Source organism: Tinamus guttatus, unplaced genomic scaffold (assembly GCF_059628265.1).
Source record: "Tinamus guttatus ecotype Peru unplaced genomic scaffold, ASM5962826v1 Tinamus_guttatus_pri_ptg000215l, whole genome shotgun sequence".
NCBI lineage: Eukaryota > Metazoa > Chordata > Aves > Tinamiformes > Tinamidae > Tinamus > Tinamus guttatus.
This window is the reverse complement of record NW_028288749.1, coordinates 620-288977: the sequence shown is the minus strand read 5'-3', so window position 1 is coordinate 288977 and position 288358 is coordinate 620. Positions and strand designations below refer to the sequence as shown.

The 288358-nt window shown below is 40.8% G+C and overlaps 4 protein-coding genes and 1 non-coding gene across 7 annotated transcripts; 2 read left to right on the top strand and 3 right to left on the bottom strand.

The window, feature by feature from the left end:
• The first annotated feature begins 49020 nt into the window (after positions 1-49020).
• PDC (phosducin) lies at positions 49021-51702 on the top strand. Its single transcript, XM_010215170.2, has 3 exons — positions 49021-49087; positions 50228-50388; positions 51175-51702. Exons 1-3 carry the CDS (start codon positions 49027-49029, stop codon positions 51700-51702), a joined length of 750 nt encoding a protein of 249 aa, XP_010213472.1. The 5' UTR covers positions 49021-49026.
• Positions 51703-57200: 5498 nt separating this feature from the next.
• On the bottom strand, positions 57201-71379 carry ODR4 (odr-4 GPCR localization factor homolog). The gene is made up of 13 exons (XM_010215169.2): positions 71236-71379; positions 70654-70785; positions 70251-70346; positions 69058-69164; positions 68107-68143; positions 67850-67990; positions 67238-67333; positions 66844-66909; positions 65538-65666; positions 64841-64931; positions 63232-63417; positions 58615-58707; positions 57201-57428 (listed from the first exon to the last, which is right to left on the bottom strand). Exons 1-13 carry the CDS (start codon positions 71332-71334, stop codon positions 57361-57363), a joined length of 1341 nt encoding a protein of 446 aa, XP_010213471.2. The 5' UTR covers positions 71335-71379; the 3' UTR covers positions 57201-57360.
• Positions 71380-72488: 1109 nt separating this feature from the next.
• On the top strand, positions 72489-106389 carry TPR (translocated promoter region, nuclear basket protein). Of its 3 annotated transcripts, none has more exons than XM_010215168.2 (51): positions 72489-72657; positions 73448-73552; positions 74018-74091; positions 74899-74995; positions 75352-75455; positions 76144-76308; positions 77098-77190; positions 77316-77396; positions 78395-78482; positions 78937-79077; positions 79908-79999; positions 80712-80909; positions 81517-81624; positions 82146-82372; positions 83074-83237; positions 83641-83780; positions 83867-84015; positions 84339-84501; positions 84944-85078; positions 85582-85722; positions 85884-86052; positions 87036-87202; positions 87870-88022; positions 88632-88748; positions 89782-89985; positions 90070-90254; positions 90668-90815; positions 91217-91354; positions 91989-92120; positions 92379-92509; positions 92819-93029; positions 93380-93526; positions 93834-94032; positions 94341-94546; positions 95294-95355; positions 96278-96486; positions 96804-97076; positions 97434-97582; positions 98448-98531; positions 98681-98881; positions 99555-99686; positions 100206-100296; positions 100785-100969; positions 101443-101511; positions 102024-102115; positions 102707-102813; positions 103617-103712; positions 103893-104049; positions 104308-104426; positions 104961-105059; positions 106020-106389. In XM_010215168.2, the coding sequence occupies exons 1-51, from the start codon at positions 72507-72509 to the stop codon at positions 106073-106075; spliced, it is 7104 nt and encodes a 2367-aa protein (XP_010213470.2). In that variant the 5' UTR covers positions 72489-72506; the 3' UTR covers positions 106076-106389. The 3 variants fall into 3 exon arrangements, with proteins under 3 accessions (XP_010213470.2, XP_010213469.2, XP_088380961.1); XM_010215167.2 differs by having other exon boundaries at positions 102021-102115; XM_088524835.1 differs by having other exon boundaries at positions 102006-102115.
• Positions 106166-107902, bottom strand: LOC104568284 (uncharacterized). The gene is made up of 3 exons (XR_015913380.1): positions 107664-107902; positions 107328-107453; positions 106166-106377 (listed from the first exon to the last, which is right to left on the bottom strand). It is a non-coding gene; the product is annotated as an uncharacterized LOC104568284 (transcript).
• A 26530-nt stretch (positions 107903-134432) lies between these two features.
• On the bottom strand, positions 134433-281508 carry HMCN1 (hemicentin 1). Its single transcript, XM_088524884.1, has 107 exons — positions 281256-281508; positions 250956-251026; positions 247741-247899; positions 247001-247123; positions 242390-242561; positions 242114-242220; positions 240279-240399; positions 239521-239784; positions 239105-239249; positions 236109-236230; positions 233429-233704; positions 226882-227023; positions 226339-226466; positions 225487-225600; positions 224631-224789; positions 224203-224397; positions 223819-223917; positions 222570-222697; positions 220715-220859; positions 219409-219521; positions 218070-218229; positions 217101-217275; positions 214943-215070; positions 213158-213430; positions 212850-212945; positions 212282-212476; positions 211436-211566; positions 210937-211084; positions 210383-210509; positions 209219-209373; positions 206505-206783; positions 205642-205923; positions 205371-205479; positions 204625-204794; positions 204216-204370; positions 203271-203394; positions 201802-201903; positions 200346-200522; positions 197505-197656; positions 196399-196522; positions 194183-194358; positions 193787-193883; positions 192044-192166; positions 190637-190798; positions 190000-190281; positions 188811-188978; positions 186545-186658; positions 183532-183618; positions 182915-183106; positions 182547-182720; positions 181273-181386; positions 179796-179941; positions 178956-179106; positions 178182-178382; positions 177479-177592; positions 177022-177209; positions 176120-176216; positions 174011-174172; positions 173215-173328; positions 172875-173077; positions 172558-172639; positions 172297-172428; positions 171925-172074; positions 171635-171794; positions 170769-170893; positions 170024-170207; positions 169752-169849; positions 169080-169358; positions 168394-168587; positions 167512-167593; positions 166623-166759; positions 163927-164068; positions 162911-163055; positions 162270-162397; positions 161591-161747; positions 161299-161420; positions 160936-161100; positions 160607-160714; positions 159924-160061; positions 159602-159736; positions 159054-159323; positions 158431-158621; positions 157825-158038; positions 157227-157361; positions 156872-157062; positions 156356-156437; positions 155200-155469; positions 154518-154688; positions 154157-154327; positions 152969-153139; positions 152221-152391; positions 151560-151730; positions 151231-151401; positions 150844-150993; positions 150483-150620; positions 150042-150163; positions 148769-149006; positions 147905-147967; positions 147075-147194; positions 146653-146787; positions 141450-141563; positions 141122-141247; positions 140227-140355; positions 137530-137880; positions 136550-136669; positions 135878-136004; positions 134433-134799 (listed from the first exon to the last, which is right to left on the bottom strand). Exons 1-107 carry the CDS (start codon positions 281506-281508, stop codon positions 134433-134435), a joined length of 16905 nt encoding a protein of 5634 aa, XP_088381010.1.
• Between the last annotated feature and the right edge of the window lie 6850 nt (positions 281509-288358).

The following is a 288358-nucleotide window of genomic DNA, read 5'->3' as shown; positions in this document are numbered from 1 at the left end:
TTTCATCATCACTGAGTAATCCATAAAAAACACACACAAAACAAACCAAAAACAACTAATGTTGTATCACATGTTAATTCCATTCATGCCACATTTACCTCTGAGTGGTAGTTTTCCTGGAGACTTGCATCAGTCACCAAATTCCCCTTTTCTATACCAGCTTACCCACTTAACTCCATTTCTGAGAACACCAACCACCTTAATGACTCTAACTCATCTTCGGGAGGCATTTAACTTGTTTGATTCTGCAAGTAGTACACATGGGGTGGGGGGAAAAAAGTGAACACTAAGAGCCATCAGCTGGACTACCACTGAGTCACTAGCACTTTCCTCTGGTTAAAAAGTGGCTAGAAAAGTGGGTCATCTTTAAGAGTAAGCCTAGTTTTCACAATGTTTTCACCCAGACTCCTGACCCAGTCTATCATACTGGGTCAGGGGGCACAACACCCTCCTTACTACCTCAAAGGAAGGAAAAAAAAAAAAAGAAAAAACACTCTGGGTTCAATAAACTATATGATTTCTACCCTCCTATCCCTCAAGGTGGGGGGTAGGGGCAGCACCCTTAAAAAGGGGGTGAACCCAACTATTTCACAGAAATGGTTATTTCAGTGAACGAAACAAAACCAGCACAGGGAGCCTCGAAGCTCGAGGTTCCATGACCCGTGGACACCTTATCCTCTTCAAAAATGGAAGAGGAATAAATGGACTTTGGAGGTGAAGTTCTATATTTTCTTGTCTGTATTTGACTGACAAATGCCCTTTTTTTTTTAAAAAAAAAAAAAAAAAAAAAAAAAAAAAAAAAAAAGGTTTTTTAGGCCTAAGTTTTCCATGAACAAAAAACTCAAGCTTTGACCTGATCTCATGAGGACTTAAATATAGAAGGAGGCTTCGAAGTAGGTCTTCCAATCTAAGCAGTTGCTCCTTCCTTCTCCAGCATGTCGTTCTGAGGGTTCAGGCAACTTGACTTCCTTACTTTTAATCAATTACATTTAGACTCATTTTATAAATGCCAAGAAAATGCTAGAGCTTTATTCACCAAATATAAGGCCTCATGTGAAAGAATTGCCTGATACAAGTCCAAAGTGAGGAAAAGCAATGGGCCATTTCTTCCTTTCCATTCCTTCAGGTGTTTCTGATAAATTACATGACTACAAGGAATTAAATTGTTAACAAAGAATGTTGTTATGCAGCGGCTTCCTGAGCTTTGATAAGGAGAATGTTTTCCCATTAAGCATTATTCCCAGTAGCAGGGATGTACAATGAAATGACACATTTTGTGCTTTATGCATAAGCTGGATTCCCCAATGCCTCCTAGGGAAATAAAATAGACATAATATAAATGGTTGAACAAATAATTAAAAAAAATAGTACTAGAAAAACTTTTTGTTTTTCTGGAACCATTTTGATGGAAATGAGCTAAGGTAAACTTCACTAGAGTTAACATTGACAGAGAAGAAGGAACAATAAGAGGAAGGTGCTGCACTGCTGATGTATATAGATACTCACATTTTCCCAGATTTGTTATTCATGCTTACTTAGAGCACAGCCTTGTAGTAACCCAAACATATTCCTATCAATGCTTCCATCTGTTACTTTGCAAAGTAACTTTCTTTTCTCCTTCCCCTTCATCTTTCCATGTCCTCCAAGGGGCATTCCTCCCTTGATTCCATTTATCTGCTCTTTTGGCTGCCAGAAAAAAATAACATTCCTGCATAAGGTTTTGAATTCAGTGTTTCTACTGAACAGTGAATGCTGCCAGTTTAAGAGGATTTTTCTCCTATACCATTTTCCATCACCTGGGCTAAAAGTAACACAGTGACCAAGAGATCCACAGCTGACAGCCAAGCAGAGAACCCCAGATGTATTACCTCCCTGGTTTATAAGCAAACAAACAGACATCACCTACTGTAGGTTAAAGCTCGTCAGACCCACTTTGCTTCTCCAGGAGACTAATTTTATGGTAGTCATAAGCACAGAGTAACAACACATATGTGATGCCTGCCCGGAGCCACCTCATGCCCTCTCACTGGGTGTGGGAGCTCTTGCACTATGAAAATGAGCAATGAATTAAGGAACCCCAAAGTTTCCTCCAGAGCACGTGCTTGGGTGTACGACAAAGTGTTTTTCCATAGTGCCCTCTGCATCATGAGGATCAAACACATATGGACGTACAGCCTAAAGCCACATGCCATACCAGAGCGTCCCAGGAGCCTCTTGCAGCTTGAGTAAGAGTTCAAACCAGGTTAGCAGTAGCCAGAGAACAAGGGAAAAGGGACAAAGGGATGACCAGCTTCTCTTACATAAACACACCTTAAAGAAACAGTTTCTACCCATTAGTTAGCATTACAGAGCTGAGCATCTTCTGAAGCATCCAGGTATTTGCATTCTCTCCTGCCAGCCCCTGAAGTAAACTGCACCTTTTGTTCCTGCAGAGATGCTTTTATAAGGCATAATCACCACAAAAGATAGTTTTTCTTCTTCCTGTCTAAACCCTGCACATTTATTAACTTAATGTGACCTGACTTCCACCATAAGTTCTGTATCAAAGCCAGTCTGCTTGAAAACATGGCTAACAAAACAGGCTCCCAAACACAAGAATAACCACCAGGCACAGTAAAAGTACAACCCCTGCTCACTTGGTCACTGTAATAATACTGTGTAAGACCTGCAGTTGATTATGATCCACCAACTGGCAGTAACTCCACACTACATCCTCTTACAGGATTAACCAAGAAGGCTTGTAGTGAAGAAATGCACACCCTTCCTCTCAGGGAGCCAAAGAACTACTATGTTTTTATTTAAGTATTTCAAAGAGACGCTGTAGAAGCTGAATAACAAAAGCGAAAGGGCATGTGGAAGGCATGGCTTCCACTGGACTGCAACCAAAATCACAGTGAAGTAATGTCACACAGTGCAGGGGCTGCTAATAAATATACTTCTGATAAGCAGAAAGCGCAATGCAGACAAAATACAAACATTTCTTAATGAAAGCCAAGAAAAAAATCCTATTGCAAATTAAATGTATTACTTTTTGTTCTAGTGCTTGGGGCCAGGAAGAAACATCTCCTCCCCTTAATCCCCGCACGAATCCTTGGCAGATGAGGCATTTCCTTCTTGTGCCTAGACTCCAGAAGAGACGAGAAGCAGAAGAAACTCCTAGACTCTTCATAAAACAAGTGAACACTAACTCTGCAGAACAACCTCTAAGAAATATAAATTGAAAGCAGGACTGTTGTTACAGGATTCAGGATCCTGCATCTCCACTGAAAGAGGTCACTTATGCAAGATGAGGGTTTTCCAGAGTTTTTCCAGATCATTCTTGGCAACATCTTCTGCAAATCCTCCGAGCCACATCATCTTACGATCACTCAGCCAAAATAGTTCAAGCACCCCAAAACATTGCGAAGGACCCTACCTGTTAAGCAGCATCCCTCAGAGCAAGAGGAGACAGTCAAGAAGCCACAGTAGCCAAGAGCTCCAGAAAACCTGGTACGAGCAGCTCCAGCATGAAGCTGGCCAGTACCATCAGAGCAAAGATCTTGCACCTATAAAACAGGACTTCCTAACCCCCCTTCCATATGTAGTGTTGTCCAAAAGAGAACATTCCTTTGGGATGGGGCTTAAATAGAGCCCGGCCACTGGGCTGGGTGTAGGGATGCCCCAGGTGAAGTTGATCAGGGCAAGGGAGGCCAATTAGTGCACTCAGGGCCCTGACAAATGTTAGCTGTGAGCGTATTTATTAGCTGTTACAGAGGGTGCTACTGGGATTTTCATCCCTTGCAGTGTTTGGTGTTATTAACTTCAATATTCTAGCTGTGTTAGTTATTACAGTACACTATAAAATCTTACTTTTCCTCAAGGTGTTTGTAGCACCCACAAACACAGTTTTAATTTTATCTTGCCTTTGCATTAACAAGTGTCAACAATTAAGTCAGAAAATAATAGTGACAGATCAATAACTTTGCTTAAGTTGAAATTAAGCTTTCAGGAAACACATGGTTCCCATATAAAGTATTTTTTAAAAAGCGCAACAGGAAGAAAAAACCTTATACTAGGCTTTCTTGCGTTATAATTTCATTATGCTTTGTTCTCAGAGGCAATTTTACTGTCTGACAGGTTGTCAAAGTCTGAGCTATTCTGAATTCACCCTGTATTTCTAATGGGCTCATAAAAACTTCAAGCTATCAGATTTATATGCTATAAAAATTAAGCTGCCTTCAAAGCGCTCTAATAGTGTGTTTTATTCTTTATTCCTTAACCACTAGTGTCCCAAGCCGGCACCATCCGTGCAGACCAGTTTGCTTGAAGCGATGCTTAAAAACCTCACGCCGCTAAGCAGAGAGCTGCAGCTTGACCAAGAGCTGAGGTAAATCACGTGCAAGGCTGAGGAGGTTTGAGCGTCCACGCTGGCACGTGCTCGGCCCCGAGCGCAGCAGCCACGCAAAGCGGTTGGCGCTGAGGCTGCTGAGGATGCCGGTTGGAGGTTTCCTTTGAAGGGATATATGGTTTGGCCCAAACATCTCTGTTCGGCACGAAAGGACACTAGGGATCCAGGCCCTCTGCCCCAAATATTTATGGGACAAAAGTAACACTGGTGAAATCCTTGAGGCTGATGGTTTTTCTGAGTTGCTGAACTGTGGCTTAATGAAAGCCATAGTTCCCTCTAGCGTGAAGCCCACACCAGCTATAAGTACATAAATTTTACGAACTGCCGCTCCATGGTCACACAGACTTTTGGTGGCCTCCAGCAGGGGAATACTGAGCATAAATGTCAAAGTAACATTGTGTTTCCCATGGCCTTTCTAGGCTCCATCACTTCCAAGGATGGAGATATCACAGCCTCCCCAGGAGCCTGTCCCAGGGCTGATCTATTTTGTCTATGAAAACCATTTTTCCTAGTCCTTTTTCTGGAATTTTCCTGTCATAATCTTTGCCCACTGCCTTTTGTCTTTAAATGGGACACCTCCAAGGAGGGTGTTGAGCTTTCCTTCTAAGGCTACAGGCTACATCAGCAGCCCTCTGCTGAGGGTATTCTGAGGGGGAATACCAAGGATGGCAGTCGTTTCTGAAATGCTTTCTGTGCTCTGCTTGCTGAGCACAGCGAGTATTTGGAATAAAATGAATGGGACCAGAAGAATGTGCTTAACTAAACTAGAAAAGACTTCAAGATCTATGATGATGCCAAGACAATGAAGGAGTAACTTCCCAAACCTTTGATGTGTGTCATGGGCATTTTCCTATTCTTCTACCCCATCTCGCAGTGTGGCCGCTCCAGTGACGCTCCCCCCTGTGGCACTTGTCCTTTCTCTGTCACACACACAACCACACAACGGGCAGCACCTTGTCCACCTCACGGCAGCCACCCCGGGCCTCCCTTGGGCCCCGCACACCAAGAGCACACATACAAAGAGGATGCACTGCAGTTAGAGAACCAGGTCTTGAAAATCTACATTTGTAAAGGAGGGGAATTCAGCCCAATTAGCTATATACATATTTATAGATATAGTGAACTCTGGTAAGGAGAGTGCTTGGGTGGCGTCAGACATAGTCCGACTGTTGCGTGCGAACCCCAGTCCTCCTGCTCTTTATTTCCCCAGTTACTCCGTTGCACATCCCCTGGTGCTGTAAGGCATGCTCAAAGCCTGCTTTAAAAGAAGAAATGAAGTGAAAAAATGTAACCATTCTTAACAAAATAAGGGTGGCTGCATCCTACACCTGGTACAAGCAGCGTGTCCACTAATACTTGGCACAGCTATAAGTGCTCCCTTGGCTACCTGCCGACGTGCACAGGGGCCCTTAACTGCACCAGAGTTCCTTCATCAGAGGCCATTTTCAGTTTTAAATGCTGATGAGCCTTTGGGGACAGTGTTTTAAGATGCTTATGAAATCTTCTGCTTTTATTACTGAACACCACAGATCTCTGTTGTCTGCTGAGTAAGGAACACTACCTAGGCACCCTGAATCCCTCTAAGCAGCTTACAGTGCAATATGCTGGGAATAATCTACAGCTCTCGCCTTTGAACACCAAATAACAGCCTAATGAGTATACTTTTTTTCCAGAATTGTATATGTGAGGTAGACTCTGAATCATTTGTTTCATCCCGCATGCATAAAGGTAGCCTCACACCGGCCAAACAGTGCCACGCTTGTGGAAGGGGTTTCCGGGAAAGCTGTGATTCACTGGAAGTCTGGACACGCGTCTGGAAGTGCTGCAAGGGGCAAGGTTTTAAACTTGAATGAAAAAAGCCCAAATGGGCCCCAAATGACTCTTGTGGACACTCTCGTATCAAATATGCTGTCCCCCATCTGCTCAGCCTATAAGCTGGAGCAGTGCTGGAGCTGAATACACTGAACAGTTACGTCCAAGTTCTTTCCAGAAACTGTTGCAAAAAAAAAAAAATGGCAAGAGTACAAAAAAAAATCAAATCTCCCTCATTCTTTTGAGCACATAAAGCAAAGAAATAAATGTTTCGCCTGTCCTTTCATTGTGTTAGCAGGTATTTTTCCCTCTATTTTTCAAAGCCACATGCAATGGAGCCCTCGAAACTCAGAGGTTCTTTTTTAGCTTGATTAAATAGTGAGGTAAACAAAATAATGATTAAAGCCGCAAGGCAGGGATGGGCAGAATACTCATCTTTAAATTCCTGAAGATTTTTTCTTTTGTGAACACTTGATGTATTTCAAAACAGATTAAAACTACGCCTTCATTAAGGGAAAGCAGTGAGGCAAGCTGGAATATCAAACGGTTCTTCAGCAATTAATTATTCTTATTCTTTACTTCAGCATGTGGCTCATCTCAATGCAAAGCAAACACTATGAAGACCCTGCAAACCGGTCTGCAAAATGAAGAGCAGACTGCAGACATCTGGGTAACTTGTTGCATGCCCAAGTCCTGGGGGCCAAGACACAGGAAAAAGATCTTTTGAAGGCAGCATGATTCAACATTTGGACTAGGAAGACTTCAGAAAGGAACGGGAAAACATTACCTACAACTAAATATAGATATAAATTAGTGGATGGCAGTCATAAATCTAACATAACACTGCATGCTGAAAGGCATGCAAAGTAAAGCAAGCTCAGAGACAGGCTGCAGAACCCGAATAGCCCCGAGTGAAATAGCTGCTAGATTAGAAGTAAAACTGGCTAAAGAAGGGGGATTTTGTTTCATGAGAATCATAGGAGGGTTTGACACTCTTCCTGAATGTGCCTGCACGTGCGTACGTGCACGTAGGGCCGGTGTGCGCAGAGCTGCTCACCCGGGGAGGAAAAGCACCTTCAGGACTAGACTCCGGGTCACCTCCCAGCTGAGACGCTCCAGGGCGCTCCTGGCAGGTTCCTGTCCTGCTTGGAGAGGGGATCCGAACACCAGGCTCCTACCTTCCATGTGCCACGGGAACCCAATGCACCCCCTAGTTGCTGACAGCTGCTTACTGTCAAAAAGCAACTTAGCTCCAAACTGGCTTTAACCACTGTTTTAAAAACAATTCAGTAGCTCAATAATTTAAAAAACTTATTAAAAAAAACATTTTACTCAGCTGAAAATGAAGTCTTTCATACTCTAAGATTGTTAGCTTGGAGTGGGGAATTACTTCCAAATTAAGAATGTTATGTTTATGTTTTGAGATTTTTCAAATAAACTACCTCCTCTTCGTTTTTTTTCTATTTCTATATGAACTAGCCTTGCGAAGAACAGAATCGCCTGAATGATTTAGTGCCATAAAACTATGATTCTCCAGAAGAAGACACAGGTTTCTCCTCACTCTACAAGTGTATGTCCCAGACACTGTTAAGGCCAGGAAAGCAATGAAGATGCATCCTCTGCAAGCCAGGACCTTGGTTTACTTTCGGGAAACATATTGGCTTCTCCCTACCACGCAGGTTTCTTTTGAAGGAAAGCTTTTCCAGGCTGCTCCGGGAGAAGTCTGCTGTACGATCCCAGAAATCCCCGACGCAGCCAGACCCTGCGGGGAGCCGCAGTGCCGCACGCAGCCGGACGCACACCTGCCCGGCAGGGAATCCACGTTGTCGCAGGCCCCTCCAGGCATAACCACAGATTTTATCCTGTTTTTGAGAAGCTTCCTGAAGGGGCTATAAAAAGATGCATTTATGGGAACTGAGTATTATTGAAAAAAAATCCCCAAATGCTTTCATGTAAGAGGGATGTGCGGCCTGGTTGCTGCACTCCACAAGCAGCTGCTTACCAACATTTAAAAAGAAAGTACTCAGGAAAAATCCTTTCGATTAATGTTTGCTTCAGCTCTGTCGCCAAGTTCAATTTCTCCAGCTTCATGCTTTAGCTCCTAGGCAGACACAAGAGCAGTAGTTATGCCAATAATGTACGAGAACAACTCTGCCTTGGCTCCAGCATCTCACCAGCTTGACAGAGTTTCTCGCTCCCCCATGAGTTTTGGAAAGAGTTTTGAAAAAAAATATTTTTTTTCACAAATAAGGCCAAGTACTGCCTAAAACAGGAAGAAGAAAATCCCCCAGAACTGCTTTCCTGGCCTTAATACTGCCCTGCAGAGTGATGCTGAAAAAAAGAATTTCTTCTATATTCCTCAGCTTGTAGGTGAATTTGTAAAATGAATTGCAGTAGTAAGTGCAATTGTAAAATGAAGTAGCACTGAACTTCCTTGCAAGCAGGACCACTGTGCAGAAGCTGAGTGGCAACAGCTGTTGCACTGCTTTTCTGAAGCAGTAAATTCCCGTAGGCCATTACAGAGTTACATCACTGAACAGAAGTTAGGAGAGATGAAAATCCTCAAATTAGTGGTCCAAACAACACTACACTTTTTGATACTATTTATCGTTTTTTTTTTTTTATTTCAGACAGATTAAATGAAGTAGAACCCAACACACACTCTAATATCAGAACTGTTTTTGAAGGTAATCGCTCTTTTATTTCCTCCACATTCTCCATCTGAAATCCAGCTGATCAATTACTGTTTTATTTGGCTTTGTTAATCTCTTTTCCCAGAGGGAAGAAGCAGGATATTGCTTTGATTAAATCCATTCCACTTGATATTAGACCTCCGGCCAGCAATTAGTTATACTTTCAGCCTTCCAGCTAGTTATTATAACTGAAACGTTTTTAAACTTAATTCTGTATTGCAAACATAACTCTATCTGATTTTACCTTACCTGTCGGCTAATGTTAGATCATTATGAAAACAGAGGTTTGCACTAAGTCACATTCTTATCTGAGCAGTAGTGAGGGGTATTGTGCTGATGGTAGGGGCTACTCCTTCTGCTCTGCCAGGAGCAGCATTGATGGCTTCTTTCTCATTTCTGCATGTTTGCTAACACGCACTACCCATCACTCTTCATTCACTGGTCTGCAATTCCACACTGTGTCTAAATTTCTCATACATGTTATGTTGGATACTTGGGCTTTTTTCTGTTTGTTTTCCTTAGAACTGCTTTTCCTCAGCACTTGAGGTCTCATTCCCTTACTGACCATCTGCAGTGCAGTGATTCATAACCCCGGGGCTCCCGCTAACATCCTGTGCCTGCACGTTCAATTCCTCTGCTCTCCTCCTACGCCTGTTCTCCATGCTGAGCTTTAGGCCCAGGATTGGAGATGGTTCATTCTGTACAGAACTACTACTTGTTTTTACTCTGTCTTGGTTAAGAACTACGTGTAATGCTACACAATGCTATAAAAACTAAGCAAAAGCTGAAACTGATCTGAGAGGAGTTACCTGGTCATCCGAAAATTGCCGAGCAGGAGAAGCTCCAAGCTGCAGGCACAGGAAGGCAGGTCTGGATGAGCCTCTCAAGTCTATCTCTGTTTTGAGCTTAGCACAAAGCCCGTGGCCTGTTAAAGCAAAGGCAACACCATACTCATCAGGCTACCAGAGCTAATAGGAACAGAATACCCTCACAGACTTACTACCCAATAATATATTTAAAGACAAACAAACAAAAAGTTTAACAAAAAATCTAGATAATTGTCTCTATTATTTTGCTCATTTTGTTACGCACTTGGAGATGCATGCACATGAAATGCTGGTGCTATCTTGTGCGTATTAAATTTACTCTTTTTTTTTTTTTCTCTTGAATTAACGCTGTAGCTTTAACTTTTTATTTTTTATTGCAATCCTGCCTTCTTTATTTCCATGGTTAATACTTACAGGAAGGGGGCCTTTGGGAATCATCACAATCCCGGTGAATTTGCTCATTGAAATTGCTGACAAGTTACATTCACCTCATAGGGAGCTGATGACCCTTTAGACAGAGTACTGGCACTGAGCAGCAGAATTCCATCCAAATACACTTAGCTGTAAAGCATACTATATAAAAATGAAAACGTATGACCAAGTAGCCAGTAAATGCCTGGTTAAAGAGTAAGTGGTATGACTCTTGAAAGAAGTCCACTGTTTAAATAATTCAAACCACTACGTTAACTTTCTGTACGGCCTACACCTCATTCATGCAAGGACATTCAGTATAAGGATGAAGTCATTTGTCAGTAATTGCATATAACCGCAGACTGCTAAAGCATCCAAAAGTCATCCTGCCTATTCACACGGATATACAAATACACATACAACATCACAAATTTATCCACACACAGGTATAGGGATCTTTACATCAATTCTAGTGTTTGGTCTGGACAGACAGCTGATTCCTTCTGTCATGCATTCGGTGACCTAGGGAGAGTGAAATGTAGAGCCTGGACTAGCTACCATTGCAGTGAGGCTGTCACTGTCACCCTAGTTAGATTATTCCTCTTGTTCCTGAGCTTTCTTCCTTTCCTATCCTAAAGGGTGAGAGAGGGGAACAGATACATGTGGTAATCATACCCAAATCCAGTGCTCAGGTTGGTCAGGCATGACTTACTCTTAGTCAGTCCATGCTCACTGTTTCTTGGTCACCTTGTTCTTCCCAGAAACATGTTCCAGCAAAACTCGCTCCGTGGTTTTCCAGGAACTGAAGTGAGGAAGATTGGGTTGTGGGGACCATCCTTTGGACCTGTTTTGAAGATGGGTAAAATATTTGCTTTCCTCATCATCATTGACCTCCTCCTGTCTCTACAACCTTTCAAAGGATGCAAACCTTGCAAGGACATGAGACAGCACCTTCAGATTCAGTCCATCAGGTCTTGTCAACTTCTGTGGCCTAAGGGCATTCAAGTAACCTCTGACTCAATATGCATCCATTGCTGCTACCTCTTCTCCTCCCTGAACCCTTCCACTAAGCACCATATCCTGCAACACCTTGGTGGTGAAGAGTAAAGACAAGGTGGTACTGAATACCCCTGCCTTATCCCTGTCCTCTGACACTAAATCTCCTGCCCCAGCAATGGGCCCACGTTCTCCTTGTTCAGCCTTTCCCTGTCCGTGTAGCTGTAAAAGCTCTTTGTGTTGCCCTTTGCACCACTTGCAAGTCTCAACTCCAGCTGAGGCTTGGCCTTCCTAACACTTTTCCTACATGCCTGGGCAATGTCTCTGCATTCCTTCTTTGTGGCCTGTCCCTGCTTCCAGCTCCCACATGTTGCCTCTTTGTGTAGGAGCCCCATTGTGTGTTGCCACTTGAGCCAGGCCTGTTCCATACGTCTACTTATCTTCCTGAGTTTTGGGACAGACAGTGCTTGTACTTGGAAGGAGCTGCTCTTAAAGCACTGCCAGCTCTCCTGACCTCCCTCATCCTTCACAGGAGCCTCCTGTAGGATTCCAAATACCAGTTACCCAAACAGCCCAAATTTTCCTTGCCTGAAGACGAGGCTCTACTGCTTTCCTTTCCTTGCCCCCTCTGGATTGACTGTTCCCTAGGCACTACAGCCAAGGCTGGCGCTATTTATCACAGCCCAGCTAGCAAACAGCAGCTCCAGTGGTGTGTCACCCCATGGCCCATCCACAACCACCTGGAACATAAAGTTAGCCCTGACACCCTCCAGAGGTCTCCTTGACCGCTTGTGTCCTGCCATGTTGGCCTTCCAGCAGGTCACAGAGGTTCAAGTCCCCCATGAGAACTGAGGCCTGGTCCAGACACTTGCTCAAGTTGTTTCAGGAAGTCTTTACCCCCACGTCCTCGCCCTGATCAGGTGTCATGTGGTGTGACACGCTCCCACCGCAGTGCCACCCTCCCTGCCCTCTGCTCTGCCCCGACCGTGAGCGCTCCCAGCCGTGCTCCGTACATCACGTATGCTCTTTCACACGTGTCCTCTCAGGGCTCGCACACGAGGGTGGCTCCCCAGGTGGAGCAGTCAGGCTGCTTCCGAGTTCCCATCTGATTTTACCTGCAATAAATAAAGCTCCTTCAAATATAGAATTCCCACTAAAATAGAAAAACAGCACTGAAATAATTTTTCGTCATAATGCAGACTAACAAAACAACAAAAAACTGCAAATACAGATCTACGCTATTCCTTTCTTTCATGTTTTAATATATCAGATTTTAACTTAATATTGTATATAGAAAAGTAGCATATGATATATTGGATCAAACTCTTAAAATACAAATATTTGAAATACAACAAAAATATGTGAAATAGAAAAGATGCCCCAAAGTGTACTACTGACTGCTTTTATTTTTAAAAATAAAAGCAGCCAGTAGGTGGGGAAAAAAAAAAAGACAGAAAGACTGTTTCAGATAAGGCACATGATCAAAAATAACATTTTTGTCACTAGTGCCACAGACATGTCGTGGAGAAAATAAAATATACAAATGTGAAGACTCTAACTGAATGTTTTCAAAGTTTTAAATTAAAACTCTCCACATTATTTTTCTCTTTCCTTTGCAAATATGTTTCCCAGAGAAAATATATTCCCCTTCATGACACCTGCAATTCTGTAAGAGGAAAAAAAAAGGAAAAAAAAGAATCAAAATAGCTTTTAACAAATTGCTTATGGCCACGATGAGTTCTTTTCTTTCAAGCAGACGTTTCTAGCAGCTGCTAATGTTTCTGTCTTGGCAGGTGCACAGTCAGCAGCAGAGACCACGTCTGCCCTGCGCCCGGGGCTTGCTCTACGCACCCAGCACGGCAGCGGCTGCCGCCCGTCGGCCTCCTCCTGCTCAGCTCTCCCCAGCGCCTCGTGTCTGCTGCGGGAGCGCGGGCCGGGGCGGGAAGGGGGGTACTCGGGCAAGCACAAGGCCCCCGACCACCCTCATCTCCAGCTGTCTCATTTCTTCCCAAACATTCGCCTCCCCTGCGAGGCCTCTCCCGCTGCTGACCACAGCCCTGCTTTTGATAGAACTCCACTAGAAAGCCTGGAATAGGGCAGCATCAGAGGCTATAATTAAACTTGAGAAAGTCATTACAGCATTTTCCAAGCATGCCTGACAAGAACGCCACTCTGGGTCTTGAGATTTCAAATACAGGTTAAAGTTTTCACAAGGCTGAAATTTTCCAAAGCGGACTCGTTACGGAATGAGATTGCACAGCGCCAAACTTTGTTTATTCGGGAAGTGCTTGGAGAGTCCTGCTGATGTAGACAGCGCTTCATCAAATCCAGACCGCCCAGTGCAACTCCTCTCCCGCGTGCAGCCCTTCCAGGCACGGCCTCTATAATTACATGCTCTGACTATGAAGGCAGGGAGAGCAACAGTGTGGGATTTTTATTTTCTTGTGTTTCCTTTTTCTTTTCAAATGGAGAGTGTGAGTCTGCCTGAGAATAAGGGGCATGGGTTGGAGAACACAGAGCAGGGCGGGCTGGCAAAGCCAGTTTAGCTAAGGACAAACCTCAAAACAGGCTCTAGAGATGCGCAGGGCTGCTCATATTTGTAATTATATTTCTCATATTTACTTTTACATTCTTCATCGCTTTTCTTTTTTTTTTTTTTTTTTTTTTTGTCTCAGACAGCATTCTGGTAGAATGGCAGAAGGTCAGGTAGATTTAACTCTTTGTATGCTCAGCATAAGGAAAATGATAACATCTTGGGATATGGGGTTTGGCATTTCTGATGCTTGCCAGAAATACTATCTTGGAAAAAAACCAACCAACCAAAAAAAAAAAAACAGCTATCATAACATACCACTCAAAAATGGCTCTTTTCTGGACAGGAATGCAGAAGCAGCAAAACAGATTCGTGATAACCAGTACATAAATCTCACTTACTTCACTTTCTTACAGATCTTAAGGCAATTTTATTCATTGCCATGTAGATCATTGCCTTGTTTAGTTTCTTGCGTTTCTCCGAGCTTACACCTTTCTTTCTGAACTAATAATCAACCAGGAACTCTTACAGGAAATCAGCATTTCCCACTTGGCACTGGACAAATATCATCACACCCGAGTCTTTCTCATGTCTCGCCCCTTCACAACTCCAACAAGACGTCTGCAAAAATTTGAATAATTAAACAAAAGCAAGGCCAAACAAACACCAGAAAAAATATCTTGTTTTCAGGTCACGTTTTAGGTGAAGTCTACAGTTAAATGCGCAAGCTAACATTCCTCTTTATTGTGTTGCCCTGTTGAAATATGGAAACCTATAATATAAAATCATTTGTAAAGGAGATGGAATCACTTGTAAAGGAGGTCATTTTTTTTTTACTAACATGAATCACATGGAGAAAAGAAAGGGCATCTAGAAGACATGCAAGAAGAAAAATAAGGCCATATCGGTAGATATTTTTAAGATTGAAACAGTCTGTGATACAAGCCTGATAAGCTGGTGGCCTCAGAGAGGAATCAGACAATTCCGTGCAGTTCAGTGCAAAAACTCGTAGTTTTACCTGGAAATATTGTGCTGATCTACATCATACAGCCTGCAACAACTTTCACACAAGCTGCATATACAACCCATCATTACCTTACCCTTTGCATGCTTTTCACTGTATCCTTGGGGCCAGGCAGCTTCTTTTAGAGAAGAGGCCCCATGTATGGTGGGCAAACCCGCTGGTCACGCACCCACTTCTCCACGTGGGGCACTGCAAGGGGCTGACACGAAGGCAACCGGATTTCCCTTGAAACACAGACTCAGGAGTCCAGTGGGATGATTGTGAAAATGTTTTGTCATCTCCAACTTTGCCCAGAGCTGGGAATAGCCTGCATTGCAGAATTCAAAGGGGGTGATGAAAATATCACCAGTAACATTTAATCACGGAGACTGTGTTTTCCGAACAGCCTATTGCCCCTAGCAATTGTGGCTCAGACTGAATAACTTTTATGACTGTTTATCTCATCCCACCCAGCTTGTCTGCAGGACACGGGCATCCTAGAAGACCAAGGCAAGGGTGCAGACCAGCAGCTACAATGCATTAGGACCCTGACCAAAAGAGGGACTTGAAAAGGATGATAATGAATTAAGATGTATTTATTTTTTAATCTGGATGATCATCCACACTCTGCCAAGCTGCACAAGCTCACTAGACGGGACAGTGCCTGTTTACCACCAGAGATCACTTCACAGGGACTTCAGGATCTCAAAAGGCAGTTTCCTAGAAATCAGAACATGGACCTTTTTTTACAGCGGTATCAGATATGCCACACAGAGAAACCATCTGGACAATGTTTTAGAGAAAGAAGTGTCTCACTGTGGAAGTCTCTGAAGTAGAAGGCTCAGGTTAGAGGCTGTGTGCAGCCCCAGATCAGAAGAGTTCCTACGATCTTCAGGAAGGAGGTGTATTTTTCTGCAGACACTTATAGCTCTGGCTGTGCAGCTTCATCTGTCCCCTCTTATCCCTTCTCTTTCATGTTTCAACAACAATTCTCTTCTACTCACCCTCATTCTTTCCCTCACAAGGTGAACTCTAAAGAAACACTGAAGAAAAAAGCTCTGTGTTGCAGGCTAAAGCTCACTTCTCCTTACAGCATCGTGTTCATGTTCCCAAATAAACAGGAAGCCATACATGAATATTATCTATACATTGGAGACACCGTAAGTCATGGGCGTTTCTCTCATTTTCCTCCTTGCTGAAAAAAAAAAAAAAAAAGACTCTTGGCCTCTTATCCACATTTTCTCCCTATTTCTTTATGCAGTATGCTGCTCTATACGCTGGAGGGAGAGGCGAGCTCCTTGGCTTCTCTGCTTCTGAGCATCTTAAAACAGAGTATTTTTGTTCCTGATATGAATGAGAATGTGCTAAATCACATGTAATTGAATCTTAAAGCTGCAGAAACTGGTATCCAATTCCTAGGAAAACAAATGATCTTAAAATCTTTCTACATTTTTACAAAAAAAAAAAAAAAGAAAAGAAAAGCCACTCCTGAATCACAGTCGAGTCAAGGCAAAAAACAATATCTTACATAAAGCATGAAAGTCCAGGGGGAAAACTAGCATGACTAGAAAGTAAACTTCCTTGTTATGCAACTCATCTTGCCTAACTTTTTAGTTTTTCTTTTTAAAGAAAACTCTAAGAATTAAGGCTAAAGTGACAGATTCCGAATGATCTTATTTCCTGTTGGTCATTTGCCCTCCCCAGCTCCCTAAGGGCTATGCGCAGCCGATGACTTGCACAGGGGCTAGGGCTTGCAAGGCAGCGAGGGGCTCGCTCGCAGCAGCTCCAGCACATGCTCTTGACTCCAACACGCACTGCAACATCACGGGGCACTTAAATGCGTCACCGCTTGAAAACCTTTTCTTTTTCCTCCCCAGAAAGTTTAGGAGGGGCGACGTTTTCTCTGTGTGATATATAGATTTTGTATGCATAACTCCAAAAATAGAAGGCCAGATTTTTTAGGCCACATTGCAGAGCTGTTTAAAGATCAGGAGCAGTGAGTTCTTCCTCTCACTATGAGACCTGTGGCAAGCAGGGAGTTGGGGTCTCACCCAAGGCTAACGATGAAGAGACTGGACGCATTTTACCTGTTTCAGATGCAGCTTCATGCTTAGCCTCTAATTTTGGAAAGGAAAAACACAGCCTGACACACCACCCTTGAAAAGTAGCCCACCCATCTATTATACCCAAGCTAGCATTTATAGTTTCCCTCAAAAAAAGGTCATAGAGTGCTTTGCAATACATAGCATGCACGGGACAGTGTTAGCCTCAGTATCCAGATGGAAAGAAGAGGCACTAAGAAAGGACCCCCCCCCCGTTGCAGGCAGGGAACAAAACGCTCTGCTTATTTACCCCATGGCAAAAGAACAGACTTCTGTAACTGAACTTGACTTGACTTTGCTAGAAAGTCTTTTCTATATACATTTGCACCAGAAGTTGCATCTTGCCAGTGAGTAAGAAAGCCAAGTCTCACAGGCCATAGTTCCCTTGAGATCGCTACAATTTTTTTGTGTCCTTTTACTGCATGGAAGTGGCTACTCAGACAAACCGCAGGCTTGGAACCTCTAGCAAACATATTTTTGCCAAAAGTGCTAAGTGTCTACTTCTCTGTGTAGGGACATGAGGATAAAGTCATAATTATTAAAAGTGGATAAAGTCTAAAAATGTAGCAAATACAGAATAAGCATGAATTCTGCAGAGAAAAAAAAAAAGTAGACATGGATTCCCCTAGGCTGGCTGGTTCAGAAAATACTTCTCTATTAAAAGCTTCAGTGCAACACACTAAAAAGCATGAAAGTGAACATGTATTTCCCCGTCTGTTTCATTGCACCGAAAGCAAAGAAAAACTAGTCTTAGATTAGATTTTGGAAGTGATCAAGTGCAATGCATTTGAAGAATAAGCATTTCCTCATATAGGAGGAAAGACCCTCAACTATCATTTTTTGATTAGGCATCAAAGCCACAACATGAAAAGCTTGGGTTGTTTTCCAAGTGCTTCTTTCCTTTAACGAGGAGAGGGCAGAAAGAGAGCATTTACTTTGGTGTCCTAACTTGCAAAAGGCAGCTGACTAGATGTGGAATAAATTCTTATTAGTTTACCCTTAAGTGTGCAGTTTGTGTCAATGGAAGATTAAATAGAAATTAAATAGATATTCACCAAGATGAAATATGCTAGAAAAGCAAACCTTTACTCTCTGCTAAGAGGCCAGCTGACTTACCAGGCTTGTTTAGACAGTGATACTGGGAAAAAACAGCCTGGGGGAGGCCTGTTTGTTTGTGGGCTTTTTTTTTTTTTTTTTTTTTTCCCCCCTCTTCAATGATCTAAGTCCATAGGCATTTTCACAGATTTTCCCAACAACAAGAACTGGGCTCCCAAGCATCCAGAAGAAAAACATGGATGACAGTTTAATTCAGAGATGCTAGGAGTAACAGCCCTTTGAACACATGCTCTTTTACACAAACTTTTCTGCTTGGATGAATCAGTGACTTGCACCCTGTTTTTCCACAACTTCCTCTCTGGATCTTACCCCAGCAGCAGATACTCACAGCTGCAGGGACAGCCAGCTCCCAGAGACGTCCGACTGTGCAATTTTAACTGTTCATCGCGATACAGCCCCACTCTGGTTTCTCTTCTGTGTTTAGAAGCTTCTTTCCTCATCCTGAAAAGCAAATTTGCATCACTTTTACACTCTCTACGTCAATGTAACGACCTCAAACCAAGGAAGACGTCAGGAAGAGTGAAGGGGTGCTAAGGCCCGCTACCTCCTCACTGACACACAGATTCCAGATTTTACTGGCCAACTCATTCCCACATTGAACTGCCAGTGTCAGCTGAAGGGCCCCATAAAGTTTGTTATCTAGTAGTGAAAAGAATCTATTGCACCTATTCTCTTCCAAATAATCATGGCTCTAATTTTATATCTTTAAACACCTTGCTACTACAATTTGCTGTTATGTTTGCATTTCCAAGCCACCAAGGAGCAATTCTCCTTGCTTTCCTCATGTCCCTAAGGAGTCCAAGCTGTGTGCAGCTTTGGTGCAGAATCTGAAAGTGGAGAAGATGGACGCCCTTGCTACCGCACACAGCTTGTCCCTAAGCCAGACTCTGCCATATGCCACATGCGCCCCACAACTAGCAAACTATGCAGTTAGTTTTTCTCTGTCCAACCCTTCCTTAGCAGACAGAACCACTCGAGCAATGAAAATGACCCAAAAGCTGTGGGGTTCCCATCAGCTACAAGGGATGGCAGGTGCAGGAAGGGCAGCAGGCGGGAGCCGCGCTGAGCGCCAGCAGCCACCCAAGGCCCGAGCGCGAACATGGACCTTCTGCCTGGCCCTTCGCATCGTGCAGGGGTGAAGCATGTTCCTTGGAAATACTTACAAGGAGCTAAATGGACTATTGTTTTAACTTCAAGCTTGGTTTATTGGGTTGCTGCTTTTGGGTTTTGCCCCCACAGATGAAGCAAACTTTTAATTCTCTTCTAGGAAGCCAGCAGGCTCATGGGTTTCAGGAGAACTAGAGGGTCACAGGCACTGACACAGGCAAATGCAAAGGCTGGTTTAATAGAACTTACATCACTGAAAGGTATTTACAGATGAAAGATACACTTTTTATTTATTAGGGCAGGGAAAGGATCCACAGTCTGGCTTGTCGTCCAGTTGCACCTCAGCTGTGAAAGCCAGTATCCAGGGATGACACTGAGCACATGACATACATCCCTGTTACATGGGATCTCACCTTCTAATAATAAAATAGTGCATCGCAAATCCATAGTCTGTAGATTATCTACTTAAAAGAAAAAAGGAAAGGCATGTCTGCAAACAGACAAGAATACTAAATACCACAAATGAGATCCAGGCTTCAAATAATATTTGTCAGCTTTTACTACAACCTCCATTTCCATGTGGGAAGGAAGGCTTCTGGAAGTCACGCTCCACATGTGGTTTATGCAGCCTTTGATTTGCAGCCAAAACCAGCAAAAATGTGTTTTATCAATTCAGGCGACCCTCTGCAGTGACCTGAATCTCACAGGCCAGAAAAGTGCCAGCAGAGGCTAACGACTCTTTTTACCATGATAATTACAGGCTCAATTTGGGCAGGAAAAAGAGGAGAACATCATAGCCCATCTTACAACTCCCCACCTGCAGCTATTTGTTTCACTATTTATGAGAAGGTTGCTATTAAAAATAGGGATTGACTTCACTCATTAAAAAGTGCTGTTTTGCATTTTTAAAACATACGTTCATTCCAATGAACTTACAGGGGAAGATGCTGAAAAAAAACTTATCCCTTGCAAAACGTCCTGCCCGAGATTTAATCTTCCTCTATTCCAACTGCTTGTGTTTCAAGAGAAAAATCCTCAAAGTTGTTATAATTGATATTTGTTCAAACCACATGTTAATTAAAAATGAAGGCATACTTCTATCAGTATCGTTTTTGGAATGCAACGCCTGTCTCCTGAAACAAACTGAAAGCAACTAAAAATAGCAACCAAAACACCGCTATGCCTTTGGAGCAAGCATCACCTCTGCAGTATAGGCAGCTTCAGGTTCTGCTTCAGCGTGCAACATTGCCCTGTTCTAAATCCTTTCTCTTTACTGGCAAGAGGCCAATAGAAAACAGATGTGACGAAAATCATTGGAATTCATGTAATTAAGCCATAAATTAATAAAGTAATTTTAGAAGTTCAGTTAGCTGAACAAGAGCTGCCACCATTGCTGCTTTATCAGTGTATCTTCTATCAGCATTTGGCTTACCCAACCGCTTCCCAAATCACAAGCCACATGGGAATTGCTTCATTAGGGGAGAGCTAAGCTGCCCACACAAATATTTTGTCTTAGAAGATTTTTTTCATAGATCTGTATAGTTTTTTTTTTTTTTTTTTGCCTAACCTGCTTCTTTAATGTGAGGCAGTTACGCTTCTTCCGTCTGTTATCTTTTATTTTATCTCTAAAAGAAAAATCACAGCCTTTTCCCCAGAAAGATCATTTTTCTTATTACAACGTTTCCAACTTGACAATATGCAAAATTTACAAAACAATCTGCTTCCAGATGCAATTACTAGTAATAAAAGGATAACAAAACTTGAACTCCGCACAAAAGTCATAAAACAATTTTTCACTTTGGATAAAAACTTGAGTTAAGATGGAGCTAAGGCTGTTGTTTATAAAACAATAATTTCACCTGAAAGACCAGAAAAAATTACCCCAAAACTAAGTACAATAAAGATCAAGTTTAAAGCCATTTTGAATACAGAATACACCTATAGGAAGAGGCAGCAACAGAACATAGGCATGCAGAAATTACAATTAAGACAATGTTTTAGGCACAAAAGCCTCAATCTGAAGCCCTACAGGCACACAGTGAGTAGCCTTCTACATTTTCCGCTCCGAATGTATCCCTACAACACAGGCCTGAGGTTGTTTGGTAGAGAATCTTCATTTTTTATGAGGCAGAGACCTGAGAAGATGACTTTTCTGCACATTTTCTGCAAGAGAATTTTGCCCATCAAAATAGATCACAAAAAAAAATTGATTTGGAAAAATTGTGCATAAGAAAGCCTCAGCATTTTATAAGTGCTTTAGATGAGGTGAAGGATTGCTATAAATTCAACAGGAAGTTTTGATGAGTCACTTTTCATTGAGACCATGGCTTTTCATTTTCCCATTACATCACCTTTCAGCCAAAAGTAGTATCCTAGCATCAGGAACAACTTTGAATTCATATGAATTCCATAAAGGACTTGCTTTTGAATTAGTTTCAATCAAGAAATGATGTGCTTAGCTCTAAGTACATGAAAGTTTTGTGAAGCTCTGAAAGGGGAAATGCTGCTCCTAACAGGTTTACTTGCAGAAAAGTAATTTCCTCTAAAAGAGCAAATGCTGATCCTACCCGGCTATCTCCCTTGCAGAAAAGCAGGTTCTCATCCTTGCTTTCTGAGCAAAACATCCTGAGCTACACAACTCAGTAAGCACCACGTATGCACAGTGCTGTAACACCTAGAGAGGATTAATTCATCTAAAGCAAGGTCAGAGTAAGTCCATCCACATACTTGAGTAATCACAGAAAGGGGAGAAAAAAGAGGAGCAAAAAAAGAAAAAACCCTATGATGCTCATTACTGCTGGCTGATGAGCACAAATTTCATGTACACGGCCCAGTGGGATCCCCAGCATGAGACACTTTGTAGACAGTCCAGTTTAAAGAAAATATTTCAATTTACGGCTGTTAAAACAAAACATAGACTTCTTATGTCATCTGGCAGAGCAATAAAGTGAAGAATCTCAGCAGTTTCAGGAGACTGGGCTCATATTGAATCATATCCATAGTCATTCAGATAAAAGGACACATTCTAATAGGATTATCCGTAAAGGAAACTCCATTCTTAATCTCTTCTATTAAAGACACTACGCACCTCAATCTGACTAGGAAGTTGCTAATAACTATCTGGCACTCATCTAAATGCCATTAAAAATCCACCAGTCAGTTTGAATAAAGAGGACAAGAAACACACGAGAAGCCAACTGGATAATTTTACTTGCTATGAGCTAAACAGATTACTCTTATAAAAGTATCAAAACCTACATAAAACACATCCTACTATTAAAAATCTTAAAAATCACAAATAGAATAGCAGGTCAGTCAAAATTTGTTCCCAGCTCTCTACATTGTGCAACTGGTGCTCCGTGACAAGCTCTGACAAAACCACAGATCATAACTAATGAAAAGATGATAAAAAGCTCTGAGAATAAAATTCTCTTGATTTCTCTAGACTTCTTTCCAGATCAACTTTTGCATGTCTGCAGATAGTGTGTTAATGATCCCCAAGTTTACAGGCTCTAGTTCCTTATTTCCCCACCTCCTAGCCAAACAATCCTATGCAAAAGGAAATGTTTTCTGCATGTTGTTTTCCCAAATGTGCAGTAAATTTCTATATCAAACAAGGATGCTTAAGCATCATTAGCAGCTTCTTCTGTGCCATGAAACCTTTATTATATATGACCACAAGGAAGAAAATTTGTCATGGCAATGGCTGATGAAGAAACACACAGTAGCAATATTCATTGCAAATTAGCTGACCAGGGAACTCAGAGAACTAAGCACACCTGAGTTAAAAGGTTTCTGTGCAGGTCAGTACCTGGAGGTCTCAAAAGCTTTGCAGGAACCTGCCAGGGAGTGATGGGTCACCCAGGAGACTGATTTTTGACAGCTATTCTCTAACATTTAAAAAAAACATTTTGTGAATGATAAGTATCTGCAGTAAAACAGTATATAAAATATTATGGGAAGGGGTTTATAAGCAAAGTAGCACATATATACTTTGCAGCCATTACTCTCTGAAAAAATCTAACTGAACTTATTTGGTCTCTTACTAAAAGGAATTGGAATACCTCTGGCAGAGGGATTAGAGCATAAATCCTTCCATATTGCCCAAAGCAGTAACTATTGAATTCATTACCCCACTTTATTCCCTTTCTTTCTCACATTTCTTCTCCTTCCAGTGCTTCCAATTGGAGTTTCATGTTCAAAGGCTGCAATTATGTAATGATTCAGTCGGAGTATGAGGGAAAACAAAAAAGAGAGCAGGGTTTGGCAGGGCATATTCAATCTTCAAACAAAGATTAAAAATGCAAAGGATTGTTCCAAATGTAACATGCAGGCGATTTGTGTAAATTCCTACAAACTAAGCCTTCTGGTCATTGTTTCTCAGTTTCTGTGAAAGGGGCTGCTAGTTGGAATGGAAATTCTCCATTTTACGGGTGTTGTTCAAGGTTGCTGAACAGACAGTGAGAAAACTCACTCACTGTTGCTTACCCAGTGACATTAGGATTTCAAGAAAAGAGAAATCCCCAAGGCAAAATGTAAAATTGGCTGAAATTTAGACTAAGAATGAATGTTAAGATCAGTACAGCAAGTCATGAATCCATCCCCGTGAGGAGCTTGGTGAAGATGCAAACGTCACGAAACGCAACCTGATCTGCAGACGGAAACTATTAAGAGAAGTAGATTCCTCGTAGTCCTATTTGCATAAACGGGAAACCTGCTGGCGGGCGTTTCTGAAAGCCCCGCCAGGAGTTATGAGATTTGAGACATGCGTGGGGAAGCGGAACGTGAGTAAAGGCAGTTTTCCTGTGCAAGCAGGACCCTCCTGAGGAGGAGAGCAGCTCATGTGCTTCCAAGCACGGAGCGCTCGACTCGGACGCGCTGCACAGCCGGTGCGCGCGGCTCGGGTGAAGCTCCAGGGACCAGGAGGAGCTGGAAAGTTGATCACAGAATCACTACGGTTGGAATCTTGCCAGTTGGGGTTGTGATTATTGATAGATCTTGCCCAACTTGAATGCACACAAGGTCTGAATGGAACAAAAATAAACTTACATTCAGTTCAAACAAACTTATAGCTCACCTAGCTATGCTTAAAATTAATCTTGAAGTAGGGCTAGGAGTCTGATAGCCTCTTTATTAGCTAGTACAGTCTACATTTAATAGTCCTTTGCAAAAGGCAGGAGGGATTAAGACACAAAAATAAAAAGCAACTAGGAAGCATCAGAGGCTGCTCCATAACAGGCCTTCTGGACTGACAAAACAACTATCAAGGCAATTAATCTGAATGTGAAAATCATGAATTAAGATCATGGCAACAAATATTTTATGTCAGAAAAAAAAAAGGCTTTCCTGGAAAACTCCTGCCTTTTCAGTTACTCTTCTGCTTTGCTATATTATTTAGGCAAGTTTCTTATAATCACATGCACTAAATAATTTACAAAACAAAATAAGCAACAGTTAGAGATTAACAAAAACTACTGCTGAAGCAGGAACAACTCATACCTAGCACACAAGGACACAAAGTGGACCAAGTGGTCTGTACATAAACATCACTGATCCTATTAATCTATTTCATTAACTATTACCACAATAAAGTCCATGTACTTGCCCTGTCCTCTTCCATCTCTGGATCTATCTTTACTCTGAAGTCAGTGAGGTCAAAGATACACTCTTCAATATCTGTAAATAATCAACACCCAGCTTGCTCATACGAGACACCCTTTTGAAAACCTTAGCAGATGCTTTATGCATCACCCTACTAATTCCAAAAACTCAAATAAATTCTCTTTTCACAGAGACAAGTCATCTTTGTGCTTGGTCCACCATCATTGTTTCCAGTCAAAACACTTGGGAAGGGAAGTTACAGCAGCCAAGATAAGCAAGCATTGGGCTTTGGGTGTATTATTGTGACACCTTGGATTCTGCCGTGGAAATTTGTCTTCCTTGAATGAATCAGAAACCTGAAAAATAACAAAAAAGACTAAAAAACACAATAGGCTGTGATTCATGGCTTTCACCGGTACGTGCCTATGTGCATCTACACCATACTAAAGAGTACATTATGAAAAAGAGCAAGAAAGATAAGAAGCTCCTTCGCCAAATAAATGCTTCAACACCATGACAACGGGTCCAGTAAGGAAACTTGGATAAGACGATCACAATGCAAGAAAGAAAAGCTAAAAAAGTCACCTTCTGGCTACAGGGATCCTTTCCTACATGTGAAGCAAAGTCATGTTTTACAGCTTAGGATCAGCATCTACTTGCGCAAGAGAGGCCAATTGTCTTGTACAGACAAAGGAAAACGGTCCTAGAAAACAGTTTTGGGGTGACAGGTTTGAACTTGAACTTCTGAGTTATTTCATTTAAAAAGTCTTAAAAATAACTCAGACCTATCAGCATAAGTGAGATTATTAAAAAAGTAGATTCCCTTATGAACCAAATTTGCTTACTTTAAAACACCTAAACTAATATGAAAAGGTTATCCAGAGAGATCAGTATGATACTGAGTTGAGCCCAAATAGTTTATGTATGTTTTTTATTTTGATAAAAATCATTAAAAATCATCTTACTCAATAAGTGTTTTTCTCCCCAGCTTCGGTTGCCTCATTGAACTAAGTATTTTATCTTTCCACATCTAGAGGAAAAAACCTAAATAGTTCACATAGCACATAAATGAGAGCAACTAATGCAACAAACAGATTGGATCAGGCCTGTTCCTGTACAAAAAACTTATTCTTTCAGTTTCAAAGGTTCAAAATAGCCTAATAGAAGGGGAAGAGCGTACTAACCCTTATTTAAAAAAAAAAAAAAAAAAAAAAAAGTTAACATATTCCTGATGTTTCTTGGGGAAACAGTCTGACATTTAGGACTAGATTAACAGCCAAGATGGCTGCATTTAATTTCCTGAAGATATTCAGTTTTAGCACACTGAATGTAAAGATACTAAAGAGTTAAATACTTCAAGGCTGAAAACACAAGAGATGTTTTGTACCATAAAATTTCTTTTATTTCAGAGTCCCAAGAGGAGAAGCTCAAGCAGACAGTGCTCTTTCTCCTTGCGCTGGATTCCTCCACTGCTGGCAACTCTCCACCAGCCAGCAAGGAGAAAGCTTCTTTACGGAGTCGCATCCTGGTCTTGCACTGATAATGGTCGGTGCTGCTCAGCACTTGCACACAAGCATTACGGGACTGCTGCTAGTTCTCCTATCCGGAAAGGCAGCGCCTCAGACAGACCAAGCAACAGCAGAGCCGGAGCAGGCCCAGGGGCTGCCTGGTTACTAAGGGAGGCAGGATGATCACGGCGGGCTCCCTCGTGCCCGTGAGCGGCGCCGCGTGACGTTGGGCTGCGCGCGGAGGCCGGGCCCCTGGGGTTGTTTCCCCCTTGTGCCTAGCAACTATCTCTTGTGATAGCGCCCTGGACTCCTCCACAGGAAGGAGCTTTCAATACACAGACCCGCTGTGATGTGGCTGGAGAAACTGCTGTCCCCTGGCCAGCCTGGGATTCCAGTCCTTATTCCTCAAATATTTATGTTGGACCAACCTGCAGATACGCAGAATGTTTACAGTGAAAGTCTTCAAACCAGAGAAGTGAGGCAGATCTCCTTCCTACATCTTGTTTTCTTGATAGAAGTCAAAATACAGTGCTGGAAGGAGACGACACTTCAGCCACTGCAACAGGGTAATGAGTTTTTCCGCTACTAGACAGGGGTTTATCTATTAATTTGGAAAAGATCCTCAAACAAGAGCAAGGAGGTTACAGAAAAACACTAAAAATTAGGGAATGCCTCCTTTAAACAAGCCCCTGCTTAGACTGCCTTGTTTTATGAGCCTACACAAGCAACAAACACTAGAGATTGGAAAAAAATATGTGGAAAACCCGATGGCTCTGATCCCTGACCACAGCTGTGGGACGTACACATGCACTTGAAGCACAGAAGCAGCGTTGTCATCCCTGTTGTCCCCAAGGCCCAGGCCAGATGGGCCTTGTCACCCTCCCGCATAATTCACAGCGCCCTGCTAGAACTTAAGCCCACCACGAACAGCCCTAGGGACTGCGGGACATGACTACAACCAGCAGGAGCTCTCTGGCAGCAGCACTTTCTGCACCTCTCGCCAAGGTGCAAAGTACAGGTGAGGATGATGGCATCTTTTTAAATCTTTTCACCTATTTGCTTGTAGAAAGGCAAAGCTTTACCACATTTGGAAAGAGCAAAATGCATTAATTTTACCTCAGACTCTCCTGCTTTGTGACACTTGCATCATCCACCCATATTTCTGCATTAGCTCTCACCTGTTACTTAGAAACACCATTACATTTAAGTTCTGCAGAAGTTAGGTAACACTCAGCACCCATCTAGCACACACATCTCATGCCTCAGTAAGGCCTTAGTAGACATTTATTTTGCAGGGAAAGTCTTATTGCTTTAGTTACAGGCTTCAGAGTTGTGACTTCAGATAGCACACGGCAGCTACAGAGATTGTACGTAGAAAACTTGAAAGGCAACTCCTCTACAAACCTGTATCTAGATAGGAAAGAGGTCTAGTTTTCCCTTGACAAGCTAGGGCCAGGTGAAAGGATCCCAAACTGGATAACATCACTGTACTTAGGGATTCAGCTCAGAGCTAAATCAGTTACTTTATCATGTTTGCCCTATCATGTCTATGTGTGTTTTAAGCTGTTTGCACAAAAATAGTCCAGCTGGAAGTCCAACCTAAACTGACCACATAAAAGCCAGAAAAATATGAACAAAAAGACCTCTTGGGATTTATACTCTGGATTTCCCTTTCAGTTTTAAAGGCTTATACGTTCTCTCAATATTACTAAAGGACCTCATCAGTGAGTCAGGCAACTGTGGTAAGTACATATGACAATTAGCACGTTTTAGACTCTTTCTAGTTGATTCCTACTAGATAATAATATTTGTTTATAAGGAGAGGAACTGCCAACAAAACACTCAGAGGAATTATCCAAAGAGTCATTATGGTAAAATAGTAATGACCACAACAGCATTTCCTACCATTTCAGTCCCTTGTAAGGCAGTTGATCTGGAGAAAATAACCACCAAGACTGATTCTAAGGCACACTTCTGGAAGCTCCTCTGGAAGCTGCTGTAGGCAGGCTCCATCAGAAATCATACCTCTTTATAAAGATTTATAAACTTTCTTGATATGCATGATCTTAGATGTTTTTAAAACTAGGTAGCCAAGGCAGTATTTAGAAATTTACTTCAAACCACTTGCCTTGAATTCTGACTGCGAGTCACCTACATTAGATATCTTTGATATATGCTGCAGCTGAAAACAGGCTTCTGTAATGACACAGGGGAGGATTTGGGGGCAAAGGAACATGAAATTCCTTAGGGAAGGGCACTCAGCGAGATAGTCACAAATATCAGTTTTCAGAGAAGCTAACTGCTACAAGCTTCCTACATTGCCAGTACAAAGACACTATTTTTGGTATTGTTGATGCATAAAAGCTTGGAACACGAGAAGACATAATTTGGGTTTAGCTGATTTAGCTCCATTATTAGGATAGAAAAGACCCAAAATAAACTTAGAAGCTTATAGGAAAAAAAAAAAAAAAAGAGAGAGAGAGCCTTCAGCACAAATACAGTAACATCATACACTAATCAAGAGCCAACACAAGTTGGATTTAAGTATTAAGTTAAAATAACAAAGTAAAAGCCTGAAGACACAAAGATACCTCTTCTGCTTAAAATTTGGAAGCTGCCGGAGGACTCTGCTTTAACACCTTGCCAGGCAGTGATTGCTGTACTAAAGCAACTCTTTCCTGAGTTAAATGAGGTAATAACAGTTCCCGAAGGGATCAGAAAAGGCTGGAGACTATTTATAGCCCTTGTGTACCTAAGTTTATGTATCCATCATAGCAGTGACTCAATTAGTCCATTGCTTTAGCTGTACCTGAGCAAAGTGCTGACACTGCTTGGCCCGATCAAAATCCCCGTGTTATCTCTTCATCACTGCAGTACTTTGTACCAGGCACCAAACGTTCTGAACTCCCAGAAAAGTTAATTATGAGCATCTTCCCTCCTGTTTTTAGATTAAAAACAATGAATTTGCACAAGATAACATCCAGCATTTCTGAGTGCCGTGCCAAATGCAGGCAGATAGTAAGATCATGCCAAGAGAGCTGCCTTGGTAGTCAAGCCAAATCCTCAAAGACAGCTAGAGACACCTGGATGCCACAGAGCAAAGCCTGTGAGCCCAGGTGTCTCCTCCAGCTCCCTTCTGCCATTAGACCAGACCTTAGGGGATGGGGAAAGCTCCTGTGGGTGGCAGAAGAATGGGAATTTGGACACCCATGTGCCACAGGAAGGGAGAAAGCAGAATATAAATGAAGGAAAAATGCCCAAAGCTTAAATTTACACCACAAAACCACCTCACCTGTCCTCTGACCTTACAAGGCCAAGTTGACACATCACCTCACTCCAGAGTCTTTCGTGTCTTGAGCCACAGCTACTTTTAACCCCAATTCAACTATAGCAGAGATGACAACCAGGAATATAAAGAATATTTTCTTCTGCAAGGAGAGGAAACACTACCTAAAAACAAAAACTTAGTGGTGCAAGTAAAGGGTTATCATTAACACTGATGTTACCCAGACAACCAATTACTATGATGATAATAAGCAGTTTCATGCAGCCCTCAGCCCCTGAGACCGTGTCATTGAGCTCGAGAAGGCTGCAGAGGCCCATGATACCGTATCACAGCACTGTCCCTCTCGCAGTGTAAAGCTGCAAGACTTGACATTCAACATAGCATAAAACAAGGAGGTGAAAGGTAATGCAAGAATGAACAGGGTTTCCAATTCCTATCTTACCACATGGCTTAGATTCAAAAGCATAGTCATGGAAGTCCTCTCCTATCCCTCAATCTCATGTAGGAGAAAAGGAGATAATTGAATGGGTTTATTCGGACATTCTTGCCCAGTGAGTGCTGGGGAAGATGCTTGGTTGCAATGTTTTGTGCATCATTTTCTCGTTCTTTTCACAGAAAAACACTGTACCAGAATAAGATTTGTTTATTCAAATGCATGCAAAAAGATGAAATTTGAATCTCAAAAATGCAAAGCAGACTGGTGAGAGGACCTGAAAACGCAATAACTTGCAAATTTTTTATCAAGGTGCAGGCATGAATAAGACAATTTCAGATAATCCACCAAACCAAGTAAATAGACACGAGAAAAATCGTTAAGTAATTTTCTATTGTACTTTTTCAGTTTCTCCAGGGAAACAAAAATAACTCAGTCTATATTTAAACCCATGTGGAAATACAAATATACACAGGTAACATGAGAACATGTAACATTCAAGCTGAGCCTGAGAACCTTTAGTAAAAAGCTAAGACAAAAAATCTAACTCAGAAGATCAGCTCCCAAGATTATTATCCTGGACTTCGGATCAGGAAAACTGCAATTTTACTTATCCACTACATCTATTTATGTGTAAGCTGAGATGCAATTAATGTGGAGCTCCAGCTGTGCCATTTTTAACTGTCATTTTCCAGCGCTTACAACACCATACTGCAGAGCTTGCAGTTCCACGAGGTGGACAGCGCTGCAAACCGCTCAGAAACATCCAAGCTGGACACGGGCACCACACGGGCTGAGGAGGAGCGGCCGAGCGGGATTCAGAGCTTCCATGACGCAGGGCCTGCACCCGACCTTCCTGCAGCCTTTGCTGATTAACTACCTGTGTGCACTGCCAGCTTATTTTCCCACTTTGCTCCAAATTCATCAGGCCCACTTGGCTCTGAATCACTTCATGACGTACAGTGCTATCTCAGGAGCTATAAATAACTGCCCACCTCCTTTGTATGTCTGTCCTGGTCTTTTTTTTGCCTTTTCCCCTCATTTTATAATAATTTACTCTATCTGTTGTCACCATATCCCGTGCACAGAAAAGCTCCCACTCAATTCCTGCTCCAGTTCAAGCCCTCTGAAATTCCCAGGGTATTTTCCCTGAAGCTTTGCCAAAGAGCTGCCCTCCACAACCTACAAAACACAAGATTATCACTGGCAATGAGGAACTGAAGCTTTGCTACTGCTTGTGACATCCAGCTTCAGATAAACCCTGCAAGAATAACCAGCTGGGAAGAAGCTGCACAGGATCAGCAAGTTCTGCACTTCCCTCACCACCACAGATGGCTTGGTTGGATTTTCCTTGAAACTGGCAAATGCAACATAAGTCCAGGAAATCTGTTTGGGAGATCTCCTGGAGGAGGAAATCCAGCAGGGGAAATACCTTACAGACTACATATAGGCAATATAGCACTATGAGATACATCATGACACCCCCATAGACATCAGCCAAACCAAGGATGCTGAGAAACAGCCGCTTCACTTGCAACTGCCTGGAAGCAGGAACAAGAATATCCTGTACTCAGACATCCACGCACTCACTGCATGCAAGTAATTGTCACCTTAACAAGTGTCTCCAAGGTAAATCAACAGCTACACGAGATGACGTGCCATCCCTGGACTGGGCTTGGCAAGGTCCTACAGGAAAACAGCTCTGTTGTTTCGGAATCTTCACCACTGACCAATGCACAGCATTCTTACTCTTTGGGAAGGGAAGCAAGTAGCCTGTGCTCACCTGCAAAAGGAATTTGAACCAAGTGATTTATAGGCAGGTTTACTCAACCCTCATCCAAAAATGACCCTTTTCTTTTGTCCATAACGTATTAAACTTGCTCACAACCAATTTCAGTAACGCATTCTTTGCATTTGCCATAAAGTCAATGCACAGACTCTCCCAAGATGGTACCGTCACACTGAGAAAAGACACCATGAGAGCTAAATACCATGTTCTGGAAAACTTAGCAAACCATGCGGGAAAGGTAAGACTCTTGATTACCATGCTACTTCACAGGCAACATGGTCATTAAGGAAAATGGTAGAAATAGGATTTGCTCCTACCTGACGTCAGCAGAAACTCTCTAAAGGAGGAGGGCATCGCTGCTGTGCCTTGGAGGGGGCTGCTCCCTGCTGGCCACAGCGACAAGGCCGAGAGGCTCTGGGACAGGCGCTCGATGCGAGCGGAGCCACCCGGCACTGCCAGGAGCCCTCGCCTGCCCCGGCTGCCTTCACTGATGCTACAGGATCCAAACACTTCTTAAAGACAGGGGAGAACAACAGATGCCATCAGCACTCAGCTGAACGCTCCCAGGAATACATTTCCAAGAGCACCACTTACACCACCTTTTCTGACATTTAATGACTACTTGTCCGAAGTGCACAATGAATGGAACAGCTTGACCAAATTAAGTGAATCACCTGTGTTGAAAAAGTCACTGTTCAAAGGAGGATTTGGCCAATTTAAAAGGACAAACAAAACCAGTAATATCAGTTTTTCTATCAGAAAGTCTGAAACACCATAACTCAGACTACTTTGCAGCTAGTGACAACACAAAATTCTTTCCACCCATCACACCTGATTAAGCTGTCTCTGCAAAGCTAATGCTACTGAGCAGAACGTTTGTTTCTAGCTATGATATTCCAAATTTGTATCCAATCACCAAACTGATATTTCTTCTTAGAAACCATTTAGACAGCTCAACTGTCTAACATTTCAGAAAATATAAAGGAATACTTCTTAACAAAATGTGCTTACATAATACAAGCCATGGTTCACATGAAAGCATTTGAAAAGTCATTTCTTACAAAATGTAATTTGCTTTTTTTTTTGAAGGTTTTTATTCTTTCTTAGCCAATCCAAGGACTCTGTAGACTTTATTTCTCAAAATAGTTTCCATAAACACAGGCAAGCATTCATGTAATTTCTTACACAGTCTGCATATTCATATAGCTACAAATATTACTACAATTAGCAAATAATATTCAGAGGTCTTTAGATTCCTAGGTCTAAAAAATGCTTCACAGTAGGAAAAAAAGATGGCTTTGCTCTACAAGCATATATTGAAAACACACCCTTGTAACTAAGAGAAAATGACTACATAAAATGTACTTACTATCATAACTATGAGTTAGGTTCTTATCTTTACAACTTTGAAAGAGATAAGTAGAACTTTATTAACCCAGGGAAACTGGAGGAAACGAATGTGAAAGCCAGCAGCACATTATGTGGCAGTTCTTCAGTCCTATGACTTCCTCCTTTTCAAAGGCAAACACTGACCTCTATGGTCAATGCATGTACCAGCACAAGATGACTACCAAAGAAAAGCAAAAAGTTTCTAAAAATTAAGAAGAAAATGAAATAAAAGAGGATGAGCATCCTGTCTCTGCATTCAGTGACAAATTTTAGAAGCAATTATGGCCCATTTCAAAGTGGGTCTCCTGTTTTGCCCAGTGCCTGGGAAAACCTAGTTTTGTCTGTAAACAGACCTAAGTTAACCAAAAACACTGCCAGTCCACAGGGAGTGATCCCCAAGAACAAGCAGCCTGTTCACACAGGCTGCAGCCTCGTGTGTGCCAGGCGCCTTTGCGGACCCAGCACCAGCACGGGCAGCTTCGTGGGCATGGGCAAGAGGCTGCCCCAAGTAAGCGAACACCAGCGTCTTTGGATCTCTAAGAAAGTGACAAGAACTTGAGCAAACTGGAGTTTTCCTAATTGTTTTAGTATCAAACCCCCACACCAAGCTTTAAACTACTTTTTGCAATGTACGACTATTTAAGTTAATCATGAACAACTATAATTTGGTAAATATTATTGCAAGGAAGAATTAATGATATTTCTTGATAGTTTTATATCTAATCATTTGAAACCTTTATAAATGGGTTTGTTTCAGAAATCATGGCACACGCCTTATGTACTGCTAGCAACAAAAAGATAAATTTACACTGAAGACATTAAAGGTATGTTTTGGCCTAAAAAATAAAGGTGAACCTTGAAAATAAGCAGAAAACTTACAACACGTTAAAATTCAAGCAAATTTACCATTTGAAAAAGTATTTCCAGGATATGAAAAGCCATGAAACCAAGGAATAAGAAAAGGGAAGAAGAGTGAGGACAACACAAGCCTACTGCTTCAAGTATTCTTTACTACATACACTTGGAAGTGTAAAGATTCACACATACACTAACTTACTCTAGCTGCACCTTGGGAAAAAACAGTGCAACTGTTAGACCATTATAATCCAAAATAATTTAAAGAGCACATACAACCAACGAAGATGTCACAATCATTGATATAAATGTGGGAGAGGCCCCCCGGATTCATCCCTGCCTGAATGGGAGTGTAGTGAGCACTGCGGATGTAGAGCCTGTGCTGGGACGTGGTCCCTGCTCTCGCACAACTACATTTACAGCCCTGTGGTTGTGGAGAAGGACAGGAGGAGGTGGAAGCAGCCCGGTGTGGGAAGCACAGGGAAGGAGCACGAGGACGAGCAGCAGCACTCGGGTCACTGCTCTGCTGGGAGTCCGTAGCCTGGGACCAGAGCAGGCTCGGGGGGAGCCTCACCCAGCAGCCACTAGTTGCCTTTTGGCCACATCAGTTCACCCGCTGCCTCAAGGGACCGGCACGGGAAGAACTTCACAGGGCTGTAAGGCAGATTTCAGGGCATGGCCACGCATTCTTACGCTGCACTTAGCCTGTCTGTGGATGTCGGGCACCCGCAGCACACCTTGGCTGCAGTACCAAGGTGCCATCTGGATCTCCTCTTTAGGCCGAGTTGTTTTTCTCCCTTCTCAATTATATCCATGCACTAAATCCTTTAAGTCTCTATCTAGTCTGCAACTTCATTGGCTCCAGCTAATGAGCCAAATTTTCTAATGCCCTTAAGACAATCCTATTATCTGCCCAGAGTTATTTCTACAAGGGTCATCATTACAGAGAGACGTAAATCTGAGAGCAGATCTGTCTATGCCCAGTTGCAGCCCAGCTCCTCTCCTGGACCCCAAGGACACTTACCAGCACTTGAGCGTTGCCTAATTGGAGCTGAGCAACTGAGCCTCTCAGGTACGGTGATTTATACATTGATAGTCTTTAGAGGGGTGTTTTAGCAAGGGAATTAAATATGGTATTTCAAAGTTGCCATAGCTGCATACTAGGCATTCTGATTGACAAAGTTCATCAGTATCATCTCTCAGGAGGACTGTGGCATCAGACTGAAAACGTAACTACTAATATAAAAACTAGCACCAGATTTACAGTAATTTTTAGCAGGGCATTTTGAAAATGAAAAGCCAAAGCAGCTGTCATTATTCATGCTTTGAGTCAACACTGGCTTTACAATAGCACAGGATAGTACAGGATAGTAAAGGGATGCTTTATCTCAAGTAAATTCAGAAAACAGGAAATATATTAAGTCCCACCCTTGATCTGTTGACTTCAACCAGACTTCTTCTGTTCATAATTGTTGGAATTGACATCTGTGCCTCCCTAGTTTAAAACAGCTTTTACATCCCTTGCATCCAAACCTATTCACTTCACTTGTTTTCTACAGGTCAGATGTGTAGGAAACAATTATGTTGTAAACTCATGCAGTTGGAAGGGATAAAGAAACCTCAAGGCAAAATTAGCCTTTTTGGATTCTTGCTTCCATTCTGCTTATGTGCTTACAGAAACAAAATGATCTTTGCAATTGACAGCTTTAAAAGCTTGGTGAAAGTACATGAAAGTGTTGTGGTAGGAAGGAGCAGTCGGGACAAATGGCTAGACTTACACGTAACTACCTCATCCCATCTCAGAACAGGATTTTAAGCTGATCTGTTATAAATGTGAATGCCTAATCCTAGCAATTCTAATTACAGCCTGCTAAAATAACAGGGAAATGCATTAGGTTATGAACCATAATCATCAAAATAACACATTTTAAAAGCAGAGCATATAGCTAAAGATGATTCCTATATTCTAGTGCTATAGGGTGGATTTTGGCGATAAAGAGAATAAAGCACTAGCACTCTGCAGCCACTGCAGAGTTTCCTGCCTTAATGCTGTAAAGCAGCAAGTAATTTACTTATTCCTAATTTAGAAAGTAGCTGCAAAAACCTTAACATACTTCATATCTTTGAAACACTTGTGATTCCACACATTCACTGGGCATCTCAGCTGCAGATTTGCTTCTTGGGTGAACTGCATTGAAGGACACACCTCCCTCCACCCCCAAAAAAGCCAAAGGCAGCACTAATTCACCCAAAGGGCCTAACTGATATACTTAATAGATTCACCTCAGTGGTAAAATAGCTTCCAATAAATACTGCACCAGACGCTAAAGCAGATTAAATGGATTAGTCAGCTTAGTTGTTCAGGTAACTGCAGTTATAGGCGACTAATTCTCACTAGATGCAGATGCTGGGCAATTACAGAACAGTTTTCAAGGTGGAATACTTCACACCATCCTTACATTTCTACCCTTTTTGACTTATTCATTCAACTACCCTTTCAAATAGCCCAACTGCATTAAGCCATAAGCCACAAGCCACCTCTGACTAGAAGGCCATCTAAAGTCAGTACAGCAGCCTGGTTCGAAACTGGAGTGCAAGAGGAGGAACAAAAAACATCAGGTTGCCTCCGTGACACATTCTGTTTAACAGGAAAAAAATGACCCTGGGCACTCGGCTGCAGAGACCAGTAACAGGCCTTTCATAGCTACCCATGTTAAACTACAAAATACGCTTCATTTTAAGGCTTATGGGAAGTCATATCTGGAGACTGAGCTATAGCTTCAATTTTATCTTCCTTGTAAGGTCACAAAAGCTTAATCCGAGTCCGAATACAGTGAATCAACTGATTATAATGTAATGTATGCTATATATCAGCACTGCATTACATCACAGTGGGCACATGCCAAAGTTTTTATCTTTGCACATTAGAATTCAGCACCTACCAGGTTCGTGTGAAAACTGTACAGCAATTTTTGCATACATACATAGCTATCCATATTTTGCTGTCTATTGGAAAAAGGCCAAGAATTATGAGTAGAAAAATAAAAATGAATTAGAGAAACAGGATCTACCTGATACCACATATTAGTATAGGCAGTAGTCAGTCAATCAGTGGAGTAATGTTTCCTGGGTGTAAAAAAAAAAAACACAAGCAATCTAACACAAGAAAATCCTTCTAAATAATCCCAAAGTTAATGACTTTGTAAACTCTTTTTAAAAAAAAGTTGAAAGGAAACATTTCTTTTTCATGGGCATTTTCACTGCAAATAGACATGCAAGAGGGAGGCAACAATAGAAGCACCATATGCCTCAAGAATAACTCCATGGCGTTGCCTGCCATAACAAGAAAGTACATTTGATGACTCCAGAATATTTACACTGAAACAGATAATAGTAGAGAAAGGAAAACCAAGAAATCACATTAAAGAAATATCATGTAAACTTAACATTTGTCAAAAGAAGGGATAGCAGCATTGTGAGGATGGCAATTCCTAACCTAGTTTTGAATGAGGCAACTGCCTCATGCAGCACCTGGTTCCTAGCACACACCCAGTGCAGTGGAAATTCCACATGCTCCCAAAGCTCTTCCAGAAAATTCTCTAAACACCAATTGGTACCTAAGCCATGTTTCCAAACAGGCCCTGTAAACTGTAACCAACAGCAAGGATTTTAGAATAAACCACCACACAGTCTGGCAGAGCACATGAAAATTCACTTGTTTTTTGCCAGACTCAAAATTGTTGGCTAACAGGGCTTGAACAAAGCCAGATGAAAGTGTGTTACCAAAATAGCTCTTAAGAAATAGTATTTCACTGAAATTTCTGTTCTCCGGTTGTTATGGAGTCAATGAGAATTTCCACAAAAGCAAGGCCCTTGTTTTGAAAACATTAAAGTAATAAATTCAAATGTAATCTTGAAACCAAATTTGTTTATATTCACATATTCTTGCCACTGCAGCAATATGACAGTAATTTACAATATGACATCCTACTTAAAATATTCTTAATTGATTCCTTTTATGCAATATTTTGCATGGAATTAACTATTTCATCTTAATCTGAACACATCTGAGAAGCTCCTTGATATTCTGACGCAAAGTACTGGACGAAATTTATGCCGAGTCCTATCCTTCATAACTGACAAAAGCCGATTAAGATATCTTTGCCTCAACTACCATCTAAAGGTAACTACAGATTCCCGTTCCTCCTTATAGCAGGCACGCTTCAAACAGTGACGATACCCCTTTTCTCCAGGATTTCTTTGGAAGGTCTTTGAAATTTTTTAAATAAAGCTGATAGACGGTTTGGAAAGAAAGGAGATTAGGCCTTGTATCCTTGCATGCCACCTCTGGAACGGGCAGTGACGAAACGCCTTCAAATGACTGTTTTTAAGGACAAGAATGGCAATATCGGCAATCGTGAGGTGTAGTAGCCTTGTCTTTGGATTGCTAACAACAAGCAAAACCCTTCTCAGGTAGACTGCCCTTTCGTGAGAAAAACCTGACAAGGTAACATTTGACCATTGCTAACCAGTTTTGTCTATGTAGGATGCCATTTAGTTTTTATTATATATTGCATTTTGCTTCCAGACATATCCATTGAAAATGAAACCTAGCTAAGGATAAGCTTGCTATGATTTAAGCCAAATAAGATGAAAGGAACCAGAAGGATCTGACTACATAAAACAAGGAAACAGCCCTTTGGCATTCACACTCTAAACAGTCCCTTAGACCTTGGGAATTTCCTTAAGGTCCATGCTACTACCATGGCACGGTCTGCTTTTCTGCATGTCATCTTCCCCAATACATTCAAAATTGTTACTGTTATCCATGTCTGGGTACTCCAGAAAATAGCTATTTAAAATAAACTATGATCATTTTGGAGTCTACATAATTGGGTGATAATTGTTTCAACTGTATCAATGTCTTCTGTTCTATAAAACAGTATTTAAATGATATGGAACAAGAAAAGCTTACTAGCCTACAGACCAACCTGCTGTTTAGAAACAGTTACATAATTACATGAGTTATTTTATTTTCTCCTGAAAGTCAGTTAAAACACATCTGCAAGTGAGGTTCTTACAGACTGATTCACGTGTCTAACATCATTAACAGCCCCCACAAAACAGATAATTTATCATGCAAAAGCAAATAATTGATGTGACTGTAATCTGAATTAGCATGTATTTTCTTATTTATGATATAAGTTTCTGTATCTGCATCTCATTACCCCAAAGGGACAGGGTTCTAGGATACTTCCACATCTTTTTTTTTTCCCCTCAGCACCAGGGAAGCCTCAAATAGAGCCTTTTGAAAACATGAAGCCACAACAAAAAGCTTTTCTGATGCTTTTGCTGTCTATATCCTAGAAAATCTGTTTTCATTCTTTCTACCACTCACAGAGGAGCAGCTGTTCTATCAGCCTCCTCTGTGGCTCCAATTCAATCCAGAGCTGCAGAGTCAGGTTCCTGCAGTGGCTCAGGTTTAGCTGAGGGTTACGCTCAAATCCAGAGGGAGAAGAAAAACCGTCTCTGTAACACACTGCCTATCTCCTGGTCTCCCTTTGGGTACAACAGCAGAGAAGGGGAGCAGCTCTGGAATTAATTGTAGCTACGATTAATTAGATGTGTGTTCAGGCACTTGCCTTTTATTCGCTGCCTAAGACACCAGACACGTGGGCTGTTGGCGGTGCCTTCAGCTCACCCCTGTGCTGAGGGACTGGAGAACCAGAGCAGCTCAGATGTCTGCACAGCCCACGGCTGCTGCATGTGACACCTATTCCTTTGGTGTGGGCTAAGAGCATTGCTGTTCACATGAGGCTGGCCACAGTGACGCTGCACTCGGTTCTGCTCCAGCACCTGTCCCTCCTGCTCCCATTCCATGCACACCTTGTGCCAATGTGGCACACCATGAGGGCATGCACTAAGGCAGGGACATCTGCAGTAACATCTTTTCATTCCTGCCTTTGCTTCCACTCCCTCAAGCCAATAAACTTCCTGCTATTTCACACTCTCAGTGACAACAAACCCTTTTCTGCTGATGTTTTTGCATTCAAATGAATGTTGGAAGCCTTCAGAAAAGCATCGCTGTTAGATCCTTTCAACGGGCCTAGCTCCCTCAGACATAATAGTAACTCCAACATAACCCCAAGTTACTCTCCATTAAATGCTCTGGAATCAGTTCCATGACAGATCAGGGCAGTTCCTGTGAAGGAGTCCTAGAAACAGTTACCTCTACACAGGAAGTCTACCCTAGAATTTACACTCTTGTTTTAAGGAAATAAGAGCAAGTCAAAGGAAAAGCATTTACTATACCGTAAATCCGAGCTATGGTTTTGGAGCAAGATGTTTCAAGGCATTGCTTTTTTCTCCAAAATGTGACAGTTACACGTTCTGATAAACTTCAGTAAACATGCTAGTTGCTATCTAACTACAACCCTATTTTTTTTTTTTTAATTTTGCTCTGGAAAGGAAGAACAGACATTAGCCTCAAATTCTAGTAGTTTTATAAGCCACAGATAAAGCTGTTTACAGTTTAGCTGTTTAAATTTTAGCATCTATGCTTTAGCATCTATGCATTACAGGATCCAAGGATCCAGTGGCATAGGAGTTTGATCCAACAGGGTAAACTCGGAAGCGATGGCTTCCTAGAACAGAGGAAATTTAGGTCTTCGGGGTTCTACTTGTCCACTTGTTATTATCTACGTGGGCTTCCACCTTCTGATTAATAAAGATACCATGAGAAATATTGCATTTTTTCCATGCAATTGTAGTTGTGACAGATGTCAGCATCCCTTAGTAGAGGTGTTATTGCTGGTGTTATAAATGAGGAGGCCAGGCAACACTGCAGAACACACTGCAAAGCAGCAGCTGGCTGGAAGGGGGCTTGCACATGCATCATTTAACCAACTCCTTCCTAAACTGTTTTTGTATGTCAGCAAATGGACAAGCAAACAAAAAATACTGTTGCAGCATGTTCAGTTGGTGACAGCTTTACTTTTTCTTTTTGAGATATGCTGACCATAATCAAGATTGTCTATTGTGTGGCCTTTGACAAATACAAGACAGACCATTTCTACATGTAAAACTTAAATAAAATCAACATGAAAATTCTCAAACTAGCAAGTTGCACATTTGGTTCTGTAGTTGGGAAAATTCTGCTTTCAGTACCTCCAGAAATCTATTGTATTAGTGGGAGCATGAAGAGGAAGGCTTGTGCAATTTCCATTCTTATTTCTGCAAGAATAATGGACTGCTGGGAGGGAACGTCCCCCATAGAGCCATTGTACCTTTAGGTAGTGGCTCTCTTCATATTGACTGAATGATGGAAAGCTATTAATACAGAATGAATAGTTGCTTGATAATCTAACAGCGAAGAAGGTAAAAGAGGCACATGAGGCTATCCTGAACACCTGCATCCATAGGCTCAGAAGAGCTCACAAGAGAGACATCAAAAAAAGCAATTCGGCCTCCTTTCCTGTACAACCAGCTGGAGGGATATCCCTGCACACTGAGCAGGAAGAGCTTAGGAAAACCAGCTTACCAGTGATGGTGCCTTAAGCAAGGCCTTGGACCTTCTGTGGGAGCAGCTAACTGCTTGGCTCTGGGAGCCTGAAGGAGACAGTCCAAGGGCACGTGCTGGAGGGCACAAGCAGACATTCTTGAACAAATGGCTCAAAGATACCTCTTCCTTCAGCATCCCTCTCCTTTCCACAGGATGGTTTCGGCTAGTCTGCTCTGACTTGCATTTATATAGAATCATCACCACAAGACACATAAATTAATAAAACTGTCAAAGAGATGAGAAATATTTCCTATCAAATACTCTCACCCCTCGTCAGAGGTTGCACTCTGTTTTTCTCTTTCCCAGGGGTGTGTAACTGAACTAAGCAATTCCAGCTGCAGAGAAAGGTACTAGTCAGTCCCAACTGCAGGGAAGTATCACACATGTTAGAGGATCCATGTTATTGGTCAGGAAAAAAGGCCAGAGGTGAGTAATGTGCACATTTGGCAGTTCTATAAAATTGCCTAATTGTCAATTTTGAGAGAGAAAACAATGAGGTAAATTAGGTAAATTCTGCTTTTATACTGAGCCCAAAGGTTAGATCAAACCTACCTCTTACAGATGGTAAGAAACAGAGAAAAAAAAAAAAAGCAAGAATGCTTATAAATTTATTTTTCCAGCCACAAATGCCTATTTCAATTGAGATTGAGGTAGAAAGAAAAAAAAAAAGAAAACAATGAGAGAACATTAGAAACTATTTTTTCTCAATGAAATCTGTCCTTTCAAAGTCCCTATAAAATACTTCTCACTCTTGATCTTTAATCAACCTCACAAACTATTTAAGTTTCTTCTGTTCTTTCATAAAATACTGGCCATGAACCTCTCTAACGGCCCAGCTCTGGTGACTGTTAAGAGTTGCAGCTCAGACAGGTGAATCTGGACAAATTACAGGGATTAGTCGCAGTGCCAAACATCCCTGGAGATTGAAAGAAAAAAAAAAAAAAACAACATGTGTCTGCACTGGGCTTCTGCATTCAGCACACTCAGCACACATTTGTTGCCTACAGCAGCAGGTGACTCAGATCCAAACTCTAGCAGGCATGCAGAAGTGGAGAGTTTGGAAATTAAATATATATTTAAACCTCAGCTGAAAACTCTGCCTCAACTTTCAGAATAGCATGGTGAGGATGCTCAATCCATCTGACAAATCAGGTCAGACACCAAGGCTAAGCATGGATTGAGATTCTTGTCTTCAAATACCTACATCTGAAAGTGGTAGCTGCTGCTTCTGCTTCAAAAATACATTTTCTTACTATCTATTCCCTTCTTCTATCCTCTTTGCCATGCTTCAAGTTTTCTAAACATAAATAAGGAAAAAGACTTTCCCTGACAAGATCTCTCCCCACATCTTCCCTCCCATCCCAAAAAAACACATGCAACACCATAGTAAAAATATGTACAGGATTCAAAAATTCAATCCCCAAGTTTCAAAAGGCATCTTTGCTTAATACACAGTCACCCTTTTGAAGCAGAAATTCTGATTAACTGGGTCTTGACTTTCAGAAAAATATACTACTTAACAGAAGTCTTCATTTTTAAATATCCATTCTACTGTTGCATCCAAAGCACAGTAGTGCCGTGGCAGAAGCAAGGTTGTTTGATACAAAAGAAGTCAAGCTAGCTTCACCTTTCAGAATGAAAGTCAGCAATGAAATACTGAAATAGAGTTTGCACTCATACAGGTGAATAATGAAATAAATGTGCAGCCCATAGAACATGAATAAGTACATGCACAGTTTTGAAGGCCTCCTCCAACAACCAAGAAAAAAAATTATGGGAGGGATAATTTTTCTTATCATTTGATTTTTTTTAAACATAAGAGAACACCCTGAAAGCAGGGTGGCCATGTAAGGAAGCCCTTAATAGGCAAAGCCTGAAGGATAAATGAAACATTGAATTGCATCTATATAAAGCGCTTCTATTTCACAAATAAACAGCGTAACTCTCCTAAAGCAGATAGACCAGATAATCCAATAACCCTCTCATCAGTCAGCATGATCTGCAGTGAAGCTGACGGCTTTCTACGTCAAGCCATCCCGCTTTGGGTTTTCTTCCTGTCACATGTGATTTCTCTAAGCTAACAAAGTCCTCCCTTGCAGTACATTGCCGTGTTTGCAAACTGTGTGGAGCTTTGTGATGCACCAACACAAGGGATCAAGTTGGGCAAATGAGTTGCTGACAGGAGGCTCTTAATTCTCTCTTTAGCCACCTTAATCTAAGTGCCCTGGTGGGCACCGCGGCGCAGGGAGCTGCAGGTCCTCGGCGCTCCTCACTAACAGGTGCCTGGTTACAGGGCCCAGCATTAATCATGCAGATCTCCCAAGGTGCTTAAGGCTTTCGGGTCCCTGCGCAACACTCTCGTAGGCGGTCTGAAATTTTGACCTCAGAGCTCGACACCGGTGCCGCTCATATCGTGATGTTAACACCACGTGCAAGTCTAACTGCAAATAGGTAAGGATGAATATGGTCTCCTTTTGAGGATGGATACTGACTCTATCATGATTTTAAACATTGAAGACTGACCAAAAATCTCTGATGGTCTCACATTTTTTCCCTGAGTCTTAGGCAAACACACACCTTTTGACTCACAGCGAGGACTACAGAACAAAACCAGAAGAGTCTCTAGCAAAACTGTTAGTGCCTTACAGCAGCTATGAAACATCACACCCAGGACTGAAGTACATGCATCTTAATGGAGAAAACTATGCAAATACATGGCCAGCTTCATGCATGGAGTCTGCATCCAGGGCTGCACATCACCCTGTACAGCTTATCCCAAGTGCCCTGAATTTCCTGGAAAGATCTGCATGATACGGATGAGCTTTGCATGAAAGAGCTCAGAAATGTGCTGCTCTTGCTAACGCACAGGGGCCCATACAGAGCAGTCTCCCCATTCTGCTATACTGCAGGTTTTCTGCTTCTTATAGGTGGGTGAATGACACCATGCGAAGTCCTAAAGTCCTAAACCAGGATCTTGTCCTAAGGGCCATCTGGGAGCAAGGCTTGAGAAGAGCTCATTTCCTAAAATAGGAATTGAGCATTTCATTCCCAGATCAGACAGGCTCTAATGGGAAATGAGACCTTTGGATCCAACAATTCCACGTATTTTCCCTGCTTTATCTGCTGCCCCACTATTCGGCCATGGACAAAACCCAGAGGAAATGAAAACACAAAAACTTGGATTAAAATGTACATTGCTGTTAAAGCAAAAATTAGAGAGCAATACTGTTAGTGTTCTTACTGTATCATTCCACAAGTATTTTTGAAAAACATGCATTAATAACACATTATGTTTTGGTATTGTATGCACACTATGGCTATGTTAAGATACTACTCCAAAAATATTTTTTACCCACTTTCCCCAGATCCCAGCAACCTGAACATTTAAATCCATAATTACTACCTCTCTCAGCTTGCTTGATGCAGACATTTCTGAAATGCTAAGTATCCCATACAGGGGCCCTTATTATCTGACAAAGAGCACAAGTCTCATGGGTCAGAAATTCTACCTGTCCTGGTGGGAAGTCAGGACAAACCAGCAGAGAAGTCACACTCAGATTAGTGCCCAGAGACTGAAGAGGGCTGTTAAAATTCAGCCAAGAGCCAACTGGAAAGGCAGCCTGCACAGAACTGCTCAGCTCCCAGCCCACGCGCAGTTGAAAACATCACGTGCAATCACATCTCGGGGACAGGGAGCACCAGGAGATGCCGCTTCCTTGTCATTTTTCCATTTGCACAAGTAGCTCGAGCCCCATACCCTATAGCTCTCGGGCAGTTCCACACTGATCCCTGAGGATTAGCAGCACATTGCTGGTTTACAGCCTTACATAAACCCAAGCACCAAACAACATTTTCAGTGGGATTTGCACATGTGGAGAACAGCAAAATTGTAGCTAGAGTTTATGTTTCCATAAATGTTTCTCATGTTTACTTATTGGACTGCTAGGAACAATTTTTTACCTTAGAAGTAAATCAATTTGCTTTATTCTTTACAAACACATCTTTTCTTTTATACTTTGGTTAATTCTTTGTTTCCCTCCCGTAATTGTAAAGATAAGACTTTTTTTGTATTTACAACAGTGATATAAGAGCAGCAAAGCAGAATAAACCATCATTAGAAGCACAAAGGTACAGCGCTTCCTTCCTGAGCTACCTCCAAAATTAATTATGCAATGAGGAAAGAGTAAAACCCTTTGCAATTATTGTACAAAGGCCAAAGGCACAAAATATTTGTAAGTAGTAAGGAATCTCTCATGCAGGATAAAAAGCAAGTATTAGCAAAATTGGTCTATGTGGCCTAATCAGAAGAAGGGTGAGCAGTGATCATATGAACAACTATTTTCAAATACAAGATATTCAAAACTCATTAAATAGTATCTTCAAGCACATACTTAAGCCTGGGGGGAAGGGGTATTGATTTGTAACACATACATATATATAGTATCCTATATATGACATCACCACATGCATTACAAATCAAGGTCTAAATAGTTTCCTCCCTCTTACTAGATTTCAAATAAAGGTGCAAGGAACAACTTTCAGTTAGCAAAAACAGTGACTAAAGTTAATGATCTCTCCTAATTGAGGAAATGCCATTCAGAAACATTTTTTTCCTGGCACATCTGCCATTACAAAGTCAGAGAAAAAAATAAATTACATCAGTAGCAACAAAGTTGGTGCCCTAAAAGTTTCATATTCCTTACTTCCTCCCACAAAACTACCTTGCATGTGTATTTGCCGACTTCTGCTCAAAAGAGAGCAGAGATCCCTGTTAGCACTGGAAAGCCTGGAGAATTAGAGTGCTGTGAAGCAAGAGAAGCTGTTTCACCTTGCACAGGGACACAAAGAGTGGCAAGAGAAGGGACCGGCCTCCCTAAGCAACACGCTGCTCAGCTGAGCCTCAGGTGGCAGGTACACGTGCGCCAACTCCTGCCACCTCCAGCCTCAGCAGCACAGCAAGTCCCTGGCTTGACGCAGGTTTAAGGGGGTTCCACTAACACAGGACTCTAAGGAAGGCTTTTCCGAAAGGCAGCACAGCACCTATTATATAATAATATCCTTGCAAACCTGCAGCTACCAGTGCAAGCAGCAATGCCCTCCCTTCAGCAAGCAGCCATCTCGCACAGGAAATGGTTTTAGTTGTGCTGCTTCTTGGATACACTGAATTTCAACACACCTGCAAAACAGGGGTACTGGTAAATTTAGATCCGAAGCATCTCATGCTGGGAACAACTCATCCCAGTTTATATGACTTGATTTAGTGCCTCGGTGTTATGTGCACTTTAAAAAGCTGCAAGCTAATGGTTGGGCACACATGCACAGGGAGGCACTTCTACCACATGCTCCATAGCAGGTAGCACACACATCTCCCCAGGTATTAGGAAGCTGGTACGTGCAAAGCTTGCAGCCCTGTGATGGCCTGGATGTGCTCACAGCACAGCCAACACATCTGCTTGCGCCCTTTCCACCGTGCTTTCCTCCAAGGCAGAGGATGTGCTGCAGCAGAGCGGCTCCCGCTGCGCCCCGGCTGCCCACAGCTCCCCTTGCAGGGACACGTTCCAGCCCTTGCTCTCAGGTGCCTAACCAGGAAACACCTGGCTTGGCCAGCAGGCCTCTCGCCATGCCAAGCTTGGAGCTGTAAATATTTACCCCTCCAGCCAAGGGGAAGCAGGCAGAGCCGCGTGCCTGCAGCGGGCGCAGCGCCTGAGTCAGCAGCAGGGCCCGGTTCCATCGGCAGCTCCCCGTGGAGCGCGCCGGGCTCTGCCATTTGCGGGGGGTTACCACGACTCAATCCATCTGCCGAGATGCATTAGACACAACAGAGCAGTGACGTGTTGTAAGGAGAGCTTTCATTTGTCATGCAATCACCTCACCTGAACGTTACACCTAAAATGCAGTCCATGGGCTCTGGCTCTGAACCACCTAATTATTCCTTTTCACGTCCTGTTTCATTTTGCTTTTCAGGGCTAAATGCTAGGGAAGAGCAAAGCATACATGCAAAGAATTTAATTTCTCCTCTCACAGAACAAAAAAAAAATATCAGCATCAGCAGGCATAGAATATTTTGCAGATATTAAGTCATGATAACAACTTACTAGGCTTTAACCCAGCAGATGCACACAGTCCCCCACTAACGCAGCAAAGATTTTCAGGCTTGCACATGTGAGGTGGAATTAGCTTAATCAGTTTCAAAACTGACTGAATAAATGCAGCTTTACAGACAGAACTATTACTAAAGTATATTTTTCATGATCTGCTTTTCTTCCAAACTAAATTCAGAGAACTTCCAGGAAGCTTTGATTCTGACTCCGCATACATGGTTCTGCAAAGTAACATTTACTAAATAGCATCTCAAACACAGAAAATCAGGTGATTTGCACCTTGCTCAGCTCTTATTGCACCTTGCCCCTTGATCCTGACATGTCAGTGGTCAAGGAGGTGAACAGGCCATTTCTGCTTGTACCTACACACCACAAAGGCGATGTCACTCAAGCCTAACTCATCATTAGCTGTTCAATCTGGCACTCATTACATAACATCTTAGTATCAGCTCCAAGACAGGACTTTCTACCAAGTCTACTTTAACTGCTCAACTGTTAAAACTAAAGAGGAGCCTTTGCTCCACTAAAACTCCCATGGAAAGGGGCACTTAAGTACATTGGAGTCACAGATGTTGACTAAAAAAACAACTAAGGTTGAACACAAGCAAACATTCACAGACACACTGCAGCACAGCTCTGAGACATCTACATATCCACCTCTATCAGCAGTACAGCAAAAATGAATTGGAAGAACTAGTACTATATTCCCCTCTCCCAGTCTATCTTTCTGAAACAGAGAGCTGATCTGTTCATGAAAGCACCAGAACCACCCAAAATATTTGCAGGGATTTCCTGAAAAGGGCAGAGCACAGGCTAGAGCAGCAGAGCTGGAGAGACAAGTGCTCTGGTCTCTCAACGGCTGCTGCTTCGTCACGCTCTGGCACTGCCCAGCTCCACTTATCTGCTAGGTTCTTTACACCACCGAGGAACTTGTCCTCTTCCCTGAGAGCAGGGCAGTGCTCTGCTCTCCCTGCTTCGCTCCTCAAAAGCTCTGTGAGGAAAGACAGGAAGAGAGGTGTATCCCACTGCTGCATCCCAGGGCTCTGCAATTGCAGCCTGACTCCTGGAGCTGCAACAGGAGAAACATGATTTATATCCCGAATGATTTTTTTGTATTTTGTAACTTGGGCTAGTACACGCAGCCAGGAAATTCAGAGGTTCCTCATCTGGCTGGTACAAATATTTGGCTTCATCCTCTGTACAAGAAATGAAGAGTCCAGGCAATCCTTAAAAATAAACATGCTTAGAGCTTGGAAAATCCATCAGGTCCTGATTCAGAGGAGGCAGGGGAGAAAGTGAAAATACACACAGGGAAGCACACACTTCCCTGGGAAGAAGTTTTTGCTTTTTATGAGGTGATGACAAGCTCTGCAGTTATAACTGAGATTTTTCCCTGTATCTGTACTTACCAGCTGTTGGCAGTGCCCAGCGCACTGTACGGAGCTGTAAGCTTATGCCTTTTCATCCTGCTCTTTTCCCTTTTCAACTTGCAGGGTCTCCCCCTCCAGTTGCCAAAATGGAAGAAAATAGAAACTCCAGTTTGGAAGAGGATTTTGAAGGACAGGCTACACACACAGGCAAGGAAACATTTTTTTAACTCCCTAAATATAAGCTAAACTGTCTCCACTCACTGTGGATTTCAAGTACATTCCCTAGGACGCCTTGCATAGAGAAGTGTGCATATATATGTTCTCAAATGGCCACGAGTCCCCCTGTACTCTGACTGCTCCTTTTCCTTGTCCTCTTAGTACAGCCCCACAAATAAGGGTCCTTGGGGTTCCTCCCAGACCAACACCGCTATCCTCAGCTGAGACATTTTTCTAGGCATCCAGCCACAGGGCACTACATCCACTCTTCAGCTTCTGAGTGTTCTGGCAATGCAGCTACTGTGCACTTAACCATTATTACCACGCCGAGAATTCCACACTAATTCCCCTCTCAGGCTCTTGTTTGCCAAAGTTGAGTACCAACATTTCCACCCACAGGTGTGGTGTAGCTACCTCACCTGCAACCACCACCACAAACAGTGGAAATTTAATGCCAAACAGGCTCTTAGCAACTGCTAGTGCTACCCCTCTCATGACCCACAGAAGTTCTTACCTATCCTTTTCTGAATTCTCCATAAAATTAAGCTTCACCTCTGCAAACAGGGTTTTCCATGTTTTTGCTTTATCACAGGCAGAGATTGACTGGCATTTTGAACTGTAAAAAAACTAATCAATCAACTTGGAGGAACAAGATCTATATTATAAACCAAAACATCAGTAATCACTGTCTAAAAGATTAGTCCTTTAGTGGAACAGTTAAGGGTTACAAACAGAAAAATAGATCTTGAACACCCTTTAATACTTAGTTCTGCAACAAAACACACCCTGTATTTAGAGATGCTATCTATAGGGAACTGCATATATATTGTAAGAAACAGTGATTGTGGCCATCAAGCCAGTTTAACAAGCTCCCATGTCCTCATCCTCATTGACTATTTGTGCAGTTCAGATTTATATTGGAGTATATGAATCCGACTACTAAAATAACTGAGGTTCAAAAAAGCCTTTCAAAAATAAAAAGAATAAAAGAGCTTAAGTAACACATTGGTTCCAAAGCTCCATCTTCCAGCACTCCTGGAGGGTGCCCTGAAAGGGTCGAACAAGTGACAGGCAGAAACTTCTTGAGACAGCTTGTTGATGCACTGGTTTCTCATCCAACTCATCTCTTAGGGCCCAAAGGTGTGATCAATGACTGGAGAAAGTTTAAATTGGAAAGTGAAGATGGAGACTCCTTATCCTTGAGCAAGAAAGAAATTCTTAGACAAATGTCTTCACCACACAAATCCTTCAGTAAAGATGATAAAGATACCAGAGAGAGATTCTGCCGCAAGGTAAGAGAACAGAATAAATAGGGGTTTATATGAAATACAGTAGCTTCTCAATTTGCCAGACTATTCCTCTGCAATTTAGCAGGCTCCCGTAATAGGGATAGAATAAATCAGCCCTATTAGATGGATATCTTAAATATAAAGCAATCCCTTGGGCACAGATTATATTACTTGCGCCAAGTAGCATGCAACTACAAAGCACTGTCATTGAGGAACAGAATACTGAAAGACCAAAGAACTGCTTACCACAATAGCAATACCTGACCTAAAATGCACAGCCAACAGGCTCTATCCAGACCTTTCCCAGGCAGAATCCAACTCCTCTAAAATAAGCAGTATATTTTATAAAAAAATGCATTGCACAATGAGCGTTTGGTCTTCTCCCATCCAATACTCTCACTTCAGTTAAGATAATAAAAACAAACACACACTTTATGGGCTTAAAAATTAGCTAGTCAGAACACAGCTCTACTACGGCAATGGCCAGGACTGTAAAAACAGGGAGGAAGGAATTAAAACTTAACCTCATGACAGTTATTGGAAAAGCTGCCACTACTTCTAGAGGATCCTGATTTTTTTTGCCAAATATAGCATCAATTTGACATCCAGGTGCTGAGAAAGACAGCATCTTCACCCTTGTCTCTTGAAGAAACCTTAAGAAAGATTATGGGAAGTTACTCTTCTAGCTAAATGCTGTACACATGGTTTGCTAGGCACTGTAGAGAGTAAGTTGGTGTCAACAGATGACCACTTATACATATACTAAAATAACACACCTAATACCCACAGATGAGCATGCAGGAGTATGAATTAATCCAGGATGAGAAAGAAGATGAAAGCTGCCTACAGAAATATCGCAAGCGCTGCATGCAGGACATGCACCAGAGGCTGAGCTTTGGGCCAAAATACGGCTACTTGTGCGAGCTGCAGAACGGAGAACAGTTCCTGGAGGCCGTTGAGAAAGAACACAAAAGCACCACGGTCATCGTGCACATCTACGAAGACGGCATCAAGGGCTGCGAGGCGCTCAACAGCAGCCTGACGTGCCTGGCTGCCGAGTTCTCCACGGTGAAGTTCTGCAAGATCAAGGCCTCGAGCACAGGGGCTGGGGACCGCTTCTCCAGCGAGGTGCTCCCCACGCTGCTCGTCTACAAGGGCGGGGAGCTGCTCAGCAACTTCATCAGCGTTTCTGAACAGTTCGGTGAGGAGTTTTTTGCTGTGGATGTGGAGTCTTTCCTAAATGAGTATGGGCTGCTACCAGAAAGGGAGCTTCCAGCCCTGGAAAATGGCAACATGGATGAGCAAGATGTTGAATAAGTAGAAACCCACAGTCATCCCTGTCTCCCATTTCTATGTGCTGTAATCAACCTCAGTAAAACGCATCTCGTTTAGAGAAGGCTGTCTTTGCTTATATAACTTATTTGTAAGATATATATATATATATATTTCTTAACTGTTAGTACATGAATTTTAGTTAGGACACATGCAAAAGCAAGTCCTGTACATACTTATTTCTATGCAAAACACAAGTAGTGGGGAGAACAGGGGACAACAACGTTTTTCCTAAGGAACTAGTACTAAAACTAAAGATTGATGCCCCACAAGCACAGAAACTGTGTCCACTAAGCACAGAAACTTGACCTCAGTAGCAACAGAAGGAATCCATCCTCTGCATACACACACAAAAACAACCTCCCTATTACAGAACTCTTCCATACTATAAGATCATGAGAAGACTCTTAACTGTAAATTTGTTCCTATTGAAGTCAGTAGAAAAAATGATTCCAGCAGTACTAAGAACAAAAAAAATAGTCTGAGATCTTCGCATTATTATATCCTATACACTAGGTATTTAGGACATTGTTTCTGCATTTTAATTTCAATAAAATGAAAATATGAACTTAGCTCACTGCTTTTGCAAGTTATTCATCAAAACAGCTAACAGACTAATTCTCAGCTAATTTTGGCTTATCGCTGCTCCATGTTTTTGAACTGTAATATTTGAAATATTTGCAAGATACTGAAAAAAAAGTATATTGTGCTTATGTAATAACTATGAATAAAGTTTAAAACCCTCGAAAAAAGCTTCTATCAGAAGTGTGAAATGCATTGGTAATATATAGCCTTAAAGACATCTTATACATACAACCTTAAAAACATAAGAACTTATTAGACATTTACTCAACTCAAGGTTTTACCTTTAGCAAAGAGGATACTTTTTTTAAGCTGTATTTTTCAACAGTATTTGAGGCAGACACACAGTGCATTCATAACAGACATTGCATTTCCCCACCTATAAAGAACACAAACTCTGAGAATGAGAATATTCAACAACTTGAAAGTCCATTGTGATCCACAAGTAATAACCCAAAGATTTCATCTGCGCACTGGCAAAGCTGGAAGCTACATTTTACTCGAGACAGAAGTATCAATCTCAGCCACACAAGCTTTTGCTGATAACATCTGAGATTCCGAAACCATAAAGACTTTTTTTCTGTACCCAGGTAATTCACTTCTCAGTTTCTATGAGCAATTCGTCAGCATCATTTTACTCACTTCAATGACAGGTTTCACGTTTGCTTCAGACCAGAATCCAACCACGCCAACGCCACCACGTGAAACTCTCGCCACAGATCAGTGGGAATTCTGAGCTGAGCCCCCAGCCCTACAGAACTCCTGCTGCAGTAGTGTAACTCTCACCACTGAGCTTTCATGGGCGCAGAAAAAGCAGGTCCTTTACTACTTTTAAACACTTTTTCCCCCAGTTTTAAATCCAATGCAAAATACATTGTTGGTAACTGAACGTAAACCTGCAGAAGACTCCTATAAGACACATGAACTATTCTTTCAATCAAAACTATGAAAACACAAATGGATATTTTTGCATTTTTTTTAGCAAGGCATAAACTCTATTGTTGACTTTTAATGAAGGTCAAAACACTACTGAACTACTGAATTTCTACTTTTAGTATGGGTCAATATTTTCTGCAGACTAGAAGTCTTACATCATGTAAACTAAGCAGTAAAAATAGAGTGACCCACTTTACAGTACGAAAAAGATTACTCATTCATGATTTTATTCCACAGAGTATTCTAGCAGCGTCATCCTGAAGTGCTAGAATTTATGTAACAGACTTATGAAAAACTGCAGAATACAAGATTCAATTTTCTGTAGTGGAACTGAGTTGGCAGCCTTCTCAGAGCAATTCTTTCTCCCCTTGGTACAGGCACGATGCCTACCCAACAGCTGAAAGTAGCCTCTATTCCTCTTAACATTTTCATTTCTAACAGTAGATTGACTTTCTGGCCAGCTACCATCTGAAAAATAATATACCTTTCTTTATGAAGACATCATAGTTATAAAATAGGGGAAAAATGAAGAAATTCCTAGCCACAAAAAATAACTAGCTGCTTGAACAGCAAGACAAGCATTTGACTTCCAAAAGTAGAGGGTGTTTTTTCATGAGGAGTTAGTCCTCCGCCTGTCTGAAAGTCTCCTCATAACTGGCAGGAATTAACACTCCTTAAAGCTCTCCTCCTGTTTGGAACTAGGTTCAGAAGTTAGTAGCAGTAGCCTGATCATGCACGTCTCATTTCTTCAAGAAATGAGGCTGAAAGACAACAAAAAAGCCAAACAGTAACCAACACAAAACTGCAGTCATAGCTAGGGACAGGAAACGGACGGTCCATTTGGAGATGGATTAAGCACATTTAAACAGGATTTCCTTTCAATTGCTTAAAAAAATGCAACACCAAGCTTCAACAGAAGTTCATGAATAACAGAAGTCGCAAACCAATCTCTGATTGCAGCAGCCATCTATACTTCTGCAGGAAAAGATACAGCAACCAAAGCAAAAAGCTTAACCCTAACATAGATTTAACCCTAACATTGTACTGCTATTAAGGACAGTAATTTAATAAGGAACAAAAGCTTGAATGGGCACATAGTACCAGCCTTCCTGCTATTCTCCACTACAGCACTTCTGCTTGACAAGGAAGGCCCGAGTGTCTTCAGATGTACAGATGCACACAGAAGTGAGAGGACTACCTTGTTGGGGTTGCTGCTGAAGCCCTACAAGAGGGCCAACAGTGAGTGCTCCCCCTCGGATACAAAGAAGGAGCCTTCGCATGCATGAGTGCAGAGTACTTTTCCAAACTACCTTACAGTCGGAGGTGACTTACTCCACTCCTGGCTCACAAGTACATTCCCCCAATGGATTTAAACTGGGAAAGCAAGATTCTAGACCTCGACAAAGCAAACAGCCTATGCCTGAAAGAAACCAGCACAGAAAACACAAGATTTTTGAATATTCCAAAACTCGAACCTTAGAACTTAGCATTTAAAGATGGATTTTCTAGACATTAAACTCCCAACAGCTCCTCTAGAGCCACATATTAAAATAAAAATCTATTTGTACCTCTTTTCCTTAAAGAATTCATTTTCTTAGATTATTAATGGCCATGAATAGGAGCCAAGATGACAGTGGGAATCCCCTTGTCGTCTTCTTGATTCACTAGATCCTCATGGCAGGATGGCTGTAAGGCTCAGTATGAACACGGAAACCAATTTTTGTTCATTTGCTTTGGACTGAGTTAGTGTTGTTTGACACAAATTAAATGGGTAAAGAAAAAATCCTTCATGCAAACTCCCATCTCATCTGAGACTTTGACTTCTCCTAGCCTTCAGATGAAGAATTTCTTTCGCAGATTCTTAATACTTAGTTATAAGGAAAAGGATTCATTTGACAGGATTGCATGTAGCATAAAGAAAAACAGATGAGCTATTACCTGTAAGTTGTCAACATTCTATATAAACACATACAGAATATACATCTTTACTACATGTAATAACATCTCTAAGCAAGCCCTAATTTTACACCACAGCTGGCAATCAAACCAAAGGAGTAGGGACAGTATTTCAGGACAAAGCAGGCTCTTGAAACAAATACAGTTTCTCTATAAGGCATAACAGTTATTGCCACAAGTGACCATTGCACCTCCCTCTCTGGGGCTGTATTTTGAATAACATGCAACTAACTAGAGCATGTGTACCTCCCAAAACATACATTAGCAAGCATGCACAGATGCAGAACATTTTGAAATTGTTTCTTTTCACAGAGAAATTTGGCTGTTTGAGATTGAAGTAGAGAACTGAAAACAGCATTCCAGATGCAGTCACTTTCTTTGGTTTCTTTCATGATGCTGCAAACAAGAGCTTCAGGCAAGTGAGGATGACTTGTAGGCAAAGAGACTAGCAAGAGCTTGAGCAAGAATAAGTCATAGCTGCAGTTTAAGGAGTTTCCTGTTGCTGAGAATATGAAGATCACATTTTTTCCTAAGCTTATACACAGAACAGTGTAAATACTAAATAAGCAATGAAACACTTGCACTTAGTCAACCAAACACCAAATGGATGCAAAATAAAAACATGCTTCCTCAATAGAGGAAAACTTGTATCAAAACAAGGCCAATAACCAGGTTCTCTTGAGAATAGCTTAGCAAAAAGGCAAATAGATGCACACATTCAAAAGAATAAGGCGGAGGACTGAAGTTTTATTTCTTCCAATTACTTCCCACCACCCCCACCATTCCTCACATCTAATGGAGACTCCAGTGGAATAAGGTTTAAACCAAGTGGACTTTGAAGTGTATTAGGAAATCCATCTTATTTCCTGCACTCAACTTCCCCAAGCCAACTGCTTTGCATAATACCCTTTTGCCTATTGATTCTATCCATTTGCATGGAAAACATGCATCTGGAAAATGCAGCAGCTGAAGGACTTACCTGAGAACAGCATCTCCATTGTAGTCTTCATTTTCCTGAGAAGCTCTGCTTGAGCAGTAGCAAGTACAAACAATCAACACTGTGCCAAAATACTCACAGTACCAAAAGCAGGGTTGACAAAGCCGGTGGGGGAAAAAAAAAAAAAAATACACAGACAACAGCACTATTTAAAAGACATCTTTCCGAGTTGTCTTTTATTAGAAGCATTCCAGTACATAATTGATTATGTTGTAGAACCTAAGGGTTGGTATTTTAAGTGCTCCAGTGCCTTTACAACAACAACAAAAAAATCTTAGAATCTGGAACTATAATCTAACAGAGATCCAAACAGCTCATTTCATTCATGAAATCTTTGTTAACTTATCAGAACACTTCCCTCTCTCCTCTCTTCACTGCAAGGAAACAATGTTACCTCCTATCCCCTGGCTACTTTGTTTATATTCTAAATATTCTGATTAAGAGTTTTGAAGACTTGCAGGAATGCTAAATAATTTATTAATACTGCTTGAATACTTAATATCCTAAGAGAAAGATGATTGAATCAGGAGATGGATAAAGAAGTTCTTATCAGAAGTTAGTCTGAGGAAAGTTACACATCACTGATTTCTGGGTTCTTCAGGTCTTAAACTAAGGTTTTTACAGTTTGAATTAGCCTAAGAAAATTGAAATTGCTAGAAATTTGTATGCTTATTATGCCAATTAAACAATATTAGCTTAAGCAACTTGAGATCCATTTTTCCCCAATTAACTTCAATGAGAAGAGATTTCTGATAGCTAAAATAAGAATTTAGGAAGGAAATCCCTGAAGCAATAACTGTCACACTAGGTAACTGTACTACTACTAGTTTTAGCAATACCATAAAAAACTGTAGTAGAATATTACATTATTGTAGCGTGTGGGAAGAAAATAAAAGTTCTATCTTGATTTGAGGGATTTTACTAGACTATGATACCATTTTACCACCATTTGCACAAATGAGAAGAATTGGTTTCTAATAAACTTGATTCACCTACCACAACTGCATACTGGAACAAGGTAACTGGATGTATCATTATAATTTATATTGCACACCTAACTGGTGATATTTAGGCACCAATTCTTAGTTACTAGGACATTAAACCCAGATGTTTCCACCTTGTATAAGCGTGATTACTGGTCAATATTTCCATGAGGCTCCATTTGCTTGAGTTTAGTCACTGAAGTAGTTAAAAGAGAAGATTGATGCAAAGACTGCAACTGCAGCTGCTATTACCACACCTAGAAATGACAAAGGAAATGCATTCAGTGAGTGGCAAGGGCAGCACAGTCATCCGTGGCTAGGGTGTGGAGGGCAGGGTCAATGAAATGCAGCAATAGGAGCAATAAGAGCCAGGCCCAGAAAAGCTGTGCACCACTGCTAAGCCTAAACCTAAAGCTATGATGCAGGATAATTGCGTTATACAAGGCCCACAGGAACCTTCCAATGGGAGCATGATTCCTCCAACATCCAGGTGACTGCATTCTTCAGGAACAACTCGGCAGTGTTGTGGCCCACAAAGCAACAGCACTGATTCCACACTAGTGCTTCATTCCAGAAGGCAAGACTAGCAGAAATAACTAATCAGCTTCAAACAAAAACAAGATGGATAGGTTTTTGGGTTGTACTACACCTACTTCTTAGGCCTCTGAATTAATCTTCATAGCTTAACACCTATTTTTCTATTAATAAGCATGTTACTGATGATGCTGAGCATAAGATTTTTGGGAAAAAGAAATAGATTGACAATTCAAGGAAAAATTCTGATATATCCAGACCAGACTCATACTTAATATTACTGCTCTTTTGTAATCACTGTGTTCTGCTTTTAAGAATAATCGGAAGACAAACGGTTACTGTTTTGTTCAATACACTAAAAAGAGTACATCCTTGATAGTGTACCTGAACAAAAAAAAGACAGCTGAGGCTCAGAGAACTGTGCCAAATGCAGAAAAGGGCATGAGAACCTGTACCAGTCAGCATTAAGAAGCTGTATTTGAGAGGAAAGTTTTGCCACTGCTCTTCCCTAAGTTACTGAGGCCAATACTCAAGCCCATATTCATGTAAGCATTAGAAGAAGCTAATGACTCCCTAACCTGTTTAAAGATGCCTGTTTGTCAGAGCTATTCAATTATGCTCCCTTTCCATGTGCAGGGCAACAGAGCTGGTGGTTCCTCAAAGGCAAGTAAGCTATATAAACCGACTGGATTGGTCAAAACTGCAGACTGTGGTTCTTATTTTCCAACAAACACCCTGTCCATGTAACTCAAGCAGGGGCACATTCTAGAAAAAGCTATTGCATAAAGTCACCAGCAGCAAAGCCTACGATTTTTCATTAACCCCATAAAAAGGCCGTGGGAATGAACGGTACTGAAAACCGCTCTGTAATTCCTGGATTGCCATAGCAGAATCAGGAAGGTAACATACCCATATTTTGCTGAAGTTTCAACAGCAGTGTTGCTTTTGTCAGTTGTTTCTGTTGTGTGTCATCCGTGTTGTCAGTAACTGGACAAATATCAACTGCATGGAGATCAAGTGAACAAATAAACACTGGGTGAAAAGCTAACATTTGCATTTTACAGTTGAAGTCATGCAAAAGAACACAAAACTCTCATGAACTTTATAAAGCATATATATCGCAGAAAGACGTATCACAGTAGCAATGGCACAGCAGCAACATCATGATACAAAGTTATTCCACATAACTAGAGAGAAAAAAAAAAAAAAAAAAACACACACACACACATTCAGCAAGAAAGGAGTGCCACTTTCAAACTCATTTCTCCACAGCCTGACCCTAGTTACATGGGGAATGCCCTTCATGTAACCTAGGCAGACTCGGACACTTCAGAAAGGGAATCAAAATTAACCACTAAGTAACTCCCAAGACTGAAGTTTTATTTCCAAAGTGAAGTCTACCCAGGGTGCAAGCTACACAGAAATATCACTGCCACTAAAGGAGCAAGTCCAGCCCCATCTCCCTGCCTTCAGAGTCACAAGCACTTTAAGATCCCATATAAATACACTTTCAAGACAGGAATAGAGGCTTTTGAAATGACTACTAAATTCTTAGAACACTCCACCAGGATGTAAGGAAGCTTCACCATTCCTAGGCTGATGGGACTGAAACCTGTATCTGTTGCCTTTCTGAAGATTTCTCTAATCACTTGGCTATATCTAGGTTGTTGAAGGGGGCAGGAGAGAGAGAGAAAAGGGGATTATTCTTAAATCCTCCAGCTGAACTTGTTCCCATTTGCTCCTCACAGAGCAAGCATGCTTTGGATTATGTAGTTTAGTGGCGAGGCCACTTGCTGGTGGAGGGCCAAAGGTCTTAGATTTCCATTTCTGTTCCTAGAGCAGCCCGTTACAGCTTCACCTCTCAGAAGTTCTGTTTACTGCTAAGTCATTTCGATGGCAGCTCTATTCACTTCTGGAGAAGTGAAATTAAGTGGGTTACTGCACAAAAGGATGCATTTACTTGGAAAGAACCGAATGGACATGCCAAGGCACGCAAAACTAACTGCCAGACTCTTCCAGTTCAGAAGATGAAGACAACACCCACAGCAGTACCATATCTAAAGATGTAAAAGTCTCGGGAAAATCAATTTGATAAAAATGCAGGGCTGTCAACCACCTAGAGATTACAAGTTACATAGCTGAGTAATATAAGGCACATCCCTCATGACTCATATGAAAATGATTCACACAAGGACTTTCTCTATCATACTATGAGCCATTGGGAGAGTATATAATCTAGATCTGTGATCAGAGAGGTGGTGTCTGTCATCTTACATGAGTCATGTATATGGCAGGCTTTAAAAATCCCAAAGTCAAAAAAACTCAAATGTCCAAATTGAAATTTTGGGAGAGCGAGATTCATATTCTAAGAACAGAGCTTTAAGATCTTCCAGAAGATTGCATGCATAGGTGAAAAAAATGAGGACATAAAAATTGAATGTGAGGGTTGTTCTTGTTTCTCTCAAGAGAAATACTCTCATACTTCCAAGGCTTACATGTTCACAAGAAACCTGTTTTATTAGGGTGTTTTTTTTTTTTTTTTTTTTTTTTTGTCAAAAAGAATCACACCCCCTTACCTGGCTAAAGGATGAAATATGCAACTGGAAAACAGTACACAAACAACCAGAGTTCCTAGCTAGTTTTCAACGCCCTAAAATAGAATCTTTCTTTTAGAAAAGCTGCCCACATTTCTTCTGTCAATTCTGGAGACCAGACCAAGCCAGTTTCTTTCTACTTTAGTTCTGAGGTGGAAGTAGGGCAGTTTGTCATGGCCTTATACAGTTTTGTCGCTTTAAAGCAAGAGTTGTACTTCTCATGAGACAAAATGCAAAGCTACGTGCCAAGGCAGCAATGTTAATTTGTTTTCAGAAAGCAAAACCTTTCCCTCCTCCAAACCAACTGAAAGATAGATACTGACAAATTAGGTTACAGAAGACCTATATTTAGCACAACTTCAGAATAAATAATCACACAAGTTTTTAAAACCAGACACTGTCTACTATGAATTATATCAATCCTTACTGCTTCATTAATTCTTAAATTTGCTAAGATGGGCAAGAGATTACCATTACTGAAATCTGATTTATGCTTATCTACTCAGTGTATTTCAGGCCCGCCCCCATCCAAGGGGAAACAGAGATTTAGCAAATCCAATCATAAATGCAGAGCTTTCAATTGCCTGAACTAAAGCACTAAATACCTTGAAACTCCACTCTTAGTTATTTATATCTTCTAATCATAACATGTCAGTTATTACTTTCTATTTTCCCATGTATGCTTTTAAAGCATGACCCAACAGTGACCTCACTGGAGAGCTGAAAGAGGAATTATGAGAGTAAGAAGATAGCAGCAGCATATCCTAACCAAAACTCAAAAAGAACACTTGCTTTCATGTGTTTTGACTAGAAGGTGCTTTTTTTTTTAAAAAAAAAAAAAAAAAAAAAAAAGCGCCTTTGCTCCATTTTTTGCATCATTTTTTTTCAAGTACTTGAAGAGCATCATGAAAATGACACTATTGGAAAAAGATTACTCAATTTTTTTGAATTTTAAACAGTTTTTTTTTATAAGCAAGAATGTCATAATCTATAGTATTTTCCACACTTATTTCAAGGATGGACACCCAAATTCTGTTTAAATCAATATTGAATAGTAAATATTATTAAAGATACCCCGAAGGTTTGAGAAACAGATGATACTCATTAGAATGATGCCTTTACATGAAAGGCCAAAGTACCATTAAGCCATACAATCATGATTCTAGCAATGCTCAGATATTTATATATCAATAAGTCCAAAATACTAAATTAAACATTTCTTTAGAGTGCAGAACACACTCTACACAGTTTAAGAGCCTAACTTCTAGAACGACCTCTCAGCATTAAAGAAGAGGCACTTCAAGTCACAAGTTAGTAATTCCATAAGAAAAATTACCAGAAGCAAATAGCACTAAGCAGATAGCATGTTAGTAGCATCATTGTTAGAATCCACTCCACGGAGAAACTTCTTGGTGCAAAGCCAGGCACTTTTTTGCCCCTGCCTGAAATCCTCTTAGTATATTTTTACCTCTCCTCTTTTAGGCATTTACTTTATATAAAAAGCTTAAAATAACCTCTCCATACCTAGTTTCATAGGCAGTAAGTTACAAGAATGGCGAGTTGTGAGCTACCTGGAGCTCATTCTACACATGCTAGTGGCATCAAATCTTTTGATGAGTTACTGTTAGCCTGTATCATGCTCTCCTCCTACCCAAGGTTATTCATATTTACATAAGCTACAAAGCTGTTAACTCCATCACTTCTCACTAGGCATAGCTTCAGTGCTACAATATTAATTTACTTCCCTAAGTGATACTAATTCCTTAAAGCATAGTAATACTCAGCCTTAAGAATATTAAAGTTATCCTTAAATTACAAAACATAAATTCTCATGTCTAAGCAGCAAGATTATGGCTAGGTCTGAAACTGAACAACTCAAGAATCTTTCCAAATAAACAAGAGGGTTAAGTAAAACATTATTAATCATTCTACCTTACACAGCAAGTCCACGGCAAGAACTTCCATCCTTCCCTCCTCAAATTCCAACATCAAGAAGAGTTTATTGTTCTCATCTGAGAAAATGGGTTTTTTTGCACTCACGATATAAAACTGTAGCCTTAAAATCATAACCACATTGATTGGTAAAAAAAAAAAAAAAAAAAAAAAGAAAACCTCAACTGCAGAAGACCAGAGGAAGTATTACAAAAAGCATTTCGGCTACAGATAGACCTCAAAAGCATTGAGGTCAAACTTGTATAAAAAACATAAGCCCAGATCATTCAAAAAAGGAATAACTTGTTTATAAAAAATACTTTCCATTTTCCATGAACACCACACTTCAGTTTTGTGCACTGTGTCTGACATACAGATTCAAACATTAAAATCACTCAAAACAAGGAAAGGTACCTGGGCTTGGGCCAGGGGCATGGGCAGGGGGGAAGAAGAGTCAGCTTTTACCTGACTTCCCAGAAAAGACATTTATTTCTTACTAAAATTTTAAAAATATATTTCCTAGAATATCAGTAGATTTGACTGAAACATTCAACTTACTGCGACAACTTAAAATATTAGAACAACTACTCAACTGCTGAGTTGGCAAACTTGAATTACTGAAAGTAACTGGTATATAAAGCTTTATAGGCTTATTACAATCATCTATAATTCACAAAAGTACACAAACTTTGTTCAACTATATATTTACCATGTCCTACAGCTCATGAGCTGCAAACATGGTTGCATAGACAATGCAATCAATGAATGAGCAAAATATTTGAGTGACTTCTGGCACAACCAACCACAGGAACTGGTTGTTCCACAATTTTTCACAAACACATTTAAAGTGTAGTTTGATTAGCATAATCGAGTTCCAAGATATGAAATACTAAATTTAAACATGACATTCCCTATCTGGATAAAGTTAAGGTATGCCTTTGGTCAACATTTGCATAATTTGTGATGCAGTTGAATCTGGCTCTCAAGACACTGTATTTACCTGTGCTAGCTTCCTCTGCTATATGGATATCTTCAGCTTGCACAGCTTGATCCAACATCTCAACAAAACGTTCCTGAATTTCTCCAGCGGCCTCGTCACGAAACTTATAATCACTGAGCATCACACTGGATCCAGGAACAGGGACAAATAGTCTCTGAGGTAAAACACGATATTCCCTCTCAAAATCTAGAAGTGGGGAAAAAAAATACAATCTAAATAGAGTCTTTGCTAATTACAATAGCTAATTACAATTCCTCATTAACCTCTGCCATCAGACAGTTACTCCAAAATAATTCCTCAAGGTTTTCCATGTAATTAATAAACATAGCTTGTTTACGTTACCATTTCATGAAAGTTTTGGCTGCCATTATTCTGATTTATGCTTTTACATTACCTTCTCCAGAAACAGACAAGAGACCTCCAAAACAGACCATGAAATGCTAAATACATCTTTTATCATGTTTAGAATGACTGGCAAAAACTGCAGATAAGGGTGCACACCAAGACCCATTATTTCAGCACCAGGGAGGACTGCAGTCAGTGGGCTGTTTTATGCCACACTTAGGACTATGGACTATGAGTGCCACCTAAAGAGGAAAATAAAAACTGCAGGCAATTGAAAATACCAAGATCACAACAGGATTGAGTTTGGACCAAGTCAGCTAAAAGCAGTATTTAGAAGGCTTTTGTATTACACTGTGTATTAACATCATTAAAAAATGGTTATCCTAAAGCAAATTATGATCCTGCAGACAATTTGTTCCCTATACTATCACCCAGCTTCCATTTCTATTTTTTCTTTTCTATTTTTACCAAAAGCACCACAAAAGATCCACCTTTCCAAAAGCTTTCCTTACACAAGGTATACAAATTGACTTTTCATCTAACTAGTTATACACGTACCTCCAACTTTCCCTTAAGTTTAATATGATCAAGATAAGAAGTTTTATTTTCATGAAATCAATTGGCATTGCATCCTAGCCTTCACATGGTGTTCTTAAAACCAAGCTAATGCAATCCAGCAATTCATGATGCTGAAAATGAATGATCCATTTAAATGACAACACACACGTAAAACAATGTGATTAGATTAAGAAAAAAACAGAGACAACAGATTAAATATTTGTACAGCTAGTTAGAAAAACAGATTTTGAATATTTGTTCATGCCAGTCATATATACAATGTTATATTTAATATAACAGAGATGAATTATTAGGCTTTGGAGTTTGTCAGATCACATTCACCATACAGCTGACAATTCAAAGCCCCTGTTCAACTGATTCTTATAGTCTTTCTAAGTTCTAGCACTCCCTTAATTGATTTTTTTTTTTTTGTAAATATAAGTCACAGGTAGAAATTCAGCAACAAGATTTTAATTACAGGAAAGCCAGTCACTGAGAAATAAGCTAAAAGTATACTTTGTGGTCAGAATTTTGAACAAAGAGTTTGCATGAAAACTATGATACCAAGGAACATATCTAAACCTGACTAGACTTGGCACGAACCAAAAATGTTCGGTATGCTGGATTTCAGCATGCTAGCAAAATTTCCTGAAAGAACCAAAATGTACTGCATATATGATAACTTGCTTTCTCTTCAAGTTCCTACTTTTTTTGTCAAGTCCTTCATTTATAATGAGATCTTCAAACAGTATTTCACAACGATCACTTAGTGTGTTTATTATGTCTCTTTTCAAAGCCTGGAAAGACAAAGCAAGAATATAAGCAAAGTAAAAACCATCCAAAGTCCTTTTGATTATTAAAAGAACAAAAGTAATCCTTAATAGGCTAAACCCATTTTCAAAAGATATTCAGAAGAAAAAAAGGACTTAAAGACAAAAGCTAGCCTCAAAAAGATTAATGAATAACAAAAAAAAACAGAGGAAATGTTTACTATTGTTAGAGTAGCAACATCTGGACATTATAATACGAAAATTTGCAAGGCACTGACTCAGTAAGGTACAAAATCACTTAAATAAAACTGCCTCATGTACAAAAACATGGTTTGCAGGATTTTCTTAATTTTAGGATGATTTATAACGCCCTCATAACTTTGAATATTGATACAACCATCAACAGACATTAACCTTAGTGGTAGAAAGCAGTATCTGCTAGAACTGTGAAAAGGAACAGAAGATACGACACAGAAGTGAATACTAAAACATTCCATATGTTCAAGGCAGAAATTATTTTGATCCCTGTTTATATCATGTCATTCTGACAAAAAAAAAAAAAAAAAAAAAACTAGCGTGACAAATTTGTTTTCAGAAATGTCTCCAAGTCTCTAGTGAGAACTTGTTCTCTACCTGAACAGCCTCTTTAACTTTTGGCTTGCTGTTATGGATGTAGGCTCTGCATTTCACAGCACCTTTGAGATTTATGGAACCACTGCAGACCTGGACTGTAGCTGTTGATCTATGGCTCGAAACCTGGGACTGAAAGACAGGCATGTTTCAGTTTATCTTGTTACGTAGGTGCTCACAGCACAGCTAACAAACATCAAAATGCACAGTAAATGTTAAGGTGTTTACATGTAATCTCATATACATACACCCAGTATTACTGTCTGGTATCTTTTAAAGTCTTTGAAGTTCATATGCTTAGTGTATAATGCATAAGCTCAGAATGTCTTGAAAGTCATACAGTCACTAATAAATCTAAATCTGGTCATACAAAGCACTAGTTACCCAAATGAATAGTGCACTACATGTAGTATTCTACGAAACCTCAAAATGCAGTGAATTTTTTTTGCAGCAAAGAAGACAAAAGATACCCCAACCTCACTAGGATTCTAATATGAGAAGGATATATTCAATGATTAACAAGAAAACACCACGCCTATTTTTAAGGCTAAAGACAACTATTGCTTTATATCATTTTAAAACAGAAGGAAAGCAGGGACAAGTTCTGCATGAAACACACCAACTACTTAGCATAAAAAGCTTTCCTTTCATGTGAGGCTATTAACTATTGCAAGAGTATAACAGAAACAATGACCTGCTCTTCAAGGTTTAAAGGCTTTTTAGGTATTTCTGAAAGATACAAGTTATTCAATAAAAATGTGGAGACTCCAGGATCTAACAAACTAGGATGACCCATGTTGTATAGAAAGCCTAGATACATTTTGAATTTGGGACCTAGGCTGCAGCACCTAATTCAGGGACTGACTCTCCATAACCTCCCTTGCTATTAAAGATGCAACTCCTGATACAGACCTGAAAGCTCTGAATTATGATTCAGCCTACAGAATCTGTATGTTAGTCCAAAATCAGTGATTGATCTTCTAATGAAAGTATCCAGGTAGGTATCCATACCCAGTCATGACACATCAAGGCACAGGCTTCATGAACTTCATCATGATTGACTGAAACCAACATACCCATGTAGGTTCAGTGCCCTGCCATCAAATTTAGTAGTTAAATCTACCCTAACACAAAAACATGCAGATAGGAAAGACATGGAACCATCCAGTCAGTTTCACAGTCAATATCCAGGGAGAAAAATCTTAGAAGAAAGTAAATTTGATTTCTAGACAGTACTTTAAATATTCTCTTATTTTCTTATTCTAAACAGGTAACAGAGGTTACAAGTTAAAAACAACAAAATACTTACCAGTTGTGTAAGAACTTTGACATCAGAGAAGTGAGTGCTGGACTGAGTACTTCCTCTTAACTTTTTCTAAGAGAAAATAAATGTGACATATGAAAGATGAAAACCTGTCCAAATCCAACATGTCAAGGTATTTTACAGTCACTCTCCCTATGGTTTAAAATGTGTCCTAAGTTCTAGTTTTTAAGGGAGAAAAATGACAATTGGAAAGCACCCATGAGAATAAGGAGTAACACTAAAAATAGAGATTAATGCAGCAGTCAAACAAGGCTTAATCCTGATTTGTGCTCTTCAGCGAAGCATACTTCATAGAGCCAATTAGATCAACAAATATTGTACAAAAGACCTTCAGTGCCTCTTATCAGGCTAGAGATTCTGAACTGCCCATATTACTCACCAGACCTTCCACGAGTTCTGTATCATTATCTTTGACTTGTCCATTGATCAGAAATACACTGTCCTCTATCTGTTTTGACCATCGATTTAAGCCATTCTTAAAAAAATCATGAAAAAAGAAAAAAAATAATTTCATTGGAGAGGATAAACAATAATAGACTAAAAACTATAGAAATATGTTCTAATAATTACTCCAACATACTTTAAAAGTCTCTGAAAAAAAACTTATGGGACAATAATTGACAGATGGGATTCGTGAAGCTAATCTGTATTAAAAGTTTCCTATAACCCTGCTGTAACTTGACATGAGTTTCTCCAAAGTGAAGCAGTTTCACAACTGCAGCTGGGATCACCATGACAAAGATTAATTCTTCGAAGCACAGGAAACCCCCAGCATTGAGCACAAGAGAAAAGCTCTCCATTTTTAAATACAGACCACGTTTCACTGACTTCAAACACTTATAAGAGGAACAACAGCTGTCAAACACTGTCAGTTAGTCCTACTCTGGTACTCGTATTTTATACTCAAATTAGCTTTTGTTTAAATTTCAACAAGAAAAAAAAAGCACAGAGAATAAGCATAAGAGTAATACTGTTGCAGCTAGTTGGTTACCTTGGTATTCTTCTCCAAGTCGTTGTTAGGTGAAGTAGCAAGAAGTGGAATGTGAATATTAACGTTCACTGTGCAATCCAAAGCCAGCCAGCAAGCAGACACAGCACTCTGGTATTTCCAATCTGCTGGTTTAGCTGAACTCTAAAAGCAGGAATAAGCAATAAAGTGTTCCAATATAACACACTTTCACAGAAGTCTTCTTGAATCATTCCTTGCAATGCATTAAAAGCTGCACAAGACAAGCAGCACGAGCTCACCTTTGGATCCTGTACATCATAAGTTCGGCAAACTATTCTTTGGTACTTAAAGAAAAAGATTTGATGAAAAGTAAAAAAACAAATAAGATTTTTTTTGTAATTATCTTTTCCCTTATATTAACTATTTTTGAGCTAATTTAAGCTCTGAAGAAAGCTCTCACTTCTCATTAAGTGTAAAAAAGTGGAAAAATATTTGGCTGTAAACTCCAAATAACGCAGTGATGATGTCTCATCTTCTACACACATATTAGGATCAATAGCTACGCACAGCAAGAAGCACCACTGCACTCATGTGTCATGTCCTGGTTTCTCTCACCCTTCTAAAAATCTCATTTTTTCTCCCTGTATTATCCCATTCTCAACAGAGGCCAGATTTTTCTTTCACATGAGCACACATCTCGCATGTTGGTGACTTCCCCAATTCCATGGCTATCACTGGTAGCTGCAAGGTCAAGAAATTATCCAATATTTTAGATGTTTTCCTTATTTTTAGGCACATCAAAGTAACCAGATAAAACATAGTGAAAAGCTAATACACTCAATCCTAACAGTAAAAACATACGGTAATTGTGGAGGAATAAGGCTGATGGTCTATTTTTACCTAAACAAAAATCTCCCTGATTCCAATTTATTAATTTATGCCTATCTGAACTCAAACAACTTCCTCCTCCCTACTTCGTCCACCACCCCTAAACTTCAGTTTGTATTCAAATTCTAGCAGAAAGGAAGAAAGGAAGAGCAGCTAAATCTGTCTATTGGTTATGAACAACTGCTTATACACATTTTCATCCGGCATCTTCTACATCCAGCAACTACTGCCAAATGTGGCACAGCCATTCATTTTCATCCATAGAAAACTCATTTCTAACACAGCCTTCTCTTCGAAAAGAACTACAGAAACTAGATGGGGGTAGCAGCCCAAAACAACCCAGTTTCTTGAAAAAAGGATACTTCTTTGTAGTAGAACAAACTTGAAGAGCTGCTCTGTCTGAGACCTCATCTTCACCAGGTTTCCAGAGTCGCCTTTTCATCATAGACTTTTCCACTGAGAAGATGAGCTAAAGATGAAAAAAATATTATGGAATTTTCTATACAAGAAATGTGTTATAATTCTTCCTTGCACTGAAGTTCTAAAGCTGAATGATGAACTAGTAATACAGCTTATACCTTAAAAAGCCAGTTAAAGGAACTCTTAACATCTATTCAAAGGCAACCACTCCAAAGCAAAGTTGCCTGTGCAACATGAATTCATTTTCCTTGTAAACTGAAGCAAAAAAAATAATATTCACCTTGTACATTTCAAGTGTGTTTTTTTTTACTTTGTGAAATTTTAGTCTTATGCTTAAAACTTGTGGCTCAGCAAAGACAGATGTGAAAAGAGTTCAGAAAAAACAGGAAAAAAATTACATTGTGCAACTACTCATAACATGGACACTGTTCATCGGTTGTTGTCGGCTGCTGGCTTCTACAATCAGAATTGAGACTTGATTATACTGCACTAGAAACATATCAAAGTGCTGAAATTGAATCCTGGGCCTAAGGCTTTACAGAGTTTGCATGTTAAAATTACTATGCTTAACTCATAAAATAAAGTGAACCTCTGCATACATAACAGAAACCAAAAAAAGCTACCATGTGGTAGATTCCACAGTATCAAAAATGTATTTTAATCCTATCAGTGGAACGCTCAAAATATTTTTTAAATGTAAGCGTTTAAGATGAGTAATATTCTAGAGTACAGTCAAGAAAACAAAAATAAAGATCTCTTATTATCCTAAAACCACTGGTCTAAACAATTCAGTCAATCAAAAAACAATCATGCTTCAGCTACCATCAACAATTCTACCTCAAGGCTTAGTACAACCAGCACTAAAGGCATATCCTTAAGGCATATCCTCAAGGAAATACTACTGCAGAAGCAAACACCACAGAACCAGAAAGTTTGCTAATCCAGGCTGCAGTACAGTGCCAAAAGATACCAATTACTGAAGTTTCAACATGCACCAGTATTATAGAAATCATGCCAGAACATTTCTGTTGTTTTAATCCTAAAGCCAAAGCAATATATAAAAACAAGATGACAACAATGATAGAAAATCACGCAGTGAAACAAAAAAATCATTGACTCCAGGAAGCACGTTTACCTTGCGCAAAGCACTTTGACTGTCTTTTGCCAGTTCTGGAGTTGCAATAATAAACACACCGAGAACTAACAAGCCTCCAGGAAGCATTCGAGAAACCTTGACAAGAGAAATGCACATGCATTAGTAGGAATCACAGAATTCACTTTATCAATTGATACTCCATGACTTTCCAATAAAAGAATTATGCGTTTAGAACAAATGAAATAGGTACAAGTGTTTTCCACTGGCACCTTCCTCTGAAATAGTAGAGCAGAATATTTCATAACTTTTATCACTTAAGCACTCCGTTTTATCATAAACTCATACAACAATAAATATCAATACTTTGGTTTAATGAAGGCATCATCGCTGTATCTCTTAATTTTTTTCTTCCCACCCCCTTTCTTAGCTCATACTGCAATACCTGGCTGGCATGTGCAGTTACCCACTCTTCATCAATGGATGCCAGCTTTGACGGATTTATGTTGCTTTCATCTTGCTCTTCCTTTGGAGGTGTTCGAACAGCCCGAATTACATAGTCTCTTTGAGAGGAACACTGTAGAAGACAGCAATATAAACAAAGATAATAGAAGGTTAATATCAAGTTTGGGAATACTACAAAAAATAGAGAGTAACTGTAAGTGTCTGTTTTACAGAACAAATAGTTAAACTCTATAATACAATATAATGATAATCTCTTATTTCTTTTCCCTTAAAAAGCAAAAATGTCTCCCTTTCGTTGCCTTAAAGCACTGTTAAAAGGAAAATTGAATCTTTGAAACTTTCATTTCAACTTCTTGTATCATGTACTTTTAAAAGAAAGGGCTTTAAAAGGTTTTCTAATAATGAAGTTCTACTTTGCTGAAGCCCTCTCCAGTCAAAGCACTCTTCTCCTGCTTTATACAAGCTCAGTGTGATGCTAGTAGACTTGAAACTAAATGATAAAAGCCAGTGGAGCTGTCTCTTACTAGGAGAAGGAACAGAATTCTTCGTAACACAAACTCACCTGTCCTATTAGCAGGCCTGTGACATAAGGCTTTAGTTTTGCACTGAGGTCTGAGAGATATTGCCCAACAGCCTCCTCAACAATGTAAGTTCTACCCATTACTGCAGGCTTAAAGACTGTAGCTTTAACCTATAAAGCAAAATAAATAAATCAATAAATAAAGTTAAAGAATGTACATATGCTACCTTGACTATCCAAAAAAGGAAAGTCTTAGGGAAAGCGCCTAAGCACGTTTGTAATCGTTATGAAACATTTAATTAGTTAAGTAGATTAAAAACCTCCAAGATTTTTATAAAATGAAAATACAGTTACTCTACAGTACAGGAAAAAAGTCATTTTAGCTATATTTGAGAAAAAAAAATTTAAAAAAAGACGGAACAGCTGTCAAGTCAAACAAGCCAAGGCTAAGAAAAACATGCTTTCAATGAAGAATTGTTGGCTACATCACCTTTCACCAGCAGCCAGTCAGTAAACCGTTCATTTCTGCACAGGGCTTCCTCCCCAACAGCCTCGCTCTACTCTCCGCTCTTGCCCCTTCACCGACAGGGCACAGGCTGCGCGCCGCGGGAGGCGAGCGGCCGCGAGCCCTCCCTGCGGCCGCCTTCAGGGCTCGCCGCACGGTCAGAACGCGGGGAAGCCGCCGGCCGCGTGCCCGAAAACACTTTCCGGCGCTTGATTTACGGCTTCAGCAACAATTAAAAGGCGAAACGGGCAGGCCTAGGGCTGCCCCCCACTCTGTCCGCAACGGCTCCGTAACGGCCACAACGGTCGCAACGGCCGGGTCGCTCGAGACGGCCGCGCGCGCGCGGCGGGGCCGGCGCCACGTCATCAGCGCGCGCGGCCGGGCCGGCGCTACGTCATCAGCGCGCGCGGCTCCCACCGCCCCCCACGGCGCTCCGAGCGCCGGAAAAGGGCGCGCGGGATGACGTCACGCCAGCGCCGCCACGCTTAGTGTGGCGGAAGCACTAGCTTTCTTCCAGCGCACCTCCCGGACGACGGAATACCTTAGAAGGGCAACGAGTTCTGCCGAGAAGCCCCCGGAGCGCCTTTGTCTCGCTTGAGCGCCCTCCAACACATCAGCAAGCACCCAAAGCCTCACTCAAAATGGCGAAAAAAGCGAACCTACCGGAAACGGAAGGACCTTATATAACTGCTCCCGCGGTCCGGTGAACTACGTTGCCCATAATCCCACGGGAGCCCGCGTGGGCGCTTGCGCGCGCGCGGCGCATGCGCGCGGGGCGGCGGGCGCGCGGCGCAGCGCGGCCTCCGAGATGGCGGCGGTGCTGCAGCAGGTGCTGGAGCGCGGCGAGCTGGGCAAGCTGCCCCGCGCCGTGCAGGCCAAGCTCGAGCGCTTCCTGGGCGACCAGCAGAGCGAGATCGACGGGCTCCGCGCCCGCCACGAGCGCTTCAAGGTGGACAGCGGTGAGTGCCGCGGCGCGCGGGGGGGAGCCCGCGGGGGGCCTTGGTTTGGGAGGCGGTTTGTGGAATTAATCGGATCCCGCTCTTTTGAGCGCCTGCTTCTCAAGTGCAAGCGGTGTTTGGAGCTGAGAGATGCTATTAGGAAGCGTGAAAATAGGTGGAAATTCCTCAGGGATTTTTTAGAAGTCTCGTGTGCCTCATAGGCAGCTCAGGTCCGGTTTTATTTAATGCTTTACCTTTCACCTCCATAACATTTACTCCTTCTTTGTGGTATATCAAAATGTACGAGTCGTGCTTTAGAAGCGTTTGCTAAATGCTTTCCAGATTTTATCTCACAGCACCTAGGCATACTTAGTCGTGGCTGTCTGAATGGAAATAACTCCACAAGAAATGTTAGGTTGATGTAACCGAGCCCACACTGTTTGACTGTGCTAATAGAACTGATTTGAGCTAAATCAGAAGCATTAAGTATAAGAATTGGTTAGGTTTTCATATTACAGTACATGCTCGTAAAAATATGTTTCTTTTAGGTCTAACAAAGCATTTAAAGTAATGTGCCTCCAATGTAGAAATATCTCTTTTTGGTTTCCAAAAACACAGAATTTATTCTTTAGGTAGTATTACTATTATATTTTCTTGGTACGTGCTGTTCTTTAATGTAGTTGCCAATGAGTAGAATTCTTTGCCAATGAGTAGAATTCTTTGTCATTTCTTGTGAGAGATGGGAGGTTTCTCCCCATTTCTCGTGAGGGAAGGTGTTTATAAGCAGAATTGATGGAGTGTTGTTTTGCAGAACAACAATACTTTGAAGTAGAAAAGCGCCTGGCTCAAAGTGAGGAGAGGCTTGTAAATGAGACACAAGAATGTCAAACTCTTCGCGAGGAGCTTAAAAAACTTAGTAAGTACAAATGCACGTTCTTAAGATCAGACAGGTTTTTTATTTTGTAATCCAATGTTTTATTGAAGTGCTTAAAGCTTGAAGCAGAAATTTTAAATCAATTCATGAGTAACACTTGTTATTTGTGCAAATAAAGTAAGGTTTTGTTTTTTTTCATTCAAAGTTTATGGGTTTTTTATTTCTGTTTAATGGAAAAAAAAACATGAGACTTGTATTTGTTTGGAATAATATTAAGGTAATGCTGTGCATTGGTTTATTGACAATAAACGCATCTGCTCTCAATGACTGCTTTAGTTGCTAGAATACTCCTCAAACCACCCAGTCTATTTATTGGGTTTTTATTTAGTGCAGTCTTGAATTCTTCTCTCTGTTTTCAGTGTTGATGAGGGAAACAACTTGATTGGGTCTGGAGAATAGTGCTATTAAAATGGAGCTACCTCACTATTATTTTTTTTCATTCAATAGATGACCAGTTGAAGTCTGTGAATGAGAAAAATAAAGAACTTGAAGCTGCTCAGGACAGAAACACAGCCATACAGGTACTGGAGAAGTAGGCTGTAAGTTTAAATACCGGTTAACCTGTCTGATTGTGCCAAAGAATAAAAAGAAATTCCCCACTAGCCTTCCCAACTACATGAGTGCAAATTCAGTTGTGTTTGTTCAGGAAGGTTGCCCGTTTTGGGATGAAATTTACTTTTAACAAGTTGAATTATAGGTATACTTATGGCAACACCTATATTGTTATTTCCATTTGAGTAGGCTGTTTGCAAAATTACTTAAACTGACTCTTAAACGATCAAAGCTGTGCTTTATAATGCAGTTGATCCAATGTTAGGCTGTAGATTAAAGAGGAGATCTCTTTTTCCTGTTCTTTCCTGCACTGACACATTTTTCCATGCATTAGGAGTGAAAGTCACTTTGGCTGACCAATCCAGCAGAATTCTGGAGCAGGAAGAGAAAATACTATTAGATTGATTTGTCCACAAGGAGAAAATGCATCTGATGTTTCCCCAGAGAGGCTTACAGGGGTCTAACTGGAGTTTCAGAGTGTGAAAAGAAAGTTCAAACTCACTGAAAGCTTTGGGCAGGGAAACTGGAAGACACTGGAAGTGGTGTATTTGAATTGTATATTCTAATGTAATGGAAACAGTGAAAGCAGCTACAATTTTATACTGTGTAGTTCAGGCTGATTCAGTTTGCCACTGTTGAATCAGTTTTCAGCTGCTGTATTTGGCTGGGATAGCCTGCTGTTAGTTAACGTATGTTTCTGTAATGATAAATGTAAATGATGGCTGTAAACTGCCAAAGAGTTGCATTCCTTCATTGGTTTTCTGCAATTTTTTCAGAGCCATCTAAGTAGAGAAAAAGAAGAACTGGAAGCTGAGAAGAGGGATCTGGTTCGAACAAGCGAAAGACGATCTCAGGAAGTTGAACATTTAAACGGTAGGGTCAAGAATATATTATCAAAAAACTTCACAGCCCTACATTAAACAAAAGATCTTGAAGAGCTAGGTTTGTTATGCAGTATCTGGTTTGTGTAGGCAACTCCTAGCAATGGACTAGCAGAAAAAGGATGTAGTTTAGGAAAGAGAAATAGGTAGAAAGTTACGTGCAAGTCATAAAATGCCGTGTTTTGATAAACGGTGCTTGGCTTTGTAGACAGAAAATTTTACAAAAACTGCCAATATTTGCATCATATATATTCATTCTTTACATTATTAGTTAAATCTAACGAATAGGTAAAATTTATAGTTTTACTATTGGTTTGTTTATACTGGTATATCTCCTGCTTTCCCCAGAGGATGTTAAACGTTTAAATGAAAAACTTACAGAAGCAAACACAGAAAAGGTGAAACTTCAGCTGAAGTTAGATGAACTTCAAACATCAGATGTTTCTGTGAAGGTGAGTAGTGTTTTATATCTGTTGTGCTTGTTAACATGATGAGGCCCTCAAAACTAATCATTTACAGATGATGTAATCATCATTTTGTCATTAGTAACTTTAAAGTAGGTCAAACCACTTAAATGGTCATCCTGTTATTTATGACAAAAGGTCTTATAAAACTGATGGCAATGTTTGGAAGTCAGAGAAATATATACAATCGGCAATATTTGGAGCTAGTATTTAGAACACATCAGCTTGTGCAAGCATGCCCAAGCCTCAGCAGTGGCAATAGTAGCTGATACTCACTAGGACAAAGGGCTGTAAGTTGGCAAAGGCAGGTAGAAAGGAGAGTAAACTTCATTTCTGAATGTGCACCACTTTTGCTGTCAGAGTAAACTCCATAAAGAAGTGTAAAGGGAGGAGAAAGGTAATGGTCTGATCGTTTAATGTATATTCTTTGGCTAGAAGAAAATCTTCATGTGCTATTCTATTGTGAAAAATACATAAAGGTATTGAGGAATCTAATGTGTCAGGAAGCATTTTGTAGCTTGAGACAAATAACTTTGTATTACAAGCATACTAAGGAGCACTAGCTGTCATTTGGTGCTCTTTTGCAAATTATAGTAATTTCACTTCTAGTTTGAGCATGGTACTTACATTATTTTCTATGGAATTGATACAATTAATAGTGCAAATTTATTTTTAGTATCGTGAAAAAAGGTTGGAACAGGAAAAAGATCTACTACAGAATCAAAACACTTGGCTGAACACGGAGTTGAAAGCCAAAACAGATGAACTTCTACATACTGCCAGAGAAAAAGGCAATGAGATCTTGGAGCTTAAATGTAATTTGGAGAACAAGAAAGAGGAGGTAATGGAATTCCTGAGTGCTGACACTATTTCATATGAAAAAATACCACATGGTTAATTGAATAGTTAATTGAATTAATACAATTACTTATAATGTTCAGCTTAATTTAAAGGAAAAAATCCCTGTGTGTTTTGCAAATACTAAGGAATTGTGCTTTCTTTTCGCTTGTGATTTGCAAGGAATACATATAGTTACCATTAAAAGAGTTACCATTATAAAATAAAAAAAATTACTGATAAATGAGATATAAATTTACATCCTATTTTAATTATAACCTAAAAACTAAGAAACTTTGAGTCGCTGATAACCCAAGGTTATAATGGTAAAATGCTGTTAAAATGTACAGAAATAACTTTCTTAATAGGGAAGGAGCAACAGAGTCTGATTTAGCAGTCTTTAGATTTTACGGGTGATGGTATTTTTATTTTCCTGCAGAAAAAATGCATGGCAGAATCAATGGCCATATTTTGAAAACACTGAGCTTCAGTGAGCTTCTGTTTAGGTACCTCAGTGGTTGTTTTTACAACTGTTTGAATGGTCTCCTCATTTGAGAGCTCCCAGTGAGAGCCGTTATTTGAATATACATAATTTGAACTATTTGGGGAATCTCTTTGTTCAATTTAGCTGTATGCATGGGAGCAAAGAACAATAGAAATGTAGTCTTTTATGCTGTTTGTGTTTTTTTTTTTTTTTTTTTTAAAGGTAGAAAACAGTGAGATTTGTATTTCCCAAAGTTGTGAATTCTGTAGACAGATTTATACATGTTACTCTTGTTTATTATTTGAACAGGTTTCCAGAATGGAAGAACAGGTAAACAGCTTAAAACAATCAAATGAAAATCTTCAGAAACGTGTGGAAGACCTTTTGAGTAAATTGAAGGAGGTAAGATAACGTGAAGCCTGTGTATGAGAGAATTACAGTTACTCTGTTGCTTCTACAATAAAACAAAAGTGTGAAATGGTAATAACCAAATGTTTCCCTATCCCACCTCCTCTTTAATTCCGCAGGCAAAAGAACAGCAAGCTAGTATGGAGGAAAGGTTCCACAATGAACTGAACGCCCACATTAAATTATCCAACTTGTATAAGGTAAGTTTAATGATCAGCGTATGCTGTATTATTCTAGGATATGGATCTCGGGTTTAATTGTTTTTGTATCTTCATAAGGGGTAACTGATATGACCAAGTATTGAAATGAACACTGCAAGGGTCACTGATCTGATAAGTGATTCAATGTCATGTGTCACCTGAGATGAGCATAATTGGAAAAAATTCTTGTTACTTATTACTTTTTCAGCCCAGGGAGTGAAAACCTTCTGCTCTAGTTTACTAGGACCAAATCTGCTAAAAAAGAGGATTGGATAGTCTTTAGTTTATATGTATATATTACACTCACCTAGAATTATGTGAGGTAGAATCTTTTAATTCTGCATTCATGTTTCCTAGGATAAATGTCAGGAGAAGTTGCTTCAGTTAAGCATTAGTTTGAAGGGGTTTAAAGGTTTGTCCTTTGCCAAGCATACAGTTCACTATCTGCCTTTAACTGCTGATACAAAATCTTGAAAGAATTGAGTCCAACTCCACTAGAGCTTTTCCTGAACTTCACTAATATGCAGAAGTGCAGTCAACTTTGCTTGTGTTGTCTCTGATTTGTTCATTTGTTTTCTCACATAAACTTGCAGAAATAGGTACTGTACAGTCTTGCACCTGTGAGCTCTTTTAACTGTGAGCAAACAGTTAGAGTTTCTATAGGATTCCCTAAAAATAGGATTTTTAAGAATGAGCAAAACTGAATATTTCTCTTTCTCCAAACTATTTTTCGTGTTCTAGAAAAAAAACAGCACTCACTATAAAACAGCTAAAGGGAATACAAACATACATGTTAGTTGGCCTTGTCCTATCAAATGAATGCCTGACACTTTGGATCTAAGTGAGAATTAAGTGCAAAGTGAGAATTAATCTGTGCAAACAGAATTGCCTGTTTTTGGTGAATTTTGTACAAAAACCCACTTCGGGCTTTCTAGTAAAAATATATTTTTTTATACATCACGATGTAATAAAATGTTAAATAAAATGCCTGTATTTAGAGTGCTGCTGATGATTCCGAGGCGAAGAGTAATGAACTGACAGGAGCAGTAGAAGAATTGCACAAACTCCTGAAAGAAGCAGGTGAAGGTGAGTTGTGTGAGAGAAATGGCAAATGTAGAAGAACTGTTAGTTCGTGTTCCTTGGAAATAATGTTATCATCTTGAAAAGTAATTATGGGGATGTTTAGGAAGAGAAAATGTTAGTTTGGGGAGGTAGGTGGAGGATGCATCAGATATAACAGAAATTTTACCCAACTATTTGAATTTGTTTGGCGAGGTTGGCAGGGAATCTTCAAACATACTTGGGGATTTTACTTTGGGTTTTGGTGGGAAGACCTAATTTTGCAAAGATGTCTCTTGAGTTTCTTCCTTTAAATTTATTTTCATTGAGGAAAGGGGAGTTGATATTTTTAGCCTTTTTCTAAGCAAAAGAGAAACTCTTCATGCTTCTGCTGAAATTAAAGCAAAATGTATGATGTTTTTGCAAACTTCGGCCTTTCTAAAGAAAAGCAAATACAAACTTTATTCTGATTTAATTTTAGCTAATAAAGCGACACAGGAGCATTTGGCTGAAGTGGAAGAGTCTAAAGCTGCCATGGAAAAAGAACTGAAAGAAAAGATCAGTAAGCTGGAAAAAGAGCTGGAGAATGCTAACGACTTGCTGTCTGCTACAAAACGAAAAGGTAGGGGTAACGTTAGGAACTTAAGTACGTGAAGCCACAGGCTCTCACAATATGTCTGTGCTAGAATTTCCAAGTCAACTAAGTGCATTATTCGTGATTCATCTTTGGTCAGCTCTAGTCGTGCATTAAGAAACTAGTCGTGCGTTAAGAAAAGAGAGAGAGGTGTTTCCTTGAGGCTGAATCGCCCTGCGTTTATTTATTTATTTATTATTGAGAGGGTCGTGAAGATAGGAATATTGTTACGTTCTGTCTGTCTGTCTTTTAAAAAAAAAAAAAAAAAAAAAAAAAACCTCTGTCCTTAAATTTATGTTTTGACACTAAGTCGTATCAACACTCACTGGTTCAGTTCTGTTTTTTTGTGTCTTTTGGGAATGAAAACGTGCTGTTTGATATATAGAGCTAATATATGCAGGCACGAGGATATAGTGAAGGAACAGAGAAGCACTAACTATACTTACTACCTCTGTATGTTTATTTAATGAAAGTGAACGAATACTCTGCCACTGAAACTCCAGCAGAGTTTGCTAAGAAATCTGATACTAAACTTTGCTCTTTTGCTTTTTGCTTAGTTTTTGCTATATCAGTGATTTGTATTTTGGAATAATCTGTCTTTTAAAAATCTATCAGTGATAATTTCCATAATTTCAAATTCAATTGATTAAAGAATTGAGAATATATGGTATTGAAGTATAATATATAATAGTACAAAGGTATAGGAAGATTTGCACCTTATTTTATCATCAAATATTTGCTTCTGTAACAAATATTTCTTAATATTTGTGAGAATTACAGCAACTTTTTAATTGTATTTGGTGGGATTATGTCTTTAGGTGCCATCCTGTCTGAGGAGGAACTAGCAGCTATGTCTCCTACTGCTGCAGCAGTTGCCAAAGTAGTTAAACCTGGAATGAAATTAACTGAGGTGAGACAATCTTCAAGAGTCAAGGCCTCTGAAAAGCCAGCAGCAAGACTTGTTACTTCATTAATAATATGAGAATAAAGATTTATTCATTTTCTGGCATTTATTACAGTAATTGAGGAAGTCAAAATCTTCTCATGTGCTTGAGGCAGATTTTATTAGATGAACTATTGAATTACTGGCATTTTATGCAATATATCTTACAGTTTTCTTCAATATAATATCAAAACTATTGTTCTTTTTTCCCATGGACTGTGTTTTATTTATGTTTTTTTTGTTGTTTTTTTAAAGAAACATTTTTCTGTGTCTTATGCTTTCAGGAAAAAAAAAATGTAATAAGTCATACATATATTTAGGGATTTTTTTTACACTTCTGTACAATGGTCAAGTATATTCTTTTTGCTTGTTTTTGGTTCTTCTGTTCAAGCAACTGTTGCTTTTTAATTATTTAGTAATCTTGATACCTCATTTTAAATTTGTATAAGACTTGCTCTTGTTACATAGAGACCTTTTATTGCAATCGCACTGTAAATGATTGCAGTTTCTAAGGTATTAGGTATAGCTGCTTTGCCATTGTCTGAGTCCTGAGCAAACTTTTTTTTTTAAGTACTTTTTTCTTTAATTTTTTTGGAGTTGTATAAAATTACACTTGTCTAATCAATGGCAATTCTTTGGTACATCTGGACAGACTTCTTCCATTCTCTTTTCATTGCAGCTGTACAATGCATATGTAGAAACTCAGGATCAGTTGCTTTTGGAAAAGCTGGAGAATAAGAGAATTAATAAATATTTGGATGAAATAGTGCAGGAAGTGGAAGCCAAAGCACCAATCTTAAAACGGCAGCGTGAAGAGTTTGAGCGCTCCCAGAAAGCTGTTGCTAGTCTGTCTGCAAAGCTTGAACAAGCTATGAAGGTCAGTATAAAAGAAAGAGTAAAGTTTACAGCTTGTAAAGGATATGGAAGTAATGGATTTTAATTGCTTAATCCAGTGTATTATTAGTAAATGTATAAACTGTATCTTCTAGTCAACTGTTACTCTGGAGAAATGTTTGTTGAACTTCCTAGCTTGAGATTTGTAGACTGTACATAGTGTTTTGGGCAGTGTGTTTTTCAGAGATCACATTACATTACATTAAAGGCTTAAATGCAGTAACTATCAGAATTCTTTATATAAACAATTTTTTTTCCATCTAACCAAAGAAATAAAATTAGGCTGTGCCCAATTTCTGCTTTTTTTTAAAAGAAGTATGGACACTGAACACTAATATAGCATTAAAGATAATAAGTTTTGATTCTAAAATATGCAGAGTTTAACCTCTGTGTAATTTAAATTAATAAAGCTTTGGAGTTCATTTTAATTGAAGAAAGAGAATTAATGGTCGGTCTTCAAGAAGTAAATATGTAGATAATTAAAGTTAGAGCTATTGTGCAGTTCAGTTCACCAGGCCTTGTTTGACTTCATCTCTTTGGGAAGAAATGTGTCTTAATCAAGTATTTCTTAATGTTTTGTATACTTGAAGGAAATCCAGCGATTACAGGAGGATGCTGATGTAGCCAATAAGCATGCCTCTGTGCTTGAAAGAGAAAACCAGAGACTGGAAATACAAGTAAAAGACTTCTCACAGCAGGTAGGGTAAATGTTATTTTTTTTTAAATATACTATTTACGACTTGTTAATATAGTGTTGCCTTTTTCTTGTTTACTTGGAAGATGTACTTAGCCATTCAGATAGATGTTGATTGTCCCAAGAACACGTTTTCATATTAAAAGCGTATCTTTGGGACAATGTGCTTTTTCACATGTCTGCTTATGAAATTAGAATAAGTTTAGCTTGATATGCTGTTTATGATGGTTCAAGTTTTTTCATGGGACACCGAAATACAGCTTGCTTGGTGTTTGCCCAATTGGAATGTGCTTTAATTTCTTCACAGAACTGAAAACCAAGAGTAACTGCTATCAGTTTTGACATGGTTTCCCTTAAACTCTTTTCTTTACAGTATAGTTATCTTACATGGATTTATTGATGAATATTGATTTATTTATTTGAGGGGCGGGGGGAAACTTCAACTATTTTTCTTTTATTATGCTTTATCTTTTACAGTTAACTGAAAGCTATATGCATTTCTTACACTAGAATATTGTCTTTCAGATTCGTGTACTCTTAATGGAAATTGAAGAAGCTAGAGGCAATCACGTGATTCGTGATGAAGAAGTGACTTCTGCTGACATCAGTAGCTCTTCTGAAGTAATATCTCGACATCTAGTCTCTTACAGAAATATTGAAGAGCTTCAACAACAGAATCAGCGTCTCTTGGTGGCTCTTCGGGAGCTAGGAGAGGCCAGGGAAAAGGAGGAGCAAGAAACAACATCATCAAGGTAACCTCTGTTCCCTCTGATAGAGTTCACACTAGTGAACTCTTTAGTTTGTTTGTTTTATTGTTATTAATTGTGTGTACCTCTGTGTGTGTGTGTGTATGTCCATGAGCAGATATGCAGTTTATATCCAGGAAAATTGTTACTAAGCATTGTCTTAGTCTCAGGTTAAGACCCTGCGTAGTTTTACATTGTCGTTCCTTTTCATCACTTTAAATTTAGCTAATGTAAAAAAATGTATTATTCTAAAAATTCCTAAAAACTTAATCCATAAATGCACAGCAGTATGAAAATATACACTAGAATTCAGGCCTTTTCTAACAGTAGAATAAAATTGGACATTCAGTGAAATGTCAGTCTTTTAGTGAAGGTGATTCCTTAACTTCTAATGGCTGTTAGCTGAGGAGGATACTGAATATACACATATCTGATTCACTAGCTATAAATTCCAGCAGAGACTCCATTCTGCCTTTAAAGCTCTCAGGCCAATTGTGGTTTTGCTACTGCTCATGTGAAGGAAATTACATCTGTTTTCCTTTTCATGGAAGAGGCCATCTTTGATTGTCATCTACAGAATAAAATGTCCATCTCAGTGATGCTTAACTCTCAAATATGAAATAAATGTCAACTGAAATACAAAGCAAAAGGCTTGTTGCTATGGTGTACTTAGTGTAAGTTACCAAAGCAACTGCTCTTGGTTTCAGAATTTCTGACCTTCAGAGCCAGCTCGATAAAGCCCTGGACGAGCTGGAGAAGCTGCGTGAGTCGCGTCATCACCACCTGCAGCTGGTGGAGTCTGTGGTTCGTCAGCGTGACATGTACCGCATCCTGCTGGCACAGACCACGGGAGCTATCATTCCTTTGCAAGGTAGGCCTTACATTGCTGCACTGTCCAAAAGGTAACGTTGTCATAGTTACAGGCTTTCAGAAATGATGCTCAAGTGGTGCTAGTAACCTCTCTTAATACAGTGTTTGTTATTTACCCTTCATTGCTGGAAAATCTGTATATTTGGTTTAGGTACATGGTTCTGGTTTATAGTATAATAAGCTACCATGTGTGTACCACGTGTTCTGCTAACCTGTATAGGGTTATGCTTTTTTGCTTGTTTGTTCTGGTACTTGCTTGAAAAATGGACAGTTTATAACTTAGGAGAGCCCAAGATTTTCCAAACAATGGTGCTATTTTTAACGCACTTAAATATGGTTATATGATCATCTGCTTTTGCAAATGTTATTTTAGTTGTCCTTAAAATCCTCTAAACTTTATTTAGCTTCAGGAATATTAGCAGAGGAGATGTCTCTTACATCTACTCCAAAACGTTCGACTATACCTCAAGCCATGTCAACTCCTGCTCAAGTATCAATGAATGAGTCAGTGGAGACTCTGGAGGCAAAGGCAGCTCTTAAACAGGTACATTTTCCTGTAAACACTGCAAAAAGTTATTGTTGTTTCTTTTTATTTGGTTTCTTTTTATTTTTGTCTCTTCTTTGATGTAGTTACAGGAAGTTTTTGAGAACTACAAGAAAGAGAAGGCAGAGAATGACAAGTTACTGAATGAACAAAATGAGAAACTTCAGGAGCAAGTCACAGACTTAAGGTCACAAAATGCAAAGATATCCACACAGCTGGAGTTTGCCTCCAAACGGTAAAGTAGCTGTTTAATTGCATTTCCGTATTTTCCGTCTAGACATTGTCAGTAGAATCATGTTGCATGCTTTGTATTAAATAACATTTTGCTGAGGAAGAATTGCCATAAAGCAGTAGTATTATCTATTGAGCTAAAAGCCAAAAGTGCTGAAGGGTGGGATCAAGAATGTACAGTACTATCTAGTTGCATGAGCCCCATAGAAGCCTACCTGAAAATTGGCATGCACGAGCATGAAAAATAGAGCTCTGTGAATATACCTCCTATAATTACATTCAAATAATTTGAGGAATTTATGCTTTGTTTTGTTGTTTCACGTGAAGTTACGAAATGCTTCAGGATAACGTTGAAGGGTATCGTCGAGAAATAACATCTTTGCATGAGAGAAACCAGAAACTCACGGCTACAACTCAGAAGCAAGAGCAGATAATTAACACCATGACTCAAGACCTGAGGGGAGCTAATGAAAAACTGGCAGTGGCAGAAGTGAGTAATGTGACATATTATACTCCCAGGTATTCCAGATCACTACAAGAGGTGTTTTATGATTATCATCACAGCTGTCAGAACTTTTTTTGGCTGTTAATCCTTCACAGCTTGTATGATGTGTGTTGAGATATGTTTGTGAAATATTACAAATGAATGCATTATATACATGAAGTATTGAGGGAAGATGAAACATCTCGGCATTGTTGTTGCAATGTCCAGATTTGAAGAAAAATAGAATGCTATTAATCAAACAGATATGCTGTTTTAGTTTGGAGCTTATTTGCATAAAATAGGTTTTTATAATTCTGTAACCTTAAATCAATAGTTTTATTATTGATAGGAGTGCTAAGTGATCATAGAAGTGAGAAAGATTGGCCAAATTGAAATGAATGCACAAATTACGGATTCAAATGATTATTTGCTGTCTGCTGTGTTAAAGGTGAGAGCAGAAAACTTGAAAAAAGAGAAGGATATCTTGAAGATGTCAGACGTGCGCTTGACTCAGCAACGTGACTCTCTGCTAGTTGAACAAAGAGGGCAGAATTTACTGCTTACTAATTTGCGAACGATTCAGGTATGTGGTGGTTTATACCTGCCTGTCTTGCACTCAGTATCTCTTGCAATTGACTTCACCAGTGAGTGGATTGAGTCTTACAGAAGAGTTGTTTTTCAAAGTTCTGTTACAAATTGAACTTGGTAAACAAGCTGGTCATTCTTATCCTGAATTATTATTACCTATTATTTACATGGCAAGTTCCTGAGAATTTTGAGTCAAGAGGAAAGGTTTTCACATTCAAATGGAAACAAAATGCATAAAACAAATTGAAAGGGGGGAAAAAAACCTCTACATTAACTTTTAAAAATCAAATTTACTACTGTCTGCGTTGGTAATTTATTTTCCTCTGTGCGTTGTTTGTTTTGTTTGTTTTTAAGATATATTGAGTGTTCTGTAGTGGTCTTTTTGTTTTTATTTTTTTAATCTAATTACTGCATAGAGCAAGAAGTGTTGTAATCAAAATCTTTCAGAAGATCATTGAAGTGTATTGTAAACATGATCTATTCTTGCTCTTTTATCAGGGAATATTAGAGAGGTCTGAGACAGAAACAAAGCAAAGACTCAATAATCAGATAGAGAAGCTGGAGCGTGAGATATCTCAGCTGAAGAAGAAACTAGAAAGTGAGGTGGAACAAAGGCATGCCCTTACCAAAAATCAAGAGGTAAATGAACTTATAAATATTTTAAACTTATTTTAGAGAAACTAAAAACAGTTGCATGGCTTTTAAGAGTTCACAGCACTTGTCATATGGGAAGTTTCTAAACATACTGGCTCTTTGTATTTTGTGAGAATAGTTACAATCTAGAAACATTATCTTAACAGGTTCATATCCTGGATCTGAAGAGGCAACTTGAGACTGAGACAAACCGTCATGTTAGCACCAAGGAAATTCTGAAAAATGCCCAAAAAGAAACAGCGATTTTGAAACAGCAGCTTAATAATACAGAGGCTCAATTAGCATCTCAGTCTTCACAGAGGGTTCCAGGGAAAGGTAAAAAGAAATTCATTTTTTTTTTCCTTTCAGGAGAAAATAAAGAAAAGTTTAAACACTACCCTATGCAGATTCAATAAAATTCATTCTCATTTAGAATTCAAACAATAGACTAAAGAATAAGCCTTCATTATTTTTATTGCAGTCACAAGGTTACCCAGGGTGAGTGTTGGGTGATTTCATTTGTGTTTTGAGCAGCAACCTTTCTTCCATGGCACTACTGTTTCTTTTTTTAAAGTTCTTTCAGTACAGTTGTGTATTTATGTTGTGTTTATTTAATATGGGAGCTTTCAGGCCACTGTCGTCAATAAGACCTCTTCCTGTGATAAGCGTGAGGTTTCTATTCCACATTGTGTAACAGCACTGATAGATAGTTGTAGCATTACTTATATTTAGCACTACCTATATTTATTTTACTGTAGCAATACTTATAGCTACAATGTTTATATTGCTTAAATTGTCAGTTTTCTGTAGAGAAATTGTGTTGGGTTCTTTGTGCACACACACACATACACATACGTGTGTGTGTGCGTGTTCCAAGTTGAAACTTGGAAAGGTTTCAGGTTTTCAACAGAATAGTAGTTTAAAGTGATTTTAGTAGAGCAGGGATTTAACTGTGCTTAGCTGATATGCTTAGATTCTCAGATTTAGCCATGTCAAAACATAGATTATTATTTTGACTGGACTTAATCTGAGAAGATTTCAGAAACACTCCAGTCAAGGCAGGTGAAGAATATCAATATTTCTGAAAGTGTTTATTTAGAATAGAAAAAATCCATAGAAAATCTTTTTTAGTTCATTACTTTTCAGCACATTGTAAATGCAAAACATTTTTGGAGGCAGCTGCTATTGAAATTTATTTGACACTGTAAAAATTACAAAGTAAATCTACCTGCCTTTTTTTTCCATGTGACTTTTATGTAATTTGCACATAAAAACTGAATTAAACTTGCACAGTTAATATATGTGTTCTTAAATTACAGGTCAGCCAAATAGAAATGAAGATGTGGATGATCTTGTAAGTCAACTAAGACAAGCTGAGGAACAAGTTAATGACCTGAGAGAAAGACTCAAGACTAGTTCTAGTAATGTGGAGCAATACAGGGCTATGGTGCTTAGTCTAGAGGAATCCCTTAATAAGGAAAAACAAGTAAGTAGATAACGATTAATTAATATTGTCTATTAGAGCAAGACAGAAACAAGATGAACGATATTTTTTATTATTTTTACTGTAATCTCTTGGGTCAGGGGAGGAATAATAAAGAAACTAAGTTTAGAGGCATTACAAAACAGGTGGTAAAACTATTAACTTGATTAAAAACACTTTTAGCAATAGGAATATTAAACCTTTTTGTTGCCTACTTTTAAAACATAAATTTGACTTCAGGCTGAATTTTGCCAAAGTCTTCTTTTGGAAAGGGGATGTATAAGAACTTCCTATAATCCGGTGATTGCTGTTAAAAAAGCCATTAATTATCCTTCAATCAAAAGCAGTTTGTTTCATGCAGGAGATGTGAATTTATGGTCTTCAGTCAGTCTCTTTGACTGTATTGTAGACTTTATATGTAATAAAAATGTGTTACTTGCTATGTGTTTGAATAATATCATCTAAAGCTTTTTTCAGATACACTTCATGAGTTATTGCAGTTTTGGCAAAATTACATTAATATTTCCATGGCATTTGTGGAATTTGTATTCTAAATGAGATGCTGAAAATACCTATCCTGGCTTAAAATCTGTACTAAAATGTGGGGTTTGCGTGACAATAGTATATTTGAAGCAAAATATTAATTGGTCTCCTATGGATTTTACTAAAGGTGACAGAGGACGTTCGTGCAACAGTTGAAGCTCGACTGAAGGAGTCTTCAGAGTATCAAGCACAGCTTGAAAAGAAGCTGATGGAGGCAGAGAAAGAAAAGCAAGAACTTCAGGAGGAGAAGCGCAAAGCCTTGGAGAGTATGGAACAACAGGTAGGAACTGAATCCTCTTAAACTCCCTTGGAAAGAGTTTACTGGCACATACTTTTAAGTAAGTCTGTAAGTGTAACTTTGTTTTCACTTCCTTTTATAGGGAGAGTGCAGTGTACTAGTGTCCAAAGCAAAATAATTCCAAACTGGTATAGAAAAGCCAAACACAATTTGACAGATTGCTAAATACGAGTGTTAAATTAAGCTTGTCATTTTTTTAAGGTGGTGGAGCATAAAGCCATCTGTATGCCCATGAACTTTGAGCACCATTTGCAAAAATATATATTCATTTTATGTTTGGGCTTTTATGGGGGCTGAATGTACCAAGGTGACTGTAATCAGCATAGCTGCAAATCCAGCTCTGAAAGAACAGTAATATATTTCTTCCCAAAACAGATACAAAGCCTTGACAGAATTTCTCCTTAGACTTAAACTATTATACCATATATAATCTTGTAATCTAATAATCTTGTAGTGAGATCATGCTTGGATTCTAAAATGACTGTCTTTATTTATAGCCTTGCTGTACTTGGCACTCTGTAAAATATTTTGTTTTGAGAGTTTTTCTTGTTTGTTTGTTTGTTTTCCTGGGGTGCTGTCCTGTTGGACTAGCTGGTAGAACTGAAGAAAAGTCTGTCAACCGTGCAATCGGAAGTTCAGGAAGCTCTTCAGAGAGCTGGAACAGCTCTGAATAATGAACAGCAAGCCCGACGTGACTGCCAGGAGCAAGTATGTTTGCAGTATTTAGCTGCTTTAGCCGAGATGGGGAATTAGTGTTAGTTTTTTTTACTTCAATTCAAAAACATTTTTTGGTTATAGTTCTGCTAATCAGAGTTACTGGAGATGAAAAAAGCATTATAAGAGCATTCCCTCTATTTTGTAGCACAACTGATTGTTTACTGCTTACTTTTACCTTATTAATGTTGGGACTAATATCAGCTATGCTGACTTTGAATGTAAAGTTGTGCTGCAAATACAGTATGTGTCATATTCAAAAAAAAACAGCTAATGGAAGATATGCTGGATTGCTGTTTCTGAGGTTGATCGTATTACATAAGGAGCTGATTGTGGAATGTAACTAACACTTTAATGAATTTCCTGACAGGGAAAGTGGGAGCTGGAAGAGAAAAGTAAAAATTGAACTCCTACAGTTAGGCAATGGGATATAAATATTCCATCTTCTCCCAAACAGGATTAGTCTCTACTAAAACTGTGGAGTAATATGATATTTAGCAATACCTGATCAGAAAGCTGCTTAGTTACCATGTCTTTTGCTGTGAGTGTGCTTTTCTTCAGGTGAGGATTTTAAAACACTGACCGATTTAAGGGATCGTGAAGAATTTTGGGCCATTTTAATTCAAAGGCTTTTCCATTAGTGCCAACTAATATTGCGACCAAATAATCTAGTCTTTACTTTTTACGTTTTTATATAATAAATTTGTCGCCCATTCACATGTAAAAGTAATCAGTGGATATTCAGGCACTCATGTCTTATTCTCGCAGAATCTACAGCAAGAGGATTGATTGCAAAATCTAGAGTATCTTCTCCTTCTATCCAGTCCTCAAATTGATTGCAGCTTTTTTCTTTTCGTATATTTAAATTACTTATTTTAAGAAACCATTCTAGCATACTACTTTTGTTTAGGACTTGAGAATTATAAAGTCCGTTTTAGCCAGAGATTTTCTTTGTGCTCAGTGTTTGCTATTCTTACTGAACATTTTTTTGTACCTCGCAAGCACATAACATGGGTCTTTGCTGCAGGCAAAGATAGCTTCTGAGGCTCAGAACAAATACGAGCGGGAGCTGATGCTCCACGCTGCCGACGTGGAAGCGCTGCAGGCCATCAAGGAGCAAGTCGCCAAGAACACGGCAGTCAGGCAGCAGCTGGAGGAAGCTGCTCGGAAAGCTGAGTCTGAACTGCTAGAGTGTAAAGCCTCCTGGGAAGAGAGAGAGAGAATGATCAAGGTATGACTGTTTCTGTGGTTCTGGTAGGGTATTTTTTTAGTTACTAGCCTACACAGAATTTAGTCATCAGTTTTCGTGTTCTAGGATGAAGCTTCAACGCACGCATCCCGCTGTGAAGACCTGGAAAAGCAAAATCGATTGTTACATGAACAACTGGAAAGTCTCAGCAGCAAGATGGTGACCTCTATGAAAGAAGCCATGCCAAGTGCATTGAATGTCTCTCTCAATGAGGAAGGCAAATCTCAGGAACAAATCTTAGAAATTCTTAGGTAAATGTATTTTGTTCTGGACACTCTCTCTTCTTTTTTATAAATTCAGTTGCCAGATGGTCCCAGTGTATGTTTCAGGAATAATGTATGAAGTTTAATACTGCTTTAGTAAATGAGAGGCTGTTTCTGTACATCAATAAGTAATAGAGATTTCTTTCTGCCCCTAAGAAAAATTTTGAGTGGATTCTGACTAATGTATTTTTTTAGTGAATATGATCAGCAAGGTTTCATAAAGACTACTTTCTCATTGTGGCTTTTTTGTGTGTTCACCTGTATATGTACTTGGATTTTATTTTCTTTCTCTTTCTGAACTAGTGGCTGTACTCAAAAGTCCTTCAGGTATAAGAAGCTTCAATTTAAATGCCTTGTCCTGCTTTTTGGTTGACGTGGTGCTTTGCCTTTTATTATTACAGATTTATACGTCGAGAAAAGGAGATTGCAGAAACTAGGTTTGAGGTGGCTCAGGTGGAGAGTCTGCGATACCGTCAGAGAGTAGAGCACCTGGAAAGGGAGCTCCAGGAGCTGCAGGACAGTCTCAATGCTGAGAGAGAGAAAGTGCAGGTTTGGTTGGATATTATTGCTTATGATTTCACTAAGCAGAGTGCTGATCTGTGTTCTAATCTCTCTTTGCTGCCTGTGCCCCAAAATTAAAGGTTTTGGAAGAATCAGTAGCTTCTGAACTGAGATGGTATTTAGGGGCTTTGTTCCATGTCCTTTGAAGTAATATAGCAATTCCAAAAAAGAAAAAAAAGGGTAAATGGGGAAAGTTAAAAGTCTTTTCTGTCTTTTACACTTTTTCCTCCCTTCCCTTTTTCTTAAGCAGAACTTATTTTTTGTACATATATGTGTGTATGTATGTATACATGTGTATATGTATTCCAAGATGGTATTACGTCAGGTGGAGACAAGTATATGTGTGTGTGTTCAGGTAAAACAAATGATTGATTAAATCTTTTCAACAGGTAACAGCAAAAACCATTGCACAGCATGAAGAATTAATGAAAAAAACTGAGACTATGAACATACTGATAGAAACCAACAAGATGCTGAGAGAAGAAAAGGAGAGATTAGAACAAGAACTCCAACAAATGCAAGCAAAGGTTAGTACTGATATCTGAGATACTCAAGTGTCAGATATTCAAGTGAGCTAACATGTGCATTAGTCCTGTTAATTACCATAAGTATATGGTGTAGTGGTTATTCTCTGACATTATACACAAATGAAGAAGCTTTCCTTTTAGATTTTTGAAGGACCTGACTACGTAAGTTCAGACTCTCCTAAGTAAAAAGGAAAACTGGCACTTGCCCTTAAGATATACTAGTAACAATGATGTTTTTGACAGTTGGATGAAAAATGGCATAGCAATAGCTGTCAAGTAGACTAAAGCTTTATTAAGAATTGAAAGAGAAACTGTGTGACTCTTTCCATCTTTAAACACCAGTCATTTTAGTGGAATTAAGGACAATGCTATTTTGTTTATAATATAAAGTTAATGATCATTTTTTCTGTTACCAAGAGAACCTGAGATTCAGTCATGTTTCTATTTTTGTCCCTGTAGGAACCTCCCCTGCTTTCATGCCTCTTCCTTCTCTCTTAGCCCCGTTGTCCAGTGAGGGGCAGAGTTGAATAAGACTTTATCTTGACTTTTCAGTTTTTTATCTCGTCTCTGACCTGTTTAGCATCATGATTTTAGGCCTACTCCAGAGAGTTTAGTTCCCAGTTATGTTTTCCAGGTGCGCAAACTTGAGGCGGACATCCTGCCTCTCCAGGAGTCCAATGCTGAGCTCAGTGAGAAGAGCGGAATGTTGCAGGCAGAGAAAAAGCTTTTGGAAGAAGATGTCAAACGCTGGAAAGCCCGGACCCAGGTGGGAAAAGGGTTTTTCAAATAAGCTTTCCGAAAGAAAGAATTTGAATATAGCAAAGATTCAAGTTATTCCCTGAAAAATGACAGAAATGTGAGAAATGCATTTGAATTACTAAGCATAGATGTCTGTGCAGCTTTAAAACCTGCTTTCATGAGTGTAAAATATGCTAGCCTAATCTCACAGACTGTATCAAAATGTAAGAACATACAGTTGTGTAATCATTTTATGAAAACGCAGACTATTTTCTGAATCTTTCAGCATTTGTTGAGTCAACAGAAGGACACTGATCTTGAAGAATATCGGAAGCTGCTGTCAGAGAAAGAGGCAAATAACAAGCGAATACAGCAAATGAGTGAAGAAACAGGCCGGCTTAAAGCAGAAATAGCCAGGTATAGTAGAAAAAAAGCAGTAAAAAGTTACATGCAAAACACAGTATTTAAAATTAAGATGCATATAGAAATATTTAAACTATTCCCATGTAAGTGTAAAATCTGTTTTTACTCTAGGTTGATAAAGTACACAAAATGAAATGAGAAATGTTTTAGAAACTCTCCTAGTTGAGTTTGTTTTTTTTTTAATGGAAAATGTTAGCCTAATTTGCTAAAGAAATTACTTGTGATAAATAAGTGATACTGAGATGTGTCAGGTGATAATCAATACATTTCTTTTGCATGTTCCTCAAATTTCTTGGTATTTAGAGCTAACGCTTCCTTGACTACAAGCCAGAATCTTGTTCAGAACCTGAAGGATGAAGCAACAAAAATAAGGACAGAAAAGGACACTTTGCAGAAAGAACTAGAAGTTAAAGTAGCTGACATACAAGAAAAAATGAAAACTATAACACAGGTCAAGAAAATTGGGCGCAGATATAAGACTCAGTATGAGGAGCTGAAGGCACAGCATGATAAGGTAGAAATCTCTTCTGCTTGTTCACAAATACATTCAACTGTCCATTTTCATCTAGGCTCATGTATAATACAGCTAATGATGTTCACCTTATTTGATATAAGGTTATATGGCTACATACTTGCCAAAAAGAGAAGCAGAAACACCACTTCTGCTGTTAGCTTAGGAACTGCCACAGAGCATGAGCTGCATATCAGTCAGTACTTGACAACATTTTTAACAGAACATTAGAATTTAATCTCTTCTGTTCTGCCCAAACTTTACGTGATGGGTTTGTGTGCAAAAGAGCCTTGTGACAGGGATGGCACAATCTGATACTGTACTTTCTACTGATACCACTTGATGTGTTTCAGCTGGTTGCAGAAGCATCAACTCAACCTTGTACAGAACAACAAGAAGAGCAAGTTTCTGCCCAGGAAGTACAAGAGCTGAAAGACTCTCTTGGTCAAGCTGAAGGGAAGATAAAGGCTTTGGAGGGTCAGGTTGAAACCTTACAGAAGGTAAGAGCAGAGCAGACTGTTTCAGAAAGTTGTGCTCTACTTAAATGCAATTTTAAATATATGGCCATGAACGTGACTCAGTTGTACCGCTAATTAGTCTGGAAAGGTCTGGCAGAAAATTATTTTTAATTCTGGATTTAGGATGTTACATGCTGCTGCTTATTAGAAATAAGTGAGAAAATGGATGCTCTGCACTCCACTGTTGCATTCAAAGAGAAGTTTTATTTAATCCTACATTCTTGAAGCTTGTTAGGCCATTTGAAATAGCTGATTGTGGCCAATAGCTGTGTTATGTCACTGTCTTTAGACTATAACAGAGAAGGAAACGGAAGCTAGAAATCTTCAGGAGCAGATATCACAGCTACAGTCAGAGATTGCTCGTTTTCATCAAGATCTGCAAGAGAAGACTACACAGGAAGAACAGCTCAGGCAACAGATCACTGAGAAAGAAGAGAAAACTAGGAAGACTCTGCTCGCAGCCAAGCAGAAAATTGCACAATTAGCTGGTATTATACATGATACTTTGTTTGTTCATTTTTCAGTCCTTAAGCTTTTTTCTTCTATTTCAGTTTTTTATTTTTCATATGAGAATGCATCAAGCATGAAGGTTTCTCAGATAGGATTCTTGGGAAAACGTGGCCTTTTACTTGAAACTTTTTTAAATTAGGTACTCCAGGAAATATCCTAAAACTAGTTGTACATTGGGGGAAACCCAAGTTTTGGTCAGTTTTTGGCCAATCAAAGCGAGGCACTGACGTGCAGAGACTTAGGCAGTTTTACAATGGCAAGATTGAATACTTTCCTGCTCAATTAGGTACGAAAGAACAGCTAACAAAAGAGAATGAAGAGTGGAAGCAAAAGAGCACCTCATTAGAAGAGCAGAAGACGGAGCTGGAGGTGCGGATGAGCGCGCTCAAATCGCAGTACGAGGGTCGGATCTGCCGCCTGGAGAGGGAGCTTAGAGAGCAGCAAGAGCGACACCATGAGCAGCGAGATGAGCCACCCGAATCTACAAATAAGGTACAAAATCCTCTTTGCTAGCTGTACGAAAGGACATCAAGAGCTTGTGTGTGTGTCTTACAGATGAACCAAAACAAGTCCAGTACTAGCACCGCTATCCTGCTTTTGTCTTTCTTTTGCATGACTATTTTACACAAAGTTGGTTTTAGTTAAATAACCTAAATAGCAGATGCAAATCCCTGTCACAGAACTTCTAGTTTGAAAAAAAAAAAAAAAATTAGCAATGAGCCCAGCAAACTGCATTATTTGATTTCTACTGGTTTTGGGAAGACGGAAATTGACTTGAAAAGTTAATTTAAAAATTATTTCCTGCCATGTTCAAATTTCCCCCTGTTAACTAGTGTGCAGTTGCTCCATTCACTGTGTATTGGCAGATCAACTGCTTATACTATGTTCTTTGTATCTGCATTTTTACACTTGCTTTCAGTGTAATTGGTTCCAGGTTTTACTGGTTGTAATGAATGTCTTAGCAGCTTCAGAAAATAGCTGAGAAAGCCCTTAAATGTTTTAAATACCTGGTATGAACAGCATGTTTTGTGGAAGATTTTACGTGGTCAGCTGCCAGAGCTACTGTATCCTGACAAAACTGAAATAGCAACAGTTGTAAATGAAGAGATGAATCTGCTAAAGTATTTTTTTTTTCTCCCAAATTTCTTGCTTATATTCATTCCATAGAATTACATGATGTTTCATAGAACTATGATGCTTTTTATGGGATATGTTTCTTACATACTCGTTACTTTTTAGGTTCCAGAACAACAGAGGCAAATCTCACTCAAACCTACTCCAGCTTCAGGTGAAAGAGGAATGTGAGTTAAAGAGTTTGGAGTTTTTGAAGAGTGTCTTAGACTGTGGGCGGGAGGAAGTTGTCTTACTCCTAGATGATGTTCTTGCAGTTAACTACTGGCCTTTTCATAGATTTTTCTTAAGCAACTTTGAAGATTGGGATAATATCGGCATATTAACCACCAGAAACAGATTATCTGGGAATTTTTAAATGTTTTCAGACACTTTGTTAGACACTTTCCATTGTTACTTTCAACATTTTGGAGGAGGGAGGAAAATAACCTGTCCCTCCTTCCCAAAATGGGCTAAATAAGTGGTAAAGCCGATTACTAATAAGTAAATGACAATCAAATTGTAATAAAATACCAACCAACCAAGCTATAAGATGATGAGTATATATTATGACATTTAGAGAAGCAACTTTTCTGAAATTTCATGGCAGCATCCCTTTAAAGCAAGGCTCTGATCTTAAAACGTTTCATTTAAAATGTGCTAGGCTGATCCTAATCTCAAACAAGAGATCATGTAACTCCATATTGAATTAAACAGTTAACCTTAAAACGATATATAATTGTATTCGTTAATATTGCTGCTTGTAATTAAGAGGCAGCACTCCATTAAGTGGAATGAGTTACACTATGCTCCTTTTGTGATAGTCAGTAGATCTACTTACAGATTTCTGGTTAATTATATTTTAATAAACCCATCAAAACTCTAATGTTACTAATGTTAGTGCCATTGATGGCAAAAATGGGTTAATTTTTTAAGATATGCAAATCCTGGAAGACAGCTGTTTGTTGTCCTCTTGAGAGGTTTTTAAATATTAAACCTTTAAAAATAAACCTTCAAAAATAAATATTTGAGGCTGTGGTAAGACAGTGTAATTTGATATTTAGCAAGTTTACTTTCTGTACTAGGATAATGAAACAAGTATCCTGTTTTCAGTGCTAGCACTTCAGATCCTCCAACAGCAAATATTAAACCAACTCCTGTGGTGTCGACTCCAAGTAAAGTGACTGCAGCTGCGATGGCTGGGAACAAGTCTACTCCGAGGGCCAGTATCCGTCCTATGGTTACTCCTGCTACAGTTACAAACCCTACCACTACTCCAACAGCCACAGTTATGCCAACGACACAGGTGGAGACCCAGGAAGGTGAGCATTCTAGCATGCATCTAAATAGATCCACTGTAACCATAATTACTACCTTCCTCTTGAGATCTCACTAATTGGTAGTTAAGAACCATTTCGGGTACTTCTATTGTCCCTGAACTCTGCGTATTGCACTTTTAAGAACTGCTTTTGCCACAAAGTTCCTTATTTTTTACCTGAAGACAAGGTTAAGCCAAAGGGGATGTGTTAAGTGAATCTCAGAAGCACTGAATATGCCTGAATTTGCGTTCTGAAATGGAGAATGTGAACCGTACTAGATTGTATGAAGGCAGTTGAATGTTTCACCGTTTGCCTTTCAGCTATGCAGTCAGAGGGGCCTGTGGAGCACGTTCCGGTCTTCGGGAGCACGAGCGGGTCTGTGCGTTCCACCAGCCCGAATGTTCAGACGTCCCTCTCGCAGCCCATCCTCACTGTTCAGCAGCAGACTCAGGCAACTGCTTTTGTGCAGCCCACTCAGCAAAGTCACGCTCAGATTGAGCCTGCTAGCCAGGAGCCTTCACCTGCCATTGTAGAAGTGGTGCAGAGCTCTCAAATAGAGAGGCCCTCCACTTCCACATCAGTCTTTGGCACAGGTTGGTTTTATTTTATAGGCCTGCTTTTCTGAGTAGTTGCTTTTCAGCAGCTCCCTTTATGCCCTTTTCAAATTAGGCCTAACTGCCCATTAGAAAAGGAATTGGCTTATCAGAAGCAAGATGTGGGGAAATGTACTTGTTTATTTTGATTATTTGGTAAGTCTTGATATGAAATCTTACGGTCTTGGACCTGAGGGACAGATTTTGTAATGTCTCCAGGAAAGAGCACAAGGGTTTTTTTTGTCACCATTGAATGCAGAAAAGGGGCAGTTCTACCAGGGTAAAATTACAAAGTAGAAAATGAAAAGGTTTGAAATTTTGTAGTTCTTCTGAAAATAACTGAGAGGCTCTTTTAAGTTTCAGCTACCCCAAGTTCTTCACTGTCTAAACGTCCCCGAGAGGAAGAGGAGGATAACACTGTAGAAAACTCGGACCAAATTTCAGAGGAAACGGTGGATGTACCTCTTCCAAAGAAATTCAGGAATATACAGAGAGTTGGGCCTGAGGTTTGTAAGAGTATAAAATATTATTACTTAAGTTGTCTCTTTGGAAGATTTTAACTGGAAAAAAAGAGCGTGCTATTTGAGAGCAGATGACCTTTATTTTTATCATGATTGTTTTAATGTACCTGGGAGAAAGCAAGTAAGTTTGGTTATCAGAAAGGTAGAAATGATACCAGTTGTGCTGAGCAGTGCAAATCTTAGAGAGCTATAGAGTGGATGGTGAGAGGGGGCCGTATCCTGGCCTTGTGGAGGAAAAAGTGAAAATATTTTGGGGGTGGTCTGGAAGGTCCTACCTACAGTGTTTCGGGAGTAAAATACAGTGTGCTTGAAGACATGCCAAGAAAGCAAATACATGATGTTTCATGGAAAAGTTCATAGGAGATGCATGTGAAATGTTGGTGTGAGGAACTTGTTGGGGTTTCCCTGGAAAAAAAGAGTGAACTCAACACTTCAGAGCATAGAGTTCATGGTAAAAATATTAAGGAAATCAAAAGATTTGCCCTTAACTGTGGAAGGGAGAGTAAAGTCATCTAAGAAAGGAAGGGGACAAGATTACAAGATGATTTCACTTAGTGAGAAAATAGAGATAAAATGGGAAACTTCGAGTTTGTATTTGTCCTGAAGACATGTAGAGACATTGAGGAGGGTAGTTCCCGTGGCCTGGAAATGTGGAAAGTGTATTTCTCAAGGACAGAGAAATCTGAGGTATATTTGCAGTGGGTTAAATAAAAGCAGAGCTAAGAAATAGGAGTAAAGAGAGAGTAGAATGATATCTGTAACTTTAGGGATAAAAGAGGACTTCTTTAAAAAAAAAATCAAATTTTAGGACCACTAATATGTTTTAAATAAGGAAAGCATACTCTTTCAGGAGGAAGTGGCAGCAGAAGAGAGCACTGATGGTGAAGTAGAAGCTCAGGCCTACAACCAGGATTCACAAGACTCCATTGGAGAAGTAAGCGCGTTTAAAAGGAAACAAATCTTAATTGCAGTCAAAATAACCCTCTTTTTTTTCCCAAAACCTTTAAAATTTTTTGGAAATGAAATTTCAAATCTAAATTTGCAGGTTTTCAGTGGAAAGCAATTATAACTTTGTCTTTACAGGGGGTTACTCAGGGAGAGTATGCTCCCATGGAGGATAGTGAAGAAACTTCTCAGTCCATACCAATAGATCTTGGACCTCTTCAGTCAGATCAGCAGAACACGTGTTCGTCTCAGGATGGTCAGTCCAAGAGAGATGATGTCATCGTAATTGATAGTGATGATGAAGATGATGATGATGAAGAAAATGAAGGCGAGCAAGAAGTATGTATATCAGGAGTTATATCATAATATATAACCTTTTTATATCTTTGATCAGATGTACAGCTTACCTTGCAGGACTAGCACTCTTCAAAATTATCTCTTTGACTGTATAAATACTGTCTATACTTATGTTGCCTGAACTTCTAGTGTTTTAAAAATGCTTGCTAGTTCAGTTAGATTGTGACCAATCATAAAATTTCACAACTCCTCTAATCCATTTATGAATAATCAACATGTACATTTAGGGGAAAAAAAAAAAACCTTTAAGGAAGATATTTGAATTAACCAAAAATATTATTCAGCCTATTTTATAGTGTCATTAAATATCTTAAATTTTGCACCTATCAGCAACTCGCCTGTCTCATTACAACGGTCCTATGTTCTCACCAGCTTTGCTTTACACTTAGCAGTGAAGAAAGCATTTTTAGTTCATTGCTGTGTAACCTTTGCATTGCCAATGTCTTGTCAGTATGTTCAGATGACAGGCACAACCTGAACCTTTTCCCTAGGACTGGGTTGGTACCATTAGGAATCTAAAAATACCTATGGCCACTCAATAATAAACAGTGGATGTCTTCAGAAAGAGGTCTGCAGACAAGGGTGATCTTCGTACCATAGTGAAGTGATTTTGCTGCCCTTTGAGGACTTCCTAAGGCCATGCTATACTTTATAGGATTATGAGGATGAAGAAGAGGAAGATGAGGATGATGATGAAGACACAGGGATGGGAGACGAAGGTGATGACAGTAATGAAGGAACTGGTAGTGCTGATGGTAATGATGGATATGAAGCAGATGATGCTGAGGTGAGATTTGTACTTTTTTATAGCTTGTTAAATTTCTTGGAAAAAAATGGGATTGTAACACTTCTGTAAATATTTCCACACTTGACAATTTTAATACAAGCTCATCCCAGAAAGTTGGGGATGCTGGTACATAACTGGGTTTTGTGCTGTGACTGGTATTTTTTACAAGAACAATCACCTCTGAATGTGTAAACATGAAGTATAGGAGCCAGTACAAAATGCAGAAGTTAGAAACTGCCACACTAGCTTTCTACAAAAGCTGGATATTTAGTTAAAACCTGCCTGTTAAGTGATGGCTTCATTGTTCATTGTATGTATGTATACAGACACAAAATTCTTAAATTCATGCAGCTGTCTAAAAGGACATAACTTGCTTAACTTTCTTAAGATATTTATACAAATATCTTAAAATTACATATATTTGATTACTTTTGCATATTTGTTTACTACTTACATGTTTTCATTGCAGTCCAAGAAGTGTTTTGATGCTGAATCACAGTATGTTTATGTGGTTTCTAGGGTGCAGATGGTACAGATCCTGGAACAGAAACTGAGGAGAGCATGGGAGGAGGTGAAAGCAACCAGAGGGCAGCAGATTCTCAAAACAGCGGTATGGTTAATCCATGTCTCTTCAAAGCCTGTATCTGCACAGGGGAAAATGAATAAGTTGTTTTGCATCTATTAAAAATCACATTTAGTGACCATTGGAAATTTATAATGACCTTTTTAACTTGACCATAAATTTTTTGAGAATCACCCAAGGAAATTCAACAGAACATATTCTGCATTCATTTGAAAACCCTGAAATCTGTGGCTGCTCTGAAAGTTGTTGTTGATGGTTCAGTACTTTCAATACACTCTGTGAATCAGTGCTTGAATAATCAATAGCCTGTTTTGGTGCTGGTGTTGTCCTGGCTGGCACAAACTCTCTTTCAGAGGATATTAAGTGACAGTACTGAGCTGTCCCCACTTTTGCAAGGATAAAAATGTTTGTGTGAACATGGTATCAAAATTCAAGGATTTTTCCCTTCACATTTTCAACTCATGTAACATTTTGGATGGCATAAGCTTTTTGTTCTATCTTTGCTTCTGTTTCAGGTGAAGGGAGTACAAGTGCTGCAGAGTCCACTTTTCCTCACGAAAGCTCAAGAGAACAGCAGCCATCATCTGCCTCGGAGCGGCAGCCCCCTCGACCTCCCCAGTCACCACGCAGGCCACCGCATCCGTTGCCACCACGATTAACTATTCATGCTCCTCCCCAAGAACTGGGTCCCCCTGTACAGGTATAAAACATCTCTGGCACTTCAGGAGGCTTAAAAAAACCCACAAAGTACTGCATGGTTTTTTCTAAATCGGGAAGATTCTAGTTTAAGGACCCTGCATCTTATAGAAAAATAATCACTTCTATTTATTATCCTAAAAAAATAGAAGCTTAGCAAACTGAGTTACCACGCCTCATTGTTCATATTGTAGTTGTATGAGTGAAAGGAATATTAAAAGCAGTATAGCTTTCATGATCCTTTTATGTGTTATGAAATACACCCAGGAGTTTGGATGTATGTGACATTATGTATGTGTACATGAAATAAATTCAGTCGTCTTTGCCCACAGTTAGACTATTTAAGTAAACTGCTTCAAAAAGAATTTTGATATATTAGTCATTTTAAATAAATAAATTTGGAATCTCTGTTAATGTCTATGTGTTCTCTCTCTCTCTGTTGTTTTTTTTTTTTTTTTTTTTTTTTGAACTGTAAAGAGAATCCAGATGACTCGAAGACAGTCAGTGGGACGTGGACTTCAGCTGACTCCTGGTATAGGTGGGATGGTGAGTATATAAATGCCTGCTAGCAAGAACTTGCATTGAGGGAGCATTTTATGGCTTTTGAGGGGCTTTTATTTGTTTGTTTGGGAAACTTTGTTTTTCAAATAAGACTAGCAAATATCTTTAGGGGTATGAGTGAATATATAAAGTGGATATGTTTCTATCTGATCCTAAGGTAGCGTGGATAGTTCAGTTAGGCTTTCTGTCCATCTCCTTCAGTTAATTTTGAATTATTCATCCAGTTTCAACCAAATTTGGCAGAAACAAATTGATGGATGGCCAAACAAGGGGAGAGAGTTGGAGTTCTGTCCAACATCAGGGGTATCTCATCTTCCTGAAACTACACAAGTGTTTTTTGTTTGTTTGTTTGTTTGTTTTTGTTTTGTTTTGTTTTAATATGTCTCTATTTATATTTTGGTAGAGGGTTTCTAAAAAGACAACCAACCTTTAAGCCAGCATGATACGAACCTGAAATACATCGTAGCCTCTCATCTCAGTCTTTCTTTTTCCAGCAGCAGCACTTCTTTGATGATGAGGACAGAACAGTTCCCAGCACACCAACTCTTGTAGTACCACATCGTACAGATGGATTTGCAGAAGCTATTCAGTAAGTAATGATCAAAATTTGGCATTTTTGACTTTTCAGTGGAGTGAAAGTCAATTCAAGTGAAATGAATTTTTGATTGGAGTTATGTGCTAAATAGTATTAAATTAGATGTATCACTGCATCCACATCAGTTAAAATTGTTTGAACTGTAGATCATAAAACTTATCAACAAATTAGGTGGGAAGTCATCTCCAATGTATTGTAACTTTAGAAGGATGGAATTTAACTAAGAAGACATTTAGCAAAAAGGTTATTTTACTTCCCCTCACCTTCAATATGAGTATTCTAAGAGTTTGTAACAGAAGGACAGGTTTTGCAATACTAATGTTATTCACCACTTAAAGTAGGGGAAATTCATCTTGGTTTTGGACATGTTCTGCAGTCCACTTAGAACTGAGAATTCACAGGAGAACAAATAAACAAAAAATAATTCTCATTAGAACTGTTTTACCCTCTGCTGATGCAGTCCAAATAAGCTTGAGAAACTAACTTGCATTTAGGTAGTAACTTGTTCTTTCGTTCTCTTGTTGTAAAGTTATTTTTCTGATCACCAGCAAAATTGCAGAATTATTTATGTCTTCATTTTGCTAGTTCCCCTCAGGTCGCTGGAGTTCCTAGGTTCAGATTTGGCCCCCCTGAAGATATGCCACAGACTAGTTCCAGCCACTCTGATCTTGGTCAGCTTGCATCACAAGGAGGTAAATATGTTCCAAACTCTTCTCCATGTTGTTAGAGCAACAACAAGAAAATTTTGGCAAGAGGAAGTAACACAGTTTTGAGGACTTGTTGTAGTGTGTAAACCTGCTTTTAATTAGGAGAGAGCAAGACTAATGGAAAAGGCTTTTCCCTCAGGCTACTAGATTTCCATTTGTAACATAGTTTCAAATGTAGGATACCTCTTGTGTAAATTGTAAATTGGAGAAGTGTGGGTAGCAGAAAGGATCTACAAGGCAGATGGCCTAGTGAAGAGGAGAAATTTCATTTGAGCAGAATGTATTAAATATTATTTAATATATTTTAATATATTATTAAATAAATAAAAATTAATATTTAAAATATTGAAAGAATAGCTTTTTACTTCACTTTTCATGTTGATTGTAGGTTTTTGTTTTTGTGTTTTTTTTGTTGTTGTTGTTGTTGTTGTTTTTTTTAAGAGTAAAATAATAAGGGAAAACAGGAAATGCAAATAAATCTTTGGGGTAAATGTTTACCTGCTAAGTTAAAGGACCTAGATAAAGACCAGAAAATTTGTCTTTGCTGTTGTCCTGAATCGGTTCCTTTCCCTTGCATCCTTGTCAATATGAAAAGGTTGGTTATTCTTTGTGGAAAGCTCACAGCACAATAATAGGATAAGAAAAAGACTAAAAAGTAAAATAAGTTAAAAGCTGTTAAAATATCTAAAATCTCACTAAGTACAAAGCACTGTATTTCACTGGGTGCATAGAAAGAAATTTGCTTTAGCTGGCTATTTTAATTGTCATTAAAACCTTTTCTATTGCAGGTTTAGGAATGTATGAAACCCCACTCTTCCTTGCTCATGAGGAAGAATCGGGTGGTCGTAGTGTTCCAACAACACCCTTGCAAGTAGCAGCACCAGGTGAGTGGGTGCAAAGACTGGAAGCCTTGATTTTTCCAGAATTAAAATCATTATTATACTGCTTATTGATACAGCAAGAATATTCCTGTTGCCTTTTCCTTGATGTATCCAAGATTTCTGTACGCTTTCCTTAGGAAGTACAAAGTAACTCCATGTTCATTGACTGTCTTGCCTGTACAGTGACAGTTTTTACAGAAAGCACATCAGCGGACGCCTCGGAACATGCTTCCCAGTCTGTTCCAATGGTTACTACATCTACTGGCAACCTGTCCACAACTACAGAGTCTGGAGCTGGGGATGATGGAGATGAAGTCTTTGCAGAGGCAGAATCTGAAGGGTAAGCTATGACTTGATGGGTCAGCTAAGACTTGTACTCTAAAGTCAAGATCCATCTTGAACTGAGCTGTGTATCAAGAAAATGATATTGTTGTTTACTTAAAAATCTTTAATCTCATAGTTGAGGGTGGTGAAACAGGATAAAGGAGGAGAAAGCCTATGAAAATTTCCAGGGAAGGACACTTGGTTAGATATTTTTCTGCACTAAGAAAACTTACCTAAACTTACCTACCTGTCTACTTTTTTTTTTTCTTTATAGAATTACTTCAGAAGCTGGTCTAGAAATTGATAGTCAACAGGAAGAAGAAGCTGTTCAAGCATCTGATGAGTCAGACCTTCCATCTACTAGTCAAGATCCTCCTTCTAGTTCATCTGCAGGTAATAGTTTATTGCTGAAATGGGTTATTCCTTGCTTTTTGGTTTAGTGTAGGAATTTTTGAACCAGTACCATGCACTTTTGATAGCCAAGATTTACAAAATAAGATAGCAAATCTTAGAGATTAGGGAAAGAACACATTTAGGTGCCTTAAGTCACTTTAGTTGGATATCAGAAACTGGAGTGGGCTGTAGTAAGAATAATGCTTGCAGGAGCCAAACTTACTTGATGCATTGATAATTCTTTCCACTGTAACTTTTGATGTCAAATTCAAAACAGACTTGTTCATTCAATTAAGTTGTCAGAGAACAATAAGTAAATCACTGTTCAGTTACTGGTTTACTAGTAAGCATAGATAGAAGAGAGATGCCAAACTTACCCAGTCTGAGGCTTTTATTTATTGTCAGATTTCAATGAACTATGATGCACCTGTGTAACTTTAGAGTAAATTCAGGTGTTTATCAAGTCATGTCAACCTCAAGAGTGATAGTGTACCATGTGCTAGACATCTCTCCTGTATTATTTTCTCTTTGCAGACACAAGTACTAATCAGCCTAAGACAATTCGCCGTGTCCGGCTTCAGCCACCAACATTAAGAACCAGTGTTCGTGGTCGGCAGTTCAACAGACAGAGGGGTAAGCGTTTGTCATTGCTCACATCAAGACCATTTTCTTTTAAATCAGTTTTCAATAGTTTCTTCCTTTGGTGACCATATTTATGGTACTGCTTTCAGTGTTTGTGATGCTTTGAATAATACAGCATCCATGCCCTAGCTTTAGGTATGTTACCCTAAAAAATACATAGGATTGGTGTTGCTTTGTTAGCCTGAGCAGCAGTTGATTCTTACCAGTGGAAAGAAGAGAATGATAGTAGATTTTAAGCATAACTAAAACAAAAACCCAAAACTCAGAAAATAACATTTGGACTTCGGAGCTCTTGGTTTGTGACTTTAGAGGTTAGTTTCCCATCTGGTATTTCGTAAGTGTTCCAGTCATCCAGTTATTTTATTAGGTTTCATTAGGTCATATTCTGATTTAAAACTATGTTTTTTATATATACATATATATATATATATATATAAAATATATTTTTAAAGCAGAAAAAATATGGAGTGGTTTAACTTCTGTTTTAAGAAGAATCCTCCAGTGAAATGTATTTAGCTTGGCATTATTTTAACATTTATATGTTGATGTTAGTATTGAAATGTATGGATCTAGTATTTCTTTTAAAAATATGAGGTTGTAGAGCTAGCCTAGAGCTCTTTCCTAGTCTATCACCATTTCTTTATTAACCGTAAGGAGGAGCTAGCTGCTTGCAGTTGGGATTAAAAATGCTGTATTTGTTTCTTTTGGCATATAGCCTGAGACAGAGAGGATCACAAGTCAACAACTGTCTTTCTCAGATGGCAAAACAATAATGTATCCATATCACAGGGCTAAGGGGAGGAAGAGGAAGAATGAATTTTCCTGGAAAGGAAATGTCCCCTTGCATTAGTGCTTTCTTTAAGAAGAAACAAGTAGCACATGTGCTGATATGTGTGATTCAAGGGGTGAAAAGGGCTTCTATTAATTCCTATGTGTTCTTTCCCAACACAGGTGTAACTCATGCAATGGGAGGCAGAGGAGGCCTGAACAGAGGCAATATTAGTTAAATGGTCTGTAAAGTTGTGACAACTCTGTATAAAAAGTGCCAGTTTGCCTGTGGTTGCTTTAGTGTAATGAAAACAAAGCTTAAAGCTGCATTTTATACTTAGATGTGTGCACACAATTCAATGTCTTTATTAATAAAATCAGACAAACTTAATATTAAAATGTCATCTTTTTTAAAAAATAAAAAAATCCTGTGGTATGCATCACTTAGGACAGTTGTACCAGTCCTTGGATACAGTCTTTCCAGTGAGATAAGTAACCGACGTTGCTATTTTGCTGGCCACATCCAAACTGTAGTACTGATCTGAAATGAAGAGACATGAGAATTAAATTCCAGAAGCTACATGTAGTATGAGAAGACTTCTGCGTCTTGAAGTTAAAACCTTCCTTTTCCTTTCAGTTTCAGAGAGGCTCTTAATGTGAAATTTTAGTCTCGCATTTGAAGGTAGGGTTGTTTGTTTTTGAGAGAGAAATTCCTTTGTATTTAGCAAAGATTTTTCAGTGCTGTTAATAGTCTTGCCCAAGAACAAAGAGTAGGAAAGAATGCACTTAAACTGCTAGAGCACAGTAGTAGATTGTAGAATTTAGAAACGAAACAAGCTAGAAATAAGACAATCCTAAACTGACTTATAAGAGTGGGACTTCTCAGGTCCCAGGTATGAATTAGCCTCCTTTTTCTAAGGTTAGGAATTATTTTCTAGTGGAAAAAGCATACTTTAGTATCCTGTATTTGGATATAGCTAGTATGTTGTGGGGTTGGGGTTTTGATTTTCTTTTTGTTTGTTTGTTTTTGTTTTGTTAGAAACCTAGTTCCATTGAAGCCCCTGCCAAAGTGGTCAGTGTTGTAACAGTCACAAAATCACAGACTGGTTGAGGTTAGAAGGGACCCCTAGAGATCATGTAGTCCAACCCCCTGCTCCAGCAGGGACACCCCAAGGATCTCAATCCACCATTAATATAATTCTGCATCTAAGTGTCATTTCCCCCATCCCCTAAGCCTTTTTTTTTTTCCTTTAAGCCTTAGCAGCTACAGCAAGGCATGCCAAGAAGGTGCTACTTTGTAATAGAAGCACCTCTAAATTTGCCTTTTTTAAAAAAAAAAAAAAAAAAAAAAAAAAGAAAGATTCACATTTAACATTGATCTTGCAGAATCACAAGCAGTAATTTCAGACAGCTTGGAGATACATGGGTGTCTTCCTTTACCCACCCCTTTAGGCTTTTGAGCTATAGTAACTTCCATTAGCTTTAACTTACTATTGGAGAAGGCATAATAGTCATAGCCATCTGGTTTATTGTAGTTTGGTACTGAAAGGGTTGAGTGAATTATCTTTGGGAGTCCTCTCCAGTAGGAAGTGATTTTAACTTCCTTCCGTAAGACTTCTGCAAGCAAAAGACAACTGAGTTAGGAGGTGTCACCATATGTCTGCTATGAGCTATCATTTGCTTGTATAATGTACAGCAAGAGAATTATGAGACTGAAAAAATCCAATATTATATTAAGAAATGGAACAAAATGTTGTTTTTAAGAAGCCACTGTGATTAAAACAGCTGTAAAAAAAAAAAAAAAAAAACTTAATAAACCTAACTTACCAGCTGGCTGGGGGTTGATTCTGACCGTGTGGAAAGCCTGCAGCCTCACTGCACGTTGGAAACGTCTCCTGATGACGAGAGTCGGGACATAAGCTGGGTATTTTATGGCAACCCGGGGTTTGTTTCTGCAAGCCTTGACTGGTTCTTGTTTGTATATGTATTGTTGTATTCTGCCACCTTTCAAAAAAAAAAAAAAAGTTAAAATGCTAATGTGGAAGTGAAGATGTCATCGCTGACGTGAGGAGAAGAGCACCATTTTAATGCCTCTACTGTTGTTTCAAAGCAGGTTTTCTGTACCCATTTCTTGTATGAATGTTTATATTTATGTACATTTTTTTCTTCTTAAACTGGACAACAATTCTTAGGGGATAGTACATCCTTCAGATGCATTAAGGAAAGGACTGGTCTGTGTCTGAAGGGAATGCACCCCTCAGTCTAAAGAAAGGCTGTTTTCCTCCTCCCCGGTGCCCTCCTGCCCTACCTTTCTTGATGAAGTACACGGACTCGGGGCGGTTGTGGTGCCTGGCCACGGGCAGGGCTGCGATGATCTTCCCGCCTAGCCCGGCAAAGCCTCTGGCCAGGGGCTTGGGGTAGCCAGCGTCCATCACACCATTGGTGAAGCGCCAGTAAAGGGCACCCTGAGGGTTGAAGGAAAAGAGGAGCTTTAGAGCAAAAAATAACGATAATTCAGTGATCACAGTTGGTCTGAATTATGCACTTTAGTGGGGGCGGGTGGGAGGCAGGACTAAGTGGGGAGTCACAGGTGTGGTTTGTTAATGAGGTGTCTCACGAGGAGCAGCAGGTGCCGGCAGTCTGCGTGTGAGGAGGAGCAGCCGGGCGCGCGCAGCGCTGCCCACCTTGATGAAGAAGGTCTTGCCGTCGCAGTTACAGCGGGAGAAGACGGTGTCGATGGGCGAGGGGACGCCCCAGCCGTCGACGATGCGGCGCGGCTCGGTCGTGGGCGGCCTCCGGCCGTTCAGCAGCCAGTAGTAGTGACCTGCGGGGACAGGAGGTGGCACCGCGGAGGCGGGTGGGCTCCACGCCGCCCGCGCTGAGGCGGCCGCGCGTCCCCTCACCTCGGAAAACCGCCAGCGTCCCGTTCTGCAGAGCCACCACGCTGTCCGCTGGCTTCCCGTTGCACAGGTTCTTTTCCTCTTTTATATTTGCTGAAAAAAAAGTGTTGTTTTTGTCTTATTTTTTACCGAAATTATGCCTTTTCCTTTCCCTTGCCCTACAGAGGCTTGAATGTATAAAAACATGTGGAAAATAATCCTAGTTTAGGGTTCTGGTTCAGGCCTCCATCTGATTCTTGGGTGAAAATAATGTCATTACTCATTTGAGATAAATTATTGAAAAGTTTAGGATTATAAAAATCAAGGATTTACAGAGCTGGGGGCAGATGCAGTCAGTTATGAGCCATTTACCTCAGCACCTGACATCAGAGAAAGGTAAGCCTGTAAGTAGCCTTTGTGCTATATTTCATGTTTTTCTTTTTCATGCTCTGTAATTTGATTGGCTATTTCTTTATATTTAGTTTCCTCATACTTAGTGATACTGTGCGCTATATTTTCTATTTATTTTTTTCATGTTTATTGATGGTTTCTTGATGTTTTTTTCCAGACTTCCTCAGTAGATTCCCCACTCCCACTTATTTCTTAAAAATATTTTTCTTAAAAATATGTTTACTTCCAGTTAAATATGAACAAAAGATGGAAGTTTTGATCAAATCAGTGGTTTTCATTGTTTCCCTAAACATAAAGAGACTTTCTTCACAATGTACCTCTCAGTATATGCTTGAGGAAGAACCTAGGAGCTATGTCATACTAAAACAAATAGCAAGGGCATGTATAATGACAACATGAAGAAGGAAAAAAAAATATGGAAAAAACTTTTTTTTTCTTTCTTTTTAAATGTACATGATCACAAAGGGCCAGATCAAATACTGTGAACATGGCCATTTGTGAGATGGGGAAGTTCTCTCTTTCTCCTGGGCCCTTTTGTTTGCACTATCCTTGCACTCACAGCTAAGCGCTGCAATAAGACCATGCTCTAAACGACTTGGGAGATCTGGGGAGTGGGCAGTTAGAAAGCGATATACCGACAGTGATGATGCCGGGAGCCGCAGCCGGGTGGCCGCGGTGGGGTCTCGGCACAGGTCGGGAGGGCCTTGCGGGCCGCTTGCCCACAGGACCTCTTGCCGGGCGCCTCTCCGGGGGGGCCGCGGGTGCCTTGGCGCCTAGCGGGAAGCAGTTGCCTTGTGTTCCCCCCATCCCCGCCAGGACGTCCCCGGCTTGTACCAAAGGCTTTACGTCTCTTTGAGGCTCCTCTGCTACCGGCAGAGCTTGGGGGCTGGATGGCACCACTGGCTTGGTTGTCCCTTTGGGAACGACCAATGCTTCCTCTACTGTGACTTTCCTATCTGCCGTGGTGGTAGCAGGAGATTTTTCAGCGGTGGCCTCTCTTTGGTTAAATGTTGTTGCCTCTTTAGTGGTACCGTCAGCTCCTTCCTTCGTGCCTGTGGTGGCACCTTTGATAAGAGTTGTGGTTTCCTTATCAGTAGTGATGGTTGCCTCTTTTTTCACTGTGGTGGTTTCTTTTTTACTTGCTATTTCTTTGCTTACTGGAGTCCTGTCTGTTTTAGCTGTTGTACTGGCTTTTTTGTCTGCAGTAGTTGTTACTGTCTCTTTGGCTCTTGTGGTGGTATCTTTACCTGCTGAGGTTGTGGCCATGGTGGTTGCTGTGCTTTCCTCATATGATTTATCAAAAACAAGAGGCTCTTCGGATACTATTGGTTTAGCTGTTTTTGTCACTTGGTTCTGTCTTGCTGTAGTCATGTCTTCTGCAGATGGGGTGGTTGTAACTTTAGGTGCAGGAGTTGTAATCTTTTTAGCTGCTTTGGTGGTTGTAGGAGTTGTACCCTTAGTTTTAGGGGTAGTGAGAGTATCTGCCTTTGTTGTGGTTGCGTCAGTGGCTGCAGAAGTTGGCTCTTCTTTTTTTGGGGTGGTGGTTGTGGTTACCTTGGTGGTTGTGGTTGCTTTGGCGGTTGTAGGGGTGGTCTCTTTAGGAGTAGTTGTATTTTTTGCCCTGGTTGTAGTTATTTCAGTGGGTGCAGGGGTCATTTCCTTGTGTTTAGGGGTGGTGGGAGAATCTGCCTGGCTTGGAGTGGCTTTAGTGGCTGCAGGAGTTGTCTTTTTGCTTTTAGGAGTAGCGGGAGCACCAGCTTTGGTTGTGGTTGCATCAGTGGGTGCAGTTGTCTCTTCTTTTTTTAGGGCTGTGGGGGCCTTGGTGGTTGTGGGGGCCTTGGTGGTTGTGGGGGCCTTGGTGGTGGTAGGAGCGGTCTCTTTCTTTTTAGAAGGGGTCGTATCTTTTGCCTTGGTTGTAGTTACCTCAGTGGGTGCAGGGGTCATTTCCTTGTGTTTAGGGGTGGTGGGAGAATCTGCCTGTCTTGGAGTGGCTTCAGTGGCTGGAGGAGTTGTCTTTTTGCTTTTAGGAGTAGTGGGAGCATCAGCTTTGGTTGTGGGTGCCTCAGTAGCCGCGGGGGTTGTCTCCTTGCTTTTTGGAGTGGTACGAGCATTTGCCAAGGTGGTGATTGCCTTAGTGGGTGCAGGGGTGGTCTCCTCATTTTTAAAGGTAGTGGGAGCATCTGCCTTGGTCGTGGGCGCCTCGGTAGGTGCCGGGGTGGTCTCTTTGCTTTCAGGGGTGGTGGTGGCTTCAGCTTTGCTTGTGGGTGCCTCAGTAGGTGCCGGGGTGGTCTCTTTGCTTTCAGGGGTGGTGGTGGCTTCAGCTTTGCTTGTGGGTGCCTCAGTAGGTGCCGGGGTGGTCTCTTTGCTTTCAGGGGTGGTGGTGGCTTCAGCTGTGGTCGTGGGCACCTCGGTAGGTGCCGGGGTGGTCTCCTTGCTTTTGGGGGTGGTGGTGGCTTCAGCCTTGGTTGTGGGTGCCTCAGTAGGTGCCGGGGTGGTCTCTTTGCTTTCAGGGGTGGTGGTGGCTTCAGCTGTGGTCGTGGGTGCCTCGGTAGGTGCCGGGGTGGTCTCTTTGCTTTCAGGGGTGGTGGTGGCTTCAGCCTTGGTTGTGGGTGCCTCAGTAGGTGCCGGGGTGGTCTCTTTGCTTTCAGGGGTGGTGGTGGCTTCAGCCTTGGTTGTGGGTGCCTCAGTAGGTGCTGGGGTGGTCTCTTTGCTTTCAGGGTTGGTGGTGGCTTCAGCCACGGTGGTGGGTGCCTCGGTAGGTGCCAGGGTGGTCTCTTTGCTTTCAAGGGTGGTCGTGACTTCAGCTGTGGTGGTCGGTGCCTCGGTAGGTGGCGGGGTGGTCTCTCTACTTTGAGGGGTGGTGGTGGCTTCAGCCTCGGTCGTGGGTGCCTCAGTAGGTGCCGGGGTGGTCTCTTTGCTTTCAGGGGTGGTGGTGGCTTCAGCCTCGGTCGTGGTGGCCTCAGTAGGTGCCGGGGTGGTCTCTTTGCTTTCAGGGGTGGTGGTGACTTCAGCTGTGGTGGTCGGTGCCTCGGTAGGTGCCGGGGTGGTCTCTTTGCTTTCAGGGGTGGTGGTGGCTTCGGCCTCAGTCGTGGGCACCTCGGTAGGTGCCGGGGTGGTCTCTTTGCTTTCAGGGGTGGTGGTGGCTTCAGCCTCGGTCGTGGGTGCCTCAGTAGGTGCCGGGGTGGTCTCTTTGCTTTCAGGGTTGGTGGTGGCTTCAGTCTCGGTCGTGGGCACCTCGGTAGGTGCCGGGGTGGTCTCTTTGCTTTCAGGGCTGGTGGTGGCTTCGGCGTCGGTCGTGGGCGCCTCAGTAGGTGCCGGGGTGGTCTCTTTGCTTTCAGGGGTGGTGGTGGCTTCGGCCTCGGTCGTGGGTGCCTTGGTAGGTGCTGGGGTGGTCTCTTTGCTTTCAGGGGTGGTGGTGGCTTCGGCCTCGGTCGTGGGTGCCTTGGTAGGTGCTGGGGTGGTCTCTTTGCTTTCAGGGGTGGTGGTGGCTTCAGCATCGGTCGTGGGCGCCTCTGTGGCCGCTGGGGTCATCTCTTCGTTTTCAGGAGTGGTAGGAGCATCTGTCTCAGCTGCTGGTGTTTCAGTGGCTGCAGTAGTCTCTTCTGTTTCAAGGTCAGTGGGAGAGTTTTTCTCTGTTGTTACCTCCTCGGTTGCTGCAGTAGTGTCTTCGTTTTCTGGACTGGTTGGAGCTTCTGCTTCAGTTGTTGCTTCCTCAAGGTCCATGGGAGTGGTGTCCTCAGTTTCAGCTGTGGTGGGAGCATCTACCTTGCTTATTGTTGCTTCTGTTGCTGCAGGGCTTGTTTCTTCTTTTTTAGAGGTGGTGGGAGGCTCTGTCACGGCTGCCGGGGTTGTCACTTCATTGTCAGGGGTGGTGGGAGGTTGCGTTGTCATGGCTGCATGGGTTGTCTCTTTCCTGGGGGTGGTAGGGGGCTCCGTGGTGGTTGTGGCTGCAGGAGTTGTCTCCTCGTTCTTGGGGGTGGTGGGAGGCTCGGTGGTGGTAGTGGCTGCAGGAGTCGTCTCTTCGTTCTTGGGGGTGGTGGGAGGCTCAGTGGTGGTTGTGGCTGCAGGAGTTGTCTCCTTCTTGGGGGTGGTAGCCGTCTCGGTGGTGGTTGTGGCTGCAGGAGTTGTCTCCTTCTTGGGGGTGGTAGGAGGCTCCGTGGTGGTTGTGGCTGCAGTGGTTGTCTCTTGAGGAGAGGAAGAGAGTTAGCGACAAGTGAAAAATTAACTTCCTGAATATAAATACCTGCCTTCAGCTCCTACTATGACTTTGTGTCCTGGATATTTTTCCCTTTTATAGTTTCTGCTTTAAGGCTGTCACTTATGGGTATGTTGATTTGAGCCGAACTGTTCCTACAGCTCTTCTAAGAATAAGTGAATGCTTCTACATTTTAATCCTTTGCTAAGCTTTATCTCTGCATCTTTGCAGCTTGGTTCTGCTTTCACATAGCCTTTTCTTTTTTCCTCCTCCTATGACTTTTGCTGTGTTACTGTCTCCTAATACAACTGCACTGACACTTGTTTTTCTTGGAAAGCTGAAAGAAATGCAGGGCAGCATTGCCGAAGTGTCTAAAATCTCAGAAGGTCTGAGTTAATCCTAATGGTCATGCCCTGACTGCATGCAGAGCCCTGCATAACAGAATAGCTTTTTATTCCTACTTGATGTGTCTAAAATACCATAGTTCAAGTGGAATCAATTAAGTTATTTGCATTTCCTTGTTTTTGTTTCATTTTACCATTTTGATTCTTGCTGATCTTGTAACAGGAAGCTGTTGCAGCAGCTAGGCAAGTACTTCAAGGTCTAAAAATAATTCTTAAGGGTTAAAAAATAAAGGCCAAATAGTCTAATTTCTTATTATTTCAGAGTTCAAGTGCAACCCAATTTGAATGATAGCTTGAGAAAATGAGGAATATCAAGAACACTGGAAAACAGCATGTTTTCCATTAGGGAAAAAAATAATATGAGGGTGTTTTCTGAAGCTGCATGAAGCCTGGCTTCATCCTCCTGTCTTGGTTCTGTCAGAGGGTCACTGTCCCAAAACAGCATACCCTTCCTGTTCCAGCTGTGGACTTCACCACAACTGACAGTCACCTGCAACTTTTCTTTATAAAGATAGGCATGAAAATGCAATAGAGATCCAAGAGACAACACCACACTTTCAACATCTGCATCAAGTGAACTCTCCAAAGCCAGTAGAGTCTTTCCTGACCCTAGATGAGGTAATACATTTACAAACCAAGTGCTTCCAAGCTTGGTAAGTGTCTGGTAATGTCTTGCTTTGGCTCCCTGTACCCAGAACAGGAAAAAATGTTCTTTCATATTCATTCAGGTAACACCCATCCTGTTTTATTCCTGTTCTTTCCTACCTTCCACAACTTCAGGGGGTTGTGTTACTTCCTTTGGCTTCTCCTCCTCATTTTGAGATGAGCGCTTAGAGGGCGATTTGTTTCCTGGAGGAGAAGTCTTGGGTGGTGGTTGTGTTGCATGTGCTGGAAGAAATAAAAGCATCTGTTGGTGGGAGAGCTTTTCACCAGAACAAACTGAGCATTTACTTTGATAATCCTCTGAAGAATTAGTTATATTGTAGTTTTTCATGTATCTGATGATTCTGTGCATACATGATTAGACTTTAAAAAAAAAAAATGCTGCCTTTTGAAGAGAGGGAAGCCACCACTTAAGCATGGCCTAAGGAAGCAGCACAAGATCTAAATTTTAAGTTAACTTCCAGCAGGTTCAGTTTGAGAAGAAACTGAAGATACCCTCGGATACCCTGAACAGAGTGGAATACTGATGTTTCCCCACTGATATTGTGGGGGCTTTTTTGTTGGTATATTGCTGGTGGTTTCTGGTAGCCCTACCTGTGTGATGCAGTCAAATGCTCACTCTGGAATTTGCAGCTGTTATTCAATGGCTAATTTGATCTATTTTAAGACCCTGCAGGCAGGTCCCGGTGCTGAGTGCTGGTCAGGTAGAGGCTGGTAAGACCAGCAAACGGTGCAAAGTATCTGTGATATTCTGAAAACATTTACTTAGTCTCTGCCTCCTGGTTCCCAGACTTGAGGCTTTCACGCTGGGGATGTGCTAACAAAAATAAGGTTGGTTGAATTTTATGGCATATTGATTTTGGAACTAACATGAGTGATACCAGAAGCTGAGTCTGCACGGGTAATATCTTGAGAATGCTGCATATGTGTATTTAAACATAACTAGGGAAAGCACAGGGATGAAGGAGTGTCTCTTACCCTCTTTGCAATGCTTTGCATAGTCAGGGCAGCACTTGCCGTATCTCTCACAATCAGCATCGCAGTCACAGGCTCTTCCTCTCTCAAAGGCTTCAAAGCACCGTCCGCTACAGGAGAGCGCTGCGGAAGGCAGGGCACGCGGTTAGCGCTCGGTGACTCACCCGGGCACGGGGACCTGGCCAAGGTGAAGCCACAGGCTCAGCCTCATCTGCAGAGCAGCTTCGTGAAGGTGGACGGGTTTTCCGGTCTGTTCAAGTAATTGGGTTTGGGGTCAGACCATGTAACCGGAGCTGCAACCACAGTGCTCACAAGTGTGACCTCGGAGTTCACCTTAGAAAGGTCCCACCATAGAAGGCTTAAATTTCCCTGATCAGGTAGCAGTTATCTTCAAGAACAGAACTTAAATTGTGTGGTGTGTTTTTGTTTGTTTGTTTTTATCAGCAATTTTAAAAAATTCAGAAAGTAATTTTGGGACAGATTTTGGATAAGATCTTCATCCCGATGCTGCTTTGCATCAGCAGTGATGTGTCTACACACCTACTCGTGAAAGAGAATTTGCCAAAATAGATGTGCCTCAGTGTACCCTGTGTGCACATTGTGCAGATGGATAGCTGTGCATATTAAAGTGACTCTGTTGAAATATTATCCCCATTTGGTATGGCTCTTGAATTATTAATGTTAGATTAATAATACCTGATATATTTTGACATAAAGCTTGTAACAATATGCTTTTAATATTTCACTAGTGGTTAACTTCTAATAGTTTCAATAGCTATGATGTTTCTGCTTTTTAAATATATATATATATATTTTTACATATATAAGTATATACACATATACAAACATGTTTATATAAACATTTATATTTATTGATATTCAATAATACCTTAATTAGGTGTTTATTATAGTTGTGTTAAACTGATGCAATTAACTAGGTCTGAAATTGATCTTTCTTGAGGGTGCTTTGCCTCTTACAGAACTGAGCTAAGAATTAGCTGTCATGGGGTATTTGCAGAATTTTGTGATCAGTTATTCTTGTCCTAAAGCCTTTGTGTGTGTGAATCTCATGCTAAAGTTGTTATTTTGGTGGCATTCAGAGCTTAAAATAGCACTTGACGAATAATTATATGGTGATATTAGAATTATTGTGCAGGCATGTCCTGAACACCTTTTGAGCAGAGTGGCTCCAAGTGCAAGACAAGAACTATTTTTACTTTGTAATGGGGTCGTTTGCCTTTAGAAATGATGTCTGATATTCCTGCAATGACCGAGAAGAGCGAAGCACAGGTGTTGGCTGAGGGGGCAGATTTAGCATTTACAGTATTGCTGCACCTATGTTTTAAGCAATGTTCATCTTTTATTACTGGACCTAATAAGCCTTAGCCTAGGACTTTAAGTTCCCTGGAACTACAGGGCTTTGTAACAAGCATTAGTTACCCAAGTCACTAATATTTTTGACACTGGTAATTCATAATAAGATGCACTAGATAAACACTTGGAAATATCTGTATTTTCATACAGAATTTATTTATACTGTGCAGTCTTAAATTGCATATAAATAAAGCATATAAAAAAAACCTTGTTCTACATCAAACCATATAGTATAAACTTTAACTATCTGTAGGGGTTTCAGCACCAAAATTATATATTTTTTTCTTTGTATATCTTTTCCAGTTTTGTTTGTTTTTGACCATATTGAAATAGCAATCAATTGGCAGTATTTCCCATTATTATCAATAAATTCAGAGCTGGGTTCTGCCAATGGCCACAGTGTGCCTGACTCCTTCTGACCTTGGGTCAAATCCCACCGCCTCCACCTCCCTCAAAAGCTTGAACTTGCCCCAGAATTTCTCTGGAGATGTCCCCAAATTTCTCTCTGGAAAATCCTGATTTATGCCTGATTTTTGCTCATTATTTTTTTTTTTCTTGTACAAAAGACAGACGGACACAGCACAGACGTGGCAAGGAGGAGCAGGCAGCAGGAGCGCAAGGCTGAGGTGGAGCAAGGCGCGAGCCGGGGCGGTGAAGCGAAGGGGCCGGTGTCTCGAGGCGCGTTGGGGCACTTACCCGGCGCGCAGACCTTCCCGAAGTCAGGGCAGCATTCCTTGAAGCGTTGGCAGCTATAGTCACACTGGCAGGCTCTCTCTCTAGAAAACCCTTCCCCACATCTCCCTGTACAGCTTGATAAATCTAAAATCATACAACACCAGCGTAAACATGGCCAGGCCTGGACGACGTGCACGGAGACATTGAATGGCACTGTGGTAAGACCCGTCTGTCTTTTCCTTTTTCCCTCTAAATAATTGCACTTATTCAATCAATGTAAAAGAAACTAAGGGACCAGGTCAAACCCCCCAAAGTCTGGCAGGCAGGCCAAGGATTTCCCATCTTTGATGAGAATGAGGTTGGCCCTGATTTGGGGGCTTAGATATGATCAGGAAGTCAAAAGAAAACGTTTCCAATCAAAAGAATGGATGTCTTCAAAGCTTTCATGCAATCAATACAACCAGGATCAGCTATGACTTGTAGAACATATTTTCCCAGTGTTTGAGCTTAAAGACAGAAAGGTTCTCCTGCTTCCACAAGTCAAAGGTCATTTATCATTGACTCATTTAGGCTGGATTAGGACAGGGGAGCAGACCTCAGCCACCCCGGTGTTCCAGGTTTGAGCTCTGAGGTCTGGTTTGGGATATTAGGGGGAAAAAAATGCTAGAGGTTAAGGAAACCTGGAGGTGTCATCAGGGTGCTGCATCTAAAATAAATGCAAAGCTATTCTTAATGTTTGTTTGTTTCCCTTTCCATTAGTAAATGAAAAACTGAGGAGAGCGGCATCGCCCTGCTCGCGTCGCGAAGCGCGTACACATGTGCAAGGACTTGGATACTTGTAACATCGTTTGATTTTCCCTAACTGTAAGTACAAACACTAAGCTAAAGGTACTATATTAAATCAGTCTGTTCAATATGACTTAGTACTATATGTATTTTATAGCCTGTCATCATCATATGCTGCCTTCATGCTCATTAAAACTCCTATTTCTTATCTAATATAAATAAATTTTTGGCTCCAGCAGAAAGTTTTGTAGAACTTTATATTTAACACTATGTATATGACACTATAGATTTTTGCTCTCTGTTTTGATAAATTTTTGAGAAATTGCTCATAAGTTCTGCCCTGAATGTGGATAACAAATTGATCCAAACTGGTCAGAATCAGCTTGGGCAATATACATGATAGCCAAGATGCCGGAGCAAGTAGTCGGAGTAGTAGTGACTCTCCCTGTTATGGAAATCTCTGCCAGTGTCCTCGCAGCTTCTCCTGCAGGACACCAAGTGAATGAGGTGTCCCCGAGCACACACGCAGACACTGAACAACCAGCAAGCTAAAAAAGGCTTCACATAACCAGCTGAGACACTGAGCAACGCCAACAACAAGAAATAACATGTAACACAACACCAAAGACACAGTAATTTCTCCCAATGTGTAGACCTTGTAATACTAGGTGAACACAGGTAAACCCGTGAATAGTTTCCTCCATTTACTTATATCTATATTAGTTCATTTATTCACTAGTGGTTCTTTACAAATAGTGAATACCCTGAAGTTAATGGATTTGAGTTAAGAGGCTCTCAACAACGAGCTGTGAAGAGAAGTTGCTCAGTATATGCTCAGTATTTTGCACCCCAAGTTTGTACCCAATGTTGCAATGAAGTTACAGAGCCACTTCTAAGGAAAAAGCCCTGATGGTCATAATGGCTTTGATGCTATCTGGCATTTACTGTGCTGCTGGGAGCTGCCTGGGTGTCCAAATCCATTTTTTCACTACCAAATACTTAGAAATCATATTCTACCAGCAAGCACTATACCATGTTGTCATTATAACAACATTAGAGGTATCTGAGAATTGTGATAGGAAAGGACTTGCTGTGCTGCAGGTTCCTCCGTAGGTGCCTAAAATTGCTACAAGTCAATCACTGAGTTCTGAGAGTAAATAAGAATCTGTAGCACATGGAAATAATTGCCAAAATCGGCCTCTGTGGTGGTCATAATGATATATTTAGTGGCAAGGAACATATTTAGCAAGGTGTGTCCATTTCTTGCCCTGAGCCCATTATATTTAAGTATTTCTAACCAAATTAGGTAAGTATTGTAATTACAGATAATGCATATTGGCAACTGCCTGGGCTAAATATGTCAAGCATACATCTGCATTCTGCATTGTATTCATATGTTCTGCCACCAAAAAAGAGGAGCCCGATGTATTTTAGAAAGTATTCCATGATTAGAATACAGAATCATAACACCTGTTTGTGAGAGTGCTACAAAATTCCGGAATTCTGTATTTTTGCAAAGCATTCCCGCCCCGTGTCACAGATGCTCGGTGAGCGCCGCGTGCTACGGTACCTTCAGAGGCTGCTTCTCGCACCAAGGCCACCGAAAGGATGAGCAGGCCCAGGCAAAGCACGTGGCAGAGGGTTGCTTCTCTCAGGTACGACATCCTCCTGCTTCCAAATCCATCCGTCAGGTCACAGTTTTCCAAAAAAATTACAAAATACATATCTTGCTAACAGTCTGAATAGCCTGAGCTGCTTCTTGAAACTATTCAATGAGAAGCTGCTAATTTAGAATGACTCCATGAATCCTGTCTGTCTTATTAGTGGATTAGTTATTAAATTTTGTGACAAGACTAGGAAAATACTGACAAATAAGGGGAATATTTCTTTCCAGGACTCTGTTAGGGGAAATCCACAGTCAATATATATATTTAACGTGACTTCAGTACAACCATTTCTTGATAAGTATAACTCTGAGAATTTAAAAATCTACTGTCAGTGCAGTAGTTAAGCACCATTAACTATAAACCATAGTCTGTCATCTGAGTGTTAGCTATTTAAACAGGTCCAAAGCAAATGCAGGATAAAAGCAAACCTTCTTTCTAAAGGAAAACTTGACTTTTTCGTGCCATAGACTGTCATCTTCCTTATGAAAAGCAGTGCTGCAATCAAAATAGCCGGAGCAGAGGTAGGTGCTGCACTTACCTGACAGAGGATGTGTCTGCTGTCAGTGCTGCTTCCGATGCCTTATATATCTCTTTATAACTGCTCTGGGGTTAATTAATGAAATCGCTTGTTAGACAAAACCGCCAGTGACAGCTTATGACAACAAACTTTCCACTTGAGCTGGAAGAGGTCCCAGATGACTAGACTGACACAACATCTGGAAAATACTCCCATTAAGAAAAACGATTACAGAAAAGGGCTAAATAGAGGCTTACCAGTCAAAACACATTTTAACTTCTGAGTGAAATGAACAATTTGTCCCAAATACTGAGGGCATCTGGAAGGCATTAGATATTGCATAGCAAAAAAAAAAAACATATATCATTATCGGCAAAATGATGAATGTATTTTCTTTCCTGTCAAACGAAGCTTAGGAGACAGTAGCCTAAAATTATGCAGTAGTATCTGCCACTGATAGCATTTCTCCTCCAAAACTCATGCAATCAAAATAATTCACTGTTTCTAGGCTGAGCATGTGTAACTTTCCATTGAACTGAATGGAATTTTTGCCAAGGTTTTGGTTAAAAATCTAGAATTTGGTCCTATCTCCAGGTTAGAAAATCTATTATAAAGTAGAATGGATGGAAGAGACTTGAATTATTTTAAAAGTCTCTGTATTTATCTATCCTGGCACAGTACTTGGGACCCCTTCAGAGCTATTGATGGCTACTGGAGGGCTGCTTTGAAACTTCAGTGGTCCTGACTTTGGTCTTTATTTAGAAGTAACTTAGAGGGCAGGGAACTTGGGTACATCTGTCTTGTGGCATTACCTAAATTCTAAAGTAAATTCATTTTCCTGAAAGAATAAATATGGTCCCAAACACGCTGACCCCAGTTAAGGAAAGCACCTAAGCCTGAGCTTAAGTCTCTTAAAAGTGTAGTCATCTCTGAGAAGGAACAGCTTTAGACATGTGATTGGATGCTTTCCTTTCCTGGACCAATGTGTCTTGCACAGCTTTAGTATTTTTTATGCTAAAATAGCTTTGTAATTTATATATTATCACACACTCTGTGTCCTGCTGGCCCTGTCCCCTTCAGGAAAGGAAACCTGAGGCAGGGAGGCTTTATAGCATTTACTTGGGCTAAAGAAGTATTTGTACGTTTTATTTGTATTTGTGTCTTGCCTTTCCTACCTCTAACGATAGCTTCGATTCACTTCGTGGTGGACGTGACATTAAGCTTGATAGAGAAACGGTATGTTTTGTGGGGGAAGGAGAAAAGCTACCCATCTGCAGACACCTGAAGACTTGTATAGAGAGGAATTTAGGATAGCTGCATAGGATCCATCTGGTGAGGTGGGTTTTCTAGACAAGTAGCAGAATTCCTACAACTTATAACATGACACCTGTGAGTAGCTGCTTCATTTATTGCCTTCTGGATGTGCTCGTTTGGTAGGACCACGTTGCTTTGCTTTCCATGTGCATTAAGTTCTTGCCTGGCCGGAAGGGCCTTGGGCCTTGCAGCACACGAGCGCGGAGAGGATTTCGCAACCGGAGCCTGCCGGGCCGCTGTTTTCCTGCCAAGCTGCCTTGCTGTTTGGCTGAGGAAGGAGAATGAGGTAGAGGAGGCAAAAAGCCCTCGTGTGAGGCTGCGGGAATGGGGGCTGACACTTCGTTTTTCTGACATGTCCGGTAATTGACTGAAGGAAATTTCCCGGCTCTGAATCTTGCCATCAGTCCTGTCCCTCCCTGCAGCCCTCCCTGCCTTGTATTTGCAGGTTAGAGGAGTAAAGTAGTAGCTGTGAAGAGCCTTACACTGGCCTTCAGGACAGAGAAATGACAATGCCACTTATTTCTATGATTTATAAAATTATTAGCAGTAATGGGATGACTTCTGCAGCAGGAAGCAGCAGATGAGAGAAACCTTGTCGGGTCAAAGAAGACCTGACTAAATCAGAAATGCTCAACTTTCATGAATTGTCTGAAATTATTACCCCCCTCTCCGCCCCGCCATAATTTTAGTGAAGTGGTTACAATTTTGGGTCTGCCTGTGCTCATGCTGGTTAAAAAGTGACTACTGCCTGAGAAAAATACATCACAAAATGAATTAAATACTATGCTGTTCTCTTACAGACCAACTTCCACAGGGAATCATAGCAGAAAGAAATCAGGAGGTTGAAGGAGAGGAAGAAACATTTTTCACCTCTGACTTGATTACCGTGGAGGATGCCACACAAGGGTAAGAATAAGGAAATGAACAGGAAAAAAACACAAGGGGTAGGAGAAGGTTGTAAATCCCAAAGCAAAGGATGTTTATATATGTCTGTATAACATAAGAGTAATTCTTGGGAGAGAAATTCTGCTTAATACTTAGACATCACATTTGTGTTACTATAAAAAATCATATCTTTTCTCAAGCTTTCACCTCTATCGCATAGAGATATTTTGTAATTTGTACTTCTTTGAGAATATATTTTTTTTCTTGTTTGGACCTTTTTTATTCGTGCTGCTGTTTGACTGCACAGTCAGAAATGAGCAGTAACACTTCTGATTTGAATTCGGCAAGAAGGTCTCCAAGGACAAAGAGTAATTTCCTATATGAGCTACTCCCTTGGCAGTACTGAATACTGTATATTGATATTTTAGAAGAGAAAGTTTGGGTAAGTTGCCACTTTCTCTGTTGTACAGCTGTTTTTGATCTTTGATAGTTTTTAATAAGTCTGCATTACTCATCTGAAGTTTTCAGTGCTTAGATCTGCCAGTCATTCAACTCTGGGAAGAAAAATGCCTTTTTTTTTTTTTTTTTTTTTGGTTCACTCTTGCAATTCCATACAATCCATTAAAAATGTTGCTAGGGACTCTACGTGTGAAGTTTATATAGAATAAGACAGATATCCACATCAAATGTAAGAATAAATTTCATGGACTGGGAATTTTTAATTAAGCCTGAGGCTAGAACTGAAACAGGCTTTAGAAATCCAAAACTTTATTACCTGTTTCTCAAGGCCGTTGAAATTTGGAAGCACGAGTGGTCCTGAGAGGGACCTGATTCCTCACCTCCTCTAAGCAATCCCTTTTCACTGTAGGGTTTACTTCAGGATGAGGGCTGCGGATCTACAAGTCAAAGGCTCCATGGCTTCTCTGGAATTCAGAGCGTGCATGGAATGAGCAGGACGGATAGTGTCAGTGAGAATCCAGGCATATGTTTTGTTTTATGCTACAGATTTTTCTCTGTATCTGAGAGAGAGGTTGGGATCAGGTTTGTTAAGATTGGGATCAGGCTTTGGAGCGATGGATCTTCAAGAGCTCAGGTGAAAGTTAAGGGTTGTAAGGGTTTTATTAAGGTGAGATTATAAGGCTCCCCAGTGATTCTGCCTTGTTGGCTTCAATGTGACAGAGGTGTCTGGAAGGGCCCACTTCTTCCATTTGCAGTAAGAAGTAGTCCTGTTCAAACTATGTGTATATATACTTTATATAAAAAGTATGTAGTACATATAAGTCTATATACTTTTGTATATCTATGTGTGGGTATATATATGGTATGTGTGTATATATAATATAAAGCAATATATAGTTAGAGTTTTAGTTTTTATATCTCAAAGACTAGGTAAACAGGAGGTGTTGAGTATGGCTAGGAACTTATATTAAAAGGAAAATCTGGATTTAGGGAGTTAACATTTAGGTATCCACATCTTCAAGAACCAGCAGGCGTGGACAGGATGCACTGCAGCCGTGTATTTTATTTTTATGCAGGGATTCATCTCTGGCTGTGATGAAGCTTGGCTCTGGTTTCAAGCATCAAAATATGTGGTGTTATCAGGGCTTTCGGAGGCAGTAAGTCATGACGCTCATGATCTTTGACATTCCCCTTTGCCGGGAGGACGTATGGACCAAGTGTACTTAAGAGAGTGATAGAGATGGGGAAATCTAAGAAATCCAAGTCCTGACGTCATTCTGGGGTCCGTGGGAGCTGCAAAAAGGTTTTAGAGAGCAAATCTTCAAGATATGCACATCCTGTTGCAGGCATTTTGGGAAGGAGGCTGCTGCCGGTAAGAGCGTCTTGCATTCGCTCCCGTCCCTTGGATGAGTCCCATAAGAACAGAGTTACAGCAGGTTAGGGCTGGAGGATGAAAAATTTCATCTGTGCACATTGCACATTTTTGGAAGGAATCTAGTGTCAGTGCCAGTGTTTCATTTCACTCTTTTGCTTAATTTCCTACCTACAGTTAAAAGTAGAGTTTGGGATAAGATTATACTTGTGTTAGGAATTGTTTTGATTTTAATTTTAAGGCCTTAGCTGCTTACTGTATTCCTCAGGGACTCGACATCTAGCTGATGTCATTTGTTGGCTGTAAATACTTTATATTGCTTTTTATGGCACAGATGAGTACATTGCTTACACTTAAAATGAGTTTAGGGTCCTCTGAAGTGATAATGAAGGTGCCTTTGGACTTAGAAAGGACATACAAGGGTGGTATAGTACAAGTCTGTTGTTCCCCTAAGTTTCTGCTCTTCCAAAGAAAATCTCACCCATGCAGTGTGCCCTTCCACGGGCTCCCCTCTGCCAGCCGCCTCTTTTCGTAGCCCTCAAAATGTCTCTTTTCATAGTCTTCAAAATATTCTAGGTGCTTTTTGGAACAAACAAGAAGCCCTCGCCCTATGCATATCTCACAGGCTAATTTTAGCACATCATGCAAGCTGTGTCTGGAGGGATGGGAGTGCAGGCCGGCCCTTTGCTTTTATACTTCTCCGAATGAGTCATATGTTCTTGCGAGGAAAGCAACTGGTCTGAAGATTGGGGTGATAATGCACCGCCCTGCGGGCACTTGTATTCCAGAATGACCAGGCTGCAGGGATTGTCAGCATCCTGTGCCCAAAGCTAGCTCGCAAAAACATGAGAAAACTCTGGGGATGTTGGTAAATACTACTGACATGAGGATAATCCTATATCCTTTTCTAGGGATGGTATTTCTGAGAAACAGATATGGAAAGACTAAACCGGTTTGCATAACCAAAATAATGTCTATGCCACTTAAAAGCATGGCCTTCCTGAGATCTTATCAATAATAATGTATTTGTTACATATGTTTAGATCTCTCCACTTCTGCTGAAGAGTGCAAACCCAGAGCGTGGACCGTAGGTGTGTATGTTGAAATACTGGCAACCTTAAGTTGTAGTCACTGCTCTGCCTTTACTTCAGTGAATGATTCAAACCGAATCTTGCCGCGAGTTAAGTCCAGAACGTGAGCAATGAGCAGGATGGACAAACAGATTTTACGGGAAAGATTTTTAATCCAACACGGTGCCAAAACCAACTCCTGTGTGAGCTCACTGACTGCACAATGATGTGAAATAGCAGTAGGAACTATCTCAGGCTGTCGGGTACAGGTGCTTAAGCTCTAGGTCTAATACTTTATTTGAATGCTTTAAATGGGTGCATTCAGTGCATTAATGCTCCATTACTAGGGCAATGAGGGTAAGCTAAGGGGCCGTATTTCCGATCAAGACTGGAGTATTAAATTCGGTGTCTTTTCCAGCTGGTGAGGTCCAAAGAGCAGATAGTGAAATGCCCAGAACAGGGACGGTGCCGTGGCTTGAACTGCAGTTCCCACCCTGAGTAGGGAAGTCCCAGCAGGGGCCAGGGGGCTGATGTGTCACCACTCAGGGGTGAGCGGTGCAGGACGCCGGCCTGGCTGCCCGGCAGAGCCTCTGGGTGCAGCCTTGGCCTCGCTCTGAGGCTCTGTGTGCAGCCAGATCGTGCTGAACAAGGAGCTGAGCCTGTGGTGCAACGAGGAACCAGCAAGACTCAGACTGGTAGGAATCATCACGGTGCCAGTCTGAGCTTCCCTCACCTGGCTTTCTCGTAAGGAAGAGCACCACACGTTATCCAGCTTCTGTGTATTTGATAAATATGGATATCAGATGCCTAGCCCTAAAAGTGCATTGAAAAATGGTGTGCAAGTCATGTGCAAGGCTGAAGAGCAAACACTGAAACTTGGTTACTTGCAGCACTTTATTAATGTAAAGTTAAATACTCCAGGTAGGACCACACTACAGGCGATTCCTGAATGGAATACAGGAAGGAGCCAAGTAAGGGAGCTCCCCAAATCAGTTATTTACATTGGTAGAACATGATCCTAGATTAACAGATTCTCTCCAACTAGAGGACGCCCCATGCTTTTAAACTTGCAGGAGTTACTGCAGAGCTGTGCAGTTCCCCTGCAGCTAAGGCAAGCAGCTAAGGCAAGCATCAGAGCTGCTGTTTAGATGGGAAGCTCAGTGCTGGAGGAGGCAACCGGGCGCTGGGAGGGCGCTCCCGGCATCGCCCGTCGGAGCCTACCAGGAATTTGCAGCCCCCAACGGAAGCGGGAGCGGAGCAGACGGAGCAGCCGAGGGAGAGGAGGGCTCATGCTCGAGCCGGTGGGGCCAGGCGCGGGGCCGCGGGAGCTCAGCAGGAGGCCGATGCCGGGTGGTAACGTCCTGTTCCAGGATCCTGGCTCCGGCGGCGGTTACCTCATGGCAACGCCCAGCGCGCTCCTCCCGGGGCCGCCCGTTACTCAGCGGAGCTCGGCTCTCCGGCCAGATACAACTGTGCGAGTTGTTGCAACGCGTCGGTGAGGCTGGGACGGTGCTGGGACCGGCACGGCTCCAAGGCGAGGTAGAATAAAGAGAGCAAGTTTGACTCTGCTCGGGGATATTGACCAAATCGAGCGGTCTTGTATGGAAGAAGCAAAGCGCTGCAATGGCAGCAGGGACCCTGGCACCCCAACTTCCTCCCCCTGTTCCCAACTCTGTTTCCCGGCTCGGTGTCCCTGAAGGATAACAGTGAGGTTGAGCGAGTCTATTGACCCGCTTGGATGTTGCAAGCGTGTCGCTGTCAGCGCGGCGGCGTTCGCGCTGGAGACGTTACTTCACTATAAATGGACCTGCTGAGTTTCCGTGTACTTAGTCATGCACCAGGGCCCTCTGCTGAGGAGTCCTCGGGCCGTCGGGGCAGCTCGGCCGTGACATAACCATGTGGAGAGACAGGAGTCACTTCCCAGAGAGCGCGACGGGGGTTCGCCTTGGCGCCAGGGCTGCTCGCGGCCTCCTCGGTGGCCGAGCGCACCTGGGGCAGAGGGAGGGACATGCTGGCTGCTCCTCTGAATTTTGTACTTCCCCTGAGGTGAAATCCATGCCTAATTTATTGTTCTTTCTCTTTGCAACAGTGAAATTTTAGCATGGATTTTTACAAGCATGGGAGAAGCAAAACCTGTACAAACCCTGGGCGCAGCGTAGGCATTTTCAGAAGTCCTCCGCACTAAGGCATGCAATGTCTGAACCATGCAATGTAAGGAGTACTCATTTCTGCTATTAAACCCAGTATACATCTGTTTTCTTCAGTATCAGAAGAAAAGCCAAATTTGCACATGCTTTTATTTTATTTATTTTTTCCTCCTTGAGGACAGTTTGACATTTCACACATCTCAAACTTAGCTATCACAGTAAATCTCTAACATAGCCTTTTGGAGAACGAAATAACTGCATCTCTCTATTTTCTTTTGTTTTCTTCTATTTCTTTTTTTCTTTTTTTCTTGAGCGAACACCCCACCCTGGAGCTTTTGCTGGGGCCAGGTCAGTAGCTCTGCTGTGATTTGTGTGCGAGCTGCAGGGTATTGATACTCGGTGGAGGTTCGGAGGCGATGACGATACTTCCATCCTTCTGAGCCTGTTGCATTTAGATGATCCTTATGTCTGGAGTGACATTAAAGAGCTCTGGGCATCACAATTGTCTGGAGGGGCTGCTCTTTCACAAGGCTTTGGCAGACGGCAGGAGTTCAGCAGATGTTCTGACTTACAAGTGCTATTGCTCATCTCTCAAAGTAAAACTAATTTAATCCTGGGACATATAAGGGAAAAAGCATCTATGTATTTTCCTTATTTAAAAATCACCTATTGAAAATTGCAGTCGATAATTCACCTGTCCTACTAATGCTGTTGCTGCCAGCAGATGTGATTTTAGTGATATATATATATTTTTTTTTTTTCATTGTAGCGAATTAATGGTAAATTCATTAAAAAAATGTTTTCTGTGCTTGTCTAGCAAGAGAGGAGATCCCTTTCCTTTGCTGTGACAATTCAGGAGTTAGCAGTGATTATTTGCCAAAATAAAATTCCAGTGCTTCCTCTCAGATGTTTTTCTTGCAGTGCCTCAGGACATGCAGGGATAGATTGCTTTTCTTACTTTTTTTCCCTTATTTCCATTTTTCTAAGGTAAATTAAGCCCATCCTTTACCACTCTTGCTGCTTAAGGTACAACAAAGGTATTAGTCCCCTTTAACTTTTGTTTTTTTTTCTCTGTTTCAACTGTTGCAAAATAATTTCATTTCTGCTGCTCTTGCAAGTATTGAAATGATTGTTCCTTGTGTGTTTGTCTGGAAAATCTAGAGCTTCATCCCTGAGATTCAAACCTGTAAATGCAGGTAGGGCTGCTAATGCCTGCTGGGCTTGCAAATGCTTTCTGGTACTGGCTCTGATCTGCTCACATCAGAAACCGTGCAAATATAGAAGAAGATAACCCTGTAACTCCCCAAAGTTTTGTGCATGCATGCTCTTATGTTCTGTGTGCATAAGAACCTGCAGAATTTTTCTAGATTTTAGATATAGACTTGGTAGAATATCTTCCAAAGCCAAGCTTTCAAATAACGTTTATTGGATTAAAAAAACAAAAACAAAGAATGATTTGTCTGCTGGCAGCATTTTCTCTGCTGCACTCGGGCGTTTCACGTGTCTTTGGCTCTTATCTCTGTTTTCCCAGACAGAGCAGGGCTGCAGGAGGGAGCCGCCGAGGCCCTGCGGGGAGGCCCAAGCCCCTTGGAGGGCCTGGGGGGCTCCCTCTGCAGGGGTGGCAGCAGCCATTGGGCTTGATGATCTTGCAGGTTTTTTTCCAACCATAATGATTCTATGATAATGATTCTAGGAAAGGGCAGTGGCTTGTGCTGTTGGTCAGAGCAGCAGCCCCTCAGGTCAGCAGTTGGGATGTGGTTTATGCTTAACATCTATCTTGGTTAGAAGAGGTCTCGGATTTGAAGGAAGCTGGACCTTTCCTGGAAGAGTTACTGCTGCTTTTCGTTTCGGTGGCTTCTGGTTCCCTTGCAGCAAAGCCGGGAAGCACCGTGGTGAAGGTGCCACGGTTCTACCTTCCCATGGCACCTTCGGGGTGCGAACGCGGGTGACCGTGGCGCGGCAGCCCTGCCTGCCCGAGGCAGCAGCATCCTCCCTGCCTCCAGAAACGCTGCAGAACAGCACGAGCAGCGCAGCGCTTTGGCAAGCGCCGTGTCGGGCTGCACCCGGCTTGAGCTTCCCCCTTGGCCTCTCTGGTGCGGAGATGATGGCAGAGGGAGCAAACCACAACTGCTCTCACCCTGCAGAGCCAGCAGGCTGGCCCCGAGGGCTGGTAAATACCCAGAGATGTGTGAGCTCTTCCTCTTAGCAGAAGAGGAGGACGGAGGCTTAACGAGCTCACTGAGATCACAGTTATTTGCAAGGCTTGTACATAACCTGTTGCTGCCTTAGCAGAAGGGCTGTTGGAGAGGTGACAGCCTCCTCGCATGTCCTAACCTTGCTGCTTCACCCCAGTTTCTGCTCGCAAGTGCTCTCTCCTTTAAGATGTGTCCACAGATGGTGAAATGCCCACTTTATTGGACAGAAATAGGACTGTGTAAGCACAAGAAGGTCTGGCCTTCAGTTTGTCACCCAGGCTCCTGCAGTCCCTTCACCGTGTGGTTTCAGTGCTGTTTTCTCATGGACTCTTCCTCCATGTCCTCCCCAGTCACAGCAAGCGCGTTTTCCTCTTTGGACGTATCGATCTTGTCCAGGCTCTACCTCCTCTTGGGTGTTCCACATGAGCACTCTCCTCAGGAAGCTTCCTTGGGTAAAATGAGATGAGAAAACAAGAAGGATTTTGGCAAACTGGATGCTGTTTACTCCCTCATTGAAGTAATTCAAGTAGTCACTTCTAATTTTTATTTATTTTTCCCTTTTCAATGCAGATGTCCTTTGCATGCTGCCTGTGCTACGCACTGCCAATGTTTTCATTGGCAATGGGGGCTTGTGTTGCTGCAGCTGTTTCTGGGACTCTGTGCAGAGGAATAACCCACGTCTTTCTGTGGGTATCAAACTTCATTTGTGCCAAACTCCCCATTTCTTCCCAGTGTCCTGGGGGCCAGCAAGGCCCTGCTCTCCCAGTGGGCTGGGGGCCGGCCCAGGGCTGCTTCTGTTTGGAGATACCTGTTAGGAGGCTTTTTGGGGAAGGCTGCTCTAGTTTGCTTGTCCTGTGGAGGTGTGTTCGCATGAAAGATTGGGGAGCATTTCTTTTTATCAGTAATCTGGTTTTCCAGCCTTATAAGCCAAACTGGCATCTTGCAAAGGTCATAAATGTGCAACGTTTTTGTTGGCAGGGTCTTCTGTTCCTGCCCCCAGAACCAAAGACGCCTCTGAAGTCAAAGGGCACCAGATCTCTGGGAATGATGACTCGGGCTTTACTCATGGCCGGGCCCTTCAGCTCGGCGCCGCTGGCCCGGCTCGCACCCGGTAAGTGGGCACTTATCTCCCAAGCACTTGTCCTCCCACCTTCTCCTACCTCTGTTCTCATCAGCCACTTCCTTTGTTTTAATCTCTGTGGGGATGTGCTCTGCGGTGATTCATTTCTTATGCATTTCATAGCTTTTAAGTTCATCCAGTCTACCAAAAAAAAAAAAAAAAAAAACACGATACTCAATTTCCTGTTTTAAAGACTGGATCTCCATGGAAAGGGCTTGCAGCCTTTTCTCCAGAAAAGTCTGAGCAGTATATGCAGTTAGTTAATCAGGAACAAGTTTTGGAGAAAATGCCGCTTACGTCCCCAGGGGTCGGGGGCCTTGGGGAACAGGGCACTGAGGGTAGTGCTGAGGTGTGAACTGCTTATCCAGAACATCTCCAAAATGCGCCAAGAAAAGGACCTAGGACCTCCTGGGCAGGGGGTTATTGGGATTATTTGTTCTTCAGAGGGTTTTCTTCAGGTCTTTTGGTGCTACTTCCTTTCAGTGTGCAGCTTTGCTGACTGTGGCTCAGAACCTCCTCCTCATATTTTCACTGGAGCAGTAGCACTTGTAGCATTGCAGCCTCAGGGGAGCAATAGGACCCCGTTACGTGGAGGGAGAGCTTGGACAATGCTCGTTGGTGGTAGTGGTGTTTTTTTTTTTTTTTTTAATTAAGGCATTAGATTATGGTATAGTATAGAGCATGCTCCTCACTAGCAAGCTAGCTAGAGGTGTGCCGTATATATACAGACACACACACATATGTATATATACACACATACATATGCTTTCGGTTTGGGCAGTCTTTGTACAGAGCCCTGTCTTGGACAGGACAGGAGAGCTGTCTTTAAGATAAATGATTTGGGGAATGGTGAAAGACAGGTCTCACAATGAGCTTTCAGCTCAATCTTGTAACTACTTCTGCTGCATAACTGGGACAGCAGATGGAACAAACTGCCCTTAGGAGCAGGCCTGCAGCTGCAACCTAGGGGGGTCTTCCCTACGGAAAAACATCAAGGGGCAGGGATTGCATGTTTTTGCTAAAGTGATGATAAATGCAGCAGAACATTTACTACCTAGGAAGTTCCAGAAGCTCCTTTGATGCTCATCTCCAGAGAAGTTTGTATATAGTTTGTTTAATAAGGAAGAGGAGACTTGAGCAGGTTAGGCAGAGGGCCGCACAGTTTGCCTGTGCCCGCGGTGCGGCGAGAGGGAGACCTGCATTAGTGCTGTTTGTGAGCAGAGTGAATCTAAGGTGCGTGTGATTTACTTGATTTTTTTTTTTTAAATATAATTGTTTTTCCTGCCAAGCAGACTGGAAGCTAGACCTAGAACACCATGTCCAATGTTTAACTGACCTTCATCTGGTAAGTGCCTAATCCTTACAGGAAATACAAATGCATTCAAAAGCTTTAAGGAAAGTTTTCTATTTGTTGCTTTTTGGTTTTTTTTTCATTTCTCTTGTGGGTTTTTTTTTTTTTTTTCTCCTTTCTTGCTTCCCCATTGGGGAAGGAGAGAGCACCTACGTATCAGTTTGGTGTAAGCAGCAGCCCTTAAAAAACAGACAGCGCTAGTTAGGCTTGTTTTACCTCATTGTCTCTTCTCACCCCTTTTGAAAGTTATTTTTAACTTAGTTATAAAAGTAATTTATAAAGATCTTAATACTTCCAAAAGCTTTATTTTTTTATTATTTATTTGTTCTTCTCTTTCTAAATTGCTTTCTGTTTGTTCAAAACCAACTCTGTTTTGCCTGCAGTCTGTCATTCTACCTGTTGTAGAGGTGAGGTTAGAGGGGACGGGTGGCCCTTTCGCTCGGGACGGGTGGCACCACCCAGCACGGAGCCGGGGTTCCCGCGTGGCACCGGCTGGTTCCGCTGGTAAACGGCAGCTCTTAATGTTGATGCTCTTGTTGTCCAGATGTTCATGTTGATGCCCTGTTGCCTACAGGGAGGCAGAGGGTACCTGAAGGCCACTCCGTGCCAGCGAAACCCGGCCCGCTCTGGAGGGGAGCAGAGCCGGGGGCTCTGCTGCTTCACATGGAAAACTCTGCAAGGCTTTAATAAGCAGAATGGTCAGTCCCAGGGGGTTCATATGGTAATGCCTTTCTGGTGACTTTTATGTATATAAAACATCTATTTGTTCATTTTTTAATATTTATACTTCTGTATTCCAATTTATATTTTATATATTGGAAATGGAAATTAAAGGAGTACATTTCATGTTTGGCAGGAGGTATTGCTGGGAGCAAATATGATCCTTATAGGCTACGAAAATTTAACTGTTAACTAAATCTGTTTGAGGAAATAAAGTACTTGGTGTGTGAAGTCTGGATTAAACCAGAGTTAACTGCAACTATTACTCCCATAACTGCCCTTTTTTACCGTTTTTAGAAAAATGAAGGAAGTGGAAAGTAAGCTGGAGGCCCTGCTCCATTTCTGTACAAGGATCGTGGGTTTGCCAGCCCAGCCATGCTACCTTGCACCATCCCAGCTGGAGCTAAAGGTGAATGTGTTCCACCTTTTTTCTTTTTTAATGATGAACCTTGTAGCAATCTTAAAAGGCAACGAGAACCTTTATTTTGAGTATTTTCAATGTATTGACATTGTCCTTTTATGAAAACTTAATTGTAAAACACTTAAGATATTGTATAGAAAATACACATAGGAAAATATATATACACTTCCATAAAAATAGAATACATCTTAGCAAAATTACTTGTGTACAGTGTATTGACATTACTGAACCAATATTGCTACATCTTTGGAAAAAAAAAAGTTCTATTTGAATAAAAACAAACAAAGAGACATCCCCAAAACATTTTAACAGAATTGGGAGTATTGAAATGGATATGGTTTTGAGCTAAATAAATGGCTATACCAGAATGTCTGAGGAAAAAAAGAGTTATAAAATATCTGCCATGTAAAGCAAAAGTAGCCATGATGTTGTTTTTCCTTTTAGGTAATGCCTAAACTTGCAAAGAAAATCAAATGCACCTATTCCAATTTCTGCTTTAGATTCTCCATCTGAAAACACACTTCACTAACATAATCTGTGATCTAAGCAATATGGTATTTCTTTCTCTGACCTCATGACACAGTATATGCACAGCCCTAATTCTATCAGGTTATTTGGTAAGGAAAAAAAAATTAATAGATACAAAATTGCAAAACACTTAGCAACCTTTAAAATATGCAGACCACTTAAAATGGCTTTTTTTTTTTTCCTTTTTTTTTTTTTCTTTTCCTGGTGAGGCTTTTCTTGAGCCTCTCTTAGCAGAGGCTGTTGCTCCTTAGTGCTTTATCCACTAAGGTTCCAGCTCGTGCTTCGACTTGTTCTGCAGCTTTTCAGAACCGGCTGCGGGAAGAGACTACTCCAGTGTAACAAACGCAGCAGGCGCTCCTCAAAGCCCTGGGCTTTTCCTCCCGGGATGGGGATCCCGGGAACACGCGGGCGGCGCAGAGTACGACCCCGTCTCTGGGGCCGAGGCGGCGGCGCGGCGGGCGCGCGGGGTCAGTAGGGGTAGGCGGCCACGGCGATGTAGACGATGAACGTGGTCTGGTACTCGATGGAGCCGCCGGCGCTGCGGGCCGAGGCGCGCACGCGCATGCGGTACGTGCGGGGCTCCCGCAGCGGCCGCGTGGTGAACACCACTCCCTTCAGGTTCTCGGCCCGCAGGGCGAAGGGGACGCCCGGGTCCTCGTCGGCCATCGCGAACGTCGTCCTCGGGTGCATGACCTGGTCTTGAGTGTAGGCAGCCAGGCGCATTAAATCCTGCCCGGCGGCTATCCCGAAGGGCACGGAGACCAGCTTGTACTCCAGGGCGTACGTGCTCAGGGCGCATTCGAGGTCGTTGGCTGGGCAGTTTTTGAGGCAGAACCTAGGAATTAAAGGAATTCTTGAAGCAAGGGAGAGGAACGATACAGTAGAGGATTGGAATATAATTTAGAGGCTAAGCTCTTCCCTCCTGTATCCTGGTGCTGTCTGCAAATCAAGGTTTCTGTAAAAAGCGGCTCCTGCATTCCCTATGTGCTGCACCTTGCAAGCTGCAGCCCAGTTTCATGTTCCCCCTTTTTTTTTTTTTAAATATAAATATACTGAATACTATGCTTGTCTTTGAAGTCAATGGTAGCTTTTTAAAATATATTCTTAAATATTAGAGATACTACTGCTTTAATGTGTACTGGCAGCTCCATTTTATGTTAAACATTTCTTGTGTGTGCAAGGCAATGAAGAACTTGGAATAAAAAAGGCAGGGACAACTTTAATCAAAAAGTCAAAATATGTCACCTCTATTAGCGTTGCTAATGTTGCTCATTAGTAATAGAGGCCAGGGAAAATTAACATTTTGGGTCAAATATCATTCCAGGTCAGACTGAGCAGAAAAGACGGACTCTGCTATGAAATGTGCCATTTACCTTGACACATTAAAAGATCAAAAAAAATTTTTTTCCTCCCAGAACAAGGAAAAATTTGAGTAATCTGAACAACAAAACTTACTGTGAACTGCTGTGTTAAACTTAAACTTAAAATTGTATTTTAAATGCTTTCAAAGTAATAGTGAGCTAGGCCTTTGGAGAAGTAAATCGGAAAACTCGGATACAAAAGGAGCCCCATAAATGGTAAGTGATTGACTCTGAAGTAGCAGAAAGAATCATGGAAGCTGCTGCCTGGGCTCCTTCCATAAGGGAATGTTCTCCCCATTCCCATTAACAGCACACACTGCTGCCAGCCAGGCTGCTGGACAGGCCCCAGGGCCTCCTTGTCCTGCTGGTCAGGAACACCTAGCACTGCTCATCCCAAAGCAACACTAACACTGAGCTTTAGTGCATTCCCTTCTGCCGACCAAACTACTGACCCCAGTCAAACTTGGATAAAGTTTCTTCTGAGGAATACAGATCAAAACCCGAATGTGGCAGGAAAAACAAGAGCCAGAAAGGGTTGAAAATCAGACGTACCCAGAAAGAGGATCGCGCTGGTAGCTTGGGGGACAAGGCGTGTCTATGCACTGGTAGCTTCCTCGCATGTTGAAACACACCTGGTTTGATCCACAGTGGATGTTCTGTTCAAGGCACTCATCAATGTCTGAAGGTGAAGACATGGACATAGTCAGGTGCTGGTACTGAGGTGAATTTGACATTGTTAAAGGTTAGGCAGATCAGCAGAGCCAGGCTATACTACAGACCTCTGCAACAAGTGATTTTCCAGAAATCTCCCTTACAACCTGGACAGCAGCATAAGCCTCAGCTGCTTTTTAGTGAAAACTAATTAATTGAAATTGGTTTTGTGAATAAGTAAATCTGACAGTACTTTTTTTTTTTTTTTTTTTTTTTTTTTATAAGGCAGGTTAAGGTCTGTTATTGGTCCTAGAGCTGCTATCTACTTCCAGTGAGTTTAGTTATCTAATACTAAGGACACTTTAAAAAAAGGAAGTCACAGTTGTCTAATTTGCTAATAGTTTTACAAACTGCTAAACTGAGCTACAAAATAAAATTGAAATTTTTAATTCCTGTATCTCAAAGCAGATTCAAAGAGGTAACATATATATGCAAGGAATGTAACTTGTACCTTATTTATGTATCTTATTTATTCATAAATACATTTCTGAGCATTCAGCGAGATCTCTGTACCTTGACAGGTTTTGCCATTGGCCATGAGACGATAACCAGAGGGACAAGTGCACTGGTAACTCCCAAGAGTGTTTCTGCATTCGTGCTGACAGGCATCTCTGTTTTCACATTCATCAATATCTGGGGAAAAGGAACATGAGAAACACGAACATCAGCATTACTTGAACCTAGTTCTAAATCTTGTCTTTTGGACCCAAAGAACTTCCCTCCCTGCCACTTGTATAAAAGTGAATGGACAGAGGTGGTAGAAGTCAGGGAGATTTTCTTTTCTGATGGGGTTGAATGAAAAAGGCTAGCATGTCCTTTCATTACTTACCTGTTCCATTCCTTACAATTTTGTTTTTAATAATTAAACCCAGCTCTGAGGGTTTGCTTATCCTCACCCCTTTTGAGAGCAGCCATCATGAATATTCTGGCTGCATAGACCTGTCCTGTAATAACAGAGGTCTGGGAAGGAGGTGAAACAAGTGATGCACACAAATCTATGCAGGCAGTCCAAATAATCGTGCCCCCAAAAGCAAGCTGCCTGAAAAGAGGGCTTTAGATAATATATTTGAAAAATGCCCAGATTCTTTCCTCAGAGGGAGCCTTGACCTGGAAGAGTTTTCTTATGGTTAATCCCTCCTCATGCAAAACTCCTCCTCCAAACTCATTTTTCTCATGCCCAGAGGCATGAGGAGCCTCTCATTAAGCTCAGTAGCTGGAGAGATTATCAATGAATGCTCTTAACATTAAAAATCTGCCTCTGAAACAGTGCAGTACCAGACCACTTAATATTGTCAAAGTAGACCAAAGACATTTAGCCACAGCCCATAGGTAATTATAATTGCTATCAAAATATCTGTTGAAATGTTAGTTTCATGTACATGGATTAAGACTTGAATGATTAAGCAGGGGAAGAAAGGTTGAGGTAGTAGGGAGCAGAAACCTGACAGTAAGGACTAGAATACAAGAATTGCATAGATACAGCTGACAATTACCTACACATCTGGCATTTCTTGCCTCATAGCCTTCAGGACAAGTTTCTCTAAGGTTCCTTCTAGTCCTGGAGAAAGGTATTCTGCTGTTCCTATACTCTGAGAAGGAGCTGTAGAGATTTGAGGAGTGCCTGTAATACTGTTGAGGTTGATAGTTGTCTCTCAGAGGGGAGAACTGAGCATAGCTATAGCTATGGTGATAGGCACCGTACTGGGGCAATCCCTCCAGTCCAGCGCAGGACTTGCCATCACCTAATAACTGTTGTCCAGGTGGACAGACACACTTGAAGCTGCCGGGGCTGTTGGTGCATTGAAATGCACAGGGCTTGGGCACTTGTTCACATTCATTAATGTCTGCTCATGTGACATGATCCAGAGCAACCAACCATGTGGAAAGGAGAAAGAAAAAAACAACACATAACTATATGTATAGATATATGTATGTATCTAGCTCAGTCTGTGGAACAAACTCAGGACATAACTGAGGTCCTGAGGGCAGTAAAATAGGCAGAACCCCGAGCCAAGCAGGCAGTTTGTGCTGCCTTGTATCATAACAGCAATATCCCTTGATTCTCCCCACACAGACATGAAATACTGCTCACGGCACAAACCCCATGGAAGGGCTGCCTGGAAGAGGAGACGAGAGTCCTATGGAAGGTAAGACATGACTGTAAAGAGGGATCTCAATCTGCTCATCTACATTTTCAGAAATTGAGCGCAGTCTGCTTGTGGCTGAGCGGCTCCTGCATGGGTCTGTGTTACCAGCAAGATGCACTCAGAAAAGTAGGTGAAATTGAGGAGCCCAAGCTGTTCATTGCCACTTTAAAAAAACACACTTTTTTTTCGCTCTTGTTACAAGGAAGATAGGGAGGTCTTAATGCAGAGGCTTCCTGAGAAGGGTAATAAATTCTTCCAAACAGGTACTGAGAGAAAAGCAGCTGCACAGCTACTGCTATAGGCACTAGGCCAGGCTGGGGTCATTTTTCATCATCCACAATAACTTGACCAACCCCAGCATCAAACATTCACCCTTAAAACAACAACCATGGTCAACATGCAAGTACAATAAAGGGCTTAAGGATATCCTATACCGAGTGTCTTTAACTCAAAATGTAGTATGTGAAATATTGGTGGTATTTTAGGATTAGGTCTTTCTCCATAGACTATCTGGCTCTAGAAAAAAAGCAGCAATCTATTCTGAGGTATTAATTGAGTTACCTGAGGCCCAACTGAAAACTTGAGCATATATGCTATTTCTTTTCAAAATTGCTTTCATTCTTTACTAAAAGAACTAGAACAAAGAAAAAGATGGCTAATTCCAAACAGGACTGCATTGCCTTCAAAACGACCAGAAATAACTGATATTAAGGTACATAGCATCTATTCATAGTATATTCACAAGACTTTCAAGAATAATTCAATAATAAAGATTATTTACATTATGACTTAATAAGGGTTTATTATATTAGTGGAAAGCACATATTTTTAATATTAGAATTCCAAAATGTCATTAAGTCATTGTTAAAATATTCTGTAACCCTGACAAATGGATGCAACCACTATGTTAAAAGTTACGCTGTTAAGTGATAATAATATACTAGACTTCCGTTTATTGAACTGCTTAATATTTTATGTTTTTGAATGTTTTAAAATTGTTTAATTGTTTAATATTGTTAATTAAATTTAATCTCTGGAGAGATGGAAATCCAGAGAACAGTTGGGATAATGTATGCAGGAGTAACAATAGCAGAGCAGTACTGCAATTTGTACAAAATTTGTAATTGTTATTTCACAAATACAATAAACATCTTTAAAAAAAAGTTAATATTATTGTAATGTTACCCCAGAGAACTTTGTTGTTAATGAGCTAAGAACTAATGTGACTTTTAGTTTATATTTCTTCACTGTGTGCTTAAGCTGAAAAAGATACTATGAATATTAAGTTACTGAGTGTAACAACAGCGTAAAAGAATAGAGCATTTTCCTTTGCACTCAATGAATTGCTGCATTCAGCATTCTTCACCTGCATAATACAGTCAGCAGGAGCATGCCCCAAATCTGATCCTTAGAATACTCTGCCTCTCTTTAACAAGACAGGGAGAAGCGCTATAAGCCTCCTAAGCAGGTGCCAAATGCCGTGACCTGGTCTGCAGAAGCAGCCCCTGCTCCAGGGGCCAAGCCCCACGCGGGCGGCCCTTGCACTGCACCAGCCCCTGCCTGCGGCTGGATAGTGACCCCTGCTGAACGGGAGCACCCCTGAACAGCAGAAATAGTGAAGACAAGAGCAAAGGGTAACAAGTTGGAAACTCCAAAATACCTCAATTTTCTTGCTGTATTTGAAGAATTGTTTTTGACTTTAGATTAGACAGCCTTGTATGTATGCTATGTAAAAATGCATTATTTTTATATATAGCCTTTTACTTATGATATGGAATGTTTAAATGTTTTATACATGGATATATTGTGATTTGGGAAATGTGAAATAGTGCAATTTATACTATAATTTACTTAAAGGGGCACGCACAGCTTGGTGTGGCTGTTGTGACAGCAACTCAGCACTTTGTCCTGCTGTAGCAGACAGGGAGTTGTGGCCCAGAGGGCTCCTGTGCACACAGTAACAGGGCACAGCGCAGCCGTGCGGTTGTGGCTGCGAAGGAGACGCTGCGGTTACGGAGGGGCCCGCGCCCGGCGGCACCTTACCCACGCAGGCGCTGCCCACGGCCGGCGAGCGGAGCCCCCGCGGACACGCGCAGCGGTAGCTGCCCCGCGTGTTCTCGCAGAGCTGGTTGTAGTGGCAGCCGTGCGTCCCCTCCTGGCACTCGTCGATGTCTGCGAGCGGCACCAACAGGAGAGAGGAAGGCAGATGGACATGGACAACAGTTACAGTTTACACATCCTAAGGTGCAATGAAGGTTTGTGTGTGTGGGGTGAATTCATGGGAAAAGGGAGGGACTTGGCGTGTAAAGTGCAGGAGTGATGGAGTCTCGGGGTAGACTGGGCCTCTGCTGCTACCCCTTTCTCACCTAATGGCACTATCGGACACTAGTCTCTAAAATACTGTTAGGTAAAATCAAGGGTGAGCAGATGTACAGACACATCTTAGAACTTAAGGGCATTTACACGTGCCTTTTCCAACTTTTGACGTGAATTTTTCCAGTTCTCTCAGCTAATCTTTCCAAAGAGATATAATCCATCTCTTTATCATATCACATTAAAAAGAAGTGAAAATGTGGTAGTAGGCAGGGCAGTCTTGATTCAGGTTCTTGATTCAGAACTCCTGAGACAAAAACTCTTCATAAAACATTGACAGTGGGGACAAATAGTGAAGTCAATAATGAATTTATTGAATTAGGGTGAGGAGGAGATAATGGAAAAAAAAAACATTTTTCTTGTTTCTTAGGAGCAATGGATAAACCAGACTTATAAAAGTCAAACATGTATGCTCCTGTAAGTGAAATAATGACATAAGTGTGGTACTGCTTGATGACTAGATAGGGACTGGTACAAAGCAGTAGTTTTTGTTGCTAGTGTTTTGGTAAAATATTGATCAGTGCCTTAAGGATTCTGCTAGAACAGGCCCTGCCTACTTACTTACCAACACAGGTTCCGTTTTCTGTCTTGGTCATTCCCTTTGGACACAGATCGATGCACCTGTAGCCCCCACGGGTGTTTTTGCAGAACTGATCAGCTCTGCAGACGTTCTGCCTGCATTCATTTATGTCTTAGTTAAGAAAACAAAGCAAAGGAAAACAAGAATGAACTTGCATCCTTAGACTCCATTCCTCCTAAGCACCCTAATCCTGCTGACATTCAAACACAACTTCACAAACTAAACTGCAGAGGCAGTGCAATCCCTAATGGCTGTGCAGTCCCCGGGGTTTCGGGCAAAGGTCAACCCCTTTCCCTCAGGCCCGGTTCCCTACCCGAGCATCTCCTGCCCCGGAGCTGGAAGCCCGGCTCGCAGGCGCAGCGGAAGCTGCCGATGGTGTTGAAGCAGTGCTGGGGGCATGAGCCCGGCTCCTCACACTCGTTAATGTCTGTTAAATAACAACAAAATGTAAGAGGGGTCGGGAACAAGCAGGGCCACGCGCACATGACAGCACTAGGCTGAGGCAGGAGCCGGGGCTGGACATAAACCCCAGTTTCAGGCACCAGAGTCCTGTCCCTGCAGCAGCAGCTGGGACAGAAAGGTAAGTGGGGAAAATAGAGAAAGTGGGAAAAGCGGGAGACAGAGAGAGTAGGAGTGGATAAGGCAGTGGAAAGAGCAGAAAGGGAGGACAAAGGGGGATGAGGGGGAAAGAGGGGGCTGAAGGGGGAGGATACAGGGGAAGGGAGCAGACAAAGGGGAGATTTACCCCCTGTCCCCTCCTTCTATCCCCCGATAACAGGGGGGAAGGGGGGGGGGGGATAGGGAGGTGATGGGGGAGGGGTGCAATGGGGGGGGAGGGGGAATTAAGGAGGGGAGTAAGGGTGGAATGGGGAGGGCTAAGGGGGAGGGGTGGAATCCCCCCCTCTGCCCCTTCCCCCTTATGGGGGGATAAGGGAGGGGATAAGGGGGGCAGGGGGGGATGGAATAAGGAGTAGGGGTGGAATAAGGGTGGGAAGGGGGAATAAGAGGAGGAGATCAGGATGGGATGGGGGGGATAAGAGGGGGAAATCAGGGTGGGATGGGCAGGATGGGGAGGGGTGGAAGGGGTATCCTCTTATCCCCTTCTTATTCCCTGCCCCTCCCTTTATCCCCCCACCCTAACTCTCCTAATTGGGGGATAGGAGAGGGGGGGAAAAGGGGGAGATAAAAGGGGGAAGGGTGGGATGGGGGGGATAAGAGGGGTAGATAAGGGTGGGATGGGGGAATGAGGCAGGGATAAGGGGAAGTGGGGGGATTGGAGAGGGAATAATGGGTATCCCCTTCCCCCCACCACCCCTTCCCCTGTTATCCTCCCTTTTGCCCCATCCCCCTAGTCGGGGGGATAAGGGGGAGGAATGGGCAAAGGAGGGAGGATAATGGGGGGAGATAAGGGTGGGGGGGATAAGGGGGGAATAAAGGGGGCAATAAGAGGGGGATGGGGGGGCTGGATAAGGAGGGAAAGGGGCGGGGTAGATAAGAGTGGGATGGGAAGATGGGGAGGAATAAGTGAGGGGGGGGGGGAAATAATGGGTATTCTGCCCCCTTCCTCTTATCCCCCCCCCCCGCTTCACCTTTATCTGGGAAAAAGGGTGGGGGGGGTAAAGGGGCAGGGATAAGGGGGAGGAATGGGACAAGGGAGGGGGATAAGGGGAGAGATAAGAGTGTAATGGGAGGCATAAGAAGGGCATAAAGGGGAGGGCTGGGCTGGTGTGGGGAATAAGGGGTATCCCTTACCCCCCCCATCACTCCCTCCCCCTGTTATTCTCCCCCCACCTTCTTCCCCCCCTTCCTCCCATCCCATTTAGCAGGGGATAAGGGGAGGAGAAAAGGGTGGGATGGGGTGGAGGGGGGGCATAAGGGGGGAGACTAATGGGGGGGGGGTGGGGGGATAAAGGGGAGGGGTGAGATGGGGGGGGAATAAGGGAGAGATAAGGGTGGGATGAGAGAAATAAGGGGGGGAAGGGGGTATCCCCTTATCCTCCCCTTAATCCTCTTTATCAGGGGATAGGGGAGGGGGCGGTGTGAAAAGGGGGGGGGAGCAGCGGATAAGGGTGGGATGGGGGGGATAACGGGGATGAGGGGAGGAGTGCGACAAGGGGTTGGGGGGTGATAACGGGGAGGGGTGGGATAAAGTGGGGGGAATAAGGGAGGAGATAAGGGTGGGTTGGGAGGGATAAGTGGGGGGAAAGCAGAGGGATAAGGGTGGGATGGGGGGGAAATAAGGGAGAGGTGGGGATAAGGGTAGGAGGAGGTATAAGCGGGGAGCGGGGGATAAAGTGGGGAGGGATAAAGGGGAGGGCTGGGATAACGGGGGAAAACAAGTGGTATCCCCTTACCCACCTTACCCACCCCCCTCTCTTATCTCTCCCTCCCCCTGTTATTCCCCCCCCACCCCTCTCCCTTCTTCCTCTCATCCCCCTTATTGGAGGATAAGGGGGGGCGATAAGGGGGACAATAAGTTTGGGATGGGGGGAGGAATAGGATGCAGGGGGAATAAGGGGTATCCCCTTCTTCCTCCCATCCCTCATCCCTCCCCCTCCCCCTGTTATCCCTCCCTTCGCCCCATCCCCCTTATTGGAGGATGAGGGAGGAGGGGGAAAGGAGAAGGCTGGGGGGGGGGCGGTAAGGGGGTATATAAGGGGGGGATGGCGTGGATAAGAGGCAGGGGTGGGATAAGGGTGGGATTGGGAGATAAGAGGGAGGGATTGGATAAGGGGGGAGGGGGGATAAGGAGGAGATGAGGGGGATAAGGGGGAGGGCTGGGACAAGGGGGGACAATAAGCAGAATCCCCTTATCCCTCCCACCTTCCTGTTATCCCCCACCCTTAATCCCCCTTATCGGGGGATAGGGATGGGGGTAAAAAGGGATGAGGATAAGGGTGAGATGGGCTGGGATAAAGTGGGGGGAAAAGGTGGGGGAGGGATAAGGATGGGATGCGGGGGATAAGAGGGGGATTGGGGGAGTTGGGTAAGCATGGGATGGGAGGCTAAGGGTATTCACCCCCCGCTCCCCTTTATCCCCCCCCCTTAATCCCCTTCTCTTATAGTCCCTTTGCCCCATCCCCCTTCTTGGGGGATGAGGGGGAAAGGGCAAGGTTGGTGGGGGATACAAGGGGGGATACAAAGGGGGATATACAGGGGGATAGGGTGGATAAAAGTGGGAGGGATAAGGGGCAGGGGTGGGATAAGGGTGGGATGGGGGGATAAGGGGCGGGGGGGGATAAGGGTGGGATGGGGGGGATAAGGGGCAGAGATCAGGGTGGGATGGTGGCAATAAGGGGGAGGGAAAAGGGGGTATCCCCTTATCTGCCCCTTAATCCTTCTTATTGGGAGTTAGGGGAGGGGGGAAAAAGGGGGAGAGATAAGGGGGGAAATGAGGTGGGATGGGTGGGATAAGGCGGGGAAGGGGAGAAATAAGGGGGGAAATAAGGGATATCCTCTTATCCCCCCCTTTTTCCCCTCCCCTGTTATCCCCCTCTTAATCTCCCTTATCGGGGGATAAGGGAGGGGGGGAATAACGGGGGGAGATAAGGGTGGAATGGGGGGATAAGGCGGGATGGGGTGGCATAAGTGGGGATAAGGTGGGGGGAGGTAAGGTGGGGAGATAAGGATGGGTTGGTGGGGATGGGGGGATAAGCGGGGGGATGGGAGGGACGAGGGGGAGGGGTGGGATAAGGGGGGGTGCGGGAGATGGGGGAAATGGGGAGATAAGGGGGAGAGGTGGGATAAGGGGGTAGGGGAATAAGGGTGGGATTGGGGGATAAGGGTGGGATTGGGGGATAAAGCAGGGAGAGGGAATAAGGGGGCAGATATGAGTGGGATGAGAGGATAAAGGGGAGGAGTGGGACAATGCGGGGGGGGGGAAGAGGGACAAAAGGAGGAGGAATAAGGGGTATCCTCTTATTCCCCTTCCCCCCGCCTTTATCCCCCCTTTCCACTTACCAGGAAATAAGGGGAGCGGGGAGCAAGGGGATAAGGGCGGGGGTAGGATAAGGAGGGGGCAGAATAAGGTGTATCCCCTTATCCCCCCATCCCCCTGTTATGCCCCCTCGCCTCACCTGTCATCCCCCTCCCCCCCTTAATCCCCCTCTCTTATCCCCCCTTCCCCCTTATCGGAGGATAGGGCGGGGGGGATAAGGGAGGGGGAATAACGGCGGGGGGACAAGGGTGGGATGGGGGAGGATAAGGGAGAGAGGTAGGATAAGTGGGGAAGGGAGATAAAGGGAAAGAGAAGGGGGGGGGATAAGGGGGTGTTAAATGGGGAAAAAGGGATAAGGGGGCATGGCGGGAAAGGGGAAGGAAGGGGGCAGAATGGAGTGGATAAGTGGGGGGTAAGGAGGGGGAAAAGGGGGATGAGAGAGGGGACAGGATTGGGGTATTAGAGGGTGGAAGGGGTGGTAATGGCAGGATGGGGGAAAAGGGGAAAGCAAAGGGAAGGGGGAAACAGGCAAGGGTGGAAAGAAGGAAGGATGGGAGGAAGGGGGAAAAGTGGGGGGGTGGGGGAAAGGGGGGATAAGGGGGTGAAAGGAGGGGATAAGAGGGGGAAAGGAGGGAAGGGGTAAGGAAGGTGGGAAGAGTCGATGAAGGTGGGGAAGAGGGGGGATGAGCAGGGGGAAGGGGAAAAAGATGGAGAAGAGGGGGTGAAAACGGAGGAAGAGAGGGAAAGATGGGGTAGGGGGAAAAAGGAGAGGGAAGAGGGGGAGAGGGGGGAAAAGGCAGATAGGGGAAAAAGAGGAGAAAGAGAGGGGCTAGAGAGAAGACGAAGGGAAGAGTCGCGGAAAAGGGGAGATGTGGGGGAAAGGGGGAGAAGAAGAGGAAAAAAGGGGGGAAAAGGGGAGAAAAAGGGTAGCGGGAGGGGAAAAGGGGTGTGGGAAGAGATAGGAAGAAAGGGAGGAAGAAAGCGGGGGACAACAGTGGGGGGACAAAGCCAGGGGTGACAGTGAAAGGGGATGTGGAGGGAGTAAGAAAGGGAGTGGCAAGGGGGCGGTGAGCAGGGAGGCGTGAAAAGAGCCGGTGAGAACGGCAGTGAAAGAAGCTAGGAAGGGTTAAAATTAGGAGTCTAAAAGAAATAGTGTAAAAGGAGTAGAGTACAAATAATTGAATGAAGGAGTGTAAAGGCAAGGAAAAAGAGAGGGAGAGAGGAAAAGTTGTACGAAGGAAGACAGCATAAAAGAAAATGTAGAAGAAAGGAAAGTGAGAAAGAGTAAATGAAAGGTGGTAAAAGGACAGCCAATGGAAGGGGGGGAAACAGGAAAAGAAAATAAAGAAAGTGTAAAAGAAAGAGAATATCGTTCTACAAGTATGTAAAAGAACGTGAAAGTGTAAAAAAGCGGAAGAGAGTAAAACTATGTGTGCGCGAGCGAGTGTAAAAGAATATGTGCAAGGAGCATGCACAAAAAAAAGAGTAACAGAGAGTAAGAGAGCGTGTAGGAGAGTTCCAAAAGGACTTTTGGAGCAGGGCAGTGTTTCGCGAGGCGGCACCAGGGGCCTGGCCCTACCTTGGCAGGCGAGCCCGTCGGCCGTGCTGCGGAAGCCGGGCCCGCAGCGGCGCACGCAGCGGAAGGCGCCCACGGAGTTCTCGCAGCGCTGGTCTGCGGGGCAGCTGTGCCCGCCCGCCGCGCACTCGTCGATGTCTGCAATGAAAGGCAGCTGCAGCATCCCCACGGGGAGTGACACACAGAGTAAGAGCAGCGCTTAAAACACGGCCAAGTACGAACGCTTCCTTGTTAAATATAATCTGCATATCCGCACTGCAACACTAGGAATAACACCAATAAATTATGTTCTTAGAGTGACAAAACGGCCCTGACCTAATAAAACATCTACCTAATAAAACATCTAGCGATTCAAGCAAATAGGGACGTCAGTGAAGAGAGAAGCAAGCGGGCCGCGCGAGCCGCCCACCCCACGCTCCTCTCACCCTGACACGTCCTCCCGTCGGCGGCGATGGCGAGGCCTGGAGGGCAGGAGCAGGAGTAGGTGCCCATGGCGTTATGGCAGCCGTGGGAGCAGGGGGGCCGTCCCGCGCACTCGTCCTCATCTGCAGCAAGGGAACGCCGCGGATAAGAGCGTGAGAATGCTGCGGCCAAAGACTCCCGCGGGGTAATAATAGGCATCAGCATTATAGAAAACACAGTAACAACAACAGCAACCACTCTGTAGAAATCTACATCATTATAAATTCAAGAGATTGGAATTTTTATGTGTAATTAAAGATCTTACTTTTCAGAGTTGTTTCCAAATCTCCACAGATACCGCCTCAATGGAATTTTGCTCAAGTTACCTCCGCAGGAGGAGGTCACTATTGTGCTAATTAATTTTAGATAAACTTTTTCCCAGATAATCTGAAAAATCTGTGGTACAACACGACAGATGGATTCCACATATATATATATATATATATATATGCACTTCCTATATAACCTTGGAAAGGTTATTATAAGAAGCTTTCAACATTTAAATAAGAGAACTCATTTTACAACTGGAAAACATTTTAGGAGCCCTATTTGCAATGGGTCTAGGTTTGCAACTTCTTCAGTGTTGTTGGCTGTGCAGCCTAAAGGACTAGCTAAAACGCTCATTCTTAACATGCACATTTGCCTTCCAATCCACACCTTTTTCCCTCTTTTCCTCCTTCCAGAGTATGTACCGCATGCTTTAAAGCTCTGAAGAGCTAGATCTCAATGCTCTGTATTTGATTACACGCACATCTATATGTAAATATATATATAAAATCTGGCATGTCATCACCTGAACAGTAAGGCCCAGCTGAGTCCAAGGCAAAGCCAGCAGGACACTGATTGCTACGATCTCCTGCACAATAAAGGAACCATGTGTTACTTGTTGATGGACATATGACCACACTATTACTTTAAGCAGTCCTTTTTCCTTTCGCTATTGCAGCCTAGATATTTACAAAAGGTTACATACCTTTAGACCCTAAAATATAACCATATACAATATAAATTTTTAGGACCTTTTTTTTAAAAAAACTTTGAGGTTAAAACGTACAAATACATGTTTTCCCTATTTTTATTTCATGTTTAGAAGAAAATATAGATTTTTTTTTTGCTCTGACTGCAAGTTCCAGGCCAGTCTCATGTGTCCTGCCCAGTTCCTCCAGCACGTTTGCATCATGGTGAAAGGAAAGGCCATCCAGATTCACACCAGCCAGCCAGAGGGAAATAAACCCCAGACAAACCAAGTCTAATGTCACAGAGGGTGGCAAGTCGCTGTGGGAGAGCCCAGGCGCGTACTCATGAGCTGTAGCGGAAAATACCCTGTGGCAGGAGACGCTGCTCGAAGAGCACACGTGTTTCAGCACTCGCGCAGCCTGCGTGAGGCTGCTGCGCCACCATGAGCAGGCTCAGCCAAAGCAGACTGTGATCCTCGAGGGGAACGGCAGGTGCAGGCAGTGCGACCTGCAACAGCTTTTACATGTTGTTCTTGGGCTGTATGAGTAAAACATAACTTTATTGCAGGTATTGGAATTGGTATCTGAGCTCCACAGTGTTCTTTTTCAACAAACAGCTTTTGCAACCTGGGTACTGAATGCTAGGAAAATAGGACACTGTCTTTCCCTCGTTTGATTTTTGTGAAAGACTCAGGCAATACCTTTTGCAATGGAAGCGTGGATTTTAAAAGCCACAGTTTCCTCCAGAGGGTTGTACTCTGTTGTGATAGAAGAAGCATGGAGTGTTTCCACCAAGAAGGGCATTTTTCCTCTCGTGGGATCGTAGGTGATCGTGTGGTTCCACGTATAGGGGACGCTAACTCCATCGACCGCGAAGAGCCGCGTGGAATGGGCATAGAGCTGCCCAGGACCAGTCTGGATGTAGTCCTCTGTGTAATCCTGAAACACCAAGATTCAGGCATCAGCCTCTAAATACAGCCAACACCTTCTCTTCATATTTACAGTGTGAGATGCATTCTAAAAAAAAAAAAAAAGAGATTTTTCAGCTAAACAAATTGTAACAATACACCTGACACTCAAACAAACTTTGATACTGTGTATTATATTACACTGGAGTGCTTTCATGGCTTACCCAAATATTTAAGGGTTACACTACACCAAAAAGATATAAAAACAGTTGGAACTTCATCACTCTATTAGAAGTACAGGGTCAGGGACAGAAACCAGCTCACTACAAACAGAAGAGAGTCTCTCTAAGAACCAGCAGGTGCAACAACTCCGTAGTGAGGTTATAACCTTTCATCACGTTGCCACGCAAAGCAGTGCAGTTCTCTTAACCATTCCTGAAAAAGGACCTAAAGAAATCTTAGTTCTTTGAAAAAGCAAGTTATGTAAAATAATTGGACCATTTGTCATAACAGACATCTCCACAAGCCAGAATTTTGGCACTCTGGCTGGAAAAAGAAGATATTGTTCACAGCACTTTAACAACACCCCTGGTAAGAACACATAAAATCCCCTGTGACAAAACCTGATCCAGAACATGTTAAGCCCCGATCTTTCTCCATCAGAACACAGGTATGTTTCCCTGCTGCACTACAAATAATTGTAGCTAGTAAAACATCATCAGCACCAGCCAAAAACTTCTGCAAGGTGCTATGGCATAAAGAGCCAATGTCCTCTTGGAAAAGTCAAAAAAAACCCAAACTATTTTTAACATGCAGCTTCCTAACTCGATTAAAGGCAACACTTGACATGCCTGCCTGTGAAAACTAGCCCAAAAACACTTCAAATACCTAAAATCTTGGGTATGTCATAACTACGTTCCTCATGACATCTCCTAGTGTCTTAAGCTAGACACAAAGTAAAGCATTCATAGCAAAAAAGTTGCAGGACTTCTGTCTGTGGAATTCTCACAGATCAGAGCAGAAGTGTGCATCAATACAGGAGTGTGGTTTCTAGAAGCAGCTTTACCTTCACGTTGATATCAGCTAGTGCCTGGAGCTGCAGGACATGGCCACTCACAACAACGTCCAGCAGTAAGGCGCCCTCGGAATCCAAGCCTCGGGCAACGTGAGCCATCCGCAGAATCTCTCCTGTGGGTTTTAAGAGCACGTTGATTTATAAAACATCCTGACTAGAAGCTTGTGTTGATCATCCAACATCTGAACTGGATCCATTAACCAGTTACTTTATCCTACTTTTATACCAAACGTCTAATATAAACCTTACATATTCCTCATTAAGTTCTGAAAGCTGTATTTTAGGTTTCAGATTACCATAGTTTTTTGGGAAGATCCTGTCATAAGCAGAAGATGCAAAATTCAGCAATGGTTATGAGGTATTCTTTAATAAATGGACTCTTTATCACGCCTATCAAATAGAAAAAGAGATGGGATATCCCAGGTAACTAACCAGTAGCAAACTCCACTTGGGTTTCTCTTTTGAAGACTGCATCAGTGAGAGTAAACCCATTCACTGCCCCTCCAATTTCTTTCGCAGTTGTCCAATAAACTGGGCTCAGAATGGACACAAGCTTTCTCATTGCTGCACCTGAAAGTAATGGAACACAATATCTGACTTTATTTTTTTCCCTTAAGTGTGTAAACCATGACAGTGGAAGTGGCATAGGCAGACAAATATCTGAGCTAGTATTACCCTTAAAATAAAAAGCAGGAGCCAGAGAGTTTAGATCAGTTTCTACAGTGACAGTAAATGAAGTGATGAAAATGGGAACTGCACAAACAGCCCAGCTCACGAAGCAGCAGCAACCTACCAAGGCTCCGTGGGACATTGGTAATCTCTGCTTGGATTATTCTAGCTTCAGAGTCAGGGCTCTCTGTCACTGTGGCATTCAGGTAAGCAATTCCAAATTCAACACCATTAATGTTTCCAATGACACTTCCTTTGGCACGTGGGGGCCCACCTGGGCAGGGGAGGGGAGGAGAGGGAGAGAGGAAGGAAAAAAAATCCATGTAAGAACAGTGCTCAGCATGTTAAGGAATTAGAGTTCTGTGGGTATTTCTACATGTATTACACTACAAGAATTACACATCATGCAAAAAAGTATGGTTTTAGATGAATGATAACCCAGGCATCACCCCACGCACTGCAGAAACACATGGTCCTCTCTGAGGAAACAACAGTTGTCAAATTAACTTACCAGGACATGCTTGGATGTTGCACCTGGATATCTGGGAAGAGTCGCCAGGACAAGGATGTCCATGATTTGATGGCGCAGGACTGTTGCACAAGCGAACTCGGGTCTGTTCTCCTCCTCCACAGGACACAGAGCAAGGGCTCCATGTTTGCCACTGCCCCCAGTTTCCATCCACTGAGGAGGAAAGAGCGAAGAAAGCAACTTAATGTTTAAAAGTTGAGTGAATCGTTAAGTTCGCTGAAATAGGGAATAGTAACGGAAATGTTCCGTATTTCTCTTTTGTAATATGAAGGGCTGACGTGCTAACGGCCCCCCTGCAGCAGCGCACTCACCGGGGCAGCGCGCGGGGCTGCAGCGCTGCAGCTGCGTGTCGGCGCGCGCGCAGGCCCGCCCGCCGCTCGCCGGCCGCGGGCTGTCGCACGTCCGGTGCCGCCGCGTCTGGCCGCCGCCGCACGTCCGGCTGCAGGTTCCCCAGCTGCTCCAGGGGCCCCAGCTGCCGTGGACTTTGAAAAGAGAGAAAAAGGAAAATAAAAAAAAGTGCCAGGTTTTATTGTCTTTCTTTTAGTGACTGATACTCCAAACAGGCAGACAGGCTAGGAATATATTCCCGCTGGATGGGATCTTCTTATTCTAATGCTTTTTCCCTAAAGCATTCTTATGGCAAATGAGACAGGCAGGCAAAGATCAGAGAGAGGAAGATCTAAGGCCAGCATTCAGATGCTTCTTGAATTCAGTAATCAACTCCAGAACATTATAATCATTAACTGACTAACATAGAAAAGCACAAGGGTTATGTTATAGACCAAGAGACTTGCTACTTTTTACTGTGAGAGACAAAGAACAGCCAGGACAGCTGTAACTTCACAGAGGTTCATGGCCAGGCCAGCAGCAGCTCACGTGCTACCTGCTACCTTGCTTGTCCTCCTGGCAGTTACTGAGGAGATGCTTTCCCGCGGTCAGCTACCTAGCACCCCTTGCACCCCAAGCACTTACTAGGACAAGGATCACTGTTGCAAAAATCCACCTGTAGGTCATTTCCTTCGCATTCGTGGCCCCCAAACTGTGGGGCTGGCTCTGAGCAGGGGCGCGTTCTCTGCCTGCTGCCTCCTCCGCAGGACACGGTGCAGGCACTCCAGCTGCTCCACGTGGCCCACTTCCCATCCACTGGAAAGAAAGGTGGGAATCAGAGCTACATCAGGGTAAAACTTACTTGGTTTTGTCTCCTTATCTTTTGGGCATCTCAAATACCTGGGGATTTGTAGGACTGAAGGCTGAGGCACGGCCTGTCATTTAAGTAGTCTGTGAGCCTAACTACAACCACGGTGAGTCCTCATGTTCAGTCTTTCTCAGATTACTACTTACTTGTGAGAAAGTCAAATCATACACAAACTAGTCTCTGAAACTATTACCCTTTCCTATTCAATAATGATGTACTCCATGAAATGTGGAGGAAAAGGTTAAAAGAATATCAAAAAGTAGAAAACTCAAAACCAAAATGCTTAGGGTATCTATAATTTAAGTGCCATAGATTTACAATGCAGCTTTTACACAGTGGCAGGCAGAAAGAAGGGACATAAGAGTAGCAGAAGAAATCCCACTCGTTAGCTCTGTGGCTAGCTATTTAAAAGAGCGAGCCAGTGAGAATAAAAGGTTTTACTGGAATTTTATCAGTGATGACAGCTTTAGGCAGACAGCAGGGAGTGTTTGGCAGGGTGCCGCCGAAGCTGGCGCTGCGCCTTACCCGGGCAGAGCCTCTCGTGGCAGAGCTGCAGCTGCGTGTCGGAGCCCTCGCACGGCGCCCCGCGGTTGGAAGGAGCGGGGTTGTTGCAGAGTCTCAGCCGGCTCTGAGTCCCTTTCCCACAGGTCTCGCTGCAGGGACCCCAGGGCAGCCAAGAGCTCCACTCGCCATCAACTGCAAAGACAGCAGAGCCAGAAAACTGTTCACACTGCACAGAACCTTTAACTTGTAGCTGCATTCCCACAACCCGAGGCCAAAGAAGAAACCCTTCCTTTAACATCAGTGAATTAAGTATTCTGAATAAGCCTTTGAAAAACCTTCTCTTTGAAAAACAGCTGATGTCAAGCAACAGTTTCCAAAGAGCAGGTAATTCTTCCTTTTCTGTTTCCTCAATACATCAATTCACCTGACTGCAACCAGAAGGGCTTGAGCAACCCTGGTGTTTTTATAAGCTACCTGAATCTGACTGTCTTGTTGTATTAGACTGATGGCCTCAGCTAACAGCTGCCCCACCAGCTCCAGTGGCTACCAAGAGGCAGGGGGCAGAACTGATTTGGTTGCCAGCATCTAGGACAATTGGCCTGTAGATGAACATGTGACGTTCTGGGGATAGCAAAGTCAGGGAGAATGGGAAAATGAGCAAAACAGAAGTTGTATAGAAGGAAACATGCTATTGATGAGGGGCTGTAAACAAAGCACATCCGGCCAAACACAGCAAATAGTACCAAGCCAGGAAGGAAATCCTAACATACAGCTAGCGAGGAGAAATTCACTATTGAAAGTTTAAAGGAAAAAAAATACCGATAATATCTTAAAGCTATTAATTACCATGTTTTGCACTACTTTTTTATTTTTTTTCATTTTAATTGGCCTTGAAAAATGGATTAAGAAGTGAGTTTTACTGTAAGCACATGCTAAAAAACATTTTGTAAAACACTGAAATACAAAATTAACATTTTCATGGAGGAAGAAAATCTGCAAACATTCCTTATATCTACTTTTGTGATTCCTGCTTCCAGTAACTTGGGCCGCTCAATAATTTATAGGCTAGTTTAATACAGATATTTTAATACAGATAACATTAGAGAGCTTATTTTCTTTTATAATCTAATAATTAGGAAAAAATGGAGAGAATACAGGCTTAGAGAACAAAAAGAAAGCCATACAAAAAGCAGCTTCTGCTTCTCTTACCTGGGCAAGGCCTAACATTGCACATGACTGACTCCAGGGCACGGCCGTCGCAGGGCTTCCCGCCGTGCTGAGCCGGGGGGCTACTGCAGCTTCGGGTTCTGGTCCTGTTCCCTTGACCACAGCTCTTTGAACACTCTTCCCAAAGACCCCACTCCGACCAGCTGCCATCCACTAAGCAAAACGAAACACCACAGTTGTAATTAGAAATTCTTTTTAAAGTATTTACCAAGTTTGGGCTTTCCTTAGAAGCCAGGGTGAATTCCACATCACTAATTGCTCTGTCACGCAGACCTGCTGTCACGTGGCCATTACTAGGGCACTTAACGTAAGGCAAATGAAATATTAACTCATGAAGAAATACCTGGGCAAGGCTTGTTGTGGCAGCTGCGCACATCTGCATCGGGCCCCTCACAAGGCCTCCCTCCATTCGCTGGGAGAGGGTTGTTGCACTGTCGGATCCGCTTCTGGACACCCTGGCCACAGGTTGCACTGCAAGGCCTCCATTCAAGCCAGCTGGAAAATCCACCATGCACTGCAATGGGAAAAGTGATGCTCGCTTTGGAGCATGTGCTTTTGGTTTTAACTCTCTTAGACTCATAAGCAAAGAGAAACCTACACTTCAAAAGACATAGCTGGAAATTCAACTCGCTTCTTCATTACTGCAAAAGTATCTTACTGCAGTTCAGAGAACACTGCAGCTGCTCTGAAATAGTTATGGTTTATGCTGCTAAATGCTTTTCTTTAGAGGTACAAGTTATGTCATCCGTTTAGAGAATGGGATCTATTTCAACATCCTCATTGTTACTTATATCCCTCATTCCTTCACATTCTTCTCTCTCCTACAGCTTGATGACCATATCAGCCCATCAGAAGGAACAAGATCACATAAAGCAGAACCTCACTGATACCTATTTTCAAACTAGGTTCACGTGCACCTAATGTGTATACGGAAGGAATACGACAAAATCCTGCTCATATTTATTCTGAATTAAGGCTGGAATCATCCAGCTTGACAGTCACCATCCTATATACTGTGCACCTACCCTGGACAGTCAGCAGTGCTCTAGCAAGCACGGATCCCATGAGGTTCCTGGCGACGCACTCGTATTCAGCCGTATCGTCCTTCTGCGCTGCAACAATCCGCAAGGAGCCGTTGGACAGGACGGTCACTCTCTCGCTGCTCACGAGCAGGCGCCCCTGGCGAGCCCATTCCAGGCTTGGCGGAGGTTCTCCAGCTGCCTGGCAGTTCAGCACTGCTGTGGCTCCAGCTTCAGTGACAGTCTCCACAGGTTCAATAGTAATGACTGGAGGACCTGAAAAAAGGAAAAGCAAGGCGATGTTTCAAGCCTACCAGGTTTGTCAAGAACTTGCTATAATACAGGTTCGTACATATTTTCACTGTAATGAATATTAAATAAATGTCTGCTCTGAGAAAGGACAAAAAAAATCTTAGCAAATTAATTTGGACTATTGTTCATCTTAAGTACAGGTTTAAGATTTTTCTGAGATCAAATAGTCCAATGTCAAAAGGTAGGGCACGTGCAAGCTGAAACGACAGCAATGGGCTATTTTTAATGTAAGAGAAACCTGTGGACCAACAGTGGCATGGAGGCCTGACTGCTGGAGCACAGTCTTCCTTCAGGGCTGAAATGTGTTGCTTTTTATAAAGATGTTATTACCTGAGGCAACTAGACAAAAGTAGCAAATTTCATCCTCCTTGAAGCTATAACAGGAAAGCAATGTTTAAAAATACACATCACTGAAATAGTATATTCCAAAATAATACTTTTGAAAAAATGTTACATTGTCAATGAAGGCTGAGATCCATCTCACCTAACTTTATTAATTTAGAAGTTAAGAGTCTAGTTTAATTCTAGTTGTGCAGACTTGCTCTCTGTCAGTTGAGAGCAACAAGCTTGTTCACAAGGTGACTCACTCCACTCTAAGGCGGTTTCTAGGATGAACGGGCTGAATCACCTCTACCTGCTTCTCTTCTTTCCCCTCAACCACTAGCTGGCACTAGACCCTTAACTATTAATTACAAAGTCAGATGAGATGAATCTCATCTAATGTGCAGTGAGATGCCCAGCCTCCACTGACTGTCTTCCCCCAAAACTTCAACAGGAGCTTCACACACATATCCAAAGGTAGACTATCACTCCAATCTAGTGGCATTAAACTTAGCATTTTGAGTCTTACTCTGGAGTGTCAGCGTCAGACTGCGTTCCACCGTGCCAACATCGTTGGTAGCCACGCACTTGTAGTCGCCGGCATCTTCATTCTATGGAACAGTAGCCATGGAATTTGTCAATACATGTAATGAAGCTCTTTGGTTTTAGTGCATTTCACAGAAGAAAATTCTCCACACTGCAGCATGGCATGCAGTGGATCTTAAGAGCAAATACTCCAACATTTTCTTTCTATTAAAGTTGGTACTGTGAAAGATTTTTGCTTCTATTATTTCATTTTTTCCCTAATAAGAGCAAAAAACTCCAAATCCATTTAAATAAACTTGAACAAGCCACTGACAACTGACAGGAATCACAGTCTTGCATTTCTCGTCACAATAATTTGAGTAGAGAATTATAGTCTTTGCTAAAGTTAAAAAGCAAAAGCAGATTGAATGTGTAACCTTGCTCTTTCAAAAGTCTGTGACATGGAATTTAATTAACTAATAGCAGTGCCCAAATTGATTGTAACAGATAAGTGACTCACTACGGTGCCGTAGATGGCGAGCGAGCCATTGTTGAGCTGACGGATCCTGTCGCTAAGCGCCACGCCGGCTCCTTTCCTGCTCCACTGGATGCTTGGAGGTGGCTCTCCCCTGACCTCGCAGTTCAGCACAGCGTTGCCGCCCAGGGGCTCGGTTCGGCTGGAGTGATGATCCCCTTTGAAGACTGGGGGCTCTGCAAAAGCAAGGGATGGCAGTCAAAGAGCGGGGCCAAAGGAGAGGCCCTTAATGAAACTGCTGGTAGGGATCAATCATCTATAATTTTAAGACACGGTATCAAATACAAGGAAAACAGAGGGCTGCATGAAATTCTCTGTTCTCACTGCTATTTCTACCTACCTTTGACGTACACAAATCCAATAGCTTTGACTGAGCCAACTGTGTTTTCTGCTGTGCATACATAGGTACCGGAATCGTCCTTAGTTACTCTTTCGATAACAAGTTCACTGTGTCCGTTTATATCATCGTATTGTGCTGAAGGGAGAACAGACGTTAACCTGCCGCTTCAAGGCTTTTAAAAATATACATCTCAATGGTTGATACTTAACAGGATTGTTTAAATTACGTGTTATTCAGCAGTATGGCTCAGTGGCACTATGCATTTCATTTCTGATATGGCTCTGGCCACTGCTATGACAACTGCAGTCTTCCATGGTCTACACACATGTATTCACTTATTCTGACCTTTAACTTCAAGCTTTGGACATCTGTGTTCTACAGCTACACAGAATCAACAGTTCCTCAATCATCTTCTTTACAGTTTATATTATTTTATTTCATGATGACCTAATTCTGAAAACAAACTTTTTCCTGATGTAATCACTGCCTAGCAAGTTCATGATCTCTCATATTATTTTCCCTTTACCCTCAAACTAATGGAGTGTTATGTGGGGAAAAGTCTACACCAGAACGACTGGTAAGATCCTGTGTTACCCACCTGGAATTATGTTATTGTTAAAAGTCCATGCTATTTTGGGTGCAGGTATCCCAGTTGCTTTGCAAGTTAATCTGAGCTGTTCTCCTTTAGTCAGAGCTATATCTCCAGGCAGTTCAGTAAAAGCTGGGAGCACATGAACCACCAGGGTGACAGTGTGTGTGTCTTCCCCAGCAGTGTTGTTAGCAATACAGGTGTAATGGCCAGAATCTTCAGGCTGAGAGGAAAAAAAATTGGGGGAAGTTTCATCAGGGAAATATTCCCATACCACATCATCACTCGTAACGACATGAGAATCTCCAAAGGTTTGAAATCTGCACTCAGTAGAAATGCTCATCTGAACTCCTTTGATTACCCTCAGTTTGAAAGGCGACCTACACTCATGTTTGCCCTTCTGGACAAAACATCATTATTTCCTCTGATACTTTCCTCCTTGGTGGAAAAGATACAAGTACAAACATGAACAACAAAAAACAACAGAACAAAAAAGACTAATCCAGAAACTGGTGAAAGCATAGAGAAGTCATTTTTTTCTTATTACTTCCAAACCACAGTTTAAATAAAGGCCACTTATACTTCCCCACTATGGTTTAAATAAAAGCAACTTACAACAACATTGTCCAAAATGAGATCTCCACCCGGCAGAGCCCTGTATTTTCCTGCTGTGTCTGTTAACAGTGTACTGTCCTTCTTCCAGTTTATTGTTGGTGCTGGAATCCCCTCAGCCACACAGGACAGGACAGCCTGGGAATCCTCCGTGACTGTGTACTGGGCCTCTGTACTGTGGATCCTGGGTGGAACTGTGAGAAAGTTAAATATACTATATATATGTATGTGCATATACATATATATATATACACACAGATACACAAAATACGCATTAGCTCTATTTTTCAGCCAAGCACTAATGTAAAAATACTGAAATAAAGAAATCATTGCTTGAATCTTCTGTTTTGTTGATTCCTGAATCTAGCAGTGACTGTGCCAGGGAAAGGTGTGGAATACATGCAACAAAGTGGAAACCGAATTAAAAAAAAAAAAACCCAAACATAACAACATTCCTAGATCCAAGCAATTGGCTGCTATTACGAATCACATGCTCCTAACACCCTTTTTAAGTATCATACTCTAAGCAGCAGAATTTTGCTGAATTTCTCCCTTAAATCCCAGCTCCTGGAGTTCCATGCCTCATCAAGGCCCCATTTACGTTGTTTCTTTGCAGCTGCCCTTACTGTGCACGACGAGCTCTGTGCTCGAGCTGCTGGAGCCCGCTGGGTTCGCCGCTGTGCACGTGTAGCGACCCGTGTCGCCAGGCTGCACGAACGCGACCTGCAGGGCGCCAGTGCTCAGGATTCTCCTTCTGATGGACTCGGTTACTTGCTGGCCGTCTTTATGCCAGCTGATCTCTGGCCCGGGGTAGCCCTCAGCCTCGCATGGCAAAGTGACAGAATGATCCACAGGAACAATGTACTCCTGGAGCTGGGACTTGATAATAGGAGGAACTGAAAAAGAATTAACAAAATTTAGAAAAGAATTGTATGTTGTAAGAAGTATGTAACACTTCTACTTTTAGTGAAAATAATCCTAAAAGCAACCTTCATTCTTACAGTAGACAGACTACTAAAGTGACTCTATTCAGCGTGACATCAGTTCAGAAAATGTTAGCTCCATTTGTGCAGGTCGAAACTCAGTTTTGACCAACAGAAAGCGTGCATAAATTCCTCATCCATCAGTCATTAAAAACATCTCTTCAACAAGAGTTTAAGAGTTCAAGTCTTACCTTGAACTTTCAGTTTGATCTTTCCCAGAGCTGTGCCAGCTGGGTTTTGAGCAACGCACATGTAAGTGCCAGCATCTTCCACAGTTGATCTTGCAATCTGTAAACTGCCGCTGGGAAGAACCATGTAACTATTGCCTGAAAGAAGAATAAGAGCAAAAAAAATTATATATATAAATACAAATATATAATTGTACATATATGTGGGTATGTAGGTAGATATACACACATGGTTTCCTTATATTTGATTTAAATATGCAGGGGATAGAAAATAAATTTTATGATACAGCAAAGTAGATTGAAATTACAGGTTTTACGAGGATACCTGTGGTGATGATATTGATGCCCTCCTTTTGCCATGTTATTACAGGTCGAGGTGTACCAGTTGCTTCACATGGGAGTAGAATGGGATTGTTCACAATGACATCCAGTGTCCCTGGCTGAGTTTGAATAGCTGGTGGTTCTGCAAAGAAATCAAAATGCAGCCAGGTTAGAATATCTTTCATAGCTAGAAAATAAAAGAGAAGACACAAAAATTGCATAATCTGGAAGTCAGAGAAGGTTGAACTAGTAGGAGCTGGATTCTGCTGTCCTAATGAGGAGCTCAGTGGAATTAATTTTACATATAACGAGTATGTTCAATGTGAGCTTGGGTACAAAATATGGCTGTCCATACTTCATGCAGTTTGCCATCACAGATACATGTTAACTTAGAAAGCCAACAAAAACCTTAGGAACAACAACAAAAAAAGCCCCCAAAACAAACAAACAAACAAACAAAAAAATCCAGTGTTTTCTGGATAGCTCTATCCAAGGCATCAGAGTTGTAATATGCAGAGCAGTGACTGACCTGCTGAGTAATAAGTGCATGCACAAGGCGATTCACTTGAGTAAGCTGCTAGTTGTGATGGTCCAATCTAGCCTCAAAATTACTCTGAAGTGTGGGCATGTATTAAATGGGTAATGCCTTCTGACAGGCTGCATTTTCTGTTTTGCTTCCCACCTTACCCTGGACGTGAAGAGTAACGTGTCTGTGGGCAGAGCCAGCTGCATTGCGGGCTAGGCAGGTGTAGCGACCTGCATGCTCTAGCCGAGTGGCAGGGATTTCCACAGCACCTGCAGTATAGGGAGAGAGTTTGCCATCACATAGAGTAGTGTCTTACTTTCAAAGAAAAACTCCCCTACAACATGTATCTTAGAAGTTTACATACTTATTTTAAAAAATGGGAGAGCTGGTTGTTTTGGGGATTATATTTATTTATTTTTTTAATCCCAGAGATGCACAGTGACCTCCTTTCGCTGATTTTCTGTGGCTAAGCTCCAACCATGCACAGTACCTGAAGAGAGAATTCTGTAGCTGTCTTCTCTGGGAAGCAATTTTATGCCATTTTTGGTCCAGTGAACTGAGGGAGCAGGAACTCCTGAAGCCGTGCAGGAAATTATTGCTGGAGATAGTTTTGTTACCAAAAGATCTGTGGCTTCATCTGCTATGGATGGGGGCACTAAGAAAAGAAGATCTGAGTTAGGATTACTTGCCAATTTTCGTTTTACAAATTCTTAGAAATAACTTACTATGTAACTTGTGAAGAACAGACTGAAGGGCATTGAGATCATTAAAGAAACATTAAAAAAAATCTCAACATTGAAATACCCCAAGGAAATTCTGGGCTATCCATGTGTAATAGCAATATCCCCTGTACCTTGAACAGTGAGCTCAACTCTTCTTTGATCTCCTCCTGCGTCATTCGATACAGAGCACTCATAGACAGCAGTGTCATCCACGGTGGGAGAAATGATTACTAAGGAACCTGAAGACAGAAGTCTGCACGCACAAAGCAGAAGAAAGTAGAGTCACTGAAATACTTCTCCTCGGGTCATCCAAGCACTGGATTTGCCACCATACAATATCAGATCATATATGGCTAGATTTTTAAGTGTCAAAATGAATCTCTGAAAACTGTAAACCCCTGACGAAAAAAGGACATTTCTCACCTGTACATATTCTGGTTTTGGTCAACACGAAGCAGATGCCCATTCTTTGTCCAGCTAACTGCTGGTCTGGGAATTCCAGTGGTTTCGCAAGGCAAAGTGGTCTGCACATTTACAGTCACTGTAATATTGCTAGGTCCTGGAGCAATAGTTGGAGGAACTAGAGGGCAAACAAAGTCAAATTATTCAGAATGACCATAAACACATGGACACCAACACCTTGTATCTAAATACAGAAACGCCAATCTCTATAAACACAGTTTTAACTACTTCAAAACATTCACTTGACCTTTATAAATAAGGATTAACTACAGAGTACTAAACATGGAGCATGAAGTGTGCCAATTCTTTCTATTTCCAGTTGTCTCACACACATGAGATAACAAGGAGTTAAGGCAGACAGAATTTCGCCAGTGTGACCAACTGGAATCAACTTGAATTTATGCAAGAAACTAAATTTAACTGACTGCCCGCTCCGTAAGGGGTGATCCTGGTAAGAAACCTAGGGTGCTGATCACTGTGGAGAGCTACACTAACTTGACAGCACTCCTTTCTGTGGTCCTGGCTCCTCATTAAATAAGACCAGCTTGCATGACACTGTCCAAATAGAAAAAATTACATAGCTGATTTATACTTCAGACTTACTTGAACACATGAAATTATCTAAAAGCAGAATACTTACCAAGGACTTGCAGATCAATTCGCTTGAGTTCAGTGCCAGCTGCATTGGTTGCCATACACATGTATCTTCCTGTGTCAGTCACATGCGCCGAGTGGATGTGCAGGGATCCATCCTCTAATACGGAGTATCTGAAACAAAGCCACGGATTTTTGACCCCTTCCCAGTAGAGAGAAAATCACAGCCAGTTATGATAGCATGGAAGAAACAGATGACTTAGGGCACACAAGGAACAACCTAAACATGTGGCATCTTAATTTGGCCACATACCTCTTATCACAGATAAACTCAGGGGGCTTTGGATCTGCAGGAAACTGCTTGGTTGCACCTCCAAACTTCAGGCATTTCAAAAAAATGTAAAGATCCTTCACTCTGAAATCTTTCACAGTTGAAAATCTTTAGTATCACAAGAGAAATCATTACCTTTAGGTTGCCAAAGGAGTTTTTGTTTGTTTGTTCCTTAATAATAAAAGACAGAAACCTTTGGCAATGCTATTTTTCTGCAGAATAATTTCTTTAAAGTAGTTTCTGCCACAGAACTAATTGGGAATGCAAGATGTTTCATCAAACTTTAATTAGTACACTCAAAAAAAAAAAAAAAAAAAAAAAAAAGACTACTGTTTATGATGACTATTGGACAATACCTGGTGTTGTTTCCAGAAAAAAGAGCTCCATCCTTCCTCCATGTAACTCTTGGGGCTGGTACTCCTTCTGCAACACACTTCAGAAGAGCAGAAGCATTTATATGCACAACAGCTGTCTGAGGGCTGCTTTGGATGGTAGGAGCAACTGGAAAGGCAAAATCCCAGATGTTACATCACAAAACTTCATGAAATGACTGAAACTACTCACACAGAAATGGTCACAAGAAGAGGTAGGGGAATGATTGCAACAATACTGGCATCACACAAACAAGTTTCTTACCATTTTGTGTAGCATGTAGTAATTGCCATGATACAGTTGGGAATGAAAAACAAAATTGGTCTGAGATGACTAGAAAGCTGACCTTTGCAAGCTACTGCAAATATTATCATCCAGTTAAAACAGTAGAAAAGTAGAAAAGGCATATTTGCTTCAGCAAAACAAAGACTGGAATTGATGCTCTTGTTGTCCAATTAAAATAAGGAGGAAAAACAAATTTTTAAGGGCAAGGGCAGTGATGGAGAAGAAAGAAGCAGCAAGTTCATACGCCTGGGTATTGAGAAGCATACAAACAGGAAGAAAATTTCTCATCATCACCATAATGTCATAATAGAGCAGCTTCTAATCAGTAGAGAAATGAGAAAATAAATAGGCTTAAAAACCTTTTAAAAGTAGACAAATACCTAGGATAGTATAGCACAGCTATCACAACACATAAGCTCCCTCAAGCCCTTCCCACACTCAGCGCAGACCAAGCCACAGTTTTCAAGTAACTTGCAAAAGCGGCAGCCAAGACAGGGACAAACCCAAATCCCCCAAGATGCCAGTCAAATGTTCAAATAATTTGTCTAGACGCTGGCACATGTGAGGAAATAGACCTGGACCGGCAGGTAAACACAGCCTAAGCAGCTGCACTTGGCTCCAAAGAGACCAGTAAATAATTCTTTCTAGCAATATGGACTCCCGTGGGAATGCCATGCAAAGACTGAAACATTCCAGAAGAGATCCGTGTTTTTACCATGCACTGTCAGCACGAACTCCCTGGTCATCTTTCCTGCAATGTTACTGGCCACGCAGGTGTAGCTCGCAGTATCGCTCAGGTCAGCATTATTGATTTGCAAGTATCGCCCGTTGGACAGGATCCGGACCCGAGGAGTCCCCTGCGGAGACAGAGCTTGACAGATTTAACTTCACCCTTCTTCTCTGCGCAGAAGGCCAGAGCCTTCTTTTGTTGCAGTGTAAAAAGACTCATAACAGAACAGCAGACAGAGAGCAGGGGGACTGAATTTCCTGTTTAACTTTGTTCACACAGTGGTGAAGGTAACAGGATGACCAACGTCCAATTACGTATCCCTGAAAAATTCATTAGTGTTTTAGAAAAACTATCGTTTATTTGTTCTATCTTCAATATGTGTCAGCCATATTTTGAATGAAAATGAGATCTGCAGTTCTCATCTAGTCTTCTGGCTGGTGGATCTGAGGATAGCAGCTACAACAGCTCCTCCATCTCTGCACTTTTCTGTACTCGCACCCAGCTGAGCCAGCCTACGATGTAGAATTGGGAGTAGTGTTGGAGCCTCACAGGTAAATTTCCAGTGAAATGCAAAGTGCAAGGATTGTGCCTAAAAAAGCTCCTATGGGCCAGACCTTCCTACTATTTGCTGCTACCAAATATTGGTGGTGCTTCACAGCCACATCACGAAACATGTAGAGAGCTTGAGCAAGCCTTGAAATGTGCACAGTGACAATAAAGACAACGAAGTCAGAAGGGAAAGGTGCTCTCCTCCATGAGACTGATTCAAAAAGCAATGATGTTTTAAATTGAAATAAGGTTGCAATTTGGAAGTCTGACTTCCTCCAGTCCTCTCTCATCACTGTGAGACCTCAATTTTTCCAAAATAAGGAGAAGCATATGCCACAGAGCATCTCTTTCCATGCCCAAGGACAGCTCTTCTCCAACTGCTTAATATTACTAAATCAATACATTTCTTTGAGGTTTAGAAAGAAACCACACACTCAGTAGGCACTAATGTTTTCCTGACATCTGTAGTATGTACTTATATAAGCTACACTGGAGAAAGAAAAGGTGGTAGGGATAAACCTAGATCTGCTACTTCAAAGATCACATGACTAATTAAGAGGCCTGTGTGAAATTTATATCTCAAGTTTCATGTTAGAGGAGAGCTAAATCTAGATAATAAACTAGATAGACTAGATAATACTTTGCTATAAATCCAAAGACAGGAGGATTTACCATACTGCTCAACCAAGGTATCTCAAACAGAGATAAATTCCTGTGACTATCATTGTGTTTTCTCTTGCTTCCTTCTCTTTTGGCAAATAACTTCTAAAAGTGGTGTTAAGTGGTGGTCTTAAGTGTTCCTCAACACTTAAGAGTGTTGAGGAAAAAGTAAAAAAATCAAGCACTAGTTAAAATGCAAGGGTTTCAAGAAAGAATGAGTCCAAAAATATTCACAAATTTAACTTCCAAATCTCTTTCAAACTTTTATAAAGAATCATTATCCAATTAAAGACCTAAAAATTGAAGTGATAGGAGTATTTCAGTCACATGCTGAAGAGCATTCAGGCAAGAAGTATTTCTCTTAGAGTTCTTCCTAGCCACTTTTTCTGCTCCATTCAAGGTGACACTCCCTAGCAGCTCTCAATAGTCTTGTGTTTTCTACTAGTATTTCATGCATCTTAACTTTAAAAAAGACAGAGCCTGAGAGAGGAATGCTGTAGCTAAAGCAAGAAGCAGGATCTTTTGAGAAAGACTTTGGCCAGTGAAACATTGGAAATTCCCTAAGCAGCTGTTATTTTTTTCTACTATTTTTCTAATAAGCACTAGGGAGAAGTGAAATTGGAACCAGTTGCAAGGCTGATATGACCACTCTGTAAGCTTGGCTAACATATTAGTAAGACTAACAAGTTCAAGTTACCTAAAAAAAACAGTCTGACTACAGAAGTATCTTCCACGGAACTATTTGAGATGTCTGTGTAAAACAAATTTCTGCATTCACCATAAACAAATTACAGTTAAATTTTTGGATGCAGTTTACTGTATCCACTACAATTATGGGAGAGGCAATTCCTAAGCCAAATTGTTTTCCTCTTTATTCACAAACAAGATCTAACTGGGGAACAATTATTGATTGGTTGAGTTCAATCGATAACTGAACTTTAAGAGATCAACTGGAAAGCACCAGGTTACTGACTGAAAAGTATAAGTGATCCTACTGAGCTATCTGCATCTTGCTGATCATCTCTTAGCTGGCAAGGACTTGAAGCCTTACATGACTCTGCCTGGAGTTTGGAGTGAAAAAGGTAGTCAGTAATCTACTTATTTGTTTTCAACATAAATTTAAATGCCTTTCCAAATGCTACTAGAATATGAGGATGCATAATATACCCAAGGAAGCTACCTTTCCTGGGAAGCCATTCAGGAGTATACCGAAGGCTTCTAGGATTGTTCAGAGGATCCAGAAGGAGCAAGGGATCCCCCTAAAGGAAAAAAGAACAAGTAACAGCGGGATGGCCACTTCAGGCACTCATTTAGGACTGTGTTTTTATTGGGACTACTCAGCTTCTCTTGAAAGCAAGGAACTGTAGCTTGACTGCACTGATGGCGCAAGTGAGCTGAATAAGAAACCTCAAGCACTGTGTGCACAAAATAAAGTCAGCAACAGACCACTGCAAGTAACATCGCTGCGTTACCTTTAGGTGTTCTCCATCTTTAAGCCACGAGATTGTTGGAGGTGGCACAGCATCTGACTTGCATTCCAGTGTAACTTGTCTGTTCTGCAACACAGTGAGGTCCTGAGGACCACTGGTGCCAGCAATGTTAGGAGGAACTGTTGCAAAAATTAAGAAATACAATTAACACTACACATATGAGCTCTCATTAAAATCATTCTTTGGAAAAATCCATTCTATTTCTCAAGATGTAAAATGCATGCAAGGCTATAGTGCCTAGTAAGTAGTTTCACTTTTCCAGACTTATATTAAGCATATCACCTTTGTTTAACTGATGAATCTGATTTTTAAGTCACACGCTGGAAAGCATTTTGTGAGAAATTAATTCAAAGCCCATTCTTAGCGAGGATTCCAACATTTAAACTGACTGGAGCAGGGATAGCAGACCTTCCCTACTCTCTTCATCAAGAAACCTGATAACTATACTTCGCAAAAATCCCAATACTTACTGTAGAATTGTAGAAGTCCTGTTTCTATTTCATCTTCTCTCACTTCATTTCATGTATTCATGTTTACATACTATGACTATCTTTTCCTTCTAAACAACTAACCATATTATATACATATATATTTCACTCTTTTTCCAAAAGCCCAGGCCAACAGAAAAATGATTTATCTATAACTTACTCATTCAAAGCATAAAGCTTGAAATTAAAACAGAAAAGAAGTTACGCCAGTTGAAACTTTCCCTTTTAACTGGCCTATGCACAAAAACGTAAACTATGCTTTCTCAAAGCACAATGTTTCATATTTGTATTTGATAGTATGTAGCTAGTTAAATGAGAAAAATGATACATACCTAAGTAGCTTATAGTAGCAAATAATAGTATTTTTCCTAAATTTGACTTACCATGCACTCTTACTAAATATTCCTTATCATCATCTCCTGCTGGGCTAGATGCCAGACATGTGTATCTTCCTGTGTCTTCCACCTAGAAACACCCAGAAGAAACACATCAGGAGAAATTTCAGGACATGGGAACAATTCAGAAAAACAAGAAATATAAATTTCGGCAGCAAGATTTGGCAGGCAGCAACTAAAAGCAAAGATAATGGACAAAGAATGTCTGAAAATAAAAAATGATCTCAAAACTGGTCTATTTTCCCAGGAAATAATTGTCCAGAGGTGGCCTGCAAGCTGCAGGACCCCCCAAAATGGCTTTGAAAACCCTGTCTCCAACTAGAATCTTCTCTTTGTGCTGCTTTTTGCGATCGGTTATCAGGGAACCGGAACTGATGATGGGTATCAGCCTGCAAGGGTCAGCTATGGGTACTAAGGAAATCTTTTCTCACTCTCATTAACACCTGCATGCTCTCTCTTTTCTGTAGACTTTTCATTGCAAATATAAGGAGTGCTTGCTTACAAACAAGACCAGCAACAATCAGACTGCTCATCCTTTTCCCCAAGCACTGCCCCACTTATGTTTGGTGAACTTCACGGGCTGATTGTAGGTGTTAAGAGTTTTATTTTCTTAGTGCAGTTTTATAAAGACTATTTTTAAGTAGAACTCTATTAGAGCCTGAATTGATCTAAAGCTTTTTGTTTAATCTTTTATTTTTTTTCCTAATTTGCACATACATGAAAACAGAACAGATTGTTTTCCGCTGAGACCTGCAAATGCAGGTGGAAGCTTTTGTGGGGGGAGCTTTTTAGGACTCCCACAGGAGGCAATTCTGCAAACTCTCCTGGGGTTGTTGCCCAACAGAGCACGTTTTGAAATAAGTAGTTTACCTGAGCACTGGTTATTCGAAGCACTTCTCCTCCTAGGACATGAACATTACCATTCTGCAGAAGCGGACGCCCATCCTTCAACCATGAGATTTTGGGGACTGGAATGCCAGTGGAGATGCAAACAAGTTCAAGGGGGTTGTTGACAACAACAGAGAGCTCTTCTGGTCGATCAGAACCGTTGATATGAGGTGGCTCTACAGAAAGACACCAAGTTCTTCATGGACTCAAGCAGCTTCTAACACCTGGTACGCAGACCTTATGCTTAGGGTTTGTACAGTTGATCCACACGAATTCACCAAGCAGCTCATGTGTCTGTCTAGTAATTTCTGTATCTTGCCAGTTTAAATTAGTAATTGCAAAATGTTTTCATAATTCTGAATTAAAGAAATGAAGATTTTTATTAGCCCTTTGGCTGTTTTAACTCCAGCTATTTTCTGTTGACAAGTTAGCGAGTCTAGCCAGTTGACAATAGCTGATTATAAATCTGCCAAGCTGAATTTCTACCGAAGTTACCTATTTAAATCAAGTTACTCTGTAAAACAGAATACTCTTATTTTTACTTTTATGTACTTCCAAAATCTTAAGGAAAACTATACATTATATGTATATTGTTATTATATGTATATTGATGTCCTGGGTAGACACTTCCTGCTCACATTTTGTTCGACTGAAACGTTGACACCTACCCAGCACTTTTAGAGAGAAGTGCTTGCTGATATCCCCAGCTTCATTTGATGCTACACAAGTGTATTTGCCTGTATCATCAGTCTCTGCTTTGACAAAATGAAGGACCATCCCTTGGTTTTTTGAAGTCAAGTGATCTCCGAGGCTTAAAGGATGTCCATTTTTAAACCATGACATAGTCGGGGAGGGAATGCCATCAGTTACACACTGCATTGAAGCTGAATTGCCCCTTACTATAGTCACATCCTCTGTTCCTCCTGCATTATCCAAACTTGGTGCCACTGCAGAAAAACAAACAGCTGATTAATACAAAGTCCACCCAAAAGTTAATACTCCATATAAAACAAATGGAATGCAGCTACTGTTCTGCACTTCCTCACCTCATTACCCTTATTTTTAATAGCTGTGTTGAAATTCAACTGGAAATTATACACTGTTATTCAACCTAAAATATCTGTGGCCTAGGTGCCTGTTCAAGTAGGACTCTGAAGGTTAAAACAGTTTCCACATTAAAAATATTTAGAAAAGCAAACTTTTTCCTAAAGGTTATCACCTAAGATACATTTGTGAAAGTCTGCAACATTATGTTTGTGAGAAAGAAAGCAGATTAGGTTAAGAAATGAATCAAGAAATACCACCTTATTTTTTGTATACACCACTTCAGAGCAACTTACCAAAAACTTGAAGATTGTAATGCTTGTTGTCCACTCCAGCTCTGTTGGATGCTACACAGGTGTACACACCACCATCAGACACCTGCACTCGGACAATTCTGAAGAAAAAGAAAATATTTTAATTAAGCTGTAAATTGAATATATTATTATGCTTCCAATATGCCATGGATTGGATCAAAGTTCATTCTCGTTTTCAACAACATTAGCAGAGCTCTGTTGGTATAGCGGAAGAAAGCAGAAAACTCATCTAGTTAAGATAACTGAAAACGTACCTCAGAATTTTTCCACCAGACAGCAATCTGATTTGGGAGGAGACTGAAAGAGGAAGCCCATTTTTTAGCCAGTTTATCTGTGGGGCTGGCGTTCCAGCAGCAGTACACTCAATATTTATGGAGGTGTCCACAAGGGCAGTGAGGTCCTCTGGTTCATCTTTATTATCGGCTATTGCTGGTGCAACTGTATTTTGTAAAAATTGAAGAGGGAGATATTAAACAAGATAGCAACCCAAAGCAAGGAAAAATCTAGCATCTAATGCCCCACAGGCAATGCAACAAGAAGCAGCTACCCAATTCTGCAAACTTAAGTTCTCCAGCAATGATGTTGAGCACTAATTAATATCCATTTTAATATGCAAAATCAAAGGCACGGTAGAAGGGTGACTTTCATCTCTTTTTTCACAGCTGGTACTTTGGCTGGAATTCCCAGGGATTACCTAATACAACAAAGGAGTAGTATTGTGGTAATTTGGCCCCAAGTGTATCTTCCTCTACCCAAGCAGAATTCCTCTATTATGAGCTACACTAAAGGAACTACTTTCTGTTTATTTCCAGATCACCATTTCAGACATTTTATGATATCTATACTGTGATATCTATTTCATCTATTGAGATGAAATTGGAAACACAAGCGTGCAGTATCACCCCAAAGACAGGCATTCATTTCTTAGCCCTCTCTGGGGAGCACTCACAAAGATAGGATTGTGGGCAAGATCTCAGTTTCACATCTGCAAAAACTCACCATATACATTCAAGTTAAAAATTCGGTCTTCCTCTCCTGCAGGATTAGTAGCCACACAAGTGTATTTTCCTGTATCAGAAGGGACAGCTCTGAAAATGTTTAATGTGCTGCCATCTGGAGTTACTCTACAAGAAAGGTCATAAAATACAGTGAGCTTGTTTATATATTCCTCTGACCTGGCAAATAAACAGTCAGTTTTGTACATTTAAACCAACTACCTCTATTCTCTTGGGAAAATTTGGCTAGAAAACCACTCTTCTCTGCAAAGTACTATTACTAAAGATAGGCTAAAAAGCTTTTCCTAGAGATGTCGTGCTCTAGCTTGTATCAGGTTTCAGTTCTAGCCGTACTACCTATTGCACCTGCATCAACCCCTACATTAGACCAAGAACATTTTTGGCTTTTCTCTCAGACCCTCCAATCTTCTGGATCAAAACAAAAAGCAGCATTTGGAGTAGAGCCAGTGTTTTAAAGTAGAGGGCTCAGCTGTGTCTCATCCTTTTGGGAGAGAAGAAGGCAGGGAAAGCTGCCTGATGCGGTCTGGGCACAGTGGTGGGCAATGAGGGCCTGGCACTTTGAGCTCCCTGTGCTAGGCTGCAGGGAAATTTAGCAAGAGAAAGAGCATTCACTAACATTTTATATATTATAGACTTCCTCTTTGTAAGGAAGCCATTCCACACATTTTAAACAATATCTGGATAGCACAGAAATCAAAGTAGTGACAAAAAACATGCTAGAATCATAAAAGCTTGAAGAGAGAGAAGATGTCTTAACCTGGCTAAGCTAAGACTGTTCAGGCTCAGTGTTTTAAGTCCCCTCTTTAGGCTTTAAATTACACAAGGAGAGTCTGCTTAATGTTTGCTTGCCTTATTCTTTGTGATTCCTCACTGGCAACAGCTTGTCCATCTTTAAGCCACTGCACAACAGGCACAGGCACTCCCTCAGCGTCGCAGACAAGCTGGATGCTTTCTCCCTCGAGTATGCTGACCTCACTGGGCATTTCGGAACCAGCAATAGTAGGAGGAACTGGGAACGTGGGATGGAGGTGAGAGAAGATTCAATAACAAGAGACATTGCACTAACACAGGTGAGGAGTAATAATGTTCACTGTAGTTTCTCCATACAAATCCCTGCTCACTGCACTCACATACCATACCTTGAACGGAAAGGATGTAACTTTTCTGAGCTTTTCCTTCTACATTGGAGGCAACACACGTGTAGGTCCCACTGTCTAGAAGCTGAGAATGAGCAATCTGAAGCTTGCTGCCACCTGATAAAATGTGCACTTCAAGAGAGTCAGCATTTTCTGAAAACACACAATAAGAGATCACTTCAAAATAGGCCAAAGAGAGCAAATATAGACTGTAAAAACTTTTCATTATAATTTCAAAACAAAAGGGTTTTGATCAGTTAATTAAAGAGCCCATTTAGAGACAGATGAAGAAGAAACAAAGAATAGACTAAGAATAGCACAGCTGTACCCCAAAGGGGGAGAAAAGAGCAGCAAGAGACTGTAACAGAACGTTACCTATTGCTTTTCCATTCTTGAGCCATATTAATGTTGGTGGAGGAATTCCAGTGGCATCACAAATGAAGGTAACAGGATTACTGATAGTTTCATTGACCCACTCTTGCTCAGGACCTTCTATATGTGGTGGCACTGCAAATTGAATGGAAGCAATATGAAGAGTTTGGTTACCAATACTTTTGGGAGCTTATTTTGAACTATTCACCACATAATGTCTGCTGTATAATAACAGGTACTGTAGATGACGTAGCATATGCTCACCGTAAACATTAAGATGGAAATTTTTATCATCACGCCCTGCAATATTTATAGCTTTGCAAACATACTGGCCAGTGTCAAAAACCTAGAAATGAAAAAAACAGAAATTCTGATGTCTATTTAATTTTAATGCTACATACCCTTGTAATTTAATGCTAGAAGTTAACCAGAATTTAACTCTAAACCCTTTTTACAGAATGAAAAACCTCCTGCAAATACGCTGCCTACTGACACCTAGTGGAACACATCAAAAAAGGCAAAACCATCACTTAACAGTCAGGGAGTAGGTGCAGATACAGCATCTCACAAGTCTCACCTACCTCGGCGCTTTTGATTTGTAACGTTTGCCCATCTGCTAAGATCTCCACATTTGCAGACTCTGAAATTATGCGCCTGTTCTTGTACCATGTGATGACTGGTGGTGGGATAGCATTGGATTCACACTCTAATATCACCGGGCTGCCCACTCTCACATTCATCACTGCCAGCGACGTCCCACTATGGTCTTTGATGCTTGGGGGGACTGAAGAACAAGCTGAGAGTTATTTCTGCCTTTGTTTTGTCAGAGGGGGAAAAACAACCTAAGGAAAAATATAAAATACTGCATTTTCACAGCAGTAGATATTATTTCAGAAAAGAGTAAAAAACAAACAAACAAACCAAGGACAGTTAGGAAACTCTTCTTCTGACTTTCCCCAGCTTGGTTTCTGGCAATACAAGTATATTCACCGTCATCTGACAGTTTGGCTCGGGGAATCTGCAGAGTCCGAGCACCTAAAGTAGAGAGAGGAGACTTCAGATTTATTCCTGCTTATTAAACCAATCTCAAATGTTATTTTGAAATTGCAACAGACTGAGTGTAGGCACTGTATTAACCTTATATTCAAAAAAAGTACGGGGCTGAACATCATCAGGAGGAGTAGAAATGATGCAGACTCTCCTGGGCCTTATTGAAAAAGGCCTTGGGATGGGTAGAAAGACCTCAGAATACAAGGGTTTTGACCTGAGAGATCGAAAGTTTGCTATGGATTAATCTAATTCCTCAGTGAATTCAATGGTATGGCTGTATTTTTTTGCCTCTAAACCATCAGAATTTATCTTAATTCCCACCTCAATTTTTGATCATTCCTTTGAGGGATGAGTCAAAGTGACACAGCTTTTATCAATACCTACACTAGGGCACCTCGATTACGTCACTTGCTATTCCAGCTTTCCCACACAAAAAGTTTATTTTATTTCTTTTCTGCCTGAGCTAGTTTCCTTTTAAAGCGAACCCACACAACAGCCCAAATATTAAATGTTTTACAAGCAGAGTAGGCCAAGAGTCTTACTGGAGTAAGTCTACTCACTGGAGTAATAGTGAGAATACACTGGCTTAATAAATGTCTGCCACCTTTATCAATGCAAAACAGACAGAGGTTAAGTCCAAGGGGTGCCAAAGCAGCAGATTCCTCACCAGGCACAATGAAAGTGTTGGTATTCGAGCTGACAGGTTTCCCATTCTTGAGCCAGCTGAGATCAGGAGGTGGAAAGCCAGTGACCTCACATGTCAGAGAGATGAAGTTATTTACCACCACAGTCACATTTTCAGGATTGGTACCAACAACACTTGGAGGAACTGCAGGAAGAAACACATTAATAGTATCCATCAGGGTGACAGCAACTAATATTCCACAAGAAGCTGATTTACTAAAATAAGGTTAAATTGCTGAGATACGCCATAGGATAGAGTTGAAAACATCTTTCATATCCTATGAACTGATCTCCGCTTTCTGGCTGTATCTGGAAATGTGACCAAAGCTAGTTCAGCTGTCATGCTTTTTCCTACAGTTCACAAAAACTTTATGTGCAATCCTTTCCCTGCTTAGGATTTGGGAAGGCTAATTAAGCTATCACACATTCTGCAATTCCTGACTAACGAATTATTAATTACAAAACACTATACTCTCAAGAACTTCTGCTATATAAGGCAACTAAATTTACCTTGTCAGAATATATGGGAGCATTTATCATTTCTTGTTGATACTCTGAACTGTTCCTATTCTTTCTTAAATAATCTCTTTTTTTCATGCTAGAGAACCACAAATGATTCTTTCTGCTCTAGATCACAGTCTTTTTGTTAGCCAGACAAACCTGTTGTGTAGTGTTAACCAGTTTAGAAGTCTGGCACAAGTGCATTGCTCTAAGGCTATATTTTTAGGCTTACAAATCCTAGTATTTCTAAATACAAGAATATTTTAACATTTGACCTTCCTACAATTACTATTTAAAATAAACGATATTTTTTTCTTTTTAATACATCCCAAGTCTTAGTTTCCATGTTTTTACAGTATGGATGTATAAAACATTTAAGAGGAAAGCAAAGGCATGTCCTTGGCTCCACTGGGTGGAAAAATCTTTCCAAAGAACATGGAATCCTCTTCCTCAAAGAATGAAATGTTAAAACACTCTGGACCAAATCCATCCAAAATACTCCAGCTGCTTTCTGTCACTTGAATGACACAGTGCAGTCATTAAGCCAAGTTTATGGCTCCTCTGTGGCACTGCAGAAACTAAGTGAAGTCAATGTCACCAGGTGACTTTGTCCATGTTTTTCAACTTGGAATAGGCAAGGGCTATTTTCCCTCTGATATAAATGAGTATAAAACAGTTCACGAGAATCAATGGGGGATTCTGATGCAATGACATTTTTTTCACTATTTACATTTATTTACTTTTAGTTGCTTTCCCACAGATGTGATTATTGGCAGTGGGAAACTAAATATATAGGGCCAAATCTGAGCTGTTTTTTTAATGAATTTTGCTTAGACTATTTATGTGGTATATATTCAAATAATGCAGCCTTTTACTTCATGTGAAAAAGACTCACAAATGTGCCACATGTTTTAGAATTATTTAATTTACATACACAAATGTATTTGTACAGGACTACAGATACCTTAACGGGTTCAATCTTAGCACTCAGTATGAAAACTACCTATCTATCCATACTGTCTATTAAGATTTGAAAATTGGATGTTTACTTTCCATGTATTAAAAGTTTTTATTTTAGTTTGTTATTTACTTGTAAGGTAAGAAATGTATACATCAACTTGATAAAGAAGGTATCCTTTCATATTATATTTCCATTTATGAAAGCAGTTATATTAGAAACATACAGAAATACAAAAAAAACCCCACCTTCACCTACTTGTTTAATGCTTTCCAACATTAATTTCCACATTCAAGCAGCTCTCTATCCAGCCTGTTTGTGAGTAATTATTTCAGAGCTAAGGGAAGCCTACACGGGGCACGCAGCCAGTACACAAGGTTCCCTCAGTGTTCACGTGCAGCTACAGGGGTTAGTTGTGCAGCTAGGCCATGGGGTATCAAAAGCCCCGCTAATGGTGTGGTACCAAGACACTTTAAACTCCTACTTGATCTCTATTTTCTACTATGTCAGAAGCTCCATTACACCCAATGAGGTGACTTAACACACACAAAGCTACTAAAGCACTACACTAAAATAAATAAAATTAAACATTTGAAAGCAAACAATCAGCAAATTAGGGATTAATACACTTACCATGAACATTCAGGTTAAAGTATTTTTTGGCACTTCCAGCTACATTTTCCACAATACAGATGTATCTGCCGGTATCTGTTATTTGGGAATTCAAAATCTAAGAAAAAGAAAAAAAACTTTAGTAGAGCTGATATACCAGACAGCTTAACAATTAAAGCATCAATTTTGGGAGGCTCCAGATGTTTTTTTGTTCCATTGGGACTTTTCTGCCCTACTGTAGGATAAATTGCATTATTAGGAAACCAACCTGAAAAACTTCTACTAATTCCTTTCAAAACCTGCACATTTCAGACCTCCAGAAAAGCCAATGAAATATCTGTCATATTAAGCTAATTCAAAATTAATAACAAAATAATTATTCCCAAAATATTTAAAATAAAAATCTTAATGTTCTGTATGTTTTTTGTATGTTATTGCATTCCTAATTCATGGTGCAAGAAGAGATGGAAATAAGCTCAGCTCTCTGCTTTAATAATTTCATCTGATTTCATCTAGCAATTGGAGTAAGTGGGGTTTTCTTCTTCAGAACAGATTACTTTCCAAGAAAAGTAAATTTTGAAAAAATTAAACACCGTTAAGGAAGCTCAAACAAAACCAAGAACATTGGTTGTTCTCAACAATAATCCTTCTGTTTGTAAGATTATTTTTAACCAACTGATTTCCCTGATGCAGTTCACACAGTTCATGCCCCACAAACATTTAAGTCGGAGGAATGACACAGGAGTGGGGATAAGTTGCTGAGGGGCAGGGACAAGGGACAGATGCTCCTTAGGCTGGCAGCACCTCCAAGATGAATAAAATAGAAATACAGGATTGCACACTCAGCAAATCTAAACAGATTTGACTTTATGGGTAGTCTATGTGCTTGTGATGCTAAAAATCAGTTATTCACTTGGTGCTACCTGTAATCTTCTTCCATTGGATAAAAACATGTGTTTGTCATCTTCTGCTAGAAGGTAGCCCTCCTTCTGCCAAGTGACACTTGGGGCAGGGCTACCACTTGCCAAGCAGTCCATCACTGCAGGGTTGTTCACAAGCACAGTCACTTCTTCAGGCAGGTCACCGGCAGCTCCCTCAATGGATGGCGGTACTACCGAAGAGCAAAATGTCACAACTTAGGATGGCTCAGTGGCAATTTTTAAGATGACAAAAGAGCAAAACCATACACAAACTGGAGACTGGTTTGGGACCAAATGACACCAAGAGTAAAAACAGGACTTCCACATATGCCTTTTGTTATATTTATAAATATAGAGAACTTCAGAAGTTAAGTAAGAGTAGGATATAATGCCTTATTAAGTCCTACAGAACTTTTTGTTGTTTTCATTTAGAAAGAGAAAGGAAAGCAGGAATGCTCACGGAGCACGCGGACATCGTAATGAATGGAAGCTTCCCCGGCTTCATTTACAGCCACGCACATGTATCTCCCAGCATCCTCAGCCTGCACTCGTGCAATCTGTAGCACTCGGCCTCCTGGAAGGAGAATGCAAGATGTAAACCAAGCAGTTTCCATCACTTCCACACCACCTTTCAATGGAGATCTCAGCAAGCAAAGTTAGGAGTGGTCAACATCTATTCTGGATTATAAATGACTAAACATTTTTTTATTTCCTTGTTGCTTTGTACTGGGAGCTACATGTAATTCAGAAATTCACTTCTAAAGCTTAGAGGTGCATACTAGTTCTACTTTTCACTCTCTTCTCAACCTCAAGGATAGGCCCTTAAATAGCTTTATAAAGAGAAGATATATTTGGAATACATCTGGGGAGTGGTGGGCACTAGTCTCTGAACAGATGAATGGTAGGGAGGAAAATACTGTCACCTTCACCACTGCCCTTCAATCCATACCCTTCTTCACACACGCCACCCAAAACTATCCTGTCTTAGGAAAGTTAAATGAAGTGCTTAGGTCTGAGCACTGGGGAGAAGCATTTCCACTAGAGAAAGACGAAACGGCCTGAGAACAATATAGTTTTTGAACAGGAAGAGTTGTTATGAACATGAAAATTCTAGTGCTAACATTATTTCTTAAAGTGATTAAATGACATATTTCAATACTCACCAGGTAATATCAGTACTTTCTCAGTAGAGCTTAGTGGGTAGCCATCTTTATACCAGGTGAGCACAGGGGGAGGAACTGCATTGGTCTCACAGTACAGAGAAAGGGGGTTGTTGATAATCACGTCTTTGTTTTCTCCTCTTCCTGCGTTCACCATGTTACCAGCTTCCCACTCTCTGTAATGCTTTCGGAAACTCGGAGGAACTGTGATTGGGGGGAAAAATGCATTAGAACGGAAATTACTAATTTTAAAATCAATAAATAAACACACATTGTAATCACTAAATAACATTAATAGCAAGTTATATATACTAAATTATCCCCCAAATATAACTGAGCCAAACTAATTCCATAAAAATGAACAACAGATCAATCTGCTGAATGTTTTCTGGAGACTAATGAATACCAGTGTGAGAAGATCTGCTAACAAACCACAAACAGCATTGCTCAACATTCATTAATTTAAACACTAAACTGCTTGGCTGTGATCAAGTTTTAGCTTCAAGCTATCTCAAAACTCTTATGGAATAAAATATTTGGTGCGACTTTTATCCCATGTATGTTCACGAAAGACAGTGTCTGACTCTTCTTTCATTCATATGTGATATTTACAATGCTTTTGAAGTTCTCATCACCCTTCCTCTTTTTTAAGACCCCAAAATATTGGATTGGATCAAGCACACTTGGTCTAAAGGATACAAAATTATCAACAATTCCGACACCTCCGCATATGAGATAATCAGAAAATAAGGACTTTGTAAACTGAATGCTGTTCACCTTGTACATTTACATCAAACTCCATTTCATCCTCTCCAGCAATGTTAGATGCCACACAAGTGTAACGACCAGTGTCTGCCACCTGAGCCTCCTTAATGTGCAGAGTATGACCACTGCCTTGGATGATGACATGATCATCTGGTTTAAGAGGCTGAAAGGCAATTTTACATATACATTAATACCACACAAAACCTATACCACAATGAGACGTGTTTACGAAAGTCGTATGAGGTCACCTCTCTCCTGCTTCAAAATACCTTGAGCAACCCTGATCAAACCCTTATTTTTCAGGAGACAATTTTCTTTTTGTCTTTGTCAAAAACGGTAGTTCTTGATCTTTCTGATCTTGGTAGCTAGTTTCTGTGGCATCACGTTTCCCAACTGTTTCTCCTGATACTCTTGCAAAGACTGTGTGTGGCAGGAACCACTCTGAATTCCCCCTTGCAGAGGACCTGGATGCCTCTGCAGCTTTGTGAGCTGTGCCAGCACCAAGTGGGAGGCTCTTGGCAGCTTCTGCAAGGGCAGCAGAAGAGCTGAGCGTGGGGCCTGTGGGGGAATCTACCCAAAGGCAAAGCAACATGTGGCAATGCCCTGGGTGCTACTTCTAGGCAGGGCCCTCTCACCACCTGCCCCTGGTGGCAGGGTCTGGCCACCAGCAAGTTTCTTAAGACAACACAAAGGGAGATCCTGCAAGCAAGACAGCAGAAAGATGATTCCTACTGACTTAGCAGTGTGAATGTGCCTGTCACAGTACATAACCGTTCCTCAGTGGTGACAGTGAATATGCAGTCATTCCAGTAGGAAACCAGCCCATGAAAAGGAATTAAGTTGGTGACTAGCCTCTCCATCCTTGTACCAGCTGATGGCAGCAGCAGGAATCGCGTGAGCTTCACACTCCAGTGTCAGGCTGTGGTTTATTTTGATCTTCACTTCTCTCGGGGAGAGACCCATCCCTGAGATATCACCTTTGATAATGGTGGGTGGAACTGCACATGAACAAAGCAAGTGGGAGACATTTTTTGTCACAGGCAGCACGTCCAAGTTGAGTCGGATACAGGGACAACAGTGATGATAAGCTCAGGGCAGGCAAGTACATAGCCCTCAAATGTGCCTCTTTCCCATAGCTGGGTTAATACAGTTGTGTTAAAAATTTTTTTGACATGCAAATCTGGCCATGGCCACATTATTAGGTGTTTGGCTTGAACTCTACAAATTTCTGTGAGGTGCAACCACTAAAAACCATTTTAAAAGGAACAAATATCCTCAAAAACACATTTGAGCTGAAGTCCACAGTCAGAGTAGCTGGTCAAAACTCAGAATTTCCATTCTGCTGAAAACTCCAGTGTTGCAAAATCTTGTTTTGTTCTGAATCAGAATGAAGCAGAACACTTCCAAATTCTTAAACAACCCCCCACGTCAGTCTCCTAAGCTATTTTTTCCAGTGCTTCCCATTCTTTTCTCAACAGGAAATTTAAAATTCTCCCTGAAGTCTACAGTATCAGAATGACTGGCAGTTGTAATGGCCTTTGGGAGGAAGAAAGGGGGCACTTATTTTGCTATATAGTTATACACTGATAATGAGCTCTTTCATAATCTTCTCATTATTCCTAATCCTGTGGGACCTTATTAGGAACTTAGTGTAATTAAAATAACAGCACAGTTACTGAGAGGAAGCAATCCAAATTCTGACTAAAAGATTAGCAAATAAAAAAAGAAATAAGAAGCCATGCTTGACTGAGCCCATGCTGAAGAAGTTGAGCATTACAATAGAATATTAGGCACAGATGCCCAAAGGACAAAGTAGTGTCAGGAAATCTTGCACAAGAAAGCTTCCACGTATATGGTATTTTATGGAAGGATATAAAAATAGTATCCTCCCCTTTTACCTACCCAAGAAAGTTTCCCATTAGAGGTTGAGCATTTTTTTGGTACACACCTCATACCACTCCATTTCTTTAAAAGAGCTCAAGTGGTCTTGAGACTCTTTCTTCTGGTTTCCCATTGTGCAGCTTCTAACTAATTTGAAATTCATAACTGAAAAAATTACAGCGGAAACTAGACTTTGTTGTATATTAAATGTCTTTCCCCGGGTGATACACAGATTTCTGGCCAAAAAAGCACTTTTAAAGGATGCAGAAACAAACTTCCAGTGCCTCTCCCCAGTCAATGTCATGAGCACCCAATCAGCCAAGGCAGGTGTTAGCTAAACAAGGCTACTAACGACCGCTTTGAAAATACCCCCCTTCTAGGACAGCCAACACTGCAAAGGACAGAAATGGGAGAATGCAAACCATCAGTACTGGAAGTATTTCCTTACTGTAGACTTTCACTTCATAGTGTTTCAAACTTTCTCCAGCCTCGTTTGTGGCTATGCAGGTATATCTTCCTGTGTTGTCCTCCTGGGCATTCAGAATCTGCATGGTTCGACCTCCTGCCAAGAGATCATTCTTTAATAACAACCACATCATACTCTTGCTTGCCAATTATTTAAATGGTCCGCAGGGCGTTCTTCATCCTTGCAGCCAAATTCTGCTCTTAGACAAGCACGACAAACTAAACACACATCACCAGGTAGACGATGTAATGAACAAGCATGTAATTTACAGAGTGCTTTGATACCCAACTCTCTGCTGCTGGATTTCTGGAGAATTTGTTAACGTAGTTCTGTTCAAGAAATTTCTAGGAGATATTTAGATTTAGGGTTCTGTACGTCACAGAAAAAAGAATTAAGCAGAATGAAGAGGATGAAACATAAGCACCGTGACTAAGTAAAGGTAAACTATTGAACATACAGGGCTTGACATGAGCCTCTAAGATGTGTGGCACTTGATTTAAGAGAAGCCCTTAATGTTCTCTGAAGACTGGACAGAGGCAACAGCCACTATATGAAATGAAGTGTAAGCAAGAATGAATCACCAGGATTTAACAGTTCAGGTGGCCTTTACAACTTGGACATCCAGCAATTTCCTTCCCATAGCACCCTGTTTATTTATGATTTATATTGTCTGCATTCTCAAAGATGAGTCACTATTTAATTTGGCTGCAACTCTCTTCAGACTGCATTCCCAGAAATTGTCCCCCAATGTAGTAATTCAGCCTCTAGCTAATAATACTACTCATTTTTCCTCTCAGCACTTGCAGTTGACAAGACTAAATTACTTGTTCTCCTGCAGTACTTTAGTGTTACTAGTGGAGCTTTTCTCATTTTCATAGATGTGCTAGTTATTCTATAGAGAGAAAAATGGCAAATTACTAATAACTTAGAAAAATACCACCTCATATTTTAGTAACTTTTTGATTATATCTCTTTCCACCTAGCTCATTTCCACACTGAATTTCACACTATTTATGCTCATTAATAACTGCAGTGAACTTAAGAACATTATTTAGCTCTATGGAAGAATAGGATAAATACCTCAATACGAAAAAATACAAGTAGCTGATCAGCTAATTGTGAAGCATTCAGAGATACTGGAATGGAAAGCTCTATGAAAGTACAAAACACTGGACTTAATAAAATATATTCTTTGATGTTATCAAAAAAAGTTCTGTGATTACTTTCCCTCTCAAAGACAAAAAGAAAGCATTTACCTGGCAATATTCGGATATTTCTGTCTGATTCCATAGGATTGTCATCTTTCAGCCAGGTGATTGTGGCTGGAGGGTATGAGTAAGCCTCACAAACTAGGGAGGTTGGGCTATTGAGAATAACAGTGATGTCTTCTGCAATTCCATGGCCATCTGCACCCACAATGGTTGGAGACACTAGGAGCAGAAAAATCACTAATCAGAGAAGGGTATGTCATGAAAAGCAACTTTTCTATTGAATAGCCAGTCTAGGAATTTGGCTCCTGTTTGGTAAACATTGCTATAAATGAAGTGCTAGAAAATCTCAGTGTGACTGCCTGGTCGCCTTGAGATCAGTACTTTTTTGCAGCAGCAAGCAGCACTTGCCTTACCAAGTACATTAAGACTGTAGCTTTTGCTCTTATCCCCAGCTGCATTCGATGCGATACACGTGTATCTCCCTGTATCGGTGACTTGGGCATTGGTGATTCGCAGAAAACGCCCACTGGACAGAAAATGGTGATCTTCATCCTCAAGTAGAGGCTGCCCATCCTTTATCCAAGTGATCTGTGGTACAGGGTTCCCTTAATGGATTACAGAAAATTGCAAATATTAGTTGTTCCATAGTTTCTAGAACAGTCCAAGCTTTCTATAAAATGGAAATGAATATAATGAATAATGGAAAAATACAGTTTCAGAGGTTCTCTTAAAATATATGCTTTAGGGAGATATTTTGGAATACATATTCTATATTCTATTCTATAGTATAATATTCTGTAGGCTCTATATACACCTCCTCCTAAATTCTACAGGGTTTTCGAGGAAAAATATCATGGCACTGTCCTCTTGGCTACATTGTATACAAGCTACATACAAGAATTTCTTCCTTCTGCTACATGTTGAATCTTAAAAATTTCTACTGGATTGAAAGTTCCATTTAAAACAAAACCAGTGATGACTGACACCACGGAATTGATCAGGAAAGATGAATAATACTGTATACTTTTACCTGTCACTTCACATGCGAGGGTAACACTGTGCTTCTCTCTCACTTTCAGATCTTCCAGTTTATTTTCACCGACGATCCCTGGAGGCACTGCAGACAGACAAAAAGAAAACATCAATATCAAATCTCTCCATGCTTCGAGATATTAAAAATCTGTCCAGATAGGGTCCTGGGCCATGTGCTCTAGGTGACATTCCTCGAACCTGTTGGGTGGATTAGATGACCTCCAGAGCTTCCTTCCAGCCTCAACCATTCTGTAATCAGAATATTCCTTGCAACCACTACGTACCAAAGGCACTGCCTGAGCCCATGCTTCCCTCAGCCACACAGATCAACAAGGAGCACAGCCAGACCTCCAAGAGTCAGGTCCAGATATGGGACAGCCAAGTTCTGCAATCCTTAACCACACTGCTCCATGCAAAGGGACCACTGCCCCACAACATGTTCCCCTTGCTGTCTCTGTAGAGCTAGAGGATGCTCAGGGTGCTGAGAAGGTGCATTCCTTACACTTTTGAGCATAATCAACACAGCAAGAGATGACAAGCAGTGGTAGTGTGCTCTTCGTTAGTGTGCCAGGATTGATTTTATGCACCAGCACATTTTGTAAGTTTGTAAGCAAATTCTATCCCCCTTATTAAGAAGCTAGCGATTTTATTTGTTCAAAACCATTGCTTAAGTTTAAGAGCTGCTTGTAATTTCGAAGTAATTGAAAGTATCTATCCAGAATGCTAGGAAAGAAGTGATAAAAAAAGAGGGAGAGACAGATAAAGCCTGTTTGTTCACAAACTTTTTGTTGTTGTTATAGTAGATTACCAAAGGGTGGATGTTGTGTAAAGGCATAACTGTGTTTCATACTGATACAGCTCCACAGAGGCAGACAAACAAATTATGAATCTAATGGCATCTAGCAGTGCTATAAAATCTGTTTCTGCGGAGAAATAAAAGACATAACTATACTATTAAAACACCTACCCACACTCAAAATAGTTTACTCGGTATAAGAAAAACCCTATTGCAGAATTCACCACTTGATGACACAAGAAAGGAAAATATATTTCACAGCTTATTTGTGACGTACCAGTAAGATGTAAGCAAAAGTTTTAAAAAATAAGAATCACAAGCAGAATCAAGGTAAAATAAGATCTGCTGAATTCACTGTCAACTGAGAAAAAGCTGTGTCACATCAGATCTTTGATAGTGCTGAACAGAACAAAAGGGAAAGAGAAGAAAACGAAAAGTTACAAGTTTGCACTGGATGGCTGGAATGGTGCCAAAACTATTTCAGAGCAGCTAAACGCCGGCTTCTGACCAGGATGTGTGGTGGGATGATGGCTAGCAAAACCTGGTGGTCAGACAATGTGGCTCTCTCACCAACTTGTAATGCAGTCACGGTCAAATTCCCTGCTGCCACTGTGCAAGCGATGCAAAACAGACTTTCCTGGGGGTTCTAGCATTCAAATGTGGCTGGACAAAGACATACAATATTAGACGGGAGAAAATACAGCCCAAAATCATAATTGTCAGGACTTCCAAGTCAGGCCAAAAGTCCTTGTTCATAAATACACCTATTTACGCACAACTCATAGTTTTGGCCCCAAAATTCCTGAGCAAATTGTCAGCACACATTAATTTCAGAAGTATGACACCAAGCACTTTGCAAGCATAGCAGTATTGCACTTCTGAGCTCTCCACGCAGGCTGGAGCCGCGGCCCAGGAACGTTCCCGCACGCTGTGTGCTTGCAGTGAGCCGCCGCGTGCGCTGCGCCGCTCTCAGCCCACATTCCAGTAACTTTCCTCTAGAAAGACAAAAAAAATGACCGGGGGGAGGGCAGGGAAGAGCCAACAGTGGAATTTTCCACTGAGCCCACTTCGCTGAGCATTCTTCTTCAAGGCAAACAAAGCCCATGCGAGAGAGGCTCCCAGAAGCCTCGTGAACACTCTTCTGCTAAAACCCTCCAAAGAAAACAGTAAAACAATGCAGGCTTTGCAGTGGTTGGCCATCTCCTCCATTCTGCCATATTCACACTTCCATGAGCTCATCAAATAAACACGAACTGACATGAATCTAAGTTATTATATATGCCTACGTCGGCTGAAGGCAAAAGGAAATGAATTGTGCACTACATCTTAGAGAAAAGACCTACAGTCAAATTCTACACACTAATGCTCTAAGACAACCTGCTTAAGGCCTGGTAATTACTAGCAGAAATAATAAATAGTGACTCAAACAAAGAGAAGTATTTTCTGGGAAAAATATTATTTCTGAAAGTAAGGCACCAGACAACATTACACATTGAAGGCTCTATATACTTTTAAATGTTCTCATGTAAAGAGACTGCTGCATTAGTGCTTGTCTAAATACATTAGCAGGAGCATCCACTATCACATTTTGTTTAGTGCCTGACAGTAGCAAAAGCTTTACTGATTGAAGATTATCCTTGGATCAGAGATTTCTGTTGTGCAAAAAACAATTCCACGTCCAATGTTTAATTTCACAGTAGGTCTTGGCTTTGTTTTCACCTCTTCATTTCAACAGATTATTATCATTACAGAGCTAAACTATAAATATTCTACTGAGTGTGGCAGGATACTGCGGATTTTGATGCACAAGAACTATCACAGGAGTTGCAGCTCCTTGCCTTCCAGCATGAGGTGCATCCAATTCCCAGAATGACTTCCATTTGCCTTCCTGCAGCTGTCGTTTTCCTTCCGCTTTAAGCCAGCTTCAGTTCAGGCTGCTGCCAAAAGAAATAGCCCTATTCCCCTGTCCCCTTGGTCCTGTCATCATGGCATTTATGAGCTGTGCAGTGCACCAGATGAGAACTGATCTGTCAAGAACCACCAAACCCCAACCTTTCCAGATCACCTAGAACCTTGTTTCCAGACCACATTATCACCCATAATTTTTCTCTTCCTGAGCAGGCACGCTTTGGCCAAGTATTTTTCAAAGTACTACCAAAGTATATAGCAAGCCCCGTTTCTTTAATTCTGCTATAAGAAAAATCATCACACTTACCTAGAACAGAAAGGTCAAACTCCTTCCTTGCTTCCCCTGCAGCATTCATCACTACACAGGTATATCGACCTTCATCATCTACACTCGTGTGTGTCAAACGGAGTGTCCTGCCTCCTGAGGGGAAAGCCACAAAATGCACCACCATTAGAGTATGCTGGTTTAAAGGAGGGAAGACGTGCAAGCATGTTTGAGCAAAGGACCAGGAATATCCTCACTTTTCCCTAGCACAGTATCTTCTCTTTGCTTCCTTTTTGGCAAAGGAACAGCAAAACAAAGGGAAGATGAGCGGTTGAGTATAAAAACAAATGTGATGGCCATCCTTCAGCCTTCTTCCACTTCCTCAGTAGCAGTTTCGCATTAGCAATCATCACTGCACAGTACAGCACCTCTGAACTGCACATCTCCTGCATATGGAGATCTCCTGGGTCTCATTATTGAGATATATCTCCCAAATTTATGTTTCTGTTCATGTACTTCGAAGAAAAAAACTGCCAAGCTGCTCCTGGATGTACCTAAGCCCAAGGACTCACACCTGCTCCAGGGAGCACTGTAAGATTTGGGAGGGCTCAGGTCCCACAGCCTTGTATCACCCTCATCCTTCCTACGGCTGAGCAAAGCCCTTTAAGAAGCCACACAGCAGAGATATCTACCTGCAGGAGACTGTGCAGCTCTCTCTGAGATCACACATTTGCAGAGCAGCAGTCCAGTGCCAAGGCAGGAGAAGACTCTCTACATGTCCCTGGAACTTAATAAAAGCCTCTCTCCTTCCCAAAGCTGGCATGCAGCTTGGTGCGTGCTGGTGAGGAGGACAGATGTGCTATGGTGGAGACTTTCCTTTACTTTTGTTGCAAAGGGCTCAGGATGGAACATCATCAACAAGGAACATAAGCAGTTTCCAAGCTAATTCAAGCTGCCAACAGCATGTCCACACATTTAAATCATCTGCAGTGCCAAGCATGTTTTCAATCAACAGCAGTGAAATGCTGCTTTGGCAAAGTATTTTACCTTTTAAATATTAGCTGAAGAGTTTTGTTTGTTTGTTGCTTGCCTTTGTTTTTATTTTTTTTTAACAGTTGTACAGGCATAAACAAAGCTCCAATGCCATATTGGTCAGAGTTCACTACAGCAATGTGTAGTTTAATAAAGAACTGCACAAAAGCACAGAGTTTGCTGGGGAAAAAAAAAACAGCACCAAGTTCTGGCCTGTTTCCCCCCTCCCACTATCATTACCATTCAGAGACAATAAACATCTTTCTGTGCCTCACCCTTCCCAAGCCTGCAATCAGGGTGCTGATGTTAGTGTGGGTGTAGAAATCAACAGGAGAAAGAGCAACTATCATCCCCCAAAGAAACTGTTTTTGTAGGTGGCAAAGCAGATTTCTATCAGATAACAACGAGACAGACACTCCTCTTTCCATATCCTTTTATCCACATTTCTGTAAGACTGGAAAGCAAGACTACCTGCAACACTAAAAGCTACACAGACGAAAAAAATCCTCATGAATTCCAGCTGCAAATCCTGGCTTAGTTGAAGTTTGAAATAGCCTATTTCCCTCTCTCATGGCTTTCTCACATCCACGCTGCTAGATGGCTTGGCTACGTCCAAGTATTGGAAGCTTCCTCAGAACACAGTCTCCCTTCCCTGCAGGACTGTGGTTTACAGGACTGTGTAGTATTGAGCCCTTCCTATTTTGCCCACCTTTGTCGATCACTACGGACATAAAATACATCTGAACTTGGAAGTTAGGATCCTTGATGAACAGGAGCTGTTTCTCTGCCTATCTTAAGTTACCCTGTGTTCACTGAACTTTGTACTGTTCTTGCCTTCTTATCAATGAACTGCTCTGTGCTGTCCTTCCCTGCCTGACACCTTTTTTGGGCTTCTAAAAGAAGATATTTTAAAGATCAGATTCAGTCAGCTCCACAGCCAGACAATATTTACATTACCATGTACACTATACCACAGACTATATGCCCTAATAGCTATCACACTTTTGTCCTCTCCAAGTAAAGCTTGGTAAAGACTTAAAATGTATTTAATAGTAAAATATGCAGTTATTATCAGACACTCCAGCCAATCCGATTTCACTTGCTGAACAATTTGGTACTAGAGAAGGATTTCTTTTTTTCTCCATGTCTTTAAAGATCATGGAATCAGACTTTTGGTCATGTAAAATGCCTGATCTGCAGATGCAGAGGGCCTTTCACTAAAATCCCCTAAAAAAAAAATCAGAAAACCCTCCTACAGCTTCAAAGTTTCTTGTACCTGAGAGGATCCTCACTGAGCTGTTTGCAGTGATAGGCCATCCATTCTTGAGCCATGTTATCGAGGGCAGGGGAATTCCTGAAGCTTCACAGGTCAGCGAGATGGGATTTTTCTCCACAATGCTGATGTTTTCAGGTATCTGCAAGTCACCAGCAATGCTCGGGGGAACTATGGACCAAAAGGAAAGAAAAATCACACTTCACATCAAATAAAATGACTTCTGGTCTCAAAGCATCCTGTCATCCAAAGAACAATCTACTCAAGACAGGCCTGATAAGTGAGAAGCTACAAAACTGAGACAATTGTTCCATTAATGACAAGCTTGTGCAACTACAAGGAAAAAATTAAAAGATCACAAAGCCAGCAGGCAAAAGTACCTTAAGATTAATTAATTAAAAATAATTTCATCAGAACTATTAACTTTACATTATGGTTTAAGATCTCCAATGAGTAACAGTTTATGAACAAAAATTTCTGATTATCACTCCACACAACAATCTCTTTTGCAGATCAAAGTAAGTAAAATAAATTTATTTTTGTCTTTTCCTTCCTAGTGTGAATAGTTTCAATTTGGAAGTATTTCTGTAGTTCATACTACAAAACAGATAACCTGGGTTTCTATAACCCTTTCCTCTCTTTAGAACTTCAGTGCAAGTCCTGACCGACACCCCTCTCTATAGAGAGCTACTCGTCCACCACTGGAACACGATGGGATTTGCCAAGAATCTGGTCACTAAACCCCTATAATCCACTCTCCTGGTTTAGTGGTAGAGCAGCTCCATTCTTTGCTGGCTTTACCCTTTCAAAACACAAGCATTCAATGTTTGGTGAAGGGTAAAAAAAAAATCATATGCAAGAGAAGTCCCACTCTGAATGCAAGTGGCTGTAATATAATGTGATGCCATAACAGATGCCACCAAATTCAATGACTGATATGCATTATCGCTGAGGTCACCATCTTCAAATTATCCAGAGGGCAGAAATTAGAGCATTTGATGGGTAGGTCCTGGCTCAGGCAACTGTCTTCAAGCAAGGGCCATCAGCAGGGTATTCTTGTTTAAACTCTGATTTTTCTCTCTCAATTATCTAGGATATTTAAGTACGCTACTATTTTTTTTAATGTCCCTGGGAGAGGTTTAAGGACTAATTTGTTTCTGATATGCCTGCTCCATTTTTCTTACACACTCACCGTGAACGTTTAAATCATACTTTCTGTCAGCCAGCCCTGCCACGTTGACAGCAACGCAGACATAGCGGCCAGTGTCTGACACCAGGGCATTTTTTAGTTGAAGAAAGAGCCCATCATGAAGTATTTCTAAGTCCCTTCCACTCATCAATGGACGGCCATCCTTCATCCATGTTATTGTTGGTTCTGGAATACCCTGGACCTTGCATTCCAAGGAAACTTCACTTCCCTGGGTGACAACAACTTCTGATGGGTGGCTACCACTGTTCAATACAGTTGGGCGAACTATGAAAGAAAAAGACACAGTAGTCAAACAGATGCTGTATTTCAGGATCTTCACTGATATCTGAACACAACAATAGCCAAATTAACCATCAGCATTTTAATAAAAGACTAGTTACTGTGGATTACTTCTGGCAACTCAGCTGGGGCACTCTGCAGCTCATAATGTTTTCCACGGGCTGCAAAAGGACAGATAACCCTCCACCCGAGAAAAGCACAAGAACTTTTAAAATATAGGTTACAGGCATTTTAAAAATGGAAACATGAGTTTGACTCTTGAAAACTTGCAACTTAGCATCTCCATACCGAGAATTCTTTCATAACCTAACTGCATCAGAGTGGTGAACTATGAACCTACCATATACTTGCAAACTGTATTCTTTCTTTGCATTTCCGGCCACGTTTGAAGCCATGCACGTGTAAGACGCGGCATCAGACTTTTCAGCAACGGGAATCTGCAGCTGCCGGCCCCCAGACAGTACCCTCACTCTTCCCGAAAGGTCAGCCACCAGCAGGGAGCCTGCAAGAGACAGGTTGCCAGATAAAAATAATGGAAAGGGTAGGGAGGTTGCTCAGGTGATTCATCACCTGCACCACCTGTGTATTTTATATCACACAGCACGCGTACATACCCGTCCGCCCAAGAAATCCTCATGAGAAATATGAGAGTCATAGTACAGCAATATAATATCATATTCTTTCAGCAGAATTCTCAAACTTCGTGACCTAAAATTAGGCATCTCTGCTCACCTTTAAAAACCATGGGGAGACTTCATGATCAAAAAATGTGCATTTCCTACTCAAAATCCTTACAAACTCAGTTTTCATTCCCACTTACATCTTTAAAAATCTTGTCTCTGAATGTATGTACTATATTTCAAGAATGTTGAAGAATTTCATTATTTAGCACTACTCAAATTTGCACAGCTTTCTAAATGTCTTTCTAGACATGCAAATAGTTTCAATTATTATTTGCCATTTAAGTGCATACACTTTGGCTTTGTTGCACAATACCGGAACACCTCACCTTTTTTGCTGCCATGAGAAAGGCTTTAAGAAGAACTTGATAAGCTCTGTTTTCCTGGAAATTTTCACATAGTGGAAAAGTGTTTTGTAATCAAATCTGCTCTTTCCAGAAGTGAAAATTAATTAAGGTAGGTGTAAAGCACACTGAATGCTACAGAACAACACAAACAAAACTCATTAAAAGCACAGCAATTATCATATAAGAAGAGTTTGGTATCTTAGTTAGTCTAATCCTCTTTAAGAGGAGGTGTCAAAAATAGCTACTTTACTATATTTAAGGCTAAGAAGGTATTTGTCAATGGGCGTGCATACTACTCTAAATATTAAGTTGAGATGAAAGAAAAGTTCAGCAAATCCAAAGGCAATTACCACAGCTAGGTGCAGTTTCAACACTTGGCTATGTGCCGTGGCTACAAATTTTAAAAGAACCTAGAGGACACTTCTCTGTCACACTGTGGATCACAGAGATGCCCATGCACCACAGTATTTCACAACTCATGGCCATGCCACCTGGGACTTGTAAACAAGTCTAGATGTAGTCCTGCTCTGCTGTAGTAAACAAGAATATTCAGAGGGAACACATGCTTCACCAGCAGTATGTATAAACTGTCCATTTTTAAGTCAGCTCTGGAATCTCCTGAACTCCTTGGAAAACACTGTCTAAAATGATCACAAGAAGTAAAAAACTGCAAAAATTATTGCATTTGCTTTATAAAATGGACAAGAGGTGGTAACTCACCATTCTTTTTCCAGGTCAGACTGGGTGGGGGGATGCCACTGGACTCGCATATCAGGCTTATCAGGCTCCCTTCAATTACTGTCAGTTGAGAGCTGTCCTCTGAGCCATAGATACTTGGGGACACTGAAAAGAAACGCCAACTATTTTCATCATGTGAAATAAAATGTTACCAGCCAAAGGCAAGACCCTGTTGTGCCTTGTGCAGATGGGTTCCAGTGAGCATGGCAAGAATTACAAGGATTGTATTTGCTTCCCCAAAGTTGTGAACCAGACTCTGGCAAAGAATACTCCGCTTAGGAATGACCAAACCCATCCCTCCAGCCTCTGAGGCAGTGTAGCCACAGGCTGCAGCTATGGCTGGCTTTTGAATGGGCTTCACTCTACAAAGCGGTTTCTGTGTGTTATGAAAACTGACTCAGAGACTTACAGACCTACAGATATCATCATTAGTCTGAAAATGATTTTTAAAATTCAGCCACATTTTTTGCTTTGAGCATCTCCTTCAGCAACACAGTCCCCTAGCTGCTGCATCCTACACTCAAAATCCCATCCCTTCAGCTGTCCTGCCAGAGCAGAACACCAGCTTTGCTCAACACCTAGGTGACTGCGAAGCAGCTGCATGGAAAAGGGGCCAGTCTCCTCTCACTCGTATTCTCAAGGTCTTAAACTACATTGCCTCAATCACTGGGGAAGGGATAACTGCCCTCGTGAAGGGAGGGAACCATTTTCTTTAGATGAGAACAGCGTAGGTAATACTTGAAAATAGACCAAAAAACCCCACCAGAGAACACAGGTTGAAATCAGAGAAGAAAAGCTCACTTGTGAATTAACTTATCCAGCCCATTTCTAATGCACGCGACAATAGAGCACTTTTTCTTCTGAAATTTCAGGCTAATGCTTTGCTAAGCAGCAAATGGATGTACAGAGTTTCAGAAAGACTGTCCAGAGAGGATTTTATGGTACTGTACTGGTTTCAACCTTTTAGCTGCTCTGTTTCTAATCAGAAAGATTCTCTAAGGAGGTCCATCTTACATTTAACACATGGGCTTATTCTACCAGTTTCTGGAACCACAGCTAGCTCTCAGGATCTCAACAATCCTCAGAAGAATACATCTCCTGGATTTAAAATTAAAAATATGGCAGGCAGGACTTCTGCTTCCAGTGTGTAAACAAAGATGGTAATTCTAAACAGTCATCCACAATGACTTTCACAGGCAGCTCGTGGTTTCTATTAAGCTAGTTCCATCATAGCTGCTAACTAGAAAGAACTATCCCTTCCCTCAAAATACTACTGGTCTCACTGCACTAAAAAACAAATGCAGATCTCTCCAGCACCCAAAGTTCTTGCAACAGTACAGGTCTTCCAGGACTGGGTGGGGAGCTAGAGGACAGGGAAATTAAGGAGCCAAAGATGAAATGTTCAGCAAAGGGGGGCATGTGCTTCGGCATGGGTAAGTTGCATGGTCTAATACAACTGCAATATCCAAACTCCACTTCAACATTGGAAGAGTTTTTTTTTTAATAAGTAATGACGCAGTTCTGAACTATAAAATTTTTTTTTGCAATGATTTAAAAATGTGTACGCTTTCCTGGGAATGTTAAATGACAGCAAATACAATAACGTCTCTCTGCATGAACCTTAGAAATTGAATGTTTATGAAATACAGAGCGTTTGAGTGTCTGGCATCATAACTTCACTTTGAGCCCCGTTCCTGTATTAGGAATATTTTTTTAAAATCTTACCCCAAACATTGACATTATAGTTCTTTTCAGTTTTCCCAGCAACATTTGTCGCCTCACAAGTGTAACGGCCTGTGTCCTGTACTTGAGCTCCATCAATCTAGAAAGAAAATGAAAACTCTGGATTTTTCTTTTCACAGTATTGTGAAGAAATGCAACAGGGAGGGGCTTCTCAGTTTTCAACTTTTATTTTTACATATATCTCCTTAAATATTCATAATACAGTACTACTGCAAAACCTGTACTCAAACACATGTTTATTGCCTGGACCTCCTTCCATCCTTACCCATTACTCTTTTGCACCAGAGGGTTTAACGCTGTCCAGCCTCAGGCAAATCTAGTGCCTTCATGGTGGACCTGCCCCTTGGGCAGCAATCAAGACCAAACGACCTCATTTACCTTCAGCACGCTGCCGTCCTCCGCGACGCTCAGACCTGGTTTCTTCAGCAAGGGCCGTCCATCCTTGAACCACGCCAGCACCGGTGGGGGAACCGCCTCGCTCCGGCACAGCAGCTCTACCGGGTGGCCGAGCAGCACCGACACGTTCTGCTCCTCACCCATGATGTTCGGCGGGACTGGAACAACCAACCAAAACAAGGAAACCGTGGGCATCGCGGACTGCCCGGAGTAAGACATACTGCGGGGATTGAAACTCTTCATTTAATGAAGTACTGAGAAGCTTCTTGAAGCAACTAGCTGATCGAGAAGCTGCAAAAATCTTTAACTCTTCTTGATAAGAAAAATGAAGAGCTGTTTTGTGTGGTATCTGCTAGCTAATTATTGCAATAGTTGGGACTGAATGCTTTTTAATTTGCACACCAGTTTCAGTGATTATCTCATTTTCATACCTCTCCAAATTTCTAGTGTGTAAAAATCAGAATGAATGAACTTCATTCATTGGGAATGAAGTTTTCTCTGTAGAAATCAAATGCTTGCGGAGAGTTAAGTGAAGTCTATTAGCTGTTCCTGAATAGGAAAAATGTATACTTTTTTCTTCCTTTTTTTTCCTTGTTTTTTTCATAGCCAGAAAACAAAGCAACGGAAAAGTGATTGAGAACAAAACCTTAGCATGTGGCAAGCAAGCAGTACTCCCTGGCGAGCAGTATTCCCTGGCGTTCGTGGCTTGATGACGCTAAATTAAAAGCAGGCCAATGCCCCTAAACTCTTTACCATCCGGGCCTCGCCTCAGCATCCCCCACCAAACTGGATGTCCGTGGGGAACATCGTGCTCTCTCATGGCCAACTGAAGTTTTCTGAGATTCCCTAAGCAGTGTTTTGCCCTCGCCAGGATGTTGCCACATTCAGAATTTTGAAGTGTTTAGGTCTCAGGCATGCACTGACTTGGAAAATGGGAATGTGTGGGCCATCAGTGTTCTGCATTACTCCTGCGCACTACTGAATCTGTCCTGGAGGTTACTTGGTCTGGCTGCTTATATCCAGTGGGACTTTTATGACTGGCATGTACTAATTCAGTTTGCACAACTAAAAATTTAACACAGCCAAATTTAAGAGCCTTTATTGTCCCTTTTCCTTCACACTTAGCCTTGCAATCCATTACTCCAGAAGTCTCATGTCTGATTGCACAATACACGGGAGTAAGAAGGGGGGCTGTCTCTGAGAAATACTCCAGACTTCACTTTGAACAAAAAGACATTGAATCAATTAGAAAATTTGAGATTATAAAATGCCCCAGAGCACTGCTCAGTAAGCCAGCAGTATGGCTATCAAAAACCCACTAACAATACAGCTTTGTTTTTGTTTTGTTTTTTTCAGAGGAAGTACTTAGCAGAGCAGCTGATTTCACAGTTTGGAAATAATTTAGGGAAAAGTCTGGTCCCCGTGGATAAGAAATACAGTAACCAAGAAAAAAGAAAAATCTGTTTATCTCACTTTCCTTGTAGACTTCACAAAAGGCCTAGATTCTTTATGACTGCTGCAGAACTGAAAATTGGAAGCTGACCCATTATTGCAGAAGGCAAATTTATTTTTGATTATTTTCCCACCAATTGCTTTTTCTCTCAAACTGAACTGCGTTCAAAAGAAAACTGAGTTCATGAAATGCAAAAAGACAGACAGTAAAGAGTTTGTATTTTGAAGGAACAAGGTTATGCTCATGGCAACCAAACATGATCTAGACTGTTGCATCTCGTAGTCTGGCCCAGGATGTTGCATATTTCTACTCACTCCAGCTCCAGCACTATTCCTAATTATTTTCCTCCCATGACTTATTAATGTCCCATACCCCAGATGAGGTTAAGTCCTAAGGGTGATACTATTTTTTGGTGACAGCCTCATTCAAAATGGCCCTGCAGCTGAGTTCAACCCAGGACAGCTTCTATCACACAATAATGATTTTAAACACACTCATAACTAACTTCCTTAATTTTATCTAGCTAAAAGGGACAGAGGATCCAGAAAATAAAAAAGAAACAGTAAGTTACGTACTATGTAACAGTAAGTTACATACATTTGTAATCCTCACTTGTCCTTTTAATATGGTTTGGAACCATTTTCTTTCAATGGTTGACCAAGACCTGAGCCATTTTGCATACAGTTAAAATTTTGTAAATAGTTTTTACATGAAAAAACATAGAAATTTGCCAGAAAAATCTCACCATACACTCTAAGATCAATATCTCTTTGACTCTCGCCTGCAGCATTCACTGCAACACACGTGTATTTTCCTGTGTCACTGATCTGAACACTGGTTAAAGCCAGGACACGGCCCCCGGAGAGAACCTGCAATAGAAGCAAGACACAGTCAGCACATATGACTTGAAAACAGAAAACTCTGCTTTATTTCAAAGCAAAATATTAGTTCTCCCATTGCTTACCAACATTTCTTTTTTTGTCTACACTCTTCCTTTCACTCAGCTGTTCTCTTTTGACCAATATTCAGCAAAAGCAGAAATCCAATTTCATGCAAATTCATAGGGAACTAATATATCCTCTATCTGTGCCCACGTTATCCCTATATCACATAAAATTCCCTCTGACTCCGTTCAGACCTTAAAATTACATTCAAAAAGCAATCACACCCTCTCCTTTTAAGTATTTAAGAATACCTCCCTTTTTTTTTTTTTTTTTTTTTCTGAATTACTGTTTTATCCCGAAAAAAAAAAACTGATGTAGAAGTAGGTAGGAAATATGTCCAGGTCTATCCTCACAAATGACCGTGTTAACGAAGGAATCACATATGTCTGGAAAGAGTTTTTTGTTTTGTTTTGAATGTAACAATGTCACTTGTTATTAATGCCATGAACATCAAATTCTCTAAACGTCTTAAACCTGCTTTTTGTTTGCTAGTCATGTTTGTTACGATGGAAACCCATGAGACTGACAGGTTCTCCTTACCTATGGCCCTGAAAGTAACTGCAGTGCAAATCTTTCAACATTGCTTCTCCAGCATTACCCAGTCTTAAACTGTATGGATGTCTTCAGGACAGAAATCCAGTCCAACTTCTCCTTTTTGTAAATAAGCGACAAATTTGCTGAGGCAAACTCTTGCTCAACAGGAAATCAGTTGTAAAGACCAACTTATTTCAAAATCCTCACAGTGAGCTCACTTCGCACACTAATTTCTGGAGCTAAATGTGCACCACTACCCTAGAGCAGAATCTCCTATAATCTCATTCCAAACCATTTAACTTACTCCCTTGCCCTTAAATTGCACTAGTTTTAAATAGGAAAGCACTTGGAGAGCAGGATCCAAACACAGCACCTGGAGCCCATCACTAAAGCTGGAAACGGGGCTACCATCTTTCAGCCACGTCAGGATAGGTGCAGGGATACCTCTCGCTTCGCATTCCAGCCTCACTAGATTATTCACTACCACCGCTACCGCGTCGCTGCTGCCAGAGATGAACGGAGGCACTGGGCAAAAAGAAGACAGAAAAAACGCAAATATGAAACAACTATGTAGGAATATTAATCACAAGGAGAACAACTGACAATTTCTCCTCCTCCTGAAAGGCAGGACAGTGTTGGAAAGATTTCTAAAGTTACCACTACCGAGCTCTTGCCATTTGACTGCTTTGTGCTGACTCCTGACCTCTCTACTTCAGTGAAACCGCTGGGCAACGGTAAGCAAGACTGGGCCTATGGCCCACCAGATGACTGCAAAACCCAAACCTGGAAACTCTGCCTCCAGCTTTTGTAATATTCCAATTAGATCTTAGGAAAGGCCACTAATAGCAGTGAGGTTTACAGAAAAAAAAAATCACATAAGCTAAATAAAACAAATACATACGCAGAGTAATAAACTGGCCTGCAAAGCAGATCATTTATCACGCTAAAGCAGATTAGCATGTACAATATCTACCTGTCTCAAAAAATTCCTTAATGGAACATCTCAAAACACTTACTGTAGGTAAAGAAGCTAGAAAGTTTTGTAGAGCTACATTAAAAAGGGAGACAGGAATGTGCCTACAATTTTCTATACGTTTCTGCTCTGCTCCTGCTGTGCTCCCTTTATTTTGCTTTTTGCATGAGTAAACAAATGTGGGTGCAGCACTGACACATTCTTGTGAGAAAAAAGCTTCAAAGTCCAAAGGCTGCTTTCCACACACATTTGCATCTTAATGCAGAAGTGCTAAAAAGGGAGGTGTTTCACTTATCAAGAGAATCAAAACAATTGTGTTTGCTTTATAACCTACAGCTTAATAATACACCTTTGTTTTCAGTATCAGTCACAAAACTTAATACTCAAATCACTCCTACAAAAAGGGAAGAACAGTATGATCTACTCATACCTCTCCTACATGGAAAAAAGTGTATAAAAGTATTTACTGGAAAACAGACGTATTAATAAAGTTGGCAACCTCTAAAAATATGTAACTCAGACTTGCTATTCTTTGATAAATTACAGTAATAACAGAAGGAGTGGTCAATAAAGCTAGTGTTATTTTATAATCTTCTTTACACACATATACAGACACTTTCCTCATTTCGTTTCAATAGCTTCCATTATTCTTACATGTCTGAAAAAAATATTGAGGGGAGAAAGTAGTATAAAAAATCTGAGCACAATGAGAATATGTGAATATGCTAAACTGGAACACAAACTGCTTCCTTTAAATTGAGCTGCAACTCCATTTATTGTTAAGCCAGGAGCATCAAGTATTGCTCTTTCTAAACAATTAATGCAAAAATGATGTGATAATTTCTGCCGTGGATACTACACACACCACGCTCTATTAACAACACACGTTGTTGAGTACAACCAGCAATGGACCATGAGGAACGCTCATTTACAAGACTGTCTGCCATACACAAATCTAGAGCAGGTGTTCAGTAAATGCAGTGTAGTTTTCTGCAGCTGAGCAGGTTCGTAGGTTTGTATCCCCAGTGTGAAATACTTCAGAGTCTACTCTCTTTTCAGTGATCACTCTTGCTTCTGTTATTAGTAGAAAAAATCAAGGTGTCTCAATCACCAAATAAACTGGATGCTAAGCTTTCTCCTGCATAAATACAAAGCATAATCCTTTGTAAGGCCTGTGCAAGACAAGCGGAGTTATGTAGGTAGACAGGGTGGTGTCTCAGCTGCCCTTGATGCAATTTGGTACTTGCTACAACTGCACAGAATCTGTTTTGGAGAGGCAACCAAATTTTGTGTGCCCTGTCTAAGACAGAGAGTATTAACTCCCTAGGACACCCTGGACATATCTGCTAGAATTCTGTTGCCCATGGAGACACAAACATATGCTTAAATGTTATTTTTCACTCTTATGTTTAACCAGAATGCTGACCTTGGCTGTAAGCATTTGCTGGGAATGAATGGCTGGGTGGGGTCAATGGCATTCAGCCACTTCTTGATTTTTTCAAAACATGGTCACTAATCCCAAGGAAATGGGCCAACTAGCCCAACTCACTATTCGTTAATGAACATCAATAGGAACAATATACTGTGCATGCACCTCAGCTAGGGACACTGTGCCAAACCTGGCCCATAGTTTTGCATGGAAGGCTCCCCAGAAAACCAGATGCAGGAATAGACACATATCAAAGAAAAGCATTTGAAAGAGGGGCAGATCCAAAATCCAGTGCAATCAGTGAGAAGGCTGCAATTTGGCTTTTGACCAGGTGTCTCCTGTCTGCAAACACCCACATTTCCACTTCACCTCATTAGACAAAGTACATTTTTCTGTAGATTTCCTGGATTATGAATGAGTATTTGGGCTGTTTCCTTTCTTTATCTGCTGTTGGCTTCAAGGCCATCAGAGCTAAACACAGCAGTTCCAAGACCATGCCAACATAAGTACCTTTTTCCACAAAGTCAGAAAAAGGTACTTATGGTGCCTCTAAATACCCTTGCCAAAAACCTGGTGCCTCTGCTTGTTCATCCAGGCGGTGACAACCTTTACCACATTCCCCTGTTTCAAACCATGGATTCTCACAGTGGTTAACAGCAAAAGAGAGAACTTTCTCCACCATTCCTGCCACATCTCTTTCAGTATGGTGGGAGGAGGAATGATGACGGGGGGTCTGCTAAGTGCAGATAATAGAATCAGAAAGGAGCAAAGGTGGGAATATAGGTGTTTTTCATATGTTTTATGATACTTACCATGAACCTGAAGACTATAAAACAACTCAGCAGTTCCCGCTGTGTTGACTGCCACACACTTATAAATTCCAGTGTCGGAGATCTGAGCATCCTCAATCTGCAGAATCTGCCCCCTGTGCAGCAACGTGGCACTTGCAGCACTCGTGATGGGACGACCATCTTTGTACCATGTGATAGCTGCATAAGGAAACATGAGGGAGAAAAAATTGCCAAAGCATCCCCACCATAAACAGCTAATATGCTTCAAACTTTCCATCTGAGTCTCCAGGTACATCTAGGCAGCATTACAAACCAATATAAATACAAACTACCTGCAGAAGTTTAGAGGTGAAACGTATGCAACCAAAACAGAACTCAACTGAAACGCTGAAAAACTGAAAGCTGTTACTACACTAAAGGAAAAAATCACAGAAACTTAGTAAGCAACAAAAATTGAGAATTTCTTTGCACCTCAGCCAAAAGATGGCACCCTCCAGCAGCAGAGCCTGTAACTGTTGCTTCCCTTGCATCACTTCAACATGCAGCCAACAGGCTGTGGACTGAGCCTTTTTCGCAGCACAACAATTGCCAAGTTGGAGGAAAAAATTACAAGAAAAATGGTGCAAAATGGATACCAAATCTTAAAAAAAAAGATTTTTTTTACCTATATCTTCAGTAATTTCAAATTTTGTTTTACACAGATCGAAATGATTTTAGAAAACAGCGTTTTGTGGAAAATCAATTCCTAAGGATAGAGATGTTTGAACCAAGATGGTCATCTGAACTTCCTTCTGAAAAAGGGGCTATCCATAGCACAGGAATAAAAACTTCTAGATACAAGCCACCAGGTATATCCTCTTAGACACACAGTATTTCCCGTGATTTTCTGTGACAATAAGTAGCACAGAAACAATCTGGTGAAAGGAAATAAATCTTTTCTCTTGTACATCTAAAATAAACAAACCAAACAAAAACCTATGAAGAAACACCCAATCCAAAACTCCTACAACTGAATCCCAGCAATGAAGTAACTAAAATACAGACTGTTTTAGAACTACCTGCCTTAACAGGAGACAAACCTGCACACCCAATGCACAAGAATTTGCAAGTCTGCCCTAAACTACACCATATTGACCTAACAGAGTGGAAAGAGCAGATGTGTTTTGGCCTTCTTTAATAGAAGTCTAACAGTTTTATTGCCTATGGGCAGAGCACTGCTTTAAGGGAATAGTTTATTCTTGTGTTATTCATTCATTTGAACAGAAATATTCGTATTACTGAATTCCCCAATACTTATTCCACATCACTCACTATACATTGACATTTCCCATCACACATACTGTTTAGCAGTTACTACCTCACTTCGATATTGGTAAATTAATTTCAGGTTCAGAATATTAATTATTTTCAAAGGACATATAAAACTGAAAGCTTGTTATCACACTTGCTGCACATTCTCGAAGGCACAGTTACATACCTGGCAGCGGGTTCCCAGATGCTGTGCATTCAAGCTGGATGGGATTATTCACCACCACTGTTTCATTTAACATTCTCCCTGCATCCTCCAGATTGGGTGGTTCTGGGAAAAGAGAAAAAGCATCAGGGTTTAATTAACTCAGCCACTCAGTTGGCAGAATCCCTCATCAAAAAGTAATCTGCCCTCAGAGAAAATCTGGGCAATCAGTTACACAAGCTTCAACTAACTGTTCGATGACTGAGGAAATTCTGAGGAACCTCATCTTTGAAAGCTGAATGTCCTCTAATTATGGAATCTAAGTAGTGCTTAAATTTTTTTTTCTTTTTTTTCCCTGGAACAGTGGAATTTAAAAATGGTCTTAGGAATGTTTCACAACATAGAACAGCATTTTTTCTAATATAGCAAGCTTGTCTCATTTGAGCTGGCAATATTAAGCTGAACATAGTAGGGGCTTTAGAAAGCAAGATATCTTACTTTATTAATCTCTATAAATTTGCAAAATGACACATTATAATCAGATATATGCCAGATATAACACCCTGAACAAGCAGATGGAGAGTCAAAGAAATGAGTAGGCAGTGTGTAGCTGACACTAACATTAATTATGACGCAGTTATAGTGCAAGAGGAATGAGGTTTCTCTTTCTGAGCCTCATGGAGGGAGAAAGTGAAAACTTTTTTCCTTTCAGTTTCACATTTTCCAGCTACTGATCCTGTCTGAGAATAAGAGCCATTACCATCATTAGAAGCATTTTGCCACAGTCCATTCCATCACTTCTTGTGTCCTTTCAGGTTGGATCACACCAACAATGTACAATACTTTGCACTTCTAAGGCACATAGTCTTAAACCGTGGCAAGAGCATTTAGCAAATTCACATGCTTCTGACACAGCAAATTCACACAACTTCTGACATTTCTCTGATTCCTTTTGTATTGTTTTTAGCTGGAAAATAAAATTTCTTCTACCCGGTCTGAAAGATCCCTTCATAAGAGAATGCTTCCTTCTCCGAAAAGACATTCCTGTAAAACTTCCCCAACACAAGCTCATGTGTGGAATGCTGTTTTCCCCACAAGACTTGGCTGCAGTTGGTAATGCCAATGGTGGAACATCATGTCTTGATTCAGCAACAGGATACAGTTCTGAGCGTCCTGGTGGTTTAGTGGAAATGTGCTTGGCTTCTTGATATACGTCTAAACAAAAAAACTGAAGAGATGCATTCCTTTTGTGGCCCTTAGTACCACATTAATAAAGTCAAATCTGAGGAAATAGTTTTTGTCTTGACTTCTTAGTGAGTGGGACAAAAAAAAAAAAAAAAAAAACAAAGAAGAAAGACTGGAGTGCAGGATTAACAAAAACGCCTGACTAACACGTTTTTCATAGACAAAAGGAAACAAAGAACAAAGATGTAAAAAAAGCTGCCTCAAAACAGCCACGTTTTGCTTCTAATTAGAGACAGAAATGTCATTACCATGCACATGAAGCCGAACGTGCTGCTGGGCTTCTCCTGCAGCATTTGTTGCCACACAAGTGTATCGGCCAGCATCTTCGAGCAGTGCCTTGACAACTTGCAGAACACGGCCTGAAGACTCCAGCTGTACCAAAACAGAGAGCAGGGAACTACTTTACCCAGTGGGGTAGACCTTTATGCTGAAAACAGCCAGCCTCATCCTCCAGCCTGCAGTTAATATTCATGCAAGCGGTGTCCCGGTAGCGCAGAGACTTCAGTGCTCTTCGGATGTGAGAACTATGAGCTGTACAGCTGAGAGGGGAGCTGAACTGCAGAGGGACAGGCGAGCAAGGCAAAAAGGATGCTGCAGGTCGAGAGAGTTGCCGCTGGGCAAGACAGCAAGAACTGCTCCACCCTGAAGCAAATCACAGCCATTACAAGCACCCTTCTCCTTGGAACAGGCAGGTACCAGGAAGGGCTGCTCTGTGAAAGCCAGAGGCTCACAGTGAGAGGGAAATGTCTCCGTTTGTGCTACAGTGGCAGCACTTACAGAAGTGCTTCTACTCCCGCCTCACAGAGACAAGTGGATAGAGCTGATTGGCAACTGGCAGATGACAACACCTTGAAGATTAAGGTACAACTGAGCAGAGCAGATGCTGAATTTCCAGTCACAAACTCTGCTACTATGGAGGTGTCTAATGGGATTCAGTCTACTAAATGCTACTCAGTCCGGGACACCATCCTATTCAGGTAAAAAGCCATTACTCTACGGGATGGATCTTTAGCATCTTTCTACCATAATACAAAGGAACCAAAAAAAAAGAGAAGTCTAATATATGTAACTTATTTTAACAGTCTATATGTAACTTATTTTAACAGTCTATATGTAACTTATTTTAACAGTCTATATGTAACTTATTGTAATCATTTTTCATGATTTGAACCTCATAAAAGAGTTGCACTTACTCTTATATTTCCTCTGGCTGTGTTTACTGGTTGCCCATCTTTTAACCAAGTTATGGAAGGGCTGGGAATGCCATTGGCTATGCACTGCAGTGTTGCAGGCTTGTATATCACAACAGCTCTCTCTGAGAGCCCTGTTGATTTGACGGTTGGAGGAACTGCAAGAAACACCATAAACAAAAATGAAATATCATTTGAAAATGCATATTTAAATATATATATTAGTAATGTACCACAGACAAGAAGAAATCTAATCTGGAAATCAGACAAGATGAATTCTAACGTACTGTCATCTCCAACCTTTTTGACCACCAGAAAGAACAAACATTTCAAAAAATGTGAGCACTGTTTTGCTAGCAATTTTAAAAAAAAATAGCAGTATGCTTCTCTTTTCCTCCCTTGAATATCGTACCATGCACAGTAACATCAAATTCCCTTTCATGTTCTCCAGCCTTATTTGCAGCCACACATTTATAGCGACCAGTGTCTGACACTTGAGCTCGAGAGATGAGAAGTCTGTGCCCATTCAACAAGATCTTCTGTCCAGGTCCCTCTTCAACTGGCTGGCCATCCTTCAGCCACCTAGCAAAGAGAGAGCACAATCTCAGATTTTCATTACCACAATACCAAAGGCAGTCCTAAACATGCCTATTTTTGTTTAACGGTATGTCTTGGTAACTATATTTGCATTTCTAGGAAGGTTTGGATATCTTAGCTAGCATTCTGCTTTTTTAAGTGCCACACACTCAGTTATCTTGGAAAAGAAATACAGGGGAACAGACACTAAAGTGAGAAAGGTGGGAGGCAGTCTCACTAAAGTGAGACTGCTGGGAGGCAGCAGGGGGAATAAATGCCTCCAGATGAAAGAGAGAGAAGTCTCCAAGATAAAAGCAATCACTCCTGCCAGATGAAAAGGATATGGCTGCACTAGTAAGGGAAGAAGTGTTTCATCATTTCCTTTTGTCTGTTCTAATCCCTAGGTACAACAGGCCAAACAAAACATAGTGAAATCCTGATCCTGTGATGCACATGCCTTTCGCTGCCTTCAGGGGAGCCAGCATTTCATCCTCCACCTATTAACCATAACTAAGTAGCAAGGAGAGCATATAAAAAATCAGTAGATTTGTTTTCTTTTTAGCTGGAATACAATTCCCTTACATGATAGTTGGTGAGGGTGTCCCTGTTGCTACACAATCCAACTCTAAAGGGCTATGGAGAATCACAATGTAGTCTGAGAGCTCGCCTCCACCTTCCACAAATGGTGAGACTATAGGGAAAAAAAAAAAAAAAACAGCAACAGAAATGTTTAAGCATCAGAAGTGGCATTTTAACTAAATATGCAACATGACTGTTACAATGATACCAACAAAATGAGACACATTCAATTTATGTGAATCAAGTAAAACAGTAGTTCTGTTGCTCCACACACCTAAGACTTCAACTTCGTACTTCATTTCTTGCTCTCCAGCTATGCTTGTAGCCACGCACACATACTGGCCCCTGTCGGCCTCAGCTGTGTTCGGGATCTCCAGCTGCTTCCCGCCGGAGAGGATGCGGAGGCTGGCGCTGGCCCTCACCGGCACCCCGTCCTTCAGCCAGGTAAGCAGCGGCGGTGGGTTGCCCTCAGCTTTACATTCCAGCGTTACGGAATCGCCAGCAACCACCTGCCTGCTCTGCACTGTGTCAGCATCGCCCTCGATTACTGGAGGAACTATAGAAAGGAAAAAATATATTGCAAGTAATTAATTCTGCAGCCAGAAAACAGGTTAGTTCTTCCAACCCGCTTTGGCTCGACACGCCATTACGTCACGTACAATTTCATGTGAGAATGCGCTGCCAGGGGGCAAGCCAAGATGAAGGGAAACCAGAAAATTCAAATGCTGTAGCCGACTGTTTAATAGTGCTGTGAAACAGAGCATCTGCAGGGTTTTGAGATGGGAAAACTAAAACTGGAGGTGTTAAAGCACAACCCCACCCATAGGGGTTATTTCAGACAAACGTGGGATTTTTTCATGCATGAGAAGGAGAGGGATACAAGGAGAAAATAGCTTTTAGGGGAGAAATAGTTTTATACTTCACTAAAACATGATATCAAGAAGTCATGAGCTTTTTAGGTGTTGTCTCAAAAATAAAACACAGTATAAAACACAGATCTAAAGCTCTGTTTGCTAGTGCAGGCCAGTTTTTCAAGGCAGTCTTTGCAAACCTGATTATATTATTAAGGGAGAAAAATCTTCAGGAAACACTTCTAGGAAGATGACAAATAATCAGGCTCAGTAAACTCTCACTTACCATAGACATCCACTTCATAGATCTTTTCAGCAGTTCCCACAGCATTCGTGACCCGGCAAGTGTACATCGCAGAGTCGGAAACTTGAGCCCGAGGTATCTGCAGGATTTGCCCTCTGTCCACATACTGAGCTTGGGGACTGGAAATAATTGGGTGTCCGTCTTTGTACCATGTAATGGTAGGAACTGGGGTTCCCTTCGTTTCACACTCCAGATTTATAAGGTTGTCAAGAAGAGTTGACACCTCTGTAGTAAGATTTCCTCCTTTAATGCTAGGTGGGACTATTTCAGAAGACAATAAAAGCATTAAAACCTTAAGATACAAGTCTGTGCAGTTTAAAATGGTTAAATATTAGAAAGTCTTAAGAACAGAAGATTTATTGTTTAGTTATATAGTGGCTGTACAATTCCCCAGAGCATACTGAGAGGTGAAGGCAGCACGAGAACACAGCATGAAAGGGCTCTAAGAAGTAACTGCCACAAGAAAGCAGTGCAGAGCAGTGCTGCTTCACTGCAGGTACCTGGAAAACTTTTACCTTCTAGGATTTACAATGTGGTAGGCCAACTAGCCCTGAAGCACTTCCTAGAACACCTCTGGGTACATCTCTGCCTCTTCCCTATCTCTGATGGGTGAAGGAGGAGCAGGCCCTACACTCTCTAGTCACTCTAGGGTCTAGGGTCACTCTTTTTCTGACCAGGAAACCAGGATCAATAATCTGCTATTTGAAATATCAAATGCATCCAAGAGCCTCTTGACTGGATGGGAACTGTTGGGTACTCACAACTTCTGAAGATGAAGTCACTTACTTTGAGACTAAATATGAGCTTAGCAAGTCTAGCTTTATACTCCTATTTTTGAAACTTTTGGCTCACAGTCATTTCCCTTATTCGCTAGGCAGCAGTGCTCAGATTTTTTTTTTCTAGCAAACAAGCATTCGTGTAAATCAGCCAATATAAAGAGTTCGTAAATCTCTGCAGAAGTAATAAAAACACACTGCAATTGGTAACAGCTAAATTTACAGCCGCTGAAGGTACCAGACACATCTGGCAGACACATTAACTCCCCTCTGCATGTACCAAACATGCACAGTATATCCAACTCTTCCACCGACTTCCACAAAATGTTCATTGAAAATGTCAACACCGACACAGAAAGAGGTGGCAGCGCAGGGATCTACACCTAAGGGATGGGTCTTACAGATTATCAAAACATGCTGAACTCTTTTCCTAATTAAATAATTTGTGTATGCAAATGCACACAATATGCTGAGATTTCCCTGGTTTAAATGTAAATACTTGTGTCTCTCAACAAATGCTTTTGTCCATAGAGATGGGGAACAATTTTAGCATATTCTTCTGCGAAAATATGGAAGCCAAAAGTAAGAGTAAAGAGGAAAACACAAGAACAAGTGAGAATCAGCATCCATGTTCCCCACTCATTCTCTGGGCTTCTGTTTGTCTGGCTAGGGGTCAGGCATTTAAAAGTAATGAGATACCCCATTCCACTATCACCAATTCACATCTCCCTCCTCAAGGCTCGTATGGTCTACTCTGGATTTGGGGCATTTGCTTTGTGCTTTTTTAATTCCTCTAAATCTCACATCTCTGATTGACTGAGATAGTTCACAGTAACGTCCCACATGAGGAGTATAACGTGGCACAAGGCCACAGCTGTCACAGCTAAAGACCCTTCAGAAGCAAATCCACGACAAATGAGGCTTTGTTAGCCTGTGTACCCATGGTTTCAGATTCCCGCAGTTCACGCGCTAGGTCCAATTGTCTTATTCCACCTGCAGATTTCTGCTTATTTCTCTCTTATTTCTGCTAGCACCGTGTGCTCATAGTTTCCAGATTAGACCAGGCCTCTGCACACTCATTGTCTTCCCTACTGCAAAACTCTTCTCTCCTTTAAAAGTCCCCCTGCAAAAGCTCCTTCCTTCTTCCATGAATCTTCCTCCTCCTTTTTAACCTCCTTTCTAGGCTTTTCCTTTGCCTTAAACTTATCTACACTAATCACAGCAGTTGCCTGTGTTCAGCATCTCTCCGGTGCTTGCAAAAACATGAAAAGTACATTTAGTGTGCTGTAAACTTTGCCAAAAAGAATACTGTTATTATAGATACCCATATTCATGCTTGTTTGCTGCAAAATGTCCTTGTTGTACACCAAGTTAGGCAAGCAAACACACCACAGAACCTTCAGATCATTTGGGACATACCTTTTTCAAAGATTACTTAAGTCTGATTTTTACTGGCTTTGCACTGGTCTAAGTCTACTAACTTTAACCTATTGCTTCATGAATCTACTCCTAACGCTAGCATAAAGGAAAATAAGACCATGGCTGTATTAAAACTGTTTTAATTCACTTTCTCTAAAACAGAATCAAGTCAACTTGATAATAAAACAATTCACTTGAAACCAATTAATAACAAAATCATGAAACTTTTTTGGTTTCCAGCAATTAGAAACCAATAAAGAAGAGACACAAAAGTCATTCAAATGCTGAACTTGCAAAGATTCAGACTACACCCATGCTGAATGTGACACACACAGATGCTCAAATTACCATGATGTTGACAGATGAAGTTAGGTCTACACACAAATTTTGCAAGATCAGTCTTAATTTATATTTATCTGAGCACCTCCCTTGAAAAAGTAAGCCTATTTTTACTGGGCAAATCAGAAAGATATTCCAGGATCAGGAATGCTATAGACTTACCATGGATGATGAGCTTGACCTCCTTAACTTGCTTGCCGGCACTGTTGGTGGCACTGCACTGATACCGACCTTTGTCAATCCTTCGAGCGCTCTTTATGTGCAGAACTTGACCTTTGTCCAGAAGCTCAACGTTGGGATCACCCAAGAACAAGGGCCTGGAATAGAGATTATTTCACTTCACGGAACTCTGACCCCTTCCTTTCAACATCAATTTAAACTGACAATAATAGCAAAGGCTACTTAAATGTCAGTAATTGTATTAAAGGTCACCAGAACAGAACTATTCATGGGAAGAACCACACTAAGGTGACAAGCTATTAGAAGACAGTATTCCCCATTTGCAGAAGAAAGCACAGGACAAAGTTATTTGACTCAGATGAACAAGGATGCCAATGGCAGAAATATAGTCCTATTTTTGCTGTCAGTTCCCTTTTCTAATTACTAGGTCATGACAGCATTTGCTGACATCAAAATGTCTACGTATACAAGGTAAGACTGTCAAACTCTCAACTAAAGAATAAGCAATTGTCATATACAGATACCTGGGTATATTAGCCAATATCGAAACTGAATTGCATTACTAAACACCAATGCTATTTTTTGAAGTATTTACAGCCCATTTCGTTTCTAAGGCTAATAACATAAGCTGCCAAAATTCTTTTCTTTGTATGCTTTCCTGAAAAGATGGCATGAAGAATTGAAATATGCATGGTAAAAATGCTTTTAAAATCTTAAGTGTATATATAAAGAATTGTACAAGGCACTAGCTAGAAAAATATTTGACATGGGTACTGTCTACCTGTGAAAAAAAATGTCAGCAGAACATCTGTATTTTAACTAATAATAAATATAAAATAACCTACATGTAAAGAACTCAAAAAACGGTTATGTGTTTGTCTTCATTTAGACACTGTCTGATTTCAAATACTGTAAAGCTGCTCTGCAAGTGCCAGTGTGATTAATGTGACAACTCACAGAGAAAAGTGGGATGCTAACTTTTGACCAAAGGACTCTACCACATCGCCCTACCACAAATTTTGTCTGATGACAATAACTTAACACCGAGAATGGTTGCAATAACAGCTTGCTAAAGCAACACATCTGTTTCTTTTCTGCTCTTAAGGAGGAATAATCCAGACATCGAGCACAGCAGCAACAACTTACTTGCCATCTTTGAACCAGAGAATGTCAGGAAAGGGGAAGCCTTTCGCTCTGCACTCCAGAGTGATTTCGTGATTGAGAATGACTGCAATTTCACTGGCTGTAGCAGCACCTATTATACTTGGCGGAACTTTAAAAAGACAAATGTTACAATAAGAACTGGAATTTAAAGAGGGAAGATATGCTATGAAACAGGAAGAAAAGCAATTTCAGTCTTCTCTACGGAGTCCTGCTAGTCCAAAACATTTCTACTGCAACAAGCACTAACACTGGTGCTGGTGACTATTGCAGAAGATTCCTTCTAGCTTCTCATCTATGTTGGTACTGTACTCCCAAAATATAAAACAAAGTATCAAAGATCCAAATCCAGAAATGAAAAATAACTCTTTGTTATTATCAAAATGGCAAATGCTAAGTATTTAGGAGCCGTTGTGAAGACAACAATCACCATTCAATGGACAGTGAGAGAAAAAAAATTATATTAAGCTGAAACATAACGGTGTCTTAAGTATCAATTATTTTTCAGATCACCATCTTAAAAAAAATACAGTACTAACCTAGTACATCTACATTAAACATTTTCTCAGAACTTCCTGCTACATTTACAGCTTTGCATGAATATTGTCCGGCATCATCAGTAGCAGCTTTAAGGAGCTTCAGTATCTTCCCATTGTGCAAAATCTGGAGAGCACTGCTTTCCACAACCTTAAAAGAACCCAAGAGATTAGCCTTATGTGATCCAAGTTACATCAGCCAAATATCACAGCTGTTTTTTTAATAAGAAAATGGTAGTTTTATTCTAAGGGGTAATCCATTTTCCTATTCAGTCACAGCACTAATCTCAAAAACTTCTGCAAGATATCCACTATAAATCAGCCATATTTAGCTAGCTCACTGTGTGGGTGTTCTTAGTGCAGTTTAAATATACATTAAAGCATATATTTACTTTAAATGAGCTCTCACGTCAAGCACTCAGTAGTGAAGTTAATACATAACAGTTAATAAAAAAGCTGGAATTGCTGATTATGTTACTTCACTTAGGTTAACTGCACATACCTGAATATCTTCTTTATACCAGGAGATTATTGGGAAGGGGTTACCAGACACTTCACACAAGAGACTTAAAGGATGCTGAACAACTACAGATGTATTTGTCACTGTTTCTTGGTCCCTAATTTCAGGGGGAACTGCAAGAAAGTTTGAAGTAATCCATGAGGTTTTCTATTCCAGTGATTTCCCACTTTTTCCTTTCCTCCCAGTGAAGAATCTCTGTCATCAAAATTTCCCTGACCCATTTCAGCTACCCCTAGATGTTCCTGCTCTACTCTGGACATACCTCCCCTCTTTCTTCTCCTCAAAGAACAGACTCTTCTATTGCCCAAGTAACAAACTGATAGATAAAATTACTTAAAACACAACCATCATCAATATTTCAAAAGAGTAATTTATAATCCCGTGTTATCTGCTTATTACATAAAGGAATTGGATTCCAGAGATTAATTTCTTTGTTTCTCCAGGAAGATCTGTCTACTATATCTCCCACATTGAATGCATGGAAAATGGCCTTATGTGGCGGATGAAAAAGTTCCAGCCTCACTGACAAGCCCTGCAGGCACATGATGGAATTCCTGTTTTTCTTGGATAAAAGACAGAGCTATAATACTGCCTGGGTATCACATTTATACTTGAAATATGGATCTATCCTCCAGTTTTTAACTTCATCAGTACAAAAGCCTTCATTGCTATTTCTGTCAAAGTCATCAAGTTTAAATATAACACTTGACAAATAAGACTCACCTAGTTATCTGAGCAAAACAAATATGGTCTGCATATAAAGTTACCATGAATAGAAATAATAGAAGTTATACAGGGAATAAAGGAAAGACTAGTTTTACCACTTACCATGAACTTTCAGGTTATATTTTCTTTCTGTACTTCCAGCTTCATTGGCTGCCATACAGATATATTCCCCACCATCAGAAGGTGTAACAGCAGCTAAGATCAACAGAGTTCCATCCTCCAGAACTGAAATCCCTGGTTCGCTGCCTGTCAGCTCTCTGCCATTACGTAGCCATTTGATGACAGGCTTTGGAATACCTAACAAGAAAAAGGTGAATTGGCAAGAAATTCTTTACTAAGCTAAGAATTAGGAGGATTCCCATTACTTGCTGAAAATCTTACTGGTAAAGACAAACCATACAGAGGCAAAGGGCCTTCAGATTTACAGGAAGTCCCTAAACATCTTAATGCCCTTGATGGCAAGCAACGGCTTTTTACAGAAAAGTCATTCTTTTCTGAAGAGATGACTTCTGAAAATTCAATACTATCTACATTTAGTGGTTATTTCAATCATTAATAATTTCAATTTTTAGCATAGACTAGAAAAAAAATGCACATCTAGGAAAAAAATGCACATTTTTACAGCGACAGGCAGTACAGATAAACTTAGCACAGTAATAACGATGCACACCTTTTGCTGGGCAAGGGAAAGCAACACGTTGATTTGCCACTCGTTCCTGAAATGGACTATTGTATGAAGGGTCAAGATCATCTATAGTAGGAGGTTCTGAAAGAAAATTAGATCCAAAAAAGTGTCTTGCCTTCTGATCTTTTGCTTATTTTAATTTTCTTTAATTGACATTAAAATACAGCATCTAAACATTGAAACATTTGAATTTTGTACCACATATCAGTTAAAACAGCAAATAATATTGTCCTCCAAAAAATAAAGCGGACATGAAATTATATTTAGCCATGGCAGGAGGCCAGCTGAAATACCTTGAACTTGCAGCGTTATCTCTGATGTGTCGCTGCCCGCTAAGTTGCTAGCGACGCACTCGTAGATTCCAGCATGCGGGAGCTGGACGTTGCTGATGCTTAGCACTCCATCCAGGCTGTGAATAAGCTGGCCACCACCCATGAGCACGGTGCTTCCGCCTTTGAACCAAGTGACTGTGGGAGGAGGGATCCCCTGGGCTCGGCAGGGAATGTCCACGCTGTGGCCAACACGTGCTTTCAGAACTCGAGGCCCGCGCTGTATCTTCGGAGGAACTAAACAACACAAGAAAGTTCACAGTAATTTTTTTTTTTTTTAAAAAGTGCAAGATCATTCTTGAAGAAAATACTTGTCAGGTTTTGTCATTTTAGGAGATGTCAACGGAGCTGAATTCCCACAAGTGACTAAGGAAGCAGAGGTGTGTGCTCTCTACCGACTGGAAGCACAATTCCCTATTGCTCAACATACCTGGACAGACTAGGTTTCCAATTCTATTGCATTTACTTCCCTAAAAGTAGCATACTCTTATTCCACTGAGCATATCCAAAAGGAGCTATGGATACAGGCTGTTCACAACACAAAACAATTCAAAAGCTTTTATGATAAAGTTAACCACATTTTCCCTCTGACATTTTAATTTCCTTCCCCCTAATCCCTCATCTTTGTGTGCTTCCAAACACGAGTTCAGACAAGAAAATAAAGTATGGCTAGAAGAGATTCTGCTGGTCCCAAAGAATAATATAAATCTGACATAACTCTTTGGCTACAATGTTTTTATTTCTAGGGATCAGCGACAATAAAAAGACTTATAAAGAATGTCTGAAACAATAACAAGTGCCATTTTTCCAGACTCTCTGCTAATGTACAAGTATAGATAAACAAAGATGTGCACTGATACTGCATCTCTCTATACACAGAGCTAGACAGCAGTCGGCCAGAGCCATTGTAATTGAATTAGCATCGTCTGAAGTTTTCAGAGCTGCTTGGGCAGGAGTTCCAATCTGGTACGTGCATGGTATGTGATCCACTTCAAAGCCATATGTTGGCAACGGGCACTGGCTTCCTCAGCCTCTACACGAGCCACGGAAGAACCATGTGCAGCTACTACTGATCAACCTCATCATGAGAGCGTGACCATCTATGGCAAAAGGTGAGCAGAGCAAGATAGGTCCTAGCTTGTGCACGGGAGATCAGACATATTCATTGTGGGGTAGGAACACTGGACACAAGAACATCATGTTGGGCTCAGGAGAGGAAGGGCAATAAGAAGACGGCTAAGGTATTGGTTTGCATAGGCACAGAAAAATCTATAGGCATACAGCTCAGTAGAAAGACAGGAGCAAGTGCCCATCCACAAGCGATGATGTTGCACACTGGCCTCACTACCACCACTTATGATGTACAAGAACACTTGGGACAGCCTTTATCAATAGTTCGGATATCTAACTCTCATCAGATCAGTAAGAACTCAGCATCTACAAGCCTTAGATAACTTTGATTTTCAGCTCTCAAAATTCGTACGGTTTAGGAAAAATCAGATGTCATATAGTGCTGTATTTCCTACATGACTCTGAACAACATTAAAGGAAGACAGATAGATACACACACACATATATGCATTATTTCCTTTTCAGATAAGCAATAACAACAATTTGCATAAGAAGATGAGATGACCTGAAAGAATACGGGTCAAAGGCATTGAAATGTACATAACAAAAATGTTCTGCATGAAAAGACACTAAATTCCAAGCGGAGTCTTGCAGATGATTATCCGAGTTAAACCTTACCATGTACATTTAGCTTCACTGACTGACTCACATTCCCAGCAATATTTGTGGCTATGCAGATATACATTCCACTGTCTGAAACTTGTGTCTCACTGATCTTCATTGACCCTGAGGGTAGGAAAGTGTGTCTGGAAAAGTAAGCAGCAGATAACACTGAATAAATATTTGTTGAAAGTGGAATGATCTCTACTTACACATTACTAATGATTGTCATAAACTCAAATGACACCTTTCTGCACGGTACACTGCATCATGCTTCATTATTAAACTATGACTTATACTTACTCATTTTTTAAATTCTTTACTGAACCAGTACCTTCAGAACACTGAGCAAATACCAAAAATATAAGATCTATGTAACAAGATTTAGTCAGGAAAGAAATAAAATGAGGTACATACATTTATGACTTGGTTTCACAACTAGAAACTCAAGTCTTGGACTCGATGTTATCTTCAGTTTAGACAAAGTTGGCGGGAATTGGTGCTGTCACTTGTCTTCCTTTCCCTAGCACTCTCTAATCAAGATTCTGTCTGCATATTTGGTATAAATGGTGAATGTGGGAATTACAACAGCTTGGAGAGATGAATGGCAAGGAAGTGAAGTTCATTTCTTTCAGGTCACCCATATTTGTGTGATATCATGATTCCTCCTCCGCTGCCCATATCTTATATATATTTTTTTTAAAGCATGCCCCAGAAGACATGATGGCTGGAGGAGCTTGCCTGACATTATGCAGTCCACTTATTAGATTTACTTCCTGACAAAAGTCCTTCATTTCTGACTTCACTCTTTTGTTTACTGGTCCCATTTCTAACATTGTCTTTGGGTGGTCTCAAGAAGTTTTGTTTGGACTAATTCTTTAACTTTTACTGACATCTGTAAACAATCTTGGAATGGGCTGAACTGGACTTCTTGGACCCCTCCCACAACAGCCATGAGCAAGTAGCCTAATTTATCTATGTCTCATGAGGTAAAATAAGGACAAGTAATGGATCAAGAATGCTGGTTCATTAGTGCATGAGATGTGGTCACAGAACACAGCAGAAACATCCTCACGAAACACTGCCAACAAATTAGCTTTCTGCACACTAGACCCTTCATCATAAAATAAATGCTGGCACACCCAAATATCACTTGCCAGTGCTGTCGCAAATCACGGAATAGGTAGATAACTACCTATAGTAGATAGGTAGATAACTTTTCTACAAAGGCAACAGGCTCACTTTGAGGTCTGTCTGATTCCTCACCATCGCACTGGAATTGCTGAGGGACACTAGACAGCTGGCACAGGAATGTCTAGATTGCGGTTTCCTGGTTTAGGAATAAAGCCATGGCCTTTACCTCTTCTTAGGGAGGCTGGAGACTAGAAGGCATTAGCAGGCTCTGTGACAGTGCCTGGCACTTTAGCTGGAGACACGGGGAGGCAGAATCACCTAGTCTTCTCCTCTTTTCCTTTCACCTCCTATTCTGCACCACACCAAAATAATAAGGAAAGACTCAAATACCATGGTCCACCCTGGAGACAAGACAAGCCTGTTCCCAACTCTTCAGTTTCCAAAGCTGTCAGCTCAACATTTTAATAAGCATTTAACTATGTTTTCATATTTTCATGAATGCCTGGAGAGTTACTGGATCCAAAACACAGCAATATAGGAGCCCTTGTAAGCACTCACCAACATTTATCATCATCTGTATATTCTACTGGCAGAGCATACCTCATACGAAAAATAGACTACTCTCCCTTGGGCATAAATATGAAGTGCTTAAGAAAGATACATTTTTAAAGATTTTAAATCAGACACAGATTATGTGGATCTTAGGATATCACAGCAGCATAATTATAATGGGATCTTCTTTGACTTTGGCCTTGTGAGGTTGCTAACTCAGACTGAATTTTGAAGTTCTGTCTTTGCTTATAAACACTTAGTGGAATGGAGTCTCTACTGGGATACATAGCTTCAGCATCTCTCCAAAAGCGACACCTGCTCAGTGTGGGAAAAGAATTTCAAGACGTAATGAAACAGGGCCTTACGAAAGAAAAGTATAACTTTGTACCTTCTGATTGATTATGAGGCAATTAAAAATTGTACATTCTTCCAAAACCTTGAAAGATTCGAAGCAATTCATTTTTTTTTTTTTTTTATCAAATCTCATTACCTTGGAGAGAATGGCGATATGAGCTGCGTTTCTTTGGCCCACGTAATTATAGGGGGTGGCAAGCTCTTTACTTCACAAGGAAGTGTCACATCTTCTCCTGCAATTACTGAGATCTCTATGGGTTTATCATAGGCATTTCCTTGTTGGTCTCCAGGTCTGGATACTCTAGGTTTCACTATAGCATGGAACATGTTAAGAAACTGCAGTGAATACATATGTTTGTACAAAATTAATACCACACAATTTTACTTCAGATTAAACATCTGCTTTTTGTATCAGATATATAGCATTACAATCTTATTTCTAATGATGTCTGCATTAGACTGGCCATTGTGAATCACCATGATGCTGATTTGCCCAAGCTAACTAGCTCTAGTACAAATGTGAGCAAGCTGCATCTTCTGCCCAAGAAGTTGCCTAATTTGTCAATGCCTGCAGTCCACACAGGCTGAGCTCTGTGCTACACAGGTCAGTTGCAACCAGTACTGCAGTGCCAATAGCCTTGTGCAACAAGCCCAAACTTTCATCTAAACCAGATTTTTGATAATACTGGGAGATTGTAGGAAGATTTGAGAAGGATGGGACTAAGGCATCTTCACGCTACTCTTTTAAGAGCAGGAACTTCCGTTTCTGTACAGGTGCTGCTTCCTAACCACTGCCATACAAGATAAAACTATGAAATGCCCAAATTCCCTAGTCCAAAAGTAGATGGCAACAGGTACCAGGAGGTTTTAAGGGAATCATAATGGTTGAAAAATAGGGCTTTTAATCTTAGCACTTTGTAAAACTACCTCGTAGGCAGCAGATCACTGGAGTCAAAGTCAAAAGCACTAATTCTAGATTAGCTTAAATCCTCTTTGCACTCCTACTCCAGAACATTCACCTGAGCCAGTTGTGCAGCCTAAATCAGAGCTAAATTGTCAGAAGGGGGGAACAATGATGCTATATTTGGCTTTAACTTATACATACCATAGACAGTGAGCTGGACCTTCCGTGTAGCGAAACCAGCAGCATTTGTTGCGGTGCACACGTACTCCCCAGCCTCTTCACCCCCAGGTGAAGCTACATAGAGGCTGCCATCTGACCCTGCAGAAAATCTCATGTCGCTGGCAAGAATTTGTTCTCCTTTCTGTGGAAACAAAAAAACAAAACAAAACCCTCAATGCATGAATTTTCTAAACTAAAATATATTATAAGCTTTTAATTCAATGAAAGTTAAAGTTTACAGAGAGAAAATAAAATCTAAAGAAAACAAAACCCTGTTAAAGGGTTAAACTGTCAGCCCTTGGAGTAGCTCCCCTAATTTAACTCACTGTTGTGGCCCTTTCAGATGAAAACAGCAGCATTTTTAATATCACACAGGGCCAGATTTTTCACTGTGCAATATGCTTTATGCAGTTTTGCAGACCAAATAACTAGCAGACAGTCTGACTAAATTGAGCAATATTCTAACTTATATTACAATACTGTTGTTTATAGCTGGGATAAAAAAAAATATTTTGAACTAAGAGGTCTGACCCCCAAATTCTGTCCCTATAAATTAACAACTTTGGCCAACTTACCACTCTTTTATCCTCATTTTCTAGTAGAATAAAGGGTAGAAGAACAGGTACTCAAGCATAAAAAATCCGTATTTTACAGACTATAATTCTTTTAAAAAATCCAAGTTTTTAAGTGAATCAATTTTGTGAATCAACTGCATTTCTGCTGTGCAAACAGACTTTGTATAACACGTTTCTGTCAGCAGATTCTTCCTTGTGTTACAGGAAGCTGGATTTGATAAGTAGAAAGATAACCACTCACTGCATCTTATTCCTACTGTGTTTTATTTTCTGCCTAATCAAGCCATTTGCTGGGTTCTGTCCTTGCTTTTAAACAAAATTGTTTGTAAGCTAAGGTCCTAATCAGTTACATTTGCATGACTAACAGCTAGCTCCACAGTGCAGTTTTTGTAAGTGGTTTCCTTGGAGGAAAAAAGTCACATTAAAGAAAACTTCCAAAACAAAAGTGAACTTTCAATCTGCAGCGGGTTTCAAATCTCAAGTTACCAACTCACAACAAGAATATTAAGTATTTCTATATAGAAAAATACAGCAAAGCTTCTCCCAAGAATAGACCCTTGATGTACAGCTGGACCATGGTCAGAAAGAATTGCTCTAAGAAACAAAAGCAGATGTGAAGAAACAGAGATTTCCAGGTCCCTTACGACAAAGGTTTTGGCTGCCTTTCTTGCATGTAGTTTTTATTATAGCTAAATGATGTGCTCATTTCATCTTTCACCATGAACAGCTTGAAGATGAGAAGTTACCTTGGACCAGAGTATAGACGGCTTAGGAACTCCACTGGCTTTGCACGGCAGTGTGACCGGGATTCCTTCAATGGTACTGAATATCTGCTGTCCATGCTGAATAACAGGCAGAACTAAAAACAAATACATATATTAAGCACAGGCAAAAGACAGATTTCAAACTATGGTACATCTCTTAATATAAAGTCTACATACTTTACTACTACTACTAACAGACAGTCGTGATGGGAAATTTTCTGTCTTTGAAGTCCAAAATTGACACTGATCAAATGCTTTCTCTTCCACTATTCAATCTTCCTTTAAATCTAGCTGCCTGCTCATTACAAGATATGTCAGCCATGGTGGAATCACTGTGTTAGGTACATGCAGTTTTAAGTTGGCTGTAGATATTTCACCTAGCTGACCAAATCATTTCACAACACCACAAACAAGATAACAAGAACTTCAGTTCCACTGTCTACCCAAACTAGGTTTGAATTAATAACAGACAGAAAAAAGCTCTCAGTAAAACAACCTGTATATCCTACACCTAAGAGAGAGATTTTCTATACACAGATAGATTTCTGTGCTCAAGTTCTGAAAAATTCCCAAACTACTATTCACTAAAGACTATCAGAGACTGAGTACTAGCATAATAAAAATGAGCTATTTTAACATAAAGAGGTGTTCCAACATCTCATGTGAAGCTTAAAATAAGCCTCCCATGATTAATTTGACACATGAGAAAATTTCAGGCTGTAAACAATGAAGTGGCTGTGATCCCCCACACAGTTAACACAAGTATCCACAGCTGAAATACAGATGGTTTACCACAATGCTCACACTTGTCTTGCTGTCAGTGTAATTTTGGATATTGTTAAAAAAAAGGAGTTTTGCCAAACTCATAATTTATTTTAAGTGCAATACTCCCATGAGCTGTGCTTCCTTTTATCAGTTATGAAATCCCTCTGACAGCACTTGGCAGGGCTTTCCAACAAACTCCCACTTGTGCCTGTTTTGTTAACAAAATTAGAGACAAAGTCTGCAAAGCGCAACCTTTGCAGACGCCTAAAAGGGAAGATTTTTCAAGACCACTAAATTGTGTTCACTTTTCTAAAAATTTTAAAATCAGTCTCAATCGCAGAGGGTTCCTGTGTGTTGGACCCTGATTCTCTCCACATCTCTTCACAAAGTATCATCAGTGCAAAGAGGAAATTTGAGGAAACAGTGTAACTTTAAAGAAGAAGCTCTAGCCAGAACTACTAATGGTAAGAAATGCATTCTCATCTTGAAACGGGCACCAAAGAAAGGGGACAGTGCCGCTTACCGTATACGTTAACAGTGACAGTCCTGTTGTTCGTCCCCGCCACGTTGCTGGCCATGCAGGTGTAGTCCCCCCCGTCCTGCAGCCGGACTCTTTCGAGGTGCAGGCTGCCGTCGCTGCGAACATTCATGTAGGGGCTGGGAACCAGCTGCCGAAAGAGTGAGGCAACGTTTCACTGAAGAAAGCACTTGTCTGGTCATATTTACTCTGGGATATACTGTGACTTGTCTTTACTCTTTCTTCTTATTTTTCCTAACTAACTGTTCCTCAGAAAAAAGCAATCAGCTCTGAAGCAAACATTCCCCTTCTGAGGATGGTGCATAGCTTTGGCAGATAGGATAACATCTATTTTTGCTTTAAGTGTTGGCAGCAGCAACACTTAAAAATCCTTTATTGTGACAGATAATGAAACATACTAACTCTCACCAAGGAATTATATATCCTAAAGCAATATTTAAAAACACTACTATACAGAGGCATCAGCAACTCTGAGAGAAGCATCTTACCAGTGTTTCTCACAAAAGTTAGAGCCTGTGTCCCTTGCACCTACACAGTGTAAAGAAAAGGCCATTAATTCTCGATGGTACAAACTGAGCAGAAAACTCTAGCAGCTTCAAGGGAGGACACAGCCAGGGTCCTGCTTGGTGACAGTAAGCAATAACTGAGGTGGGTCTCCTTGAAGCCCCCAGGAAATAACCTGCAGCTATATCGATGGAAGACAGTGTATCTAATATAAGATGTGAAAACTCAGGTGAAGAAATTTTTGCTATCACTTCTTTCAATTACAGGCATGGAGAAGAGGCTTTAGGAACAATCTGCAAACAAGATTAAAAGCAGAACTCCATAGGGATCTCTGGCAATAATTTGGCTAATGCTAAAGAAATGAAACTACTCAGATAACAAATGTAAGTACAGGGCGCACGCAACCTTCCTTCGTGCAGGAGTTGTTACTACTAATGGAGGCTCTGGAAGGAAAGAGAAAATATACAACTAGGAAAGAAGCAAATAATATAGGGATGCTGACATTTGATCTCATCCCATTAGCAACAGTAAAACTCATTTACAAGAAAAGCATTAAACTACAAAATTTTTCTGATATCTTTACAATATCTTTATTTTAAAAATGAGGGAAAAGGAAACAGTTTTCAGTTACCAGGATTCAAAGTTCCAGCAATTTTGTAATTATGATGGTTATGCTGCACTAGCAATCTTGTATTCAGAGCCTAAGGCCGACATTCAGGAGCTAACTAGAATACATAAAATTGCTGTCACAGTAAAAAATAAAATAAAAATAGGAAGAGAAGAAAGGGAGGAACGACAATTCACAAATCCTTTGGTTCCTATTTCATTGCTAGACCTTCCTCTCCTCCATTACTGTCTCCTTTTTCCTCATCTATGCTTTGGAGCTTTATTTCTTGACATGGGCAGTGATGAGAGTAAAGTATAATGTGAGGATGTCGCTACCTCCACTTTTCAATTTTGAACCTTTTTCTAATTTTGGACTCAACTATCATTTCTCAGAGCAGGGAAGGGCTCCACTCCGAATTACAGTCCCTACAGAAACTCCACACTTGCAGCTTTACACATCCATCCCCTTGGCTCTTTCCAAGGAGGTAGCAGCTCCTCTTCTGTCGGGATGGTCACCGTAACTCAGCTCTCCGACACTCGCATCCTTGCTTCAGTGAGTCAGTCCAAGTTTGTGATGCATCATTTTTTTGTGTAAGTTTAAAATCTATACTTGTACATCGATCTCTTTAAATCTCTCTGCAAGAGTTGCTTTACCAAGTTAACATGGATGAAAATGTAGGTTGCAGCTTTCCTTTGTCAAAGAATCTTAAAGAAAACAAGACATTCTTACCACTATGCTGTTTTTTATCCACTTCCGGTCTGGAATGGGGTTTCCAGCAAGCAGTACACATGGCAGAGTGAGCTGCTGTCCCTCAATTACATTGGCTGTGGCTGGGCTTACTCCAATCAGAGGCGTAACTTGAACAAAAAGAGAATTAGAAGAACTATTAGGTATTTTTATATACTCATGCAAAGTATAAAAGCTGAACTTTTGTTATGAGTTCTTTCCCTAATGCAGCTTGCAGTAGTTTCAGACAAAGTTCTCCTTGTGCAAATGCTAGGCACATACGGCCAAACAAAGTTTCCATGGACACCATGTTGATGTATTGTTTTTCCTTACTTGAAGAAAACACTGAAGAATAAAAGTAGTAGATTTGGTGAGGGCAAAATATAAGCAGTAGTTTCCTCTGGTCACAAAACTTGAAGTATTAGAATAGAGATCAACAGCCTGGCCAAAAATTCTGCGTGCTCTCTAAGCTCCAGCAGAAAGCCCTTGTATACACACACAGCATAAGTTACTTTTAAATAATGGGGATTAAAGAACACTTTTAAATTGGTAAAAACATCCTGTCTATCAAATGTTCATAGCATACAGCTTCCCACCATATGTTTTAAGATAACAAATATTTTCTTTGATGGCAGATGGATCTGCATTCCTATGCTCCCACAAATATATACATTCCATAGCATTATTACCTCCTTTTATTGCCAACTGTCCAACTGAGATAATAAACAGTTCCTTAATAGCACAGCTATTGTCAAGACTGGATGTTTACAGTCTTCTTGGATCACTTTCCAATTATATCAAGACTGTGCCCTGAGCTAATTCATTGATGCTTTTTTATTTCTCAGATGAATTAGATAGCTGGAAATTCATCACAAGCATTGAGCATTATGGTGATTTTTCATTCCTTAAGAAATTTACTTAGGATTAAGAAAGAAATGAAAGAGAAACTATTTTGGAAGGTCTATTTAATAAAGTATAGATGGAATTAATTTAAATTATTGTAGTCAATCAAAAGGCAATGTTCAAATGGGCAAAATTAACTAAATTCAATTATAATATTCAATGCAGGTATCAGTTTCTGTAGAAGACTATATAAATGTAGCCTCAGGTATAAGCATACAGATTTGTCACTGTGCATGTATGTAATACACAGACTTCCTATTTGTTGTACAAACACCATCACATATTCCAGGTACGTTCCAGGAATTGAAATGTTGCTTTTCCTTAGGTTACTAACATTAACCGCTCTTACCCAGTCCAGTTACTGTGATCGTGGCTGGCCGTGACTGAATCTTTCCAAACTGGTTTTCAGCTTCACAGATGTAAGTCCCCTCATCACTGACCCACAGATCTGGAAGAAGAAAAATAATTTTAAAAAATCATATTACAGCATCTTAAATGATTTCCAAAATCTTTCACTTTTAAAATACTTTTCTTGACAGACTACTCATCTCCGCCGGTCACAAAGTAGTGAAGAAATGACTTTGTGAGAACTTAACTAAAAAGTATTACATTTATATGGTAGTTTTTATCACTTCAATACAACATATACTTAACAAAGTATATATTAAGGTGTATATATAGTGTATGATAATATAGTACATACCAATACACAAAAAAACTTTAGTCCACCTACTATTAATAGACAGAGCTCCTGTTCTGAGCTGACTGATGGAACTAACTGCAAAGGGCCTTGAGAAAAGGGAAGCACCATTCAGCCGTCTCCACTTAACCTTGGGCTCTGGGTAACCCTGAACATAGCAGGGCAGAGTGATGTTTGAGCCAAGGTCCACGGATTCATCACTGGGTTCCTGAGTAAAAACAGGGGGAGCTGGAAAAAAAAGGAGTACATAAGTAGTGAGTGAGGGAAGCAACATGATATTAGCAAATGATATGAGGAAACTTAGCTTAGTAGACAACACTAAAAAGGGGTTTCCAAAATACACAACTATTCGAAGGTATATGAACAGTTCTGACAAAAACTCAGATAAATTAGGGCACCAATAACCAGATACAAAAATACTGAAATCAGAGAATTTATAGTCAAAATTACAAGCTACTTACAGCCAACATCTAGGGTAATCTTTCCAGACGCTCTCCCTGCATCATTGGTAGCCACGCAAGTGTAATCACCAGCATCCAGATCCTGTGTTTCCTGAATCTTCAGAAGACCCCGATGACTATCGATAATGAGAAAGGCAGATGCCCTCAACTCTAAGTCACCTAAACCCAGACAAAAAAAGGAACTGAAATATCACAGGGTTTTTACCAAAGTTATTTTAACAAAATAGTGTCGAAGTTTGAGGTTACGTCACAACATCGCTGTATTCACTTAGCAGATAACTCTGACTTCCATTTAACTGAGTGGGAAGATTTATTACTGCAAATTCTTATTTAGTTATTTTACAAAGAGGATGTAAACTTAAGTACCTTTAGACAGAGATCTGGACTATAAGGCTCTATTTCTCCTTCTCAGATTAGAGATTAAGAGTGGCAGTCACCTGTCTGCCACCTCCTTACAAAGCTGCAACTCCACAGAAGCTGGAGAACCGCTCTGCTACCTCACACTCAGCAGTAACCACCTCAATATGGGGTAGCATTCAAAACTGGCACATATGAACCCTTTATTTTCTAATATTTTTTCCAATATTTTCTAATAAAGAAATAACCTCATTTAAGTAGGCCAGGTGAGCAAATCTGTTCTTTTTCTTATATAAGGGCATGTTTATTTAAAGTATTTACACAGAAACAAGAATTTTTGCTCTAGAAGTCATGTGCTGCATCTTCTGGATCAGAAGACTACGTAAGTCAGTCACCGGTTGAACGCTACAAACATGAACACTACAAAACAAAGTCACTTCAAGATCACTGTTCAAAACAAAACTGCTTCAGAAAATAAAGCCAGCACGAAGAAATGCACCTTTAAACCATTTAACTTGGGGATGAGGGATTCCTGTTGTTTTACATTCCATAATAGTTGTGTCTCCAAGGGCTACCAGAATTTCATTTTGAACTATAGTCAATGTTGGACCCTCTAAAAAGAAACAATACAGAAAAATATGAGTTCCGCATCCAAAGCACATACCATTTTTAAGACACATTCATGAAAGACTAAATTTCCCTTGTTAGGTGGACAGAATATTTATACTGAAAATCAAACAGACTTAAAAAATGCGTAGGGTGAGCGCCAAACACTAGCAAACAGGAAAAGGAAGCATTTTGAATGCCCAGAGCACCCGGAACATGTGTAGAACACACAGGCATTCAGTAGAAGAAATAAAAGAACTTAATCAAGCAGGGAGTAAAAAGATTTGGAGTATCTCTCACTCTCCAGCTAGATGTTAGTTATCAAGGACCTTAGTACATGGATATTTTTTTTTCTAATTCAGTAAAACATGTATTATTGTGGTGTTTAGAGGAGAGAATATGGTTCAGTACTCCATAATCTACAACACACTTCACAAATTTATAAAAACATGATTGCCTACAAAGAACTATTCAGTCCCACACCTACCTTAGTTTGATATCTGATATTAACTTTCTCTTAAAAGTAGAACAAGCGGAAAAATCAAGCCCAAGTTATCTAACAACACTGCTCCCATTTGAACAAAAACCAAGAGCCATTTGGGAGCTGTTCAACATCTTTCCTCCATTTTTTGAAAATAATACTGAAATGTTCTGTGTGGCTCTGTAAATATTAACGCTTCCTCACTGATCACGTGTTAAGTTTTGCTATTTTTAATTTCATTGCATTGCTTCTTTTCCTGCTTACCAATATAGGTAAGAGTGGACGTCTGTTTCTCTGTCCCAGCTGTGTTACTTGCCAAGCAACCATAAGCTCCTGCATCTTTTGGAACCGCCTTTCTTATGATTAAAGTACCTTCTGGGGACAATCTATACCTGCAGATAAACAGAGGACCAACCAAAATGGTAAGGAAAAAAAAAAAAAAGAGTCCACAACTCCAAGCAACAGCAGCCCTATGACCACATGATTTACATAGAAGTATTACTGTTTTTTTTTTCTATGACAAACAACAATATTTGGTTTTATTATAATCTCGCAGAGGATTTCAATGCATTTAGTGAACAGCCTGAAATTTAACCTAGGGAAAAACTTCTGAAGAATGTAATCCTAGTATTTCTGTTTTAGAGATGAGGAAACTGTAATTAAAGAGATCTGAAGATTAAGTTTGAGGTACATAGTTTGACTTTAAACTCACAGATTGCTGTGGAAGAAATAGTAAGAATATCTTAGCAGTCTTCAAAACCTCTTTCACAAAAAAGGAAAAAAATGAGAGGAAGCTATGGTACTTACCTGCTTGAACCAATAATAAACATATCATTATGTGTCCATACTACTGTTGGCTTTGGATAACCCGATGCAGAGCACCTGATAGACACTTCAGAGCCTTCTCTAAAAGTCTGATTCTTGGGTGAGATGACAACCCTAGGTGGTTCTATTAAAAGAAATAAAACCCAGCAAATTAGAATAGCAAATTTAAAAGATACATTTTGCAAACAGAGATGATAATAACTGTTTTTTTCTAGTTTTCAAGCAGTTGAACCATAAGAAACCAGTAAAGAACACTTGAACACTTCCTTCCAGCTACCTCCATTCAACATGAACAACAACCATTAGAGATACATGGATTGCATGGTAAAGCTATCTGCTACATTAAAATACACTTGCACTAAAATGCACCTATGTTCATAGCATTCTTTAAAGCTAAATGTTATTCAAAGAGCTCATATATCTTGAATTAGTTATGTTTCCTTGACCCTTGCTCCTTTCTCTTCCTCTGTCGTCGAATTCCTCGCTATAAGCCATTATGGCAAAGTAAAAGGAACATTAAGCCAGGATTCAGATTACAGAGGCCAATTAACTCGCATACCTATACACTTTGTACTGGGACACATAACACAGAGCTCCCAAATATGGACTCCAACACTGACAAAAGGCCAGGATGGATCAAGTGAGTTCACCAGCACAAGCCATCAAGGCCACAAGGTCTGGCTAGAGTGGGCAAAAGAAGATGCACATCACTCACTGCCTGAGAAAGAAGAAACATACAGTACTAACAGCTGCTGCTTATCTGTTAACATAAGAGTTAACAAAAAAATGGCTACTACTGGGGCAAGGCATTAGTTTCAATTTGAGGCATCTGGGCTTTTACCAACCACACGCTGCCTAGATTTTATTATACTTGTGCACAAAATAGCCCTTGTTGAGCACTCTTAGACTGAAGGCCTAAGCCTGCTCGGTCTTTCTAGAGAGCAAGAGGCCGAATTCCCGCTGCGTGCTGAGAAGCAGTGCAGAGCCGCGCTGCACAGCGTGCTCATCCTGCCTGCAGTGGGAGTTCCACTACGGCAGAGGCTCACGCAACAGGTCCTTGAGAAGATTTTATTGCGGCTAGGGAAAAAACAGTAACAGGCAGTAAATATAATGCAGAGATGCAGGGCAGAACCCAGCGGGATAGAAGATTTAAAAGTGTCCTGATGGGCAATTTCCAGGGTCCTTCTACCTGTATCTCATTCTATAACAAGCAAAGAAAGCAGCAGCCCTCCTAGCCCTTGCATTCCCTGGAAGGACTAATCCTGTGTCCACTTGATTAGAATGTGCAGAGTAACATTTTTTTTCTAGGTTCCATCTTTTAATGCCATTTGCTTAAAAAATCATGGACTAAAACACACACAAGCAGAATGCTCCTGCAGAACAGCTTGGCTTGTAATACAGCTCAGTTGAACAGGAGATCGAATTTCTTAAGGAGCACAGAAGGAAGTTTAAGATATAATTAGTGGTAACATCAGCATACAGATCATACACATAAATTGGTTAACCTGTTATAGACTTTTATTTCAAATATCTGCACTACAGTTTGTTCTCCAAGTTCCATGAAAATTTGAGGTTTGCTGGCATATCATGAAAACATATATGCCAACCCTATCAAGCATAGAAACCCTTCAAAGGAAATGGTTCTTGAGGCTTTATGGGAGATTTTTTGATTCAATATGTGACCTGGTGCTCTACCATGGTTCCCTCCATGGCAGAACTACTGCTAGGACTAGCTAACTTTGTTTCAGTCATTAATGGGCTGGGTAAGCTTGGAGAAGAGTCTGAGCCTCATAAGTAATAATGCATACCAAAAAAAAAAAAAATCACAGCTACACTGCCAAAGACAGTGACCACATTTGCATGAGCAGAACAAAAAATAAATTGGATAACTCACATGTAGACCCACAAAGTTTTGAACTTGGATGTACCTGTAAAATATCTTTCCATTCTTAATTTTATGTTCCTTAACCTTCCCAAATTTGTTGCTTTTCTCTGCTATAGTGAACTTAATACCATTTGCAGAGTCCTATCAAATCCCTGTGAGGCTTCATAAAAGCTGAATTTTCCAAGATCCTGGAGGACACCAGAGGAGGGCAGAATCACTCTAGCACTGAATCCAGATACAAGGGGCAGGGAGAGGGGAAAACATGGATGTAAACTAGAGAATAGGCCTCAAGCACTTCATGCTGTGTGCAGCTTTCTCAGCTATTTTTGTTCCCTCTTAACTCCTGCCAAGAGCTGCTGGGAGATGTGGTGCACATGCAGGTCCTGGACAGGGTCTGCGCTCCTGCCGCACGGGACTTGTCTCCTGCCCAGCCCTCAGGCTGCACAGCCCTCAATAGCAGGTACTACCACACACCATCACTGTTAGGAGTAAAAACTTATATTTAACATTCAAGCCTGCTGCTGCTTTGTACTTAAACCAGCAGGCAGAAGCAGAATGGCCACACTGTGCGCTCATGAGCAAGCTCATTTGCTTGCTCAAAAGAGGAAAACAAGCATTCAGGGAAAGAGAAAGGTCTACAGAGTAATCAGTTTTATTTCAGTCTTTGGTAAAGTGATGTATGGCAGTAAGCAAAGAGCACAAGTTCCTCCCACTACACCAACCCCCTCAAATTCCTAGAGAAACTACTTTGAATGGAGAGATGAGCAATGCAAGGTTCCAAAACAGAAGGGGCTGCAGGTTGGTGAAGGGAGGTACTTGTGGTTCTAACCTGCAGGGACTCCACTCTTCATTAAAGTCTGTTTGAGGAGTTACCATAAGTTAGAGAACAATTTTTATATTTTTATTTCATAAGCGTGTGTATATATATATATATAAAAACCACACATTTATCAGCTTTTATTAGCAAAAAAAGGAAACACTTCTAACACTGTGTTTTTCATTATTTTGCATTTTTAATGGAACTTTCCCCAAAAGCCATCAACAAACAGCTTCTGAGCCCTTCTTCCTAAGGAATCAATACCTTTCCCTAAAGCATCTTCTAGAGTCTTTCTGGCCTTTTTACCATGTCAAAGAATGATATCTTGAGAGGTACAGGATTCAAAAGGCTACTCTGGAAAGTAATTAGTTAAGCTGTGAATTTTGCTTTCTCCAAACTTTAAATTTAGAGTGGCTGAATGCTTGTGTACAGGGGCGTACAGAGCTCTGCACCATCAGTGGCTCCCTCTACTCCTGACCCATTCATGTTAGCAACAGGAGTCTGAATTACATGTGCTTCAAACTACCACGACTGCAGGGGTGTTTTTATGACAAACACCATGTTCTACAGGGACTGCAACAGTAGTGTGAAGAATTAATCGTTTCTTTCAACGGTGAAGGACAAGCTAACGACACTGACATCCATGATTTCTTGTGGGTCCATACCTTTTATAGATATGTCTTAGTTTTTTAGTGGAATTAGAGGAAGGAAAGCATATGACTTTGAGATCCAACTTTCTAAAAACCTACATTGTTCTGGTGACAAGAAGGCACCCGAGAAAGCTATAGAAATACAAAAACATCCAGAAGTCAATTAGTCAATTTTAGTCAATTAGTTAAATTTTAGTCAATTTAACTAAAATAAAAATAAGGTTTTGTAAATACTGCAGAATCTCCTCCCAGAAGTAGATTTGCACATTGAAGTCAATTCACACAATTCAACTTATTGGCATTTCTACAAAATAAGACATTTATGCACTTAAACATAACCTGCCACTATACTCAAAAGGAATCTTGTGCTCATCCAATTTGTATTGTTTTAGCTTAAGTCATGTTTCAGTGAATAGGCATTTAACAGTAGATACTCAAGTATTTCAGTTTGGTTCATGAGCCAGATGAAAAATATGTAAAATAAATGTACATAAAGAGAAAAACCAACAAGGGTGTGCAGAACTGCATATGCATTTTCCTGCTGAAAGTTAGTGTGCTCGGTGCTGGCTCCTGCTCTTGTGCAGGGTCTCTCTGATCTGAAGCAATGGTGTCATGCTCACTCAAATCACATTCTTTGTTCCTTCAAACAAGCTTTTCTTAACTTGTATTTCAGGCTGAGCAGTGTCCAGGATAGCACACTTGCACCTTCTTGGGCTAGTAAGTTCTATTTTCTCCCACTGTCTGTTTAATGTGGACAGCATTCCACATTAGACACATTCCACAAAACTGCAATCCTCAAAAATAGTATTTCATTGCCTACTCTTGCTTGCTCAAACCAGAAAACATGCAAAATCAAGACAACCCATAAAGTTACATCTAGCAACATTCACATCAAGATTGGAATTTTAATGGAGTGCTTCTTAAAATCCCAAAGGGTCAATATTACTTATGCAGATGAAAAACATTAAAAACATTTTATAGTTATCAAAACAATCACTAGTCTATAGAGCTGCATTTGGCGACCTTTCTGCTCTGCCATGCCACAACTAGACAGAATTTCTGAAAAGGATCTTCATCTAACTTTGCTTAGCACTAGTATGCAACACTTGAGCAGAAAAGAAAATGGGGGAAAAAGTCAACTCTCGTTCAAGGATTCAATCTGTATTTGCACAGCTGTAGGAAAATAAATAAAAATCAGATTAGCATTCTCTTTCAGAAGCAGCATTATCAAACCTAAAACTTTCCAAAAAAGCGTTAAGCATGTAAAATGGATGCTGGATTATTTTGAGAGCTACCAGCTTTTCCTCTCTACCTTAACTCACTCCAAAAAAAAAGTAGGGACAAAAACCAGAATTTTTTCTCTTATGATTAAGAGAATAGTCAGGGATCAATATGGAGCCACCCCAGTAATACTACTGGGATTTAACCCAACCTCTTAATTTAATCCAATCTCTGGGATTACCTGCAACTACACAAAGCTTGATATCTTATTAATAGATTGTGATGGATTCAAATTGCCTTCTTTGGAGTTTTAACATGACAATCCTTCCAAGCTTTTCCTCTTCTTAAATACAGCCACCCTTTACTTGTGCATTCTAGATCTTAGCAAAGGGTAAGGGTTGTGACACAGGGAGCAGATCAGCGCATCTCCAGAAAAGGGAGAGAGCAACAAACTGAAACGAGGTTAAGAAATTCTGCTGCCATTGAGCTTCTGCAGGAGCTCTGTGCAGCACAGGAGGTAGGTTACATGCTCCCAAGGAAGACACACAGTCACTACTGCCAAAATCTGGACACAGCTTAGTGCTTCCTGCATCTTAGCTCTGTTCTAAGCACCTTTCATCAAAACCAAAAGAAAATACTTGTCAGTCTTCTCAGCTACCCCTTTCAAAACCATCCAAGGGGGTTCTCAGGCACATTTTAAAGCTGTTAGCAGTATGAATGCCAGCGAACACGTAATTCCCAACTATCTGACAAAATCATTCTCAGATTGAATGATTTGCAACTAAATATTCTATTGAGGCAGCAGTAAACTACTTGAGCTTTACTGTAAGAAGCTGCCACAAGGAATTTGGTTGCTCTGTTAAATCTCCCAGCTGGTCTACAGATATTAGGGAGAAATATCTAAACCCCAGGAAGAAATGGGTGGGGGAGAGCGCGTCTACTGTTGCTTTTGACATGGTTGAATGGTTGTCTTTATTGAAAAATCCTGCAGAATTTCAAACAAAACTTTGTCCTTTTTAAAGGTTTAGAAGGTTGAGTTTCATTTTCCTCCCCTTTAGCCTTGTCAGGACTTTAGCAGTTAGCCTCTGCTGTAGATATCCAAAGGGTGACTCAAACAGCTCAGTAAGGAAATACCTCTCTGCTTTATTTTGTAATGGGTTCTACAATGGTCACTGCACATCTACTACCCAGGAAGCCCCTAAAGCCCTTACCACAGAGGGCTGAACCCCTTACTTTTAGGCAGTATTACAGTTCTACTATCAACCCCTCTGATCTGAGCACCTTAACTAAGGCAATACCACTGATTCCCCTGCCCCATATTGTTTAGTTTTCCACCAACTAACAAAGTCCTAGAATTAGAGCAGTGAAGTCAGTGGAGTTACCTGTTATGGAATGAACATGACCTGGTATCATTAATAAGCAGAAAACCTGTCAGAGCTGAACCACTTGCCAGCAGTTTATCAAAAGAGTCAAAACTAAAAATATGGGACAGAATACTTTGTGTTCTCCCCCCCGCTGCCCCACCTCTTTTTCAAAATGTTTTGCATTTTGCTGCCTCTTCCTATTCACAGGGTTGAGGCTAGGACCAAAAGGTTCCAGTCACTTCAAGCCAAGTGTAGAGAAATCTTCCAATCATTCAAAATCATCCAAATTTTAAGAGACTTCTAAAGCAAACTACTGCACTTTTACTTACTTTTTGAACTTTGTTCTCATACAAAGAGGCAGCACTGACCTAAGTCTCATCAAATGAGCCCTAGTATTGTTTGGTGACTTCTGTTGCTATTTAAAAACAATAAATGCCACATAATATTCTATCAGTCTCCAAGTTGTTTTTTGTATCTGTCTCTAAACAGTATTTTTCTCCCAAAATGAGCATAAAACACAAAGCTGTTACAACAGTACACAAGAAAAATCAAAAGCAACATCAGAATAAGATGAAGGCAGCTCCCCTGTTACCTTGCACTGTAAGGAAGACTGATGCTGTGGTAGATCCACCCTCATTGGCAGCAATACACTCATACTTGCCAGCGTCGGCGAGCTTTACAGCTTTCACTTCTAAAGACAGGTTGCTCAGCACCCTTGTTCGCAGTGGTTCCTCGAGCCTCACATCCTTGCCATTTCTCTGCCAGGTGAGATTGTAGCGCACAGTACTTGACGTCAGGCATGTCAAGATGGCTGCTTCACCAGGAATAACTGTCACATTATTAGGAACCTGAATCATAGGTGGAGGCTCTGTGTAGAAACAACAAGAATAAAATAAAGGAAAATATTTGGAAACCTTTGGATTGTTTGTTGATTCATGATAAATATTAGAATTATTACCACTACAGAAATAATAGTAATAATTTGGTAATATCAGTTTGATACTTCATTTTGTATTGATGGAGTCATGAAACAGAACGCAGAAGAGCTTGATGCCAACTTAGACATCAGGAGCTTTTATAATGAGAACACATCTGATCTACATGAAAGATCTATTGTACCATTTAGAATGATATGAATGTTTCATCCTACAGACACGCATAAGAAAGGACACAGTCCAGAACTACTGGAAAGAAGTGTCTTCTGAGCTAGTCTTTCAGCTGATCTAACCACCCACTCTAATCTTGCACCAAAAGAAAATCAATGTGAGACCCAAGTACCACTGCAACAGAATGGTCAGACAGGACCACCACCTGGTCTGTAAATTTGATCTTCGATTGAGATGTTTCACATGGAATTTAAGCTACACACTAGGATTTTTTTTTTTCCTTTCTCAAAACAGGCTTTTCATATGGAAAAGAAGTGCCACTAAAACTCTTTCTAAAGCAGGCTTTCATATGAAAAAAATGCTACTAAAACCCTCATAGCTAAGACAGTGAATTCAAGTCAACAGTTAGTTTAAGCATCACTATGTTCTTAATGTGTTGGTTTCCATTCAAATCTTAGGTCAGTTTAATCTTTTTCTTCTTATCGGTAGGTATTTTATGCTGCAGCTCCTGCTATTTTGTTTGCTTCCTGTTCCTATGTACGCTTCTATGACACTGAGAACACAGCTGCAATATGTTTTACTGGAATTTAATTTCAAAACCCACAAATGCTTAAAATAGGAGTATTCATCTTGATTCTTCTTATCACTGAATGAAGGAGGAAACATTTAAATGTTAATGAAAAAGAAAACAGACTAAATACATGACACACTATGCATTCCCATTAAAAAAAAGACATATATTCCATTTGTTGTCCATAGTCAGAATAATTCCTGACTACAGAAGAACCTGCAGTAAGTAATAGCTGAAGTGGAATGCTCTATCAGGAGACACAGCTGTAAGGCAAAACCAAATCTTTATCAGTACACATAAAAATTAATCCTCATAAGCAAAGCAAGCACAGGGAAGGGGGAAAAAAAACCCTCTCATTCAAGCCTCACGTGGAACCTCAGATCAGGTTCACAAGCTCCCTGGTAGCTCTCTGCACAGCCATCCATCTTGCCCACACTCTGTTTTGCTGGGTGTACAGCTCAGATTCCCTATAAACAAGGTCTCCCCAGCAATCACGCCTATAACCACCATGGTGCATTTTAACACGTGCAGAGGAGAGCCAACAAAAGCCAGACTTGCTTACTCAGAGAGGAGTTTCCCAAACAACCCAGCCCCTAAAGTGAGGTGAATGAAAAAACCACCTAGGCCAGGAAAGGAGTAAAATCCCCTCATCTTTTGGCCGCCAGCCCAGGGCAAATCCTTTAAGACCACACTGGCCTCTTAGCACCTTAAACTAAATTCCCCATATTCAGACTACCTCTTACTAGTACTTCAGTTAAGATGCCTGCACAAGCTAACAAGCCATTTGACATTCTAAACATTTAATACAAGTAAAACTAAGTCAAACTCATGTTATTTGCTTTTTCCTAACGTCCTTTCACTCCATGTTGACACAGTTCCAATGCCTTTCACACAGCAGCTGACCAAATGGCTAATCTGAGCTATACTGTGTCAACTGGGCAAACTGAGAACACTTGAAAAGGCTCTTCACTTTCTATAGAGCAAAAATATTAAAATAGCTTTCTTCCAAATATTTGTACACAAGGATTGCAAAGCATTTTCATCACACTAATCAACTGCATGGTTCAAAATAAAGCTATGTTCATGTTTACATAGTGTACCAGTCTTGGGGGAACTCATAGCACCTGGTAAAGGAGACAATGTAGAAAAGTCTGTGCACACCCCCAGCTTCCAAAGTGCTACCAGGCTCATGAGAAATCCCTCCTCAGGATTGTCTTGCACCTTTTTTCGCAGGGAGAAAAGTATTTTTAAAGTCAAGACTGAGCGTCTATATGTATGTATCTGGGACAGAAAGACCGGAAGGTAAAAGCTAACTAGACACACATTCTCCACATGAACAGTTAGCAAGAGACATGCTGATTCAGTACAATTGCCAGGGTCTTTTTCTTAATCCATTCTCCTCACTAGCTAAACACTCAGATGTGCTGAGAAAACCCAAGCACATGTCTGATTCATGGAGTACACAGGTGAAAGAAGAAAAAAGTTAACTGAAAATATATTTAGAACCCAGAAGTGTCTTTTAATAGCCCTCTGTGCCATTACTCTCCATTAAATGCTTTACAACACGCCAGCCCAGCAGGATTAGTTAATACTACCTGACACATCCAGAAAGGTGTGCGCACGGCCGGTCCCAGCGCTGCTCGTCGCACTGCATTCGTACGAGCCTTCGTCAGCCAAGGAGACACGCTCCATCTCCCAGCTCATGCTAGACGACTCCCTGGAGCAGGGAAGATGCAGACATTGTCAGGTTTCATTTGAGTACTAAGAAACACGACTTTTTGCAGAGTGAATCAATTAAACACCCACAAACATGCCTTTAACAGATGTTAACAGTAGCCTCACAATTACCAAGACTACTGTGTTAGCACTCTTGCACTCAGCTGCTCATATTCTGCTGTTACGTTACTATTTTGGAAGATATATTTCCTTGACTTTCTTCTTTCCTCACTTGTTTCTGCATAAAGCCAGAAAAGGTACAACAAAAGGTACCAGGTTGATCCGCCCAGCATGAGTCTCCGACTCCCAGGTACATGCAGTGGGCTACACACAAAACAAGACCCTGTTCTTTGACACAGCCTGGTTTCCCCTCTTTCTATATATTAACAGATTAGGTCCATATAGTGGATAAGACACCTTCTCCCATACTCCCCATTACAAAATGGCCTTTGCTTTCAGAGCGCATTCAGGGAGTCACCTTTTACTTTTCATACTACAGGGAATAGCTCTCTCCCAAACTTCTACAAGGCTGCAAAGCATGAAAGAACTATATATGAAGTTGGCCCTCTGATTTCACCTCTAAAGTTATGACAGTAGGTACAACAGTAATAGAATATTCCACACATCGTCTAGCTAGCACAAGAAATGTAATAACAAAAATTAATGTAAGCAAGAACAAAAGTAGAGGGTGCGCCAGAAAAGCTGTAGTTGTGAGCAAAATCCCACAACAGGTATCCAGAGAAATACCTGGCATTTGCCTCAAAGTCACTGCAGAGGCAAGGCTGATTTAAAAGGTCCCATATATTTGTCAAATACATTTTTTTTTTGTTCTTGTTTCAAATGTAATTGCATAGAGTCTCACCAGCTTTGAAAACACTATAGATACTGAAGACTCCTAAGTATATCTTATACAAGACAGGGTACAACAGGCACACTGCAGATGCCATGAATGACCCAAGCAGAGTCCAGCATGTGCTGACGCTTGTTGCTACAGCACACAAACCAACCCACGAACCACTAACACGACTGTCTTATCCATGATAGATTTGTCAAACAGCTCCCACATTATGGGAGAGCTCTGAATTAGTAATGTTTTTCATTCCCTTTTCCTTGACTGAGTAAAGTCATTTATCAATCCTTAAAGGATACAGGAAGAAGAGGACAAAAAAACTTGGAATACATGTGAAAGTTCAATGCTGTAACACCAAGAGACAGACAACCCACTCAGTCGATTGTACCATAAATGCAAACAGTGTACCGTGACCTTAAACGGCTCCCTTCTTACTCTCTTATTTCACATTTGTTATAGATAACCTAATATATCATACACTAAACACAAGGCATTTAACAGTGCAATGCTGGCAGATAAAAGTGTCAGTAACTGCCAACACTGAACAGAACAAAGCAGTATTTCTTCCAAGTCAAAAAGCGAAAAACTTTTCATAAAGAAAATTATGTTAAAAGTCAAGTTACACAATTCTGTTCTTCATTCCTGGCTTTAGCTATGTAACAGCTGTGTAACATGGAAGCCTTGAGCATGTAAAAGGAAATGTGTCCAGAATGGAGAAGTTTGGCCACTGCAGGCTGGCAGGGATCTGTTTAAAAAAGAGCAGTGACAACAGCAGCAGCAAACAGCCACCGCGAGGCATCTGCTGAGTGCTCTGGCACAGACCTTAAACTGTGTGGGGAAGCCACACACTGCTCCTTGCAGCGTAAGACAGCAATACCTGAAGTGATCACTCACTACCCTCCAGCACCAGGCCATTTATCTATTCAATCCTTTTACTTGCTCCACTCTGAAAATACATGTTGCATGCTGATCAAGCTGCATGTAAGGCATCGAGATGCATATAAAGCATCTGCTTCTTGAGCTAAATACATGAATAAATTTTTGAGCAAACAGGACATTTTGTCACCAAAACTTATCCAGTGCAGAATTATACACTCAAATCTGAACTAGTCCTGTCTAGAACTTCACTACTTATAAAAAGTTGCTATAACGAATCAGATTAGAACCTATTTATCTGTAGATCTAGACCGATAACATTTGGCTTGGGACATATCTCATTAAGTTACTTTGAAGGATCTGTTATTCATCTGTTCTGTAACACAATCACAAAAGAAGACACTCAAGTAATGAAGGCACTGGATATGTAGAAAATAAGAAATAGAGAAAGAGATTGATTTCTGCTTTGTACTTTTCTTTTGCCTTCAAATATAAGACTTAAGAAATGGACTAGACTGCCTTATTTTACATATTTTAACACAGATTTCTTGTAATTTCTTTATTTCCACCTCATTCTACATAGACAAAGCATGCAATCTACTTCATAAATATGAAACTGAAGAGCACCGTGGCTTTTTTTTTTTTTTCCTGTTTTGAGGGATTCTCTGCATAGGAGAAATTGAGCAGAGGTGATAGGGACTGCTCTTGTGCATCCAAGAAAGGCAATTAAGAAACTAATATATACTACATAACCATTCGCCTGTATTTTGGGGGTAGAAACAGAAAATTTGAGAGGGTGGGAACTTGATATTTTCTAATCTACTTTGTAGAGCTTTTGAAAGAACATAAATGCAACAACATTTGCTTCCAAACTTCAAATTACTATAAATAGGGCTTAAAAGTGCCCACATTTGAAAGGGGGATTTTAGGCAGATCTGTATTGATGCTGTGTGTGCCCTCTCCTCAAATATACTCCCTTCTCCTCATAGGGGCTATGAATTTCCACCTAAAAATATGGACTCCCTAAAAAAGTTACTGATAAAACAGAAGAGAAGAAAAATACAAAATAAACAGCACATAATAATAATAGATAGGAAATAATAGGATATAAGTAGAAAATAAAATAGGATAGGAAAAAATACTACTTACTTGAAGAACTGATCCACTCCTAGTTTTATTCCGTTTTTACTAAAACGTTGAGTGAAAGGTATAAGACTCTCTACATGACAAGGAATGGACCCAGGCTGCAAATAATATCCTGGAGTTTTGTCAGGCATTGTTACTTTTGGAGCCTCTGAAGAAAGAAAATATTCCCACAAAGATTATTAAATAGCTACTAACATATACTCCATCTTTTCACCTCATTAAAAAGAAAATTCTGATTAAATTATACTTAGTAGATAATAAAATTCATTTTTCTTCGCAACATACAGGCAGAACTTTGACTCAACCAAGTACTGAAAAAATAATTTCCTGCTGTTTCCATCCAAAAACAAGATTAGACACCAATTTTATGTAATTCAGATATGACAAATGTACATTCAATTAAAGCTGAAACTTCTTACCAGGAATAATACTAGAAAATGAAACACTTGAAATTCTCTGAAAAAGATAATCATCCTTGTCATAGCCCATTATTTTGACGAAAAAGGCTTCCTCTGGTGGAATAAAGTCAGAAATGTTCCATAGTCCGTAGGGCTTTCTGTCAGGATAGTATTTCACTGGTAAAGTCTTGAGAAGTTCCCCTGTGATACTCAGAAGCTCCAGTCGGTCTACTCTAGCTGGAAGAGCAATCCCCGTGGTATTCAGCAGCACAAAGGTAGGAATTCCTAGAAAAACAGGAACATCCTATTTAAATGCCCAAAGCAAAAGAGAGGAGAAAAGGTTAAGCTCCATATGCATGCATGGCCCCTGGTCCCACAAATGCACCATTCAATGGCAACCTTTTACTTACCAAGAAGCAGGAGACTAAGCTGTGCTAAACTGTGCTGGGTTTATTAGTTCTTAGGAGACATAGCATTGATTTGGATTTAAATTGCTGATTTTCAACAGATGTGTCTGACATAGAAGCTGCTTTATTAACTCCCCACCATACCCCAGGGCCAACATCTGTTTTTTCAATCCTCCAAAATTAACAGAAAGACACAAAAATCCAGCTAACAACTCACTGCTATCACACATTTAATGGCCTATGGACAATCCAATGGGCCAAGCTTTACCACAAGGCTCACTAGAGAAATCGTCATGAGGGTCTATCTGTTTCAGGGACCTCAGCATACTCCCCAAAACAACTCTTGCCCTGCAAGAAAAACTGGAAACCAACCTTGCACTGGTCTGCTAGATGTTCTTTTAAAGTCTAAGGTTGGCTTCTTAGAAAACCCCGCTCGAAAATCAATGGTGCTGAGACCTGTGATTCGAACAGAGTGTCTTCCACTGCTGGATGTCTGAAAAGGCAAAACGAGAGACCATGGGCACAAGCAGCATGTCAGGGTTTGCCAAGTTACTTACTGACATGTTAGCTGAGTTCAGTAAAAACAAGGTAGAAAGGAGGTATACGCCAAAATCTACTGATAAAAAAAGCCTTATCTACTGATAAGGCTTAGGTTTTAGATCCTGGATCCTATAATTGTAGTGCCTACAAAAAGTACCAATTGAATTAGTCTCTCAGGATCAGCAATATCTGAGGGAACCTAAAATATATCATTTCTGCAATTCAGTAACTGTCTCCAATACAGCTGCAATGACTATTTTTAAACAAAGCAAATTTTTCCATAACCAACTGCCCAACACATCCATTTAGACACTATAACAAATTGATGTCTATCTTAAGACAATCTCTGTTTGCTTCTATTCAGCCAGCCTTTCACCTCAGAAAATCACCAGTCATTTTTATATAAGCCAGCTGTTAACAATGAAATATTTAGATGTGTCAAACAATTCCTGCTATCAAGGAATTCCTGTTAATTGGCTGTTAAAATGTCATTTTTTAAATCACAGAATTTATAGTGCAAATAAACATTTCACAAAGTTTTTCTAACTCTTTAGCAGCAGCCTTAAAATCCTAGTGGAAATAAAACAAGCCAATGACTAAGGCTGAGTAAACTAGCCATAGAAAAAGAGTAACTTCATAAAGTATGCCTCTTTTCTGAATTATTCAGACCTTGGGATACTTATGAGGTTTTAAGGTTAGAATAACTTTATAAAATGTTACATTTATTTATATCTCTATTATAGGAGCACCTCAGAATTGACAATGTTTTCCAAGTGTGTAGGAGCAAATTTCATCCCAAAGGATTTCTTTCTAAGTACCACCTTTATCAATTCTCCTGTAATTATTTATAGTTTAGCACTGAACAATAAAATTATACATTACTGTTTCTCTGCACAGACTAGAGGATTAATAAAAATGGACATATGTACAGGTAAACATGTATGTCACATGTACCAGGAAAATCTGCTTTCCTGAAATCCTCTTACAGAGAACCACAATAAAATCATGCAAAACACATCTATTTAAACAAATGTATGAACAAATGTACGATCTTTGTTAATTCAAAAACCACTGTAGAGCTACAGTTATTTTTAAGGTGATCATTTTGGCAGGCCTTAATAGTCATTTCCTGATCAGTTATTATTAATGATCATGTTGATTTTAGTTATCTAACACTTCCAAATCCTTTAGGGTCCAATTTTATAACTGTATATTGCTAGGATGCCATTTGCATTAGTTCAGACTCATCAGTAAACTCTTAAAGACCTATGGCACATAAGAAAATTGGTTAAACATAGAACTGTCCATTTCATGATACGTCTAACCTATAAAGCTTCTCCCTCCCTCTTAAGACGCGCTATACACAGCAAACCCTCTCTGGTCTATACTTTCTATAGAAAGCCTCCACTCACTGGAGTGCAAACAGCTTAGTGGTCACTTGTTTCTGCTCAAAGATGCAGGATGAATTAAGGATTTGACCTAAAATAGTAGCTTCACCTTGGCAAGACTTTTATGCTGCTGCCTTAAGAATTGGTTGCAACAAGTAGCCCAGTAAAGACATTTAGTATAACACAAACTCATTGATGAATATCTATAATAAATAAAGCATTATGAAATCCCTTATAAACTACGGGACAAGTCATACATAATCTGTGCAATAACTATACCTTAACTGTCCATGTCCCAGGCTCTGGATCTTTAACATTTACTACCTTAGCAGAGTTGTGGATATTTAGCAATTCATTCAGTCCAGATCCTTTGCTGATCTGCTTGCCTAAAGACAGACAGACAAAAAAGGTACACAACAGAGCAAACAATATTGTTCTTCACTACTGATGCATATTTGATACTAGAAGTCACACAAATATTCCCTTCTGTGGTGGAGATAGTAGGGAAGACTTGTCTTTTTTACATAACATAAAAGAATGTATGAACTACTTTACCTAACGGGTCACGAATTTCAATGGCTGGTGAAGGGCCACTCAAGGACACTGTAACCTCTTTGAGACTGGGATCAAAAGGGATCTGCCAAGTATTCACAGCCATGCTCAAGTGGTCTGTAGACAAGAGATGCACCTTGGAGGCTTGAACTGCTTCTTCAACCCATTTCAACACCTAGAAGCAGAAACAACAATCATATTTTATAAAGAGGCTACACGTCCGTGGTGATGAGATGAAAATAGCAATCTATGACCTGATGACACACTGCTACCAAAGCGCCCCAAGAAAAAACTAATCAAGGGCTTGCCAAATACAGCAATACATTCATTTCAGATATTCTAGCACAAGCAGGATTTCAGCCCCTATACGAATACATGCAATAACTCTGGAATGCAAAAAAACGATAAAAAAACATATTCCTGATGGACTTTGAATATTCAGGAAGCAATGAACCACCACAAAGACATGTTTCAGGCTCTGTTGTACAATAAAAAAAATCAAAATAATTATTTGTCATGAACACAAAAAACAGACAAGCTAGAAAAACAAGCACCAAAACTCTATTGCCTTATCTGTTTAACTGCCACTTTGAAAATTAAGAGGCTCACATACCGTAGTATGGCAAATATTTCAAAAAAAAAAAATACTTCAAAAAAAGTAATTTTCACAGAAAGTATTTTCCAAGCCAAGACCAGCATGATGTTGAAAAGAGATGGATATATCTCTATGGAAAATCCACTCTCTGACACTCTAGGTTTTCTAAAGAGATAAAGTTATATGCTTATTTCTAGTTATACAGTAGCTATTAATCGCCTGAAGCAATAAAGAAACTTTCCTTATCCAGGTGTAGTATTCATTAATTTCTATCTGTGGACATTTTTACTAGTTTTTTTCCAATAGAGCTTCCTGTTCCACACAGGATACAGGTCAGGATGGAGGGGAGCAAAGCTCTAGGACAGAAATTCTTGGGAATCCACTCCAACTACAACTGAATTTATCTCTTAGGGAACTACATTCCTCAACTTTTAATGCTTTTATCCAACAAGCAATAAATCATCAAGAGATTGCAAAACAATCACTGGAGCTCAAGGTTCTGCAGTTCCCCCACAACAGGCACCACTCCAGCAGCAGTGCAAGCACTTGGGCAGCTCTGCAGGACAGGGCTTCTGGCAGACGGGCTTGGATTGTGGTAAACCTTCTTATTTTCCAGGGACAACTGTACTTTTCTAGCTCACAGAAGTGCCACAGGAACAAAGACAACAGTGACTGTGAAGTGCTCAGATACTGCACAAACTGCTGTAATCACAGCTGAAATCCCAACTTATGAATCAGTAGCAGGCTGGCTGATGACCATGAGGCTACTTAGGAGTCCTCCTTTAATTATTTTTCCTCTCAAATGATGTATGAATAAATGAAATTCACCTTGACTTTCAGATAAGGGTTTATGTAGTGCAACCACCACTTTAGAAAGGAAAAGCAAAACAAAACAAGGGGAAAAAAAAACATTTTGTTTCTAACCCAAACACATAACAGAAATGGAGCTACTCAAAGTGAAAGAGTCTCAAATTCAGACTAGAACCCAACATCAGTTTTTAAACAAACATATTTCAGAGTTCAAGTTCAAATTGAGAATCAAGGTCAATGACCCAGCTGTCATGAGGCTGGGAGTAACTTTCTTGTGTGGTTAAGTTTTTCCCCAAAGTTCAGCAGCAAATCTGGAAGCCTTATTTCCCAACCCTCTCGTTCCAAAGAGCTTTGCAATTCTGCTGTAATATTGGTTTTGAAGTAGATATTTTCTCCTTTGGGATGCTTACATAAAGCCCCCCAAACAACTGCAGCTTTTGCGGTTCTGCCAAAATGCGACTTGATGAATATTATTAGAGGGGGAAGGGCAAACACAGAACTAATTTATAGTACTTCTCCAGAGAACTTGCTCTTGCAACCTGCCCTGCTGTCAGGTCATTTCTTGGAATGCATACTTAAAACTGGATAATATATGGAGTATGGTCTCTAATCCCATTTATTTATTCTAGGTCTCAAGAATATTTCTCAAAAAGTCAGAGAAAGACAATTTGATGTTAACCATTTCATTACTTATGTATCTGGGAGTGCATACTTCAGCCTAAAGCTAAAATCCAGATTACATCCTACTAATACTTATATAGGTGTGTATTACAAATATATATAAGACACCGCATGTGAAAATTACACTACAAATAGAAAACTCCTTAGAGTATAATACTCTCCCCAAAGCAGCATTCAGCAGCCTCAGAAGCCAGGGAATTCCATCCTAATAGAATAGCTTTCAAGATCAGGATTTAAATGCTCAGGTAAAATAAACATAATAACCATAACAAGACCATGGAGACAAAGTGAAAAAACTATTGCGCTTTCAGCGAGAAAAGGACAAAGAGGACAATGAATGTGTAAAGGACATTCATTTTATCTGAACCAACAGAATAAAGCAAGCTGAAGATGAGTTTGAGAAGCTTCAGATTAAAGCCTACTCAAGCTATAGTTAAGCAGAGTAGCATTCAGAGATCACTAATAAGTTACAAAAGTAGAACTTCAAAATCAAATTTCATTAAAAGGACAAAAAAATGGTTGTGATCATGGAATACTTTTACACTTGCTTAGAGGCTTGAAGCAAGATTAAACTCTATTGAATATGCTAAGAAAATGTGAGGCTCCGTACTGCAGGAAATTTGCCATTCTTTGAAATTGCATAGAGTTCCCTTTGGAGAGGAGGATACACCTAAAATCCCAAATAATGGAAAAGCCTAAAGTAATTTTTAGATATTTAAAAAAAAAAAAAAAAATCACAACTTGCACTTTGAACTTAGAAAATATTCTTAGTAATGTAAAGCACAGAGGCCCTGACAAATCTGTCAGGATATGGCCTTCAACGACACTGGTAGAAGAGACTCATTCAAAAAGACTTTGTCAATTGACAAGAGTTTCAAAGTTAACTGTAAATGTTGAGCTAGTAAAAAATAAATAAAAATAAATAAAAAATAAAAAAGCAACAAGCTTTCCTTGTCTTAACAGCAGAAGCACTGGATACATACCAAGTTCTGCTTTGTTTGTTTCCTTTTAGCTAGTTCATAATATTGCTTCATTCACCGGGCAGTGCACAAAGGGCAAGGATGAAAATGATGATTTGCAATTTTGCACACTATAAATAACTTTGTTTGGGTCTGGTGGCCGGGGGACAAAAATGTTTTTAACAAAACAAGACTTTGTTTTGGCAGAGCATTCACATTCAGTTATTGGTAGCACTTTCTTAATGGACATTTCAGTATTAGCATTTTCAGTGTTTTAGCATTTATAAACCTTGATACTTGGCACATGATTGACACAGATGAAGACTGAAGCAAGTTTTCTCTCTGTTGAAGCATGTTTAAGGGATACAAACCTTAAAAAGCTGATGCACACAACTACTATCTATCCTTTTCACTCCTACCCAACCTTTGGTGGGCATGCCTTTTGAAGTCTAGAGCAGTTTCATTTAGGATGCAAGATTTAAAGCCATTTAGCTTGCCTGGGGGAATGTTTACAGCACAGGGCCCACTGTCAGAGTTGTGATTATAGAGAGGACTGCATTCCTCCCATTCCCTCCTTCCTGGCTCCCCATTAAAAGCATGCAGAAATACCATCACTTGTTGGTATCAACCTTTGCTCTTATGCATAGCATGGGCTGTCCAGCCCCCAGATGAGGAATCCACCTGTTATTTGCTCAAAGCAAACATTGAGATGGAGTAGGAAGGAGGAAGAAGTTGCTACTTAAAAACCCCACCTAAAACCTTACTCAGCAATCAAAGTCAAACTAGCCACTCGAGCAGAAGCCGGTATTCCTAGAATATGAAAAGAGTTAAGGAGTTCAGAAATCAGAGACAGGCTGCTAATAGAATAGCACATGCCAACTCTACTTAAGAATACACAGTTGCTTAGCACTGGAAAGCTCATTTCTCTGTTCACAATTGCCTTCCCAAACCATAAAAAAATCCTAGAACCTCACTTCTGACAGGCAACATTTCCCACTGAAGTTTTGCAATGAATTTGTCTCAGTAGTGTATTATGACTAGTCATCCAAGGCTCGTGCAAGAGTAATGCTGCTTACTACACTGGAAAAAAGTCTAAAATGCCATAGTCTCCTTTCTAGAATTTTGTGATAAATGTGATGTATATGGTTTCAGTTACTTATGCAACTTGTGCTCATTTTTCTTATTATGTAGAAATTTAATAAAATAGTTTATTTAATCAAAATGGTAATACTGTAAGTTTCACATAAAATTGTCAAATTCAAGGCAGAAACTGTATAGCCCCAACAGCTAATTTCTCCCTTCCCTAACCTTACGCCTATGTAAGGCTGAGAGGATTTCTGTCTTGACTCACGAGCAGTTGTTTGGAAAATACTCATTTAATGGTGCAACTGCACACGGCTCACGCAGCACAGTGTAGGCACAGGACTGCTCCCACAGCACAGAACAGCTCCTCATCCAAGCAGCCCCACTCCTGCATCCCTTCTCATCCAAGCAGAGGAAAGCTGCTCAAGCTGCATGTAGACACGGCCCTTGTCCTCTCTGAAGATAGCAGAACTCAAAAGACTTTACCTCATTAACTTGCTTTTTGTCCAAATGAAAAACTTGACCAGAGCTTGTCGAGGCAATTTCTTCATAGACCTTATAACCAATGTGTTCCCTGTCATCACAGTCTCCAGTCAGCACAAACACTACCTGTAATTTAAAAAATATATATGTATACATGTATACATATATGCACCCACACAAGAAAGAAAGACTAAGTCATTTGACACACAGTGTCAAAGTTAAGCAAGGAAAATGTTGCAAAGATAGCAATAAGGTGTAACAAAAGAATCATATTGCTCTACTTGGATTTGTGGTGCTTTGCATGGGTTCATATTATTTTGCATGAAGGACAGATATTGCATTCATTGCTGATAAAAAGAAAGCAGTGAAGAAAGGAAACAGAAGAATCACTTTACAGTGATTTTAAGTGATATTCTTCTATCAGAATTATGCTGTGAAATGGAAGTGCTATTTCAAGACATTTAAATGTCACCCAACTAGTAAGCTGACCAAGAATACCCATACTATCAGAAAGGTTGACTCCCACTATTTAATTCACAGTATTAGAAAACAATCCTTTAAGTTTTTAATGGGTGAGATCAGGTAATTTTCTATTTCAAGAAAATCTAAAACAGTTGCTGAAATAGCAATATCAAGATCCTTTCTGTAAGAAGCAATTTCATTGAGTCTCAAAGAGAAGAGTTTTTTTTCTTTGGGAACACAGCACATTCAGTCCATAGAACAATTCTGAACCCCTGGCGTACCTGTGATTGTTTCTGCTGAATGAGCTGAAGTACCTCATGGGTTAGCCTGTAATCTTTGGAGCGAGCATCAGTAAACACGTAGATGAAAGAACCCGGAAGAGAGATTTCCAGGGCAATTTTAATTGCTCCAATGCTCATCTCTGGACAGTCACCACCACCCTGTTTACAACACACAAAAAATAAATTAATAAAAAACCACCAACATTTTTCTAAGGAAAAAAAAAACAAACAACTAAATTATTTTCTTTGGGGGTATTGAAGACATGCACTTTTGCAGCTTCTGATCATTTATTCATTGTGTTTTTCCAAGGCATTCATGGTTTCTGCAGAGCACTGTCACAAACTGACAACATTTCCACCAGAGCTATCTGAGGATTTCATGGCTGCCGTAGTGCGCAGCAGTCATGGGAGGTCGTGGTCATAGGCCCAGATGGAAAATGATCTCAGCTCTCCTGGGCAGGACATCTGAATCTGTCCTAGGCTTCCCAGGGGCTCAGCCAGGACAGGGAACTCAGTAGCAGGGTCGCAGGTGATGGGTGCTCAGTGACTCGCACTGCTCCGCAGACAGCTGCTCAGCTGGACACTTTGCAGGTCTTATTTTGACAAAAATGCTTCCAATGCTTTATTTAACACTGTATGGAAAGGCCACTTTCTTCCTCAATTAAAAAGCAAAATACTTTTTAAACATTTTATTTTTGTATAAATATTGACTTAGCATGTAGAAGAGAACTTGGTAAGGGCCAAATACGAGCAGTTACCTCCCTTGGAAAGGGTAACAGATCTCTGCAGTGTCAAGATTTAAATTTATTTCTACGATCAGCATGCTTTCATATACCTACCATCTCCACACACAACCTTCCCAGGCTGGGAAGGAAATTTTTTTAAAAAGTTATTAATTCTTCACATGCAAGGCACTTGCTAGAGACATAATGGTGAGTAAAGCTCTAAGTTTTGTTTTCCATTCTGTTTGGACAGGTTCAAAAGTCAAATTTCTTAGGTCTAAATTTCAGTAACAATATATTTTAAATGGTACTGTATCCAATTAATTTAACAACTAATTCAGAAAGTGTTAAAAACAACCCTACTAAAGGCAACTATTATCATTAAGTTACACAGAAATGCAGAACAGTTGAGGTTGGAAGGGACCTCTAGCAATCATCTAGTTCAACTATCCTGCTCAAGCAGACACCAAGTTGTCACTTTTACTCTTAGAACTACTGAGGTAAAGATTTTTCCCAACTGCCTATGCAAGTATATCAACACCTATACTGTGGGACCATTCAATTCTCTAACTGTGAGAAGATGGTTTCTTTCTAAAGTAGATACAAGATTTAAATGCATTTTTAAATCTTCTAGTGTGAAAATTACTTAATAGAACTCACAATCATGTTTACACTAAAAGAAACACCAGAAATGCCACTGCTGCCCAAGCAGAAGTTATCATTACACTGTCCATCAGAATGATTCTCAGTAAATTACAAGACAAAACAAAGACAAAATTCCATCAATTTATAAGCTTTCAAAGGGATTCCTTTCTATCACTCTGATTTTAAGAGGGATAGGGCCTGGTTTCTTCAATAAGATGTAAACAGACAAATTTTTTCCTAATGTCAAACCCTAGTGAACAGTTAGGGCTCAGCACTTGGAGATGAACCTACACATACTTTCTTTAGCTCAGACTACTTGAAGCAGTTTAACATTAATTTTAGGTTTGTGGATTAATGATAATTCTTGTTCTATAAATTTTCTCAGTATTAATCTCAATTTTTCCTCAACTCCCCTGCATTCATCCCTACATTTTTTTCAAACAGTCCTCCTAAGCAAAACACTTATCAAATGCATTTAGGAAATGCTTGCATTTTCTCAGACATCTACTAAAAATGTCCCATCTGTCCTTTCTTTTTGAATATATTTTGTCCTTATACTTGTTCATTATATTGGTCAAAGTCAATGATTATCTTGTCTTAGCTGACTGCTTCCATCGTGCAAACAATTACAAAATATGCGATTCACTATTATTAAAGAGCAAAGAAACTTAAAACTTCACTTGTAAAGAAATTATTTCCATATACTGTCTAACGTGTTTAAATTTCTAAAAGCTTCAACTTATTTATATTAATTTTAAAATAAATAAATAAATTCTCTTAAATAAACAGGAGAACTGTTGAGGTTTAATTCCTCTACCTCCATCTAAATAAACAAAGCATATTTGGCTTTCAGCCTCCTTAAGAAAATACTGTTGTTTCCTCTGAATTTCAATCTTTCTGACAAGCTTTCAGCTATGCAGTGCTCTACTCCAACTAGCACTAGCAGCTTCCTAACAACTTTTTAATAAAGAGATTTCACTATATATACTTCTTTCTACAAGATCTGTCCTTTCAGACAGAGGAGCCTGCCCAGCAGGGCTACCAACTGAGGCAGTAGCAGGTCTCTCTGCAGGCCAGGGGCATTTTTCTTGGTTAACAAAGACAGGACTGACCACCTACAACTGAAAGGCTGCTCTTGATGGGATTCATTCATGGCATCACATTTCCTCTGGCTGAAGGGAACTCCATCCCAGCCCTCCTCTCCCCAGCATCCGTCCAGTTCACATTTACAGTTAATTCTCGCCAAGGGGAGCAATCTGGTATAAGCTCCATCAGGCTTCTTGCTAGTTCCAGAGCTCTCACTTGAGCACATCTACAGGGACAATCCAGAGGGGCTGGGGAGGAAGGTGGTTTTGAATCAGTACCTGGTGAACCACTGAGTTTGACTCAACAGCAGCTAGGTAGTGCCTTGCAGTGAAGGTAGTAACAAAGTCGTACTTTCATGGGTCTTAACAGTCTCTTTGCACCTGAATTGGGTTGTAGAGCTGGCAAAGGTTTTTCATGGAGGAAAAAAAAGATCCAAAACACAGTAAAACAGTTCATAAAATGGACTCGACGAGTGACAAGACTAATTAAAATGCAAAATAAATTTCACCACTAAGTGGTCTTTCTGTGTTAGTGGATAAGATCTATAAACTGAGTCATTATGCAATGATGTAAAGTATAAATTAAGACAACCAGAGAACAAGATGATGAATATTTTGTGCTGACAAAATTAACAGAAAATTAAATTAACTGTCTATATCCCAATGATATACTGTAGCATAACCATCGATAAGAACACAATAATCAGAGGCAGGGAACAGGACTTGTTACTACAAGTATACAAAGAACAAACGAGTTACTCACCTGAACATAAAGTTCCCTGAGTTCATACTGAAATTTCTTGGGATCAGTGGTTATCGTCACTGGACCAATTTCTGGGATAGAAAAAAGCAAAAATAAGTAGTAAGAAAACCCAAGGCTATCAAAAGGTAAAAAAAGTACATCTTTTATTTTTTTTTTTAAATCTTTCTTAAACATTTTAAAATCTTTTTTAAAAATTAATTTTTATTTTTTTAATTTAAAAAATTTAAGACACACACAAGCAATACCAAATACCAAGCAATATCAGAAAGAAGGAACTGGAAAAAAAACATACAGTAAGCATTGAATTTACAGACTTCAAAAGACTAAAGATTTAGTAATCCTTGATTTAAAATATTATGCATACTACATAGACACAATAACACACACATTTTACTACTGCTACTGAAGTGTTTAAAATTTATAGGAACATCAAGTGATCTGTTCTCTTTCTCCCACATGCATGTTTACTTTTGATCCATCATTTCATTATTCTTTGTAAACAGAAGGGATAAAATCTCCCAAACAAAAGTGGCTTCACCAAAAACTAGTCCATTACAGACACAGGCCTCTCCAGAGCACACATTCCTAGCTCCACCAAGTGATGTTACAAAAATATGCCACATCTCTGGCCTGAAAGATTATCCACCTCTAGATGGAGAAGCCAGACCTTAGCTTCTCCAACAGCAACTGTCAGAAAGAACTCAAGCCTGATAGATTTTCATCACAGTATTTGCCATCTGCAATATTAAGAGCTGCCAGAATATCACTGAATCCAAGCTGAGTGGGCTGAGGTCTGTGGGCAGTTGCAGTTTCAGAATCAGACCAGCAGCACCAGTCTTCCCTCTGCCTTTTACAGCCAGCTTCACAATTCATTCCAGAGCCAGCTCTTTTTCAAGGGCTGAAATTTCTTGACTGTTCACCTTAATCTAACTGGGCACTCACGCAGTTCATTCTTTCCCTGTCCTGGCCACGTATTCCTCAACTGACCTTGTGCCAGCAACAGAATTCACTGAGCTCTACAAGCTGGCTTACATTGCTAACCAAAAGAAAAGTCACCAAGCAAAGGAGGGGGGGGGAAAAAAAAAAAAAAAAAAAGAGGGTGGATTTCTGCTATCTTAATGCCCCAAACCACTTCTTGAAGAAACCAGATGAGTACCAGCATATAAAATTGATCACAGTCATGCAGTTAGGGCGTAAAAGCAAAGCATGAAACCATTGTGGTGCCAATTCTGCTCAGCTATGGCTTAAGCGCTCAGCATACCATATTACTTTCCAAGCTCTATAAAAGTTAATACACACTTATCATTCATGTAATCTAGCCATTTTTCTTTAAATGGCCTACAGCTTTATTTCACAGGAGTTTTTCCAACAATAGCTATGAATAAAATCTACTACAATCACACACAAGTTTGCTTGCAGGCTTTACTCATAAACACCCGGCTAAGAGTAGGGTTTAAGTTGTTTAAAAGTCACTCAAGAGAGATCATACATCATCTTTCCCATAATTTTAAGCTCTCTTTTTTGGTATGGCTTTGATTTGAGACATTGATTTGTAAGCATAGTTTACTAAACTGTTTCAAGTGTCCCACTATCAAAGGAGTCCTTAGAAGAATTCACTGTTCTTCCATGTACTTCACCCTGCCATTTTCCCTTTCCTTTGCTTTAGCTAGTACTGTCCCTCTCTGGGGTCTTCTTTAAAGCACAGGCCTGTAATTAAGCTATCTCCAAATTGTTTTGCTTAATAAAAAAAATAAATAAATAAAATCAGAAAAATTAAAAAATGACCACTCTCCCCCTGCCAACCACTGTCCTAAAGCAAAGACTAGGATAGGGTTTTGTACATGCAGTAAAACCACTAGCTCCATTATTCCTTGCCAATCTAAGGCAAGAAACTTGGCAATTCTAACACAGTATACCATTTGGAAAAGTTTTCTTTCCCTATAAAATAAAAACTTAAGAAGCAATACTGCTCCCACTAAGACAAGACAACATATCCTGTTTACATTGGAGAAAAATTCCCCATTTCTCTGCAGGCAGCAAGGGCACAAAGCAACAAGGCTTGCGGGTGCCCCCCTGCCTGCAGCAGAAGCACAGGAAGGCTCCAGTGCCCTCTGGTGAGGGCTCAGCAGAGAGCACAAACTCTGTAAGGTCACCCAAGCAGCACATTAGAAAGGGGATTTTGTGACTCTGTGGTTAGAAAGGGGATACAGCTATTCAGCATTAGTACAAAGTCACCTAGAGATGGGAGAGAAGCTTCACAGAGCCTTACAAAGTGCATAACACCTGAACTTGTTCTGCACTGGTTCCAATACCCCACCAGTGTGACCCAATCTTGTTACAGCTGTGTGGGTATTTTGTGTCCCTCTAGGTGCACGTGGAGATGCAACTGACTCACCAGCATCAACTGTCTTCCATATGTTTTCATGCCACCATTCCACCTGTGACCTGCCTGCCAAAAGGCTGAAAGCTCATATTTTTATTCTCATTCTGCTATGTTCTGAAACCCAGGCAAGACTGCTTTATTTTGTGCATTTATAACAGTACACATATAGGTGGTCAATTGAATTGCACTTTTATCCATATACAAAATTGCCCAAAGTCACAATAGCTACATACGTAAATCAAACACCAGTCACATGTTTCTCACAGCAAGCATGTTTATACAATACAGAATATTCACTGGGAAACTGGCTCACAACATATTCCAGCATAAGGCACCAATACTGGAATATTTTGGGACATGTTTTATTTTGGAATGTCACCCCCTACTGCTCCTTACCCCAGAACTCCTCTCCCTAGTTCCACAAGTAATACCTCTTACGCAGCTGCAGCGACAGTTCATTTTTATGAGGCTGTCCCAAATTCCTGCGTGTTTAAAGCACAGTATAAACGTCGATTCTTCCAAACTAACTGTAGTGATTCAGGACTTTATTGCACATACACATAAAACTGATTATGTATAAGAGAAAACATATTCTAAAGGAATGGTTGCATGTTATTGAGCAAAGCCCAGATTTCCTAAACTGTAAAACCACAAAATTCAACATAACCAATATGGTATTTGAGCTTGTACCTAAGCAACTGCCCAAACACGACAACATCAAAACGAGCTCCGGATCATCTGACACATTAGGAGTATTGATACATCCCTTCTGAGGCAAGTGTGATACAAAAAACTTTCTCTTCATAAACAGGAAAGTTCCTAGGAAGCTGACAAACTGCCCCTGTAGAGAGGCTCTCATGTTTTCCTGTGTCCTATCACATCTCAAATGGCTACACAAAAGGAGCTGCAAGCACATGGGGAAAGCCAGGAATCACCCAATAACACAGTAACTCCTTACCACTGCCAAGGGTGTTTGCAACTCTGGCATGCTCTTAATCCTTAACATGCAGGACATCTGCACAAGGTATCTGGTTTGGAGAGCTGCATGTCTTAGGAGAAACTAACTAAGGAATATGGAAGCATTTTACCTACGGTCAACACTAAACTGTATTTGTTTGCTATAGAAAAAAATAAATAAATAAAAAGGACTAATTAATTCTTGCTAGTCCAGAGATATTAAATCCTGAAAAATGCTTTTACCCACAGAATTCCTTCTAATTTTGGCAAAGATGTTTCCCAGATGCAAAACAGTTTCCAAGATCCTGCTTACTGCCTTCAGAAGACCAAGAAGACTTCAGAACTAGAACTCTATGGAATATATAGCTCAAGAAATGCGTTTTCCACCAGCTTACAATATGAAGAACACCTGAAGACCAAATGGTTATTTAGAAAAAGACAAGTGACAGTTATCTCCTGCTTTTTCATTTATACAGTGCACTGACAACATAGACTCACAGACAACCTGTGAAATAAGCATTTGCACTCAGTAAAATGTGCATATTTTAAATGTACTCCTTCAAAAAAAAAGTATTCATCATGAAAACTTTGATATCCTCAAAAAAAGAAAAAGTATTTACAGAAGGTCAAAGGAGTTGTCTAATAAGTCTCTTATTATCACACAGCAGTGGGAGAGCCCACAGTATTGTGATCATGAACACAGTGACACCTGTGAGAAAGGAGAAGCAGGCTAGATTTTAGAAGCCGCAAGTGGAGAACAGTAACCCAGCAAAAGCATCAAGGTATACCGTTCTAACACAGCTTAGGACATACCTTTGTAAACTGGAAAAATCCTAGCCCCTCACTTTATTTTTAAATATTTACTTTCATATGGCATGTTTTTCTAGCAGACCTGTCTCCCAGTTGGGTTTCCTGCACTCTCTGCCAAGCAATTGCAGCATTTAAAGTACAGAAGTGGTAAAGGAGTGAGAATGATCAGGTGAAAGAGTTGAAACACCTTAGCAGGGAAAACAGCTCAGAGAAATCAGTGGGCAATTATTCTTCAAGGGCTGCTTCCCAGCAGTGCTGAACATGGAGCTTTTTCTGATTAAACATAACAACAATAATGATGTTCACTCTCAAACTTCTCCCTCTGAATTCTATTCTTTGTAAGGCTCTGCCTTACAAAACTCTCCTGAATACCTTCAGGAGTGGTACCTGCCAAGGATTAAGAAAACAATGATAGTTTCTCTTAAACAGCTTTCAGCCACCTGTCTGTCCTAGGGGCACATAAGCAAGAACCTTTAATTTCCTAACAGCAAATTAGGTCCTACACACTGGGATTTCGTCCAACTACAGACCACTTGCAAGTTGCCATTAGAAATACTTCACTGCAGTATTTCCCATCTTCTCCAAAGCAAGGCATCACATGTGCGACTAGGAGAAAAACACATGTAACTGCAAACTTGCCCATTATAGTGGACATTTTTATTACTCAGGCAGCTTATACAAATAGATTTATTACACAGAATCAGAACACTTTTAAACATTTTTAAACTCCATGGTCTAGAATAAGGTATCCTCACCTCACAAAAGAGGACAGGAGGAGCTGTGTGGATCCTTTCATTTCTCAAAAAGCCACTGGCACTTTAAAAGTACAAACACACACAATGATAAACACCTAGCTGGGTTTTTTACAGAAGCACATGCAGCTTTGGAGATGTTGCCTATATCCAATGCTAGTCTCCCAAGGCTAATGCAAACCCCACTGGAAATACCCTCCCTATAAATACAATGAGCACTGAAACAAGCCAAGATATTTAGTACTAAAAACATGTAATAAGCTATTAAAAGTTTCTTCCTACATGATATCCCCTCACGACACAGTTGTTTTTGGCTTTCAGACTCCAATGTGGGTTTAATTATAATCATTTTTTAAAAGCCCAAGAACTACAGTGAGCAGTTTGTACCAGATTTTTAACTGGACAAAAAAAGGCCAAACAAGGGCAGCAATCTCGCATATGTTTCCTTAGCTACATCAGCGACTAATATCTTTAATATATAAACTTCCACTTAGGACAACCACTGCTGTGAGACTGACTTGAAGGAGCCGGACTGCCCACAGAGCCTTTCCCTTTGCTGGCTATTCAAACAAAAAAGAACAGGTAGGAAAGTTTTGCCAACTCTAATCACTGTCAAGCAGCTTAACGTAGCATTACTGAAGCTTGAGCCAAGTCCTACTTCATGGCCATGGTCATCACCCTGGTATGTCCAACTCTTCACATTCATCTCAAGACAGTGGCCACATGTACAGACACTCAAACCATGAGCATCTAAGATGTCTTACAAACAATGTGCCTTAATAAATGGCATGTTTGTATTACTATGTACCACTGTTATGACACTTGAGAGCCTTATATCTCTTATGAAGGAAAAGAAGAATGACTTTTAAAAGGCAAACAATAAAATCAAAGAGAAGGGAAAAAACTCACTATGTATGTTTACAATTCTTTCAAAAGAAAAGCAACCTTAGAGAGCTCCAATGGTTAAAAAAATAGTAATATCCTTTATCAATTGTAGCTACCACACAATTCAGGTTACAGGTCTGCAGTGTAGTTTTCTAAAATTTATTAACCACTCGCAGTAACAAATAGTAGAATAACAGCTAACACGCTCCTTTTTAACAGCTTGAGCAGTAAAACACAAGATATGCAGAACAGCCTCATCTAGCCACATCCAAGTTTCCTATAAATTCTCACTTAACTAGGTGCTGCACAAAAGAGTATTATACTTCTCAAGCCTAGCATAGGTGAAGTGCTATCAGACTCACCATAGAATCACACAATGAAGATTACCTCAGGCTGAAACTGAGGTGGGGACAGAGCCCAAATTAAATAGATTTTAAAGCTGATTTTTGATCCCAGAAAATAAGACCCACTCCAGCTCCACTGCTAAGCAAGAAGGCTTTCTCTACTTCTGGGCACAAGTAAAACACCTAAAAGCCTGGAAGAACCTGTAGTCTATGCAGTTTAAAATATAATGTCAGTGGCTATTAAATACCCCAAATGTAAATGTGATATGAAACAAGCTTTTTTCTTTTAGAGGAGCAAATGAACATAGAGAATCCTGGCATCTACAAGAAACCTGCCTTTCTCCTCTATGCTCTTGCTTCTTTGAATGGCCTGGAGGTCCGTTCCCATCATGGGGCCAGCAGACATCATTTCCAAAATGACTTTGGCTAACCAACCTTCAATGGAAGATTGCCCAAATTATGAACACAGCCACAGCTGGCAGCTGGGCTGACATTCCTCAAAGGAGGCCAGAGCACTGAGCACACCATGGAGATTGTGAGAGTCTCAACTAGGTGGTTGTCTACACCCCAGCCTTGAGCCACTCTAGGGAAGGTAAGCACATACCCAACTGCTGCCCATGCCCACATGGATCTCTTAAGTGCATAAAGAATTTTGATTTTAGGCTTGTCAGTCTAATATTTCTAAGAGAAAGAAGTTGCTCCTTTTCTAGTAGGTAAAAATGCCTTTTTTCTCTCGTGTCTGATGGTTATTAACTCAATAGAGCATGCAACCTTTATCTGACTAGTTTGCTTCCTTCAGTTTATAGCAAACAATAAAGAGCTGAAAAAACTACCATGGCTTCCATACTGTATGGAGCAGGAGCAACAACGATCATTACTGAAACTGGCCCGTGCTTTCAGCTTCCCAGGAACATCTGCAATGGCCATCAGCCTGCTTTCCTCTCTTGTTTATTTCCCCTTGTTAACAACAATCTCAAAGGAGTAAAATTCAGATCATAATGCGATTGAAATTCTTTCTCCAGACTGAACTTCAGCTCAGTCCAGGTCTATTTCTGTCTCATCTCTTGGTCTGTGTATTTTGGCAGTAGTCTTTCAACACTTGTAAGAGAGCTGGATAAAGAACTTGCATTGAAGAAGAAAGCTGGAAGGAATGTAACTACAAATTGTGCAGTGCTGTTTTGTGATTAATAACCCAACTATTTTGAAGTCAAATCAAACAATTGAATTTTTTATTCAAAATTTATACTTTGGGTTACACTGCAAAAATCAATCTATGTATTGCAGCACGTAAGAAAGGCCTAGCAGGAGCTACCAACCAAAGGACAGGCTGGGACATAGCTGGAAACAGCACAGCTCTGACACTGGGAGCTCCCAACACTGCAAGTTACTTGAAGGGTGCCCATAAGGCTCCTTCTTCACTGAACTCTTCCTCCCACTATGTTCCAGCACAGGTCCTTAGGCTGACTGTGAAAGGAAAAATGAAGATAAGATGATCAGCGCCTCCTTTATTTTTCCAGAAGAAATCAAATCAATTACAATGTCCAACTAAAACTTCTGCTTGGAGGACTATTTTCACAGATTGCTTTCTTCAAAGAGACTTGGAAGATCCTTGGAGAAGATCCTTTCTCAACCCAAGTCAGCTTTAAGTGTGATCACGAAGCATAGCCACAGCTGAACAAGTAATTCTGAAGCTATAGCCACAGTTCTTATGAAGAGAATGAAATAAACAATGAACTGAGCACCCACAAAGTCATCAACAACAACTTGAGAACCCAGAGAGGAGGACATGCTCACACCACTCAGCCATGGTAACAATTGCTCTACATCCACATTAAGTAACATGTAGTGACGGGCCAGATCAGAAATAGCACTTAAGGTGTACAACTACTAACCAGCTGCTTGTAGGGCAGCAAAACTGGTAAATATTTTCTTGAAGGAACCATTCAACAAGAATTATGGAGATCACAACACTAACTCAGCTGGTGCTTAAAACTGCCATGAGATTGTAGAAATAAGGATTCACATCAAGTCCTGCTGCTCTTTAACAGGCTTATGCTCTTATAATACCTTTATATGGCTAAAAAAAAAAAAAAAAATCTCCCAAACTCCCTTCCTACTCTTAACACTATAATTTTATTTGCTAAGGGGTTATCAATGTAAAACCATTTAAAAAGTAAACTATTTTCTTTTAGCCATTACCACTGTAAATTTAGTTGAGTTACACATCATTATCATAAAGTGTCCTGATCCATAAGCAGGTAGCAAAACATGGAATTTTATGGCAAATAATATTATTGCACTCAAATAACAATTAAAAAAGCATCTCCTTAAAGAACTTAAAACAACATCTATTACTGGTGTCCAAGATTAAAGTTAACTTTTTGTTTCTTCTTAAAACCTATTATTAAGTTTATTATAAGGCAGAGAAAATCTGATTCTAAAACATTCCATTTTATTCTTTAAAGCTGTAATTGAGTTAGAAACCTCAATTCATAAAAGGAAGATGGGGCAAATTTCTGAAGGCTAGGGTACTGTTTACCTTGGTAACAGCTGAACCAGCCGCAAGCCGATTTCCATCCCTTAACTTTGGCCAGTATCATCAGCAATTTTGCAATTTTCTGAAAGGCACCCACAAAAACTTTTAGGATGCTGAAAGCATCTCCAAGGACCTGCATAGCAGCTCATCAGCCACCTCAGTATTAGCTGGTCATGCTCAAGTGTCACAGCCCTACAGCTTCATCAGCCGCTTCTTCGGTCATAGAACTATACATAAAATCTCTCAGGCGCGAGTTTTTGAAATAGACATACGCTGCTGTATTAATCTGGAGGGTCTCCACAGACAAGAGATAAATGGAAGAATTCTATAAAATGTACAGATTAAAGCCGAAGAGACCATGAAATATCCCTCACATTCCTAGCTTCACCACCTACCGCTTTCTAGCAAGAGCCTAAAGCAAGAGCCCTCAGTATCTGCTATCAGTACTGCACTGCAATATCTTCACTCTCTGGGGCAGGCAAGAGGCAGTCAAAGCAGCTGTGTCTGTTCTAGCCTGGGATAAGCCACCAGAAATGCCTTTCCAAACCTTTCAGGCTGCAAGCCATAACTCACAAAACCAGCACAGATATATCTAGGTTAGAGGGCCTGGCACTGCCACTTGACCTGGCTCAGCATTGAGATGCCATCTCTAAGCCCCAGGAGCAGTTTTATTCTGTTCTCACTGGCAGCCTGCTTACAAACACACCTCGAAACATACTCTTTTTGTCAACTCTTCTACACAAGCAATAACTCTAGGCAGCTCATTATGGTAGGATTGATGAGAGCTTAACTACCTAAACCCTGTGTAACTACTAATCCACACAGATTTACCCGTGCTTATCTACACATAGATCAATAGTCAGCTGTGCTGTTAGCAGCACTGCTGGGATCAGAATCACACTCTATGCAGATTCCTATCACCCTCTGCATGGGCTCATTGCCCTGGCACCAACTGTAACAAACATGAAATTGCATATCCAGCACATGGTGGGATGCCTGAACAGGAGGCTAAGGGCTATAGGAAAACTGTTTCACAGCTTTGGAAGAAGGAAAAGGAAAATCACAAGGGAAAAAAAAAACAAAACAAAAAAAAACAGAAAAATCACACATTTTTTGCTCTTGATGCCAGTTTAAATGCTCCACAGTTTTTAGGATGCTGTGGGACAGGGCAAAACATTTTATTCAATTAAGTGTTATCTATGAACTATAAAATTCCATTGAGTTGAACCACAGCAAAAATGCAAGCACGCTCCATACTAATTCAAAAAGCAGATGGTGAGGAGAGAAGGGGGAAGAGATGAGAACATTAGTTTTTATACCCTAAACAAAATAGTGTTTTCACTAGCCCTGAGCATTACTAGGCATGAGCATTACTTCCATCAGTTTTACAGGAATACATCATGCAGGGTCTTTGCTTTCAGTTCGTTCCCCCTTTATAATTTATTCAAAAAAATTCCACTATTTTGGTTTAGACTAGTAGCATTAGCTAAAAAACAATCACACAACACTAGCTTAGGCTAACTCACTCGTTTTCATTCCTGGGCTTCCCAGCTTTGTCTTCTGGCTGGCCTAGTTAAAGAACAGAAAGTACTCAGAGCACTTCAAGAATGTACAACACACAAATAAAATGATCAAGCAGCAAGTAATTATCAAAGTTACTTTTAAAGAATAACTAAATATCCAATTGTGGTAAATGCTGCCATTTTTTTCTCAACTAGCCATTTAGTCTGTTTAACCAATACAGAACACAATCCTGTTTTCCTCTGGAGAGGAGGTTAATTGAAGGTCTTGAAGCCATTGAGTTCGATAACAAACGCTATGACCTGACTTGTATTCAGGTCAACCAAAAGCAAATTTGTTTCCAGACACAAGAAACCCCTTTCCTCCCCACCCCCCCCAAAAAACAAAACAAAAAACAAAACAACCCCCCCCACACACACACACACCATATACACTCAGGTGTTCTGAACACAGGTGTTCTAAAATCCTCTCTGACGATTCATACTGTGATACCCTAAGAGGCAACCAGTCCTGTGCTCGAGTCAATAGATTAAGTGAAAGGTGGGAGCAAATTCCCTACAAGTCCTTCTCACTGCAGCTGACACCCAGTACATTGGCTTAAGGTGCCACTCATGAAATTCAAAAACCTGCACTTGCTGCAATCTGAGACATCTGTCACTGACCTTGGTCACTGAGTAGCAGTAAGAGGGTTCACAGGCCGATCTAATTAAGCCAAAGTTAGCTCTCAATTGAAGGGATTTTCCACTGCCTTACTACCAAAGTTTTCTTAACTGTCTGTGCTAACAAAGAGAGGATGGGAACATGGCTTCAGTGTTTATGTTTTCTGTAGGCTCCTCATCTCAGTCTTGAGAGAATGATATAAAAATACAGGTAGTCTTCTAATAACATTAGGCTTAGACACATTCCTTTAGTAAACAGCAGCACTCACTTCCAGATCTAACTATGCCAATGCACACCCCAGTAAATATTCTTCTAGTTGAAGTTAGTCTTAAAGTAAGATTAATCTTCCTAGCTCTGCTGCAAGGTCTCTCTGGTGCATCTTCAAGGACTAATTTCATACCTGATGTGCTTCATAGACTGGAAGACTCAGGAGTCCAGCTATGCAGTGCCTCAGCACTGGATCTTGAACTAACCATTCACTCCATTCTTCCAAAAAAGTCCTGCAGCTGCTGAGACGTCTGGTTTGCTAGCAACACCGTCTAAGCACAACACAACTGAAAGACAAGGAAGCACAGTCCTAGAAGAGGAATATCTTGGCCTCAAACACTTCTTGACAGAACAAGCAGCTCAGCTCTGACCAAAACGAATTTTGTCTGCAGTTCCCTTCAGTGAACCTTGAAGGCCCCACACAAGTGTCAGACCTTGAGCTGGCGCTTCTTGCCTGGCTACTCAGAGCTTGTGTGTCTTATACTTTTGCATGCAAAAGAAGGCTCAAAACTACCACAGAAGTCTGTAGTTATAAGCTGTATTGATAAACCAATATGAAATTCCCATGAACATTAGTTGTCAGGCTAGCTTTCTTGAACACTAACATCAAAGAACAAAGACCTGAAGCTAATGAGTAACACTCTTCAAACGACAGTGTGTTGTGGAGAATCAGGAAACAACCTGTTTCTATGAAGTGCCACCTATATACTCATAGCAAAGACAGTAGCCCTATGGAATTCAGGAGAGGTTCAGGTACACACATGAAAATTGATTCAGTCTTGCTATGAAGCTCTCATTCAGATTTCTACAATACAAAAATTCCTTCTGCAATGATTAAGACTGTCTTATTGAGGTTTAAACATTACTATTGTCAAAGATTCTTTGACAAATCCTTAAGCCGAAATCTGAAAAAACTCCACACTGCACAAACATATCAAAATCATCTTAAGTGTTTTGTGTCCAAGGCCTTGAAACTGTTAAAGAGGTGGTGTTTCTCTTTTCTCATCCTTTCTTTGCCACAACAATAAAAGCAGGGTATTCTGGGCAGGATATTAATCATCATAGGAAGGTGGAGATCCTAGAACAATGGAAGCTCAACTGTAAAAATATTGTAACAAATATTATGAATTTCTCATTAATTTGAGCCAAAACCTCAGTGTAGCAAATAAACTATAACACGCAAATACCTAAACTTAATAATAAACCAAATTTAACTAACAATAACCTGGGCGAAATTCCAGATGTCTGTCACATGGCAAATGAGCTTTGTAGATGTGTACTCTGAACTTAATTACAGAGCACTTGAATGTAATGGCAGGAAATAAACAAAAAGAGGAAAAAAATATCAAAATGTTCTCCAAAGTCATATTTCATCTTCAGCACGCTCTTTCTTTCGAACACCCTATGGTCCTGATTAACAGCAATGCCTTAAGGCACATCCTTTTCCCTTTTTCTGAACATCAGAGTTAAAAACTTCTTTGAAATGTAACCAGTGCATACAACTCTTACTCAATGATAATGTTCAAACTCACCCTGCAATTTAAAATGTCACGCTTCTAATTGAAGAAATTGAATCACATAGAAAAAGCAAGAAGAATTAAAATCTCATCCTAAGTACAATAAAACTTCAAACAGTGTTGAAGAAATAAAAAACAGCCAAGCTAATAAAAAACAGACACAGCTTAAACAATCTTTCACCAACTAAATCTCACCTATGCTGTTACTCTTGGAATTAGGAAAGTAGAGGGAGCAGACCAGGACTGAAAAGATTAGAAAAGGAAGCGTGTAGTAAAGCACCAAAGCCAGACTCTGACCTCAGTTTTACTAGTATAAATCCAAACAACATCTACCGCAATGGAATTATTCCATCTAGAATACCCCATGTTATCAAGGTTGAGATATAACATCAAAATAGGAAAGTGGGACACACCACTGCAAACAAGAAACTAAGCAGCTGCAGCATAAACCAACATAGAATGGAGATATCAGAAATACCTACAGCCACAGATTCTATGGATTCAAAGGTTTTATGCAGTTTAAATCTGTGTCTGTTCTTTATACAGATTAAAGAGTTAAAAATCAAAACATGCTTCACTTATTCACGCCTTTTCTTTTTTTCCTTCTCCCCTCACCAAACAAAACTCAAGCCCAATACTCAATATTGGGAGGGCTATCTGTCAGCCGCTTTATCACAGAGGTCTTGCTTTTAGTGATTACATTACTCCATGCAGAGCACCACAGCCACTAAACTCTCCCTGGTTACTTCTTCCTTCCATGATGCAACAGCTGAATTCTCCAGAATGCAACACAGCCAACTTGCATTATTTTTGTCTTTATATACCATAGTTTGCTTTAAGTAATAGAACAACATCTAATTACAGTTTCAAGGGTGAAGGGCTGAATTTTTACTGGAATGGAAGCTTTTTCCACTTTCTGCACCTTGAGCATGAGTAACAACTGCACTATTTAAAACAAAGCTTGATACACAAAGAAACCACATTTTACTCACTGTCAGCACCCACATAAACAGACCAGATTTGCAAACACATGTAGATCCCGAATAACTCAATCTTTACAGTTACATGCAGCTCACTAGCACTATGCTCATTCTCTTCCAACTGCAGATATGCTAGCCAAGCAAATTGCCATCCCTCTGCAGAATCATCCTTCTAACAAAAGTTACCCTTTGCTCTGCAGCAAAACAGTTCATGCATGCTCTTCCAAACAAAGCTAATAAGCTGGAATTGCTTAGACTATTTTTGCTTACCTGGTTCATTTTGTCTAGAATTGCTAAGAAGCACCCACAGCTGGATATCAGAAAGGAAGGCAGTTAGTAGTGCAGAGCAGTATTTTTTTTGACCAGTACAGCTGCATCTCTAAGCAAACACATTTCCATATACTCAGCCAGAAATTCAAAGCACAAACAATAGAGTCAATTGGTCAGATTCAGGCCTGGCACAAACTCTAGAAACCTACCTTCTTTCATGACCAATATGTGAAAGGGATATCATTCTATCTGCCCTTGCTATCATTTTCCTTCATGTTAGAGGAAGTATCAACCACAATGGAGAGAGTAAGGGCAAGATTTCTCCATCACATCCTTCATTGTCTCTATTTAGGGCTACCACAGTACTTTTATTTAAGGGCAAGAACATGCTGCTTTTAGCAGCAACACATTTCACCATCAGGATCCAGTCTGTATATGCATAAGATACACTAGACTGCCAAGAAAACCTGAGATGAAATAGGGGAGTACTGAGAGGAGACACTGAATCTCTCAGGGAAAAGAGCCAATGGAAATTGTGAGAAAGGGAAGGGCAGAAGGCAGAGTGCAAGATTAAAAGATATGAAAGATTAGGAAAGAAAATGGAAAGAAAAAAAAAAAAAGAAGTATTTCAGTGCAAATAAGCAAGTTGTGGGTTTGTGGTTAGCACACAAAACTGACTCAGGAGTAAGCCACCTAAAGAGCCTAAAATGCCCTAAGACAACAAGATTTGGATATTAGGTAACAGATCATTACAAGAGGAGCAGAAACATCACTGCCTAAAACACGGTGTTCTCCAAGGTAATGAAAAAAGTTGTACTGAGAAGCGCGTGCCATGTGCCTGAGAAGGCTGCTGCATGGCCAGCAAAGAGGGCTACAATCTCTAATTAAAACAAGACTATCACTGTGCTTGGTGTCATACAAATTAAGTGACACACACAAAAAAAAAGGAACAGAAGGCCAAAAAAAGACTACTTGCATTTTGCAGACCTTGTCTCTCTTGCTAGATGCCCCAGCTATTGCAGCTTTACCTAAAGCCACACACCTACCTAACCATATTACTTGTTTAGAGACTAAAATGGTAGCTCTGACAAGTCAGCTGTGAAGTCTAAGTCTCTGAGAGTTTAGCTAATAAAGGACAAACATGTTTTGAGGCAGTTAACTTGATTTTTTCTGCAGAACTTTGCTTATTCCTCTGTAACTCAGTGCGAAAGCAGACTAGTTCAGTGAACTACAGCAAGACCTCTCTAACTAAACAAAAAGCTTTGTCCTTTGGAAAACAGACTCGGACATACCACTGTACAGCTTAAGAGAACGCAGGAAATGTTTCAGTGATATTCAGCATCCCCAGGGACACTTAACTTCAGCTCATGAAAATACACTAGTGTCCAAAGCTTGAAAATTACAATGGCTTCCTGCTTACACCCCCCCTCCTCTGGGCTATGAATCTAATTTAAACAAGATGGCAGGAATCCAGCAATAACCTATGGTCACAGATTAGAGCTGCTATCCTGAGCAAACAGCCCCAGACATTTTGCTGGGACTATAGCAACACAAGACATTCCTTCGTTTTCATTTAATTATACAAGTCTACCCCCACTCACTGTACTTCAGGGATTTTCCAGTCTGCAAACCTGGAGTTCCCTTCTGCTTTCAGTTACATCTAATTGCATACCAGTGTGATTGCAGAGGAGCCCCATTGACTATAATGCACCCTACAGTAACTCTGTTGATACTGGGAATTTGGCTACATCAGGCTACATAAAATTGTGTTTAAAACCTGTCTTCATATCTTGTAGCCTTATGACTGGAAAAACTGCCGAGGAAGGAAGCATTATAGCTCCTGTGAAAATACTGAAGCACTAAAATAAAAAGAAGAGGGAAAAAGCTAACTCCCTTTCAGCTTTAATTCAGTAAATGACTCTGCAACACTCAATTCATAAGGAGGCCAGCCGTTTTCCACAAGAGTCTGCTCCTGCGGACACCTCTAAAGAATAGTCTTAAATTCTCTCTACACACTACTGGCATACTCAAGTTTGAGAGTCCCCCTATATTATATACAGACTCTGAACACTTATATGCTTGATTGTCACCTAATGTCAAACACTATCTTTTATATTATCAGGAGCATATGGTAAGGAAACCATTATTCCAGAGAAGAGATGAGACCCTTAAGAGACCTTAATAGGGGTATATTAAGGAAAATAAATTCAACACTTCCAATTATCTTTCATTGCACAGGATGTATGCAGCTTTTTGGCATGTGTCTGGGAACACGTAATTGTCAAATATGCATAGATCCTACCAACAATGTTCACAAACTTAAAGCTGTGGTTAAGTATATTTTAGGAGAGTGCTACAATATGAGTAGAGCTGGAAAACTGCACACAGTTTCTTTTTGGAGAATACCGAACATGATGAAGAAAAACAAGATGGAAGAGTACACAAGGCATAGCATAGTAAGTTAGTATATATTCATAAATACATACAGCCTGTTCACATTTGTAATGCACAATAACTGTGTGCATCACACCTCTTATTTGTGGCTTATCCTCACAGAGATTATCAGCCCCATATTGCTGCCAGCATGACTCCTTTGGATTATACAGAAAGCATCTAGGTTACAACAGCCAATATTCAAGCTCTGTTGACAACTCCAAGTGAGGGCAAACAAGGTGTGCACAGGGCATCAGTGCTGCCCTACAGTAGCCACATCACTAGGTATCTGCCTTCACGAAGCTCAATTTCTTTTAAAGCTCCCTGCTGAGCTCCCTTTGGGAAAACTTAGCTCAGATTTAGCTCAAAATGCCCTACCAGTAGTAGTTCTTCAGCATGTCTAGGGTGGTGACACTGCAAGCCACGGGACATGGGTCAGATGCCAGCCTCTGCATAGCTTGGGAAGAACTCTCCTATGTCACAGTGGGGTGACACAACTTAGCCCCAGTGCATGCAGGCTAAGCTCATGTGAACACTTGGTAAGAGGATAAACAGTATAAAACAAGTCTCAGGGACTGTTATTTGGACAGTCAGTCCAAGTGCACAAGGCAAATAGAGAGCAGAAAGTCCCTCACTTGACTTCTTTCCTGCTAAATTACTTCATCCATCCCAAATTCACGGTCTCAGCTGAATTAACTTTGACCCCTTCTGCAGCAAGGGAAAGCAAATGAAACCTCCAGAGCACATTTCATATGTTAAAAATAATGAATTGCTTTGTAAAGATGCCCCATTTTTGCGAGTTAGAGGAGCCTTTAGGGAGTTACTCTTCTAACTAAGGCTCCGCAGACTAAAGCATGATAGGACTAATCCTGTCCTCCAACTCTGAGACCTAACACGATCCCATTGAAATGCTTCATGAATACAGAGTCCTTGTGTTCCTAGTACGGCACCAAAAAAAAAAAAAAAAAAACTCGGCTCACAAATGTAATCAGCTTAAAAGAGATGGTACGTGTTCTTCAAAACGCTGCAAGAGGAGTGTAATGGGCACACACAAGGAGATGCATGCATGACCCATTCCAACATAAAATGGAAAATGTGGACCTAGAGCTTAACAATGGCAGAATATGAATTTACAATAGGCATAACTGAATCATAGAATCATAGAATGCTTAGGGTTGGAAGGGACCTCTAGAGATCATCTAGTCCAACCCCCCTGCATACGCAGGGTCACCTAGAGCACGTGGCACAGGACTGCATCCAAGCGGGTTTTGAAGATCTCCAGAGAAGGAGACTCCACAACCTCTCTGGGCAGCCTGTTCCAGTGCTCTGTCACCCTCACTGTTAAGAAATTTTTCCTTAAGTTCCTATGGAATTTTTGATGTTTCAGTTTCCGGCCATTTCCTCTAGTCCTATCAGTGGCCACCATTGAAAAGAGACCATCCCCGTCCTCTGCACTCCCTCCCTTGAGGTATTTATATACACTGATTAGATCCCCTCTCAGCCTTCTCTTCTCCAGGCTGAACAGGCCCAGCTCCCTCAGCCTCTCCTCATAGGGCAGATGTTCCAGGCCCCTGATCATCCTTGTGGCCCTGCACTGGACTCTCTCCAGCAGCTCCACATCCCTCTTGTACTGTGGAGCCCAGAACTGGACACAATACTCCAGATGCGGCCTCACCAGGGCTGAGTAGAGGGGCAGGATCACCTCCCTCGACCTGCTGGAGATGCTCTTCTTAATGCAGCCCAGGATTCCACTGGCCTTCTTGGCCACGAGGGCACACTGCTGCCTCATGGTCAACTTATCGTCCACCATGACACCCAGGTCTTTCTCTGCAGAGCTGCTCTCCACAAGGTCGGTCCCCAGCCTGTACTGGTGTCTGGGGTTATTCCTCCCCAGGTGCAGGACCTTGCACTTGGCCTTGTTGAATTGCATGAGGTTTTTCACCGCCCAGTTGTCCAGTCTGTCCAGGTCCCTCTGGATGGCAGCACAGCCCTCTGGGGTATCGGCTACTCCTCCCAGTTTGGTATCATCAGCAAACTTGCTGAGGGAGCACTCTGTGCCTTCATCCAGGTCATTGATGAATAAATTGAACAGGACTGGACCAAGGACTGACCCCTGGGGGACCCCACTAGCCACAGGCCTCCAACTAGACTCTGCACCGCTGATCACCACTCTCTGGGCCCTGCCATCCAGCCAGTTCCTAATCCACCTCACTGTCCACTCATCTATCCCACACTTCCGGAGCTTGCCCAGGAGGATGTTGTGAGGGATGGTGTCAAAAGCCTTGGTGAAGTCGAGATAGACGACATCCACCGCTCTCCCCTCGTCTATCCAGCTGGTCATTTCATCATAGAAGGCTATCAGGTTAGTCAGGCAAGATTTCCCCTTGGTGAATCCATGCTGACTACTCTTGAGCACCTTCTTGTCCTCCATGTGCCTGGAGACAACGGCCAGTAGGAGCCGTTCCATCACTTTTCCGGGGACGGAGGTGAGGCTGACTGGCCTGTAGTTGCCTGGGTCCTCCTTCTTGCCTTTTTTGAAGACTGGCGTGACAGTCGTCTTCTTCCAGTCTTCCAGCACCTCCCCCGTTCTCCAGGATCTTTCAAAGATGATGGAGAGCGGCTTAGCTATGGCATCTGCCAGCTCCCGCAGCACTCTGGGGTGCATCCCATCAGGGCCCATGGATTTGTGGGTATCGAGGTTCCTTAGGTGCTCTCTGACCCAATCTTCCTCTACCCAGGGCAAGTCTTCCCCTCCACCAGCTTCTTCTCTTGTCTCTAGGGCCTGGGGCTCTAAAGGGCTGCCCTTGGTAAACACCGAAGCAAAGAAGGCATTGAGCAACTCTGCTTTTTCTGTGTTATTTGTAACCAAGGTGCCCATCCCGTCCTCCAGCGGACCCACATTTTCCCTGATCTTCCTTTTGCTGTTAATGTATTTGAAGAAATTTTTTTTGTTATTTTTAACGTCCCTTGCCAGCTTACCTTCCAGACGTGCCTTAGCTTTCCTTGTCGCATCTCTGCACTCCCTGACTATGTTCCTGTATTTCTCCCAGGGGACCTGTCCTTTTTTCCACATTCTGTATACCGCTGCCTTCTGCTTGAGCATTGCCACAAGCTCCCGCAGGTCTCCTGCCCCCTCTGCCTCCCTTCCTACACACAGGGATGCACTGTTGCTGGACGTGGAGGAAGTGCCGCTTGAAAACTAACCAGCTCTCTTGGGCCCCCCTGCCTTCTAGAGCACTAGCCCATGGGATTCTACCGAGGAGGTCTCTGAAGAGGCTAAAGTTGGCCCTCCTGAAGTCCATCGTCGCAAGGCTACTTACAGCCCTGCCTCCTCCTCGTTGAATCCTGAACTCCACCAACTCATGGTCACTGCACCCGAGGCTACCCCCCACCTTCACATCTCCTACTAGGCCCTCCCTATTTGATAGCATGAGGTCCAGTAGCCCACCTCTCCTCGTCGGCTCCTCCACAACCTGCGTCAAAAAGTCATCGTCGATGCTCTGCAGGAACCTCCAGGACTGCTTATGCCTGGCTGTGTTGTCCTCCCAGGTGATGTCGGGGTAGTTGAAGTCCCCCATGAGAACCAGGGCCTGTGACCGTGAGGCAACATCCAGCTGCCTATAGAAGGCCTCATCAACCTCCTCGTCTTGGTCAGGTGGCCTGTAGCAGACACCCACCACAGTGTCTCCCACATTAGCCTGCCCTCTAATCCTTACCCACAAGCTCTCAACTCGCTCATCCTCGACTCCCAGGTTGAGCTCCATGCATTCCAGTTGCTCTCTCACATAAAGAGCAACTCCACCACCTCGCCTTCCCAGCCTGTCCTTCCTAAAGAGCACATAGCCTTCCATGGCAGCGCTCCAGTCGTGCGAGCTATCCCACCACGTCTCTGTGATTCCGATGAGATCATGACGCTGGGACCGCACACAGATCTCCAGTTCATCCTGCTTATTCCCCATGCTTCGCGCATTGGTATACAGGCATTTCAGGGAAGCAACAGAGGCCACAGGTTTCCCAGGAGGGGTGAAAGAGGACACTCCGGGATCATTTCCTATCCTCACTTCCCCACTACCATACTCCCGCTGGCCGCCATCTGACCTGGGCTGTGCGGTACTGCTTGCCGCGTCAGTGTGCCACTCCCCTTCCCCCTTCTTGCCTAGTTTAAAGCCCTCCTAACCAGGTTGGCCAGCCTTTTTGCAAAGAGACGTGTGCCCCTCTTGCTAAGATGAGTCCCATCATTCCCCACTAGCTGTTGGTCATCAAACAGAGACCCATGGTCATAGAAGCCAAAACCCTGTTGCCAGGCCCAGCGGCGCAGCCAGTTGTTAAGCTGCCATATCCGCCTTCTCCTCCTTGAGTCCATTCCCCTCGTTGGCAGAATGGAGGAGAACACCACCTGGGCACCTGTACCTTTGATGGCCATCCCTAGGGCTCTGAAGTCTTGCTTGACGTCCCTCATTTTCCCCATGGCATCATTAGCACCCACATGAATCAATAGTAGAGGATAATAGTCAGACTCATGAACAATTCTTGGGAGCCTTTCTGTGACATCCTTTATTTTGGCCCCAGGCAAGCAGCAGACCTCTCTGGATGAGGGGTCCGGTCTACATATCGGTGCCTCCGTGGCACTGAAGGATTTAACAGCAACACATCTCAAACAAAAAATGCTTAAAAATGGCAATAGTTATTAAAATTGAATCATATTCAACAATGTCACTCATACATTTTTCCTGGCAGGAGTAGAGTATATGAAGCAGTCAGCTCATGGCACATTTCATTAATCATATTCTTTCTAACAAACTGCTCATTATCAAAGAAGGGTGAGGCAATCAAGTAACTCCAATCTTTTTCAACAGAGAAATTGTTTTGCCATTTGCAGACTGAGAAACATATGTTCCCAGGTTTTTTTTTTTTTTGAGCTGTGTGTGTCTCCTTCAAAACCAAAGTCCAACAGCATAGGCCACAAACAAAATCACTAATTGGAGATTGTACACCAACTGGTCTCCAAGGGTTTTTCATGCCTAGAAGGTTCCTATCATTCCTTAGGCTACATTCCAAAAAAAAAAAAAAAAAAAAAAAAAAAAACCCACACACAAAAAACACCACAACAACTTACTACACAAAAAAGGCTAAACAAAACAAAAAAAAGCAGTTAACTAAATGAAGTACCTGCCCCTTTTCCACACTCTAGAATCCAGTTTATCCAGAGCTCACCCAACTGAATAAAACCTGCTCCAGTTAGTAGAATTTCCAAGCAGCTTCCAGTACACAAACGGAGAAGTGGAAAGCACAGACCAGAAACAGGCTTGTTAATCACACTTGCAGTTCGCATAACATAAATATACCCATGAGGTTTCTAAAACCTGGATACTACAGGATGAAAAATGTCCCAGACACACAACATAAAGCACTGATCAAATGTAAACTCATTTTTTTCCACAGTTGTTCAAGGAAGCTTGAAGTTCAATTGGTACCAGCAGGCTGCTTCGAGCACCATCACTTCACGCCACTACATAAGAACTAACAGCATTTATCCTCCTGTTAATGTACAGTCCAGCATATGTTCTGTATCACGCAAACAGAGCTTTCAAACAGAACGCGAACACATCCCCACACCTGATCCAGATCAAACTTTTACTGCTAGATGATAAAGTAGCATAAGGATTAGGGACCACAGAGTCCCAGTTTAAGCTGCCTTCACTTTTTGATTTTTTTTTCTTCATTATTCTGTGAAAATTCAAGTTTCCCTCTTCAGCAAAGGCATTCACTAGTAATTCACACCACAGAAAGCACTGGTTTTATAGTTGAATTCCAGCATTTCTGCTTTAAAGTAGTGAGACCAGCATTTTGAGAGGCAAATATTCTGTGGTTAATTGTCAATACTTGTTTAAATTGTAATCGCCTTTGTCATTTTCCCCTCTACATATAATCAAAAAAAAAAAAAAAAAAATCAATCTTACACCGAACTTCTTAAAGAGAAAAAAGCAATACAGTGTTTATGCCTTCTGGCTCATTTCATTCCTATGTATTCTCATGAAACAACTGTTGTCTGCAGACAATAAGAGGCAGAATATCTAAATCTCTGGGAGGGATGCAGATTGCTTTATTCATAGCTTAAAAGCACTTGAGGATCTGCATCAAATTTCTGTTTTTTATAAACCTTTAGAAATTTGATTTGCGGGAGCTTAAAGCAATTCAATACAAGCATACATCAGAATTTTTTCTTCCATTTCCATTCCACAGAGCTCTCACCAAGACTTGTAGCCAAAGCTGCCTACTGTTAAGTAATTATTGTCAAAACCAGGATTAATTTGGCTTTCTATATATGACTTTCTGTGGAAACACAAGCTGCTTGCTAAGGGGAGAAGGGAAGAAGGGGAGAGGGAGAATAAAAGAGAAAGCTACTAAATTCAGCTCTTAGGCTGTTTTAATCTATATTCACTATTTTATCAGACATTAATATATCCGGTGAGAGTGACGCCATTTTACACAAAAGGAGTAGTACTTAACATAACTGTCCCAGACAGACCCCCCTCCAAAAAAAAAAAAAAAAAAAAAAAAGCTTCAACAGGCCTCCTCCTCCCCTTCTATAAACTGCTTGGATAATTCAAAACACCATCAGATATGTTGTGCCAGCTACTTTTAATGAGTTTACTATTTTACCAGTTTAAAAGGCATAAGTTTCACAATTCTTTAATCTGGCTCAGTATTGGCTGATTTCTATTTGAGATCAATCAGTACATTCCATTCTCAGCAGGATATACGATCCCTCCACAATGTCTACATTTTTCTATTGAGTAGTGTTCAGCGAAGATGAGAGCAGTTAAGTGATTTATAAGAAAATCTATTATATCTGGAAGTGAGAGAGTAGGATCCTGATTATAAGCCACAGTGCGTGGAAGCAGTAACATTAATGTAAAGATTCTATGGCAACCGACAGAAGGTTTTCATGTTATAAAAACCCTGTGTTCAAAAGGGAATGTAGAAGTTTGTGCAATTATTTGCTATTTTGTTGCATGTTGAATATTTAAAGCATGGTGCTTTACCACCGCCTGCCAAGCAACAGTATGTAAGGCACTTTGCCCATGAGAAGTGCCCTCTATCTAAACTCCAGAAATTATGGAGCACAGATGTACCCTTCTAGATAGCAAGCCCCATTTGCAAAATCAGCAACATTATTTGGGGGCTAGAACAACATTGGAATACATGGCTAATAAGCTAGAGGATTCTTTATATAATGGTCACTTGTTTGAGCTGAAGATAGCAAAACAAAATCAGGGATGACTAATAACTCCAGGCAAATTCAGTAGGCAGGAGTTTCATATATTGCTTTAAGACATTTCAATCTCTTCTACATTGCATTACGAATTATTTGAGGCACTATCAGCCTTTCCCTGGAAAAGGAAATCCCAATTTTATCTTCCTGCAAAACAGGGGTAATAGTACATTCCCGTGTGAAAAAGATTTGAGAATTGGAAACTAAGTTACTTATCAATCAATGATTAATTTGAATAATTTAGTAGTAACAATGACAACAACAAGGAAGGCATATGTAGGACCCTAACTAAACTGAGTATTTCCTGGTGAAACTATCAATGGTAGGAGAATAAGTAAAAATGACATTCAAAGTTATATAAAAAAAAAAAATCAACTGGTAGTTGTTACACCAAGTTCTTGTTATAGCTTATCTTCCTACATACTAAGTTGACACTGAACACTTGTAAGTTTGTATCATATCTTCTAAGCTTTGAACAAGAGAAATGTAGGCCTGAACTTAAAAGTGCACTTTCATGCATAGATAGTGACAGAAATAGTAAGTTAAAAATTGATCAAATCCGAAAACTTACACAAGCAAATACACAAATAGTATTTTCAAAATTTTTTACACCACTAAAAACAAAAGCTTATTTGAAGAATTAGTTAGGACAACTTTAACCTGACATTTTGCGATGCATCATTAGAACTACTGCACTAGAACATTAAAAACAGATTTGTTAAGTGAGCACATTTTTTCACTTTAGCTGTGAGGAATAACATGAAACCCACATATCTCTGAAAACAAGAGTATTTAAACTGCATGGAGAGAACTATTTTCACTGAGGCACTTATACTCACCAGACAGATCTGGGACAAGTCTTCTCTTTGCTTCCTGCAAATAATATTGGATTTTGACACCTACACAGTGTTTTGAAAACATCTGCTCACAGGAAACTCATCTGCAAGCAGTTCATACCTCCTTGCCAATCCAATAATCGGTTCAAATACTATATAGCTATAGTTTTGCCTACTGCAGAAGGTTATGTGGTGTTCCAAATGTGGAGAGGAAGAGCTACTTTCCAAAGACAAGCAAGACTACTCAGAACCTACCAAGTCTTCTCTTAGTGGGCATCTGAACACACTGAATTCACAGAACATAGCACAGACTGATGTTAGGTGTGTTTCTCCCAAACTTTTCTGGTACTGCCCCATCCTTGGTTCAAACTGTACTTTTGTACTGCTGTGCTAGCGAACTCAAGTATCAGTGCAAAATATTCCATTTCAGTTAAACCTCTGCTCCCTACTTGGAATCTACTGCCATACTGTCTCACCCCACTAATGTTCCTGTTCTTTAGTAAAACTGAATATTGGAACATTTATATCCTCAGCTAAAATAAACAGAGGGTAGAAAATGACCTCTTCCTCCTTCTTCAGAGGAGGAAGGCAGACAATTCAACTTGAATTTCCTAAATGGAAAAAGGTTTCGTACGACTTATCTATATACATTCAGACACGGTTTTAAAATTTTAATAGACACTCATTAACCACAAAGCAAATTCTGAGGCCAAAGTACACAAGTGACAATGGAGAGCACAAAAGTTAAGTTTTTTTCCAATGAGTTATTCCACACTACTAGACAAATTTTGCATGAGAAAACTACTGGTTGTGAAAGTCAATGCTGTTTATCTGTAGATACACAAAGACATGAGTTGTTGGCTTATATTTGAAGAGTTGGCCAGGCAACCTCAAAGGTCTGAATTAAAAACAGGAAAAGTTTCAGCTGAGCAAAGGTGGGTGCTTTATTGTTATGCCTAGAGAATAGTCTATTCCTCATCACTTTCAAATGTCTTTTTCAAGACAGCAGTTAATATGTCAAGGAAGGGCTACACTTTTCCATTCCTGCATACAGCTTTCCTTCTCCCTTTATTCCACATCTGGATCAACTATAATACTTTTTATTTCCAAAGCATGAAATATTTTAATCCTTTCTGTTCCTCTTCTAGAAACATATTAGACTTCTTAAACATAAGAAAGGCAAGCCTCTCAGTGCCTTCTCAACTTGTTCCATGCTAGTATGTGGCCCAGCAACCTAACTAAGTAGGGTAGTATGTTAAAAATGACCATGTACCATTACTCCATTATGTAACTGGAGCTTTGCTTTCAGAAAAAAAGGGAGTAGGATTGAGGGGAGAAACAGTGCATTTCCAGTTCTTCTACACATTTGCTTTGTGACCCTAATGCGTCAAGTAAAATAATTATTTCCCCACATGAACAGTAGCATTATTAATGTTCTCCTATTTCTTGCAATACACTGCTTATTTGCAATAGACAATATACTGCTTATTTGATTTGTAGGGAAAATACACAATGCTAAGACTGGAGTTTTGTAGACAAGCTGATCATTAACAAATCTGTATGTTAGGAAGTCCGCACTGTTTATTACTGTAACTGCTTTCAAGTTCCAAGGAAAATTAAAGCCCACAAACAAAACGTTACTGCACATATCCTTGCATGCACAATCTGAGGTACAACAAAGAGTTGCAGCTTCATTCAGGTTTACCAAAACCTTCCAGTTCTGACTGGACTTCACTCCAAGATGAAGGAGGCTGGGTAAAGAGTCAGATTGTTTCCTCTATGTTACCTTTCCATGGAGGGAAAAAAAAAAAAAAAACCCACACACTATTTGAACTCTAGATAGTCCATTAAAATGACTGCATTTACAGAAGTGGGTTACCTAAAAATACGCAGCATATTATGCTACATAAGCTATATTCTCTTCATTTTCCTTATAATTAAAATTATTGGAATTAATATTTTAAAATAGTCACTCACACAAAAGGAATGCTTGATATAAAAAGAAAAAAAAGATGAAATCATGCAGGGTCAAAGTTATTACTGGTATAATTCCATTAGTTTTACAGAATAATACCGGGGATGAATTTGTCCTCTTAGGCTTGTTTTCCTTTCCAAAATTCCTTAATGGTATAAAATAAAAATAGAAAGGCTGGCCACAGATGCTAAATAAAGACATTCCGAGTCCAGTTTGGTTACCACAGAATACAATAGGAGTTAGCACAAGATCAGAACCCTCTACACACAGCTACAAAAGCATTCATTGATCTTAAGCTTTAGATCCAATTTAAGTTTCCCTACGCCAACCCTCCTTAATTAATTATTTTGTCAATTTTCCAATTGAAGACAGTCTTGCAAGCAGCTTCTTTTTCAATACCCTTTTCACCATCTATGAAATTTCTGTGATCATATTTAGGCACTGGAAAAAACACAGCTGAAAAATCCCTGTAATCTGCTGGAAGTGTTGCACATGCACACACATGAAGAGGAATGCAGAACAAAAGGCTTTTCCAAAATGGAAGCTCAGCATACCACAGGATAACATGGTGGTGACAGAACGTGAAGTCCATCCTTTAATTCTTTTGGAAGCCATAATTCTGATCTACACCAAAAACTCAGGCTTAATACAACAAAACATACTTGTCAGTCACTTCTGTTTTACCAAAATACTATAGCCTGAGCAAAACATCACTGTGATAGTGATAATATTGATTTCAAAGCTACCACTAAAGACTACAACTTGTCTTTGTAACATAGTGCAGCACTGACAGACAGCACTCTGAAAATAATACGGTCTAGCAGAACACAGTAGGATTTCAAATAATTCCAATTATCTATGATTCTGATGTTCCTTGTGGTGATATCAAGCCTCTCCCAGGACAAACTATCATACGATTTTGAAAAATACACTCCCATCTTCAAAAAACTCTGATTTTCTATACGGTACTCAAGTTCATTGCACACTGTGCAACAGAAGTTACAAAGCCAGAGAAATTAAAAGCTAAATTATCATAAAATTTAAATCATAAGGATAATCTAGTTATAACTATAGTTACACAAGAGTATATCTGGATAGTTTTATGCACAGAGAAGCTCCTTGATGCTGAGCTCCAAATACATGCTGCACTCCTAGCAGAGTTCCATTTGCCTCACAAAAATATAAAGAAAATACATCTGTGCAGCTGTAGAAAGCTCTATTTTGAAAAACAATCTGTTGCGCAAATAATCAGACAACTTGAGAAAAAAACATTATGCTCATCAACTTAGCTAAACAGACTTCAAAGAGAACAACACTAGGCCAAAGTAAATGAGTGGGACACTGTGAAATCCAAGCCAAACAGCAATTTTTGTAGAGTTTTGAGGAAATGCACTTTTCTCCAGATGCAAAAGAGATATTGAAAAGTTGGTCACGACAGTATTGCTTGCATTTTCTTTTGAAGTACCTACCTTGGGTCATCACCAAATGCAAGATTCCGACCAGTGCTCTGAGCTGCTACATCCCTAAAACTCCGAACAGCAGACTATACTATTTACTACCAATATTTACATTAAAATACAGAAATAATTCTAATAATCTAAGACAAAATAAGGTTTAATATTATGCATTCTCCACTTTCGAATTGCTTTAAGACAATAGCAAATTACCCATCACACTATGACCTACTATGACCCACCCCTTCTGGCTGGGCAGGGGCTTCCATATCAAGTTATGTAACAGGATACATAATTTACATTCGCCAGGGGTTCTTAATTGCTTAGGCCAGAACTCTGCAGGCCTGGGTTTCAGTTATTCTGTGTGACGAAATCTAACATTTGCCAAGGAAAGGGGTCTCCAGTGAAAAGGGAGGAAAGGGGGAGGAGGCAAGGAAACCACAACTCTGAGTAGTGGGGCAAAAAAGTCTGAATCAGGGGAGGAAGGTAGTAGTGGATGCTAATTGAATGCTAATTGCATATGTAGAGACTAAAAAAAAAAAAAAAAAAAAGGCGATGCAAAAAAGTATGATTAAAAGAATCAGTCTGCAACAAAAGCAAGAAAATTCAGAAAGCCAGTGAACACGAGGTTCAGGGAGAATGGAAAAGAGGGGGGGAAAAAACAAACAAGCAAAAAGAATAAGAGAACACATGTAGGATGGGGGGGAAAAAGTAGCTATTGAAACAAGGGATTTGAAATTAACTTGTAATGAAAGCTAAGCATTAAAAGTATTAGTAATATGAGAGCTGTAAATTCATTATATCAAGGATGCAAAAAAGCAGAGGACAAAGTACCAACCACACAAACTTGCAACCTAAAGTTGTTCCATGCAAAAATCACTCGCATGCTTTCCAGGTTCATGCAGGTGCCCAAGATATTCTGAAAAGAGAACTATCAATGCTCATAAGGAAACATTTCAATGAGGAGAGAGGAAAAATACATAAATAGATTAAAAAGAGAAAATAAATAAAACAAAAAAACACTACCTTATCATGCTAAGTTCTCCTTGGAAAGTAATGGGACAGAAAATACCAGATTGGTTTTTTAAAAAGATATAAAACAGCTCAGTGCTTACACCTGTCCAAAACCCTTTTTCCCTTGCTGACTTCTGTGGCCTTATAGTCTTTTAAGTCACATAAGCATTTGTTTCATAAACCATTAGAAAGGTAGGGGCGAGGGGAGGGAGGGGAGGAGCACAGGAGAACAAAATTAACATCAAATATAAAAACAAGAAACAAAAGAAATGGGTAAAAATTCCTTTTTGTTAACAGTACACTGATGGACTCCTAGCAGTAACAACATATATACACAATCATGGATAACTAAATAGCAAAACTTGCAAAGACAAGGTTTTCATTGATTTTTCAAGTAAAGGATTTAAGATGATTCTATCAATAGCAAATAAATACTTTGCAGGAAGAAATAACTGAGGTGGGGAGAGAGAGGTCTGTTTTCACTGATGATATCCTGCAAAGGGTAAAATTGTATGGACTGATTTCTAAAATGCCACATTCCAAAATATTCCATGGAAACTAGATCCAGAAAGGTATTTGCAAGGATTTTTTTTTTTTTGCATCTTCCCCTCCTCTTTCCCCCCCCCCTTTTTTTTAAAAGAAAAAAAAATACTGCATAGTAAAGCACACATCACTAGCTTGAAGCATCCTGTTCCTATTTCCTTGTCAAGTCACTAAAAGATCCTTGACAAGGGAAGAGGAAGAAAGGCATAGAAAAGGAATAGAAAACAGATGCTGAAAGACAGGAACACAGGATGCACAGCGGAAAGAAAGAGGTAGAGTGGTAGAATGAGAGAGAGGAGGAAGAACCCAAACTTAAAAAAGAAAAAAAAAAAAAAGTATGAAAAGCTTAAACAGTCAACAACAAAACTCAGGCAAAAGTGTGATGATATTGTGTAAGTTAAATTGCTTCCATAGAAGAACATGTTTTTTTTAAAAAAAAAAAAAAGAAAAAAGAAAAAAAAAGAAAAAAAAAACAACAAAAAAACCCCACTAATTTCTAGTACATGTGTCCTCCACAGCAGAAAAATCACAGAGGCAACTTACCTTTTCAGAGCTATTTAAAGCCCCCCAAAACTACTAGGTGGTATTGATGGAGTATTTTAAAGAAAAGTTACCTCAGCTTATCTGATTTTTTAAAAGTTCTGCTGCTGAAAGGCAGAAAAGGCAGAAGCATAGAGCTGCCATCAAGCTACCACAGAGAAGAGATGCCCCGTGGAAAGCATGAACAAGACATGGCACAAAAACGTTTATACCTCAACCCCCCGGGACTGCAGGGAACTGAACCCTTCCTACAAACAACCTTGAGAGGAAAAAAAAAGATCTCCTCTTGGTGCTTTTTGAGCAGCTCAGGGCCCTCGGTCACGCTGGAGAGAGGCTCCGTGCCTTACCCGGGTCGTGGAAGGGCACCAGCGCGAAGTTGTGGAGCGGCCGCTTGGGTCTCCTCAGGGAGGTCTCCAGAATCTTCGACGCGCCCTCGATGACCTGCACCAGGTCGTCGTACATGGAGCCGGTCACGTCGAAGACGAAGGCGAGGGTGGAGGCGCCGTCGGGGACGTTCCCGGCGCTGGAGCCCGGCGAGGCGGCACAAGGGCACGAGAGCAGCAGGAGCAGCAGCGCCGGGGCGCAGCTCGGGCAGCCCATGGCTGGCGACGTCGCCCCAAGAGCGCCCGCGACCCCCGCCGAGACCCGCAGAGGCGGCGGGGGCGACGTGGGCAGGGAGGCCGCCCGGCTTCGCTAGCGGGACGGCGGCTCCCGCCTCCCGGCCATGCCGCGACTGGCGGCGACCGCGAGCGCCGGCACCGCCGCGCCCGCCCGCGCGCTCCCATTGGCCGCCGCGACCCCCCGGCGCCCACCTCAGGGGCCCCCTGCGGGGTGGCCGTTAACGGCCGTTAACGGTAGCCGGGTGGGGCGGGGCGGGGCGGGGCGAGTAGCGGGAGGCGGGGGGAAGGGGGATGTTGCCTGAAGCTCCGGTCCCACCTGTGGTATTTTCACCTCGCTGCGCGGGCGCGGGAAGACTAAAAGGTGTTCTTTGTTGTTGTTATTTATGCTTTTACTTAGTTGTTTCAAGTTGCGGCCACATCCGCACGTTGGGAAAAAACCTTTTGAAACTCCCAACTGTCGGTTTGGGATGTGCAATCGCAAACCTGCCTGCACCAGCGCTGAACGTGAGGGGAGCGAGCCGGAGCGCATCGTTTTTTAAACACCAATAGGAAAATCATCTCCTTTCAGTGGGATTAGGCATGTGAATGAGGCAAACAGCCTTAGCTTTAATTGGTGCTATGAGGAAAACTGGAAAATGAGGCAGAATGTCCTTAGTTTCCCCCTTGTTTTACTTCATCTTAAGTCTGGTGCACTCAGAACCGTCATACTGCGACTGGAAAATTAATTACGTAAAAACATTCGCTTATCCTAATCAAGTTATAAGACTGGAAGCGAATTATACAAAACAGATGTTTACATTCTTTTTCCCCTTCAGCGCTGATGTCATGAGAAGAAAGCACAAAACCGGAGCTGTGCGGAGTGCTCGCCATAAACTCCAAGCTGTGGAAAACTTCCCTCATCTGTAATTTTGCAAGCAGAAAACTCAGACCAGGTTTGTCAAAATACTCATGTATCATGTGAGTAGAGAGGTGCTCAAGCCATAAAACAGGAGGGTGCCTTACAAACACAGAGCATTTGGATTTAGGGGTTCTCTCAGTCCTTTCTGAACATGGTTTCCTGTTGCATTTTTCCTCACAAAGAAAGTCATCATGATATTTCTGTCTTTAATTATTTTTCTTTAGATATAAACAAGCAAAAATCAACAAACAAGGTAGTGTCTTATAAAAATAGCCTCCTCAAACACATACTGTTGTGTGTCTAGAAAGTTATTGTTTCATGAAGATTTTAAGGCATGACATAAATAAAAGTAAATTTACAGTGCAAACTGGTGTTTATTTTGGTTGCCTAACACTTTCCACTATAAAACAGAAAGTTTTGATGCCTTATCGCTATTATTCACATCAGGCCTTTGAAAACTGCAGCAAGAAAGGCCTGTTCCAAGAGAAAAATCTTTTTTATTTTATTTTTTCTCCAGTTAAATTATTTTTTCAGTTTTGTCAAGGAGTCATCTACTGGGGAAACCTTCATGATTTTCCCTACCATCTCTTTTGTATGAAGTGAGTTTAGTCACTTGTTTCTGGGCTGGAGCTTTGGTAATACAGCTAACCTTGATAATCTTTTCATGCCTGTTTTAGGGCTAGAATTTATTCTGTTAATGCAGATTGGTAGCACAGAAGAATTCAGTGGATTTGGACCTGATGGTCAAATTCCTTCTTACCACAGTCTCATACTGAGTATGAATAAAGTAACCAGCAAGCAGTTACTGGATTGCTAACTGGCTATATGTTTGTCTTGAATGGCTGTAAGTTATTAGACCTGGTGGAGCAGAGGATTAAGCCATTTAACTTCTCTCTCCCTAGCTTGCCTCAAATCTGTAAAGCACATATTTTGTACACTGTACTTATCATCCCTAAGGCCTATGTCTGAGTCTGCTCCATTTTGTAGTTTGCAGCTGAGAATCATCACTATCCAAGCAGCTGATGAAGAAAGACTGGCTGGTTTTGGTAAAGTCCACAGCATTCCATTCATAAACAAGAAGCTACTTAAAAATCTGAAGCTCCTTCTGAAGGAAAATATTAAAATGATTGTTTTTAAAGCTGATGCTGCTCTCTAATTACACTACGAACTACTGATATCAAAACAGCTTCTTGTGCACAGATCCCATGGACCACGCTCAGCAGGCCACATCTGCTACAATTCTTTTCCCACAAAATCTCTATTCTGCTCAATAAACTCTGCACGTAGACCAAATACTTTGAACTATTTTGTCACAGACATTTGACAAAATTCCCTCTGAAACTACATACACTTTAAAAGCTCAGCTCCATTGTTCCCACTCCTCCTCAAAGCCTTTTTTTTTTTCTTTTTCCTTTGTTTGGCCTGGATTAATTGTTTTGGAAAAGGAGGGAATTCTTGCTGCTTGCTTTAGGCATCTGGCTATGGTTCTGTCTGTGAGAAGTATATGCAAAGTATATTAAGTAGTCTCCAGTTCACAAAGAGTCCAGATTTTGTTTCCTTATCCAATCTTTTGTCTTGTCTTTGTATTTTATGTATAAATATGCTAGTCATACACATGAGATACATAATTCATTACTCTAAAATTCAATATAACATAATGTTTGTGGTCTCAAATTCTGTGTTTTGAAGTAGTTTGTAGGAAGGAGCTGTGCTGCACTTGGGAGGGATAGGGTTAAAATTCCCATTCTACAAAAGGAATGCTCCAACAGAAATTAGCAGGTATGCTGAGGAGCCTGAAAGCAGGTAAGGCAGGTAGCTCAAACTCCTGCTAGCTGATCTGCAATGAAAGATAAACAAGGAGAAGAAAACATAAAGGACTACTTAATTAATCTTTGGTTATGTATGGAAAAAAACTTGACGTTCATTTATAAAGACAATGAAAATAGTAGGAAACAAGAAACTGCTTCTTGTGGGAAGATGGTGTTGTCTAAATGTCATTGTGATGTGAGGGTTCAAATCCCAACGTGATAAACACTGACCTTTCCCAGCTGGTGACACTTTTTTTCCTTTTAGCCATGCAGCTGGCCTCACATGAAGGCTATGTGTTCTTTGCACTCATCTTGCCTCTCTGTTGGTCAGGGTATTGCTAGAGACAGTTATAGAGACAGTATATCCAGCAGGTTTGATGACTCCTTAAACAACAGGTAAAATCACACTAGTTGAAACACAGTAAGTTCACATCCTCCTATAAGACACACTACCTTTGCCAACAATACAAACACCTAGCACTTAATATAAAAATGGCATGTGTTTAATACTTGTTTGCCTTATGGCTTCTCAATCTTCAGAAGGGTCGTATGTTCTAGCCTTTCTCCAAAATCCATTTGACTAGAAATGATCTGTCACTGTTAAGAAAATAAACCCCAAGGTGCCAGCATGATCACCCCTCTGCAGGATATGATGGGCCGTCAATTAACCTGATTTGAAGAATTTGTGGGTTTTTGATCCTCTTTTGAAAACCTAGCTCTGTTTAGATCCGAAATCGAGCTACGGGCTGTATTCCACACTCCTACGCTTCAGATATTGGCAAAGAAGAAATGGCTCAAAAAGAAATCTGCACCCCGAATTGTTTAGAACCATTCATACCTATAATGTCTAACTGAATTCTCATCTTGCAGTATCTTATGGTTGCCCCTTTTTTCATAACCTCAGCCTGCATCATGAGCCCACTAATACTTGATGTTTAACTGTGGCTTTGGTGATTAATATTTCGCAGCACTATTAGAGCATACACGTGAATGCTACCCACTCTGTGCATTCTGCAAATATTTCTAGGCGGTAGAAACCTGATGTAAAGGCTACAAAAGTTAGACATTCTAAAGATGCCATGTGCTTTACATTTCAAGAACCTAGAAGGCACACAGAGCTAATCTTCTGCAATTTTCCCTCTTCTTTCTCTATTCCACAGAAGTCTGCCTAAATACAACTGTCAGTTTGATTCACAATTCAACACATCTCAAAAGTTCACATAATGGAGAAAGAGCTGGACACAAGCACTAAGTAGCTGTGGCAACTGGAGTAGTTTGTTTGATAAACCATGTGTGTGAGCCAAGAGACTCTTTCACCCCGCTATAACATTGAATCATCATCTCTCATGCGCAAGATGAAATCACTTTGCTTTGGGTTATAAAACATTTGTTTTATAAAACAGTTCATCCTGTGATCAAGGCATAGAGGTAAAAGTCAGGGTCTAAGAGTTTTATTTCTGGCTCAGAAGCAGGTCTGCTGCTTTTATTAATAAAATACTGTATCAAGACAAGGGTAAAACTAGAATCCACTCTGCTGCTTCCCTGTGTCTTAAAAATGATAATGGAGAAGAGCATAATCAAAACTTAGGGTCTGTACTTAGTGGAAAAGACAGTTATGATTTCTTTAGCAACCCTTCCCCTCCATGCTATTGCCTAAGCACTTCTGAACACATAGTGCACATGCATCACCATTTGACGTGTCCCTACAAAGTCTCTGATCCTGGGCTCCCTAGCTCCCATCTTATAAATCAGGAATGAAAGCAGAGAATGGCTAAATAAGTTGTCCAATTTAACAGAAAATCTGTAGCAGAAATAGCAAGTGAACTCAGTTCTAAATTTCACTGCACTACTTAATCATCATTCTCTGTACTGCAAGTTTTCCTAGCACTGTTTCTGCCATGAATGTTTGCAATTTTCTGAGACAAATGCCAGCAAAATTCAAAACACCTCTTATTTGCTGTCAAAATAGCCTTGAAGGTGAAAATAGTCTCTATTTCAGTAAAACTTTATGATTGCTAGTCCCTTTCAAAAGGCTTTAGAGCTTAGTTTCTATCACCAAATAATACAGTTTTGAATCATTATTTGCAACATGTTTCACTGACATTCTCTTGACTAAAAAGAGATTGCGTGCACAATAAATTGTTTTTTTAATTTCAATCAAAATTCTACCACAAAATTTCTGTCAAATTTCTGCTGTAGATATTTGGAAATATCTACAGCATGTCTGAACAGCTACTGCAGACAGTACTAGCTTTTAAACTACATTACAGCACAATTTGAAAATATTAAATATCTAATAAGACAGGGAATGTATTTCCTTCTGAAACAATGTCAATAATGTCATACACTGAAAATGAAAGAACCATGGCATGAAAGTCACATTCAGCTGCAGCTCTTCACTAAGAGATCCTGAATCTGAATCCTGAACCTGAATATTTAAAATTTACTATACAAAAATTAATGTGCATGTTCCATACTTTAGAAGTATTTTTGCACAGAGCAGTATGATGATACAAAGCTCATTTGTCACCATATGTTAACTATAGTGCACACATAAGACAGCATAGTCTTCATCACATATAAAATTTTAGTATCTGTGGATTTCTAGTCTAGGCACCCTAAACTCCTTTTCCAGTCTATGGAGATCAGATCAATACAGGTGGGACTTAATACACTGATTATACACTGAGACAGGGGTGACCAGTTCAGATAGAGACATTGCAGAGCAAATGTTTGCATTTAGACTAATGATTGTCACCTGTATGGTAATAGTCCTGTGCAATCGTGTGTGCCTACTGTTTTGCTTGCAGATCTCTCCCCAGTTTTAGTTTAAACTTTTGAGGCAGGATATTTGAAAGAATATCAGTATTGTTGTCTGAAGGTCCTTTTTGAAAGAACTTTTCCAGTAACATAGGAGTTAGGTTTCTATAGCGTACTGCTGGGCTGTTTCACCACAGCTCCCCAGGGACTAGCACATGGGAGGCATGCAGTATTATGGTACACATCTCCTATACTGATGAGGAGAATTGGTTTCCAAGTCAGCTATTCAGCTTCTCCAAGTCATGCCCATGTATATATATTAAATTGCACTCAAGACACTTCCATCAAATTACATATATAGAGGAATCGATGTGTAGATGTAACTAAACAGATAAATTGTTACAATGGTTACTGCTTTTACCACTTGAGTTATTGCTCATTGCAAGAATGCAGGATTTTTTTGCAGAACTCTTACAGCCTTATTCTAAAGTTATTCTCAAAACTTTACCATTGACAGTTATTTTATTCTCAAAAAACTTCAAAACAGTCTATTAATCATGTCGGGATTTTACAGAGAGTCTAGAAACAATTAGACGGTCACCTTGTACTACAGAAGTAACCAACAGGTTTGCTTTGAGTTTCAAGAACACTATCTCCCTCTATTGGTAAATCAGAATAGAATGGGTCTTGAAAACAGATTACAAAAAGTATAAAGCTTTTATTTTCAGTAAAGGCAAAACTATATGAAATTATGTTTTAACATCCAACGTTGAAAACAGCTTTACATTATAAAGACAACTACATACACACACAGTGTGTGTGTATTCCTATAAACCAAATGTTTTAAACATACTAATCTTATGTTCATTTCAAACGTATTTAATCTTCTAAATGAAATGCTCTGTAAAGTAAATTTATTTGGTAGGCAGATCTACTGATATGAAAATGCAAAAAGTGAGTGTACTTTTTACTTTTAGAGAAAATTTTAAGATTTATTTAGAACATACTTTTTGAAAACTGGCCCAGATATGATACATTAGTTTAATTAATTCCACCTGAGACAATCTAGCATTTTTAGTAGTTCTAGGTTGTTTAGTTACTGTCTAACTAACAGTTTTGACTTATGCACAATGGACTTTTCATATCTCCTAAATGTATACCACATTATAATCCATAATCTTTTCAGTAATTCTTTTAGAATTAGTATAGCAGTACAGTTCTGCAACCTCTTATGTGCAAGTAAGCAGCAATATTTCCAGACTGACAACCAAAATAAGCTCCTGAAAGAGAATGTAATTACTTCAAGTCACAAAGGAGCATTGCCATGGACTTAGGTTTGTTTTGGAGTCAATGTTAGACACCCA

What these genes read in the sequence shown, in the direction of transcription:
- HMCN1 (XM_088524884.1), bottom strand. Translation starts at nt 281,508, where the DNA reads ATGGGCTGCCCGAGCTGCGCCCCGGCGCTGCTGCTCCTGCTGCTCTCG. An exon ending in ACAAAAAGCAAGTTAATGAG is followed by an intron (nt 242,562 to 247,000) that starts GTAAAGTCTTTT and finishes TTCTGCTTCTAG; the next exon opens with GTGTTGAAATGGGTTGAAGA. An exon ending in CGTTCGGCTTCATGTGCATG is followed by an intron (nt 201,904 to 203,270) that starts GTAATGACATTT and finishes CTCTTTTCCCAG; the next exon opens with AACCACCCAATCTGGAGGAT.
- ODR4 (XM_010215169.2), bottom strand. Translation starts at nt 71,334, where the DNA reads ATGGGTAGAACTTACATTGTTGAGGAGGCTGTTGGGCAATATCTCTCA. An exon ending in TAACTGCACATGCCAGCCAG is followed by an intron (nt 70,347 to 70,653) that starts GTATTGCAGTAT and finishes TCTCTTGTCAAG; the next exon opens with GTTTCTCGAATGCTTCCTGG. An exon ending in AGCAGAGGAAGCTAGCACAG is followed by an intron (nt 58,708 to 63,231) that starts GTAAATACAGTG and finishes ATCTCCATGCAG; the next exon opens with TTGATATTTGTCCAGTTACT.
- PDC (XM_010215170.2), top strand. Translation starts at nt 49,027, where the DNA reads ATGGAAGAAAATAGAAACTCCAGTTTGGAAGAGGATTTTGAAGGACAG. An exon ending in AGGACAGGCTACACACACAG is followed by an intron (nt 49,088 to 50,227) that starts GCAAGGAAACAT and finishes CTCATCTCTTAG; the next exon opens with GGCCCAAAGGTGTGATCAAT. An exon ending in GAGAGAGATTCTGCCGCAAG is followed by an intron (nt 50,389 to 51,174) that starts GTAAGAGAACAG and finishes TAATACCCACAG; the next exon opens with ATGAGCATGCAGGAGTATGA.
- TPR (XM_088524835.1), top strand. Translation starts at nt 72,507, where the DNA reads ATGGCGGCGGTGCTGCAGCAGGTGCTGGAGCGCGGCGAGCTGGGCAAG. An exon ending in CATCAGATGTTTCTGTGAAG is followed by an intron (nt 75,456 to 76,143) that starts GTGAGTAGTGTT and finishes ATTTATTTTTAG; the next exon opens with TATCGTGAAAAAAGGTTGGA. An exon ending in TGAAGGCACAGCATGATAAG is followed by an intron (nt 93,030 to 93,379) that starts GTAGAAATCTCT and finishes GATGTGTTTCAG; the next exon opens with CTGGTTGCAGAAGCATCAAC.